Genomic DNA, 288,358 nt, shown 5'->3' with positions numbered 1-288,358 from the left:
CACAACCGGAAAGGAGACTGTAATCAGGCATTTCAAGATCCCTAGTGTCATGACCCCATATGAGTACATTTTAACCAAGAAAATGACTCTAAGGTGGCCTCGAATCTATGGGATCTTTTGGAATAACTGAGGAAAAATAGTCAAAGGCATGATTTAGGCTAGAAGGCGAAACTTAGTAACACTAGGTGTGGAAAAGAAAATAAAGATCTGAGGGTGGAGAGGAAGAGAGTCTGGTTCATTACTGTCAAAGTGTGGGTTTAAAATGTTAACAATGAATACACTCTTCTACATGAAGAAAAGCACTTCTCTTGTACTACCGTAGAGCTGGTGGAATCTACACCAGATATGAATTCATCGCGGTGATGATTTGTAGGATAAAACAATATGGTAACTCCACTTCACACTATAATTTCAACACATGATTTTGCAACAAGACCCCAAGCTCTAAAAAACAGGCTCTCTAAGCCAAAACAACCAATTTCAACATTAAACCTACAACATTCTGGGATTCCCACATGGAAATCCAATACCTTCATTTTGTTTCAAGAACAAATTTGGGGTTGACTTTGATAGCTTGAGCAAATACTTTTTATATCTCAAAGTATATAAATTTTGGTATGTAAGTGTGTGTATACACGTACACATTATTAGAATCCCTGTAATGAACCTTAGGGAGATTTATTTACAGATAACATAAATACCAATAGAAAATTAAAGTGTCAGTCCCAAAATATATTTTCCTGGTGTATACTAAAGTGGCCAGCTTGTATTTGTTCAGGCAAAAAACGGTTTTGTTCTTGTTAACGGGTCCTCTGACTCACAAATCGAAACCAGGCCAGGCTATTCCAGATTTCAAGTCACAACATTTGAAACAGCCCAGTGTTATGAAAGTTCAAAGGGTCGAAGAAACTCCTCAATCTGACTATACTCGGAAAGGGATTCAAAAACCAAATTTTAACCACTACTGGTTTAAGACTGGAGGTTAGGAAGAAATCTTTATCATTCATCATTGCCAGTGAACAGGAGACTGAAAATAGCTAAGCTGTGCATACTTGTTAATATTTTTTCAATGGTTGTTTGACAGAACCTGGATTTCACTCCGTGGGCGCCGTGACGGTCAATCTGCTCGCTGCAACTAGGCGCACGATTTCCAACAAACGTCCCCGCCCCCGGGGACAGTGCGCAGGGCAGGTGCTGCCCCACATTTAGGCATTCAGGTAACCCCTCGTTAGAAGGGTCTGATCTTTAAGGAGCACATGTCAGCCCTCAGATTTGAGAAGGCAGCAGTTTGTACTGAGCTATTTATAGGCAGAGCCAAATACACTCGATTGACAGGCTGAGTCTAGAGAAGCAGCTGCGGGACCTTCCGCAACAGGAAGCCTCCAAGACCCCCTCTCCGGAGACTTCGCATTAAGGTCTATATTTAATGATCACCATGTTGAAGCCATTTCCATTTGTTTTTTTGTTTTCGTTTTTTTTTTTACCAAATCAGAGCCACCGAGCCTCTAAGTCCAGGTCGCCGTGGACACCTGCCCCTTCCTGCCCAGTGCTACGCTGAGCACAGAAAGAAATGACCTCCTCCCTCGCCTCTACTGCTTAGCCATCGGGACCGGGGCTCCAGGCCTCGTGGTCTGCTGGCACAAGCTCTGGGTGCACAGGTGACTTCCCCGTGGACACTGAGAGGCTGAGCTCCACCGAGAGAGGTCCACAAGCTACATACAGCGCTCGACGTACACAAAGTTCTTAGGGTTCAGAACGCTCACTAAACAAAGGTGGATGAGAGAAGAGTGTCAGTTTCAGAGGCGGCATCGTCCTAAGGCCTGCAGCTCCCTAAAGCTGGGGACAGAGGTGAGGCAGGAGGCACAGGCACTGGCGGGGCATCCCCAACAGACACGTATAATGTGTTGCCACCATCTTCCTTGTGGCCTAGGGCATCCACTTCATCTGAATTTTACCTAACTTGTGGCTACTCACAGCATGCTGGGGTGATCTTATTTTGAAAGGGATTAGACCATCTGATGCAGGGGTAGGCAAACGTTTTCCATTAAGGGCCAGACAGTAAATATTTTAGGCTGTGCAGGGCACGGGGTCTCTGCCGTATTTATGCAACTCTGCTGGTCACTTGAAAAGAGCCACAGACAAAACGGAAATAAACAGGCGTGGCCGTGGTCCAGTAAAACTTTACTTGCAAGACCAGGCGGCAGTCAGATTTAGCCCACGGGCTGCAGTCTGCCGTATCCCCATCTGGACAGCTGAACCCAGTCAACTGCAGTATCTGCCTACAAACTTCCAAGAATTCAAAACGCTTCATTGTGGCATTTCCTCCGAATCCTTCTACCGACCAGAACCACCCTGATCTTTATAAGCTGAATTAATAAGCAGGAGTCCCTCCAATTGCCTTCGGAACATAAAATATCCAAAGTTCAAAATACAGTTCTGTATCACTTGCAGCCGGGGTGCGGGGGGGGGGGCGGGGTGCGAGGTACCCAACACGGATGACAAGAGAGAATCTGCAAAGAAGCCACATCAAAGGGGGCAGCGTCTTGGCACGTCCCTGCCGTCCACCAGGGAAGGCGTCCCCTCTCACCGCCCGAGTGTCCCCTTCCACAACAGAGAGCCCCCACCCCAATGGCAAGTCCAACAGAGAGGTGCCTTGCAGGGAATTCAAAAACACGAACAAAAAGAATCACTGGGAACACCAGATTTGTAAACCAACCTTTGTAAAGCCAGTTAGGTCACCTGTGTTTTTAGCTGTGGCATCAGCACTCTCAAACTACAGACCGGTATGTTTTCTAACAGCCCACTCTGCTCCCAAGAGCACAGACATCGATGAGGCTAAAGACTGGACAGTTCACACGGAGGAACCGGGCTCCCCTGAGCAGCAAGAGGAAAAGTGCAGGCCGACACCATTCAAGCTTCAAGAGATGACTCCCGAACGCCGAGGAGTGTCGGAAGCGAAGATGCCCGACTCACTCCGCGCTCAGCTTTTCACTTGAAAGGGGCAGAAACAGAGTGGCGATAGTGATTTCTAAATTGGCGTGTTTCATAGTTCAGGAGAAGGAAGACATTTATCTGGAAGGCACAGCCTACTTGGACAAGGACACTCTCTAAGGCAGCCGCGTGGGATATAAAAGCTGCCTAAGCGATGACGGAAAAGCCACGGGCTTGCCTTCGGCTCTTTTCTTTAAGCCTGATGCCGCGGCTGCAGCGCCAGAGTTCTTTGCGAGGATTCGATTGCCTGGAATGTTCGCTCTGATGTTATTTCCAATATTAAGCACACAAATCTCCAACATTCCCCTAGACTCGGGCTTCTCGAGACTGGAGGGGTCATGGGGAGACCAGGCAGAGCTGAAGACAATGAAGGTTCGAGCTGGGGAAATGGGGATGGGGGCGCGCTCTGAGACCTTCCCCAACCTCCCTTCCAGCCTGCGCTGTACGATTTACCATCACATGTGACGGGACCACCGGCACCTACTTGCAGGGCCCACAAAAAAAGACCACGGACCTCAGGAAGGGGAAGTGGCAGCTGTGAAGAGGCACAGAGCTTGCCTCCGAGAGGTCCAAGGTCCACTCTGACCGATGACACATTTCTTCTCAATGCTTCAGAACCTCCTCCTCCCTTCTGACCGTGATTCATTACCCAACTACACATAGCTCTTTGTATATTCTGGACCAGTGCCTTTAGTCCTGGATTATGATGTCATAGGCCTGACGTGGCAAATCTTCCGCAGAGCTTCAAAAGGCCTGCCATCTAACGTTAGACAGAGCCAAGTTGCAACACTTACGCACAAACCATCAGTAGTCACCTACCTTACTAATGAAAGGAAAAAACTGTCTAGCCGCGAGATTAAGGGAATGAGATCTTTTAGTTAATTCACTGGTTAACTGAGTGTTAAATAAAAAGAGGTATTTTACTTAAGTCCTTATTTTTTCTTAATTACTCTACACTGTCTTGGTCCACACTCTCACGTAACAGTTGTCAACGCAGTCAACACAACATACTGTTTCCTGGATGACTGAGGACCCAGCTGTTATTTTTAATATAGCATCATCAGCTTTTCCTATCGATAACAATTAAAGAGAATTAACCCCGATGTGATTCAGAAAACTGAACTGAACACATTCTGAGCCCAGGATGAGGTCTCAGAGTTGATTTTAAATAAATCCCTTTCAATTAAAAAAAAGAATTCCATGTGCTTCTTTGCCTTAATGGACAGGTACAGTCAAAAGTTCTGCTCTGGGACCGTAGCTTGTTAGATTTTCAACCCTGTACTATATAACAACTGATCCTCTAAGAATGTAGGTCACTTCCGATACTTGCCCTGATGATACCAGGGAATGCTTCTGGAAGTTCAAGAAGAGGTCGCCGAAAATTAAGCAAGACAGAGAAGGAAGTGCAGGGGATACAGAAACCGGTGAGGAGACAAAGCTGGTGAGAGAGAAGGCCAGTGAGGGGGGAGCGCCATGAAGGGTGAAAAGGAGAGAACTTGCTGGAAGACAGCTGAATGCAATTCCATGTTTTGTCTCTGTAAATTAACCTGAGGATGCATATCCTTACTCAAAGCAGCTGGTTCTTACAGATTCAGATATTCATGTCAATGGACCAAAGCAAAATAAGAATAAAATCATCTGGAGAGTGAATGCAGGAGCATCTGCTTTGCCGCAGCTTCTCTACCAGCCCATGAGGCTAAGGAGAGGACACCCCTGGGGCCCCTCCCTCATGACCGTCACCGCAGTTAAACGTGGGCAACCAAGAGGTTAAGACAGAGACTAATTCTCCGACTCTGCAAAGAAATAAGATCCTGTTCTCCAAAGAAAATCATATTCTCCGTAACCAACGGACACCTGCAGTGTCCTCTGTCCCAAAGCCCTGACACGCCACTGTTCCCAATATTCCATTACCAGTCAGCGCTGGGCTGAAGAACCCAGGTAACTGGACTATGTCCACGCACCACGCAGACCAGCTCAGAAACTCCTAGACAGAGCCAGCTGTCTCTCATCCTTAAGAACCAAAATAGCCACCATCTTCCAATGAATGCTCAGCTTTCAGAGAACTCAAGGTCGGCCCTGACACGGCCCCCCTTCCATGCAAACACTGAGAATGAAAAAGGGCCCAGAACTTTAATGACACGATAGCTGAAAAGGCTATAAATACCTTTAAAATTAGAGAACCACCAAACAAAGTTTCCTTATGGTTAGACTAAAGCGGATTTCATCACAGCAGTGACAAAAATAATAATAATAATAACAACAACCATCGCTGTGGTCAGTTGTCAGTTAACAACCTACCTATTCCTGAATTCGCTCCGGTAACCACGACCACTTTGCCACTGAAATCCCGGCCCTGGAGGATTTCCATGGCGGTTGTGCTGCTGTCGTATCTCTGCCTGGTGGTTGGCTTTGTAGGATTATCGTCCACAGTAAATGCCAGTCTTGGGTCCAAGTAGGTAGTTCTTTTATTTATGTGGCTGCAAAGAAAAGGAGAAAGCAGTGAACCTAGCGTAGTGAACAGAGGCGTTTATAATTACAAGATAATCTTATAGTTTAGGCTAGGCAAACCCCATTTTTCATGGACTAAAAAAGGCTTATTCTTAACCCCGGAAAGACCCGGGGTCCATTTAATCTATCTTCTGGCCTCCAGAAGGATTACATTCCTGCCTAGAAAGATAGCCATAGAAGCCTTTTCTTCAGAACTGCCCGTAAAATAGGCTGTAACATACAAAGCACTGCCTTGTACCCTCAGATCTCAAACATGGAGTAGGCGTTGGGGTTTTTTTCTTTTAATTCATGTAAATGTGGCTATAAGATCCATCAGGCACTCTTGTCAGTAGATTTCAATTAAATCTCTTATGTGCAAGGGCCTAAGAAGATTGGTAAAGAAGTAGAAAACTCAAAATGATAAAAGATAGTAAATATGAAACCAGCCAACTACTAAAATTCTAATAATTTTCACTTTTAGGCTGTACTCACAGACTCTAGTTTTGATTTGGAGTTGATCGAAATCTTGTAGAAAGAATATTAAACTATACTGGTTGTACAAACAATATATTAAAATACATCAGTACAAGCTGTTCATACAGATGAATAGGTTGCTCCTTACAGAATAAGTTTATTTTTTACATTTTAAATGTGATCTTGGGGTTTGAGATAGACCTCAAAATACCTTGAAAACTATTAAGAACTCTCCAGAAAGAAAGATTGCATGATTTAAAATGCATTTGTGAGAATTCCCTGGCAGTCCAGTGGTTAGGACTCAGCCCTTTCAATGCCGAGGGCCCAGGTTCGATCCCTGGTCGGGGAACTAAGATCCCGCAAGCCCCACAGTGCAGCCAAAAAATAAATTAAAAAATAAAAACATTTTTAAAATTTATTTGTAATGTGTATGTATGTGTAAAATTATATACAGTTTAAAATCAATACTCGTCACCCCATAAACACTAAGACTCAAGAATAATCCAACTTTCATTTTACTTATAACCACAGATGCCAGATAAGCATTTTGACTCCAGTGCCTTACAGAGGACAGAGCAGGAGTGGAGCTGGGTCACCCCGGCTCACAAGAGCCAAATGTGCATCTCTCTTCCCAACTCCTCAGTGACTTTACCTCGGTAGCTGGAAATAAGCTATAGTGGCAGTATTTATACCACGGAAACAAATATGGGCTTTTCCCCCCAGGGAACTGGTTGTTAAGCATTTGCCAGCACACCTCTCTAACGGGATCAGAGTGGGGAAACGACTGGCCAGGCAGCCTAGCGCTCACCTCCCTTAGGGCATTTCAGGGACTGAATGAGCTAATACTACAGGTACAAGTTGGTTAGAACATGCCTGGCTCATGTTAGGTGCTAGATGCATGGTTACTGTTGCTGTTTGTTATTGGAATTTATTCCAAAGATAGTTTTACAGAGGAGGATGCTCAAAACATTCTTTATAATTACAGGCATACCTTGGAGATAACGCATTGGAGGGTCAGTTCCAGACCAATGCAATCAAGTCAGTGTCAGGCTTCCCTGGTGGCGCAGTGGTTAAGAATCCACCTGCCAAGGCAGGGGACACATGTTCGAGCCCTGGTCCAGGAAGATCCCACATGCTGCAGAGCAACTAAGCCCGTGCGCCACAACTACTGAAGCCCGCACGCCTAGAGCCCGTGAGCCACAATAAGAGAAGCCACCGCAATGCGAAGCCTGAGCACGGCGACAAAGAGTAGCGCCGGCTCGCCGCAACTAGAGGAAGCCTGCGTGCAGCATCAAAGACCCAATGCAACCAAAAATAAATAAATAAATGTATTAAAAATAAATTAATTAAATAAAAAGATGGCTGAGACGTTTCTTTGCAGACACTTACTCGACAAAAAACACTTGTCCATTCTCATCAGTTTCTTGTTCCCATCCATAGGGCAAATCTGAAACACAGAAGGACAACAGGTCTATGTGGGGGTGGGGTGGGGTGAACTTGAAGCCCCTGCCCTTCCAGCCCCAGACCTACCCCACCAGATCAGCAGGTCACGTGCTCCAACTATGGCAGGTACAGAAGGCCCATTACCCCAACCAGACTCTACATTCTGCCTCTTGCTTGGAAGTAACACTATTTCATTCTTCTTTTTTTTAAAATTTTATTGAAGTAAAGTTGATTTAGTGTTAATTTCTGCTGTACAGCAGGGACTGTTTTACATATATTCTTTTTCATATTCTTTTCCATTACGGTTTATCACAGGATATTATAGTTCCTTGTGCTATACAGTAGGACCTTGTTGTTCACCAATTCTATATATAAGTTTGTATCAGCTAAACCCAATCTCCCAATCCATCCCTCCCCCACCTCTACCTTCACAACCACAAGCCTATTCTCTATGTCTGTGAATCTGTTCCTGTTTCGTAGATATGTTCATTTGTGGCATTTTAAATTTTTGTGGCATATTTTAGATTCCACAAATAAGTGATACCATATGATATTTGTCTTTCTCTTTCTGAGTTACTTCACTTAGTATGATAATCTCTAGGTCCATCCATGTTGCTGCAAATGGTATTATTTCATTTTTTTATGGCTGAGTAATATTCCTTTGTATTGGGTTGGCCAAAAAATTTGTTTGGTTTTTCCATAAGATGACTCTATTAGTGCTTAGTTGTCTAACTTCATTCGAAACAATTTTGTTAGATTCTATTGTGACAGCTGTCATAACAGCATGCCTTTAAAAAAAAACTTATCAAAATCAGTGAATTTTTGTGTAGCCATTTTAATATTGAAGATGGAGGAAAAAAAGCAACATATTCAGCATATTATCCTTTATTATTTCAAGAAAGTTGCGTAAAAACGCAACTGAAACACAAAAAAAGATTTGTGTGGTATATGGAGAAGGTGCTGTGACTGATGGAACGTGTCAAAAGTGGTTTGCTGGAGATTTCTCACTGGACAATGCTCCATGGTCGGGCAGACCAGTTGAAGTGGATAGCAATCAAATCGACACATTGAGAACAATCAACATTATACCACGCAGGAGACAGCCGACATACTCAAAATATCCAAATCAAGCACTGAAAATCATTTGCACCAGCTTGGTTATGTTAATCACTTTGATGTTTGGGTTCCACATAAGTTAAGCAAAAAAAACCTTCTTGACCGTATTTCTGTATGCAATTCTCTACTTAAACGTCAGAAAAATATTCTGTTTTTAAAACAAATGGGCGATGAAAAATGGATACTGTACAATAACGTGGAATGGAAGAAATCATGGGGTAAGCAAAATGAACCACCACCAACCACAGCGAAGACCAGTCTTCATCCAAAGAAGGTGATGCTGTGTATATGGTGGGATTGGAAGGGAGTCCTCTATTACGAGCTCCTTCTGGAAAACCAACGATTAATTCCAACACGTACTGCTCCCAGTTAGACCAACTGAAAGCAGCACTCGACGAAAAGCGTTCGGAATTAGTCAACAGAAAAACGCATAATCTTCCATCAGGATAATGCAAGATTGCATGTTTCTTTGATAACCAGGCAAAAACTCTTACAGCTTGGCTGGGAAGTTCTGATTCATCTGCCATATTCACCAGACATTGCACCTTCGGATTTCCATTTCTTTCGGTCTTTACAAAATTCTCTTAATGGAAAATATTTCCATTCCCTGGAAGACAGTAGAAGGCACCTGGAACAGTTCTTTGCTCAAAAAGATAAAAAGTTCTGGAAAGATGGAATTATGAAGATGCCTGAAAAATGGCAGAAGGTAGTGGAACAAAAGAGTGAATACGTTGTTCAATAAAGTTCTTGGAAAATGAAAAATGTCTTATTTTTACTTAAAAACCGAAGGAACCTTTTGGCCAATCCAATACCACGTCATCTTTATCCATTCATCTGTTGATTGATAGTTAAGTTACTTCCATGTCTTGGCTACTGTGAATAGTGCTGCTATGAAAATAGGAGTGCGTGTATCTTTTTTTTTTTTTTTTTTTTGTGGTATGCGGGCCTCTCACCGTTGTGGCCTCTCCCGTTGCGGAGCACAGGCTCCGGACGCGCAGGCTCAGCGGCCATGGCTCACGGGCCCAGCCGCTCCGCGGCATGTGGGATCTTCGCAGACCAGGGCACGAGCCCGTGTCCCCTGCATCGGCAGGCGGATTCTCAACCACTGTGCCACCAGGGAAGCCCTATCTTTTTAAATTATGTTTTTTTCTGGATATATGCCCAGGTGCAAGATTGCTGGATCATATGTCAACTCTATTTCTAAGACTATTTCATTCTTGGGAATTCCCTGGCAGTCCAGTGGTTAGGAGTCCACACGTTCACTGCTGGGCATGGGTTGAATCCCTGGTCGGGGAACTAAGATCCTAAAAGCCATGTGGCTAAAAAAATAAAATAAAATACTATTTCATTCTTGATCACTCTTCAACACTCCATTCAGCTTCTGCTTTTCACAAAACCCTTACTGGTTGCTCCAATCAACATGAATTCCCCTTTGAATGAATTCCCAGAACGTATCTACACTGTAGCAGGCACCAAATACCATTCATATGCTGACCTGTGAAGATTCATATTATAGACCAGTTTCATTTTTTTCTCAAGGGCACATGTTGTCTTTTCAAATAGATCCTCAACCTCTTGAGAGCAGGGACCTTCTTACACTTCTATTCCATGCATGACACACTTACTCAGAAGCACCTACAAGTCAACGCAAGCTTTACGGAATTCTATCAAACACTGATATATTTAATTCCAGGATAGGAGCCAAGACCAATTTTACAAACAGTGCAACTATGGAAAAATCTAATGAACTGTGAATTCAAGGCCCCTATTATTTTAATACTTTCTTATTTAAGAAATCATCTTAGGGCTTCCCTGGTGGCACAAGTGGTTGAGAGTCCGCCTGCCGATGCAGGGAGCATGGGTTCGTGCCCCGGTCCGGGAGGATCCCACATGCCACGGAGTGGCTGGGCCCGTGAGCCATGGCCGCTGAGCCTGCGCGTCCGGAGCCTGTGCTCAGCAATGGGAGAGGCCACAACAGTGAGAGGCCCGCGTACCACAAAAAAAAAAAAAAAAAAAAAGAAATCATCCTAAGCACTCCACCCCAAGAGCTCATCACTTCCTTCTACCAAATCCTACAATCTCCCCAGAAGGAGAGTCCAGTTCCTGTGACAGCTTTCCCATCTGATTAATGCTTTAAATACAGGGGTCTCTGCTTTATGACAACAATATACAAACCTCCTGCTATTCGCTTTCTTTTTCCAGTTTTCGGATGTTCCCACTGAGTCTTCTCTTCCGTGTGACTGTTAAAAAAAAAAAAAAAAAATCCACGGAATACGTAGTAAGTTACACTTCTAAAAATTAATCAATGGCATTAAATTTTGTTCTCCCCCACGTGATACTCTCTCAAGAGTACTCAAGTCAGACAGTCAGAAAGAAATATTCAGATTATAAATGTTACTGTTTGCATCAGGTCAAATTCTCTAGGTTGGAAGCAGCAGCAGACTGGGAAAATCTCCCGAAAACCTGTATCTGTTAGCTGGTGGTGAAGCCAGAGGAAGAGGAATTGACCCCACCTGGGGGTCAACTCTAAGAATCTCGCTGAATCACTCAAAATACCTAGAGAAGTGTTTTGTTTTGTACTTGTTTTAGTTTTATTCCAGGATAGATTGAAAAATTTCAGTCAAATTTATAATGCTGATATGCAGGTATCATTTAGATATAACCTTAACCTTCTTAAATGTTTATTCTTTCCACAGATTTAACTACAAAGTGTTTTTTAAGCACTGATTCCTAATTTCATCCAAGAGGGTGAGGCAGCTCCATAGGTCAGTCACTCAGCTTTGGAGCCTCAATTTCCTCACCTGCAAAACAGAAATAATCCTAGTATTCATCTGAGGAGAATGCTACCAGGATACTGTAATATAAAGGTTTGAACGCAGTACTTGGCATAAAAAGCCCTCAAAAGTTCTATTATTTTGAACAAATCAAATATACAAACTAGTCTGATTTCTGTGCCAAACTAGCATTTCATCTCGGAAGAGCACACGCAGTTATCAATAAAACCATGGGCCAGTAACAGACTAGCAACACCTGTCAACAGCTGATCTGGTATGGAGAAAAACATAAAATTACTTAATCAAGGAAACAGCTGCAAGTTGCAAGAGGCATTCAAAGTTCACATGCTCAGGCCAAAGGAGAAAATAATACTTAATCCCTGACAACCAGATGATAGAATATTCCTGCCCTATGCATGATTTTCAAGAGAATAAACACAGAGAGCTTGTGAACGCTCCTGTAAGATGCTGCACGTCAAAAGCAGGGTCTTTCCAGGAACTGCTGGCTTCCGGTGTTTTTGCAAACTATCGGTGGCCAGTAAAAGGACACAGTGGACACTGGAATGAAAAGGCCAAAGATGTGAGCTCCTGCACTGCCTACACCCAGTGAGCCAGCCTCCCTAGAAGCACATGCACCTCACAGAGCTGCTGGAAAGGTAAGAGACACCATACCTGGGTCAGTGACTGGTGAACGATTAGATCACTGTACAAACAGAGGGTAGCAGCAAGGACCAACTCCCACCTGTGTATCCCCCCACCATCAAACCCTGACTGCAGAAAGGAAGCCCCAACAGGAGCAAGAACCAGGTTACATTTGGTCATTCGATCCCTTGGAGAAGTGTTTCAACCTCCCTGTGCCTCAGTTTCCCCATCAGCACAAAGGGGATAATAATGGCACTACTTCTTGGGGTCGTTCAGGACTCAGTGAGTAACGTGTGAAGAACTAAGAACCGTGCCTTTGCCAGAAAAGGATTATTTTAAATAAACTTGTATATAAAAATTAATTAAAGGATGTTCCTTTTTCATTGTAATCTAAAATGACTTTTTAATGAACAGAAAATTACCACACATGTCCCCAAATTATCCTATTCTCCTTTAAACAGAAGCCTTTTTTCTTTCAGTAAGCTTTTTGTCATTTAAAAAGATAATTAACAGTGATCTTAATTTAAAACAAAGGGATGAAAATTAAATTCACACCACATTACATGGCTATCACTTTCAAGTATGCTCCTCTAAGTTGTTTTTTTTTTCCTTCCTTAAGCATAGTTCCTTGAAGTTAACTGGGAGACCCAGAGCCACCTGTGGACAGGGACCCGCCTCCCGTCGGGGCAGGCCAGCCACCCCTCTGCTGCCAAGAGGCCCGGGCTTCAGAATAAAAGGGGGGCGGGAGTGGAGGACCCAGGATGGCCCAGGAGACGGCAGCCACAGCCCCCAGCACCGAGACCTCATCCTTCGGTCCCCACTCCCTGGGTAAGGCAGAGGGGCTTCTCCGGACCGTTCTAGGGAAGCGAGAAAGGCTCATCAGCTCTCTCTGGTAACAGCTCTGTCCTCAGCGGCATGAATGTCCCCTCCGTGGGAGCCCAGCCTGGGGGGCCTTGAGCCACGGGACACGTGTGTCTTTGAGGTCTGAGTGCACCCTGGGGAGTGTGAGGGAGACTGAGGGGTTGACGGAACGCGCACAACAGAAGACAGGTGAGACGACGAGGGGGTTTCCCACAAGAGCCCGGAGGCCTGGTTGGGAGCTACAGCCTCTGCCCTCGGGCACAACACTGCTGCAGTGGGAAAAAGGAACGACTGCAAGGGCAATCTTCCGGTGCCCTGTCAGCCAAGGGGCCCAGACCCCAGGGGACAAGTGACCTTCTAGAATTAGGAGTGAAAAGAAGGATGAGGATGCTTGCAGGTCAGGAGAGATCAAGGGGGACTGCTGGGAACCCAGGGTCAGGGTGGGTCAGGGGCGTCCTTCAACCCCAAGCCAAAGAACAGAAGGCCGGAGGACAGGAGACAGCGTCTGTCTGGAGAGAGGTACGCCCACCCCCCAGCTGGGAGCCCCTCAAGCCTTGTCACCACAGTCAGGGTAAACAACAGGACCAGATACCGGGGGTGGGGGGTGCGGGGCGGGGGGGCGTGTACTTTTCAGAGACCGCATAGGCGCCACGGACTCCCCTGGCCGTGGGCTCCCCGGAAGCTGTCAGCAGAGCTGGCTGGGGTGTGCAGGTCTTACCGAGTGGAAGAAGAGCCCCAAGCCCAGACGGTGGAGGCCACCCAGGAAGGCAGCAGATGGGAAAGGCCACCCAGCACAAGGTGAGGCGCAGGAGGCAGGGTGAGTGAAGGCGAAGGCGCCTCCAGACCGAACGAGAGGTTCCAGGCAAACTTGAAAGGAGGCCAGGGAGCTCTGGGGGCAGCGGCCAGAACGGGGACAGGCCCCAGCCAGAGCAGGAGCAGAGAAGGCCCCCGACGCCGGGAAGCAGGCCGTGTGCATCTTCACGTTCCCAGGGCCTAGAACGCCACCTGCCCCGGGGAGGCCCGCAGGAAACCTTCCCTAGATGCGCTGACTCGTTCCCAGGATTTACTTTAGGGCGCCAGAATGCTAAGCATGGGGGATACAGAGGGGAATGAGAAAAGGTCCCCGCCCTCAACAAGTTGACAACCTGGGAAGGGACAGAGAGCAAAATAGGGCCGAGGAGAGCGTAGAAAACTACAGACAAGGGAGAGCAAAGTGGTGGAAGGCAGGCGCAGGGCCGATGCAAGGGAACGCTCTCGTGGGCAGTGACACTTAAGCTCAGCTCTGAGGGATGAAAGAGCGCTTCAGGCAAGGGCAACAGCAAATGCCCATTCAGGAGTTGCCCGGAGCCCGCCAACTGCCCCTGGCTCCCTGCTGCTAGAAATACCCCTTCAATTCTCCAGAGCAGAAATCATCCTACTAAAGACACAAACCCGAGGTCACTCCCTGGCTCCAAGCCTTCAGTGGACACATGGGTCCTGCTGACAGAGCCCCGACCCTCCGAGGCACAGAAAGGCCTCCATAAATCAACTGTGTCCTTCCTTCCCACCTCAGCCTTCAGGTTCTTGCAGCCCCGCACAGGCCGGGCCTCTGTTTCTTCTCCCTGGGCTGCCCTCCTGCCCCTGGACCTTCCCACTTCTATCTGTGCTCTAAGGCACAGCTCGGGTGCCCACTGCCCCAGACACCTCACCACCTACCCACACAGCTCATGCTGGGCAGGCTGTCGCTCAGCACACACACTGCGTGGGGACGTCACTGCACGTCGCTCTGTCCTATAAGACTGGGCACTCGGGCTTCCCTGGTGGCGCAGTGGTTGAGAGTCCGCCTGCCGATGCAGGGGACGCGGGTTCGTGCCCCGGTCCGGGAGGATCCCACGTGCTGCAGAGCGGCTGGGCCCGTGAGCCGTGGCCGCTGAGCCTGTGCGTCCGGAAAGACTGGGCACTCATGAAAGTGACAAGCGGTCTTATTTTTTTTTACTTTTTTTTTTTTTTTTTTTTTTTTTTTGCCGCGACGTGTGGCATGTGGGATCTTAGTTCCCCGACGACGAGGAATCGATCCTGGGCCCGCTGCAGTGTGGATGCGGAGTCTTAACCACTGGACGGCCAGGGAAATCCCAACGAGCGGTCTTATTTATCTCAGTAAAACCAATGCCCAGCAAAGAGCCTGGCACCGGATACATTCCCAATGTGTCTTGAATGAACTCACCAAGGTCGTTTTCTCCTGTTTTTCTTCCTAGCAAGCCACCGAAAGGCAGCAGAAGGCTCACAACCTAGGGCAGATTAGAATCACGTGGGAAGATTTCACAACCTACCACTAGGGGCGGGAGGCGGGGCAAGAAAATTAGATGAGAATCCCTGGAGGTGGGAGCCAGGAAAAGAGAGTTTGTTTCCCAGGTGTTGAAAATCACTAATTTACATCCATGTTTGTCAAAGCCGTAACCTGCCTCAGCTGGAAAGCTTTAAAAAATAAAGAATCTCTATGTTGGCTGCCTGCTGCATGAGGATCTCTCTGGAGACCCCAAATCTATAGTTATGATGGTCCCCAGGTGATTCTAATATCAGGCCTAGAAGGTTCTATCACAGCTGCAGAAATCAGGAAAGGCTAAGAGTTATCCAGCATTGAGTATGTTTAGGCCTGTGCTAAGCCTTTACGTACTGGGCCTCAACTAAAACTCTCCAACCAACGTATTTAGCAGATAAGAAACCTGTGACTTAGTTATTCCAATGGCCCAAGGTCACACAGTCAGTGGTGGGAGAGAGGGTCTCCTGGTGTTTCCAAAACTTTCCCGAGAACTATAGTAAAGCTATATTAGCCATTTTATATGTATACATATATATATATATACACACACACATAGTTATACTAGCACACTTGTTAAAAAATACACACTCCTAGGTCGTCAACCCAGACTCCCCAGAAACGAGCGGGGCATCGGCATTTTTTTCTGATTTTGGGGGGGAAAGGGAATGAGGCCGGTCTGCCATCCTTGCACCGTGCAGCGCTGCCTACTGGGCAAGAGGGCGCGCCTGAGCGACGCCAGGTGACCCCCACTGGACCCAGGGCCAGAGAGGGGGATGGCCCGCCCTCAGGACCCCGGTAGCCTTCCCCCTGAAGCACTTCAACCATGACTGCCACTTCGCCCTCCCAGGCCAAGCCTGAGCGCGAGCCCGCGGCCCTCCCCGCGCAGGCGGCATTGAAGGCAGCGCGGAGTCCCGGGCAGGTGAGCAGCAGGGTTCCAGCTGCGTCCCAGACCCGGCGGCCCCCCGGCGGCCCCCTTACTTGGCATAGTAAACCCAGCCGTCCTTGGTAGTTCTCTGCTCCCAGCCCGGGGGCAGCTCGTCCTCGCTGTCCGTGTCGTCCAGGCCCGCGTAGCGCAGGGCTGCCATGGCTGCAGAGGAGGCGCCCGGTCACCCGCTCGCTCGCCCGCTGCCGGGTCTCCGCGCCCAGAACTCACTCCCGCTTCAACCGAGCGCCGCGCGCCGCGAGCTCCGAACGCTCGCGCCTGCGCACTGTGCCGCCCGGAGCCCCTCCGCCGATTCGGCAGGTGAATCCAGTCTCCGCAATTGCGCAGCTGCTGGAGTAAAAGGAGGCGGGGCCTGAGAAGACCTACGGGGAAAGCACCCACGAGCTCGTACGGCCGCTCGGGTGGAAGTAAAAGACGGTTGAGAGCTCTGTGGCTCTGGAGATGGGGTCGAGCTTCGACAACTCCCGGCCGCAGGCAAGGGGGCGTGGGCATCCAGTCACGGTCCACGACTCCGCCCGTTGCTGGGCGACCCGTAATCACTTCCGCGTTGTTCTAGCCAACCCCGCAGGAGCTCCAGCAATTTGGACATCCTGGGAAATGTAGTCCAGACCCTGCAGGAATAGAGCGTGGCGCGGAAAGGAAGGAGGCAGGTGCTGGCTTTCTGGGCTATATCCTCTCCTTTTTTTAGGGTATTAGGAAGAATGTTCCTGCTCAGAAACCTTCCAGATCTTTCCATGACCCAGGCTGATTCACAAACTTTGTTGTGCATGTAAACTCAACGCTGTAAACCGTGGGAAACATTAAAAACACAAATTCCTGCACCTTCTGATGCCCAGTCCTGGAGAAGTTTCTTCTAGCCACAGCATGGTTCTGTTGATAATAAATGGCCAACGTTTATGGAATTTTCCAGAACATTCCCTGCTTGGAACTTGCTGCCTAGCTCAGCGTTACAAGGAAATCTACTGACCGTGATCTTTCTGGCCTAGTTTTCAGAAGAATGCAAGCCTCCATAGAGGAATTGTGTGTTTCAAAGGGTTGAAAATGGGGAGAAGGGATTAGCTTTTTATTTTCTTCAAGTCTTGAGACTGATATTGCTTTGGGATTCCTGCTCTGCATGCTCTTTAGGGGAGACACTTGCTTTCCTTTGAAGTTGCCAAACCAAAAGCTAACTTAACGAAACCATATTTCAGTTTTAACAGACCCACTATCCCAACTCAGATCTATCACATCACTCTTTCCATATCCATGTACATTTAAGTGAGCTACTATTAATCTGCTGCCTTTCTGCTTATCCCAACTTAGCCCCTTGCCCCTGTCACCCAAGCCAAATTATTCCTTTGATATGAATAGGAAATTAGGTCACAAAATCCCCTGATGGCGGAGAGGGGGATGAATAGAGTCAAACTGCTTAGCCTCGGTTTCTCCAATGATTAACTTTAGCCTGTGCTCTGCTTCTCAAGGACCTACTGCTTAGATTTATCTTGGAGCCTTAGATTTATCGCCAGAGCCTCAACTGACACCTGTTGCCTGTGACTTGGCATCATTCCACAGGTGGTGATACAGTATGGAGTCTTCCCCAAGCTGGGCAGTGCTCCCCTTGGCAGGATTCTCAACTTCTTGTTCAACCTGCTGCTCTTGCTACCACTTTAAAAGTTCCTCTAGGCTTCTCCTGCCATGGACACAGGGCTCCTCAACTTCAACACTACTGACATTTGGGGCCACATAATTCTTTGTTGTGGAGGACTGTCCTGTGCTCTGTAGGATGTTTAGCAGCATCTCCATCCTCTACACACTAGATCCGGTAGCGTCGCCTTTCCTGCAGCTGTAACAACCAAAAATGTCACCACGAGTTGCCAATTGTGCCCCCAGTTAAGAACCACTGATCTACACTGAAGGTAAATCACGAAATTACTAGCATGTGAATCAAATGCTGAGATCTATTGAAGGCACTGAAGAGCCCATTTCAGGCCAGAGATTCACAAGATGGAACTCAGATCCTGCTGGTTCTGATTGCTGAGTTTTCTAGCATTATCTGAGGGCATCTGCCGCTCTAATTCCTAGTCCATCTGCAGGTGAGAGACATGGGCTTACAAGTCTGGCCGTGTGGCCTGGACACCAATCATAGTCTCAAGTGGTTATGATGACCTCATTTTATTCCTCTCTTCCTATGTCTTACCTGTGGCCTCTATCAGAAGGTCAACGAAGAAAGACATTCAGGCATCTGGGGACTTGTGTGAGTAAGCATGCCAGATTTTAGGATTTATAGTCTTCTGGCTTCACCGAAACTAATATTGTTTTAGTTACGCTTATTCGATTGCAAGCAACAGAGACTCACTCAAAAGTTTATGATCCGCGCCTTCCCTGGTGGCGCAGTGGTTGAGAGTCCACCTGCCGATGCAGGGGACACGGGTTCGTGCCCGGTCCGGGAAGATCCCACATGCCGCGGAGTGGCTGGGCCCGTGAGCCATGGCCGCTGAGCCTGTGCGTCTGGAGCCTGTGCTCTGCAGCGGGAGAGGCCACAACTGTGAGAGGCCCGCGTACCGCAAAAAAAAAAAAAAAAAGTCAACATGTGGTTATAAAACTACACACCAGATGGTGCTATATACCCACAATCTTAAGGCTAAAGCCCAATTCCCGACAGGGATTTCTACATTTGAACGTTTCTTTTTGATGATCACTTCTGAAATAAGTGGTAATTTATGAACAAAAGACTGATCGCTTTTCTTCTGAAAGCAGTTTGGCATCACTCATGCAGTGGGCACAAGTTTTAATGTAACACTCCTGAGACCACGTTTCTTTCGTTCAATGTCATGACCGGGATGGTAGTCATTTCCTCCCCCTTAAGACACACAATCACCCCAACAGGTCTGCAAACCTGCTTTAACTTAAGCCACCATTCCTTAGGAAATTAAGTTTTGGTTGCAAATTCAACATGTTAATGAAACCTTGAAAGCCTCCTGGCTCTTCCGATAAACTTCTCATGGAAGATAACCAATAAGCAAAAATATTGAACAGGATCCTTAGGGGAAGCTCTCCTGGTTAATGTGTACTTAGTAAGAAGGCGTTTTTGTATTTCACTTATTCAGTCAAACACACAATGAGTGAAAAATAAAAATATACTATGTTTCTAAGAAAAGCCAGGGAAAATGAAACACCTCCTGCATCCAGAAATCAGTCAATTAGAATAAAACCAACATGCACACAAAGAACCATGGCTTGAGGGTTCTGAAAGCAGTTCCAACCAAGACCTATAGGTATGCAGAGACAGGGAGAGTTTCGGTGATAGGGTTTCCTATCATTTATCTTGGGAACCAAACTCAGCTACTGTCACAAGCTGTGTGTGACAGTGGCCAAGTCACTTACCTTATTCCATGATTATGGGCCCAGTTTTTACAGATGAGGAAAGTGGGGCACAAGGAATTGAAGTAGCTTGCCCAAGATCACTCAGTGAACAAAAGCCAGCAAGATCTGGGATAGAACCCAAACAAGGGCACTTGCCCCAAACTTATCCTCTCAACCCACTGCCCCACATGCTACCTTTCCAGAACAGAGTTCCTCAGTGCTGGTCCTCGGGTAGAGGCCCAGGGGTTTTCAGTCCTCCATGAGAAAGTGAGAAAAATAGGTAAAAGAAGTGAATTTTTCATAAAGCTAAATATATTCCACTTAAAATACTGGGGGGGGGGTTCCTATGAGATTACATCTGTTCTTTTACTTTCTGGTATTCTTTTCTTTTCCTCTTTCCCAACATGTTTTATTATGACATTTTTCAAACATCCAGAAAAGTTGAAAGATGAGTATAATGAACATCCATAGTATCCCACCCTCCAGCACACACACCTAGATGTGGTCACGCTTCACCTTCTGCCATATGGGCTTTAAAGACACGGAGCTTGATTGCCTGAAACATTAGGAGAGAGTGATTTTGTTTCATTTTGAAATTCCTTGAGACGGAGTACAAATGCTCATTTTTCTCCTGGGCCACTGGTAGGCACTCTCCCCTGGTGAGCTCATCACATCCATTGCAGCAACTTCCAGAAATTAGACCCTTCCATTTGGAGGCTACACTCGTTTAATTTATGTGTAAAGGCCCCACGCTTCAATGGAGCTTTCTGGTATACTTGATAACTTGCCGACATTCACAAAATTCTATTTCAGCCTGACTTCATTACTGTCTCCTTTCTGTCCTGCAGGGAAAGAATCCCCCTCCAGGGGGCAGTCACGTTGCCATGAGGTGTCCATTCTATTTAAAATCTTCCACCTCCTGTTTAGAGTGTCTTATTTTAGCAGCCAAAGCTTCCAAGACGTCGCTCAGAGCCACATCTGTCACGATCTTACAAATGAATTCTTCCAAAGACTCCAGGTCCTGGAGCCCGAGATTCACCCCAGATCCTGCCAGACATACACGTGTAGATATACTGGGGGTCGGGGGAGCGGCATAAAGAAAAAGAAAAGAGAGAGAGAGATGCAAATCAAGACTACAGTGAGAGGATTCCCTGGTGGCGCAGTGGTTGAGAGTCCGCCTGCCGATGCAGGGGACACGGGTTCGTGCCCCGGTCCGGGAAGATCCCACATGCCACGGAGCGGCTGGGCCCGTGAGCCATGGCCGCTGAGCCTGCGCGTCCGGAAACTACAGTGAGGTCCTACCTCACACTGGTTGGAATCATTAAAAAGTGTAGGGACTTCTCTGGCGGTCCAGTGGTCAACACTCCAAGCTTCCACTGTAGGGAGCATGGGTTTGATCCCTGGCCTGGGAACTAAGATTCCACATGCCCTGAGGTGTGGCCAAAAAAAAAAAAAAAAAAGTCTACAAAGAACAACTGCTGGAGAGGGTGTGCAGAAAAGGGAACCCTCCTACACTGTTGGTGGGAATGTAAATGGTGCAGCCACTATGGAGAACAGTACAGAGGTTCCTAAAAAAACTAAAAATAGAGATACCATATGGCCCAGCAATCCTACTCCTGGCCGTGTATCTGGAAAAAACTGTAATTGGAAAAGATACATGCACCCCAATGTTCAAAGCAGCACTATTCACAATAGCCAAGACATGGAAACAACCTAACTGTCCATCAACAGAGAAATGGATAAAGAAGATGTGGTATATATATACAAGGGAATATTACTCAGCCATAAAAAAGAATAAAATCGTGCCATTTGCAGCAACATGGATGCAGCTAGAGATGATCACACTAAGTGAAGTCAGTCAGAAAGAGAAAGGCATGAGGATGCTGAAGCAGCCCTGTGGAGAGGCCCACAGTGTGCAGAACTGAGGTATCCTGCCGGTAGCCAGCATCTCCCTGCTAAGCCACAAATGAATCACCTTAGAAGCAAATCCTTCAGCCCTGATCAAACCCTCAGGGGCCTGCGGTCTTGACTGACGTCTTGATGTAACTCCATAAGTGACCCTGAGCCAGAGCCATTCTACTAAGCCACTCCTGTACTCCTGACCTTCAGAAACTGTGTGACATGATAGACATTTATTGTTGGTTTTAATTGTGATAATTTGTTAAGCAGCAGTAACTAATAACTATAATTAATACACCCTCCTTTTGCCTTCACATAGGTAGAATCACATACTTCCCTCTAGGATAGCATTCAGGAAGTAACATTGAAATTGTCTGGTTATATTTTTCTATCTCCTCCATGTCTGTAAGAATCATCTGATTAAGCACAATGTCCAACTCACTCGTCTGGGAGTCCTTAGCACCCAGGAGGAAGTCCAGCATAGATCTTTGCCCACATAGACATTAGCCAAAGTTTCTTACACATCAAAGGACTGGCGGCCTATTTTCCCCCTTCCATATCTCAACATGTATAATTACATTTGACCTCAGTTTTCCCATCAGGAAAATGGGGGTAAGGTTAATGCCTGCCTCTTAGAGGTGAGGTAAAGATCACATGAGATAATGCACATCATAAGATCTCATTCAACAATTCTTGCTATTATTATTCGTTAATACAGTCATTGTGGATTCCCCAAACCTCAGATTTTTCATGTAATGGGGCTAAAAGTCCCCATTGAATAATAAGAGCTAATGTTCACTGGGCATTTACTATGCTCCAAGCACTGTGCTAAGCACTTACCAGGAATTATGTAACTCTACCAGCCCCACTGTGAGGTAGGTATAATTATTATTCCCACTTTACAGATGAGGAAATTGAGGATTAGGAGGGTAAAAGTTGCTTCCAAATCAGAGAAGCAGTAGCGTTGCCCTAGAACCTAGTTTTCTCTTGACTCTTCACAGTGGCATTATATACATCATAGGGTCCAGAAGAGATCACAGTTATGAACCTGTGAATTGTAAAAGACTGTTTTCAAACAAAGGGTCCTTACTGCTCTTGACCAACATGCTATACTCCTAGGGACCCCTTCAGAGGGTGATGGAATGAAAGGAGATTGACGACTGGGAGCCACTGAGTAGAGAAGGCTCTCCCTCCTCTATTATGCTGATTAAGGAGCATAAAATTCGTGGCCAAGACTAAGGAAATAAAATCGCAAGGCTATGGTTCTGCCCACAACTACTCCTGGATCCCTCATTCCTAACAACTCCTTAGCACAGGGTGTTTCATACTCCAAAGTTGTACTCAAGTACAGTATTTGTTTAATAAATGTCAGTTCATTAGACTTTGGTTAATCATAAAGATAGATATTAAAATAGCTTTCTAAACCTAGATAAAATCTATCTCTAATAGAGATTGGTACTGTGGGTGAAAGACATGATAACAACCTAAAAGAAGTATCTTTAAATTGAGGCACATAACTGTTCCACCCACCTTTCCTCCTTACAGCCAGCTGGAAGAAGGACATGATGTGTGGAGCTCAAGCAGCCTCATTGGACCATGAGATGAGGTTCACACGCACTCAGGGAAGTGAAAAAAAAAAAGCTACAAAGAGGCTAGGTCCCTGCCAACTTCATGGAACTCTCATGTTTACTCTTTACTCTCCAAATTCCATACATTTCTACATTTCAGTTACCCATGTTATTCCTGCATCACTTTAAACTTGATAAAAGAGAAAATGTTAGTTAAAACGCCAGTCTGCAGAAAGACACTCCCTTACTGGAAAGAGTTCTTGCAGTCAGATTTCTAGAGAGGCTCCCTTCTTTTCTGAGACATTTCAGAGCTGGAAAACTAGAGGTAAAATGGGAAAAATAACGACTAACATTTTTGAGGACTTGCCTGTCTCTGTGTCTTGCCCTTTGTAAGCAATGGCTCTAGCTCATTCAATTCTGAAAAGAACAATCATGAAGTAGGTCATGAGGTGTTGACTATACAAATAGACAATGGCCAGACCATACATGACAATAGAACTCTGACCTACAACCTCTGCAGCAGCCAGTCTGGGAAGCCAAACTACTATGTCTGCAGCAGTTGTCTCAGAATGGTCAGCACTTGATGAATGACAGCCATGTTCCCTATATTTTGTTCCTACTTCCAACTCAGGACCAACCAGAGAAAGCCAAATACGATCCCCAAACCCACGGCAAGGTAGGCCCCAATTCTAGTTAGCCCACTTCCAATTTCCCAGCCAATATCCTCCAATCAGGGCACACCTGACTTCTTACTGGAAAGTTCTTCCACTCCCCCGCTAGCTTTGAGTCCCTGGCCAACGCCAGATCCATACGCCATAGACAGAATGTAGTCCACCTCAGAAGGCGAGAGCAGCCCTGGGAGAAGCACACTCCACAGAGCGTGGGCATTCTCAGAAGGCGAGAAACCCCGGGTCGCGCGGAGGGGGTGTGTGTTAGTTTTTACGTGCTGCGTGCGTAATTTCATAGGCTAATGAGTGGGAGGATTATTCCAACTATCTTAGGGAAGGGGCGGGGACTTCCAGGAATTGGCCCACCGCCACTTTTTGGCGTTTTACTGTCTGCCTCGGAACTGTCGTGGCGCCTGTGGGCGTGACTTTTAGCATATGCTAATGTATTACAATGAGCCCATAATGAGGCTCAAGGTCCACTGGGAGTCTAATCTGCCGCCATCTTGGGCCTAGTGGGTTTTAACCAGTTTTTGTCGCCAGCACCGGGTATGTCATTCTTTAAGGGTTGAGCCCTGGCCTCTTCCCTCCTGTTTCACATATGCTGGACAAAGGGATGATTCACGACCCAGGACAGAGGAAGCCGGTGCGAGGTTTCATCACGCTGCGCAGAACGGCACTCACACTTAAAACTTACGAAATATTTATTTCTGGAATTTTCCGTCTCATATTTTTGGACTGAGTTTGCGGGTAACTGAAATCTTGGAAATCGAAACTGAGGACAGGAGGGGATGACTAGAATAGTGTGAAACTATGAACTACCTGTTTACAAACGGCTATGAGGAAGTTATGCCACAGAAGGTAAATGTTAATTTACAGCAGGTGAAATAAGGGCGAGGGGAGTTTAGGGGAGTAGAAAAGACTTGGTGTTTTCTTTGCGCTTTTGACTTGTTCGTTAGTTGGTTGTTATTTGGGCAAATTTGAATTTTTCTCCCTCCGTCTTCCTCCAACCTCTCTTCCTCTCCCCCTCTCTCTCTCTCTTCACCCCCTTGTCTAGTTGTGCATCCTTGTAGGCGAATTTCCTATTTCCTCTGAGCCAAATGGTCCCATATGTAAAAAAAGATTAACAACTTTAACCTTTTAGGATCATCAGGATAATTAATTACCTACTCCTAATCCAGGAGTAGGTAACCAACCAATACAGAGTTTATATTACCATATTTCTCCACTTTTTTCTGAAGGTTTTTTTTTTTTTTTCCCTTGGCTTTGCGGCTTGCGGGATCTTAGTTCCCCCACCAGGGATTGAACCTGGACCCTGGCAGTGAGAGTGCCGCGTCCTAACAACTGGACTGCCAGGGAATTCCCGATTTCTAAAGTTTTAAAATTGCCCAAACTTACAAAGGTGTGCCAGCTACACCTAAATTCTGAGCAGTACACAGTTACTTGGCAGCAGCATGAAACTGTTGATGAAAAGTTAATCAGGGCTTCCCTGGTGGCGCAGTGGTTGAGAATCCGCCTGTCAATGCAAGGGACAGGGGTTCGTGTCCCGGTCCGGGAAGATCCTACATGCCGCGGAACGGCTGGGCCCGTGAGCCATGGCCGCTGAGCCTGCGCATCCGGGACCTGTGCTCCGCAACGGGAGAGGCCACAACAGTGAGAGGCCCGCGTACCGCAAAAAAAAAAAAAAAAAAATCAGTCGATCTAAGAAAGAATTGGAAAATTTTATTCAAGCCAAATGTGATGATTATAACCTGGGAAAAGCATCTCTCATAAAGCTCTGGGAACTGTTCTGCTCATTAGAAGTCAAGACACAGGGTCATTTGAGACGGAGGGCTGTACATTAAATGATGTTGTTGTTTTTTTTTTTTTTCCTGGCCGAACTTTGAGGCTTGCAGCTTGCGGGATCTATCTTAGTTCCCCGACCAGGGACTGAACCCAGGCAGTGAAAGTGCAGAGCTCTAACTACTGGACTGCCAAGGAATTCCCCAAATGACTTTTTTTGTTTGTTTTTTTGTTTTGTTTTGTTTTTATTTTTGCCCGTGCTGCAAGGCATGTGGAAACGAACCCGCACCCCCTGCAGTGGAAGCACGGAGTCTTAACCACTGGACCGCCAGGGAAGTCCTGAAATGATGTATTGTTGACACTTTACATAATCCAGATTTACAAAATCAACAAGGAATGTTATCTTTTAAGGAGTCTTCTTGTTGATGCTAGGAGAATGTTGCTGTTTATGGTTGAGCAGGTATTCCTGCTCATGGGGGAGGTTTGGTCAATGCATAGAGTGGATACACAATGCACAGTGCGGGGGAGAAGGGAGGCCAAAGGGCAGAGAAGAATTTTTATGTTTAAATTTTTCTTGTCTTGACATAAAATACGAATTTTATTTCACAAGGGGAAAAGGGTATATTCCAAGAGAACTCCAGAAAATGAGCCAGCTCCTTCTCAACCTCCGCCAAAGGATGAGAGGGGAACGAGTCTCATTTGAAATGGTTCCTCTGACGATGTGTTTATTTATTTATTTTTTATTTATTTATTTATTTATTTTTGCGGTACGCGGGCCTCTCACCCTTGTGGCCTCTCCCGTTGCGGAGCACAGGCTCGGGACGCACAGGCTCAGCGGCCATGTCTCACGGGCCCAGCCGCTCCGTGGCATGTGGGATCTTCCCGAACCGGGGCACAAACCCGTGTCCCCTGCATGGGCAGGCGGACTCTCATCCACTTGTGCCACCAGGAAAGCCCTACCTGATTTTTTTTTTTTTTTTTTACAATGTGTATTTTAAGAAGGGTGCTTATAGCCTCTATTCAGCATGGTCAGCGGGAGATAATTAGAAATGCAAAATATCAGGCCCCATCCCAAATCAGAATCTGAATTTTAACAGGATGCCAGGTGATTTGTTTGAACTTTAAAGTTTGAGGGCCACTGCCTTAGCATACATCTTCCTAGAAATCAGTCCACTCTAGATATTTATAAATAAACTTAATTATAGAATAGTTTTAGATTTACAGAAAAATTGGGAAGAGTTTTCATATACCCAACACCCCGTTTCCCCTGTTAACATCTTATGTTACTATGGTACATTTGTTACAATTAACAAATCAATATTGATACAGTATTAATGAAAGTCCAGAGTTTATTCATATTTCCTCACTGTTCCCCAGTGTCCTTTCTCTGTCCTGTGACCCATGGAGCACACAGCACATTACACTTAGTCATCATGTCTCTTTAGATCCTTTCGACCATGACTTTCCCTGTTTCAGTGACCTTGACGGTTTTGAGGAATGCTGGCCAAATATTTTGCAGAATGTCCCTCGATTGGGATTTCCCTGCTATTTTTCTCATGGTTAGTCTGGGGTTATGAGTGTTTGGGAAAAAGACTACAGAGACACAGCGCCATTCTCATCACATCATATTAAAGGTATCCATTATCACCATGATTTATCAGCATTGGTGTTGACCTTGATCACCTGGCTGAGGTACTGCTCATCAGTTTTCTCCACTGTAGAGTTACCTCCCCTCCCCCTTTCCAAACTGTCCTCTCTGGAAAGAAGTCATTGTGTGCAGCCCACACTTAAGGAGTGGCAGTGATGCTCCATCTCCTTAAGGGTGGAGCATCTATGGACGTTATCTGGAACCACTCTAATATATATTTTTAAAGTTAATTAATTAATTTTATTTTTTGGCTGCCTTGGGTCTTTGTTGCTGCGCATGGGCTTTCTGTCGTTGGCAGGGAGTGCGGGCTAGTCTTTGTTGCCGTGCATGGGCTTCTCATTGCGGTGGCTTCTCTTGTTGCGGAGCATGGGCTCCAGGTGCACGGGCTCCAGTAGTTGTGGCACATGGGCTCAGTAGTTGTGGCATGCGGGCTCAGTAGTTGTGGCACACGGGCTTAGTTGCTCCGCGGCATGTGGCATCTTCCCAGACCAGGGCTCGAACCTGTGTCCCCTGGATTGGCAGGCAGATTCTTAACCACTGCGCCACCAGGGAGTCCCTGATATTTTTAAATAAACTTTTGTTTCCCTTACAATTCCTTGAATGTAATAAAGGAATAAGTGTTTTTGAATCAAAGAATAAGGAACTGCAATTAGGGCTAGGATTTCCCCCACTTCTTCGTTTCTCCGGAACCAGAAGTACAGAAGAGACTCTTTTCTCTTGGACGCCGTATGGGGCTATAAGGGTGCAGGGGCAGAAACCAGGCTTAGCTGTTTTTTGGGGATTAGGGTCTGGCAAATCGAAAATGTGGAGTCTGGCAACATTTTAAAATTTGTATGTTTTTTCGCATCTCCATGCAAATTTGATCTTTGTTCAATTTTTTGGTTTGAACTGTAATTACAGTTTGGTACTGTAATTAGGTAAATTATTACCAGGGGGGAAACTGGGTGAAGGTTACACAGTGGAGGGAGTGTTGCAATCAGGAAAAAAAAAAAAAAGTCTGAAAAGACCCCTTAGGGGGTTGATAATGAAAAAAAAAGTTGAGAAACACTGTTCCCGGATGATGTTCGGTAGGTAATCGAAGAGGGCCACTCTGAGAGCTTCGGTAGAATATATTGTTAAAGCAGGTGCTTGAGGAATATCTGAGATCTGGTCCTGTTTGCCCACTTCAGGGATGAGGCAATTGAGACCGAGAGAGACATGGCTTGTCCTGAGCCATTCAGTGATAAACGCTGTGGCAGGCCCAGGACAAGAACTGGGAACTTCTGAGACCAAGACTAACTGTCCTCCTTCCAATTTACCCTAAGCTTCAAACAAGTGCTTATCAAATGGCTGTAATGTACCTGCTTTCTTGGTCATGTTCTCAGTCAGTCTCCACAACATTCCTCAGAAGTACAGACATACTAGCCCACCTTGGCAAAAAGAAGCACCAGAATCCATCCCAGCTCAGAGCGTGTGGCCCACTTAGTTTTTTTTCTTTTTAAGTCATTTTGTCACCATTTTTCTCAATATAAATTTATTTATTTATTTTTGGCTGCATTGCTGTGCGTGGGCTTTCTCTAGTTGCGGTGAGTGGGGGCTACTCTTTGTTGCGGTGTGCAGGCTTCTCATTGTGGTGGCTTCTCTTGTTGTGGAGCACAGGCTCTAGGGACACGGGCTCAGTAGTTGTGGCACATGGGCTCAGCAGTTGTGGCATGAGGGTTCAGTAGTTGTGGCTTGTGGCTCCAGAGCTCAGCCTCAGTAGTGGCGCACAGGCTTAGCTGCTCCACGGCATGTGAGACCTTCCTAGACCATGCCTCGAACCTATGTCCCCTGCATTGGCAGAAGGATTCTTAACCGCTGTGCCACCAGGGAAGTCCTGTGGCCCACTTCTGAGGGACTTCAGGGCATAATACTTAGCTAAGAATTCGATAAATGTTTAAATGGTTTGTGAATAGAAAGAAAGTCCTAAAAAGTTTGAGTTATGCACTGACTTGCTTTAAGAGATATTTTCTAGAAGTACTCATCAAAGTGTGATCTTCTTTATATTCTTTTTTTTTTTTTTTTTTTTTTTTTTTTTTTTTTTTTTTTTTTCGTTATGCGGGCCTCTCACTGTTGTGGCCTCTCCCGTTGCGGAGCACAGGCCCCGGACGCACAGGCTCAGCGGCCATGGCTCACGGGCTTAGTTGCTCCGCGGCATGTGGGATCCTCCCGGACCAGGGCACGAACCCGTGTCTCCCGCATCGGCAGGCGGATTCTCAACCACTGCGCCACCAGGGAAGCCCCTTCTTTATATTCTGAAATACACAGAATGGAATTTTAAAATGTGGTCACCCCTGATGGAAACCTGTTATGTTCATGTGATTACCAGTGATTCCAGAGAAGTTCTGGAATCACTGGTATGCATTTATAGGATCTGCTTACTAGAAGGAGGACAATCATTAAGAATAGCCAATTCCCCCCCTTTTTTTGGTCATATTAGAACTGTGATGCTAATGAACTCAAATAGTGAGAGACTAAGAAAGTAAATATATATATATATTTTTTGGTGCCAGTGTACAAATCGTGCAATAGAGCAAACAGTCGTCTAAGGACAGAGGGAGAAAAACAGAACTCAGCAGATACATAGAATTCTAACTGAGCGCTATTATGACAAATATGCAGCGTGTTCAGTTAAATTAAGTAAAAATGGAGGAAGCCCCAGACATCCCTTAATGATACTCAGAATGGCACAAAGACAGTCATTTGGGCTTCTGTGTAGATCCGAGGTCTGCAGTCTCCAGTCTGCAGGTCAAATCTGCCAGCTGCCTGTTTTCGTAAAGAATGTTTTACTGGAACTCAGTCCCTCCCGTTTGCTTACATATTGTCTCTGGCTGTTTCAGCACAACTCTTTTTTTTGGGAAGGAGATAGTAGCCTCTTTTGCTTGAGAAAGGGAATGTATTCAGACGCTCTGTGATTTGAAGATTTAAAAAGGAGAAGCTGGACTTCCCTGGTGGTGCAGTAGTTAAGACTCTGTGCTTCCACTGCAGGGACACGGGTTCGACCCCTGGTCAGGGAAATTCCGCATGCTGCGCGGTTCGGGCACACACAACAAGAAAGGAAAAGCTGCCCAATTCTTAAGCGTGGATCCACTGAGAAAGAAGAGGGGTGGGACCTGATTTGAAGGAGCTGGATGCTCAAACCAGTCCGGCTCCAGGGTGTTACTGGTAGGTGGTACTGAATGAGGATTGAAAGAATTGAGCACCACAAACTGCAAACCAGGGTGTGCTCGGAGAGGCTTAGGCTGCCGGATCACACTGCCCCTCCCCCCCCCCCCCCCCCCGAGGAGCCCCCGCGGGATCTGCCCCGGCTGCTCGGCCTCGTTGCCGGTGGCAGCGGATAACCCCCTCCACCTGCCTGGCTCTGCACACGTCTTGCCCATAGCAGCCTCACTGGCCAACAAGAAAGAACTCACATCCCCGTTTCTCCCTGTGCCTGGGGTTGTATCAGTTTTGCGAATCACTTTCTATTCCAGAGCTGAAGCTAGAAAGATTCTCTTTCCTGTTGAATGAGTGGAGTTCAGAGAGCTCGGCCTGTGTGGTCACACACGTGCCATCTGGAATGCCCCCTTTCCTCCTCCTGAGACCCAGCAGGGAAGAAAAGGAAGAGCCTCAGACAAAGACGAACAATCCAGGCAGAGAATAGGGGACCCTCGAAGAGGGGGAGGAGGGCTAGGCAGCTCTGACAGCTGTAGGCTTCTCTCTGAGGCATTTCCAACACCAACTGGAACAATTCAACTCAACTCTGACACTAAGTACCCAGAGTTCATGCAGACCCCGTAACTTATGGGCTCAGTTCCACAAGACTGTGCCCACCTCAGACACCAGCTGTGAATGGGGTGCCCAAGCTACCCCCACTTCTTCCCAACCAGCTGTAGGTTTGAGGTTTCCCGTGGTCCCCTCTCAAGTTCAATATTTGCTAGAATGACTCACAGAACTCTGGAAAACATTTTGCTTCCTCCGGTTAAATTATAGTTAAACAAGGAAGCCATTAAACTGATGTGGCGGGCTTCCCTGGTGGCGCAGTGGTTGCGAGTCCGCCTGCCGATGCGGAGGATGAGGGTTCGTGCCCCGGTCCGGGAGGATCCCACGTGCCGCGGAGCGGCTGAGCCCGTGAGCCGTGGCCGCTGGGCCTGCGCGTCCGGAGCCTGTGCTCCGCGACGGGAGAGGCCACAACGGTGAGAGGCCCGCCTACCGCAAAAAACAAACAAACAAACAAATAAACTGATGTGGCTTATCAAAATCTAAAGCGATCCGAAATCTAAGCCTGCAAATGCCTCAAGAGAACGAAATCTACGTGCTAAGGACAACCAGTCACAAACAGCCAACTAGGCTTTAAGCTATAGCCAATCACACTTGCCTTACTTTGCTTTTGCGTTTTCGCTGTAAAAGTCTCTCCCCAGCTCCCAACCACTTCTGATTTGGTGCTGCCCAATTCATATTGATTTTTGCTCCAACAAACTTAAAAATTTTAATATGCCCCTGTTTAGCTCTGGTGTCAAGAGAGGGAACCAAAGGCGACCCCCGACAGCCCCCAGGAGCACTGAGCAACCAGGGAAGGTACCTGCTGAGTCCCCGGAGCTGGCTGTTTTCTCGCTGCCTCTGGAGGTGCTGGGCAAGTCCTCTCGGTCCTGGATCCTGGACCCGCAGCAGCTTTTGCCTCATGAGCTCTCCGACCATCTGAGCATTTCTTTTTCTGGCCTGGATCTGAAAACCTGCTGGAGGCTGACTGGGTCCAGAAATTGGATTGGGTCTGGGGCGAGACTGGATCCCATTTAGCAACTGGAATGGGTCTGATTTAAACTGGAGTGGCGCGAGTGTGAGCCCTCACGTGAATAAAAATTTGCTTTAAAGCTGAACTAGTAGGTTAACCACACCAAAGATAATCTTGAATCACAGTGGCCTCAGTGGAGTCACTTAACCGTCTTAGCTAAGCTTATTATCTGTTCATGAGGTGCCCTAGAGAGGGTGTTCTCAAGCAGGCACTCATTATGAAGGGCAGAGGTGTAATAACTTTCCTCCTTTACAGCTTCTGGTGACCAGGAGAGACCCCCCTGGGACAGTCCACTCGCGCCAGAGCTGGCAGACAGCATCCTGGGAAAACTGGCAGAAGCCGGCAAAGGGTGACAGTTGTTGCCGAAGTTGGCTCTTGCAGGTCTATCTCCGTGGTGCCTGGTCGAGAGAGGAAGGTAAAATTTCACATTGTTCCTTCCTTTCCAAATTCAGGTTGGCAGGAAAAACATTGGTTATCGTTTCTTTCTTTCCCAGGACAGCTATTGCCTTCTTGTTTGTCTCATTTTGTGTCCTGAGAACTTGGCTTGGCAACCATCTGGTTGGGGGTCCCCCAGATATAGCCAGACAGAAGTCTGGGTTGCACCCCATTTGTGGCTGGGGTCCTGCTGACTGTTGCCCCCTCTCAGGGGAATTGTCTACGTCTCTCTTCCTTTTGGCTGTCTTTGGGAGTGACCACGGATCTTGGGAGGGCAGTATCTTTTGCACCCTCTTTGGGGACATCTCTTACATCTAAGCGATTATTCAGTATTGCCAGGAGTATTTACTGTTGTCCTGGCTGAAACCTGACAACATATTTGAAAAGATTTTATTTTAAAGTATCTCTATGGTCAGGTAGGGGTGGAAAACTTTTCCTTTCTTTCCTTCTAGGTTCTTTGGCTGGTCTAGTAATTAAATTGACATAAGATAGATTAACAGGAGAAAAACAAGTTTTGTACATAAGGAAGTCCCATAAAAATATGAGACTCCCTGGCAGTCAGGTAGCCGAGGCTTACGTACCTAGTTAAGGAGAAAGGGTTAGTAGGAGTCTGGGGCTTCAAAGGGGAGGAAGACATTTCACAAGAAGATGAGAGGAACAAATGTTTGGTAAATAAACGTTTGCCTTGCCATGCAGATAAGTCTTGCTGATATAAAAGTTATCTTTGGCAATAGCTCTCTTTCTGGTACAGACCCCCTATCTAAATTCTTTTAGGCAGTTGAGAGGGAGGGAAAAAGCTCTTCTTGGGTCTGCTGGGCGCTAATCCGTCTTAGCTCAAAACAGCCCACGCGCCAAAGCAGCACATTCTGGGGTAGTGAACTCTGCTCCCCTTTGTCAGAAGTTGGCCTAATTGGAAGCTGACAGTCCCATTCACAGAAACTTATTTAAGGCCTTCTCTGCCAAACTAAAGTGAAACTATGACCCAGAGAGAAAGAAAAACATTCTGAAGCCTTTGTGGAAGGATTTACTAAAACATTCCAGAGACAAACAGCTCTAAGTCTAGAACGAAGGAATCTTTTGATTCCCATCTTAGCGGAAAATCTACTTCCTGATAAGAAAAAGCAAATTGAGGGTAATGTAGTTGAATGGCTGGGTCGGAATCTTGACATGGTATCATTCAGGTTGCAGCCCAGTTCTCCGAGGAATTAAAAACAACTGTACTTGTCATACAAATTGAGTTTTTACAAGAACAAAAATATGGCACTAGAAAGAAATTCAAAGCCCACCTGTTATTTTACCAATACCAAAACCTTCCCTGTTCATCTCAGAAGTCTTGAAGATATTAAAAAGATACCTATTTAAAAAACAAAAGCCCTTCTTGGGGAAACTTACATCATTTCTCTGTTTCTCTAAGATGTAAATGTTCCCCCAGAATTAAGGCGAGACCAGGTCTTTGTGTCTCAGCATCGGCGTAGCCCCGGGAGAGGGCATAAACTTGAGTGAAGCAGTTCCCTTTAGTCAAGGGCAATTCCTCAGGAGGGCTTCATCTGTGAGCAGCTGTGAGCAACAATTCCAGCAGCTGGGATGAATACCTACCTCCCAGAAGGGCATCTGTCTGCACCCCCACATCTACTGCAAGGCTCTTAGCACTCGCCCTAGGCCACGCAGATAGTAAAGGGCAAAGGGCGACATCGGACCCCTGCCAGCCTCACTCCATCCTGTTAACTGGAGTGCAGACTTTTTTTTTCCCCACATTTATTAAAATGTACTAATATTATTTTGATTTCATAATCAATCCAGTTAACATATAGTTTGGACATAAAAATGTAAGTAGATTTATTTTATAAAAAGCAATTTAACTCAAAAATTAAAATATTATTTGAGATTGTTTTCTCACAGTTTTTAATACATCATGTTAACTAAGAATCCTAACATGGTCTGAACTGATCTGAAAACTTTTTAATACTTGAAGACTTTGAGGACCTTTTTAAAAAAAATATTCCAACCTGATAGAGACAGGGCCTTGTCCTCACTAAGCTCATAATTAAATTCTATCTAAAAGGCATTGTGGGGATTCCTCCTGCTGTTTTTTTTTTCTTAATTTTATTTATTTATTTATTTTTGGCTGCATTGGGTCCTTGTTGCTGCGCGCCAGCTTTCTCTAGTTGCAGCGAGCAGGGGCTACTCTTCGTTGAGGTGCACGGGCTTCTCATTGCAGTGGCTTCTCTTGTTGCAGAGCGCGCTCTTGGCATGCGGGCTTCAGTAGTTGTGGCGCACGGGCTTCAGTAGTTGTAGCTCGCGAGCTCTAGAGCACAGGCTCAGTAGTTGTGGCGCACAGGCTTAGTTGCTCTGCGGCATGTGAGGAATTCCTGGACCAGGGCTTGAACCCGTGTCTCCTGCATTAGCAGGTGGATTCTTAACCACTGTGCCACCAGGGGAGTCCCTAAAGCTTCCCTGTCTTAACTCTGCTTAATGAGAAGGGTGGACTCTGTCTGGTGACCTGGGCTCACAGGCGTAGAGTCTTTCTGATGACCCTCCCTGGTGCCTCAGCCTACCTCACTGCCAGGAGAAACATCTCTAAACTCTCTTCCCCAGCAGTTGAGCTGTAAAGTGCAAAGGATCTTCTGAGCAGTTTAGTAAGAACTTTCCTAGATTGTCAACATGGCTAGTGTACAAGTCTTATACTCTGAGAGCTTCAAGCTGCTTTTTAGGGCACAGCTGAGTCTCCAAAATGAATGCAATTTAACTATTTGCACATGCATTGCCAGATGTCCATAATGGCTTGACAGACATCTGGTATGGCTACAAAGTTTGGATTTAGAGTCTAAACTGATTGAAGTAGAGGATTCTAAAGTGGCGCTCACGAGGCCCTGACACTGTGTACCAAGTGGCTGTGTATGTGCATACATGTGTTTTATGGGAGAAGAGCTCACACTTCGTTGAAGGGCTTTGTAAACCCCACAAAATACAGGACCACTGGTTTAGAAAACAACAGCAACAAAACCAGGACTCTCTTTTTTTCCTCTTTTGTTACTCAGACGTCCACTACTTGTTTTTTCCTGATTTTGCTAAAAATTGGTCCTGGGTTGATACTTAATATGAGTCCAGGGAATGTGGTGTGTCATGTAGGTGACAAAATGGAAAATCGTGATCCATCATCACCGCGTGCATCTGGCAGTTGGACCACACCTTTGTGACCCAACTCAGTTCTTCTCTGCTCGTCTGAGAGTTGGGCATCGTGCTGAGAGCTTTTGCCCTGTGTTAAAGTATCTGTTTGTGTTTTAAACCATCCTGCAAATATTTCTGTAATGTATTATACCAGGCTATGTGCAAGGTCTATAGGGTATATAAAAAATGATTTATCTGTAATCTCAATAGGCCTCCAGTCCCTTTGAGGCTTAAATTAAAGGCAGCGGATGGGAATTCCGCGGTGGTCCAGTTGTTAGGATGCGGCACTTTCACTGCCATGAGCCCAGGTTTGACCCCTGGTTGGGGAACTAAGATCCCACAAGCTATACCATGTGGCCAAAAAAATAATAAGAGTAAGAATAAAAATAAATAAATAAATAAATACAGGCAGCGGAAGTGAACACTTACCGGGCAATTTCTTTGTGTCAGGCTATTAAAAACATATATCATCCTTTTTACCTCTCAGCACTCTGAGGTTGCTCTTGTCCATTCCCTCAGATGACATTTTTTGTTGTTACTAAAACCAGAAAACTGAAGCTCAGAGACTTTGAGGAACTTCTCCTTAGTCACCTAGAAAACAAGTGGTAAAGTCTATTTAATAAAGTCCATTGATGCACTTGTTCTTGTTTATACTGAAGGGCCCTTCCTCACTCCTTTCTTAAGGATTTCTCTGAATGGTGAAGGAAGACCCTGGAACTTCCTTTCAACTTTCAGCCTGGGAGAGGGCGACTGTTCATATCTAGGGGAATAAATATCAGAGGAGGATGAGGGAGAGAAGAGAGGGCTGAAGAGGCTCTCTGCTCCCTCCCCCAAGCCCACGCCATTGACTTGGAAAAGGTCAAGGGCAGAACTTTGAGAGTTGAAAGATCTGGGAAGAATACTCTAGTCAGATTTCCTTCTTTTTTCTAGGAAGGAAAATGAAGCTGGGAGAAAGGGACTGACAATCATTGCCACTCGGATAGTTTAATAATCAACATATCCCCTCCCCGTTATCTCTTCAGCCTGCCCTCATATATTGACTCACGTCCAAAGCATCTTTATGCCCAGGCTGCCTCTTTAGTCCTAGACTTTCAAGCCTGCCACTCTACGACTGCACAATTATTTGCTGTGTAACAAGCACACATACTATGTTTGTGGGAATAAAATGACTACCTTCTGCATAGGTTTCCCCTTTTGGATTTTCCTAGGAGTACCCCAGAGGTTCATGGTCTGGATGGGGAGCCCTCAGAATAGGGCTGCCCCAAAACCCAGTGCCAGGAAGCAAGCTGGTGCTAAGTAAACCTTTCCTTTGTGCCGTACACGTTGTGCTTGACACATCCACACGTCTCATCCCGTGTCAACTTCCGACAGTACTCCTTTGAGCGTGGTACAAGTGTACCCAGTGTTTACAGATATCTGAAACTTAGTGTCTGAGAAGTTAAGAAATTTGCTTCATTTCACCTGGCTATTAGTCATTGGTAGAGCTCCTCAGGTGAACTCAGGTTGACTAATTCCTCCTCCTTTCCCCTTTTCCCCTATGTTAGGCTACTTTCCAGTGTTTGTCATAACGGGTGAGCACACAGGATTTGGGATCTGAGAATCTGGCTACAGGGGAGCTGAGAATTGTCTCCAGGGGCCTGACTAATACTTTGGTCCCCTTGGAGACTCCAGCAGATGCCTAGGGTAGAGTGTGTGTGTGGCGGTGGGGGGAGGTCATCTTCTCTACAGTTGGGAAAATGGGCTCACAGTGGGATGGCGCAAGCAAAGAAGAATAAGAATAGCTGGCATCCATCGGATGCTTTAAGGACATCTGCTAAGGCACCTATGGACAGTGTCTTATTCAATTTTCACAATAACCCAGAGGGGCAGGTACGATTATAATTCTCACCTACAGGTGAGAGAATGAGCCTTGCAGAAGTTAACTTGCCCCAGTTAACTCAGGCAAGTTTGATAGTTAACTAGGAAGTAAGGAACCTTGCTTGGTACCTAGGTCTGTCTGACCTCAGAGCCTTAATCACTTTACTGCACTGCATCTCATATCAAGAGTGATTATTCTTTCTGTGCCACCAACTTAACGACTGCTAAACCACAGAAATCTTTTGTTTCTGGGCAGTTCAGCCAAGTAAGTTTTATCCCCTAATGACACAGCTCTTTTGCGTAGAGAGCTGCCAACCTGATATAACTTCCCTCTCTAGTTGCTGGCAGTTATTCATTCATTCAGGGCTGCTGTTAATTTTAATGAGTTGTTTGACCTTTGACACCTATAACATTCATCTGATGAAAAAGAAGTTTCTTAACATGGAAAATCACCAACAAATACCAAAAGCTCTAGTTCAACCAAGACAGACATGCTTGAATAAATCTCCACAGAGCTCAGGAAATGTCTGCTTGTGCCCTTGGCATTTGTAGAGACATTTAACTCCAACACAATCTTTACTATTGTTAGGCTATTGCTAACTTACCAATCTTAACCGGACCATCAGCTTTGATTTTTCTGCTGGCAAAAGAGCAACTTAAGCTTTTCACATATTCTACATTACTGGTACTACAGATCTCACCCCATTACACACACACACCACACACCACACACCAGACACACACACTCATACTTTCTCAGCAAAAAGAGACTATTAAGACGCCAAAACAATAAAAACGCTTAATGCTCTAAAATACAGAAAGGAAACAGAAACCTTCCACAGTGGTTGGGGTAGGGGTGGGAGGTAAGAGTAGGCTACAAAGACAGCAGGAAGAACGTAAATTAAGCATAAAAGAGGATTTCCCCTCTCTGAAGCTGGAGAGATGTTGTTTGCCAAGAATGTCCTTTTCTGAAGATGCCTATGAATAGGACTAGTTTCTTATTTGTTAATTTTTGGATTGGGGGAAAGAATCTCTTGAATTTTTAAGTTTTCCTTCTGTAATTGTTTATTTTTTTCCTTTGGCCACAGTGTACAGCTTGTGAGATCTTAGTTCCCCAGCCAGGCATTGAACCCTGGCGCTCAGCAGTGGGCGAGTGGAGTCCTAACCACTGGACCGCCAGGGAAGACCCCCGTAGCTTCTTGACTTACATCTCTCGACCGAGCTCTTATTCTTTTGTTGTGAACGGATTGCTAGGAAAAAGTAACAGTGGAAAATATTTAGAAGAAGTGAAAGGAGGAGAATATAAGTTGCTTCTGGTCAGAACTTCCCTGCAGAGTTTGTCATGGCTGCTTTCTGCGCCACTCTTCCAGGACTGAGTCTCCACTGTCATATCCCACTCCCTCCATGGGAACTTGGGATGAAGGCTGGTTTTGGGGTACCGGATCCACGTTACTGGCAAATGAAAAAGTCCTTAACACTTTGTTTCTACTTCACAGGACTATTTCTGTCTTTCTCTTTGCCCCACCCCCTTCCTTTGAATTGGTGGACACACTCTGCTAAAAGTTTTTGTTTTTCCTACAAAGTAAGCTGCAACTTAAAATCGATGGAAACCTCAGTTACTGAAATATTAAGCTTTCAAGTGAGTCAGTAGGGTTAGTAATTGTAGCATGTGTTTGACAAGCACCAAGGTATCAAAATAAAATTGGTCCATTGAAGTCCACTTACATATATTAAACTTTTTCTCAATTTAAAAGTAATAGAGGGGCTTCCCCGGTGGCACAGTGGTTAAGAATCTGCCTGCCAGTGCAGGGGATGCGAGTTTGAGCCCTGGTCCGGGAAGATCCCACATGCAGTGGAGCAGCTAAGCCTGTGCACCACAACTACTGAGCCTGAGCTCTAGAGCCCGAGTGCCACAACTACTGAAGCTCACGTGCCTAGAGCCCGTGTTCCGCACCAAGAGAAGCCACCGCAATGAGAAGCCCGCTCACTGCAACGAAGAATAGCCCCCTCTCACCACAACTAGAGAAAGCCCACACGCAACAACGAAGACCCAAAGCAGCCAAAAAAAAAGTAATAGATGCTCACTTTATTTTTTAATTTTTAATTAAAAACTGTTTTATTGAGGTATAGTTGATTTACAACATTTTGTTAGTTTCAGGTGTACAGCACAGTGATTCAGCTTTATATCTATTCTTTTTGAGATTCTTTTCCCTTGTAGGTTATTACAAAATATTGAGTATAGCTCCCTGTGCTATATAGTAGGTCCTTGTTGGTTATTTATCTTACATATAGTAATGTATGTATATTAATCCCAAACTCCTAATTTATCCCTCCCCTCCTTTTCCCTTTGGTAACCATAAGTTCGTTTTGTATGTCTGTGGGTCTATTAATAGATGCTCATTTTAGAAAGCATGCAAAATAACTAAAAGAAGAAAGTAAAATTCACACATAAAATCCTGTCACCCAGCAGTAAAACCTATTAGCAATTTAATGTATTCCCTTTAAATCATGTGTTTTTGGTAATGGCTGGATGTCTAAAAATCTAGACCAGGGCCTGATCTGTTGTAAATTTAATAAATATTTGTGTTATGTGGGCAAAATGATTTGTGCATTTCATGTGACCAGAGTCTGTTGTATTTTTTATTTCTGTGAAAGTTCTGTCAGTTACAGCCATAAACAACATTAATCTGTTGTAAATTACTCCTGCTTGATTTCCTTGTGTGTTTGACCTTGAAAGCCTGCTCTCTGGACTTACCTACATAAATCTGAGAGTACATGTTAATAGTACTAATAGATTAATTAGATAATATAGCCACATGTTAACATTAATTTTAATCTGTGGCATGCCACCAGAAGGGGCGTGGCCACTTGCGGTGTTAGGAAGAGCACTGGCCCTGGTGTCATCCAGATGTGGATTTTAGTTCTGGCTCTGCAACTTCCAACCTTTGCAGCCTTAACTTCCTCATTGCTAAAATGACATAGTGGGAAATTCCCTAGCAGTCCAGTGGTTAGGACTCGGTGTTTTCACTGACATTGGCCCTGGGTTCAGTCCCTGGTCAGGGAATTAAGATCCTGCAAGCTGCTCGGTGCAGCCAAAAAATGAAATGAAATAAAATAAAACAAAATAAAATATATGAGTTATCACACAGTGGGACTCAAAGAATTTTTTTTTTAAGCTCATGGCTTGTCATGCCATATAAGTTTTTTGAAATATTTATGATTTATTTGGCTGCCTCAGGTCTTAGTTGCGGCACTCGGGATCTTTGTTGTGGTGCTGGGGCTTCTCTCTAGTTGTGATGCACCAGCAGCTCTAGAGGGCACGGGCTCGGTAGTTGCTGCGTGCAGGCTTAGTTGCCCGGTGGCATGTCGGATCTTAGTTCCCAGACCAGGGATCGAACCCGCATCCCCTGCATTGGAAGGTGGATTCTTAACCACTGGACCGCCAGGGAAGTCCCTGCCATATAAGTTTTTATTGGTGGAAAAGCCATACTGTTATAAGGTTAAATAGTACCCTGGCATTTTCCCCCCAAATGATATCACGCTGAAAGGCAACAAATATTAAAATTGAGTGTTCACTCTTCAAAGGGGAACCCTAGGGCTGATTTTGGTTGCTTATTCTGGCTAAATCTACACCTTGGAAAAAACTTGTGTCATTTTAATCTTCATCTCATTGTTCTCTGAATACTCAGGAAATTTCTTTTCTCAGAGCCACCTGATATTTGATTTTTGAGCACCTGCCTCTAAAAAGATGAGAGCCCTTCTTTCCCTAGTTCTTAGAACTCAGTTTACAGCTGATGATAATTTTCATTTTCTAAGCATCTCCTATGAGCGACAGACTGTGCAATGCCTTGCTGTCTGTACTGTCTCATGAAATGATCACAAGAACTTAATTAAGTGGGAATATTATTCCATTTTCTAGATGTTATGAAATATTATCTGCATTTTGCAGATGAGGAAACTGAGTCAGCTTGTGGGTTGCTTGCTCCCCGTCGTAAACCTGGTTTGATAATTAGCTTTGCAATTACAAGGCAAGGAGAGAAGGCAGTCTTGTCCGTCAGTTGTCACTAGATGCCTGTGGTCCTTTGGTATTGGGGGTCGAGAGGCTAAGGCAGGGAGCAATCGATTTTCCCAGACCCCTCCTCACCTTGGTGCCCAGAGAAGGCAGAAGCCAGACCGCTGCCCCTTTCTCTCCAGGAAGCTGAGCAGGTGCTCCTGGAAGACGCCAAGCCAGATAAAAAAGTGGCCTGGCGGTTGCCCCAGCAGCCCTCCCTGCTATCGAAGCCCACTCCTAGCGGCGGGGGCAAGCGGCCCCTTCGGAAGCCCAGAGCAATCTGCTGCGCGTGCGCGTGCGCCCTGCCTGGTCAGCTTCAGCGCCCGGCCCGAGTGCACAGCGACAAGCGCTGCAGCCAGTCCCACCCTCCCGGCGCCCCCACTCGATACCGGGTACTGCCGGTGGCCGCTTCGCCGCAGCCCGTACGGCCACCTCGACCGCCACCTGAAGCAGCACGGCTAGTAGCGCGCCCAGGCGCCCTGCACCTTCTTCCCCAGGACTTCCCTGGGCTGTCTCCGCGTATCCTTAGCTGCAGCCACGCCCCAGCGCAGGGCCCCCTCCCTCCGTCCGTCCTCTACACGTGCCTCTCTCAAGGCTCTCTCTCAAGGCTCTTGTCGCCTCTCTCAAAGCTCCTAGGGATGTCAGCGGGGAGGCAACCCAAACACATAAAAGGTTCCAGAAGAGGGTGCTGATAAGTATACCCCTTCATCAGGCTAAGGGCTCTAGTCACCCTTGGAGTCTGTCCTTTTGATGTCACTTCTTGAGACTTTCTAAAACTCCTTTGTTGTAACATCTACTTTATTTTATTTATTTTTATTTTTATTTTTTTGGCTGCACGGGGTCTTCATTCCTGCGCCTGGGCTTTCTCTAGTCGCGTCGAGCGGGGGCTGCTCTTCATTGCGGTGCGCGGGCTTCTCATTGCGGTGTCTTCTCTTGTTGAGGAGCACGGGCTCTAGGCGCGCGGGCTTCAGTAGTTGCGGCACGCAGGCTCAGTAGTGGCGCACAGGCTTAGTTGCTCCGCGACATATGGGATCTTTCCGGACCAGGGCTCGAACCTCTGTCCCCTGAATTGGCAGACGGATTCTTAACCACTGCACCACCAAGGAAGCTTTCACCTACTTTATTTTAAAATATGTTCATCCTGGGTTTTTAATTATATGTATTTTTGGTAACTTTTTATTTAATGCTGGTCTCTATTCCCAGTTCTTAGCACAGCTTGAATTTGTGTAACCCAAGTGCATATACCAAATGTCATAATAACATTACCTGCTACCTGTGAGGCTTCTTCCAGGCACCTCTCTTACCCCCACAGTCCCATTCTTTGTCTTAGCTTAATTGAATAATTAATATTTCTGAAATCAACTATTACCAAAAAAGAAAAAGTAACTTTATTTTTTTAAATTAATTAATTAATTAATTTTTATTTATTTGTTTATTTTGGCTGTATCAGGGTCTCAGTTGTGGGCTCCAGAGCACATGGGCTCTGTAGTTTGGGCACGCAGGCTCTATAGTTGAGGCACGCGGGGCTGAGTTCCCACGGCATGTGGCATCCTAGTTCCCCAACCAGGTATCGAACCCGCATCCCCTGCATTAGAAGGTGGGCTCTTTTTTTTTTTTTTTTTTTTTTGGCGGTACGCAGGCCTGTCACTGTTGTGGCCTCACCCGTTGCGGAGCACAGGCTCCGGACGCACAGGCTCAGCGGCCACGGCTCACGGGCCCAGCCACTCCGCGGCACGTGGGATCTTCCCGGACCAGGGCACTAATCCGTGTCCCCTGCATCGGCAGGCGGACTCTCAACCACTGCGCCACCAGGAAAGCCCGGAAGGTGGACTCTTAACCACTGGACTACCAGGGAAGGTCCCCTAACTCTGCTTATTTTTAATCCTAACAATTTTCTACGGTAAATACAATGAACCCCTTCACATTATTGTTTTACTTTTATTGTGTATTTACAAATTGGGAAGGTATACAGCGAGGTAAAATGACTTCTTCCAGGTCACAGAGCATGGATGCTGGTGTACAAACGCAGGACCAACTGACTCCAAGGTTAGTGGCATTACAGGGCATGCTGCCTCTTCAGTTTGCACGATCTATTTGGAAAGCAACTTTGCACCATGATGCAAAGTGGCTAATGTTATTCCTACCCTTTTATTTAATAATTCCACTTCTAGAAATTTTTTTTTCTTCTTTTTGCCACTCCATGTGGTATGTGGAGATCTTAGTTCCCTGACCAGGGAGCCAACCCGAGTCCTCTGCAGTGGAAGCACGAAGTCTTAAACACTGGACTGCCAGGGAATTCCCTGGAACTCTATGTTAATAGGGGAGAAAAACCTACAGTCAAAAAGAAAGAAAATTGCCACAAAACGTTCATTACAGCATTATTTACAGGAGAAAAATGAAAAGTAAAATTTCCATTTATTTATATAAAGACTAAATATTTCTATTTAGATGTTTAAGTAAAATTCCATTTGTAAATGTATTAAAAATTGCAGTCATATATGTGCTCAATTAATAACACATTGGAATATTATGGAACCATAGAAAATACATTATGGGGCTTCCCTGGTGGCGCAGTGGTTGAGAGTCCGCCTGCCGATACAGGGGACACGGGTTCGTGCCCCGGTCCGGGAGGATCCCACTTGCCGCGGAGCGGCTGGGCCCGTGAGCCGTGGCCGCTGAGCCTGCGCGTCCGGAGCCTGTGCTCCGCAACGGGAGAGGCCGGAACAGTGAGAGGTCTGCGTACCGCAAAAAAAAAAAAAAAAAAAAAAAAAAAGAAAGTACATTATGGAAAAGCTAGGAAAATGGTTAAGTAAAATAAAGCAGGATATAACATTGCCTAATGATGTAACCTCTAAAACTTTGCATGGGTGGTGATAAAATTAGACGCTGCTGGACACATGTGCTTAATAAATATTAACTGGATAAATGAGTGAAAAAGACCAAGATGCAGGATAATTTCTAAATGTTTTTTCTTACTCTGCATATTTTTCTATCGTGAGATGTTTTGGTTATTTTACAGAACAAAACTGATCTTTTTTAAAGATGTCATATCCAGAGTGTTTGCTTGCTCAGATTTGTATTTTCAAATTTCAGCTCACAGTTCTGTGGATGATCTGTCATTTCTACTGATAGATGAGGAAGTGGGGGCCCAAAAGTTTATTCTGGCCTAAAATCACACCTGTAGCAAGTGTGGAGTCTAGGTCTTCTGAATTCAAGTCCCTTGACCTTAAATGACCTTGAACTGGGCTGGCAAGATACAGCCTCTGCATTGGGAGACAGGAAATTGAATTCCAGTCCCTGCCCTGTCCCCACCTTGCTGGGAGATTTGGGGTAAGTCACTTCTCTCAGGGTCTCTCTTGGACTTTTGCCCTGATGATTCCTAGGTCACTTTCTTTTCCATTCTCTCTTTCACTGAAGAGAGGGGGGTATTAAAAGAGTTGTTCACCCTGCCTGGTGTCACTCTCTCTAGTCACTCCCTCTTTATCTCCTTGTTTTATTTTCGCCTTTTGTCATTTTAATTGTGTCATTTGCTATGCCGTTTTGTCATGTCAGTTTTTTGACATTTTGTCATGTTTTCTGAAATGATCTTGTTTTTTTCTTTGTTTATTGTATGTTTGCCTATCTAGATATAAGCTCTGTGAGGTCGTAACCTAGGCTATCCAGGCTGATACACAAACTCCAGCTAGCTCAAATGCTCATAGAATTTACAGAAATAAAAACCAGGGCCTTAAGAATGAGAAACTCAGCATTATGTGAAAACACACACACACACACACACACACACACACACACACACACACACACACACACACACACACACACACACACACACACATACATTTCCTCCCTTTCTCTCTCTCCCCCTCCCCCTCCCCCTTTTCCCTTCCTGCCCTATCATTGCTCATCACTGCTTATATTTGTTATAATTCGTTCTGCACATTGCGTCCAACTGGAAGGGAAGTATTCTATCAGAGCCCTAAATTCACTTTGTCCCAATTTAGTGTCTCCAGCAAAAAAAAAAAAAAGAGTTTCATTACTCCCAGTGTCCATTGGCAGCTACTGGAAAAGATTCTGATTGGGTTTGCCTGGGCTCTGTGTGTCTCCCTGAACCAGTAGAAGTGTCAGCTGTGCTTGTTTGAGTGTGTGCACAATTTTTTTTTTATTAGTGTATATTCAATTTGGTGTTTATTTCCAGGAATTTATTTAAATCTGTGCCCATTTTGTGGGTTTCAGTTTAGGTTAAACTAGATAGTAATAATCTGTAAATTCACAACTTTCATATGTAATTAGAGCTACTAGTACTTTCTTTTCAGACTCCAGTGGAGAGTCTTGCTCTCCTTCTGTGGGCTAGGTTGTAATATCCTTGAGTGCAGATACCATAACTTACTTCCTTTCTGTCCTTGCATATTACCTAGCACGATGCTTTATAGTTAGTAGGCGCCCTTTGAATCTCTTACAACAGATTAAATTAGTTACTTAAGTAGCTAAAATTGGTGGGCTTCTTCATTCGTTAGATGTGCTTTATTTGGTGACGATTATGGAAGTTCTCACTAATGTAAGAACAGGAAAAAGTCTCTATCTTAATTTTTTTTTCATTTTTTTTCTATCTTAATTTTAATTTCAGAAATGTTATTCAGCATTGTTAGAGAAGAGAAAGGACCCATTGAACCTTGAGATATGTTCTCCTTCGAATCCCTAATTTGAATCTCAACCATTATTTCCTTTAACTAATTGATTTTTACTTTGTACGTCGTTTAACGATACGGATGGAAGCATCTGTGATGGGTAGAGAAATTGCTCTTAGTATTATTGTTCTTCACACAGATGAATTGTAGATCCTACCCTTGACTTGAGTTAAAGGGAAACAAAACTGTAGATCCTACTCTTGACGTGAGTTAAAGGGAAACAAAACTGCTGCAATCAGCAGAGACTGTCTCTGGGCAAGTAGCTACAGCTTTTAGACACTTGCTCTCAGACTGTGGTGTGTGGTCCAGCCCTGTTGGCTTGCACTAGATGCTTTTAGAAATGAATAATCAGGGAGGCTTCCCTGGTGGAGAGCCACATCTGCTGAAGCCCGCACATCGCAACAAAGAGTAGCCCCTGCTCGCCACAACTAGAGAAAGCCCGCACACAGCAATGAAGTCCCAGCGCAGTCATAAATAAATAAATAATACACATTAAGACAAACGAAAAAAAGGAAATGAAGAATCTGGGAACTCAGTCCGGGTCTATGGGGTCTGCAAGTTGATAAGGTTCCCGTGCGATTTTTAAGCACAAGAATGCTTGAGAAACACTTCTTTAGAGATTAGAATCAGCTTTCTGGTAAATCTTGTAGGGACTTGACTACTTTAAATATAACTGCCGGAAGCCAGGGGTTTATACTAGGGATGAGAATTATGTAGTATAAATGTTGGTGTCCTCCTACCATGAACTTATGAGACGTTACTAATTGCTCATGGCACTCTTTCTACCAAGTTTCAGAATTCTGTATGCTATAGTCCAGGCAGCTTCCAAGGAGTGGATGTGGCTTCTGGTTGATATGTTGGCTAAGTAGTAAAGTCAAGGTCATGAGTCTGACCCTGGGCAAAACAGATAATCCTTAATCTACTCCTTCCTGTCTTGCTCTGTCTCCCATCCGTCTGCCCCTTGTCTTGGTAATTCATCTGCGTTTGCCCTCACTAACTAACCTTTCTCTGTTCCTTTGAATTAAGCTTTTCTTGAGCTTTCCGGTTGGGGCATTTGGGGGAAGATGACCTTATCTATCACCATCTCCTAGGTACCCAAACTCTGTCACTGACTTGTGTGAACCGGAGTTGTCTTTATTTAACCCTTTCGAAGCAGATTCAGGCTGAATGCCTCATCAAGGCCAGGTGTTGGCCCAAACTGTTACCCCACATGAGGGAACAGGGAGATGGATTAGAGTCCACTTCCATTGCCTGTTTGAACAGGCCTGACCTTGTCACAGCTCCTTCTGAGTTGCTAAGGATGTAGAATCTGAGTCAACTTGTCGGCTTCTGGTCACAACTTCACTAATCGTGGGGGTGATTTGGGGCAAATTACCACACCTCTTTTCTTCAATTTATTCTTCTGTGAAATGAAATAATTCTAGAGCCTAAATCCCTAGATTGTTCCAAAGATAAATGAGAATTATGTAAACTTGAGCCCAGTGTCTGGAATATGCTTCTCATGCTCTCTATGAATCTCACTACTGTCATTGTCTGTAAGGGGACTGTGGTTGTGTTGGCGTGGGAAGTTGGCCAGCGTCAGCCAAAAACAATTGCAGATACAAATTTTTTTTTTAAAGTCTCCTCCTCCCCGGGGACTTTGTTTTTTTTGGCCGCGCTGTGCTGCTTGTGGGATCTTAGTTCCCTGACCAGGGATGGAACCCAGGCCCTGGCAGTGAAAGCACTGAGTCCTAACCACTGGACCACCAGGGAATTTCATGGACTTTACTTCTTTATTGTCAAGTAGAACTGTCTTTGTAGTACATCTAAATCACCGGTTTGATTAAATCCAGCGTATTTCCCCCTGAATTTTACCAAGTCTGATATAAACCAACATAGTTTAAATAACTGTAATCAATACCCACATACATCCACATTGATCAGAATTCAGGCTTTATTATTGTGCAATGTAAAGAACTAAAACTTAATTCCAAGCATACATAATTAAAGTTTGTAGAGAAGGATTTTGTTCCCAAAACACAATCAGCATTTAAAGGAAAAAAAGAAAGACATTTATTTGAAAAACAGAATATACTTAGAATTGTTTGCTTCTAAGAAGCCCATTTCCCCCAAGTCTTAACTTCGTAATTTCATATTAAGCAATGACATTACTTTACACAACCTAATGAAACAATTTAGTGGGAATAGCAGAATAATAAAAAATAACATAGACATGTGACTCCAAAATAATATTATTTAAATCCAGCTTTCAACCTCCAAATATAGATTGCTCTAATAGACTTAAATATGTGATTGTTAAATATATATAAGTATGTAAAATATGTTAAAAAAAAGGAAACTAACATGTAATATCCACCCTTGATTTTATAAAGGCAGGTTAAAGATGTTAATGCAGGGAAAAAGTAGACTTTTTAAAACTGTCTTTTTCTCTACAATCTGCTACTCTGCTCTGTCTTACGGTTACCGATACTGCCTTAATATTTCCTTCCAGATCTTTACTTGGAACTTCCAAAAGAAAAAAAAAAAGATGTGTATGTGGCTGGAGGGCTGGGGGGAGTAGGATGGGTTTGGAGAAAACGGAATTAAATCAGAACCTCTCTGAGACGTTCATGTTTTGATGTGACAGAGAAGACACTGGTCCCACCAGGGGACGCTGCAACTCAAAGAAAGGGTGAAGGACTAATAAGATACTATCATTAGAGGGAGTAGATTGGACAGCAGACTGAAAAGTTTTTGGATTATGTAGCACTTCACCAATCAAATATATACTAAACTTTTAAGAGAAAATCTTCCAGGTTCTCTAAGCTGGCTTTTCTGGCTATCGTATTTTTAACACTAACCTGGTCTATATAAGTAAGAGGGACCAGGAGTGAGAAAGGTCTGACAGCCCGTTTTGCAGAAGCCAGTGTAACCGTGTGTACATGGCTAGATCATTATTTTCTGCTCCCCCATGCCCCAGGGAGGGCAAAATCACAATACCATGTGGTAGCAAAATTGCCTGACTCTCGTAGTCACGTGGACACAGCGTCCCATGAGGGAGGACAAGTTTGACTTACTCTTGGGATCCATCAGCCTATAAGTCATGACCGATCTTACTTGGAAGACACATTCAAGAAGGGTCTATTAGGGGATGGTGAACTCACATATGTACCTCTTGCTGCTACGACAGACCTCGTCACTCCATTTGCCCTGAGCTGACTGAGAGAAGAGGACACAGTTTTCCCGCTTGCCACCATTAGGCTGTGCGTGGTCCCAGTTGAGGAAGGAGATGGCGGCTCCATTGATATCGACAAACTTGCCTTCTGTGACCATGTCGTTGATGCCCAGCCAAAAGTCATTGACCCCCGGCAGGCTCCTTTTACCATAGTCTCGGACGGCATTGATTTCATCGGAGCTTCTGGGGACAACCAGCGTCCCTCCCTTGGAAATGCAGTCTTCGTTGGCTTCGTGGAAGTGCTTCAAGCCTTCCAAAGCAAGGTAGCACTTCTTGTGAAATTTTGTGCCTCGGAGACACACTGTAAAGATGTGAAATTTGACATAGTAAGATGCTTTTGTAGTATAGTAATCCAGGACTGGATCTGGCCAATAGCAATAAATAGTTGTGGAATGAATGATGTGCAGTGACAATGGACAGTTAGCATGTACTGAAGACTTCGTATGAGTCAGACACTGTGCCAAGTACTTCACATAAATGAACTCATGTCATAATCACAACCATCCCATGAAGTGAGATTTTATTATGCCCATCTTTACATATCAGGATAGTGAAGCTTAAAGAAGTTGTTACTTATTAACAACTTAGCCTATGAAAAGGCGACTTACCTGTCACATAAGATCACAACTGCGGAAACCCAGGTCTGCCTCACCCTTAAACCCTGGCCTCTAGCCTCCTGCTGCTTGGATATACACATGTTCGCTAGTTTGTGTAGCTCCATTATGTGCTGAATTCCCTTGGGACTTTTGGAACTGGTTGGTGTGCCACAATTATTAAAAAACAAACAAAAACAAAAGTCTGGGTTTGCATGTGGAGAGATAGGGCTTTTCTTATGCAGATAACTGAGCCCTGGTAATATTGTTGATCTTACCCAGGATAAAACAAACAGAAAGATAGTTTCAAGGCATAACGTTGGAGAGTCAGGCTCCAGGGCTGTAGTGCCTGCACTTAGGTGTCAGTTCTGACATTTACTAGCTGTGTAAGCTTTGGAAAAATTATTTAATTTCTCTGTGCCTCAGTTTCCTCATCTGTAAAATGAGAATAATCATAGCACCATCTATCTCATAAATTGTTGGAGGATTAATGTGTTAATGTTTATAAAGTATTATTATAGTCCCCAACTGTGGTTAGAGGGTTAACAAAACTCTCCCCTTCTGCAAACGCATTTGGCCATCCTTTAACTTTCTAACTCTGTTTCCCTGGGAACTTGATAAAGGGCCCTGTCACCAGTGTTACTAGGCAAAGTTGCTTATGGTAAAGATGACTCAGGATCAGTAACATACAACTGGCCTGGGAGTTATAAATACTTGATGGAAAAGCTGTAACTTCAGTCTTCCTTGAAGGTAGTAAGTCTTATAATTGGGCAGTTCTCTTGTGAGACCCTCAAAGCTCTGCTTTTGGAGTTGCTATGAGAGTATTTATTCCTGAGGGTGTGAACCTTACAAGCCAGGGATGTTCCTGAACTTACCTAGTGTGGCTCTCATTTCCAGGAGCCAGCAGAGTAGCTCCTGGACAGCAGTGGGTACAGCTGCATAGGCTGCCAGGAGCGCTACTCCGTGAAAAAGGAACACTGGATGCTGCCCTCTGCTGGCAAGCTGTGGCTCTAACCACTGGTCTTCTCCACACGTGTTTCCCTACTTGTCGGGAGTGCGTCCTCTGATCCTGTGTTTAGTTCAACCTCGGCGATCTCCCAATGGGCACTTAGTAAACATCTAAATAATACTGATTATTTTAGCTAGTTAATACTTCTTCAGTTTTCTTTCATTGCCCATTAAAGAAGAATTATGGACGGACTTTTAAAATGTATTATTGAAATGCCTGGTTTTATTTCTATACCACCCATTTACAGGAGGGAGTGGAAAATCAAGCTGATTTCCTCAAACGATCATCTCCCCAGCTTTTAGATCCCTTCTCCTGGACACGTCTCTGGCTTGTCAATGTCTCTTTTAAAAAAATGTCTCTTACAACTCAACATGTACTCTCTATATGGTTTGAATTGCTGACAAATCACAATTTCTTTTCCTATCTCGTTTGAGATGAGATGGGATCTCACCTGTCTGCAGGGCTTGCATTTCCTTCAGGGCATTGACTTCTCTCCAGAGCTTTTCCACTTGGGTCTTCAGGTCTCCATCCTTTTCTGAGGATAGTTTAGGGTAGGGCGGGATAGGAGGAATGAAAAGCATATGATTAAAATAAGATACAAATAAAACAAAATAAAATAAAGCTTTGGAATCTAGAATCTAAGGCGAGGGTGATTTTGATGAAACTGAGCCCAGCGTACATGGAAAATAATGCATGAAAATAAGTTAGCCAGGAAGAGGTATAAGGGCTTGGTGGGAGTAATAATATTAGAAGGTCCTTCTGGGGGATGGGGCTCTGGTCTGTCTCTCCAGCCCCACCCTGTGGGACTCGCCCTCCATCACCGGACTTCAGACTTGTTGATTTCGGATGCATCCTAGAGCAAGCTGTCTCATCTCAGGATGCTTCTTTTATGTTCCTTCTGCCTGGAACACTCTTGCCCAGCTCTTGTCCATCTCCTTATCAAGCTTAAAGTTCTTCTCTTCTTTTTTATTTTTTTAAACATCTTTCTTGGAGTATAATTGCTTTACATTGTTGTGTTAGTTTCTGCTTTATAACATAGTGAATCAGCTATACATATACGTACATCCCTATATCTCCTCCCTCCTGCGTCTCCCTCCCTCCCACCCTCCCGATCCCCACCCCCAGCTAGGTGGTCACAAAGCACCGAGCTGATCTCCCTGTGCTATGCGGCTGCTTCCCACTAGCTCTCTATTTTACGTTTGGTAGTGTATGTAAGTCCATGCCGCTCTCTCACTTTCTCACAGCTTACCCTTCCCCCCCCCGTGTCCTCAAGTCCATTCTCTACATCTGCGTCTTTATTCCTGTCCTGCCTCTTCCTCTCCTGAGAAGACTTTCTGATCATCCTCGCTACATTAGCATCCCTCTGGCTGATCTCTTTCCTTGAACCTTTATTTTTCTGCCGCACACGTTCTCCCATCTATAATCATCTTCCTTTACTTACTTCAGTCCATCTCTCTGGTTGACCATGGTGTTGCCGATGTTTAACATGATGCTTGGCACATAATCAGTCTCATAATGTTTGCTGAGTGAACAGACACTTTATGGCATACAAGGTACTTTTGTGTTAGTTTCATTTACTCTTCAAAAATATTTATGAATGGAGGAAAATGAGATTCCCATTGCAGAGTGAGAATGAACTCAGTGAGCTAAATTGGCAGGTAAGTGGTAGAGCTCACACTCGGACCCAATTGGGTCCCCACGTCTCCTGTCCCCGACGCCCCTACTCAACTGATGTTCCAGGTATAGTGGCTCCTAGCAGGGTTCAGTGACTTTCATGGAGAAACAGAGAAAGGCAGTGATTAAAAAGCCCTCTAAAAGTGCTTCTGTATTAGGGATGAGCAATTTACTTCGTCTTGAATGTCCCTGGCCTCTGAGGTTAATCTCCGTGGCTGTCCTTCACCAACCTTGGGTATAAGTAAGTAGTAGAAAATGAGCAACCCAAACTAAATAAAAAATCCAGACCTGATGGGGACTGTCTTAGAAATCGACAGCTTGTGAGCTCTTCAAAGGCAGGAATTATAATAAATCTTAATAAATCTTAAAAGCCACCATATACTGTGCACCGGGAGCTTAATTCTTTCAGTATTACTATGAGATGGACGCTATCATTTCACAAAAGGAGAAGGAGAGGCACAGAAATCTGAATTAACCTGCCAAAGGTCACCCAGCTAGTAAGGTGCAGAGTTGGGATTTGAATCTTGCTGACTTCAAGTCTGTTCTCTTCCCACCCCTCCCGTCTGCTTCTGCACAGTGATCACCTTTACCTGGTTGGTCCCTAGTACGTGGCCTCGAATAGCTAAGATGCTTAAAGCTTGATATGGCCGTTCCTAGCTGCCTTTTTGTGCAGCCACCACATAGGGAATCTGTGTTCTATCCTGGTGTTTTCAGGACAGTACCAAATCCAAGTATGCTGATTCACTTTACCCTCCCACCCCTTTTCTTTTTTTGGCCACACTGCACCGCAAGCAGGATCTTAGTTCCCTGACCAGGGATCGAACCCGTGCCCCCTGCAGTGGAAGTGGGGAGTCTTAACCACTGGACCGCCAGGGAAGTCCCTCATTGTCCCCTTAAACTTATGCCTTGCAAGCCAGGTGTTTCCACCTTTGGGTTTGGAAATGCCTTCTGGGGTATCCAGGGATGGACATCAATTCTCAAAGCGTCCAGTAGATCAGCTGAGAAGGACATTAACTCAAGGGTTTCCTCAACGGGACCATAGAATCCAGAATAAATATAAGGGTGCCTTCTGGATGCAAAGCCGTCGCCTTTCGGAGGCCAGACTTGCAAAGACTGCTGAAGTTTTCCCCCAAGTTACAAGTTGTAAACCATACAAGTGTCACCCCCAGTCCCTTTTGGCTTCCTGCTCCATGCTATGTAAACAAAGGGCCTCCGTAGGGAAGCTGTAAACATTGCAATTAACATGAAGACACATGAATTAATATTAGGCTCTTGGGAGATCACTATGGAAGTCATTTTCCAGGTGGCTTGGCTTCTGCTTCTGTCCTTTGTGAGAAATGTGGATGTGTTCTGTCGACAGTGAATACAGGGAACAGCTGTTTCACAATCAAAAAACTTATTTTTGATTCATGACTACAACATAATTTGCACTGCTCCGCCTAATTTGTTGAGACCTATGAAGTAAAGTAGCAGGGAAAGCTTGGTTGTGGAGTTAAATCACTCAACTGCCATTTCGAGTTTTTTAAAAAGGCTCCCTTTCATTTCATTATTGTTGTTCTCCAAAAGTAGGTACAGTGTAGGAATGCACAAATAATTCCTGGAATAAATGACCAGTAAACGAATGAAAAATACCTCAACTTTGTTAACCATCAAAGAGATGCAAATTAAAAGAAGGTTTGGGGGTTTTGTTAGGCCGGCACAGCTTAGCCTGATGATAGGGTGTCAGGTTGTCAAGGTGTGAATGGGTGCTCTCATACGCTGAAGATGAGAGCGTGGGTTCATGCTACCATTTTGAGAGACGGTGTCATTAACCTACCGTTTTACTTCTAGAAGTGTATCACCACAGTATTCTAGCATGGGGATCAATATCTGTGTACAAAGCAGTTCACTGAGGCATTGGATCATAAAGGGATGGATTTGATGGACACAAAAGTTCACCAAGAGAGAACAGATTAAATGAGTCATGACCCATCCATAAGGGAATATTATGCAGCTGTTAAAAGGGCTGAGGTACACCTTATATTTAAGGTTATCCAAGATTTAATAAAGTCAATTAATTTGTCTGCCAAGTACTTTGGATAGCCAACTCTTATTTTGTTCAAAGTATCCGTTTTTAATCAGACGTTAAAGAAAACTCTGGGGATACTATCTCCTAACAGTTAATAGGGGGTAATTCTGTGGAAAGGATCGAGAGAGAAAAAATGGCTTTCGCTTTTGATTTCATAAACTTTGGTATTCTTTCCAGGTGCTTAAAATGTTTTTAAAATGTATGGGGGAAAGAAATGTTTAGCAAGTTTAGGCTAATGGTTTCATTTACTGTAGAATCTACTTTCTCGGATCTCATGGCAAAAATGAGCAAAACCGCTTTGGGAGGATGATATTTTAAATGTGGACCCCGTCTGTTAAAAAACAAGCAAAAGCATGTGTGTGTGCTTGAGTGTGTGTCTTGGAGGGTAGGGCTTAATAACCTGAACTACAACTGAGAAACACCCACACAGCACCCCCCCACACAGTCTCATAGTCAAACACCTCCCTGCATCCTTACTGGGCAGTCACCACTTTGCTAGTCCTTTAGGATAAAGAAGTGCTGGCAACAAAAGCATGCCACATCTTCTCCCCCTCCTTTTCCTGTCTTCGTCACTCATGAGAAATATTTTAATCTATCATTAAAAGGAGTAACAGAGAAGCGTAATATTTTATAAGGAAAAAAGATTCCACTTAAGAAACTTTGCATCAGACCTAAAGTGTATAAATAAATATTCCTGGAAAAGGGCACCGTGTAATCTTAAAAACACGGCACAAGATAAGCTCCCTTTTACCCACCAGCCATTCGTGTTGTGTTAAATCAATACTTTAATGTTGTTTGTATTTTTGGTGTGTTTTGTTACTAATGAAGTGAAATTGATAAGGAAATAGTGTCCTAATATTTACCTTGAAATATCCTGATATGAAAATGACTCACGATGAGATAAAACATCACCCCACACTTTTCTTGATGCTTTTCCTTTTGATTTGGTTTTAGCATATTGCAAATACATTGCCATCATCATTGTTCCTTGCAGGATTTTTTTTTTTTAATCTCTTAACCCAATTCAAGCCACCCCAAATTTGGGTTTGCTTGGAGATTGTTTTGCATTAAAATGTCTTCAAATGCTATATGACTTTGTGGAAACTTTTAAGTGAAAGAGTTTCAACTTCTCTATGACATTAAAATCTTAAATATATATTATACTATAGACTGTCCTTATATTGCCAGGGATATGAAAATATACCTACATGATAACTAATGATGAAACAGAAGTCACATTACCAATAGCTTTATCCTCTACTGCACATTTAATAAGATTATAGTTATCTTACAGATATATGTGAACATCATACAATATCTACGGGTGAAATGGTATAACCTGTTAATCAGTCTCTTCTACTTGATCCCTCATTTCCAAATACCTGATATGGTACCCAGGTTATCAGCCTCCAAAGAACATTCTCATGCCTAAGCTCACCTGACAAATACAATACAGCCTACCATTTGATTCCTTTAAATATCAAACTGTCCCAGAAAATTAAGAGGTCACTCAGTCCCCTGAAAATGCCATATCCACTTGAAGCCTCGGTACCATCACCAGAGCTGGTCTCCTTGAAGAGTTTGGAAATGAACATTGTCCAGCTCCTCCCCACCCTGAGCAAGCCTAGAGCTTTGCTCGACGGAGAAACCCCGTTACCTTTCACTCGGCGTTTGCTGTGCTTCCTGCCTTTAAACGTGGACGTGTGGCTGGTGGTCTGGTCCAGGAGTAAGGCGATAACCAGGATGTAAAGTACAAGTCCATTCTTTGCCATGGCGCTCGGGCGAGTCTGACAGCCACTGTGCCAGCTCCTCTGGAGTCCGAAGGGCCAAGGCAGACTTCACAGCCACATCTTGCCCTGAAATGCCTGGGGCCACCTTTATAAACGCGCACTGTGCAGGCTGGCTGGAGTCCTGCTGACGGAATGTTTGAAGCCTCTGCTGCTGGCTGCAGCATAAGGTGGCCCCTGTTCTCATGTCTTGTTTAGGCTTTAAACAAATTTTTCCTGCTAGGAAAATTTTTCCTACTTGACTTGCCTTTTCAGAGCATATCAGAGTTCATTAAGGGACTAAGGGTTTCGTTTTTGTCTTTCTTTCTTATCTTTCTTTCTTTTTTAAAAATTTAAAGTCCGGGAAGCACAGGGTCTCTCTGTGAAGACCCCAATATTTAAGTCTTCGGCTTGGAGGTCTGAAGTTCACTTAATGTTCTGGGAAATGTACTCAATGACACACACACAAATCTAGGAAAGTTATTGTGTGTGTGCGTGCGTGCGTGTGTGTGTGATGCCAGAGCACCACCTGTGCCTGTTCACACTCACGTGACTGCACAGCTGATGTGGAACTTGGGAAGGGTTTGCTCGCAGGGAGTAATGAAGGTGGTCGAAGGGGATAGTCCATGATCAAGTATAAGGCCTTCTTTTTTTTTTTTTTTTTTTTTTTTGCGGTACGCAGGCCTCTCACTGTTGTGGCCTCTCCCGTCCGTGGCGGAGCACAGGCTCCGGACGCGCAGGCTCAGAGGCCATGGCTCACGGGCCCAGCCGCTCCGCGGCACGTGGGATCCTCCCGGACCGGGGCACGAACCCGTGTCTCCTGCATTGGCAGGCGGACTCTCAACCACTGCGCCACCAGGGAAGCCCAAGTATAAGGCCTTCTATTAGGATTTTGTAGATTCACCAAGAGCTAGATTCTTGGGAAAGCACATCTTAGAAAGAAAAGAAAAGAAAGACGGTGAATTTTTTCCATAAGAATTAATGTAAAATATAAACTATTGTTATCTTGCATATGTCCACCAACCAACACTTTTTTCTTTGAAATTATTCCAAACACCTAAAAAACACTTTCAAAGGAAGTACAGAAATATAATGAAAGACTTGGTATAATTATTCTTACCTGAACAATGGGCTTTAAGGAAAAGTACTGGGAACCAGGCAGGCTTTTTGTGACATAAGCAAGGGACTTCCGTGGGTGCAACCAAGATGGAGTGAGTTAGACCCTGGGAAAGGCCTCCGCCCTAACTGACTCCGTTCATATCTCTGTTGGGTGACCAGGTGCAGATGGGGGCCAGGGTTTGCAGATTTGGGAAGGTCTGAAGGACCAAATCCATTTTATCTTTTTTTTTGAGACAAGACACGAAGAATCAAGGGGTGATTGATTTCTTCTGAACCTTAGTGAGGAAAATGAGTCTAATCCATCTTCATTTCCTTCCTGCTAAAGCCACTTTGTAGACTACCTATGCACTGACATCAAAGGAAGACCACTGACGTAGGAAAGTCTACCATAATGTAGAGATGTTAAGTGTGAAATAAAAAATAAAGATTTTACTTGTAATGTAAACTCCTTGGACCGATGTGGGCAGTCTACGTGTAGGCATTTGAGAGCGTTGTGGAAACAAGCTGAGCTAGGTTCACATCCTTCTTTCATCTGTTTAGCAGCTGTGGGATCTTGGGCAACTCACTGAACCTCTCTGAATCCTTTCTCATCTTAATAATGGGAGTAGGGATACTAACTTTACAGGGCTCTTGGAAAGATTAAACGAGACAGTGCCTATAAGCCCTTAGCACAATGTCCAGTGGTTAATAATAATAGTGATGATAGTAATAATATCTGAATATCCTTACCATAAATTATAATAGTACAGTAATGGCAGATATTTCTGGGTCTTTACAGCAAGCCTACGGGATACGCATTCTATTTTTTATTTTTATTTTTTTAATTTTTAATTTTTTGTGTGTGCTAGGCGGGCCTCTCACTGTTGTGGCCTCTCCTGTTGCGGAGCACAGGCTCCGGACGCGCAGGCTCAGCGGCCATGGCTCACGGGCCCAGCCGCTCCGCGGCATGTGGGATCCTCCCGGACCGGAGCATGAACCCGCGTCCCCTGCATTGGCAGGCGGACTCTCAACCACTGCGCCACCAGGAAAGCCCCTCTCTATTTTTTAAAAAAAAATTTTATTGGAGTATAGTTGATTTACAATGCTGTGTTAGTTTCTCCTGTACAGCAAAGTGAATCAGTTATACATACACCTACTCTTTTTTGCATTCTCTCCATTTTATAGATGATTGAAACTGAGCCTCAGAAAAATTAAGTGGATTTGTTTAGTGTCACTCAGGTACCAAGGGTGGGAGTAGAATTTAAAATCTAGTTCTGATTGACTCTTTTGATCTGGGAAACGTGCTTTGATTTGAAAAGGGAAAAGGATCAATGTCTTACAGTTATCTTGTGATTGATCCAAAAAGCTTTCTGCCAGCTTCTCAGATCCTTTACTCTGAGATTTCAAGTTATAGAACAGTGGTGGAAAGCTCATGATTCCTCTTAGATCTTTGATCTGTGCTATGTTCAAACTAGGCTTATAAGAACATGGTCTTTTTTCTTCAAAATAAATCTATACTGTTTTAAGCTCTTTTTTCTTTCCAGGAAAGCCTCTGACACTTTTTTTGATTGTTTTCTGTTTGCCAGATCTGAAAGCCCATGCTTTCTTCTTTCTAAATTAATACACTATTTTTTAGAACAGTTTTTTTTCCATAAATAAATCCAGGTTTATATTTTATCAGCAACCTCTTCTTTTAATTGAAGTATAATTAATTTACAATGCTGTGTTAGTTTCAAGTGTACAGCAAAGTGGTTCAGTTATACATATATATATTTCTTCAGATTCTTTTCCATTGTAGGTTATTACAAGTATTGTGTATAGTTCCCTGTGCTCTACAGTAGGTTCTTGTTGTTTACCTATTTTATAAATAGTAGTGTGTGTATGTTAACCCCAAACTTCTAATTTATCGCCCCCGTCCCCCCTTTCCCCTTTGGTAACCGTAGGTTTGTTTTCTATGTTTGTGAGTCTATTTCTGTTTTGTAAATAAGTTCATTTGTATCTAGAGCAGTTTTAGATTTGTAGAAAAACTGAGCCGAGAGTACTGAGAGCTCCCATAAACCTCCTCTTCACTCCCTGACCCCCAGTTTCTCTTATTGTTACCGTCTTGCATGTGTGTGGTATATTTGTTATAATTGATGAATGAATATTGATATGTTATTATTAACTGAAGTCTATAGCTTATATTAGCGTTCACTTTTTGTGGTGGATAGCTCTGTGGATTTGGGCAAATAGATTAATGTCATGTATCCACCATTTCAGTAGCATATAGGACAATTTCACTAAAGCCCACATTTTTTGTCTTAATTAAATAATGGAGTATTCACCTCGTTCTCACTGCTCTTGCCTGGTCCTCCTTAGGACTCCCTCCCGGATGCTCTAATCTTCTGCACGCTCTCCTTAGGTGGGCCTTATTCCGTCTCAAGGCTTCAAATTCTCTGTCTGGGACTCTCCCACACTTACCTCTTGACTTGGATCTCCTCCTTCAGACTCACAGCTCCAGTTGCCCACGTGATGCTTCCAGTTGTATTTCAGAAGACATCTCAAACTCGTGATGCTTTAAATTCACTTCTGGATTCTTCCCCTGTTAATGTCCCATGAATTTTCTTTTTTTTTTTTTTTTTTGGCCGCGCGGCGCGGCTTACGGGATCTTAGTTCCCCTACCAGGGATTGAACCCAGGCCACCACAGTGAAAGCGCTGAGTCGTCTTCCCACTGGACCGCCAGGGAATTCCCCGGTGAATTTTAAAAAGCCCCATTCGTCCCGAGCTTTCCCCATGATCGTCATGTTCCCTCATCCACTCAGCGGGCCAATTCTAAAACCTGGGGGCCATTTGGAGCCTTTGGCACCCGCCTTTGCCCTCAACACCCCTCTCCACAACCTTGTCAGCAGCCAGTGCTGCTGTGGATCTACCTCCACATACATTGGACCTCTCTCCTGCCATCATCCCGTGTCGCATCACCAAGAGCTCTCATCTCACCAAGAGCTCCGCCCAACTCATGGGAAGGATCCACATGTCACTGATGTGATTGTCCCTGTCCTATGTAAAACCCTCCAAATCTTTCCATTGTACTTAAAATGAAGCCTAGACTTCTTCTTTTTTTGTTTTTGTTTTTTTGGCTGGGCCACACGGCTTGTGGGATCTTAGTTCCCCAACCAGGGATCGAGCCTGGGCCCTCGGCAGTGAAAGCACTGAGTCCTAACCACTGGACCGCCAGGGAACTCCCAGCCCAGACTTCTTCCCATGATGTCCAAGGCCCTCTTACCTGGTGAGAGCTTACCTGCTTCTTCCTGGTGACTTTCTCCAGTTGTGAAGTTTTATCAGGTTTGATTCATCTTCACATTTCTCCATCCACCCCCACTGTGCTTTTCCACATGCTTTTTTATTTTTTTGCGGTACGCGGGCCTCTCACTGTTGTGTCCTCTCCCGTTGCGGAGCACAGGCTCTGGACGCACAGGCTCAGCAGCCATGGCTCCGCGGCATGTGGGATCCTCCCGGACCGGGGCACGAACCCGTGTCCCCTGCATTGGCAGGCGGACTCTCAACCACTGCGCCACCAGGGAAGCCCCCACCCCTTCTTAAACTTGGTGTGTGCCCAGATTAGTGCCGTTTAGTGTATGGCTTATCCTCCAGGTCTGAATTCAAAGATCACCTTCTCAGACATATCTTCTCTAACTGCATAATCTAGGAAGGTCCTGCTCTCTTTTCTCCATCAAAGTACTCTGCTTCCTTTATAGCTCTTATCACAATTTGTTACTTTTTTTTTTTTTTTTTTTTTTGCAGTATGCGGGCCTCTCACTGTTGTGGCCTCTCCCGTTGCGGAGCACAGGCTCCGGACGCACAGGCCCAGCGGCCACGGCTCACGGGCTCAGCCGCTCCGCGGCACGTGGGATCCCCCCGGACCAGGGCACGAACCCGCGTCCCCCGCATCGGCAGGCGGACTCTCAACCACTGCGCCACCAGGGAAGCCCTGTTACTTATTTTTAAATGTTTTTATTTGATTTACTTGCTGGATGTCAGTCTCTCCGGCTAGGCTGTTAGCTCCCAGAGGGAAGGGACTGTGTCAGATTAGCTCGACTTTGCATGTAGTATAGTACTTGGCGCGTAGTATTTGCTCAATAAAATATTTACTCATGCAGAGCAGGGAAGTTTTGCTTTGCTTCCTTTCCTTCCCACCTCCCCTTTGAGGTTCTAGCAACAAGGCACTTGACCCAGGAAACAGCATCTCAACTCATGGAAGAGTAAAGAGCCCGAGGCTCATTTGGACAAATAACACTTAGAGTCATGCTAAGAAAGCATCCCTCTCAGAGCTGGGGAAGTTGTAGGTGCTTGGCCCTGAGGCCAGACAGGGATGGGAACTTTCCTTTCCTCCTGGAGAGATTCCCAGTCCAGGTCATCCTCCTTCAGGGGTAAACACTGGAAACTCAACCTCTGCATGATTGGCCAGAAGAAGAGGAGGGATGGGAGTCAGGGGGTAGAGTTGAATCTGAGAATATTCTCAAGGTGAGGATTTTTGTCCCTGTCCCAAATGCTGATTGACGTCAGACATGGCCTAACTCTTTTGGGTGGACCCCCAACCCCAAAACCTCAACAGGAAAAGCCCGAAGAGAAATGGCAGCGATCTGAAAGAAACGCATCATGAGCCACACACACATCAAAGATAACGGGGACAGATGGCCCTTCCCCCACCTGGTCCTTGGGGAAGGCAGGCCTCACTCAGTTTTCTTGGAGGTGGAACAATTCCTTTTTTGTGGAGCTGCATGATGTCACCAGCTTGTCCCCTGGGCTGGACCTGGGCTTCTGAAAGGGCTATTTAAGAAGCCCACATTTATAGCCAGGGAATAGGAGCTATAAAAATATTGCCTTTAATCCAAAAGTGTTTGGTGAGGATTTTAAAGCAGTCACCAGGGTTTTACTTTCTTTATTAAATTGCTGTTTACAACACATCCCCTGGCCACCCAGAGTCATTGGTGTGTTTATTCCACCAGTTGCTATTTTAAAGTTGCTCCAGGCTGTTTTCCCGTAGTGTCAAATTCTAACAGACGCATTCATCTGGTCTCCTGGCTGTTTGTCTGTTAATACTAAAGGCAGGACACATTTGAAGGCTGTGTTCAGAGGTTCTGGGGAAGCATTCAGGGGAAGTGATAGCAATGAACTTGGAAATAGCACGAGCAATGTTGAAATGTTTGGAGGGAAGATTGGTGATGGTAGACGTGCAAGTTGCCTTCTTTCTACTTAGGACTCCTACCTGTAGCTGTGACTGGTGGACAATGAATTTGAAGAGAAGGCTGGGGACAGCTTTTGAGACCGTAAAGACTGCTAGGATGGGGCAGTGTTAAATAGAGGTAAAGAGTAAGGGTGCCGATAGTTTTGGGGTTAAAACTTCAGATCTGGGGCTTTCCTGGGGGATCCAGTGGTTAAGAGTCCACGCTTCCAATGCAGGGGACGCAGGTTTGATCCCATGAGCCACATGGCGCTGCCAGCAGAAAAGAAAACAAAAACAAAACAAAAACTTCAGATCTGTCACTTAGGAGTTATATGAGAACGGCCAGACTTAGTCAGCTCTCTGAACCTTGGTTTCTTCATCTGTCGTGCGGAATGGTTGAGAAAACTAGAGCGTGTGTATAAAACATGCAAGCCACATCTTGTCCCAATAGGTGATCAATCAAAGGGCCTCCCGCACTACAATGATATAGATGCATGACGCGTCATCCCTGCCGTAACCCCAACCCCACAGATTTGGTCCCATTTGTACTTGCACTGAATATACTTCTATTACAGAACTTCTACACACTTTATACTTATTTTGTATCTGTCTGCCCCACATTCATTATCTTGGACATGGCTCTTGTCCTGTTCTCTTCTGATTTCCTAGACCAGCGCTATCTGAAGGAAGTGTTCAATAGCCACTTGTGGCTAGTGGCCGCCATGTTGGATTGCACAATTTTGGTGCCTAAAAAATGGCTGCTGTTGAGTGGACACTTATAAATGTGTATTACGTGAAATGATCCAATCAAGAGGGTTTAGAGTAAAGAGATTACTGATTTAGATTCATTTAATCTTATCTGAACTACTGTGCTAAGATTTTTTTATCTAAATATGTTGATAGTAAGGAACGCATTGTTATCCCTGTTTTGTAGAAGATGAGACCTAACCTTAGAGAGTGAAGTGGGTTTTCTTAGAATCCTCAGCTTCTAAGCTTCCATCAAACTGGGGTCTCCCACTCAGGGCTCAGCTGAGGGATGAGGTCCACCTGGCAGTGAAGAGGGGTTTGGGGCTCTGTGTGGAAGCCCTGGGAGGTCAGTGTGAAAATTTCTGGTAAAGTCGGGGCGGTGGAACCTCAAGTTTAGGAGAGACATGCAGTCATCCATTTGAACTTGATACTTAAGTCTCTGATGTGGTTTCCCTGTCAAATCTACTTTGAATCCTTCTCATGACGGAGAACTCACTACCCAGCAAGGCAGCTAGTTCTGCTGGAAAGTCCTGCCATTCTTTCCTCCTTCTTCTTCATGTCTTCTCCAATCTATTGTGAGCAGCTTTCTTTCTTGGAAACCTGTAAGGAACGGCTCCAGCCCCATTTTAATTCATGAAGGCCCCCCTGAGGTTGCTGTGTCCGTGTTGCCCATTTGACGCTCCTCCACCATCACTGCAAGTCCCTTGGGTCCCCCTGACGTGGGTTACGTCAGCCTGTGCCTGAGTCCCTCTGCTGTGCCCCAGGCCAGTGGGAGTTCCTCCTCTGAGCCGCTGTCTAGTGTGTGATCTCATGTGGAGCCAGCTCCTCCCCTCTTCCAGGACCAGGTGTTCTTCGGGCTCCATCCCACCCTGCGTCCGTGCGGGGCCTCTCAGACATTGGCTGAGACCACTGCGTCCTTGGCCCGAACAATCAGACACCTCACTGTGTCCTTGCTTCCCACAGCAACATGCGGTCGTGGAAAGTGCACAGATGACGTCATCCAGACCTGGGGGGTGGATCGGGGCTCGCTCATTTGCCAGCTCTGTGATTTGGGCAAGCTCATTAACCTCTCTGATCCTCATGTTCCTGTAAATTGGGGACCATGATGACTGTCTGACAGCGTGATTGGGAGGATAAAAAAGATGCCCCGGGGCTTCCCTGGGCGCGCCGTGGTCGGGGGTCCGCCTGCGATGCAGGGGGCGCGGGTTCGTGCCCCGGTCCGGGAAGATCCCACATGCCGCGGAGCGGCTGGGCCCGTGAGCCATGGCCGCGGAGCCTGTGCTCCGCAACGGGAGAGGCCGCAGCCGTGAGAGGCCCGCGTGCCGCAAAAAAAAAAAAAAAAAAAAAAAAGATGCCCTAAAAGCGATCAGTACAGTGGCTGATACAGAAGAGAGTTTTCATATGTGGAGCCATTATGAATAAATTATTCACCGTCATCATTATAATATTGTCCCAGCTCTTGATGACTTCGCCCATCGTGCCCTGATCCGACTACCCGCTCCGCCCCACCCTCCAAGCACTCGCTATATCAGACAGTGCAGTTTTCACGGAAGGCAAACGTTCTGTTGGTCTGTTTTTCCTAGGTGTACCGATGTTTCAAATTTGTCATGAGTGGTGCCTGGCCCTCCTGCCAAGATAGTTGGAGAATACAAATAAGTCAGTATTTACCTCCCGTCCACTGAGAACAAGGTCAGTCCATAGTGGGAAAAGCTTCACAATTCCTCCCTGTGGGCCTCCCAAGGTTGGACTTGGTAGAAATAGAGTTCAACCTTCGGGTGACAACAGTGAGGTTTTTGTTCTTCCTTGTAATTCAGAGGCTTGTGACTCTGCTTGTGCTCCAAGCAAGATGACAGTAGGTTGCAGAGTGAACCTTTGAGAAGGTCGCCTTTCTGGGTATTAACTAATTTTCCAACTTTAAATTCATAACCATCTTACTGGTGGAAATTTAGTGAGAGAATTCCAGTCACCTTATGTTCCCCCTGAGTGGGCTGGAGTAAACAGTCAAGCTATTCCTTTTGGTTGAGATGACATAAAAAAGATGGCCTTTTGGTCACCTTTCCAGCATGTGCTTCCTGAGGCTGAAACACTAAATGGATAAACTGAAGAAACTGTGTCCATGAGATCTGTTTCTCAGAAAGAGTAGGAAAAGGAACCAAATAGGTGGATGAATTGTATGTACAGGGGTTACTCATACTTCTTTTGCTTCGGATTAGTAATGAGAAAGAGGAAGAGAAGCAGCACGCAGAGAGGATGGAGGGCTTGAAGCCAGTCTGATGCTCTGGACAAGCTGGTCTGAAGGGTTTCATGGCGCGCTCAGCTGTGTCTGCCTCGTTGATGATTGAGAATAATGGCTGCGTACTTGAATGAGGGAGAAAAAGAGAGCTCCGTGAGAGAATCAATTATCTGTTAGTAGAGAATCGATGACGGCTAATAGTGGGAAACTGATGATGGGGGTGAATCCAGGATACTTTGATGGTTAAAAGAGGAGAATCAGAGACAAATCCATGGGGTCCTGGATATTGAAGGGGTGGGAAGAGACAGGAAAGGGCTTCAGTGGCCACAAAGGCCAGAGAAAACCTGCATTTCCCTTTACCGAGTCAACAAACATTTAACAAAATCTAAGACAAAGTTTCTTAGGAAGGAGAGAGAGAACTGGTCAAAGAAGTAAAATAGGAAAAAAAGAGTAAAATAAACAATTGTCTTGGGAGTTAGAAAATGACTTGAAGCAATTTCTGTAATGCATTAGACATTGAAGGTGGATTGCAGTAAAATGAGATTAAGAAGTTAATTTTTTTAATAGACTTTTTTTTTTAAAGAATAGTTTTAAGTTCACAGAAAAATGAACCGAAGGTTCAGAAAGTTTCTATATACCCTCTACTCCTAGGTCTCTGCCTGTGCGTTGGGTCAGTTGGGTGGGAGGTGTTTGTGTGCAAGCGGGTGGGGGACCTGCCCCTCCCTCCGCAGCCTCCCACCCCGGGCCCTGCTTCGCCCCCATCCCCTGTGCCACCGGGATCCAGCCCCACGGTCTTGCATGGGCCTCACTCTCAGTGCAGGAATGTGCTGGCCGCAGGGCCACACACATCCATGCCCACAGGCTGGTGGGCAGGAGGCGGCTCCCACCGCAGGCTCTTTGCTGGAATGGCCGTGTGGGGTGCTGGTTAAGGCCGAAGCCTGTGGAACCAGAGAGGCTAGGTTTGAATCCTGGCTTGGACTTTTCATTGTGTGTGTTTGCTGCGCGAGAAGGTGTCACGGCAGCGTCTACCTCTTGGGTAGCAGTAGATTAGCGACTACACACAGAACGCTTAGGACGGTGCCTTCCCAACAGCAAGTGCCAACAGTTCTTCTTAAATAGATGGTAACGCTGAGTGCTTCGGCCCTGGGCTGAAGCTCCTGTCCGTCAGAGAGAGGCTAGTTGTCCATTTAGTGAGTTGTCTGAGAGCCTCTGCAAGAACCTGGTCTCCTGATTCTCCCCTACTATTCTAGGGGCAGGAGGAGGCTGCCTGACAGCTCAGAGAAACCCTGCTCTCTGTATCCTGTATTGATAGAAGCCTCAGGTGGGTCTGCAGTAACCCAGCAACCCAAGTTATTACACGTTGTTTTAATGGATACATAATATTTCATATACCCTACTTTAACTAAATCTTCTTCAGTTGTTTTAATTTCCAATTTTTCCTTTATTGTAAATAACGATGAGATGAACATCTTTGTGTGTTAATTTTTTTTTCTATACTCAATTTTTGTCTTAGGACACACAATTCTATAAGTGGTTTTACTGAAAGGCAGCAGAGTTTAATGCTTAACAACACAGACTGGAGCCTGATTGCGTGGGATCGCAGCTAGGCTCTGCCACCAGCTCTCAGGTCATGGGCAGTTTTCTGAGCCTTTCCGTGCCTTGGTTTCCCCATCTTTAAAACAGGGGACAGGGACTTCCCTGGCGGCTCAGTCGTTAAGACTCCGTGCTTCCAGTGCAGGGGGCATGGGTTTGATCCCTGGTTGGGGAACTAAGATCACATATGCCATGAGGCCAAAAAAAAAAAAAAAAAAAAAACCCAGGACAAATAGTAGTACTTAAAATACAAGGTTATTATGTTGGCTTAAATACGTTAATACTTTTAAAGCACTTACTTAGAACAATGTTTAATCCATATTAAACAATGATAAATGATAATATCACTGGGCCAAAGGGAATGAATATTTTAATATTCTTGATACCTATTGCTAATTATATCCCAAGGGAAAGAGGAGAAGGTTTTAGTTTGTCTCCTTCCCAGGAGGAGGGAACTGTGATTAGATTGGGTCAGTTTTAGGATACAGATTGGGCCTTCTGGGTCAGCAGTCAGGGTCACTGATTCTTGGAAGGGTCCCACATGGAAACGGCTAGCTCTTTCTTTTTGCCTCTTCCCATGAGCGTTCCTCCTCATGGTGGTAAAGTGCTGAGATACGAGTCTAGGCAAAGGAAGATACAGACGTTGCTAAATTGGGGGCAAGTTTCTGTGTTCCAGCCCAGTACACTGTGGCGTACTCTGTAGTGGAATTAAAGACACAAGCTCTGCACTGAGTTGGTTCTTGTGTCCATTCACCACTGTCCCTCAGGCATGGGGGAGGAGGGCTGGGTGGGCCAAGGCAGGATTCAGGTATTTCCATGCTGTCTGACCATAATATCATCTAACCATGCCCCAAATGCCATCCTCCTGCCTAACTCTATTTTCCAGGGATGCGCCCTTTTTCCCACTAGGAAAAGAAGTCTGTAAGAGGCAGATTTCAATTTTATATTTTTTCTCAGAGGCGTGGAGAGGTCGTTCAGATTAGGGAGCAAGATGGCGGGTGTCATGACGATTTCTGTGGGCGTCTAGAAGCTGCTAGTCTTTTCTCAGAGTCACAGCCTTTAGGGCTTCAGAATCTGAACCAGCTTTTCTTTCCTTTCAGGAAAGCACTCTCATGTCCATTTTGAATGTCTGGTAAACAGTGAAGGAGTTAGTGCTTTATGAGCGTCTAGCTTTCGTGTCAGGAGCCTTTTTCAGCTTCTGCTTGCGCCTGAGGGGCAGAGGGGCCATGCGGTTTGCATTGGATGCCGTTTCTTGCTGAAGGGTTCCTCCCGGTGGAAACCAAACAGGAAATATTCCCAGAGCTTGGCCGCCTGGGCGTGGAGACAGCAAGTCCAGGGGACAGGCTGATGTCTTTGAAAGACCCACATTCACCATGCCTGCTTCCTTCTGTAATTTATTTCTGCCCAAGGCGACTAGGCCATCCTCCAAAATATATACCAGATAGCTGGGATTGTTGTTGAAAAACCCAGTACTTGCCTTGAGTATCCCTTATTGGAAATAAGGCTTAGGTCTATTCGCCGTAGTTTAGAAGGAGTAAACAAAACAATTTTTTCTGATGACCAGAAATTGAAAGAGGATTACTCAAAGGGGATTAATCTATTGGACTTCTTAGCCATCGTTAAAATTGTGCTGTAAAAGAATATTGATTGGGCTTCCCTGGTGGCGCAGTGGTTAAGAATCCACCTTGCCAAAGCAGGGGACACGGGTTCAAGCCCTGATTCTGGAAGATCCCACGTGCCGTGGAGCAACAAATCCCGTGCACCACATCCACTGAGCCTGCGCTCTAGAGCCCGCGAGCCACAGCTACTGAGCCCACGTGCCACAACTACTGATCCTGTGCTCTACAGCCCATGAGCCACAACTACTGAGCCTGCGAGCCACAACTACTGAAGCCTGCGCGCCTAGAGCCTATGCTCCTCAAGAAGAGAAGCCACCGCAATGAGAAGCCCGTGCACTGAAATGAAGAGTAGCCCCCGCTCGCCACAACTAGAGAAAAGCCTGCACGGAGCAATGAAGACTGAATGCAGCCAAATCTAAAATAAATAAATTTTTTTAAAAAAGAATACTGATCTACATGGAAAATTCCCATAGTATATTTTTGAAGGGGAAAAAGCAGTTATGAAACAGAACTTATGGGCTGAGTAGTAGCAGGTAGAGAGATGCACGTATATATCTGCATAGATTAGGGATAGGTCAAAATAATGGTTACTTGTGGGTGCTGAGATTGTTTTTTTTTCCTCTTTGGTTTCCTAAGTCTTCTGCATAAAACATGTGTCAGTATTTTAAATGTAAACATTTTATTGAAGTGTAACATACTTACAGAAACATGCCTAAATTATAAGTATACAGCTTTATGATTCTTCATAAAAATTAAATATGACTGTGCTACTAGTACCTGGATAAAACCAGCAGAACATTCCCAGCACCCCAAATGCTTCTTTGTGCCCAGTCCTCGTCACTATTCCTTAGAGGGTTAACAACTGCAGTGGCTTTGGAAGATGTCAGCTCAGCCTGGCTCGGCTGTGTTTCCCAGAATTCCCTTTCCTGCATGTTTTGGGATATGACGGGGCACCAGCTTTACCTGCAAGACACCCACATCACCCAGGTAGGAGGCAGTGAGAGATTGATAGGGATTCCGGGTCACGCCCATGGCGTCTAGCTGGTCCTTCTTCTCTTCCACTTTACTTCCATCTTCCCTTCTGCATGGCCAGCCCTGTGGACCTCAAGCTCCAGCCTCAGACATGAAGATGACAGCCTTATTAACAGAGACTGTGTAACCAGTTTCCACAATTGCATAAGGTTGAATCCTGGTAATAAATCCTTTAGTATGTGTGTGTGTGCACACATGTGTATCTCCTAATTAATGGCTTTGCGTCTCTGCTCGGACCCTGCCTGATAACAGATTGAGAAGGTGGAGGATGGTGGCCCGTCTTCGAGATGGCGCCCAGTGACTGGTCCTCACTTCACACTCTTGTGTAGCCCCTCCCACCCCTGAGCAGGGCTGGCCTGTGTCACCGGGAGGGTGTTCTGGAAATGGTGATGTGCGCCTTCCAAGATTTGGTCGTAAAAGACGTTCCATCTTCCCCTTCTCTCTCTTGGGTTTCTTGCTCTGGGAGAAGCCAGCTGTCATGTCATGAAGTTGTTCAGCCAGCCCTGTGAAGAGGTCCAGAACCCCCCAGAGCCACCCAGCTGAACTGCCTCCAAATTCCTAACTCACAGAAGCTACCTGAGTTACTAAACGTGTGTTCTTTTTTTGAGCTTCTGAATGTTGGGGTACTTTGTTACACAGCATTGGACCCACAGAACTGTGAGTAAATGAAATGGTCATTATGTAAGATCTGTAAGTTTTGGCGTGGTTTGTACCTATAAATAGATATAAAAAAATCTTTCAAAAATTCTGACAAGTCTTGCTACAAATCTGAATCAGTTAGAGGCTGATTACAGTTGCAGTTATATTTCTGCTATAAGGAACAGTGTCTTGAACCAATGGGTATGTTTTTCTCGCAAAAAGACATCTGGAGGGAGACAGTTCCAGCATGGGCTCAGGGGCTCAACATTTGGGTATCAGTTCCGTGTCTTTGCGGCCCGCTGGGTCTCCTCCTCAGGTATAAGATGGCTATAGTGGCTCCAAGCATCACATCTTTACAGACCACTTTGCAAAAAAAATTATTTTCATTTTGTTATTTTTTTTTTTTTTTTTTTTTGCGGTATGCGGGCCTCTCACTGTTGTGGCCTCTCCCGTTGCGGAGCACAGGCTCCGGACGCACAGGCTCAGCGGCCATGGCTCACGGGCTTAGTTGCTCTGCGGCACGTGGGATCTTCCCGGACCAGGGCTCGAACCCGTGTCTCCTGCATCGGCAGGCGGATTCTCAACCACTGCGCCACCAGGGAAGCCCCTCATTTTGTTATTTTTATATTTTGTATATTTTTATACAATTTTAAAGGTTATTTTTCATTTACAGTTATTACAAAATATTGGTTATGTTCCCCGTGTTGTACAATATATCCTTGAGCCTATCTTACACCCAAGAGTTTGTACCTTCCACTCTCCCCGACCCTAGTAGCCCCCCACTGACCCTGGGTAAACACTAGCTTGTTCTCTATATCTGTGAGTTACAGCATCACTTTGAAAGCCGTGGGGGCGGTTGGGGGGGGCGAAGAGGGGGGCTTTGTGGGATGGAAAGATGGTCTTCACATGCTCCCTTTTATCAGGGAAGGAAACTTGCTCTTAGGCATCCCCTTGCAGATTTCCCGTTAATGTTTCATTGGCCAGAGGAGACGGGACCAAGGGTCATCCCTAGACAGGGGCCGAGCCTACTTTCTCTGACATGAAGGGCGCTCTGCAATATTCTTGGACAAAACAAGGGTTCTGTTAGCAAGGAAAAGGGCAGGGGCGATGGCTTTTGGATAGGCAACCAATGGGGTTTGCCACGAATCCTACCTGCCAAAATCCTATTTATCTCTCAGATCTCCATCTTTTCAGGAAGGACTTCTCTGACTGTATCAGAGCCTTCTTTTAAACTCTCTGGGTGTACAACGTTGGGATCTTTCTCTTTGGAACACTGATCGATATAACGTGGGTAGCGTGTTACTTAACGACCACACGTCTCATGGGTCGTGCCCACGGATGCAGAGTCTGGCACACAGGACTCCAAGAAGTTCTTTCTCTTCCCCAGCTCTGCCTCTCTTGTTCTTTTTTTTTTTTTTTTCTTTCTATTTCTGAACAGTAGAAATCATTAAGAGGTAAGATTTTTCAGTTTTCCACTGACTTTTATTTGTAAATCTGTCCCAGGGATGTTCAGTTGACTTGCTGGGCATGAGTGTTTAAAGAAGCAAGATGTTGGATATTTAGCAAGTGGAACGTTCCACTATGGATGAGAAGGTCCCACGACAGGGGAGTTGGATTTCTCCTTTCCTTTCACTGACAGGGCTTGATTAAATATTAATTGGACTCTCCTGGAAACAGGACCTGAGTTTAGTGATATAATTGAGGCTCATCTTCATAACTTAGGATTCATGCTCCTTACTGTTTCCTCCAGAATAATAATGCCACGTCCCCCAAGGCTTGTCAAGTCAGGGAGAATAGACAGAGGGGGTGGGAAGTTGACACATGTCACACCTGGTTTGCTGGACAGAGAATGGGGGAGACCACTGATTAGTTTTGACTGGAATATGGCACTTGTCTGGATACCTATTTCAGATTTGTCCATTTGTTGAGCATTGCTGGGGTCCTGCTGTCTGCTGGGAAGTGTTCTAGGTGCAAGGCTACCACAGTACGCCACACAGACAAAACCTCTGCCCATGCAGAACTTAAATTCTAATGTTTCTTGATGCCCACTGTTTTGAGAAGTATTACATGTGTTCTCAAATAATGCTCACAATTACCTGTGAGATACAATTGATTATCCCCCGTGATGGACATAGACAGATAGTTTCCCTGCCCAGCATGCATTTATCCTCTTAGTTACAAAACCTCTGTTGTAAGAAACAAATTCTTTGTGGTTTGGGTGGAGATGAACAGCTCCCATTCCTGTATTCCAGAATTGGATCAGTTAACCAGATATGACCAACCTGAAAAATCTTATCTCCCGGCCAAGCTAGAGTTCTCTCTGGGGCTTAACACCAGAATTCTTGGCAAGGCTGATTTCCCCCTGCTGAGATTACCAAAGAGACAGTCAGTGGCAGACAAAGATTCACATGGCGTTCTTCCTCCTCCACCCCATCCTGCCCTGCCACTACACACACACACACACACACACACACACACACACACACACGGGAGTGAAAAGTCTTACTGACATCTTTTGAGGTCCTGGATTCAGTTGTGCTCAAGTCAAATATCTTCCAGACTGACCTGCCTACTTACTGTTTCTCTCTCTCATTTCCTTTCCTTTCTACTTCTCTCTCTCTTCTCTCCAGTTTTCAGTAAGTATTTATTGAATACTGTTTTAGTTTCCTACTGCTGTGGAACAAATGACCACAAACTTGGAGGCTTGTTTATTATCAACCTAAGTTTATCTCAGTTTCTGTGGGCCAGGAGCCTGGTCTTGGCTAGTCCTCTGCTCAGGGTCTCACAAGGCTGCAATCAAGGTATCATCTGGGCTGTGTGTGCTCATCTGGAGGCTTGACGGGGGATGAATCATCTTCCAAGCTCATTCGGATTATTGGCAAAATTCACTTCCTCAGAGCTATAGGACCGCGGCCCCATTTTAGTGCTGACTATGAGCCAGAGGCCACTCTCAGCTCCCAGAGGCCACCCACAGCTCCCAGCCATGTGGTCCACTCACAGGCCTTCTTTCGGCATGGTAGCTACTTCTGCTAAGGCAGCAAAGGGAAATCTCTTGCTGCAGTTTGCTAACCTAATCTAGGGAATGATGTCATCACATTTGCCCCATCCGCCTGGTTGGACACAAGTCCCACTCAAGGGGAAGGGGTTATACAAGGGTTGGACCCACTGGGGGTTACCAGTGAGTGTGTCCGCTGCAAGTACCCCCTTTGTGTGCTAGGCACAGTGACCACACGGGGGGATGCCAAAGCGCAGCGAGGAGAAGAAAGTGTCCCTGCCTCCTTGGAGCTTCCTTCTCATAAAATGGGAGTTTGTACGCTCTATAAGTCAGTGAGATGGTCCTCGTCCCCCAGTTTGTCTGTCTGTTTTTCTCTTAAGCTGGCTTGAGTTTTTGGCAGCAGGAAGAGTCCTGACGGATACATCTCCGTTTTGTAGATGGGACGTATATGTAGGTTGTAGAAGTCCAGGATCCTATTGTCGGGCTCTTTCCCTGGGCCCCTCATCGTGGAGAAGGGTAAGACCCTGGGGTGAGTTTTTGAGGTTGTCTCTTGTCTTGGCCGCACTGCTTAGAAACTGTCTGACCTTAGGCAGGCACTTCACCTTTGTGAATACCAGCTTCCTCGTCTTTGAAATGGACACAGTACCTGTCCGCCACTGGCCTTGTTGTGTGGTTCATGTGTGAAAGTGTTTCTGAGAATAGTGGTAGACCTAGGTAGATACTGCTGGTGGTGCTCGGAGACCAGCACCAAGACCACACAGCCCTATAGGGTGTTGCTGTGCCATCTGGTGGTCTGCCTGGGTCTTCCCGGAGTAAAAGCCTCTGGAGAGCGGGGACTCTGCCCTTTTACAGCACCTTTGCTTCTCCAGTGCCTAAAGCGCAGAATATGCTAATAAATAAGTGCTGTTTCTTCTGGGATCCTGTACATTCTTTCATCAAAGTGTTTGTGGTAGATAGAATAATGGCCCCTCAGAGACGCCCGTGGTCTAATCCCTGGAAACTGTGAATGTGTCAGGTGTCATGACAGAAGAGACTTTCCAGATGTGGTCATGTTAAGGACACTGAGACAGAGAGAGTGTCCTGGATTATCTGGGTGAATCCAGTATAATCACTGGGGTGTTTATAAAGAGGGAGGCAGAAGGGTCAGAGTTGAGGGGAAGGCGATGTGATGACAGAAGCCGAAGCCTGAGTGATGCCGTCACTGGGAGGGAGCACGAGCTCAGGAATACGGGCGGCCCCCGGAAGGCACGCAGCCCTGCTGACACCTTGATTTGGGGCCCTAAGACTCATTTTCGAACTTTCTGACCTCCAGAACTATACGATAATATATGTGTGTTGTTTTAAGATGTTAAATTTGTGGTAATTTTTTATAGCAGTAATTGGAAAGTAATACCATACTACTGTGATGCTGGGTGGTATTGCATGACATGTATGGCCCTAATATATGCAGGAATCACTTCCTAACAGGACCGCAGAGTGCATTTTCAAATTTGGAAATTTTGCAAGCTTACCATCAAACTCTTGATAGCATGAAATTGACCGTGTTGGTATTAGTTACAGAAATCAGCAGCTACAAATTAGAACTTTAAAAAACTTCTGGAAAGCTAGCTGGCCAGAACATCACTGTGGGTGGGTGTTTGTGTATTATGGGGGAAAGGCTGGGGCTAATCGCAGATACACATGATGGTGGTTCCAGGGGACCCTAAGGACCTTGAAGGCGGGGGTCATGCCTTGTTCATCTCTGGAACTGTTCCTTCCCTATGCTTTGCACTTTGTGAGTTCCCAAAATATTGACTAAATAAAAAATTTAAATATGTTAGTTAATAACTGGCCTAGGCAAGGACCAGTCTTCCAGTCTTGGCTTCATGCATCCTAGTGTCCAACGAGCTGTCCAGGGGCGGCCCAATATAGCATAAAACTATGGGATTTGGAATCAGTCAGAACCTGGATTTGGGGCTCCGCCTTATCACTGATGAGTCATGTGACCCTGGAGAATTAACCTGTTGAGCCCAATTTCCTCAGCTGCAAGATGGAGATTATCCTTGCACCTTGTTGTGTGATGATCAAAGGCTATAACTGATTTGAAGGGAGTTTATAAACTGTAAAGTGCCACATAAATAATGACCCTCATCACACAAAAAACTGGGTAAGAGCCTCGTGATTTTAAAATGTTGTTTTCGGGGCTCCCCTGGTGGCGCAGTGGTTGAGAGCCTGCCTGCTAATGCAGGGAACACGGGTTCGAACCCTGGTCTGGGAGGATCCCGCATGCCGCGGAGCAACTAGGCCCGTGAGCCACAACTACTGAGCCTGCGCGTCTGGAGCCTGTGCTCCGCGACAAGAGAGGCCGCGATGGTGAGAGGCCCGCGCACCGCGATGAAGAGTGGCCCCCGCTCGCCGCAACTAGAGAAAGCCCTCGCACAGAAACAAAGACACAACACAACAAAAATAAATAAATTAATTAATAAACTCCTACCCCAAACATCTTCTTAAAAAAAATGTTGTTTTCAACTTGGTGTGTATGTGTGTGTACACATAAGAAATTATTATCTGTGGAGTTTAAAAAATATATTCACCATGAGGGAGCCCATGCTAGGCTTTCTGAATATGAAACTCCAGGAGGGGGCCCCTCCCTGGACAGGTGTATTGTGAAAAAGCTGCACAGGTATTTCTGATTTACACCCCCTATTGTGTAGAGGAAAAGAATGTTTGAGATGAGTTATAAGAGAAATTGACACGGGATCTTGTGTAAGATACTCCCCTGCTTCCTGGGCTTCAGTTTCACCGTTGGGAATGACCGAAGGAAATGATTTCTAGGGTTCCTTCCAGCTCTGCAAGACAGAGTCTTACTTGCCTCCAGAGCCTAGCAAGGTCCTACAACACCATAGGTGCCTGACAAAGGGATTCTCCATCAATGAATCAGAGCCAAGTGGAGGTTGAGATAAATTAGCTGCATGTCTTTGACTGACCGCTAGGTGGCGGGAGCATCATGCCAAGTCCAAGCTCCGGTGCTGATTGCTCTGGGTGGGGCGGAGGTTGGGGGCTGACTGGGAGGCTTCCTTGAGGACCCTAGGCTAAAGCTTGTTATGGGGTAGGGAGTGGGGAGAGATGCAGGAGGCCTCTTTCACAAAAGATATTGCACTTGGATTTTTTTTTTTTTAACCCCACATTTGTTTATTTATTTATTTTTGACTGTGTTGGGTCTTCGTTTCTGTGCGAGGGCTTTCTCTAGTTGTGGCAAGCGGCGGCCACTCTTCATCGCGGTTCGCGGGCCTCTCACTATCGCGGCCTCTCTTGTTGCAGAGCACAGGCTCCAGACGCGCAGGCTCAGTAGTTGTGGCTCACGGGCCTAGTTGCTCCGCGGCATGTGGGATCTTCCCAGACCAGGGCTCGAACCCATCCATGTCCCCTGCATTAGCAGGCAGATTCTCAACCACTGTGCCACCAGGGAAGCCCTGCACTTAGATTTTCACCTTATCTTCAAATGCATGTACTTCCATTGTCATAGAATAGGACTGGAAACACTCATGCAACTATAGATCTGTATATTTTTGTAAATTTAGCATTTCTTATATTCTTTCATGTATGGACAGTCTCAAAAACAGAAGTGCCAAGCTTTCCTTCCTCTTTTCCTGCACTCCCTCCCAGCCACCACACTTGAGAGATCCCGCACCCCTGACCTACAGAGCCAGGTGTGGACAGGGCTTCCTGATGGTGAAATGACACTGGATGGTCGAGCCTCAGAGCTCGCTTCCATTGCAGGAGGAGCCTGGCTCCCAAGCAAGGTTTTTTAAAATGTAGCAGAATCACCTGGGGTTGGCACGTGTAAAAATGCACATTCTCAGGGACCGCCAGACTCTAACTTGGAATCCCTGGAAGTATTTTAGTCTGCAACTGCATCGGCTTTTCACAAGCTCTTTCTGGTTCTCATGTATAACTGAAGCGTGAGAACCACTCCCTTAGGCTTTCTCGGGAGGCTTTCTGGGGCTCCCGCCAGCACTCTCAGAGGTCCAGAGGTGCTGCAGCGACCTCCAGCTTCACACACACACACAGGTTATTTGTTTCTGGATTCCATGCACAATGATGCACATTAAATCCACAGATTAGAAAAATAAATAACAGGAAGTAGAAATCCTCTGTAATGTAGATCAGAGAGAGCTGCGGTTAGTAGTTGGTATTTTACTACCTTAAGTTTTGCTCCCTGCTCCCCATCTAGGTACTAAAATTTAGCAGTTTTTTTTTTTTTTTCTTTAACCGCAAAGCTTCATAAAAGCAAATAGGATGCCTAACCCCAGAGAGAGACATAATCTGTGTTTTTATGTAACAGATATCTCCTGGCTTCTTTACAACCAAATGTCCTCCAAGCTCCCCTGGAGAAATCTAGCTTGGGTCAGCCCCCGTGTTGATCTGCAGCACTGCAAAGTCAAATCCTCACCTTCTGAAGCCAAAGGGTAGAAAGGTCTCCTTTACTTGTTCCAGGACCTTCAAAGATATGCAACAGAAATCTACAATGCAGGCCTTATGACCTGGTTTTCACATTAGCATATGTCATTGGGAAACACTCCAGAGTCCAAGTTCAAGGACATCTTAGAACAAGTTTTTTTTTTGCTGTGGAGTGAACTTTAAAGTTTGTGAAATGTGTACTTGTCCCCTCACTCTTTTGAGATTTCCTTCCCTTGTTGAGGCTGAAATGGTCCAGCTATGCTCAGGAGTGGATGCTGTTTGAGCCCGTCCTGTGAGCCAGGCACTGAACTAAGTGCTTTATGTACCTGACCCCACTTAATTCTCATGCCAACTCAAAGGGCTGGCAACTGCTTTAATCCTCACTCTACATATAAGGAAAGTGGTGTGGTTACATGAAGTTATGGCAAGACGGGTCCAAGGACTCACAGGTAATAGATTAGTGGCAGGGCCAGGATTTCTGGCCTCCATGTGGTCTGACTCTAGAGCCGTACCTTTGTTCACTGCAGCAGAGTGGGTCGTTCAGCTGTCTCCGTCGCCCTCCCAGGAGAGTCAGCGTCAGCGTTTGCTCTTCTCCCTAAGGGGAGGCGCATCTAATTCTCTCAACAGTACTCCAGGGTGAGTGATGTTTTTCCCGTTTTGCAGGTAATGGAACTGACACTTAGGGAATAGGCACAATTCTAAGTAATGATTCCCCCCAAATCTCCCCCCATGATTCCCACCCCCTGCTCTCCACACTCATGTATAATCTCCTCTACTAGAACATGGGAAGAGCCTGTGACTTGCTTTCAATTAATAGAATATGACAAAGGTGAAGAGATTTTGCAGATGTAGTTCGGGTCCCTGAGCAGTTGATTCTGAGTTAAGTGGGAGATGATCCCGGGTGGGCCTGGACTAATCAGTCATCTATAAAAGAGGGTCCAGGCCTTCCTTGAAGCTAGAGAGATTGTTGTATGACCTTGAAGAAATGGGCTGCCGTGCTGTGAGAAGCCTGTGAGCACCTGAGCAAGGAAGAGAGCTCTGAGGACAGCAGGGAAGACCACCTGCTGATACCTTGATTATATCCTGTGCAAAGGACCCGTATAAGCCACATCCAGATTCCTGACCTACAGAAACTAGGAGATAATACAAGTATGTTGCTATAAACTCCTAGAGTTGTGGTGATTTTTTAGGCAGCAATAGAAGACTAATAGGGAGACATTCTGCAAATACCCCAAGGTCACATCACACACCTTAAGAAGCAGATTCTAGACCAAGCACTCAGAGCACCAGAAAAGTTGAGGGTTAGACCCACCATGCCCGCACCTGGTTTAGTGCCTGGCGCACGACTGGAACTCAGTCCACATGAAGCCAGGGTTTGAACCCAGATTTGACCTCTTCTGTTATTCCATGCATTCTTCTTCTGTCCTAACATATGGGCATGTCCTGCCCTGGAGCTGTGTGTCTGTGAGGCAAGCACCTCTTACCTTTGAACCTGATCTTCAATTAGACAATGAATCTGTGTATATTTACTGACTGAGGCTAAATTCTCTGCCTGACTTGGTAAAATAGGGTGGGAAGTGTACAGCTCTTGTCCTGAAGTAGATACATTTTTTTGGAAAAAGAGGAGACAGATGTCCATAATGCAGTTGTGATTACGAGATGCAGGTATTGTTAGGTGATTCAGCGCCGGAGACCACTTCCCCAGCTGGGGGCTGTGGCGTTAGTGCAGGGGCCCCCCCAGTCTGTACACCCATCTGATGGTTGACTGTGAACCCAGGAAATGCAGTGACACGTCTGTTTCCACCTGCATTTGGCCATTTCATCCATATTTGTTCATGTGTTCCTTAGGATGAAGGGAGGTACAGGCATTGCTGGGCTAAAGATGTTCTTTCTTCTAATGACATAACCTTTCTCCTCTAGTAGCTGCCCTGTGACCTTCTGGGAAGGGTTTTTAGTTCCCATGGAGGCTTTTAACAGAGAATTCCAAGGGGCACACTCTGGAGAACGCTGATCTAGGATCACCTAGTCCAGTTGCTTTTTAAAATTACCATGTAAAATTTAGTATATTTCTAAATTGAATGTAATTCACATATCATAAAATTTGCCATTTAATAGAACAGCAGCTCAGTGGTTTTTAGCATGTTCACACGGCTGTTCAACCATCACCACTATCAAATTCCAGAACATTTTCATTGTCCCCAAAGGAAACCCCATCCATTCCACATGAGGGAGATCGTTGCTGGCTGTGAAGATGGCGGCGGCCCATTTGCAAGTACCTGAGAGCAGCCTCTGTGAGCTGAGGGCCCTCCCATCCCACGGCCAGCCAGAAAACAGGACATCAGGTAACACAGCCTCAGGGAATTCTGCCAACAACACGCAAGACCTCCGAAGTCGATTTTTCCCCAGAGCCTCCAAAAGAGAGCCCCACTGGCCTGACCTCTCCAGTGAGGCCTTGAATAAAGAACCTAGATTAGCCAGCATGGACTTTTGAGTAACAGACTGTGATGACACATGGCTATTATTTTAAGCTGCTAAAAAAAAAAAAACAAAAAAAACAAGTCACTCCTTATTCCCTCCCCCACCTCCCATACCCTAATCTACTTTTTGTTTCTATAGATTAGTCTGTTCCGGAAATTTCATGTGAATGGAAGTGTCCAACATGTGGCCTTTTGTGTTTGGCTTCTTTCAATTAGCATAATGTTTCCAAAGTTCATTAGTCCAGTTGGTTTTAAACTGCAGGCTGCCTCAGAATCCCCTGGAGATCTTACTAAAATGTACTTTTCCTGGCTCTTCCTCTAAGATTTCTGGTTCAGGTGGCCTGTAGGGACCAAGTGTCTACCCATCTGACAAGTTCTTTGGGTGATTCTGGTTCAGGCAGCCTGCCGGCCGCACTCTGAGAACGCCCTCCCTGAGCTGAGGCTTTCACTCTGGGTAAGAGAGGTCAAGGGTCAGGAAGGGAGAGTGACAGCCCAGAGGTCACCCAGCTGACAAAGCCGGATCCAGGTCTTGACCTGAGACCTTCAGGCATCTCTGTCTCACTCACCAGACCCAGGACTCTGGGTTCAGCCCACAGGTGACCCTGAGTTTTTTTTTTTAATAATCATTATCTGTAGCATTCTTTGGCATCTTTCTAGAACTCACATATCACCCCCTTACCACCCTCCAAAAAGTTCTGAAGTGACTGGAAGGACACTGGGCATGTAGACTTTTGTGAAAGATTCCAGCAGATCCAGATCCCACTGGTGTAGCTGAGGCCTTTGGCCTAATGGTGAAGCCACGGGTCTTCTGAGCCAGAGGTTGGGGGTTTGAGTCTTACCAGATTTAGGCTTTCCAGATTCAGCAGATAAAAATGCAGGATGAATGCATTTCAATTTCCGTTTAGTCTGTCTCGTGCAGTATTACCTTTTAGTACGTCTCGTGCAGTATTTGGGACATATACTAAAAAGTTATTCATTGTCTAAAATTCAGATTTACCTGGGCATCCTGTATGTTAGCTGGCCACCCACCGGTAAGGTGCCTCTTTCAGTTCCCTGAGGGACAGCTTAGCTTATTGGTTGACGGCGGCTGGGCACGTGGGCTCTGGGGGGTGACCTGGCTTGGGTGTGAATTCTGACGGCGCGTGGGTGGCCACGGCACCAGGGCAAGTTACTGAACTTCCTGTAGCCTCGCCTTCTTCGTCTGTAAAATGAGAGCGTATAGTGAGAGGGTTAAACGAGGTGATCCGTGCAGAGTGCTTAGTGGAGCTGCCTGGTGGCAAATGGTAAGTAAGTCTTACTGGGGATGGTGTTCAGAATCCCTAAGACTCTTCCCAGCGCCACAGTCAGAGCTTCGATGGGGGTCGCTGTGGTTTCCTTTCCGGCACTCTTTGGTACCTCTAAAATTTAGCCCCTTCAGAGTGGTGGGGCCATCTTGGGGGCCATTTGGGGGATTCTATCTTGTTTCGGGACTGCAGGTGCTTGGCAGTGAGAAATGGGCAGTCCAAGTGGCTGATGGTTTCTGTTTCCATCTGAGTTTCCTGGTGTGGAGGAAACAAAACTTCTGTTAATGATTCATTGTTGAAGCTGGCTTTAGCCAGCATTTAAATAGAAATGACTGTCTGTAGAAAATATTGTCACCACCCGGAAGCGAGATCTGTTTCACAGCTGTTGTGAGCACAGTGGATTTCTTACAGGCGAAACCAGGGCATTCATTTACCTGCACTGGCGTGGCTTCCCAGCCAAGCACTTGCCAGAAAGTCCGACCACGCTGGCCTCCAGCCTCCCCGACAGATCACGGCTTCTACGAACCCTGTCTGCCGAGAGCAGGCTTCCCTGCAGTTTGGTATTCATAGCACTGGGGCACATACATTAAAGAACATTGGATGACACAGTGAGACGGCTACCCCCTTGCCAACTGGCTTTCAGTCTTGATGATGGTGTTCAGGAGACAGTTTGAATTTCATGTCGGTATGTCAGAAAATCTTTCGAAAACTTGCTAATCTTTTTTTATTAACAAGAAACTGGCCTCAAGCTCAGAGATTTCAATGGGCAATAGTTTTCAGTCAGACTCTATTAATATATTTTATTATATTAATTTTGTATTGTTCTTTTGGTGAATTTTTATTTTGATATAATTTCCAACTAGAGAAAAGTTGCAAACATAGTGTGGGAATTCCTTGGCCATCCAGTTTTTAGGACTCAACACTTTTACTGCCGAGGGCCTGGGTTTGATCCCTGGTTGGGGAACTAAGATCCTACAAGCCCTGAGGCACGGCCAAAAAAAAAAAAAAAAAAAAGTTGCAAAAATAGTGTAAGGAACTCCTTTCTACCCACGACCCAGATTCACCTACTGGTTACATTTTGCCCCATCGACTTTATAATTTTTCTTCTCTCTGCATATTTTTTTGGAACCATTGGAGAGAATTTTAGAGACATCATTCCCCTTTACACCTAAGTCTTTAAGTGTGTTTTTCCTAAGAACCAGGACACTCTTTTACATAGATACAATACAATTATCAGACAAATAAAATGAGACAATGCGATATTGATGCAATGCTATTCTCTAACCTGAGGTTCATATTCAGTTTCATGAAAAGTCCCAGTAATGTCCTTTATGGCCCCTCCTTCCCCTGCCACCCAGTCCAGAGTCACCCACTGTCTTTAGCTGTTCTGTTTATCATCTCCTTAGTCTCTTTTTTTTTTTTTTTTTTTTGCGGTACGCGGGCCTCTCACTGCTGTGGCCTCTCCCGTTGCGGAGCACAGGCTCTGGACGCGCAGGTTCAGCGGCCATGGCTCACGGGCCCAGCCGCTCCGCGGCATGTGGGATCTTCCCGGACCGGGGCACGAACCCGTGTCCCCTGCATCGGCAGGTGGATTCTCAACCACTGCGCCACCAGGGAAGCCCTCCTTAGTCTCTTAATTTGTAATAGTTCTTCAGCCTTTCGTTGACTTCTTGCCAGTTTTGAAGAGTACAGGACATTTGTTTCTTTTTTTAGAACATTCTTCAGTTGGGGTTTGTCTGATATTTCCTCCTAGATAAATTCAGTTTGCATATTTTGTCGGGAATATCACAGACGTGATACTGTATCCTTCTCAGTCCATCCTGTCAGGAAGCACCTATTGTCAATCTGTCCATATTGGTGAGAATGCCTTTGATCACTCGGTTAAGGTATTGCCTGCCAGGTTTCTCAACTACAAAGTGATCATTTTTTCCCTTTGTAATTATTAAGTAATTTGTGGGAAAATATTTTGAGACTAGGTAAATAAACCGTTTCACATCAAATTTTCATCAACTAGTTACTTTTCTAACTCTATCTTTTTTTTGTATTTATTTGTTGGCATTCTACTGTAATTGTCTATTATTTATTGGTGGACTCAGATTTTTATTTTATTCATGGTTTATATTGAATTACTATCATTATTTATTTTGAAACTCACATTTCTTGATGTTCAAGCAGTGGGAGCCCCTCTCCTAGCCCCATTTATTAATGTTATGACTGCTCTCTATTTTCTGTTCTTGGCTAACGGTTGTTGATTTTCCATTTATGGTAGTAATTGAATTTTTAAAATATGTATTTATATTTTTAAAATTGATTTTATTTAAAGAAAAAGATTGATTATATAATGATATATATAAATAGTATTAAGAAAAATATTAATGATATTTACGGTCCAGGTTTGACAAAACTCATGAAAAAGTTGCTATGCAAATAGCTGAAATATGGGAAATACTGCTCTTGTATTATGGCATATGTTGGTTCTATTTTTTTTTTTTTTTTGTACTTCAAATAGTTGGCCATTGTGTCCCAATTAAGAACTTGAAATGTTTCCAAAGTGCCTACATTTGGACATGCACACTCTGTCCCTTATTGCTGCCTCTTATCCCTGATGTGAAATCAATCCTTTGCCAGGCTATATATGTCCGACCTTCCTTTGGGAAATAAAGATGCTTATACACGGATACAATCAGAAGATGAGCTGCCTCAGTTACAACCCACCAGGTTATTCAAGGCCCAGTTCAAAAGCCCTTTTTTTACCAGGTAGGATTCTTTAGCTGCATGCAATAGAAATCAGGTCTGGCTAGCTTAAGCTATTTGTGTGGGATTGCTCACAGAATCCAAGACAAGTCTGAGGACCTAGGCTTGGGAAAAAGTAGAAACACAGGTGGCTTTGGGGATCTGGCTAACAGGGGATCATGGGCACCACTGTCAGGATGAACAGGCTCCATTCATTTTTTGTGTTTGCATCTTTCTTCTTCAGCTTCAAATTACTTACTTGGAGGAACTTCCCTGGTGGTCCAGTGGTAAAGAATCCGCCTTCCAATGCAAGGGGACACGGGTTCGATCCCAGGTCGGGGAACTAAGATCCCACATGCCATGGGGCAACTAAGCACACATGCCACAACTACTGAGCCCACGCACCTCAACAAGAGAACCCGTGTGCTGCAAACTACAGAGCCCAGCACTCTGGAGCCCACGCGCCACAACTACGGAGCCCTTGTGCCAAACTAGAGAGAAACCCGTGTGCTATAAGTAGAGAGAAGCCCCGTGCCACAACAAAGAGCCTGCATGCCGCAACTGAGACCCAATGCAGCCAAAAATAAATAAATAAATTAATTAATTAATAAGTTAAATACATAAATATTTTTAAAAATTACTTACTTGGACAACATCCATTTGGCCTTTCCTGAGTCATGAATCCCATTGGCTAGAGAACAGGACACCTTTCTCTTTTTTTTCTTTAATTTTATTTTTGGCTGTGTTGGGTCTTCGTTGCTGCGCGTGGGCTTTCTCTAGTTGCGGCGAGTGGGGGCTGCTCTTCGTTGTGGTGCACGGGCTTCTCATTGCAGTGGCTTCTCTTGTTGCGGAGCACGGGCTCTAGGTGCGTGGACTTCAGTAGTTGTGGCACGTGGGCTTAGTAGTTGTGGCTTGTGGGCTCTAGAGCACAGGCTCAGTAGTTGTGGCGCACGGGCTTAGTTGCTCTGTGGCATGTGAGATTTTCCCAGGCCTGGGCTCAAACCCGTGTCCCCGGCATGGGCAGGCAGATTCTTAACCACTGCGCCACCAGGGAAGTCTGAGAATAGGACCTTGATTCACAGGACCCTCAACACAACATATACAGGGCATCGTCATTCCCCAAAGGAAAATTCAGTGCCACTGACAATTGCATTTTGCACCTATTGACTCCTTTAATACATACCACAACATGATAACATCTTAATATTATCATTCTCCTTTTACAGAGGAGGCAACAGAGGCCTAGAGATTAAATCACTTGTCCAAGGTCATGCAACTGTAAGAGTCAGGATTCAAACTCAGGCCGTCTGTCTTCAGAGTCCCTGATTTTGACCACCATGCTACAAGTAGGGTGCAGTCAATTATTGGCAGGCAAAACCTGGAGTGTCCCTTTACTTCCATCCCATAGAAACTGTCTTAGCCCGGGCCTAAATATCACCTCTCGCAGTTTTGCACCCTAGAGCCCCCTGCATCTCTCCCTTTAGGCTGCTAGCCTTTCCTGGCTATTGGTCTGCCTGTCTCACTCAGCGGGCTCTTTGCCAGCAGTGGCCAGGCTGTATTTATCTCTGCGTCTTTCACAATACATAGAACAGGGCCATGCACATAGGCAAAGCTCAGTAAATATTTGTAGAATTTAATTGAGTCACCTTAACATTATTTACCTTACTAGAGATAGATAGATAGATAGGTAGATAGATAGGCAGATAGAGATAGAGATCCTGAATGAGAATGGGAGCTTTTGATATACTCTTAATTCATCTAGATAATAATTAAACACTCAGTGTCAATTTGATGGTGCATTGACTTCCTGCCTTGTTTATTGATTAATCTCCAAGGATCATTGGGATATTCCAACTTCTGCCCCCGAAGACAATAGACAAACCAGCTCTTACTATCAGCAGTCAACCTGAGCCTGAGCCTGGGCTCAGTAAATAGGTACTTGTGCTTGTTTTTGCAAAGGATCATTGGGATATTCCAACTTCTGCCCCCGAAGACAATAGACAAACCAGCTCTTACTATCAGCAGTCAACCTGAGCCTGAGCCTGGGCTCAGTAAATAGGTACTTGTGCTTGTTTTTGCAAAGGATAAAGAGATCAACTTTCCTGAAATTGTGTGATGGTCTTTCCCCTGCTTCACAGCACAGTCCTTTAACTCATCAGGGTTGCTGGGCCCCATTTTGCTGGCATTGGATAGAAGGCTGCAGAGTCGGGAAAACAGCAATAATCCCTTCTCACTCCCTGGGTAGGCTTTTGAAAAGCTAAGAAGGGCTGGCCCCAGAAGTCATTTTAATTGATGCCAGCTTAGCTTTTGAATAATTTTTTCCAACTTGTTAAGTGATATTGTGCATTTTCAGTGACTTGGGCATTAGAGAGAGCTTAGCTTGATGTCTGGGCCCAAATTCTGGAAACTCAGTGTTATGTGTAGTTTGGAGCACTTTATTTAACTTCTCTGGCTTTATATATATATATTCTTTTTGTTTTTGTTTGTTTGGCTGCGCTATGTGGCTTGTGGGATCTTACTTCCCTGACCAGGGATCGAACCCAGGCCCTTGGTAGTAAAAACGCCAAGTCTTAACCACTGGACCAACAGGGAAATCCATGGCTTTGTTTTTCATCAGTAAAGTAAGGATAGTATCACTTACTTTATAGGGTTGTCATGAGTCTTTGACAAGTTAATACATGCAGAATGCTGTCTTCATTTGGGTTCCCCTGAAGTAGCCCCCCCAGATGAGGACTTGGGTGCAGGTAGTTTATTTGGAAGGTGATCTCAAGAAGCAGGAGTGGGGGGTGTAGGGAGAATGAGGTAAGGAGGGAAGAAAAGCCAGTGGACTTGCTAATGAATAAGTCACCACTGTGGACACCTTGGGCTTGACCCCACTGAGGGGACCCTTCAGATACTGTGTGGAACATGGACAGGGAATCCAGGCATTTATCCACCATCTCCCGTCCTCCACGGCTGAGGCTGCCTTGGGGTGTTACTCCCCCCGCCCTCAGTCCCCGCCACAGTAGTTCTGGGTTACCTTGGCTCACTTGTGCCCTGTGGTACTGGAGGCGGGAAGCAGTCAGCTTGCCAGGAACTGTCTACAGCTGCAGTGGACTCTGGTGTCAGGTGAACCAAGAAAAAGTGTGGGGAGGTGTCAGTGGTGACTCCCACAGTGTCCAGAAAATAAAACTAAAAGCAAAAGCAAAAGAAACAAACCAAGCCAGGCAAACAAAAAAACCAGTGTACAATAAGTACTCAGTATACTGTATCTCCAGTGGACACAGTTTTAACGGTGCAGCATACTGTCCTATGGGGGATCTACCTCTCTATCACCTGATGCGGTTCAGGTAGGGATATCAACCAGGTTGCCTGCACCTACCATGACCAGTCACAGGGGTGGGCACATGACCCAGGCTGACCAATCAGAATAGCCATCCCTCTGCTTCAGTGATTGGTTGATGGATGTGCATGTGACCCAAGCTGGCTAATCAGAGCCTTCCTGAGAGTACCTTGATTCACAGGAAACCTTTCTATTATATGGAGCCCTGGGTTCTAGACAGGACTCTACTTTGCGACTGAGTGAATATGAGCAGGCTACCTAACCTCTCTGGAATTTAATGTCCTTAATCTGTAAGCAGGGATGATATCTACTTTTCAGGGTATTGTTTCGATTCAGTAAGAGTACGTGTAAAATGCCTGGCAAATAGCAAATCCTCAGTAAATGTTAGTTTTGTTGTCATGCTTTGCCTTGACTCAATTTCACTCTATGGAAATCTCCAAACTCTAAGCTGGGACGGGGTTTTGAAAATGATTCCAAGGTTTTTGAGCATGAGTGTTTGTGAGTATGCCCCATGGGTCGTTGTCCTATGTTGGTTTTGACTCCCAGCTCCAGAAGGTAGTGATTTACTTTCTGGGGGCCTCCATGGACATGTCCCCATTTCTCCAGAAAAAGCCTGCCTCGCCAGTCCCTCATTGTTTCACTCCTGGAAGGGAGAGGTGTTCTTTTTCCCCTGCTCATGCCAGTTTAGTGGCCACTTGACCAGATGGACTACGGTTGGGCTTTGGGGGACTAGCTAAAGAACCATGATTCCAACATGCCCCCCGCATCTGACCTGCCTCCCCAAACTGGACCAAGTAAAATAATGATGTTCCCTTGCTCTCCTCTTACTTGAGCACATTCTCCAGTAATCCTTGGATTAATCCCTTTGCTTTTAGTACAAAATCCAGAACCTTTGAAGGGGTATTAGTAGATTTCTATAATGCAGTCTTATTAATCTTTCGTCTCTTCTCTTGATGCACGCAACAGTTAAATGGACCATTCCATGAACCTACCCTGCACTTTCCCTCTAATGTGCCTAAAGATAGTTTCTTCTCCTGGACCATTTTCTTCCCCTGCTCCTGATGGACATTGTTCATCAAATACAGCACTGTTTACCACTCAGCCCACACCAGCTCTCAGTACCAAGGCAGGCTCTACAGATAAATTGCCATTTACATGCAAGGTAAAACTTAGTATTGTTACATCCTGCAGTGGTAAACTCCTGAATGCTGGAAGAGACTATGTATTTATTTTTCCTGGTAAAACACTAAAACTATTGTGTTGAGAACACGCTAGGTATTTGATTAGTGTTTGACGTGAATGAAAAACCATGTTTTGAAAGCATCTGCCATCTGAAGTCTAGACTGGAACTTGTGGGTCATGGTTCCAATCTGAAACCATGGTTTCAACTTTCACATTTGATTTTCATAATGATTCTAGGACATAGACAATGTGATCCTCCCCATTTCAGTATGGAAAAGCTCAGATGCCAAGCAGTTTGCCCAAATTTGATGCCCAGTTTACAAGACTCCAGAGTTTGTGCTGTCAGTCTCTGCACATGTGGGTGCATATGCCCATGGTATGTTGGGGTTTCACTCGCCCCTATCTGAGTCACTCCCGTGTTTGGGTGTTTGGGAGCCTATTTGAATAACCCATAGGACATGGTTCCCAGCATCTTTGCTTGGCTGATAGTAGGAACTCTGCTCATTCTGTTCAAGGCAGAGAATGCAAACACATTTATGTCTTAGACAGTTTAGGCTGCTCTACAAAGTATCATAGACTGGGTGGCTTATAAACCACAAAACGTTATTTCCCAGTCTGGAGGCAGGAATTCCGAGATCATAGTGCCAGTGCGGTCAAGTTCTTGAGAGAGCCTCTTCTGGGTGGCAGACTGCCAATATCGTTTTATCCACACAGGAGACAGAGAGAGAGAAGCAAGCTGTCTCTCATGACCTTAGAAGGGCACTAATCCCATTCATGAGGGTGCCACCCTCATGACTTCACCTAATCCTGATTACCTTCCAAAGGCCTACCTTCTAATGCCTTTATGTGGGGGAGGGGGGAGGGTTTCAGCCTATGAATTTTGGAGGGACACATTTAGTCCATAACAACTTATTTCTTTTCCCACGAGCAAACCTGGAAGTAAAATATTGAGGTCTGTATATTATCTTTTTTTTTTAAAGGAAGCCTACTGAGTATTTCCTAAGCATCCCATTTTCCCAGCCCTGGCAAACAGGAATAAGGAAAGGAAGCTAATGTTTATCATGCTCACTAGGTACCAGGCACTATGCTGTGTGCTTTCATTCTCATGAACAACACCCACTCAGCTTAAAAGACTGCACTCGGGCATCACCTCCTCCATGAACACTTTCCTGGACATCATCTTCCATCACAGAGCTGGCCCTTCCCTACTTTGCACCGCACTCTGCCCCCTAACATTGCCTCCCTGAATCCTTGTTACATATCTTGGTGTCCATTTCTGCCCTTCCTCTAGACCTGCTGTACAAGATGGAAGAGCATCAGGGAATCAACATGCTTGTTAGGAGTCACTTTCATCCAATGATGCTTGGAACGTAATGAGAAATACACCTTCCTCACCAACTGGGACAGCTCCATGGTCTCCCACAGTGGTCACCTACTCACCAACACATGCTGAAGTGGCTTCTTCCCTTACTGTTTTACGTTCCCTCTCCCCAATCCGTGCTTCCTGTGATCACCTCCCAGTGCTGCTGCCTTTCAAATCCTTGTTTCAGTGTCTGATTCTGGAGGACCCAAACCGGGGCAAAGGAATCAAGGAACTTGATGTCTATCTCTGCACCCCCTTTAGGCTCATCTTATATCCCTCCTCCCACTGAACCCTACATTTACTCTTTGTAATCACCTGCCACACTGCAAGTTTTCATGTCACACCATTGCACGTCCTTGTTCCCTCCCATGGAAATCCAAGATTATTCATTTGGCATTCAAAGACCTCCATGCCCAGTTGGGACTTCCCATCATGCCTTTCTCAAGCTCCACTCCACTTCCACGTGAGTGTATTTCACCTGCTGTTCTAGTCTCCTTTCTTCCTACACGCCCTTCAATGTTCCCACCTCCTTGCTTCCACACTAGTGTTTCCTTCTGCCCCAAATGGCTTTTGAAAGGTTTACCTCCATTTCTGCTCTAACCTCACCAGCATGGCTGAAAAGAATTTTGTTCCCAACTGCAAGACCTCTTCCCCACTCTCAGAGTTGTAAGGGAAGATGTGGATTTTAGTTTCGATTCCAGTGGTTCTTGCTGGACGGTGTTTACATGTGACAGCACGCCACCACTGGCTATGTGAGGCCATGAGCCTTATACGGAGTACATGAGCATTAAATGAGAACATAAGGAGAAAATCCTTTGCACAGTGATCTTGTAAGAATTTCACTGACAAGGTGACTAACTGTTCTACCTTGTAAATTCAGGTTTATGTATGTGGTGTTTTATTGACATGGGACCTAGCTCTAATTTCTTTGGCTTCCTGCTGAGAAATATAGTAAATACAGCCTAGCCTCCCTAATCATGAATTCCTCCTTCATGAAATCTTTGCCCTTGGAGATTCACTTTTGTGCATCTCTTTGATAACCTTGAGGATGTTGGATCATGAAAATGAAAATGGTGGAGGTGTGTGAGTTTTGAAATCAGCACTTCACTCACTGAACACTTGGATCGAGGGCCAGACACAAAAATGCTTCTTGATGTGCGTATTATTTGCTACAAAGCAAAACAAATGGATAAACATATCCTTGAAATCAGAGGAAAGAGAATCCCTGAACAGTTTCTAGTGAGAAGGGATGGTAATTGAAATGCATTGTATTTTACCCTTATTCAAGCCAAGAAGCATGGTGGGGTGGTTAAGAGCATGGATTCTACCTTGGATCCAGATCCTGGCTCCATCACTTCCTAGCTGTGTGGTCTTAGTGCAGAACCTCAGTCTTCAGTTTTGTCACCTATAAGATGGGCGTAATGGTAAACCCCACCTCTCAGGGCTGTTGGGAGGGTAAGAGGGTGTACACACACACACACACACACACACACACACACATATAATTTATACACACACATATATAATATATATACACATATATATCTTTTAATAGCATATAGTAGGTACCATAAATACTATTATAATTATTGTTATTCTTGTTATCATTACTATTATTACATGATGCCTTTAATAGTTCTTTTAGTGGTGTCTTATTTTCTTGCTCGAGGGAAGCTGAATGTATTTTTAAAGGCTTATTTCATCTTGACTCCTGTTTTCTGTATATAGCCTTTAGTTTCTCATCTGAAGATTCTTCTATGACATGTTGTTTATATTTTCTTTTTCATTCACCCATACCTTGAGTTTTAATAGTGGGGACATTTTTGCAGCAACTATGTATGTGGAGTAACACATGCCAGATGAGGTTATGCTATGCTGAATACTTTATTTATATTTTTTTATGTAAACATAATTTGCTTTGTAGGCACAATATAACAGAAGCTCTAAAGCCACAAATACGTTAGACAATGTTTCAGTTCCCTCCGATCAAACGTCAATTACTGAGAAGCCTTCACAGTTCCTTTAAGGCAACCTGAGACGTTCTGTGTACACTTCCTTCAGAAAAACAGTCAAGTGACAGCAAAGAAGACGCTTCGAACGAGAGTGTGTTAAACAGGTTTTTTTCCCTGTTCTTCATGGCATAAGTTGGTCTTATTGGTCAAACACTAGTTTTCTCTTCTCATTCTGTATCCCAAGGAGACAAAAGGGTTTTCTTGAACTAACCAGCATAACTTGTGATTATTGTTTAAACCTTATAGTTGAAAAAACAGATTTGGGGAAGAATGTCTTTTCATGCTAATCCTCTGGACATAACAAAGGCCGTTTGGATTCTGAATGGAGAGTTCTGTCTCCCCTGGCAAATAAGAGGCCTGATATGGCCAGTGGGTCTCTGCTCCCCCAGCCCTAAAAAATGCTATCTCTGGCCAGCTCACCAGGAATGTCACTTGGGTAACGGTTCCTCTTAAGACCTCATTGAGGGCTTGGTTATGGGAAAAACATGACCAATAGTACTGCATTTAGGAACCGTGTTGCGGGGATACAGCCTCTACATTATCTTTCTGAATGACCCAGAGAAGAGAAGTTGATGTTGGTGTCTCTTCTTTTGAGATGCTCTCACCCCTTTGCTCATCAGATGGCACCACCCTTTCTCACCTTCGTAGCTTACACGTACATTCACAATGAGGAGACACTTCCTTCAGGTAAATATTTGGCATAAATAAGTCATCATCACAAGCTTAGGATAGGAAAAAAAGAACATGGTTAATGAGGTGACATTTGTTACAAATGGACCTAGGGAATAAAACAGGTGGTTGCTGAAATGCACCCATTGCCATCACTTGGGGGAAGTGTGGGATGCAGCCTAAGGCTCATTGGGGGGGAGGTGGGGCAATGCAGGAGCCCTCGGAAGTCTTCCAGAACGCAAGGGAGTTGGGGTGCTAACCCTCTGGGCTCCTTGTGTCTCTGGTTCGGTCTGTGAGCGATGGAGCCCACCCTCTGTGCCAACAGGACTGGGAAGAGGTGGTGAGGAGCACCCCCCCCATGCCCCGTGGAGATACTGAGTCTCTTGTCTCCCCTCCAGAGGAACTGTTCACCTCAAGCCATGTCAAGTGGGGTGGGGCTGGGGGTGGGCTTCTTAGGAGTCTGGGAGCTGGAAAATTAATCAAGGGTGTGCAGTCAAGTAATTTGGTACCGGATTTCCAAAAAGCAGGGCCTTGCAAAGAGTCTGCACCATAATTTTATATTTCAGAGGAGAGGAACACATATTTGGCATCAGGTACTAAACATCGACTTTTGTATCGCTAGAGTTTGTGACACGTTGGAACACACTTTGGCAAGAAGGAAGATACTCATTGACTTTTTTCCCCCAAAATATGGTCTACAAAGGAGATCTTTCTTGTGGGATCCAAGGTAAAGGCTGCTATTCAGTACCAGGAAATGAAAAGAGCAAAATCGGTAATGCCAGTGGCAAGTGTGCAAACATAGGCGAGTCTCAGTAATGACTTTGAAATAGTCCCACACCTGGCGAGTTTTCTTAAAATTAAATATATATGGCGGGGAGAGGATTTCGCTCATGAGATGTGGTTTCAGAGTAGGGATCTCTGTGGCTGGTCCTCATACTTTGGCTGTTGACCCATCTTCTATGCTGAAAAATCCACATCTATTTCCCTATGTTTATGGTTAAGAACCGGTGAAGGAATCAAGCATCAGAGGGTGAGGGGAGGTTGGTTTAACCTTTTGACCGTGAAACACCTGGATGAATGTAAGGAGGTTGCCTCTTCAATAGGAAGTAGGAAAGTACAACTTGGAGAGATCCTAAACTCAGGGGCTTGTGAAAACGTCTCCTGGCCTACCCTCTTTCCGCCAGCCAAATTGGCAAGTGCTCTTGTCAGAAGCGTGGGCGGCTGGCAGCAAAGTGTCATTGGCCTGAAGAATTCTAGGACAGTGCTCTGTGATAACACCTTTCAATCCAACTTGTCTTTGCCCATGTCTGGTCTCTTAAGCAGTGGACCTGTGGGCTTGTGTCAATGTGCAAGGCTGTTCTAGAACTGTCGAGAAGGACCCAGAGATGGATGGTTTTGAAACAGGGGAGCGGGGAGAGTGTAGCACACAGGTGGGGGAAGGATGTAATACTGCAGGAACGGGATCGGCACTGGATTTCAAAAACAACAGTGACCAACAGCTTGGTAGCTCCGCTGACAGCAGACAAACACAACACACACTGGACTACAGCATTGGTTCACTGGGGCACAGAAGTTTTCTCAGCCGGCTCCGCCTTCTCCAGAGCCTCCTTCACATGCTCCTGCCTGGGTCCCGGGTTACTGGATAAAGGGCATCCTCTCCTTGTTCTCACTGTCGCCCTCGTGGTCCTCCTCCTCTTCGCCCGCCTCGCTGGTCTCTGTGCTGTCATTGGCCATCTGTAATTCAGCAGAGGACTTCTTAGAGGGTTCTGCAGTCTGTCTCCTGCCTTCTTGGAGCCCCTGATGGAGGCCCTGGGGACACATTTCTCTGAGGGCTGAACACCAGGGTCACCTGATTCCTCAGGGGGGCAGTGGGGTGCCAGGTGACTTGTGTCGGGCGCCCCAAGAGGCAGACTCCGAGAAAGCGTTTGACTGCAAGTATTTGGAACTGGGGAGATGATCCCAGGAAGCACAGGTCAGAGTGAGGAAAGGAGACAGAAAAGGCAAGGAAGCTGGCACGGGATATGTTAATACTTAGGTCCTGCCATGGGCAACTGGGCTCAGTCCTGCTGCGGACCACTGGGGGGCAGTGGGGGACGCACGAGCAGGGGAGAAGCCAGGGAGTGCCGATTTTGTGCATAACCCAAGCCTCTGCCCCGGCCAGAGGACGCTCTCAGGCAGAGAGGGGCAGCGGCCAGCAGGAGGACAGCGCCGGTGTGCCAGGGGAGTCCTGAGTGCCGGGGGCGTGGGTGTGCAATGACAGTGTCCACTGCACCGACCGGCCAGGGCTCAAATCCTGACGCTGTCACCTCCTACGAGCCAGAAGAACACTGTGAACAAATGTGGGTTTATCCACTTTGTTGTCTATATTCCCCCAGGGAACGTCCTTTCTGTGAAGATGTGGACTCTTTCTGGTCCTGTCTATCCATCCATCCATCTACCATCTATCTACCTACCCACCTACCTTCTTGCCATTGCTAATACCTGGCACACTCGTCACACCTCTCTGAGCCTCCATTTCCTCCATCGTTAGGATGAGGATAAACCCACCTGCCTTATAAAGTTGTCATGGGAGCCAAGTGAAACGAAGGGAAATGATGTATTTGAAGCATCTGGCAAATTGCTGAGCTACACGACAGATGCTCAAAACATCCTAGTCCTATCCATTTACAGCCCCCTTCGTGAACGGTGCCTCAGGTCTTTTCTTGTTCCTAGACCCTGAGCTAGGTAATTTCCCTTGAACCCCCTGAACCTCTGCTCTCCCCACTTATTCTTTTTTTTTTTTTTTTTTTTTTTTTTTTTGCTGTACGTGGGCCTCTCACTGTTGTGGCCTCTCCCGTCGCGGAGCACAGGCTCCGGACACGCAGGCTCAGCGGCCATGGCTCACGGGCCCAGCCGCTCCGCGGCATGTGGGATCTTCCCAGACCGGGTCACGAACCTGCGTCCCCTGCATCGGCAGGCGGACTCTCAACCACTGCGCCACCAGGGAAGCCCTCCCCCCTTATTCTTACAAACAGGAATCATCTCCTGAATCTCAGCCCCCTTGCCCGTACCACACAGCTGATCTGAAGCTGGACTTCCCTCTCAGCCACAGCCCATGCAGCGCCATCCCTCCACCCTCCTGCCTACTCAATGCCCGCTTTTCCTTTCGTGCTCAGCCCGCTTCCTCAAGGAAGCCTTCCCAGAGTTCCCTAAGGGGAACAGACCCCCTACTGCGAGCCCTTCTTTGTGGCCCGGATCCATAGCTGCAGTGTCCCATTTCTACGTATAGCTTGTTGACCGATGTCCACCTGCCCCACCTCTGGATCTGTGCAGCCTGGTGGCAGTCTCTGTGCCGACCGCCACGCTGCAGAGCCCCTCAAGGGACCCCTGCAAGAGTGTCTGGGATGTGAGTGTGACATGCTTCACTCCTGGTGGGGTCCCAGCGTGTAAGGGTATTGTCCTGGTAAGAGAAAACAAAAGCCATGGGCCCATCAGGAGGAATTTCGGAGGCAATTGGCATCATTCTGTTGCGTTTCTGAATGTGAATTTATTAAATTTTACCAGGAATTCCTCCCACTTGTGCAGCCAAGAGTGAGCAGGTGTAATAGACATGGGCGTGGTCTTGTCCTCTCCTGACTGCCCTCTGATTGCTCTTGAAACGTTCTCACCAAAGCGTTTTCATTTCTTTATTGGCATTCATCCCATTTGTGACTAATCCCTCACTTGCACATTCGTTTCATTACCTCTGGTCTCCCCTCACCGGCTCCAGCCCAGCAGAGGGCTTCCTGTACTTCTCTCCATCCCACCTGTGCCTGCACGGGATAAACCTTCCGGTGTTGAACTGAACGGATCCCTCTGCTTTTGACTCACCAGCGGAGTCGGGGTCTTTTCTACATCCAGAATTAACTTTCCAATGTTCCCTCGGTCGTGGATCCGCTGCATGGCCTCCTTCACCTGAGAGGGAGAGAAAGCGCCAGTTAGACGAGATGTCGCCCAGGTGGCAAGAGGGCCTGAAAAAGCCAAACCACCCTCTGTCCACCAGGGGGCGCTGCGGTTCACGTTTAGCAGCTAATCTAGCAGTGGTTTCCAAAAGGGCGTGCAAATAAATCCTGGTTTGTCACTCACACTCTCTGCTCTTATGCAAGCGACTCGGTTTCCTGAGTCTAGAAAATGAGAGTGATAGCTCCGGAAATAAAAGAAGATGAACATTTCTTTAAAAGAATAAAAAAAGGCTGGGGGAGGAGGGTCCTATAGAATTCCAAGAGTTACATGCTGCCCAAGGGCCAGGAACATTAGCCAGAGTAAATTTTGACCAATTAAATTATTTTTCAAGGGTCATTTTCGCCCTGCTTACCTAAATGTTATATAACTCTGATTCGTGGTTTGGCTAAAATGACCCATCACCGAGGCTGAACTACATTCAGGAAAATTGCCATGGTTCCTGGTTATTGAGTGGAAATTTTTTTTTTTAATTTTTTTTTTTCTTCGTACGCGGGCCTCTCACTGTTGTGGCCTCTTCCGTTGCGGAGCACAGGCTCTGGACCTGCAGGCGCAGCGGCCATGGCTCACGGGCCCAGCCGCTCCGCGGCATGTGGGATCTTCCCGGACCGGGGCACGAACCCGTGTCTCCTACATCGGCAGGCGGACTCCCAACCACTGCGCCACCAGGGACGCCCGAGTGGAAATTTTGTTTCCACCTAAGCCGAGGTTTCCCCAGAACTAGTATTCTCCCCAGTGGAGAAGGCCTTCTGTTTCTTTTCAAGTGATGGGGGCTTGTCAGACAAATATCAATCCATAGACGCCTCCTGGGACCCTCTGAAAAAAGCAGGTGTGTGATGTAATCTGATGTAGCCTTTGAGCATTTCATTCTGTTGCTGTGTGGAAAATGAACTCTAGCGGGTGCTGTGAGGATAAAATAAGGAAAGGGTAACAGAATGCCAGGGCTTGGCATGGGTAAGTCCTTCACATCTCTTAGTGAAATCTAAATGGAAATATAACATCTCTTGATTTTTAAAAAAGTGATAGATCTAGTTGAAATATTTTTCCTTAAGTCTTGGATTTTTAAGTATTTTTGTTCATGTATTCATTCAGTGCACAAATATTCACTACATGTTGCTTATAGGCTAGATGCTATGGTTTATTTTAGGCATATCTTTTATTGATAGCATATGTTTTCATTTCGTTTTTTTTAATAAATTTACTTATTTACTTATGGCTGCGTTGGGTCTTTGTTGCTGTGCATGGGCTTTCTCTAGTTGTGGCGACCAGGGGCTACTCTTCATTGTGGTACGTGGGCTTCTCACTGTAGTGGCTTCTCTTGTTGCAGAGCATGGGCTCTAGTTGTGTGGGCTTCAGTAGTTGTGGTGCATGGGCTTAGCTGCTCCACGGCATGTGGGATCTTCCCAGACCGGGACTCAAACCTGTGTCCCATGCATTGGCAGGCAGATTCTTAACCACTGCACCACCAGGGAAGTCCATTTACTTTTTTAAAACTGTATCTGGGGCTTCCCTGGTGGCTCAGTGGTTGAGAGTCCGCCTGCCGATGCAGGGGACGCAGGTTCGTGCCGCGGTCCGGAAAGATCCCACATGCTGCGGAGCGGCTGGGCCCGTGAGCCATGGCCGCTGAGCCAGCGCGTCCGGAGCCTGTGCTCCGCGACGGGAGAGGCCACAACAGTGAGAGGCCCGCGTACCGCAAAAAAAAAAAAAAAAAAAACTATATCTGAAAGTATTTTCTTTTAGGTGTCAAGTTTCTCCCATTCAGTTATTGTTATGCAGATAGATTTAGTTGTGTCATCTTTTACAGAGTCAGAGTGCTTTTTTAAAATTTATTTTTTATTGAAGTACAGTCAAATTATAGATGCTTTGGTTTAAAAACAATTTTTTTTAAGTAAGCGAGGGTGTCTGCCTTTGAGGAGCTCAGTCTGGAGCTGATGGAGCAGTGTTTGCTTATATAAAAACCAAAGCCATTTTCCCATTTGAATAAAAACTTGATGGAACCATTAAAATGTACGTATTCGAATTGCTTTTCTGTGACTTTATCCTAAAGACACGATTCAAATTATGGGGAAAAAACTTACCAAGCAAAAGATACTCGATTGCTTTCAATGGCAAAACATTGAAGCAACTTATATGAAACAGAATAAGGGAATATGGTTAAGTAAACCATGGCTCTGAAATTTATCTACTGAATGGAAATGTTTTATAGCTGTTAAAGTGCTAATTATAAAGAATGTACAGCAGGATTAAATGTCTTTATGATATTGTTAAATGAGAAAATCGAAGTGTATATTTTTATTTACATCCCCATAAAAATATGGGCATTCTAAAATAACTAGAAAGGGATTTGGATATATGATAAAACATTATGTAGGGGGAATGGGTGCTTTTTAATTCTAATGTCCAAACATTGTTATCTGGTAACATATTATCAAACCTCTGTTTGATATAAATTAAATGTATCCTTTTTTAATTTCAAAAAATATGTATTATTTATTTGGTTGTGCTGGGTCTTAGTTGCGGCAGGCGGGCTCCTTAGTTGCAGCACGCAGGCTCCTTAGTTGCGGCACGTGAACTCTTAGTTGCTGCAAGCATGTGGGATCTAGTTCCCCGACCAGGGAATGAACCTGGGCCCCCTGCATTGGGAATGCGGAGTCTTAACCACTGCACCACCAGGGAAGTCCCTACGTGTATCTTTAAATGCAGTCTTTGGATAAGCGAGCATTGGTTAGAGTCAACCTCTTTTATACACTGACAGTATCATGTGATTGTTGAATTTCCTCACCCTAATACATAATCCAGGCGATTTCTCCTATTTCTGTGATGAACGTTGCTTTCCAAGTTCTTTTGTATTCAGTCTTAACAACAGCTACTATTTACTGAGAATCTTTAAGTATCGTGACAGACAGCTTCTAAAACAGCTCCCAACCACCTCCTGGGACTCACAGCCCTGTGTAGTCCCCTCCCCTTAAATGTGAGCTGGACCCAGCTACTTGCTTGTAACCAACCGAATACAGCAAAAGTGACAAAATGTCACTTCCAAGACGAAAAGACAACCCTCAGAATGGGAGAAAATATTTACAAACGAAGCAACTGACAAAGGATTAATCTCCAAAATATACAAGCAGCTCATGCAGCTCAATATCAAAGAAACAACCCAATTCAGAAATGGGCAGAAGACCTAAATAGACATTTCTCCAAAGAAGATATACAGATTGTGAACAAACACACATGAAAGGATGCTCAGCATCAATAATCATTAGAGAAATGCAAATCAAAACTACAATGAGGGGACTTCCCTGGTGGCGCAGTGGTTAAGAATCCGCCTGCCAGTGCAGGGGACACGGGTTCGAGCCCTGGTCCGGGAAGATCCCACATGCCCCGGAGGAACTAAGCCCGTGCACCACAACTACTGAGCCTGCGGTCTAGAGCCCGCGAGCCACAACTATTGAGCCCACGTGTCACAACTACTGAAGCGCACGCGCCAAGAGCCCATGCTCTGCAACAAGAGAAGCCACCGCAATGAGAAGCCCGCGCACCGCAACGAAGAGTAGCCCCCGCTCACCGCAACTAGAGAAAGCCCACACACAGCAACGAAGACCCAAAGCAGCCAAAAATAAAAATAAATAAATAATTTTTTTAAAAAAGAAACAAAACTAACCTACAATGAGGTATCACCTCACACCGGTCAGAATGGCCATCACCAAAAAATCAGTTTCTTACCAATTAAAAATAAAAGACTGTGACTTCTGCCTTCCAGTCTCTCTCTTTCTCTGACTCTTCTTGCCTTCTTTTTCTTTTTTTTTTTTTAAAGTCTGACGTGTTTTTATTTATTTAATTTTTTTAACATCTTTATTGGAGTATAATTGCTTTACAATGGTGTGTTAGTTTCTGCTTTATAACAAAGTGAATCAGTTATACATATACATATGTCTCCATGTCTCCTCCCTCCTGCGTCTCCCTCTCACCCTCCCTATCCCACCCCGCTAGGTGGTCACAAAGCACCGAGCTGATCTCCCTGTGCTATGCTTGCCTTCTTGTTCTGATGACACAAATTGCCATGTTGTGTGCTGCCCTTGGAGAAGCCCACATAGCAAGGAATGGAGGGAGAACTCCAGCCAGCAGCCAGTGAGGAGCTGACAACTGTCAGTTCAAAAGCCTGTGAGGCGCTGGATCCTGCCAACAGCCAAGGAGAGAGCTTGGCAGCAGATCCTTACCCAACTGAGCCTTGAAATGATATCACAGCCTGGGCTCACACCTTGCTTGCAGCCTTGTTTCCGAAGGCTGCAAGACCTTGGAGCTCAGGCTCCAAGACCCTGAGCCAAAGGACCCAGCTAAGCCCTACCCAGATTGCTCACACACAGAAACTGAGATCGTAAGTTGGTTTAAGCCAATAAGTCTTAGGGACAATTTGTCACGCAGTGATAGATAATTAATACATTGTTACCTTGGATGTATAGTTCTTATCTTGCAAGATACATATTATACCCATTTTACAGATAAGTACCTTAGTTCTCAAAGACATAAGCAATCTGTCCAAAGACTACAGGAGTGTTGGTGACAGAAATGTGCTTCAAACTCAGATCTGGCAGACTTCAAAAACCAATGCTTTTCCCCAGTTCTGCCCAGATCATGCTGCTTCCTTTGATTCTCATATAATGGTTTCCCAGAATTCAGTTGTTTATTACCCTGGCAAGTCCTTAAGCACCTGGAAACTCCTTGGAGATTAGGAACAGTTATTAAACTGCTTCTCCAATAAGGTAGAGCCCAGGGAAACCGAAAAGCTGTTTTCTTACCAGTTAAAGCTGACTAAGATTCTAGAAAAAAATTCCCAGCTGGGCTGTCTGTAACCTGCATATATTTGGGACATTTCTTTCTGAAAGGGACTGACTCCTTGAAGTTCCTTATATGGGGGTTGGAGAAAGGATTAGGAGTCTGATCCGCAGTCATGCTGTCTGAGTTTACATCCTCTTGGGCTGCTCTTGGGGGTGTGAAGAGTCTTTTATGACAACTCTCAGAGGGAAAGAAACTACCTTTTTTTGATCAATTCTTTATGAAGTACAGCGTGAGGCATTTTACATATCTTGCTTCATTTTATCTGCACCTATACTCTTAGGTGAGTACAGGCATCAGAGTTTCAACAGAGGAGAAACCCGAGGATGGAAAATCGCAGGGTCTGTTGCAGGTCGCCCTCTGAATGGTGTGGAAGCCACGTAGGAATTGAGAGAGGGACAGTTGCCCTTTTCAGGACTCTGGAAAATCCCAAGATGGGGCTCTGCTGTCTGCATCCCAAAACTTCCCTCCAGTGACACCTACCCAGGCGCCTAGTTCATAAACTGATAGCTCCCCTACCCAGGCGCCTCAGTTCATAAACCGATAGCTTGGGAGCAAAATCTGCAAAGAGATTTTGCTCCCAAGCTATCGGTTTATGAACTGAGGCGCCTGGGTAGGTGACAGGGTACAAAAGATGGTGTTGACAGCCTCCAGAAAGCTACTGGTCTCCCTTACGGCTGCCAGGGAGATTTGTCTAAGGCACTCTTCTGCTTAGAACCTCTCCCCATTGCATTCAAGAGAAAAGTCTAGCGGACGTGGCATTGCCTGATACAGTCGCCACCAGCCACGTGTGGCACTGAGCACTTGAACTGTGGCTGGTCCAAACTGTGGTGTGCTGGGGGTGTGAAATACACAGCACACTTCAAAGACAATCATAATGAAGAAGAATGCAAACTCTCCCCTTGACACTGATTAAATATTGAAACAATAGCATTTTTTAATACCCTGGGTTAAAGAAAACGTATCATTAAAATTAATTCCACCTGTTTCTACTTTTCTGCCTGTGGCTACTACAAAATTTAAAACGTTGCGTGTGGCTCACATTATGACTCTGCCGGACAGCCCTGGACTCGGTTTCTGGGAGCTGATGTCTGTTGCCCTTTCTGGCTTTGTTGCTTCCTCTTCCCCTTGTCTACCCCCTCACTCCCATCACTGGAGACGCATCTGGACTTCTCAGCTTTGTGCCGATGTATAAACCCAGCTCCTTCCCACAGTGCCCTGGTCCTGGAACTCACTCAGATTTGTCTGTTGATTCAGATGAGAGCTCTTCTAGGAAGCTGCTCTCACCGCCCACCCCCGCCCCTCACAGTCTGGGCTAAGTGTCCTTTGGGCTCCCTCGGCACCTGGACCAGCTAGTAACGTCACCCTCGCCCCCAGCTTAGAACTTGCCCATCAGCCTCTCCTGGACGTGGCTGTCCAGTAGAAATATGAAGTGAACCATGGATGAAACTAACATTTCTCTAATTAGTCACAGTCAGAAGTGTAAAAAGAAGCTGCTGAGATTCATCTTAAAAATATATTTTCTTTAACCGGATCTATCCCAAATATCATCACTTGAGTATATGCTCAATACAATAAAAAGCGTGAATGAGATATTTTATATTCCTTTTTTGGCACTAAGGTTTTGGAATCTGTGATGTATTTTACACTTCGAGCGTGTCTCAGTTTCGACCAGCCGCGCTTCGAATGCTCAGGTCTACCGTATTGGAGAGCGCAGCCGTAGACGGCAGGAAGATGGCGCCCACCTCGGGGACCCCAGCGCAAAGGCGTGTTTGGCATATGACAGCCTCCGGAATGAATGACTGAATGGACGGGGAAGCTGACGTGAGGGGAGGCGAGACTCCCATGGCCGAGCCCTGCCCAGAGAGGCTTCTGTCAGGTCTCTCGCTGGTCCCGGCGCCCCTGGCTCAGGTCGCTGTATCTTGGTGACCTGTTTGGTGCCGCCGCCTGAACGGCCCAGTGGAGTCTGTTCATAATCAGGGTCATGGTCCCCCGGACCCAGGCTGAGACGCCGGTGCCAGCTGCTTGGCTGGCCAGAGGCTGGATTTCCCAGGGCTAGGGATTCCGGCCACAGTCAGTCCATCGCTCCTGGAGCTGGTTTCCCATCCAGACAGCGGGAGGAAATTTGCGTCGTGTCATTCAAACACGCCAAGAGGCCAAGATCCTGAGCACAGAGGCCATCGCAGTCTTTTCTGATGCTTCTTGTCCCTGGGGGGCTGCCTTGATAAGCCATCCCAAGCAGATGAGGGCAAGAGGTGCTGGGAGCATCCCTGACTCCTAGGCCCTGCTTTGGCTCACTGATGCCGTTCCAGCAAAGCCACTTCACCTCCTTTCCCCTCATGCTCTTAATATCTTAAACGATGATAGCTCTTCTGTCCACCCATTCATTCTGTCTGTCACTCATCCAAGAGTGCTACAGCCCTTCTCCAGGAGTTGTGCGCCGAGTAATGATTGAAACAGACATGCTCTCTCTGCCCTCAGGGAATCACAGTTTCGCTTATTACATTTAAGGCTAATCGTCATGAAGAGTTTCACAGTCTAAAGAATGTGTTCCTGATTTGTTGATTTCGCCCCAATGGACTGCAACCCATCAGAGTTGATCTTGTACCGTTGGTTGCTGCTTCACCCAAGTCCAGTAGCACTTGGGTTGGCGTCCAGGCATGACCCCTGGGGGAAATGTGACTGGCTCAGACCATGTTCACAGGGGAACACTAGTTGTGGTCATTCTTACATCTTTCTGCAGTAGATCTAGGAGAGGTGGTTTTCTGGAAGTCTGAGAATTATGGTGAGCAGACACCTACAAGATCCTCTGCGTTCATAAGACTTATGGTCTTACAGAGACACAGACTTAAACAATCAAAGTGGCTCAAATGAATGTAAGATTGCCATTGGGTAATCCCAAGGTGGTGTTATGAGAACACGGATGGGGGAATTGACCTGGTTGGGAAGATCAAGAAAAACTCCTATAAAGAAGTGATGATTGGGCTTCCCTGGTGGCACAGTGGTTGAGAGTCCGCCTGCCGACGCAGGGGACACGGGTTCGCGCCCCGGTGCAGGAAGATCCCACATGCCGCGGAGCGGCTGGGCCCGTGGGCTGTAGCCGCTGAGCCTGTGCGTCCGGGGCCTGTGCTCCTAGATGGGAGAGGCCGCAGCAGTGAGAGGCCCGCACACCACAAAAAAAAAAAAGTTATGATTGAGCTGGATTTTATCTTATTTTATTTATTTTTTATTATTATTAATTTTTTCGGTACGCAGGCCTCTCAGTGCTGTGGCCTCTCCTGTTGCAGAGCACAGGCTCCGGACGTGCAGGCTCAGCGGCCACGGCTCACGGGCCCAGCCGCTCTGTGGCATGTGGGATCCTCCCGGACCGGGGCACGAACCCGCGTCCCCTGCATCGGCAGGCGGACTCTCAACCACTGCGCCACCAGGGAAGCCCCTGAGCTGGATTTTAAAGGATGAGTAGAACATAACTAGGAAAAGAAGGGAGAGAGGACCATTCGAAGCAGAGGGAGCTGAGTATGAAAGCAGAGACTGCAAAGAGGCGAGAGGGCACGGGCACCGAGGATTACAGTGGGCCTGGGACAAGGTGCTGGGAAGGTTTCCTGGGGCCGCTGGCACTACATTCCAAAGAGTCTGCAAGGGTGCGGTTGCCCACAGTAGATCCTACAAATCTACACTGCCCAGTCACCTTCGGAGTGGTCAGTTCCTTCACCCTTGAGCAATGAGGGTTAACATTGCTCCGTCTTTGTTTGGGGTTTCATTTAACGTTTCACGATATTCCATTTCCTTTTCAATGGTGTGAAAGGCGTAAATTCATTAGGGTACAAATGATACCACTTAATAACCAAAGCATTTGGCTTGTGCTGTGAATAGTAATAAGCGTAGCCATCTAAAAGAGGAAAAAAATTAAGATGGATTATTCCACAGATCACTGTGTCTATTTAGATGATAAATTAAAAGCTTTGAAAAAGAAGAAATGAGTAATACTCTAATTAAGAAACACATCTACCAACCTCTTCTCTGGAAGATGACTCATATTAATGACGTCCATCTTTGGGAGGGATTGATGATTGCTTAAAATCTGAAGTGGGTATTGAAAAGTAACACGTTCATTGCAGGTAGACTTGAAATCTGGAATTTGTGTTCTGTCAGGTAGCTGCGAGAGTCTAAAAAGAGAGTGAGCCCCGAGATTTTGACCTACGTGGAAGAGTGTCTGAAAAAATAAAATGTCAAGGACCATGGATTGACCCACTGGGAAGGCAGAGAAAAGATTCAGACACAACTTTTTGGATTATTTGCAAGTGGGTCTTTGCAATAATGCAGGGCGTGGGGAAGGGCGGGGCATTTAAGGAGGCGCTCACTCCCAGGGTCATTCGAGTGGTGGTTCAGCACCTGAGAGTGAGCGCCTCCTTAAATTTTGCACCCTAGGCATCTCTCTTGCCCCATCCCAGTTCTGGCGCCACAGGATGGCCAATGTGCATGATCCAGGAGGATTTTTTAAGGGGCCACTGGTAGGCGTACCCGCTTAGAAGCGGTAAAGAATGTTCTGAGAATGAGGAAGAGGGAAGGCAAGAAAAGCAAGACAGTAGAATTGGGATGAAGTAGCTGGTCCTTTCTCCCTGGGGACTTGGATGGCCCCGACTCTGATGACCAGACATGTATCATGGTCACTAGGAGTTCAAATGAAATAAAAATTGAGTTAAAAGCCAGAACTGTTGTGCAGGAAAATCTACAGTCCATAATCAAGCCAAACTATATATTCTTGTCCAGCCGTATTCCAAACTAAAGCAAAAGAGGGAAAAAAAAATCTAGTGAATCGCCTCCGACGTTTGTTTGATCTTATTTAACACTGTTCTCCAGTGTCGGATTTGGATGGTGGAGCAGAATTGAAGCGGACACTTGTGGATGCTTTATTCCAACACGAAAGGGAGGTCTGGGGAGGAGGATAAAATATGCACGAGAAGGTTCCTGTGCCCTGCGGAAAAGTATCTGTTGCACCATCTGCAAGAGAGATGTTTGAAGTGTGATGGGCATAGAAGAGGAAGCAATTAGGGTTGGGAGAAGGATGGAAACCTCGGGAAAACTCTTGGCGGAAAGGAACGATTAGACTGGGACTTGAAGGTCGGGGAGAAGTTTGTCACTCAGCCAAAGAGAAAGACACAGAAATAGTCTAAGGAGGTTATTCCTGTATGCAGAGAATGAGTCACTGATGGCCACCAGAGCACTGAGGGTGATGCTGGTGATTATGCTTTGAAAATCTTCCTGAGTTACTGAAGACCCGCAAGTCTGCTGGAAATGGGCTACATCATAACGACCTCCTGCCACCCCTGCAATCCCACATGACAATGGCAGGACTTAACAAAGTATAGTTTCAACCGGTTCTTGCTTCAAATCCTTTAGCAAAATCCTCCAACCAGTTAGAGAAAAGTCTTATTTCTGCTTGGAGGGCTCTAGTTCTGTACTAATGATGTAACCCCTTTGCTTCCAGGTAATACTGGTTTTAGTCACTCCCAGCTGGATAACGACTCCACTCCATGGCACCTGAACGTTTCCCCCTGCAACAGTCAAATGTGAGAGTTATGGGAAAGGGTTAGAACTGTAAGGAGGCCAGAGACCTTTCAAAATCTTGAAAGGTCTCATCTGTTCAAAGGGATGACAGCCAGACCTGCTAACATTGAGGAAAAGTACAGTTTAGAAGGCCCTTTCCTTAGGCTTTAAGGGAAAGGGCTTGTTTGCAGGTGTTTGGGGGCATTTTAGTACCTAAGGGGATTGAGATAGCATTGACTATGTCATCTAGACATGGCTGTCATTTCGATGAGTGCTGGGGTACCCAGGGTGCAAAATTAGAGGTGGCCAATCGAGGCAGGTGTGCCGGGGACAAGTTGTTTGGAGACTGGGGGTTGCTCTAAAGTAACGAGTGAAATCAAAGAGTGACTGTGTAAGAGGCATTTGCAAACAAAGAGCTCTTGTAGAAAGCTGCTTCTCCACCACTTGGAAGGGGGGTTTCTTGTGGATCCCGCCACTTAGACAGGAAGGAAGGGGAGGGTTACAGGTTTGGGACCGTAGTGATTTAAGAGTCACCACCTGCCCGTAGGTTATATTAGGAGAAGGTAAGGCTCTCAGGAAAAGAGCTGAATCTAAAAATCAGGCACATGTAAAGGACGAGGCAGAGGTGGGACGTCCGGGGGGTGGTGGGGGACAGTGCCCATTCTCAGCACAGCAGCTGACATACGACTAGCGCTTAGCAGGTGCTGTCACCGAGCAAAGCACTTCTGTGCTGGATCTCCTTGCCTTGCACCAGCCCTGTGACGTGCGTGGGAATTTGTCAGGCTGTCAGTCAGGGATACATACAAGTATTCTCCCTTTTCTTCTTGAGTCCCTGTCGCTCACGGAGTTTCATCTGCTTATGGTTCGAGGGGAAGATCTCTGTGGAAGTGGGACCCCAGGATGTGTGTGCAGGAGTGCAGATCAGCGCGTGACTCAGGCGGCCCACGGCCCGCGGTGCAATGAGCCTGATCTGACTGTGATGTGAGCAGAGCAGAGTTACATGCTGGAAATGCAGTGGAAGGCTGGTTTCATTTTGGCAAAGGAAACGCCAGGATGTAGTGAGACCCAATGGCTGGTGGTGACGCGTATCCTTGAATTAAATCGCAAACCTGTCAGGTGAAGAGGGACCCCAGAGATTAAACTATATCTGGCTATCACTACAACCAAGTAAATAACAGTTTGCATATGGACAAGAACCTGGAAGTCCTACCTCGAAAAATCACACCCGGTCTACAGCAAAACTAATCACTGTTTTCATTTTTTTAAAAATTATGAGCGCGTGGTAATGTTTGGGTATTGTATTGGTTTCCTAGGGCTGCAGTAACAAAGGACAACCAGCCAGGTGGCTTCAAATAATAGAAGTTTGTTCTTGCACAGGTCTGGAGGCTAAATGTCCAAAGTCAAGGTGTCAGGGGATGGGTTCCTACCAAAGGCTCTGAGGAACCATCTTTTCCGTGCGTCTCTCTTAGCTTCTGCAGGTTGTTGGCAGCGCTTGGTGTCCTTGGCTTGTAATCACAGCACTCCAATCTCTGCCTCTGTCTTCACGTGCCATTCTTCCCTGTGTTTATGTGCCTCTTCTTTTCTTATACGGACACCAGTCATATTGGACTGAGGGCTTATCCTTTTCCAGTATGCCCTCATAAGAATTCAACTCTGCAGCGTTGTAATGTTGAAATACATCTGCAGTGACGCTATTTCCAAATACACTCACATCCCAAGGTTCGGGGAAGGCCATGCATTGGGAGGTGCGCTATTTAACCCGAGACAGGTAGGACACCTTTCACGTCTTTTTCTTTTTAATCTATTTTGATTATGAAATAAAACACACACACACACACACACACACACACACACACACACAGCCACACAAAACCAATATATAGTCTGTAAGTGCTCAGGTCGAGAAACAGAACTTTGTTGGACACCCTCAAAGCCTCCCCCCACCATGTGTTCTGTGCCAACCTCAACTCCCTCCCCTCCTCCAACTCTTACCACTTCCATCCCGACTTTCAGAGTGATCACTTCCTTGTGTTTCTTTTAGTTTTTCACCCGACTGTGCTACCCTAGGCACTATAGTTTTATCTTGCCCATTTAAAAAAAAATCTGTTTCTTCTGTTTTCTTGTTGCTGTTCCTTGCAAGGTGAAGAGCCCAGGTTGTTTGGTGGTGGTTTCCTTCCCGCTGTCTGGATTCTGTGGGTTGCAGAGAGCTGGTATTGTCCAGCACGGCCGCTGTGCTCTGTGTTTCCTCCAAGTCGGTCGGAGGTTTGATCAGACTAAGACTGTAGGTACGGTTGTGTCCTCTGGGAGACACACAATGGCTGGTTGACCCTCTTTTCCTGATAATCAATGCCTAGACCCATTAATTTATTTGGGGTTGTGAAATGGTGATATTCTGATTCTAACACTCTGTGTTCATTTATTAGCTGCCATAATTTTTTAAAGAGACACGTCCCTTCATCTATTAGTTGATTACGAGTGATAAACATCTCATATAAGAAAGGGAGAATAAATAATTGATTCTTTCCTTATTTTTATTGGTAGCAGCAGCCTTTTAAAAGGAGCAAAATTAAGGAAACTGAATAAAGCTTTATGGGTAAACCATTCACTAATTGAATAGTTAATATTTCTTATTTGATATTTAAAAGGAAAAAGTTGGAGCAAAACATGTCCATCAGGGCTTCCCTGGTGGCACAGTGGTTAAGAATCCGCCTGCCAATGCAGGGACACAGGTTCGAGCCCTGGTCTGGGAAGATCCCACATGCCGCGGAGCAACGAAGCCCACGCGCCACAACTACTGCGTCTGCGCTCTAGAGCCCGCGAGCCACAACTACTGAAGCCCGTGCGCCTAGAGCCCGTGCTCCGCAACAAGAGAAGCCACTTTGTTGTCTGCGCACGGCAACAAAGAGTATCCCCTGCTCGCCGCAACTAGAGAGAAAGCCCGCACGCAGCAACAAAGACCCAACTCAAACAAAAATAAATTAGAAAAAAAAAATCTAAAACAAAAACAGAAACATGTCCATCAGGAGTAGGATGGTTGAGGGAATTGCAGTATATCCCTGAAAGGTCACCTCATCCCATTTCTTACCGACGCGATAAGGAGAAAAAGTAATTGTATATTCAGTGTGATCACACCTCTGTAGAATATATATTAATATAAAGAATAAACAAGAGCTTGTATCAACCCAACTACCCTGGGTTTATCTGTGGTGAGGCTAGTTTTCATTTTCTCCATTATACTTTTCCTGTTTATTTATTTTTTAAACCACTTTTTTAAGGTATAATTGGTATGTAAAAAGCTGTCTGTAATTAATGGTTACAGCTGAATGAGTTTGGGGATAAGTGTGCACCCATGAAACCGTCACCACCATCAAGGCCACACACATACCCATCACCTCCCAAAGTTTTCTCTCACCCTTTTTATTACAGTTACTGTTTTGAGGTAAGAACACTTAACATGGCCCCTCAGAGGAAGCCCCATCAGAGGTTGCCCCATTAAAGGATGTCCCATCAGTACTGCAAGGACAAAGGCTCTCGGAGGAAACTCATTATCTCACGCCTTCTCCTGTCCCTTAACTTACTCTCCCCAGGCCGTAGAAATCTAAACTTGACCTTTAATTGCAGCGAGCACCTCCCCGGCTGCAGCTAGTCAGTCAGAGGTCTTTGTTCTCTTCTCCCTGTGTGTCCTATCTCCACTCTCCATCACTGTCTAGCTCGAGGCCCCATCACCTCCTTCCAGGGTGATGTTTCCAGCCTCCTGTTTGGTCTCTGAGGCTCCCGTTTCTCCAATCTGCTCTCCTTCTACTGCCAGAGCTATGGTTAGTGATCGATACAGCTGTATGTCTTTCATGTCCCAAATGCTTGGGACTGTGCTATAAATTCAGTAAGGATAATGATAAGAATAGTGATTTTAATGGCTAACACTGACCACTTAGCACACAAGCTGGACAGATGCCGAGTGTCAAGCGTTTTTTGCGCAACAGTCCGTTTGCTCCTCATTGTAGCCCTGTGATGGGTGTGCCGTAATTATTCTCACTTTACACACATAGAAGGCAAGGACGAGGACGGTTAATCTGCCCAAGGCCACAGACATAGGAAGTACAAGCGCTAGGCTTTTCACCTAGACTGCTTATGAAATATTAGCAGATGGAAGGACATCATGTCTGGGATTTCCTTAAAAATTTTTTCCCGAAAAATTATTTTTCCCGAAAAATAATGGAGGAGGGGAGGCAGCAAAGGAGACAAATTGGCCAAACGTTCATCACGTGGAGGCTGCCTTGATGGGTACATGGCTGGTGGGGGTGGGAGGTGGGTCAGTATTTGCTACTTTCGAATATGTTTGGAATTTCCCAAAAAGGTTATCAAATGTGAACTTTGACTTTGTTCCCCCAAACAATAACTATAACAACAATTTCAGCACCCAAATGCTCAACTGTATGCATTGGATACTGATGTTATAAATGAGGGGTTTGGGCTCCTTAGAAGCTTGGGGCTGGAGAAGGTCAAGATCTTACCCCATTTCCCCAGATAGAATAATGTATCCTTTTCAGCAAATCACCCAGCTTTGCAAGGGTAATAAATTCCAGTATTGAACGCCTACCACAGGCCAGGCAGCTTTCAGGGAGATGATCGCACACGGCCCCTTCCCCAGACAAGCCCTCAGGCTGCCGAGGTGGGGACACCACCCATGCACTCCGCCCAGGAGAGCGTGGGAAGAGCTATCTTCTAGGTATGAATCAAGAGGTGTGCAAGCCCAGGAGCAGGAACTGACTCAGTTTAGAGAAAAATAGCATTTGCTCGGGGCTTTTAAGGGTGGGAGGCCTTTTCCAGGAAGAGAAAATGCATGTACAGAGTCCTGAAAGGGGAAGGATGGCTCATGCAGGGACCTGAGAGTTAGTGAGAGGACACTGTGCCGAGCTGCGCCAGCTGGGGGGGCTGGAGGTGGGGCTTGGAGACATCTTCACTTAGACCTCATCGGAGGTGTGTCTTGAGAAGATGGCCTGAGAGGGATGCCGGCAGGTGGGGCAGGGGACGAGGAGAAATGGGAATTAGGGGGGCTGTGAGGTGGAATTGACAAATTTGATGGTGGGATATCTCAATAGGCTGTCCATTCCACCTGGCCTTTGAGATCATTTCAGGCTGTTTGAAAGCCATGTAATTCCCCAAAGGGGAGAAAGATCCTCTAAAAAGATCTATGTTTTGGGGTTTTCCCTGATGGCGCAGTGGTTGGGAGTCCGCCTGCCAATGCGGGGGACGCGGGTTCGTGCCCCAGTCCGGGAGGATCCTGCGTGCCGCGGGGTGGCTGAGCCCGTAAGCCATGGCCGCTGAGCCTGCACGTCCGGAGCCTGTGCTCCGCAGCGGGAGAGGCCGCAGCGGTGAGAGGCCCGCGTACCGCAAAAAAAAAAAAAAAAAAAAAAAAATCTATGTTTTGAAAGATTCTCCATCAAGCAGAGAGGAGAGCTGAGGTAATTTGATATATCTTCATCCATTTTAATTAGCGTTGCAAACAGGTGACTTTGCTAGGTCTGGAACCTTCCTTCTGTCGGTGTCTGTGTGATTCTAAAGTGGAGTTCTTAATTATCTCTGCCCGTTTGCCGAGGCACAGAGGGGCGTGGGGCTAACCTTTTCCTTCCTGCATCTTCCTCGCTCGTCTGTCAGCTGAGTTTTTCCCTCTAAGCACCAAGGAGTATCTATTAGCCTTGAGGTTGTGTTGCCACGGCGACGAGATGGAAAAATACACAGGCTCAATACACAGGGTAAAAAAGTCAACGGTTGAGGGAGGTTGTGTCTTCCAGCCACTTGCCTTTCCTGCTCAGGGGCCCATTGCCGCAGCTGACCGGGCCACACGTCGGGGACAGGGTGGACGGGCCACTCGGGTTCACAGGGCGGTCACACTGACTGACCCCCAAGGAACAGCTTTTGCACAACAGTCAGACCCCTCTGGAGTCTTAGGGGAGGGTGGATCTGGGAAGGTCCCCATAGCAGACAAAGAGTTTGGTAGAAGTTGGAGAGGTGGGTGGCAATTCACCCACACTAATACAAAACTGAAGTCACAGCCACACCTAGCAGTGTAGAAAATGCTTTCAGAGTCTTTACACGGTCTTTAAAACACCTTGTAATGTCTTCAAAATTCTCTGACCTAGCAATTCCACTTTTGAGACTATATCCTGAGGAAATAATGCTACATTTGGAATAACAAGAGAGAAGGCTTTATATCCAAAATATTCACTGCAGCTACAGCAATAAAAATAAAAAATAACCTAGATGTCCAGGAGCAGGGGAGCAGTTGAGTAAACCCTGATCTGCTCATTTGTTGGAATAATATGTGACCATGAGAGTTAAAAATGCTGAGTCTATCAGAGGGGAAAAGAAAGCAGTCTGCAAAATTTTTTACTGTGTGAGTATAACTTCTAAAAAATGTCAAACCCCCGAACAAAAGAAAATCAAAACAAACCCCCAAATGCACAAGAAGAAAATTTTGGAAGGAAAAAACCCCACAAAATATATACAAGGGTTATTGTTGGGTGATGGGATATAGATGGTTTTTTCTGCCTTTATTCTTTTTTCTTTGAAGGGATATATTTTTAAATGTGTCCATTGAATATGACATTTTTCCTATTGGAATAAAATTTTTTTAATGGTTTTAGTGCTTTTCTTTTTTTTTTAATTTATTTTTTATTGAAGTATAGTAGATTCAACACGTTGTGTTAGTATCCAGTGTACAGCGAAGTGATTCAGTTTTATATATATATGTGTGTATATAGGTACTTTTTCATATTTTTTTCCATTTTGGTTTATCACAGGATATTGAATATAGTTCCCTGTGCTATACTGTTGGTCCTTGCTGTGTATCTGTTTTATATATAGTAGGGTGTATCTGTTAATCCCAACCTTCTAATTTATCCCTCCCCTGCCCCGCCCTCGGCAACCACAAGTCTGTTCTCTATGTCTGTGATTCTGTTTCTGTTTCATGGATAAGTTCATTTGTGTCATATTTTAGATTCCACATATAAGGGATATCATATGGTATTTATCTTTCTCTTTCTGATTTACTTTACTTAGTATGATAATCTCTAGGTCCATCCATGCTGCTGTGTGTGTATATATATATATACACACACACAGCACATCTTCTTTATCCATTCATCTGTCAGTGGACAACTGGATTGTTTCTGTGAGTTGGCTATTGTACATTGTGCCGCAGTGAACATTGGGGTGCGTGTATCTTTTCTAATTATAGTTTTGTCCGGATATATTCCTAGAGGTGGGATTGCTGGATCATATGGTAAACCTATTTTTAGTTCTTTAAGGAACCTCCATACTGTTCTCCATAGTGGATGCAGCAATTTACATTCCCACCAACAGTGCAGGAGGGCTCCCTTTTCTCCACACCCTCTCCAGCATTTGTTACTTGTAGACTTTTTAATGATGTCCATTCTGAGCGGTGTGAGGTCATTTGTAGTTTTGATTTGCACTTCTCTAATAATTAGTGATGTTGAGCATCTTTTCATCTGCCTCTTGGCCATCGGTATGTGGAAGAAAATAAGTTTTTAAAAAGTTCCACAATCTCAAATCAGCCATGCTTCCAAGTGAATGAGTCAATAGTCTCACCAAATACAGGTCCCAGAAGCCACTTATTACGCTATTTTGGGGACCTTCTATCATCAAAACAATCCTAGGCACTGCAGGAACTGCAAAACCAAATGATACAGCGTCTTGGCCCCCATGGATCTGACAGACTAGGTCTGTTCGCCTCTGGATGTTCCATAATTGAGCACTCTGAATAGACCTTGACTCAGCCCGGATCACCTGTGTGAAGCACGGCAGACAGGCCTCCGTACGGTGCAGCGTCTATAATTAGGCTCATCAGTTTTCATTGCCTGGGATTCCACGCAGGTTTGAAAGAAATTTTCACATGGACGAAGAAAGCTTGGGAGAGCGTTCAGTTTATCACTGTATGTGTGCAGGTGGGATTATGAGAAACCTGCCCCCATGGAAGACCCACGTGCCTGTGTTGTTTTCCCCTCCTGCAGTTCATCAGTCTGCAGTCTTGGCACGAAGAAGAGGTAGGCATACATGCCTCTCAGCCACCCACAGCTGTTTAAGAAACTGAAATAGATCCAAACGGTAATGTGGCTGAAAACAGCTATTTGAGCTCTGATTACTGTAGGCAATAGAATAGTAATGATTATAAGGGTTACGTCTATTGAGTACTTAGGACGTACGCCAGCAGTAACCGGCTAACTGGCTTCCAGGCATCATCTCCTTTAACCTTCACGTCGACTTTGTACATGGTGGGTCATTATTTCTACTTTACAGAGGACGAAATTGAGAATCCTAGAACTTAATATGCTTAAGGTGACACAGCTCAAAAAAGTAGAAGAGCTAGGATATAAAGATGGAAACCGGGAGACTTACAGTCTGTTCTGTCATGAGCATTTAGACATTTAGTGCTTTTAACAAGTCCGAGAATGAGGCATCACTGAAATTTTTAAGGATGAGAAAACTGAAGCTGAGAGAGGTTGAGCAGCTTTCCCAGCATCATACAGCAAGAAGGCAGCAGGGCTGGGATTCGAACCCAGCTAGTGTCCATGTGTCTCTAGAGCCTGCTTCCTTCCCAACTGTGACAGCACAGTGGCCCCGTGCCCTAAGCATGACAAAGAATGTTAGGCTAATATTTCACTTCTAACACTTAACATTGGACCCCATACCAAGCAGATTCTTAAGAAGATAAAAGGATGAGTACATGACCTATAAATGCTGAGAAACTGTAAGCAAGACAAGGTGCCTCCACCCATGCCACACAAAACAATCAACCAACAGTCACCCGTCCTGGAACCGCTGCTGAAGGGTTGTATCCATCAGTGTGTGTCCGTCCACACCCAGGACTGCAGAGGCAGGAAGAAATACTTCATGCCCTGAGTGACTGGTTTTGCTCTTCCAGAAACTCGGTGCTGCTCCATGGGGCTGCCTTGCTGGGAGGTGTCCGTGAACGTCACGTGGGAGGCCGCCACCAGCAGAAAGTGCAGTGCGAGCTATTGTGGGGAGATGGAGGGAGTGCCCTTGTGATTCCAGGAAGGTGGTCCCCAGCCCTGCCCGGGGAGCCTAAGCTTTAGTTCCAATGCCCGGAGGCTAAACCATTCCTTCTCAGGTTGGGAGCTGCACGGCTTTCTCTAGGACTCCAGTAGAACGAGCAGAGCTTCCAGAGTGACACAGCTCCCTAATGCCTCAGAGCGGGGTTTTCAACCTCGGCACTAGTAACATTCGGGCCGGATGATTCTTCATTGCGTGGGGCTGTCCTGCTATCGTGGGACGTTTAGTGCCATTCCACCCTCTGATCGCTAGACGCCAGAAGTGTCCTCCCAGTTGTGAGGACCCCAAATGCCCCCCAGACGCTGCCAACAGTCCCCGGAGGACAAAATCTCACCCAGCTGAGAACCACTGCCTTGGAGGTAGGCATTAGAAACAGGAGACCGGAGGGGGGCCCGTAAGTCATCCTGGGCCCCCCCCTTAACTTGATCCTCCTAAGCTAGGAGGGTCACTAATTGGAGAAGGGCTGTGGATGCAAGACTTCTGTTCCCCCCAAGAATGATCCCCGCTTCAAAGATGTCACAGCTCACTGCTGCCATTGCCACTCCGACCTGTAGAGGGCGCTGATGTCCTTCACTGTCTGGCCCAAGCGTCACGATGTAATTTTTACTTAATTATTGAACGAGTTGAGAATTGGTTATAACACGTAAATAAGACCTAACGTAAGGCTCGGACATAATCTGCTCTAGTATTTACTCATCCTTCATGACTTCCTCTCTTAGTTTCATGGTAACCCTGCAGTGGTAGAGAATGAAGTACACCAAGCAGGAAATCAGCAGTGAGAGGTGAAGTGACTTGCCTAAGGTCACACAGCTACTAAGGGACAAAGTTTGGATGAAAATCCAAGTGTTTTTTTTTTTTTGACTTGAAAAGGAGGCTTGTTCCACTGTTCCTGGAAGATTGAAGTCACATGGAGGCTTCACATCCAGGCAGGATGACATAATGACACATAAGCCACCATGTCCACCACCTCCTCCTGGCCTTAGGAGCTCACTGTTGGGGAGCAGCGAGGACCAAGTAGATAAACACACATGCAGAACAGCGGGGGCTGCAGCGGGGGGATGAAGCACGCGCTGCTGGCACCCCAAGAAGATGGTCCATAACGCTGCCTGGAGAGTGTGAGGTTTATTGACAGCTCCCGGGGGCCATACCACTCCTCCTCTGGATGGAGCTCCAAGGAGTGTCTCTAGTACTGCAGTACAATGAATAAATCCTGGCGTAGCTTTGTCCGTGGTAATCGCGGAGCCGCTGCCCCAGAAGGCCCAGCCTTGATGAGGTCAGTGGCCTCCTCTGCTGCCCTCCTGCCCGGTACCTTGACACAGAAGATTAATTCTGAATTCAGTGCATCTGGGATTGTGCGGGGCCCTGGGGCAGAGCTAGCTTAATGGAGACATAGTGGGCACTGGAGCTCCAATCCCAGTCTCATCACTTCCAAGCTGGGTGACCTTCCACAGGTCACTCAACCTCTCAGAGCCTCCGTTTTCTCATCTGTGAAGTGGCGTAAGTGCCCACCTCATGGAGTGGTTGTGGGGATAAAATGAGACAATGCGGTAAAGCCACCAGCACGAAGCCAGGCATATAGCAGGAATTCCATAAAGAAGAGAGTCCCCTTCTCCTCCTCACGCGACTGAAGCAGCATGTTCAATGTCATGGCCAACAGGGAGATGACTGGGGCTTTCTGAGGGCTGAATGAGGACCTTATGAAAGACGTGGTGGAGAAAATGTTTCTGTTTCTTTTTTTTTTTTCTCCTTGAGTCCTACATGTATAGGCTTGGGGCGGAAGTTGTGTATCAAGAGAGATAAGATGAGATGGGCTAGATGGACAGAGTTTCAAGAGGCAGTAGGAAGGGAGCCACACACCTCGTGCTGGGGGATGATGCACTGGGCGGGGGGCGGGGGGTGCCTGCTCCCGTGACGAGGGAGCGTGCCCGTGCGGAGGACGGGGTTCAATCCCAAGTCCATCACTCACCAGCTGTATGACCTTGGTGTGTCCTGTAACCTTTCTGCCCCCAAGTTGCTTATCTGCAAAATGGTGATAGTTGTTCATCAGCAACTATAGCCTTGGGGGCTTGCATGAGCTGGCATGAGAAACTGCCTGGTCTGGTGCCTTTTGCACGTAATCCAAGCGCAGCTGTAAGAGGGGGCTGAGTCCAGCGTGTGCTGGAGCCGGCTCCTCCTGGGCCAGGAAACCTGACTGTGTGCATTTCTTCCCCAGTCTCAGTTCACTGATGTCATGTTGGTGGCTTGAAATCAGCCACGGAGGGAATACTGCACATTTTCCCAGTCCCTAAACTCTCAATGACTTCGCAGCTTCCTTCAGAAGACTATCGTTCTATCTCACATCTTTGGGCACGTTTTCTTGTAATTGTCAGCTCTCCACACCTCCAGCTTAACAGCCTCTTTTGAATCCTCACCTGGTAGGGGCTTCGACTTGTCTCTTCAGTTTGTGTAAATCTAGAGACGCAGCTCGCCCGGTCCAAGAGGTCTTTCTCCAGGTCTCTGCACTTGGCTCCTTCCCTTTGCTGTTGGCTTTTACCTGAAGGTAGGGGGCACGTACGATGTGGCAGAAAGAGCTGCCTGCGTGGTGATTTGGGAAGGTCCAGGCTCCTCTTACTGGACTTCGCAATCCTGGGCAAATCATGAAGCCCCTCTGAGCCTCGGTTTCTTCAGCTCTAACGTGGGCTCTATGTCGCTCCAGAGGTATAGAGGGAATTTGGCTACAGAAGTACAAGTGTTCTTTAACCTGAAGTCTCAGTATATTATGATAACCAGGAAGGTCCAGAGCTTGGAAGTGCCCACTGTACCCACTGCGTCTTTCCCGCAGCAGGCCAGGGAGTTTGTAAGACAAGCCATCGGTGCTCTGATCTCCCTGCAACCTTATCTCATCTCCCGCTTTCTCCCTGCCTGCTTTCCCCTCGCCCAGGCATATGTCACTGAGCCTTGGAGGAGGAAGTCGGGAGGCGTCAGGAAGAGAGGGGGAGGCAGGCTGCTCTGGAGAGTGAAATGCATGTTCGTCAGGCATCTACCATGCTTTAGACAGTGCCCGACACTCTAGACACATCACCACAAGTCTCAGCAGCCCTGCAAACAGGTATTTCTTCACTTTAACTTTACAACCAGTATTGATTTTACTGAGCAATTCTGTCTCCAGCAATAATGGCAGGAGACACGATCCAGTAAGTCTAACCCTCTTTCCTATGCTTCCTACTTACCTTTCTTTTTAAAAAGAAAGTTACTTTATTTATTTTTATTTTATTTTATTTATTTTTAAATTGGAGTAGAGTTGATTTACAATGTGTTCGTTTCAGGTGTACAGCACAGTGATTCAGTTATTTACACACACACACACACACACACACACACACACACACATTCTTTTTCAGATTCTCTTCCCTTATCAGTTATTACAAAATTTTGTGTGTAGTTCCCTGTGCTATATAGTAGGTCCTTGCTGTTTCTCTATTTTATATATAGTAGAGTGTATATATTAATCCCAAATCTCCTAATTTATCCCTCCCTGCGCTCTGTTTCCCTTTGGTAGCCATCAGTTTGTTTTCTGTGTCTGTGGGTCTCTTTCTCTTTTGCAAATAAGTTCATTTGTATCATTTCCCACTTCCCTTTCTGATTCTCATTCCCTCCCTCCATCTCTCTCTCTCTCTCTCTCTCTCTCTCTCTCTCTCTCTCTCTCTCTCTCTCTCTCTCTTTCTCTCCTCTCTCTCTGAGATTTGGGGTAAGGCTAAAGTTTTCTCTTAAACGTTATTGAATGGACAGTGGAGGAAGGACTGGGTACAAGGTTCCTTCTGACTGGAAAGTGTTAAAAAAATTCCTGATGCCCCGAAGAGGTGGCTTTCCCTTGATTTCCCAAACAATTGTAATTCTATAGAATATCAGTTCTGTTACCTGCACTGCCTGTTTATTGCATTATCTGTAATAAGCAGTGATGACATTTCTTAATAACATTCCATAAAAATCTCAGTTATCACTTTAGAATTACATCAGGTTAGGTGAAGAGACATGTCCCACAACCAAAAAGAAATTTCACTCGTTGAATGAAACTTTGATTATATTTTCAGAGATGCCCTCCACTCTGTGAATCAGTTGGCTGGTTTCAGGTGAAACCAAGTGAAATAAACTACATTCAGTGAGGCGGAAGTAAGAGAGAAAAAAAAATGTGCCTGAAAAAATGTTCCGTGGGACCATAAGGGAACAGAGCATCTTGATGCATTTTTCTCTCACTCAGAAATGAAAACTAGATCGGAGTCGCTTTTGGAGGTGGCATAAGAGGCGGGTCGTTAAGCCGCCATGAAACTGTTCCCCAGCCTGTGAGTTTTTCCATCAGACCTGGAGACTTGCCTCTTTCTCATCCTTACACCTCCATCGTCTGACGCAGGACCTGCCATAATCGGTACCTCCTGCTTGGCTTTGAGACTCTAAGGTACCACACAGGCAAGTACTGTTCATGTTACAGGTGAACCATAAACCCATCCTGCCTCCCTCTGTCCGCTCCGCTGTAGTCCCTGATTTTTCACGGTGGTTACTGTTTAGTGTTTTGGTTTTCAAAAGACTGTTCCACATACCACTTAGTTCATTTCCTCTTGCTGCTTCTTAGGCCACCTACCGCAAACTTAGTGGCTAAAACCGATACAGACGTAGCATCTTGCAGTTCTGGAGGTCGGAAGTCCAAAATGGCGTTCACTGCGCTAAAGTCAGGCGTCAGCAGGGCTGTCTTCCTTCTGGACGCTCTAGCGGAGAATCCGTTTCTTTGGCTTCCACCCGCCTTCCTTGGCTCGCGGGCCTCCTCCATCTTCAAAGCCAGCAGCATCTTCAAGTCTCTCTGACTCGGACCCTCCTGCTCCCTCTGACAAGGACCCCTGTGATTACACTGGGCTACCTGGGTGAACCGGGAAGATCTCTCCATTTCAAGGTCTTTAACTCAGTCACCTCTGTAAAGTCCCTTTTGTTATATAAAATAACACAGTCACAGGTTTCAGGGATTAGGACGTGGACGTGTTTGGGCGCCATTATTCTATCTACGACAACCACTGTTCATCTGTTTTTCAGGCCAAAAATCTAGGAGTTTTTCTTGCTTCTCTTCTCATGCTCTTTACCTCCAACCTACCAGAAAGTCTGGTGGATTCTACTCTTACTCCCCTTTTCTCAGAACCATCTATTCTGCACAAAGGAGCCGGAAGGATTTTTCAAAACAAGAAAATCAGACCATGTCGGTCCATTGCTCAAAGGGCCCCAGTGGATCTCTTCCTCTCAGAGGTAGAAAACTCCCAGGTTCCTTACAGTGCCTCCCACCCCAGAATATGCTGCTGCTCTGACCCCCTTTATTCTTCCTTCCCTGTCTTAATCCTTCTGGGCTGTGGTAACCAAAATACCAGAGCCTGGGTGGCTTATAAACAGCAGAAGTTCATTTCTCACAGTTCTGGAGGCTGGAAAGTCCAAGGTCATGGTGCTGGCAGATTCGGGGTCTGGTGGGGGCCTGCTTCCTGGTTCAGAGACACTTTTTCATGTGCCCTCACATGGTAGAAGGGACAAGGGAGCTTTTTTTGACCATGCCATGCAGCATGTGAGATCTTACTTCCCCAACCAGGGATTGAACTTGTGCCCCTCTGTAGTGGAAGCGTGGAGTCCTCACCACTGCACCACCAGGGAATTCCCAAGGGAGCTTTTTTTAAAAACTAAATTTATTTATTTATTTTTGGCTGCGTTGGGTCTTTGTTGCTGCACGCAGGCTTTCCTCTAGTTGCGGCGAGTGGGGGCTACTCTTTGTTGGGGTGCATAGGCTTCTCATTGCGGTGTGCAGGCTTCTCACTGCAGTGTCTTCTCTTGTCGTGGAGCACGGGCTCTAGGCGCGCGGGCTTCAGTAGTTGTGGCGTGCGGGCTCAGTAGTTGTGGCTCACAGGCTCAGTAGTTGTGGCACACGGGCTTAGTTGCTCCACGGAATGTGGGATCTTCCTGGACCAGGGCTTGAACCCGTGTCCCCTGCATTGGCAGGTGGATTCTTAACCACTGAACCATGAGGGAAGTCCCCCAAGGGAGCTTTTTAGGGCTCCTCTTATAAGGACTCATTTATTAGGAGCTAATCACCTCCTAAGGCCATCACCTTGGGAGTTAGGTTTCAGCATATGAATTCTAGGGGGACACAGACATTCAGACCACAGTGCTTCCTCTCTTAATCCCCTACACCAGCCATGTTTGCCTTATTGCTGTTTTGTCAAATGTGCCCAGTCTATTCCCACCTCAGGGCCTTTGCACTTCCTGTTTCCTCTTCCTCCAGCTCTGCATAAGACTGCTTTCTCTCTTCCTCAGATAGGTGTTTAATAAATATTTGAATGAATGAGTGGATATCTAATTTAATCAGTCCTTAACAACAGCTCTGTAAGATACAGTTTTTAGATATAGGTTTGATTCTGGCTTTGTCACTTATGAGCTGAAGAACCTTGGGCAAGTTACTCCACCATTCTGAGCTACAGTTTTACCAATAAAAGAGGAACTAAGATATACTTCAAATTTACTGTAAGTTCAAATGAGACAGAGCAATGAAACTGCGGGATGTGATATCTGAAGTATTCTGTCACACGAATTTCCGTTTCTTCTCTTGGCCACTGAAATTATCAAGAACTTAGGGGCTTGAGGTTGGGACACTTGTGCTACCCACATCTGATTTTCCTCTCCTTCCTGGGCACTCAGGAAAACTACATTTCCCCATCTCCTTGCAGTTAGGTGGGACCACGTGACCAGTTTTAGCCAATGAGATTTGTGTGGGATACTACCCCCCAAGTCCTTGGACTCCCACTGCTTTGTCCCTCTGCGTGAAGTCCTAGCATGCTTCCCTCCTAACATTCATTCTCCTGTGTGCTAGCTCAGCACTCCTGGTTAAGAAAGACTCCCCCTTTGTTGTTCCCCTTTGGATTTCTGTGAATTCATGGAGGCAAACAAGAATGCAGGTTTGTGGGCAGAGCAAGAGAGGAGCCTGGGAGTTCACAGACAGTGTGAGCCACGCCATCTCAGCGATTGCTTCACTGGTAGGAAGTGGCATTCTTCTCCCCGGAAACTCTCTGTTTCTACTGTGGGTTCTAAATGATGAAACACCATCCTGTTCTTCACCTGAATTTGAACTATGGCATGGCTAAGATTTGACAGTCTGGTGACAGAGACAGAGCTATATGTTTGTAAAGACGTTAGTTTCCCAAGCTGTGTTCCATGGAGCAAGTGAGCCTCAGGAAATTGCATTAAGTGAGCTACAAAGAAAAACGTTTCCATAGTCAAATAAGTAGGACAGTGCAGAATATTCTCTAAACAAGGAGTCCTACAGGAAAGAAACCTGTTGAACTTTGTTTAACCTAGCATTTCTTAAACTTTATTTCAAACTTAGAGGATGCATTTCCTGATTTCTCCTCCCCATCTTGCAACAAAAGAATAAGGATCCCCAAATTGCCTTGCACTGAATGCCCAGGTATGGATGAATGAATGAATGAATGAATGAAACCCAAGGCAAAATAATATATGGTAACTTCCCTATTGTTAAAACAAGCAGCCTGAAAACATCACGGTCAAGGTACATTTTTTTCCTCACATTCCATCAGAAGTTTTCTTATCAGAAATAGCAAGTTAAAGTCCACATAGCTGCTAAGGTGTAGAACTTGGGTTTCTCCCTAATTTCTTTCTCTCTCTTTTTTTTGGGGGGGGCTGTATGGTGGTGCAGCTTTGGGGATCCCAGTTCCGTGATGAAACCTGGGTGCCCACAGTGAAACCGTGGAGTCACAACCACTGGACTGCCAGGGAATTCCCTCCCTAGTATTTTGAATTTAAATGTATTGCTACTAATCCTGCCAGGTGCCAGCATTCACATAGCTGGGTGATTTCCATGTCCCCTCAGGAGTTTGTAAGGTATTTCTACATAGCTAGACTTTACGATTTCCAGCTAGGATTCCACTATGCAACATTCTGCATTTGCATGTATAAAATTTTTCCCACTATGAAGTCACTTTCTAAAAAGTATGGTGAAAATTACTATTTTGATCAAAATTTATGACATTGTATAGGTCTCATATAACTGGTGAATTTTGCATACCAGCAAATACAGTATTTGACGCCAGGACCCTTCCCCTTCCTCCCCTTATCTACCTTTTAACATCTCCCAGGCCTGATTCTTCCATGGAATGCATGTTGGAAAATCTGATGTAAAAGTTAATTCCGCATAGGCTACTGTCATTTGTTTCCCAGACAGAAAATGGGTGATCTTGGCCAAGTTACTTCCTCTCTCTGGGCGTCAGTTTCCTTCTCTTTAAAACAGGGAGCTACTGAAACGGTTAAAGCCCAGAACCTTTCACTCCTGACACCCCGTCCTCCTGTGTGCGCTGATGTCATTTTGTACGAAGCTAAGCTGCTGAATGCCCAGTTGCCCCCTCCAGTAGAAAAATGTTCTGAGGAGACAATCACTCTGACCTGGGAGGCAATCTAATACAAGGATTAAGCTGTCGGCCTCTAGACTACAATGACGGCAGTTTGAGCTGCAGTGGCTGCGGGTTCCTGAGCAAGTGACCAATTTTTTTAGCCTCAACTGTAAGACGGGTAGAACCATTACCCACCCCCTGTGAGGTGAGGCTGGAGTGAGATAGAACTGAAGATCCTTAGCGCGGTGTTTGGCACATCTAAGTACTCAAAAAATGATGCTGAACCTTATGTCTTAGGTTGGGTCAGGGTTAAGCCGGATAGAACGCGGTGTCAGGAGACTAGCCCTGCCTTCTAGCCCTGCTCCTTCTAGAAGGACGGACACGCCGGGGAGGAGAGAGAAGAGCCCCCACCTGTAGGCGCCCTTGGACAGCTCTGCAGCACCGGGGAGGCCAGGACAAGATGTAGTTCTCCCGGGAGCAGGAGTGAGGGGTCGGCCTAACCGTAGAGGCTTCTGATGCCCGGGGAGTCACATCACCGAAGCACCAGTGACCCAGGCCGTGTACATGGTATTACTGGGTGTCGGGGAACTCACCCTGAGGTGCAAGTGAGGCCAGAGCCCTGGAGCCATTTAGAGCACTGGGTCAGGATTAGGGGTGCATGGTTGAGTACGATTCAGCAAAGTGTCGTCCGTATGACACCTCCCCCCCGACCCCGAACCTGTCTCACGTGCTGTGGCAAAGAGGCATTCAAAGGACAGGGTCAGACTCAACTCCTGCTGGCCCCTCACTGTGCAGAGACACAGGAGCAATGAATGGGGTAAAAGGAGGTGGCCCCCGAGAACCACAGCAGTGGTTAACAGTGGGGACAATCTAGTGGCTGCCACCGAGGCTAAGCATGGCCCGGAAACAGCGCGAGTATAGGCTGGGGCTAGAATTGGGTGGGTCATTCGGAGAATGAGGAGGAGTACGGGACTGGGGTTAGGGGAGCGATCCGTTCCAGCAAGTATGAAGAATAGGAGCTCGGGGTGTTAGTACTGGTGATCGGTTCCAAGGAAGATAAGGAATTTGGGCTTGGCAGGGAGGGAGGTGTCTCTGGCTCACGCCAAGAAGGATGAGAGATGTGGGTTGGAGGAGGGGCCATGTTGGTGGTTCATTCCAGAAAGGATAAAGAGATGTGGGCTGGACGTTCATGGGGAAATATGGGGCTTTTTCTGGAAAGACATGCAGGAAGTGGAGTGCATTGTGCTGGACAGGACAGTGGCTTGGAGGGCAAGTTTTGGACTCATTCTGCTGATTTGAAGTCCCAGTTCTTTCACTTAACAGCTGGGTCTTCTCAGATAATTTGCATAACCTCTAAGGGCTTCCTGAACTATACAGTGGGGGTAATTACACCCCTACCTCACGTCATCTTGTGAGTATGAAAGCGCTTGGCAGGGGTGAGGGCGGCCTCTGCTTCATTCTGGAAGGGGGTCTCCATCCCACCAGAGTTCCCTTCTGATTCCCTATCTGCCGCCCTCCCCGTTCTCAAAATGTCAGTGGTTTGAGATATGCTGACTGCTCGGGAAAATGGGGCTCTTTTCTTCCATCTGAAATTTACTTTTATATTTTAAGTGTTCTCTGTAACACATCCACGATTTGCTACAGCTGAGAACTGCTAAGGCCTTTATTTATGAGGTATTAAACACTGACAGAAATTCAGCATGTCCTGAAACTCCTTAGGGAATAATACAAATAGATGGCCTTAAGAACACATGCACGGAGCGGTCGCCGCCTAACTCCGGTTGCCACCAACGTAGATAAAATGCTGCCGCCCCTTCCCTCACCCCTGATCCCTGTCAGGGAGAGAGTGCCCCATCGAGGCGGCCCTGAGCCACGCAACTAATTATTGAGGGAGACGGAAGGGGATTTCTGGGGACAAAGAAGTGTGTCTTATTCCATCCGCCTAGAGAATTCAGAGCTCACATAAAAAGCATTCAAAGTAAGTCAGTACCATGCAGCTTAAAAGTAACAGAGTATCCTTGTGCAGCAACCTGGAAAGTTCCAAACACTCATGAAAAAAAAAAACCTCTTACTTCTCTGACTCCTCTGTCAATCTGTATAAGACGTTTTGTGCAATTGGTTTTATAATTGATTTTGGTGATTAATACCCAACGAGTCATTTAAGAGGGACTTGCTTTCAAACCTTATTCCCTTGATCCTAACTATTTCTTTACACGTCGCCATAATGGGGAGAGCGAGGTACAAATGCTTTAAGGGGAGAAGGCGGGATGTAATACCCAGGACTTTCCAGGTTTCCGAGATGTCAGTTACGGAACGTCTGTACGTGACTTCTGCCTCACACATAATGTGGTGTGACAAAAAGTCTCAGCACTCGACGGATGAGCTTTTAGAAGCTGAGAGTCAACCTCTCTCCACCCCTGGGTCCTGTCTCATCCATGCTGGAATAATAATAAGAGAGAAGTACCAGCAGTGACAGCAGTGGGATGAGTGCACAGTGCGCTTTCCCACGTGCCGAGTCCTGTGCTGGGGGATTATGTAGCTTTTGTCCTTGAGAATTATCTGACATTTATTCGTCAGAACGGAGGCTGGTGACCGGAGACGTGATGGTTTCCCTGGCATCTCAAGTGTAACAAATGGTCCAGAGTCAGGGCTCACTGTCCTCAAGCCTTCACAAAGGGAGGCCAGCTCTGGGGTCTCTGACTGGACTCAGCATTAAAATGGCTTTGCCAATAAGTCCTGCTGTGACAGTGTTCCACTTGAGCCAAACAGACACCAGAGATATGAAATTTTACTCCATTATTCTGACAGTGCAAAGAAGAGGCATCTCATTGTAAAGGGAAGGATTGAACTAGAGGTCAAAGGACTTTTGATTTTCATGAACAAAGGGAGTCAGATCCATGGGTCAGAAATGCTAAGAATTTGAAAAGAATTTTGAAAACTTGATGGCTGGCAATTTTATTTTCTGAACTGCAGATCAGGGCAGATGGCCTGATGTGAATTTGTGGGTGTTATCTAGGGCAACCTCAGGGAGACAGCACAGGTTTGTGGCAGAGTGCAGCCTCTGGAGATGGACTCACTGGTTTTGATCCTGGTTCTACCTCTTACTAGCTGTTCAACCTTCATCACGTTATTGAACCTAGCTGAGCCTCAGTTTCTCCATCTGTAAAATGGGAACAATAGCAAATCTCACTATATGCAAAACCCACCAAACCGTGTGATGGGTACTAAGTTCTCAGTAAATAAATAAGACACTCCTAAGCAGACGGGTAGAATATGTAAATGTATAAGGGACTTCAAAACACTGGAGAGAGTGGTTGGTTGATCTCTAACTTCAGGGGCAGCCATGTTGGAGTGACCTAAGGAGGCAGAGTCTCTTTCCAGGTCACATGCAGAGGTAGAGGTACCCCCTCAGAGGAGACCGCAGGAAGAATGAGACAGGGCTTTGTCTCTGGGCTGAAAACAAAGGCTCAGCCTGAGCTATAGGCTGGGAAATTGCACAGTCAGAGAAGCCATTGGGCGTGGGGGGAGGAGGGGCTGGAGAGGGCTGTGAAGCCAACTTTAGTTTTTATTCTGAGATACTTAAAAAAAATCTGGCCACATTTCCAGGCACTTAATCAGACACCATATCTCTGAGTGTTCTATTTTTTTTTTCCGTTATTTTTTTATGATGAATCATTGGCAGGAAAGGATCAAATGAACACACACCATTGATCATCAAAGGACCAAATAAAGCATCTAGTCAATTTCATGGTCTAGGACTTTCAAAGAAAGAGGTGGGTGAGGGAATTAAAGAAAGATGATGCTTCCGGCTTTTTATTTTGTTTTAAAGATTTCTCAAAGGGCACACTGTCTTGTGATCCAGCAATGACTCCCTAAGTCCACAATCTATTTTATTCTTTCAGTTTCCTTTAGTCTCTCCTCTAGACTTTACATCATTCGCAGTGATGGGGAAAAGGCATAATTGATTTTAGGAAGGGAAACTGTGAAAAATGGTATGGGTTAGTCTCATCTCCTGCTGAGTTCATTTTATTAAATGAAGCAGAGAAAACACCAGAACCTGGGAAGCTGAAATGGTCCCTTTTTCTTAGATTAGTTCTGGGCAGAGAAGAGGAGCATTTACTGAATGAAGCGCTCTGTGTATGTGGACCCCTTTCATCCCCTCAACAAGCCTTTACATTAAGGGGTCTGAGCCGGACTTTCTCAAGAGCTCAAGCAACTTGGTCAGGTTCAAATAATAGCTGTTTGATAAATCTGGGACCAGATTCACACTTGTCAGATTCAAATAAACATAAGAGGCAGACAGCGCTGTAAGCAGGGCTAGGACCAGGGCAAGTCAAGATTTAAGGAGGAACTCATGCTCAAGGCCGTATGTACGTGAACCCGAGACAGAGTGAACATCTCCTTAACTTTTGCACCCCGAGTGCCTCATCGGCCCCACCCCAGTCCATCCACCGAGTTGCCAGCATTGACTGATGTTGGGGGGGGGGCGTGAGGGCAAGTGGGCTACTAACCTGAGGACCTCCTATGAGCTGGACACTGTGCCAGGAGCTTTATGTACATACAGGACCACCCATCCTCTCACATGCCTTGGAATATTTACCTTCAGTGTAAATGGTTAGATGGAAACAAGTGTACGTGCCAGAATCCCTCTTCCAGCAAGAGGGCGAGATATTCGCACAGAAATCCTTTACTAAAAGAGAAGGGACAGAGAACGAGTCGTGGCCTTCTCCCTGGTCCAGAGCTTAGGTGTTTGCTGATACCAAGTCCAAAGGGGAAAAAGGAAATTACTCTGCCAGCCAGAGGGAGAAGAAGGTGACAGTCTCGGGAAGGAGGTTGAGGGGAGCTGGAAAGAAGGGGGAGTCAGGTGGCGGCTTAGAGGCTGAGGGTTCTTGCCCTCTGATATGATGCCAGCTTCCATCCTCAAATGCCCCCGATCGCAAGCAAATTTGCTAAGGCTCAGAATGCTTCACCTATGTGTGACGGGGCCGTGCGGGGGATGGCGGGTGTACCATGGGACTCAGTGAAGGTGCTGAGTTGATGCCTGCGTGATCCCAGGTGAAAGAGACCCTTCCCCCAGTCACAAGGAAGACCACCGGGTCCTACGCCCCAGGAAACAGCCAACATCGAAGGAGGAGTTTCAGGCTTTGTCAGGCCACAGGGTTGGCTGGGGGTCTGAGGCCATACAGCTGGTTAAGGGGAAGAGGGGGCCCCCGGCGGACATCTTCTTACGTACACATGGAGACAGTGAGGTTCAGAGAGATTGAGTCAAGTGCGCACTATCCCACAGCTGGTCAGAGGGTGGGCTCCAGCCTCTGGTGTGTCAGTTTCACAGCTGCATAAATGGACATCCTCACCCAGGCTGAGAAAAGGGAAGGTGGGAGGGGGCGCCAAATCCAGGAGGGAGACATCAGGGCTGGTGGCGAGAGGGCCAGCTTGACAAACAAGCCCAGCACAGGCCGGCATGTGGCCGCTAAGCTCAGAGTAGCTGCCCTGAACACTGTTCTCTGCAGTCGTTTTTTTTTTTTTTTTTTTTTTTTTTTTCTCAGTGAAGGCAGTGTGTTTTCAGAAACTGCGTCCCCTCCTTGGGTAGAATCTTAGAGCAAAAAGGAGCCTCGGTGGGTGTCCTTGCCCCTCCACCTCATTTTACACATCGGGACACTGAGGCCCAGAGGAGAAAGCCCCGTGACCAGGCAGGAAGCTGGCTCCGGAAAAATGCCAAAGGAATTCTACAGAACGGAGAGCAGAGAAGGCCCGGCAAGTGAGGAAGTCTGCTTGATTTCGATAAAATGAATCCTCCCAGGGACACGGATTTGAAGACCTGCTTCCGGGCCCCTGAGCTTGCTCCTTTTGGTTGATGCTCTCAGCCCCCCAGCCCGTCCCCGGCCCCTCGCTGGCTGTGAAACTTCCAGCGGCCCCTTCACCCCAGAACTGCCCTCTGGAAGCTGAGGTCCTGGGGGTCTTCAGGCCATGCTGCTGGGGGACGGCATCGTGAGCTGGGGAAGCTTTCCAAAGCCCACATCTGTGACAAGACAGTGCTGGCTTTGAGAGGCCACCTTCTCGAGATGGAGTGCATGTAGAAATCACTCAAGATCCGAACTGATAGATCTGGGCTGGGGCCCGGGAATCTGCATTACAAGCTCCCAGGAACTCCAGCTCAGGTGGTTCACAGACCACACTCTGAAGGGCCCTGGTACCGTGCAGATTGGATGGGCTGGGAGGCCGGATAAAGCCAGGCTGACATCCTGGCTCTGCCTCATCGTAGCTACATAGCCACGGGGCCGTGAGCAAGGGGCTTGGTCCCTCTGTGCAAAATTAAGCATCTACTGCTGCTGCTGCTGCTGCTGCTGCTTCCTCCTCCTCCTCCTCCTCTTCCCCTCTCGTCCTCCTCTTCCTCTTCCCCTTTCCCTTCTCCGCCTCTTCCTCCCCCTCCCCTCCTCCTTCTTCATCTTTCTGATCCAGCTGGAAATCCAAATTTATTAAAAGAATTTCAACTACCAAGAGATAGACGGCTGCTGATGGTGCTTAAGCTTCCTCACCCATCGCACAGGAAGTGTTTCTGCAAGTTGAAAGAGAATTTTGAAAAAGTGCCTAACAGTGCCTGGCACACAGTAGGCACTTCGTAAACCTGAACACCCTTCTCCCTCTTGGCCCCTATTTGAGAGGCGGAATCCCTTCCTGCTTCTCCCACGTAATGACGGTCCCTGCCGGCAGAGGCCACATCGCCACTCTCTTGATGACACTCCCAGCTGTGACAAGCCTCCAGCAGCTGCCTGTCTTTTCAACCTAAGGGATGAATTGCCTCTCATTCTGAGGCCAAGGCGGAAGCATATTCCCTTGCAGCCTTTAAAAAGCAGCGGCATTTCTAACAATGGCCCCGGGCTCTCCTTGTTCAGTTGAAACCTGTCTAGCTCAGCTGCCTTGATGGAACTGGCCTTGGTAATTACTATAATTCTGTGGCTCTGAGTAGCTCAGCTTGAAGACTGTGCCTTTTAATTCCCAGACATGATAAGAGCCATGTGTATTTCACATACACACACACACACACACACACACACACACACACACACACAGAGTTATTCTTTTTAGCAAATACAGTGTTCCACATGCTTGAATTTTCCAGATAGTCACGACTTGTATCAGTAGACGCTAATCTAAAAAAAAGGTTTCTCTAAAGTGTCCAAGATTCCCTAGTTATTATTTATTCAGTTAGGATTTGAGGGGACTTAGAAAAATGCATATACCTGAAAGTCTCAAAGTGATCAAATTAGGACAAAGGGAAGATATTAATAGAGAGATAAAATTAAGTCGGGGTAAGATGAACAGGTAAGAAACAGAGAAAAGGGCCTGTACAGGTTTACAGGACAGCCCATATCCAGCTCCCACAGACACTGTAAGACGGAAACATAACTCATTACAGAAATCGTGGTCTCCAGAAGATCAGAGCCAACCAGTTTCTTAAGAGAAACACAGGTCTATCTCCCACTGGATGTATTTCTCCCGTGTGTCCTTGTAAAGGGGAATCTGTGGAATGGATCAAGTTCTTCTAACACCCCGTTGAGATATACAGTGGAATTTCTTCTTATTGCCATATTTCTGGGTACAAGATAGGAAAATGTCAGCACAATTGAGTAAAAGCAATTCCATGAGGACTTGGAGCAATAGGGTTTTGATTTACAGTGTTCTCGGGCTCTGACTTGCTCCAACAAGCAAAGAGTAGAAAGCCTGTCACCGCTTGCTTCCCTCCCAAGTCCCATGACACACATTATCACCTCTAAGTAACAGCCTTTCTTTTTCCTAAGTGAAGATTTAGCCTCAGAATCCTTCCTAACACAGATTTTCAGGTAGCTACTGGCAACCCACTGAAATTGACGTATGAGATAAAAATTTATTTGCCACTGCTGATCTAGAAGGATGGATATTTGTGTTAACTTCTGATGGATTCACTATGTGTGTGTATGTGGGTCTGTATGTGTGTATACACACTATATATATACATGCATTCATATATACACATTATATACATGCAGTACATACAAAGAAGATACTCAGTCTTCTGAGGACCAAATACACACATTTGGATACAGTATTCAGGCATGTTAGAAGATACAATACAAGGTCATCATTATGATTATCAGGTAATGTGTTCAACTATAAGTCAGTGGGGATTTTCAAGCACTAATGAGGTATCTGGAGTTACTTTGTTCTTACTATAAATGGCAGCTGTGTTTGGGGGAGAACTTTGGACCGCTTTTTGCAGGTCTACTCTGCTCTTTCCTGCCCCATTGCTGGGCTACTGGCTTTCACTCTGGCAGTTAAGAGGACCTGCCTCCATCAGTTTCCTCCAGCTTTTGAAACTTCAGATCCCACAATAGACCAAGATGTGTAGCGGTTAGAACTGTGTGAAAAGTAAAAGTCCCCAGGAGCTGAACTGGGTCTTGCCTGATGCGGCGTATGCTTTTGACACCTCTGTGTGGTCCCAACAGTGACCACTTCGCCCTTTCTTCTGCACTTAACGGCTGTGTCCAGATACGGTTACTTTTTAGATAAATGACATATATTGAGCCTGCCTTAATAGTTCCAGGTGTTTCTTGCTTTCTGAACTCTCGCTCTGCACACCCCAGAGCCAAGGAGATTTCGCCAGGAAGAGATATTTTATAATACCTTTCTCTTTCGCCGTCACAGTGGCCTTTCCTCTTTTTCACATAGAGGCTCACTTTAGCTCATGCTACCTAAGAGCTGTCACTTGAAGAGATGGGATCTGAGAAGGTGGTTCACCACCACCCCCAAGAACACTCACGTAGCCCCACACCCTGTCCCCCGCATCCCAGCCTGTGAAGCAGGGAATGGGGGTGTTCTAGGGGGCCACATATCTGCACCTTGAATTAATTTTAAACTGCCTGCCTGGCAGCACCATTGCTGAACACCTCTCACCCGAGCTCCAGACTCTATTTCTGTTAATTGGAGAATGTTTTGTTTCAACTAATCAGCCCAAAACAACACCCATTGCTGAAGGGCCTGGTTAGGTTTGCAAATCGGGAAGCACAGGCAGCTTTCTGTTTCCCTCTGCATACCCCGGTTGCAGGCACAGCATCCTGACACACACACACACACACACACACACACACACACACACACACACTCACACTCACACTCATTCATTCATCTGGAAGCTCTAAGGGCGCTCTCTGCTAGTGGGTGGTTGGTTTCCGTGCTCTTTCCCTTCCCCACGGGCACAGCCTGTACTGTGAAAGGAGATATGCATGCCTCAGCATCGTTGATCTAGCCACGTGTCTCTTAAATAAACAAGAAGGTAGATAGGAACTTAAATTTTAACTAATAGCCATGCTAGACACACACACACACATACACGCACACACAACCACACACAGAGCGTGTGCGTGAGAGAGAGAGAGCGAGAGCACACACTTATTGCATCGAGCAAACATTTACTGGGAGCCTGTCCTGGGCCAGATATTCTGCTATAAATTCGAACCCAGAGACGACTAAAGGAAGGCTCCTGCTCCAAGAAGCTCAAAGTTGGAGACAAGCAAAGTGGGAATTATGTAGAGTGGGGTGAGAGGTAAGACAGAGGAAACCCAGGGGGTCCTGGGAGCATGGCGGTGGGATGGTTGGCTCTTGTTGGGGAGCAAACACGGAAGGCTCCCTGGAGGAGGTGATGTTTGGTTTGCTTCTGAAAGAATTCCTGGTAGAAGAGGATTTTCTTGCTCTTCTTGTGCCCTTCCTCCTTACCCCTCCTCATCTATGCTGGTGTGTGTGTGTGTGTGTGTGTGTGTGTGTGTGTGTGTGTGTGTGTTGTGGGTGGGGTGGCCTCTGGATAAGAGAGTAGAAAGAAACAGGCACCTTATTAGAATAGTAACATGTTAAAGTTGTATTCTGGGGAGGGTGTCAATGTCAGTAAGAGGAAATGTGGATGACCCTTTTGTAGAGCGTGCCAGGCAACATGCCTCTTTGACAACTCAGCAGGGTGGAGACTGGGGTGATATGCAGGGGTGCTGTTCCAGGATGGAGCAGAGCCCTGTAGGGTATCAGGGGAGGGTAATGACCCAGGAGACCGTGGGGTGGACAGAAGACAAGGAAGCACTGGAGGTCATACCAAGTAGACCATTTACGGAATGAAAGTTCAAGGCACCTTGTTCGCCGTCCTGTGGGAGGCACACTCACGGTCAGCTTGGGAGGGTGGACACACGTCCTCCCCATTTTAAGCCTGTATTTTCAGGGATGGAACTGGATGTTGAGAAACAGTCGGAAGAGGAGCTTTTGCATCCTCCCCACAGCTCCAGTCGCCCAAATGCACCATGGGTAACACCTAGACTCCCAGCAGGCACCTGGCCCTGACATTCTCGTGTTGGCCACAGGAGAGCGAGGGTCAAGGGGACAGCGGCAGGGAGACAGGTGGCCAATGAAGTGGTCTATCTAAGGAAAAATGGCAGGTGGGATGATAGCAGTGGCTGTAGGAGTGAAGAGAAAGTACTAGATTCAAGAGAAGTGCAGAGGGAAGAATGGACCAAATACGTGTTTGCATAGGTGTCTGCGGAGGTGGAAAGGTTTCCCCCATGGCCACCTGTGTGGATGGTAGTACCTTTAACTGGGATATAATGAGAAAAACATTTCCAAGTGTCTGGATCAGCAACAAGCTTCTTGGACTCACTCTATCACCTTTTCCTGGCCTCTGAGGCAACATAGAATAAACAGCTTGCTGGGCCAGCTGCTGTGGGGTCAGCGAGAGAACCTTCCAGCTTCTTCAACCAATTAGCAAATTCCTTAATGCTTCCACTTTGCATCCCCGAAACTCCCCGTTCACATGCTTACTGGGCCATGAAATTCTTCAAAGTGTGTCTTTTTGATCGAAAAGATTCAGGCTTCTGTGTCTGCTCTTTATTTATTTCCCTGCCTTGTTGAGTGGCAAATAATTGATCATCTCCTAGGATGATGGGAAGGGGTTGCCTGTTAACCTAGAACTTCAGGGTCTGCTTCAGTTGATTTCCATCCCTGCGGCTCCCCCAAGTATGAAAATGGGATGTCTGGGAATTCAGAATCCTTGCAACCCACATGTCTCCCACTCAAAGGCAGAACAAATCACATACCTTCCTCAGTACTCCTTTGTGTACTTCTGTAATAATGTCCCCTAAATTCCAAGAACTCCATTGGAACCAAAAAAGCAAGGCAGCAGAGTAGAAAGACCCTTAGATTAGAGAAAAAGGATCCAAATCCCCCTCCACGCTAGAGCAATCTTTTTGAGCCTCAGTTTTCTCATATCTAGCCTTATAAACTGCCTATTAATGGAAACTACAAACAAAGCAAAACATAAAGAAAACACGGTTAAGTCTCTGAGCTGGATTGAAAAGTGCCTTCTTTGCAATGCAATGATTTCAAGTTGAACAGGGGTCTTTGGGACTGCCTTGGGATGAATTTCAGTATCACTGTTAAATCTGCGGTGGGACCCATCTGAGTTCCTTTAGCAATTTTTATTATCCAATATTACAGGTGATACGGTTAAAGGAAATACTTTAATCAAAGGTAATATCTCTGAAATTATAAAGCACAGATGTGCCTTTCCCCATAATAGCTGTATCTTAGCGCTCAAGATGGTTTACCCCTCCCTTTTTCATCTCATTCAATTTCTACCTCCCATCTTAACACTTACTAGAAGATGAGCCTAGATTTCCTCTAACCCCTTCCTTTATTTCCCTCTCATCCTCCTTCCAAATTGGCCCTCAGTTAATGAAGAGAGGCTTCCAAGGCAACTCTTTGAGAGTTGGGTTATTTTTGTGAGGCTCAACCAGGGCTGATTTTCAGGCTACACAAGTGACGTCCCTGCAGGCAGTTAGGAAGCAATGCAGGCAGCACATGCACTGTGCAGTGCTTTCCCTGTGCAGATAAAATAAATGTAAAAAACCCCGAGAGCACTGACAATCGAATGTAGTAACATTAAGAAGTGATGAGTTTTAAGTATTTATTACCTTTGTCTACAATAGTAGTTTTTTAATTGTAAGTTTATATACTTTAATATTTCATATAATAGTTTCGTTGATTGACCAGCTCACAGAATTCCTGAACATTTAACAACAGGCTCCTGTGAGCTGGTGGGAGCCAGCCCCAGCACACCACTGCAACTATTTTGTAATTCAGAGTGTAGAGTGTGGTCTGGGTGGCGGTCAAAGCTCTCTGAATACTTGCTGTGTGAGAGAGTGGCTTTAGCTTTCTAAAGGACAGATGACCAAAGAGCTTGGGAAAATGAGGCCACCGTCAGACATTTCCTCAGTAAATGTTGCTGAACTGCTCAGGGCACCAAGGCAGAGGAGGGGAGGGTCTTGTCCCTGGGCTGGTAGTGGGGAGAAGGGTCAAGTAGTGGAAGCTGCCCATCGCCTCTTGCTTCCTTCCTTCTTGTAACCAAGTATCTTGGCTGATTAGCAGTGGATTCCCCTATTTTCTTCTCAGCAGAGACACCGGGCTAACCAGAGCTATTGCATGTCTGAGACTGAGGTTCTGTTTCTCACTGTCAGTTAATAAACTGGCATTCTGGTTTGGACATCGGTCTTATTGGGTGGGTCAGGCTGGGTTAGACACTGGCTGGCCATTGCAAACCAGTTCTGGGGTCCTGTTCCATTGGATGATAGTAAACGAGCCCATGTAATAGTTACAAGCAAGGCTTTGGAGTCAGACTGTTTGGGTTCAGATGCCAACGATTAGCAATGTGCCCCCCGGGAAAGTTACTCAATTTCTCTAAGACTGTTTGATCATCGATAACGTGGGGGCAGTCATTGCACCTTATAATCTTGTAAGGATTCAATGTGAAATTGCACGTAAAGCTCTTTGCACAGTGTCTTGCAGATAGTATGTACTCAAATAATGTAAAATGATGAGAATAATAGCAGTAATAGCCTAACAACTTTGGGGAGATAGAAGTGCAACTAGTGTTAATGCGGTTTCTTTAATGCAGGGCCCCTAAAAGTCCTTCGGATCTCACAATGCTTAGGGTATTCCTAAGAAGCGATACTGCCTGCTCAATTTCCAGAACCACTAGTATTTGCATTGGTGAAACACTCCCTGAGATGCCCATGTTTAACTTTTTCTGGAAATCTTTGAAATGTCCCTTCAGGAGAAAAGAGCAGCTGCTGTTCCTCAGCTTTTCATCTTCCCTTTCCTCGAAGCAGAATTCTTATTCACGCCTACATCTCAGATCCAGGGAGATGAGTGGAGATTTAGGGACCCTCGTTTTTCCTATGGGAAGAATTCATATGTTTGCGAAGAATATTCCAACTCAAACTGAATTTCACCTTAATGGTCCCACTTGGTTTCCAAAAGACATCAGAAGAGGAATCTCCTAGGTCTGCCCTCTCCAGCAATTGAGTTGTTGACATATTCTTTTTTTTTTTTTTTTTTTTTTGCGGTACGCGGGCCTCTCACCGTTGTGACGTCTCCCGTTGCGGAGCACAGGCTCCGGACGTGCAGGCTCAGCGGCCATGGCTCATGGGCCCAGCCGCCCCGTGGCACGTGGGATCTTCCCGGACCGGGGCACGAACCCGCGTCCCCTGCATCGGCAGGCGGACTCTCAACCGCTGCGCCACCAGGGAAGCCCATGTTGCCATATCCTTGATGTGGTTTCCAGTTGTATTCTTTCAAGGGCCTGAGATGTTCCTGTAAGTGCCGCTCTCAGGAGGAAGGAGGGGAGGGTGAGCGGAGGCCTGGGCTCCTGGGCGGAAGCAGCATGCAGGCATGGAGAGACGCAGAGTCCCCGTGACGTGGGTTCACATCCATCTCCTCCACTACACAAGCAGAGTTACAACCTTAGGCAAGAGGCTGACTCTTTCTAAGCCTTTGTCTCCTGAACTGCCAAAGCCGGACTGGTTGTGAGTAGATTGCATGAGAAAATACAGGTCGAGTGCCCAATACTTAGTAGCTCAAGAAGTCTTTACAATTCTTTCTCGAAGAGAAGCGAGAAAAAGAAGCACAGAAGGAGGTACGGATTGGAGGTAATAGACAATTTCAGAATGAACTGTCATCACCTAATTTTTTAAAAAAGTCTCTCCAAAAAGAAGTGATTGTCTTAGTTTTCATGTCTTACTGTGTGACCTTGGGCAAGTTACCTTACCTCCTCTGTGCCTCACTTTCCTTCCTGTGGAATAGCGACAAGTAATACCATCTACTTCCTGTGGTTATTGGGAGGATGAAATGAGGTACAGAGCGCATAAAGAGCTCAGGAGGGTGCCCAGTTTGTAGTACAGGCTCAGAGTGTGTTCATCATCATCATTATTATATATTATTATTATTTTTTTAAATGTTTATTTTATTTATTTTTTGGCTGTGTTGGGTTTTACTTGTGGCATGCAGGGTCTTCTTTGAGGCGTGCGGGACCTTTCGCTGCGGCACGGGCTGTTTGCTGTGGCACACGGGCTTCTCTCTAGTTGTGGTGTGTGGGTTTTCTCTCTCTAGTTGTGGTGCATGGGGTCTAGAGTCTGTGGCTCTGTAGTCTGCAGCATGCGGGCTCTCTCATTGAGGTGTGCGAGCTCAGTAGTTGTGGCGCGTGGGCTCAGTTGCCCCGCGGCATGTGAGATCTTAGTTCCCTGACCAGGGATCGAACCCACGTCCCCTGCATTGGAAGGCGGATTCGTTACCACTGGACCACCAGGGAAGTCCCTATTATTATTATTAGCATCCTTTGCTCAGCTCCTCCTGTTTGCCCTTTATTCTCTCTCAGCTCTACTTTCCTTTTCATCTTTTAAGCCATTAAAAGAGTGTCACTGACAGAAGATCAATGCCCATCCTATTGCAGGTTCTGCAAGTGTTTTTGGCTTTTTCCAAGCTCCAACAGCTCCTATTATTTGGGCCTTCACTTGGAAATTTATCACGAAGAGCCTTATGATGGCTCTTCTGTAGTTGTCTGAGCTGTAATCCCAATCTTTCATTGCAACCTTATGCTTTTCTTACCATTCTCTCTACACAGGCACTAAGCAATGATTCAAGGCCCACATTCTAATCGTTGATGGTGAGAATCACAGCTTTCCATAGACCTAAACTGCCCAGCTTGGGGCAAATACACTACTCAGCACTACTCAGCACTCTTCCTCGAGGGAGAGAAGAGAAGAGGGGTTAAGATTAATGAAGTTTCAGGCCCTGTGCTAGTAAATCCAATGCCAGGAATATCAACTAAACACAATGTCTGCCCCTGCCTTTGGGAAGCTTAGGGTTTGGTGGGGAATCTGGACAATAAAAAGACAATGTAGGTTCACGTGGATGAATGGCCCAGGGTGAGACAGCGCCCCCACCTCTCCAGGGGACCGCAGGACCAGCAGCCGTGGGGCTGACAGGGTCTTGGTGCTCTGGCCGGCTGTCAGGCCTGAGCCTCTGAGGTGGGAGAGCAAAGTTCAGGACACTGGTCCACCAGAGACCTCCCAGCTCCACGTAATATCAAATGGCAGAAGCGCTCCCAAAGATATCCATCTCAACACTAAGACCCAGCTCCACACAACGACCAGCAAGCTACAGTGCTGGACACCCTATGCCAAACAACTAGCAAGACAGGAACACAAGCCCACCGATTAGCAGAGGTGCTGCCTAAAATCATAATAAGGTCACAGACACCCCAAAACACCACCAGACATGGTCCTGCCCACAAGAAAGACAAGATCCAGCCTCATCCACCAGAACACAGGCACCAGTCCCCTCCAGCAGGAAGCCTACACAAGCCACTGAACCAACCTAGCCCACTGCAGGCAGACACCAAAAACAATGGGAACTACGAACCTGCAGCCTGCGAAGAGGAGACTCCAAACACAGTAAGTGAAGGAAAATGAGAAGACAGAGAAATACACAGCAGATGAAGGAGCAAGGTGAAAACCCACCAGACCAAACATATGAAGAGGAAATAGTCAGTCTACCTGAAAAAGAATTTAAGAGTAATGATAGTAAAGATGATCCAAAATCTTGGAAATAGAATGGAGAAAATACAAGAAATGTTTTAACAGGTACCTAGAAGAACTAAAGAGCAAACAAACAATGATGAACAACACAGTAAATGAAATAAAAAATTCTCTAGAAGGAATCAATAGCAGAATAACTGAAGCAGAAGAACAGATAGGTGACCTGGAAGATAAAATAGTAGAAATAACTACTGCAGAGCAGAATAAAGAAAAAAGAATGAAAAGAACTAAGAACAATCTCAGAGACCTCTGGGACAACATTAACCATACCAACATTCGAATTATAGGGGTCCTAGGAGAAGAAGAGGAAAAAAAAAAAGGGACTGAGAAAATATTCGAAGAGATTATGGTTGAAAACTTCCCTAATATGAGAAAGGAAATAGTCAATCAACTCCAGGAAGTGCAGAGAGTCCCATACAGGATAAATCCAAGGAGAAACACACTAAGACACATATTAATCAGACCATCAAAAATTAAATACAAAGAAAAAACATTAAAAGCAGCAAGAGAAAAGCAACAAATAACATACAAGGGAATTCCGATAAGGTTAACAGCTGATCTTTCAGCAGAAAGTCTGCAAGCCAGAAAGGAGTGGCAGGGCATATTTAAAGTGATGAAAGGGAAAATCCTACAATCAAGATTACTCTACCCAGCAAGGATCTCATTCAGATTCAACAGAGAAATTAAAACCTTTAGAGACAAGCAAAAGCTAAGAGAATTCAGCACCACTAAAACAGCTTTACAACAAATGCTAAAGGAACTTCTCTCGGCAGGAAACACAAGAGAAGGAAAAGACCTACAATAACAAACCCAGAACAATTAAGAAAATGGTAATAGGAACATACATATTGATAATTACCTTAAATGTAAATGGATTAAATGCTGAAACCAAAAGACATAGACTGGCTGAATGGATGCAAAAACAAGACCCATATATATGCTGTCTACAAGAGACCCACTTCAGACCCAGGGACACACACAGACTGAAAGTGAGGGGATGGAAAAAGATATTCCATGCAAATAGAAATCAAAAGAAAGCTGGAGTAGCAATTCTCATATCAGACAAAATAGACTTTAAAATAAAGACTATTACAAGAGACAAAGAAGGACACTACATAATGATCAAGGGATCAATCCAAGAAGATATAACAATTGTAAACATTTATGCACCCAACATAGGAGCACCTCAATACATAAGGCAAATGCTAACAGCCATAAAAGGGGAAATCGACAGTAACACAATCATAGTAGGGGACTTTAGCACCCCACTTTCACCAATGGACAGATCATCCAAAATGAAAATAAATAAGGAAACACAAGCGTTAAATGATACATTAAACAGGATGGACTTATTTGATATTTATAGGACATTCCATCCAAAAACAACAGAATACACTTTCTTCTCAAGTGCTCACGGAACATTCTCCAGGATTGACCATATTTTGGGTCACAAATCAAGCCTTGGTAAATTTAAGAAAATTGAAATCCTATCGAGTACCTTTTCTGACCATAATGCTATGAGACCAGATATCAACTACAGGAAAAAATCTGTAAAAAATACAAGCACATGGAGGCTAAGTAATACACTACTAAATAACCAAGAGATCACTGAAGAAATCAAAGAGGAAATTTAAAAATACCTAAAACAAATGGCAATGAAAACACGACAACCCAAAACCTATGGGATGCAGCAAAAGCAGTTGTAAGTGCGAAGTTTATAGCAATACAATCCTACCTCAAGAAACAAGAAACATCTCAAATAAACAACCTAACCTTACACCTAAAGCAATTAGAGAAAGAACAAAAAAACCCCAAAGTTAGCAGAAGGAAAGAAATCATAAAGATCAGATCAGAAAGAAATGAAAAAGAAATGAAGAAACGATAGCAAAGATCAATAAAACTAAAAGCTGGTTCTTTGAGAAGATAAACAAAATTGATAAAGCATTAGCTAGACTCATTAAGAAAAAAGGGAGAAGACTCAAATCAATAGAATTGGAAATGAAAAAGGAGAAATAATAACTGACACTGCAGAAATACAAAGGATCATGAGAGATTACTACAAGCAACTCTATGTCAATAAAATGGACAAGCTGGAAGAAATGGACAAATTCTTAGAAAAGCACAACCTTCTGAGACCGAACCGGAAAGAAATAGAAAAATATAAACAGACCAATCACAAGAACTGAAATTGAAACTGTGATTAAAAATCTTCCTACAAACAAAAGCCCAGGACTAGATGGCTTCACAGGCGAATTCTATCAAACGTTTAGAGAAGAGCTAACACCTATCCTTCTCAAACTCTTCCAAAATATAGCAGAGGGAGGAACACTCCCAAACTCATTCTATGAGGCCACCATCACCCTGATACCAAAACCAAACAAAGATGTCACAAAAAAAGAAAACTACATGCCAATATCACTGATGAACATAGATGCAAAAGTCCTCAACAAAACACTAGCAAACAGAATCCAACAGCACATTAAAAGGATCATACACCATGATCAAGTGGCGTTTATCCCAGGAATGCAAGGATTCTTCAATATGCAAATCAATCAATGCGATACACCATATTAAAATGTTGAAGGATAAATACCATATGATTATCTCAATAGATGCAGAAAAAGCTTTAGACAAAATTCAACACCCATTTATGATAAAAACCCTCCAGAAAGCAGGCACAGAGGGAACTTACCTCAACATAATAAAGCCCATATATGACAGTCCCAGAGCCAACACTGTTCTCAATGGTGAAAAACTGAAACCATTTCCACTAAGATCAGGAACAAGGCAAGGTTGCCCACTCTCACCACTCTTATTCATCATAGTTTTGGAAGTTTTAGCCACAGCAATCAGAGAACAAAAAGAAATAAAAGGGATCCAAATCAGAAAAGAAGAAGTAAAGCTGTCACTGTTTGCACATGACGTGATACTATACACAGAGAATCCTAAAGATGCTACCAGAAAACTACTAGAGCTAATCAATGAATTTGGTAAAGTAGCAGGATACAAAATTAATGCACAGAAATCTCTGGCATTCCTGTTCACTCACTAATGATGAAAAATCTGAAAGAGAAATTAAGGAAACACTCCCATTTACCATTGCAACAGAAAGAATAAAATACCTAGGAATAAACCTACCTAAGGAGACAAAATACCTGTATGCAGAAAACTGTAAGACACTGATGAAAGAAACTGAAGATGATACAAACAGATGGAAAGATATACCATGTTCTTGGACTGGAAGAATCAACATTGTGAAAACGACTATACTACCCAAAGCAATCTACAGATTTAGTGTAATCCCTATCAGACAAACAATGGCATTTTTCACAGAACTAGAACAAAAAAATTTCACAATTTGTATGGAAACACCAAAGACCTGGAATAGCCAAAGCAATCTTGAGAAAGAAAAATAGAGCTGGAGGAATCAGGCTCCCAGACTTCAGACCATACTACAAAGCTACAGTAATCAAGAGAATATGATACTGGCACAAAAAAACAGAGATATAGATCAAGGAACAGGAGAGAAAGCCCAGAGATAAACCCAAGCACGTATGCTGTCCTTAGTTTTGATAAAGAAGGCAAGAAAATACAATGGAGAAAAGAGAGCCTCTTCAATAAGTGGTGCTAGGAAAACTGAACAGCTACATGTAAAAGAATGAAATTAGAACACTACCTAACTCCATACAGAAAAAATAAACTCAAAATGGATTAAAGACCTAAATGTTAAGTCCAGACACTCTCAAACTCTTAGAGGAAAACATAGGCAGAACACTCTATGACATAAATCACGGCAAGATGCTTTTTGACCCACTTCCTAGAGAAGTGAAAATAAAAACAAAAATAAACAAATGGGACTTAATGAAACTTAAAAGTTTTTGCACAGCAAGGGAAACCATAAACAAGATGAAAAGGCAACCCTCAGAATGGGAGAAAATATTTGCAAATGAAGCAACTGACAGAGGATTACTCTCCAGGATTTACACACAGCTCATGCAGCTCAATATCAAAAAAAAAAAAAAAAAAAACAAAAAAAAACCCAATCCAAAAATGGGCAGAAGAACTAAATAGACATTTCTCCAAAGAAGATATACAGATTGCCAACAAACACATGAAAGAATGCTCAACATCACTAATCTTTAGTGAAACGCACATCAAAACTACAATGAGGGGCTTCCCTGGTGGCGCAGTGGTTGAGAATCTGCCTGCCGATGCAGGTGATGCGGGTTTGTGCCCCAGTCCGGAAGATCCCACATGCCGTGGAGCGGCTGGGCCCGTGAGCCATGGCCGCTGAGCCTGTGCATCCGGAGCCTGTGCTCCGCAACGGGAGACGCCACAACAGTGAAAGGCCCACATGCCGCAAAAAAAAAAAAACCACACACACAAAAAAAAAACCTACAATGAGGTATCACCTCACACCAGTCAGAATGGCCACCATCAAAAAATCTACAAACAATAAATGCTTGGAGAGGGTGTGGAGAGAAGGGAACCCTCTTGCACTGCTGGTGGGAATGTAAATTGGTACAGCCACTATGGAGAACAGTATGGAGGTTCCTTTAAAAACTAAAAATAGAACTACCATATGACCCATCATTCCCACTACTGGGCCTAAACCCTGAGGAAACCATAATTCAAAAAGAATCATGTACCACAATGTTCATTGCAGCTCTATTTACAATAACCAGGACATGGAAGCAACCTAAGTGTCCATCGACAGATGAATGGATAAAGAAGACATGGCACATATATATAATGGACTATTACTCAGCCATAAAAAGAAAGGAAACTGAGTTATTTGTAATGAGGTGGATGGACCTAGAGTCTGTCATACAGAGTGAAGTAAGTTAGAAAGAGAAAAACAAATACCGTATGCTAACACATATACACGGAATCTAAAAAAAAAAGGTTCTAAAGAACCTAAGGGCAGGACAGGAATAAAGACACAGATGTAGAGAATGGACTTAGGACATGGGGAGGGGGAAGGGTAAGCTGTGACGAAGTGAGAGAGTGGCAGGGACATATATACATACACTACCAAATGTAAAACAGAGAGCTAGAGACGGGAACGTTCTTCCATCTCTGCACGGTCCAGTATGGCAGCCATTATAGCCACCTGCAGCTTCTGACCGCTTGAAATGCGGCTAGTATACCCAAGGAACTGAATTTTTGATTGGACTTAATCTTAATTAAATTTGAAAAGCCACATGTGGCTAATGGTACCATAATTGGAGAGTGTAATCACAGACTTTTATGTAAATTATGTTGTAAAATATCTTTAATAGAATATTTCAAAATTGCCAAGATCTCTCTGCAGCCCTGTATCCATCTGCTAGGGCTGCCATAATGAAGTACCACAGACTGGAAGGCTTAAATGACAGAAATTTATTTTCTCACAATCCTGGAGGCTAGACGTCCAAGATCAAGGTGTCAGTGAGGTTGGTTTCACTCTGGGGCTCTCTCTTGGGCTTGCAGATGGCCCTCTTTTCACTGTGTTCTCACATGGTCTTTATGCAAACATCCTTGGTGCCTCTTTTTGTCCTAATCTCTCTTCTTATAAGGACACCAATCAGGTTGGATAAGGGTTACCCAAAGGCCTCATTTTAACTTAATTATTTCTTTAAAGGCCCTATCTCTAAATATAGTCAGATTCTGTGGCATTGGAGGTTAGGGCTTCAACATATGAGTTTGAGGGGGGACACAGTTCAGCTCATAACAGAGCCCTCTGTGCACTATTGAACAGCAGACAGGTAAAGGCACTTTAGATCAGAGGCCACAACTGGATAGTTCAGGTGTGTATCTTTCTAGAGACATACTTGGGGGGAATTGGGAAATCAAAGAGTGTCATTTTCCTTAGGCCACAGCCTCTGATCGCAATCCCCTCACCCAGAATGTCAACTCACACTCCTCTGCCTGGCAGTAAAGGCCCCCAAGATTTGACTCCATTGACTGGAGCAGCCTTCTTTCCTCTCGTCCTTCGTTCCTGTCCCTCTGCTTTTTCTCCGCACCTCTCTACCCCATGCACCTCATACTCACTCCTGCTTCTCTGGTTCTGTTCACGCTGTCCCTCCTGCTGATAATACCTTGTTCTGTAACTCCAACATCATCCTAAGAATTTATATCCTGCTCGTCTCAACCAAGACCCACCTCATTCTCAAAACCATCTCTGAACATTCAGTCTTCCTTAACATCATTCTCTCTTGTTTTCAAATCCAGTCACACTTGAAACAAACACCCCACGATTGAAAACGAAGTGCTTCTCTAATTGTTTCTAGGTCTTAGTGTTGTCTCTGAAACTAACTCATAAAAGCAAGGGTCAGGGAACGAGTGACCTTTCCCTTCTGTAGACTTGACATCCTCACATAGCAGGTGCTCAATAATGTGTCTGCTGCTTGGTTGACAGGTGTAAGTATTTTTTGTCCCTTTCCCACCTCTGAACTGTTTTTCCAACTTTACGTACAGCTGCACATTTAGTATCTAGAGCAAACCTGAGGCTGCAGCGTATCACTCACTCTGTGTATTACATTTACAATAAAGTCAAAGATAGATGGCTAAAAAGAAACTCTAATCATCTCTGATATTATTAAATCTTCTAGTCTGAGTTCTCAGAGAGCCCAAGAAAAATTTCTTTTAATCCCTGTGGGCTTTCTATTCCATAGATGAAGTTATAGAGCTGGCCTGAGAAGCAATTTTGTGAAATCATTTACCAAAGGGGAGGGGGGAAAATCATTATAGTCCTCCTTTGGAGGTTTGCAAGTAATAAGCATGCTCTGTTCTCTTCAAGCCCAGAAGAGCTGCGTGGGCTTGATAAATGGCTAAGCTTGGCCCACCTGCAGCTCTAAAAAGATGTCTGTAAACATTACAGAAGAGAACCGTCAGAAAGTTGGTGGGTGTTACTGATGAGTGGCTGTGGGTGCTTTTGTTGGCCAACAGGGCAGCAGCCTTCTTTCTCTCCTCTGTGAATGACTAGTGACCTGTAATTCCTTTGTTTTCCTGGTGACTGTCTTAACCGATAATGGCTTCTTTTAAAGCAGTGGTTTTCAACTAGGGAAGGTTCTGCCTCTCTCCCCATCCCACCTGGGGGACATCTGACAATGTCTAGAAGCATTTTATGTTGTCACAGCTGGCAGTGGGCGGTGCTGCAGGCCTCTCCTGGGTAGAGACCAGAGATGCTGCTAAACGTCTATCTTCCCCTGTCCCTTTGCTTCTGAGGTTGTCTCTTCCTTGCATACTCTTCTTCCAGCTTTTTCCTCTTTCCTGTCCCAGTTCAAACAACACCTAGCCTTCTTTATCGAAAGCCATTCTACAGCATGCATTCTCAGTGGGAGCAAGGCCACCCCCAAAGGGGTAAAAATGGATTCTCGGAGGATCTTTAAAAATCTTACTCTTTTAATGTATGTAAAGCACAAATACACATACAGGACATAAACAGATGACAGAGTGTTAGGTAGATAGCTGGTGTATCTATGGTACTAAAATTTCATAGAGGTGGTTGATTAAGAAAAAAAAAGTCTAAAAAAGCTCCTTAGGGGGCAATAATGAAAAAAAGGTTGAAAAATACTGCTCTGTGGAAACGGTCCCCCCTCCACTTACTCGCCAACATATACCCTAATTTACCTCCTTCCAGAGCTTAACTGCAATTGGAGAATACCCTACTTATTTTTAGTTCACTTGAGTATTTTCTGCCCCTCCCCACCCCTCTGAAAGTGAGCTCCTTGAAACTCAGGGATCTTGGCCATCTATTTGCCACTGTACCCCCAACACCTGCACATTGTTGGGCATGTAATAGATATTCAATCCATATTTGCTGATTCAATTGCACTGTATGTAACCAAGGAATGATTTCCAGTACTAAACCAAGGACCCACTGGGCCAACCAGACCCCCCTTCGATTTCAACCCTCACTTAAATGCTACCAGATTCGTTGGGTCCCTTTTGGGCAGTGAGCTTAAGTCCCCTTCTTTCCTCCACGGTCAAGTTAATCCCTTAGCCCTGGTCTCAAGTAGCTCAAATTTTCTCTCCTCCGTGACCTCTGAGACCCAGCCACTCTGCAGTCCAGACCTTCTCTATTCCACTGACATACCACAGTGAATACCATATGGATGTTTGACCCATTGAATTAAAACATTTGATCCATTAAATTAAAACATTTTGACCCATTAAATTAAAACATTTAAGTATAACGATAGGTTAACCATCTTAGAAATTACACAACAGAAGAAATGTATGATTATCTGATTTGAGTTAGTAACAAACTGAATTACAGTGAGCATATGCTGTAGAAAAAAGACTGGAAGGAAGCAAACCAAAATATTAACAATGTTATCTATCTCTGGAATGTGGACTTGCAGTTTATTTTCTCCTTGTGTTTTTGGCTAATTTAGGAATTTCCTGTAATAAGCATGTATTTCTTTCACCATAAGAAACAAGGGGTTTTGGTGGTCAGGTTTTTAAAGTATCATTCATGATATTGCAGTATCAGAGAGGCATATATAGGCCTGACCCATGGATCCAGCACCAGGCCTCTCTGATTACATGGTGACTCCCACAACGCTTTTTTTGGGGGGATTTCTGTGCTTAGGAAAGCCATTAGATTTTGGCCAACCTAGTCCATTAAGCAAATCACACCAGCTTTCTTGCCAGGATGACAGCTACTATCTGTTCCATGGAATTTTATATTTGTTAAGTTTTTCAAAGGTGTCCATGACTCCCCAAAGTACAGAAATGTACTTGTACTGTAAGACACTCATCCATGCAAAATGCAAAAACCAGCCAAACGAGCAAAAAGCACACTCTTTCTCAGGGGCTTCATGGCTCCCTGAAGCCAAGGTCGTGACATCCTGACCTAGGAAGATTTCTTAGTGGAATGCCTCTTGAAACCTAGACCACATTTCTTCATTTTCTCCTCACGGGCAGCTACCGTGACTGGCTTCCCAAATGTCCAAAACTTCCCTTGTCCTGAAGAACTTTCTAGATGCTGCCTCTTCCTAGCACATCTCCTCTGAACCAATATGGTCAGTTCACACTTCCGTATCCTTAAAGGTGACACCGAGGGGCTCTTAATTTTTTTGTGTGATCAAGGAATGCTTTCAAATACTAGAACTTTTGGCAGATCAGTTAATAAAAAGACTCAGTCAAACACTAGATCCAACAATTCATTAATAATTACAGTGCCCAGGGTGACAGCTAACAACGTCCGGAAGGGGCTCCAAGCGTCCGGGCTTGGCGCACAAATTATTTCAACTCTGAACCAGTGTCCGCCCTGGCCTCGATCTCACACACCCTCATGGTGAGGATATAAGTGATGCTGCACAATGTACGCGCTCTCTCGTAACCAAGGTGAATCGTACGCACCCGTCAAGATTTGGTGACCTACCCGGGAAGGGTTCGTGGCGTGAATGGCACGTTGACACAGGTGGTTTGAGAACCACTACGAAACTTGAAGTATCTCTTACATCCGAGGGCCTCTGTACCACAGGACAGTGACTTTTAGGACCCTCAGTTAAAGCAAACAAACCTGGAGAAAAATCACTTAATAGAAGATCGCATCTGGCTGCCCAAAGCTGACTAGAAGGACAGAGTTTGTTTGCTGGGTTTTATCGCTTACCTCCTCCAGGGCCCACAGGGAGTCCACCACGGGCTTCACCTTTTCCTGGTTGTAGAGCCCAATGAGCTTGTCCACCACTCCTCGAATGAGGCCAGCGCGGCCCTGTTTGAAGAGCAGGTTTAGGAGGGAGAACCCAGCGATGACTTTGTTCTCTTCGTACAGCTTGATGGGGTTCACCTTCTCGACCTGCCACCACTGGGGAGAGAGAAGGTGTGGGTTACGAGGGATCAACGCCAGGCAACGTGCGCAGCACCGCCGGGAGGCAGCGGGGCTGCACTTGGGTGGATTCCAGCTGCCCGGGGGGCAGCTCCTGCTGCTGTATTTCAAACGTCAGCGCCTCTTTGGCTGGGCTGCTCCAGGTGCGCAGTGATTCTTCCCAGCAGAGCTCGCGATGTAGGCGGGGCCCAGCCCTTCACAAAAACAACTCCTGGACCACATGTGATCGTAACGTTAAGGCGCACGGTCGGGACCGTCAGGTCTGGGGTGGGATCCTGGCTCCACAGTTTGCTCCCTGTCATTCTCTGTGCTTCATTTTTCTCGGCAACATACACTGGCAGGATGCTGCCTCCGGGGTTTCCTGGGAGAATTTAGCGTAAAGCGCTTGACTTCGTGCGTGGCGCTGGTGGTGATGGGGCTAGTGAAGGGAACGGGGAGGCGGGGGGTGATGCCTTTGCCTGAGCGAGCAGCTCTCCTTGGGGGAGCAACGGCAAGGCTGGGGAGCTGGGTCAGAATGCATCAGATAAAGAAGAGGAAGGAGGCGCGATGTAGGAAGAAGGAGCAGCATAACGGAGCGACGAAGCCACAGTGTCGGAACTCAGTCGATGGTTCCCAACTGGGGGCGGTTTTACCGCCCAGGGACGTTTGGTAAATGTGTGGGGATGTTTTTTCCTATAACTCAAGGGAGGAACCAACTAGCATCCAGTGGGAAGCAGCCAGGGATGCCGCTACCTGTCCTACAGCACATAGGACAGGCCCTCGAAACAGAATTTTCCAGCCCCAGATGCCACTAGCACTGAAGTCCTAAGTGGGGTTCCCACAGCTGGCACTTACGGCTCCCTTATTTCCTGCCTTTCATCTCCCACTCCAGACAGGAAAATAGGGAGATAATCCATTAACAAACTACAGAAGTGGTGAGCCACCTGCTCTGTTCTGATTTAATTGTGTTTCTTCTGGTGCTGGTTAGAATTTAGAAATTCAAAGGTCCAGCTTCTGGAGGGTGCCAAGAGATCAGAATGTTTAATAGTTTAATACAGAAGGCAAAGAGGAGTGTGATGGACACTTAGGAACATTTATGATAGTTATGTTATCGGTGTGTTTCTCTTCCATCCTGCCTCCTTCCAGGATTGAGGAAGCTCAAAAAAGTAAAAGATCTTGTTTTTTTTAAGTGGGGAAATCAGATTGTTGGAAAATAAGTGTAAGAAAGACAGGTTGTAAACAGGGACAAGGTTCACCCAAGGGCCTGGGGGCCAGCTCTAGGAGAGAGAAGTATTTGGCCGTGGGCTGTTTGCCACAAAAGCAAAGGGAGACAAAGGAGTAGTAACTGGAGACAAAGGAGTAGTAACTTGATTCACAGTGTATCTGCAGCGCTTCCACAAAGCGTTTGTGAGATGAGTGCTTGCCGAAGCTACAACTGCTGCCCGGTTGTGTTTGTGTTCTAGAGCTGAATGCCTGGTTTTGAATCCCAGGTCTGTCACTCGCTAGCTGTGCAACTTTAAGCAAATCACTTAACCTCTCTGTGTTCAGTTTCCCTACTGTACCTCTTGGGGTCGTCATGGGGAATAAATGTGTTGGTACGTACAGAGCACTTAGCTCAGTGTCTGGTGCATAGTACGTGCTCTATAAATATGAAATATTTTTATCACCTTAAGTTGGAGAGATATTTTGGATCAAGCGAGTAAGAGCTCTGGATTTGGAGTCAGACTGCTCTCGAAATGTTGACTTCATTTGCTATTATCGTCATCGCTAGGATCTAAAAGCAAATGGCATGTGAACACCAGCTCCGTAAGAGTTTTAAGGGGAACATCATTAAGATAGCTGAGTGAGAAATTCCTGTATGATTCCAAATATGCCTTTAATTTCTAAGCCTTTCTCCAATGTATAGAAGAAAATGCCTTTCTAGAACCTTCCAGAACAAAGTCATCCCCCCACTCCTCAGCATGCCCTACCTTCAGTTTGCTTCTAACTGAACAACTGATATTGAACCCGGCCTCTGAAAGGGAACAGTCTTCATTCTTGACCCTTCTGGTAGTCGGCACCCTTGCTTTGATTTGAGCAGGAGAATCTTACCCTCCGTCTGGGGTGCTTTCACGAGTGCCTTCACTGAGCGCGGGCACACTGCAATTATTTCATTAACGCTGTGTGTTGATTGTGCATGTAGGGGAGAAAGGGAAAACACTTCTTACAATTGTATGTAATTTGGGACCAATTTGGTTCCCTGCAGCAGGCCGTCAGCATCATGTTAATTACAGCCACAGCAACAAAACAGCTGCGAGTGACACAAAGCCTGTCTTCAGGGGACACAGGCTCCAGACAGCGTCCTTCATTAGACTCTGTTCTCGCTCCCCTGTTTATCCCGAAGTTGCCATAACCTCGACCTGAACTTTAAAGCTCAAATGCAAACCGAGGCCCTTTAGTTCTCATCTCACAGGGCAGGGAGTACTAATCTTTCCAGAATCAGGGCGTGTTTGGAGATGAAGCCTTTGGCAGCCAGTGTTGGCACTTTGGGGGCATTTGGATATCCCACGGTGCCACAAGGAGTAAATTCTAAACCCCTTTCCCTGGCTTTGTCTGACCACCCTATTCACAGTGCTTCCACCCCGTTCTGCTGTCTTCTACTTCAGCACCCTGTTTTCCTCCCTTTCAGAGACTGTATGACTATTTACAATCATCTTGTTAATATGTGTTACTTATTTCATCATCTCCTTCCTTAGAACGCAAGAGTCCCAAGGGGCTTAAATGCACCTGTCTCATTCGCTGTGGTGTCCTGGCGCCTGGCACAGCACAACAAGTAGTAGGTGCTCAGAAGATGCTTGCAAAGCGAGTGAATCCATCAGTGCCTCGCTGGCTGCCGAGGAGGCTGAGAGAGGACAAAGGCAAGCTCTGATGAGACAGGGCGACCCCCTGTGGTGGGGACAGGCGTAAACCTGGAAGTTCAAGCCCCAATTAGTTTAATTCTAGTAAGTGTGGCTCCAGGTGGGGATGTAGACCTGAGGAGGTTCGTGGTGGGGTGAGTGCCCAGGGATGCAGCTTCTCAGCTGCAGACACAATAACCACTGTGTTCAGAGCACGAGCACGTAAGCTAGTGGTTCACACACTCGCCTGTGTCAAAAAATCACCCCAGGAGCTTTTGCGAGGAGCGTCGAGTCCTGTTGTCCCTCCAAGCCAGCAGGACGGGGCTCCGGAGAAATCTCAAGCAGCCCTAGAGACCTGCTCAGAAAGTGGCCAAACTGAAAGGCTGGACTCTCCATGGACCAAGGAAAGTGCACTAAGGCTAAGTTTATTCTTGACCAGTGATTAAAAATACCGACACTTAAACAATCTCTGCTGAAATCAAAATACAGTTTTCTGGAGTTTCTTGGGCACTCTCACTTCTCTGCTTCATTTGGACAAAAAGTGGCCCAAGTCACAGTCCTGTCCGTCGTGTGTGGTGAGCAGGATGAGAATGCAGGCTTTCTTGCAAATGAATGATGCAGATGAAGGACAAACAAGTTTAGGCTCTTCGGTCCACGTCCTTAGATGGAAGAGCCTACAACACACCAAGCACCACACCACCCCACCAGCGTACTTTAGACGTGCATGGATACTTACTGATTTTGCAAAGCTAAAGAAGCTCTTGGTCTCTCCAGTCACCATGTTGGAGGAACCTGCAAATGGAAGATTCCCAAATCAAGCTAACGAAAATCAACATCTCTTGCTTGCATGGAAGAATGGCGGTTGTCTGGCCCAGAACTGTCAAGAACTTGCAAAGAAATTTAGGTCAGCCTTGGAAAAATGAGGGAATTGGAGGGGGTGGGTGGTGTCGAGTTGACTTAATTTTAACTAAGTATCACTGGATCAGAGAGGAAGTAACATTTCTCAAGGTGACTATTTCATTACTTTGGACAACAGGTCACGTGGCAAAAATGTGATTTAAGCCAGCATTCTAATAAAATGATGAGTTGCCAAAGTGTCTTGTTGGCTCCATTCTCTGAGACCGAGAAATGAACTCCTTTGTGAGATTGCTTTATGGCTTGAATTTGATTCCTCGGCAAGTGAGGGGCTTGGGAGCGGACCTTGGCTGGGCATTTAAGTAGTGAAGAGAGGCGGGGCTGAATTCGAATTTAGATGGATGGAAAGATGGGGTACAGAGGAGCAGATGAGGGTGAAAATAGGTTCACAAGCCAAGGAAATGGTGTGACCCATGTGTAAGCTCCAAAGAGGTCTGGGCAGAAAGGTGAAAACCACCTGCGAGCAATGGTGTGGGAAACGGAGCCTTGCTGACGGGAACAAGCAATATCCAGAGTTAAGACAGGAAGTCGAGTTAAGAAAGGTTCCCTAACGTGCTCTTACAGAAAGGAAAAACCCCTTTCTGCGGTTCTGGGTTGGGGGAGGGTGAAGAGATACTGTACCTTAGTGGTGCCTTTTCAGCGACTTTTCTGCCTTCCCCCCACAGATTTGGGAGTAAGTTCCTCTCAGAGAACCGTTAAATGAAGAAACTATGTATGTGTCTTTTTTTTTTTTTTTTTTAACAATGTATGTCTTAAACTTAGTTCTTTGGCCTTTTGGTAAACTAGCAGCCGGTTAGTCACCACTTCTCCTTTTATGGGGTGACTTTTACGGGGTACAAGCTTCACAGCACTAGGTTTAGATTACTTAGTAGTCAAGCAATTGATGTAATAACTTAGATACTAGTGATATAATCAAGTTGCATACACCGAAATGACGTCGTGGAACTGGGGCAAAAATAGGACCAGTAAACGAATAAGGATGGATAAAATGCTCATCTGTATTTGACTCACGTGTTAGTCATAGCCAGTATCCCTACACTGACATTTATAGCTTCTCTTATCAATAGTAATAATTTTAAAACTCTGCATCCACCGCTAAAGACTGTCAAATACATGGCCACTACTCATAATGCCAGAATACTCCAGCAATGAAAGTTTCTTCCTTCTTTTTCTGTCACAATGATCTGATGATGACAGAATCACGCTTGACTACTTATACCTCTCTGATATCTCTTTTATAAGCTTCTCAGCTAATAGCAGGGAAATGAGTATTTTTTTCTGAGTTATGCAGAACTAAGGCTCAATTTGCTGCTCTACTTCCATGGGACAGAGTGCCAAAAATCTCAAGCATTGGAGAACTCCAAGATCATTTGGCTCTGGAATGTGACATCTGGCTTCAGATACGCTTTTTTCTTTGCAGAGACTAGTGTTTTTTTTTTTTTTTTTAAAGGCAATTTTTAATTTTTTTTATTTTTATTTTTTTGTGGTACGAGGGCCTCTCACTGTTGTGGCCTTTCCCGTTGCAGAGCACAGGCTCCGGACACACAGGCTCAGCAGCCATGGCTCACGGGCCCAGCTGCTCCGCGGCATGTGGGATCTTCCCGGACTGGGGCTCGAACCCATATCCCCTGCATCGGCAGGCGAACTCTCAACCACTGCGCCACCAGGGAAGCCCCGAGACTAGTGTTTAAATTGGTTTACCTGCCTATGACAAAGAGAAGAAGAAGAGGGGGAGAGGGGTCTCTGGGGTCTCATTGTGCTGGAGAAAGCCTGCTCCCAGATGTCTCTCAGGAATCATCCCAAACCCAAGAGCACATACGTGAATGTAGACGCAGACATGGGCTCTATCCTTCCAGGGCTTCTGTGTTGATTGGGACATACAGGAGTAGTTTAGAGGAAGGAGAGTCTGTACCTTGCCACTTCATCTCCAATAGTGAAGATCCTCCCTTTTAAAACCACCATATCCTAGCCACTCTTCTCCATCCTCTTATGGGTGTTTTATTGCTTCATTTTTGGAACTTCCTTTGAAGCTGTGAGTATTTTCCACCTGTGCCACCTTCTGTGGGTTGAGTCCCATCTCGTCACTACCTTGGCTTGGCCTTGCTTTATTTCTTTTAGAATGAGAAATGCTCATGGGGTAATAGGGCAGTAGGCACTTTTATAATTGAGAACAGTAGCGATACTATAGGAAATACTAAAATATTAACACCACCCCCATCTCAGAAAATATTAAAATGTTAACACCACCCCAGCATATCAACACATCTCATTTTTCAGAGCCCTTGTAAGCACACGTGCGGTGCTGCCTGTCGCCGACCATGTCCCCTGCTTCTGTTTAGCGCTCACCATATAAAATGTAGGTTCCCAGTGGTTTGAGAAGGCTGAGACCTTTTCCAGTGTTGTCCCCACAGAGGCAATCCAAAACAATGTCCACTCCTTCAGCAGAGATTCTAAATGGTGAGAAGACAAAGTAAAATATTGTAACCTGTCAGGGACCAAACTGTCAACCCCTTTTCCTTCCTGTTTCATACTGTTTACTGCCAGAATCAGGAACAGAGAGAGCTCTGGGAGTAGAAATAAATAGGGCAGAAGCCCGGGAGGTGGACGTATCCTCCTGAGTCCAACTCTGAGAATTTCACAAAGCCGCAGACAGCTAAGGGCCTGGCTGGTGGCGCCAGCAGAGAACATCACAGTCAGTCTGGCCACCTTGCTCAACTTCTCTGAGCCTCAGCTTTCTCCTCTGTAAAGTGGAGCTAGTGGGACCTCCCCGGTGGTCCAGTAGGTAAGACTCCACACTCCCAATGCAGGGGGCCCGGGTTCGGATCCCTGGTCGGGGAACTAGATCCCACATGCCTGCCACAACTAAGAAGTCCTCATGCTACAACTAAGAAGTCTGCATGCCGCAACCAAAGATCCCGCATGCTGCAACGAAGATCCAGCGTGTGCTGCAACTAAGACCTGGAGCAACCAAAAAAATAATAAAAATAAATTAATTAAATAAATATTTTTAAAAAGTTTTTAAAAAATAAAATAAAGTGGAGCCAGCATGTTTCTTTGTGCTAAGAATGAAGTGAGGCGGCAGATGAGGTGCTTGGCCCATTGCCAGCCACATAATAGTTGCTCCGTAAATCAGTCAACAGCTCACATTTGTGGAAACTGGGGTGTGTACCAGGCTCTGTCCAAGGTGCTGAAGAGTGATAAAACCAGCAAGCTCCCTGTCTTTGTGGGGCTTCTGGTCTACCAGGGATTGGCTTTCTTCCCTCTCCACCTCCCTCCTCAGTGAAGCTATAAAGGCACGTTAATTTAACTTGCAAACTTCTATTGTCCAATCTCCAGGTTCAACCTATAAACATACTCCTAGAGAAAAAGGGTTAAATAGAGAGGATTTTCCTACAGTGACGGAGGGCTCCAGAGGGAATCCACATTTGTACTCTATAAGGAAGAAGATCCCTTCTTCCATTCATTTATTTATACATTTATTAATTCACTCGCTCATGCACTTAACAAACATCTACTGGGCTTCTTGGGTTAAAAGAGATTATGCAGGAGGGGCCGTAGAACCGGAAGGCTCTGGGGATTGTAGGGAATATATTCCTACCCACAGAGTTCCCAACTCTGGCTGGGCCCTGCTCTGCTCAGACAAGAATGGCACTTCCTCAGACGAGGGCCTTTGCAGGGTTGCCTTGTCTTACCACATTGCTCACTTTTTCTACCCCCACCCTCATCCCCCAGCCAAGTTCAGGAACTGCCACTAACTGACGTCAACAGCTTTGTCCAGAGTGTCACCAACTAGGAAATTACACATGCATCTCCTGGGTTCATACACTAAGTTGACTGCTCCATGCCCCTGAGAGCTGAGTCTTTAAAAAAAAAAAAAATATATGGAACGCTTTACGAATTTGTGTGTCATTCTTGCACACGGGCCATGATCATCTTCTCTGTATCATTCCAATTTTAGCATACGTGCTGCTGAAGGGAGCACCTGAGTCTTGATATGAATGTGCCCTTCAAAAGCCCTCAGGTCTTAACCAAAATCCAGCCCATTACAGAGGCTCTTCCAAAGTGATCAGCTTAGCCTCCCACCCAATAGAGTGCTTATGTCATGGGTGTGTCCGTGCAAGTCCCATCTGTAAATTCACGACCAGGGAGTTAGGCCAGTGGATCTCAAACCTACATGTGTGTCAGAATCTCCTGGGGGGCTCATTAAGATACAATTGCAATTTGCCCTCCCTCTCTCCCTCTCCTAGCTCTGAAGTACTTGGTCTGGGGTGGGGCCCAAGGATCTGCATTTCTAAGAAGTTACCAGATGCTGCTGCTGCTGATTCCAGCTCCACACTTTGGAAACGCCTCCTCTAAACCAGTTACTCAGAGGTCGAGGCAGCCTGTTGTTTATTTTTTTTAGTAGTAATTGATTTGTTCCTTAAATATTTAGCACTGGCACCACACTAAGCACAGGGGTACCATGGTGAGCCCACACAGATTTGATTGCTCCCCTTTTAGAGGGTACATTAGGCAGACATCAATCCATAGTTAAACAAAGAAAAATTAAATCGAAAGTGAATGGGGTCTAGTGCCACAAAGGCACTATGAAGCTGTTCAAATTGAGGGTTTGCCCAACCAGGGCCGCCAGAGAAGATGTCCCCGGGGAAGTGATAGTGGCAGCTGGAGGAGGTAGGTAGGGAAAGAGTGGTGGGAACACTGTTCCAGGCGGAGGGAACAGCATATGCAAAAGCCCCATTCAGGAGGAGCCTGGTAGGCAGGAAGACTGGAGTAAAGAAGGTGCGAGGGAGCTTGCTGCACGGTGAGGCTGGAGAGGCGGGCGGGAGGTCTGAGTACAGACTCTGTGGGGGGCTCTGGGCTGGGCCGCAGACCCGCTGATCAGATCCCCACCTTGCATCACAGGCCGGGTAGCTGTGCACCTGTTTTTCTGACTTTGACCAGATCCATTTTTGCCAAGTTTGCTCCCTCCTGTGGAAGTGAGATCCTGCTCTGCTTCTCCTAGACAGCCCTCTTGGGCCATCAGGTCCTCCCTGTGAACTTCATTTCCCTAAGTTCTCTCCCCTTGCCTCAAGGGTGCCACCCGTGCCTAGGAGCAGCCTCCCAAACGTGAGGCTGTGCACACCTTCCAGGGAGCCCCCGATGGACCCGCCCGTTCTCTGCTCCCCACTTCTTGCCTGACGCTCCTCATATCCCTGTTCTGCTTGTGGGTCCGCATTCTCTCCTCTGCCAGTCACATCTCCTTGCGTTAGCGGCCCCGCCTCGGCCTGTTGCTCTCTCCCGTGGACTATGGTTCTGCAGAAATGCAGGCCAGGCCCACGGCAATGGGTGACCATAAGCTCTGCCCGCTTCCCCACCCTCACCTCCCACTAACCACTCCAGACATTCTGACCTTCTAGCTATTCCTGAAGTCCCACATTCAGGAGCACCTACTGTGTGCCGGGCACAGCTCTGAGCCTTCCTAAGTCTCATCTCATGACACCTCACGCCAACCCTGAGACTCAGGGCCTTTGTTATACCCATTTGATAGATGAGGAAACTGAGGCTCAGTGGGGTCAGGTGCCTGCGGGAAATGGGCAGACCCTGGTTTGATCCGTCACTTCCCGAAACTAAGTGAGGGCCCCAGAGATGGAGTAGGCTTTTATAGGGTGGGCTGTGGCCAGCCCAGGGGTGACCACCACTGCCACTTCTAGCTCCCAGCGGGGGCTGAGCAAAGCTGGGGGTTGCTCCACTGGGCTTTACGCTGGAAGGAGACACTGCAGGTCTCCTGCATATCCAGGCCACCTGCTTCTCCCACATCTCTCTTGGCATTGCTATAGCTGAATCAGGCAAGACAGGGTTTGGCCATGCACAGGGGTCAAATAAGACACAAATTCACTCCCCTTTGCTGTCATTGCATCCTTTAGAAGGTCAGTGGTGAACTGGGGGCCAAGAGAGGGGGGGGAGATGGATTCTGTGGAAGAGACGCTGGGTAGAGGCAGGTGTCGCTCCCAGGGCCCTGAGGGTGAGGACACTTTGCTGTAGAAGTCAAACCTTTAAGCAGGCATTGTTCCTTTAGAGGCCAGCAATGTCCCTTCAGGTGAGAGTTGCAAAACTGGAAAGCGCTCCGTCCCCTGTTCAGTCCTCATAAGCCCAATCAGTGGATCAGACTGATGTGGATAGTGGGTCTACTTAAACTGCTCCAGGCCCCGCAAGTAAGCTTGGGTCAGGTCCTCCCTCGGTCCTCCTTGCACTGAAAAGCACCTTAGCAGCATCTTTTAATGGAATAGTCATGAATATCACAAGCAGAGCAGGTAGCCCATCAGAGGCACAGAGGCCAACCCTCATTGCTTAGCTCACCCCCGCTCCCCAATTTCTGGGAGTGTCTGCCTTGCCTGCATACGTGTAATCGTAATCACATAAAAGCAGAGAGGGTAACGGCAGAGGGTTAAAGGCAACAGTTCCTATTCTGCTTACTCCCTCTGTCATAAATCTCTGCAGACTTAAACAGCAAACAGAAATAGCCCCAGCTCAGAGATTCTCTGGGCCAAATTCAGCATCAAGATATTTTGGGATTGCTGATCCGAGACTTTCCTATCTGTCCTTCCTTGGTCCCCAACCCCTTGCTCCTTTATCGGGAATACGGTCTCTCTGCTTCCCATCCACTCGGATCAGTGGAGAATTTCTCTTGAGTGGTGGTAGTTGCAATAGAGCCGTTACTGGGTAAGCAGCCCTTCAACTTTGTCGAGAAATTAATTCCCCTTTCCTGTAACTTTCATTTCCAGTTGGGTCCTTGGCTCTCCACACACTTCTTCCTCTCGTTCAGAATTCCCTTTTCTCTGAGAACTCATCTGTGTCTTAGCTTTAACCATCACCTCCAAGCTCATGACAGAGGGATGAGGCGACGTCAGAGCGCCCAGCACTGTGCCTGGCGCACAGTAGGCTGCTTAGTAAAAGTTTACTATTGACGGTTCCCGCATGCATGTAGTACCTACCACTTCTAGGAATCCTTTCTTGATCGCTTTCTCTCTGTTCTCTCCTGGTGGCTAGACTCTTGTTAATTTCCACTAGGTCTCAGTTTCTTTATATAAGATAAGGAATTTTCATCGTGCACGATGCACCTACAATAACCTCACTGAAATGCTCAGCAGAGTGGGAGGAGACAGACACAGCCTGGTGCCCCCTTGCCTCGCCTGGGACTCGCTCCCGACCTCTCTCTACCGACTGAAATAGCTCCCACCCTTCAAGCACACCCTTGGGGCTGTCCACCTTGGTGTGCTCTCTGGTCTTTCTTCCCCCTTTATTTTTAAAGCCCCGACAGTCAGGTGCACACAATTCAAGGCTTCTAACTCTTCCACTTGGTTTCAAGCATCCTCTTCTCTCTCCTCCCGAACAGAGAAGGGGGAAGTGACGTAAAGGTTATGTCTGTATTATAAATATTTTTTTCCCCTGTTCCCTTTATAATGCCTGGCTCTAGGCTGCAAACATATTCAAAAGAAGCTTACTGAGTGACTGGTTGATCAAAGAATTTTCATCCCAAGAAATTTTATGTTATTATTTTTTCTAGTTGATGACACTAAACACAGTGTAACAAACAATATCCATGATCAGAAAAGGAAGAAAAAATCACTCAGCATTCCACTCCTATTGCATCTCAGTGGGTGGATTTTGTCCCCCTTTCATTTTATGCCCTCACGCGCCAAGAATTTATACAAAGCTGTGATCACAGTGTAGCTGGAATTTGGCATTCTGCTTTTTTTCACTCAATATGCTACCACAGGTATTTTTTTCATTTTCTGACAGAGTCTTCATAATTATCATTTTTTAAGGGGCTGCATAATACTCAAGTGTGTGGGTGTAGTGTAACCTACCAAACCGTTTCCCTTCTGTTGATAGTGGGGGCTGGTTCTGAATTTTCGCTTTTACAGACAATGCTGTAATTCACCCTGTCGTCACATCCTGAGCGCCTACGATGAGGCAGAAGCAGGGCTTGGGTCTGCAGCAAGCAACGTGGACCGGTGGCTTTTATTTTCTGTCGGATTATATCCTGAGGGTAGGATTCGTGGGACAGAGAGTACAAACATATTTGCAGCTTCCCAGTCATTTTTAGGCTAATCCCAGAATCTCTACTTAAAAATGGAAGGAAGGAAGGAACTGTTGGAGGTCACGTTTGCAGGCAGGTGGTGGGCAGGTGGGTCTCAGATGCTGTTCCCTTCTGCTCTTCTGACATCAGAAGAAGTCACTGATTCTGGGGCTAAAGGCAGCAGGTCAAGGACACTGAGAGGACCTTGGACATGGGCACTGCAGAGGCTCCCTGGTTATGGCCTGTCACTTCTTCAGAAGAGCTGCCACTTCCTGATCCTCTTCTCCCACTACCTCATACATCCTCTGACCACATCCTCCAGCTGCACTAGTCTCCTTTCAGATTCTTGAATTGACCAAGTCTTTCTTGACCCCGGGCCTTAGCACACGCCATTCTCTTTGGTCAGAAATGCTCTTCCTTTGGCCAAATTCTCAGGCCTCAGTTCTCGGCCCAAATCTCACTTGTTGATGGATGACATGTCTGATTTCCCCATCTGCCTATGTTTATTTCACTAGGACCTTGCATTTCTCCACCAAAACACATAGCGAAAGTATAAATCAGGCTTCCCTGGTGGCGCAGTGGTTGAGAGTCTGCCTGCCGATGCAGGGGACACGGGTTCGTGCCCCGGTCCGGGAAGATCCCACGTGCCGCGGAGCGGCTGGGCCCGTGAGCCGTGGCCGCTGAGCCTGCGAGTCTGGAGCCTGTGCTCCACAATGGGAGAGGGCCGCGACAGTGAGAGGCCCGCGTACCGCAAAAAAAAAAAAAAAAAAAAGTATAAATCAATGAATTTTAAAAATATCTCTTGTCCCTTGTTCCCAGTGAGACTCCAGGCTCCATGAAGACAGTGACTGTCAAGGCGGTTTCTGCTGGATCTCCTGCCCTAGCAGAGTACCTGCTAGGTACTCAGTATTTATTAAGCAGGTCAGTGCAGGAACAGAGGAAAGGATGCTTGAAGAAATGTCTCTTAAGAGGGTGAAAGGAAAGGTGGCTGAAGGGAGAGTGGTAGTTCATTTTCCAGACCACAGCTTGAAAGATGCAAGTTAAAGGAAAGAAGTTTATAAAAGTAGGCAAAGATATATTCTGGAAGTCTTTACAAACTACTATACATAAAATAGATAAGCAACAAGGATTTACTGTATAGCACAGGAAATTCTATTCAATATCTTATAATAACTTATAATGGAAAATAATCTGAAATATATATATGTGTATATATAACTGAATCACTTTGCTATATACCTGAAACTAACACACTATTGTAAATCAACTATACTTAACTTAAAAAAAAAAAAAAAACCTGCAATCTCTGGACATCTGAGAAACGGGTGGTAAATCTCCAATATCTAGCTTTAAAGCTTTCTTTTCACATCACATGGGAAATACTGGGGCAACCTTAAATGACATGCAGATCTTGACACTCAAATTTTTTTTTTTAATTTGAGAATTCAGGCTGTCAGAAGACTCTCCTTTCCGAAAAACTTCCCAAGTTTCACCTAATCCGGTCTAACTCTATCACTTCAAACAACCAGATCTCCCATCCTCCAACCCTTCAATTTTTCATCTTAATCAGTGATTTGGAGGAAACTGTTTTCTTTGTTATGATGCTATGCTAGCCGGACAACTTAATTCCTTTGTACCTTCCAGTTTTGCGCTGGAGAGGGAAAATACAGAACCATTGGCTCTGGGACATCGCTGAATCCCCCCAGGAGCTGTGAGTGGAGCAGAGCCTGGGAATCAGCAGGGGTGAGACACACAAATCTCTGAAAGCATGGCGGCAGCTGGGGGTTCCATCTGATTTGCTGTGTTGACACGCACAGGGCCGTCAGGATCATGGGTGGAATACGGATCATGTTATAAAGCAGCGTCTCCCCCGGCGAAACCACAACAGCCAGCAGACGGGTGTCCCCTCCCATTCATTCTCCATGAAGCACCAGTGACTCTTCCAAACCCAAATCGGATCATGTCACCACCTTGGTCCTTTGGTGGCTCTCAGTCAATCCCAGGTTGGAGTCCACTTTCCCTGGGGCTGTTACATGAATGAATGAGAGGTAGACTTCTCTGTGTTACGGCAGTGTTGTAGCAGCTCTCACAATTTAGCTCTGCAACTTACTTAACGGCTCTGTTTCTCGGGTTTATTGTCTCCAAAATGGGGATAATAATAAGGTTGTTGAGAGGATTAGATGAGTGAATACGTGTGAAATAGCACAGAACTAGTAATATATATGTTTCCAATTATGATTATTTTTTTAAAATTTATTTTTATTTTATTTATTTTATTTTTGGCTGCATTGGGCCTTTGTTGCTGCACACGGGCCTTCTCTAGTTGCGGCGAGCGGGGGCTACTCTTCGTTGCGGTGCACGGGCCTCTCATTGCTGTGGCTTCTCGTTGCGGAGCACGGGCTCTAGGTGCGCGGGCTTCAGTAGTTGGGGCTCGCGGGCTCTAGAGCGCAGGCTCAGTAGTTGTGGCGCACGGGCTTAGTTGCTCCGCGGCATGTGGGATCTTCCCGGACCAGGGCTCGAACCCGTGTCCCCTGCATTGGCAGGCGGGTTCTCAACCACTGCGCCACCAGGGAAGCCCTACAATTAGGATGATTATTTGGCCTCCTCTAAAGGAGTGCTCGTGTTCTTTAAGAGAGAAGTGCAAGGACCATCCTGGTGCTCTTTTATAGCAAACGTCTTACCTTTTCACTTCCTGCACGTAGTCTGCATTTCTGTCAAAGAGATGAGTCACGGAGTCTTTGATGGCTTCATGCTTGAAAGTAGAAGCTGTTCCAAAGACAGTCACATTGGCAACAGTGGAGCACAGCTGAGCCACAGCTTGGCCCTGGGAGTGAAATACAACAGACAAGTCACACAGGAGAGCTACCGTCCAACAGCTAGTCTCACTGGGTGTAGAGCAGGATTTCTCAGCCTTGCTGCTGTGGGCCTTGTTTGGCTGGATTAGCCTTTGTTGCGGGGGGTTGAACTGTGCATTGTGAGATGTTTAGCAGCATCCCTGGCCTCTGCCTGCTAGGTACCAGCAGCAAGCTCCTAGTTGTGACAGCCAACAATGTCTGCAGACATTTCAGAATGTCCCCTGGGGACGAAATTTCCCTTGGTTGAGAACCACTGGTGCAGAGGAAGGTGAGCCAGCAAAACCCCGGTACCAAGACATAACAACTGTTATTTAAACACATTGACCCTCAGGCTCTCCATGTATGAATTAGCACTAATACTACCTACTCCCTAGGATCTTGGAGGATATCTTAGTTTGCATTTCCCAGAAGCAGATTCTGAGGCAAGGATTTGAGAGTAAGTCCTTTATCTGGAATAGGATCGCAGGAAATACCAGGGTAGAAGGCAGCCAATAAAGGGTGTGTTTATCAAGTCAGTATCCACCAGCTAACTGGAGCTCAATCCCTCTGAGGAACTCCATGAGCAAGTGTAGAATACGCCTCGGAGATATCCAAACCAAGTAGTGAGGAAGCTGGAGTATTTATCTACCAAATTTCTGTCTAATACCGGTTGAGGGTTGTTTCTGCAGCAGTGGCTCTTAGGGACGTCTGACTTGTCCTCAGAGGCCAGACATGCTCCACAGCCAGTCAGGAGCCCTAAGTAAGCAACCTTCAGCACGTTGAGTGCAGAAAAGGTGTGGTGTGGCTGACAGCATCTGCTACAGGGGGTGTTAAATGAGGCAACAGGTAACACAGGTCCAGCACCTGGCACAAAACACGACACTTCACAGGTAATCAATCTTAATCATCTGTACCCCTTATTGGCTTATTACAACCAGGGCTGAGATGCCAGGCGTATAAAGAAAATGCCAGTGCATTTATCGAGGTTTAAATCTCGAATGGTCCAAGAGAAATGACAGACGTAGTTAGGAGTGGTTAATCTTCCCATATCCTTTTTCAATATCGTTAGAAGTTTAAGTCATTGGACAAAATACTGTGATCATGTGTATTCAGAAACCTTCCAGTAAAACCCAATTTGCTGCTAATTAAGATGCATCCTAAAACCAAGTACCGTCTCTTTCCAGTGTTCCATCTGCCATCTTAAGAAGGCAGAAATTATTAAGGAGGGAAATTATTCTACCAAAGGCGTTTGTGATGTGAGTTACAGCCTCTCACTTTACGTACATGTCTTCATGTTGGTGGACTCAGTCAGGTTGGAAGGTCAGTTTGTGGAAATGTGATTTTTCCCTACATTTGCTATTAGAGGCAACATTGAGAGAATCAGAGAATGTCAGAGTTGGAAGATCATCCAATTACCCCCTCCTTATTGTTTTATAGGCCAGGGAGAGGGGACTCTGAAAGGTTACGGTAACCCAATTCTTCAGAGGCAGACCTGAGATTCAAAGCAAGGTCTCCTGACTTCCAGCTACTGCCATTTTCTATTATGCCATGCATGCTGTCTACTTATTTTGGCATTTAAAGCTAAGCAGACTTTTAAGTTGCTACCTAAAATAGACACATTACTGACACGCTCACTTGGAGGTCAATATTTCAGAACACGGGCGTGAACCTGAGACTCCAGACAGGCTATAGTTCTCTGTTCTAAGAAGAGCTTTGGTATTTGGTTAAATTTTTTATCCCCTGATTTTAAAGAACAAAAAAGGGACTCTCCTTCCTAGTAAGTGTAAATATCAGCAACCACCATGACGATCCTCAAAAATTCATCAGGGCTTGGGCTAACCTTGTTAGTTCTGGCATGGGAGCTTAGAACTGGTTCTCATAGCCATGTGGCCCCTCCTCTGTCCTTAAGCAAGCCTGACATTTATCCACTCAACTCCTTTTCAAATTCCTGCTATGTGCTACCTCATCACACTGTGCTATAGATGCTGGAGCAGCAGAGATGCCTGATACACCTTAACTCTATCTCTAGTCCCACCGAGTCCCAGACTTGTGTATTGAAATACCATTTTGGCATCTGTCTTCCCCTGGCTCTCCAGAAACCACACATCAAATTCAACTCATCCAAAACATAACGCATGGCTGTCTCCAAATGAGTTACCCCTCATGTCAGCTTGCTAGGGCTGCCAGAACAAAGTACCGCAAACTGGGCAGCTTAAAAAACAGAACTTTATTGTGTTCACAGTTCTGGAGGCTAGAGGTCCAAGATCAAGGTATCAGCAGGGTGGGCTCCTTCTAATGGCTGTGAGGCAGGGATCCGATCCAGGCATCCCTCCCCGGCTTGTAGGTGGTGGTCTCCTCCCTAGGTCTCTTCGCATCGGTCTTTCCTCTATGCCAGTCTGTGTCCACGTTTCCCATTCTCGTAAGGACACCAGTTATACTGGATTAGCACTCACCCTCATGACCTCATTTAACTTGACCTCTGTGAAGACTCTGCCTCCAAATAAGGGCCTATTTTGAGGTGCTGGGGTTTAGGATTTCAGCTTATGAATTGGATGAGCGTGGGGGGACACAATTCAACCCGTAACACTCCTCTCACTGCGTTTGCTGCCTCGGTGGATGGAACTGCACCACTCACGCATCACTGAATCGGGGGGTCATCCTGGACCCCTCTTCCTCCCCCGCCCCACATCCGATTAGCGCCTTTGCTGTTTCCACTCAACATCTCTGGGGACTGTCACTTCCTCCCCTGGATTATGACAACACCTTTCCAACCAGCCTGGCTGTTTGCACGTGCACTTCAGGCTGATTTTTCTCAAGCACAGCGCAGCATTTCGTGATGTGTTTCAGAGCTTCACAGCGCCTGTCACGGCCTTCAGAATGAAATGCACGCCCTTTGCTTGACCGCCCAAGGCCAGCCCTCTGGGATCTGACCCCGTCTACCTCACTGACATGATTGCCCTCCACTTTTCCAATATCCACTCCCTAACTACACACAGACGTGCGCCGTCACTGACACTGGTCACGACCCTCATCCCACAGCATTCTCAGAATGAGCCTTCAACCTTATTTTACCGAGGAAGGAGCTGAGGTTTACGGAGGGTAGGGACCTGGGTCAAGGTCATTAGGGCACGGTGTGGTAGGTAGACCTTGATGTGCTGTGCTCACCAGCTGAGTGACCTTGAGTAAAGTATCTGCTCCTCTGATCACCTGTCTTAATATGCATTATACACAATACTATGTCAACACGAAGATTGCTGTGGGATTATATGACATATGCATCCATGGGCTTGGAATAGAGAATGTTTAATAAATACTTGCTATCATTACTACTGGGACTCCTATGACTATTTTTCTTCACATTATTATGGTTATATCAGCAGTGGAAGCATATCCGCTGCCTCCTCTCCAGAACATCTCATGCTGTTTTGCATCAGTGCTGGTTTTCCCACACACCTTCCTTCCCCTTCCTGTCGTGGCCTGGCCTTCCAGTGTCTTCTGCAGATCACAGCCACTCCCCCTGAGGCATATCGTCTTCTCGGAATCTTTCCCAGCCTCCCAGGCAGAGTCTCCTGCCTCTTCCTGTGCCACCATTGACCTTCCTCCAGGACAGCGGCCACCACGGCTTGCTGGGGCTGCTCCCTGACCCATCTGTGAGCTCCATGGGGTCAGGGACGGTGCCGCATGTGGCTCCAGACCCCAGTGCCCAGGGCAGAGCCTGGCACAGAGCAGGTGTTTGGTAAAACTTGTTGAATAGATGCATGAGAAACGAGAGGGGCTTGATGTAATGGGGAAGCCCCTCGTCATTTTGCAGATTTCTACGTTCTTTAGCTTTGCAGAGTGGGAATAAAGCATAGGTTTAATGAGCATGTCTAGTCTCTGGCCCAAGCAGAATTTTACCATTTCCGTTTTAAAGAGAAAGATACATGGGGTAGTAAAATGAAATGATTTAAGTAACTGGGTTACTTACATATTTAAATTATTATATAATATATATGAACATTATATGTGATATATAATACATAAATGTATTATATATTATAATTATAGTTGGCCCTCCCTATCCATGGATTCTGCGTCCGTGGCGTCAACCAACCACGGTTCGAAAATATTCAGGAGGGCTTCCCTGGTGGCGCGGTAGTTGAGAGTCCGCCTGCCGATGCAGGGGACACGGGTTCGTGCCCCGGTCCGGGAAGATCCACGTGCCGCGGAGCGGCTGGGCCCGTGAGCCATGGCTGCTGCGCCTGCGCGTCCGGAGCCTGTGCTCCGCAGCGGGAGAGGCCACAGCAGTGAGAGGCCCGCGTACCGCAAAAGAGAAAATATTCAGGAAAAAAGAAATTCCAGAAAGTTCCCTAAAGCAAAACTTTAATTTGCCACATGCTGGCAACTATTGATGTAGAATTTACATTGTATTAGGTATTATAAGTAATCTTGAGATGATTTAAAGTATACGGGAGGATGTGCATAGGTTGTATGTAAATACTACACCAAGGACTTGAGCATCCTTGGATTTTGGTATTTGTGGGGGGAACGGGGTGGTCTTGGGTACCACCACCCTGTGGGTACCGAGGGACAACTGTACATATAATTCGAACAATTATGTATATATAATTAGAGTAACCTATGATATGCATTATCTGTATATATGTACAATTAGTATTATATATGCATATATAATAAGTAATACCTAGCATATAATATTCCATTGTACTACATAATTAGTATAATAATATGATTATTATATGTGCATGTGTAATATACATGTACATATGATTAGCATAATATACAAGTAGTATATGTAATATTGTATCATAATTTGTATTATTATATTAAAATGCTGGGTAGTAAACACAGTTCGGCTCATATCCATTTACAGCATCCCTACCCCCTCTTTTAGCTCTTAAATAATTCACTCAGGCAATGAGAGGCCCTTGCAAGATCCTCAGTGATTTTCTAAAGTAAAAAATGCTCAGCATTCTGTATTTAAGCAGAAAAGTGCTGGCCCTCACATTTATAGAAAATCTGTACCCTCCGTTCTCCAAGTCCCAAGGTGAATGTAAGATCAGAATCTAATTTATCCTCATTTCTCCCACGTGCCTAGCAAATAGCATGGACTCAGTAAATACTTGTGGAAGATGGAGTGAATTTTCAATAAAAAGGATTCTGCAGTTTACCTGCAGACCCAGAACATAAAATGAACAAGAGAATCCAGTCTCCCAGCAACAGCAGTAAATGGAGATTTGCATGTACTTGTTTTTAATTGATTTCCCTTTCCCTCTGTAGAACGTAAGAACTCGGCAGCAAGCCTCTCCCTCCCTTCCCTGCGTCTAACAGTGCAGCAGTAACAGCATCTGCGGTTCCTGCCTCTCACCATGTGCCAGGTACTGGGCGAAAGTGCTTCCTTACACCCTTAAACCACTTTTGGAATACATTTTTTTTTTGTTTCCCTTTTATACCTGAAAATGGGGATTCAGAGAGGGAAAGGAACCTGTCCAAGGTTATGTACCTTTTAAGTGATAAACCTGGGGTCAGACCAGCTGTCCCTGACTCCACGGCCACTCTGCTGTTACTCTTTTTGTCCATCCCACTAAGCACTCAAGTTGCTGACATGGAAATCTGAGAGAAAACCATGGGTCCTTGACATCAATATGGAAGGCTTCACTGATCCACTCCAGATAGCTCTGTCTCAGGTTTAGATGGGTGAACAAATATCAACCAGCTCAGTTCTAATTCCAGGGCTGTTGGGGTCCCCTGAAGCCAAGCACAGTAGGAAATCCAGGGCCAATAGTTAGAAGGGAGTTGTTTGGGGGGGGGTCCCTGAAATTTGACTCTTATCAACAGACTGGCAGTTCAAAGCAAGATCCTATTCCAGAAAAGCTGGGCACAGTAGACAAACAATTAGAGGAGCAGATACATTTGTATAAAAGACTTAGTACACTGTCTGGTACATACTCAGTATTCATTAACTGGCAGTTTTTAACACAACTGCTCTGGAATTAAGACTGAGACTGGTCGAAATTCTGGTTACCCACTAAGTGGGAATTTAGGATAGATGCTCCTATCAGGGCACTGAGATTCAGGATTCAGCATCAGAGACTCAAGTAAACAGGAGACAAAGAAAGGACGGTTTAAAAGGGCCTCTATGGGACTTCCCTTGTGGTCCAGCGGTTGGGACTCCGTGTTCCCAAGGCAGGGGCCTGGGTTCCATTCCTGGTCAGGGAACTAGATCCTGCATGCATGCCACAACTAAGATCCCACGTGCTGCATCTAAGACCCGGAGCAGCCAAATAAATAAATAAATATTTAAAAAAAAAAAAAAAAAAAAAAAGAGGACCTCTAGGATACAGATATTCTCTACCTCCTCAGCCTTGTTTCTCATCACATACCAGAACTCTAGCTTTGGAAGGACTGAGCATATGGAAAAATGCTTAGTCCTTCCTAAATGCCACCCTCTCTCACCACAGGACATTTGCACACATGCAGGTTTCACTGCCTGGAGCCCTTTCCCTTGTCTTTCCTCTTGGTTGATTCCTAGTCATCCTCGTCATCTCAGCCTCTCTGTCACTTCCTTGTCATTCATTCCATCATTATAGGGCTATTTCATGACTGCCACAAATAGATTAGACACTGTGAGAGGTCCTGGAAAGATAAAGGTGAACAAGTTATAGACAGTCCCTATCATTTTGGAGCTTGCATTCCCCTAGAGGCAACAGATATTTAGAAAATAAATATATTGTTAAAAGTACAGTCATACACCTAAACCAATAGGGTGAGAACGCCAATTCCAACCACTGGGATGAGACCCCAATGGTACGCTGCAGTCTTGCAAATATGCGGAAAATAAGGGGCATATGCACTCAAGTGCGCGTGGACGATGCGTTGGGGAGAGAGACTAGATGAACCGGGAACTTGAACTGGATGGTCCCCGTGGCCGCTCCAGTCCCACGATTTCTAGGTCACATGGGCTGGTTCGTAGCTGGTCTAAAGAAAATCTATTTGAAAAGCCTCCCAGAGAGAATGAGAGTTTACACATTGTCCTACATTTAGTGACAAATGGAACTTTCGATTGCGAACTTGACCATTTCCGCAATCACTTATAAAACAGAATTGGGTGTACCTCTCCCAAGAGCTGTTTTCACATTTAAACAGCTCCTAGAAACCACAAACCATTCTAGCAGTCAAGGAATGTAACGGAGCGCTTGGGGACGTCTAGAGAAGATGCCTGGAGGAAATGGTGAGGTCAGGTTGTCTTCCTCCAAAGAGCTGTCAGTTTACTTTTTCATCTTCATCAAGGCAGAGAGGCCCTTGGACTAGGAGAGATAAATGAACGTTATCACAAAATCTAGTACATTGGGTACCTGAGCCCTCCGTATGCTTTTTCTGACAATACAAACTCCCACGCTGGGATTCAGACACAGGTTTAGAAATTTTTCTTTTTCCCCAGATCAGTGCTGTCATTTGCCTGCTCAACAATTCAGTTGACTCAATTGTTGTAAGAGGGGGAAGTTCACATCCCACTGTGTGGGCTGAGCCATGTGACCCGCCATCAAAGGCAGCAAAGAACATTCTATGTTTTCCCCTAGTACACGCTCAGAATCAGTCAGCTCCTCTTTTTCTTTATCTCGTTTGTCGCTGCAAAACTCTCGAACCACGCATGACACCCTGTGTAACATGCATGTGCTGAGACTCTCAACAGTGAGAAGCTTCGGGGGACAGTGACTGAGGGAGGAGAGAGAGAAGGAGGAAAAAAGTGAAGATTGATCAGGACTGGCATTTGTCAATTGCTCAAGGTGTAAATGTGGAATTTTTTTTTTTTAATCCAAAAAAGCCGTAGACACATTTTGGGGGAAGCCTTGGCAGATAATATCCTTCATTGATTGATTTTATCTATTATACAGCTCAGTGCTTCTCCGCACGAGCTGCCAGCACCAGCAGCGTCACCTCCTCTGGAGACTTGTTAGACGTGCAGGTTCTCAGGCCCCACCCCGGACCTGAAGAATCAGAACCTCTGGGGGTGGAGCCTGGTACTCGGAGTTCAAGCCTCTTCCAGCAGATCCTGATGCAGCTCAAGCTGAGAAACCACTGATGTAGCTCATCCTTCATGGCACCACTCCACTCCCCAGGATGCAGAGGCTAAGGCGCCTGGGATGCTCAGAATATCTTAATATCATGTTTTATTTCAAACCCGGGTGGGGTCTGGTTATTAGTATATATTTTATAAGCTCCCTGGGTAATTCTAATGTGCAGCCTCTGCTGAGAGCCAGCGCTCTAAAAGGTCAGTTATGGCCTTGACCATAATCCACTTCCTCCCTTCTGAGTCGAGGCTGACATCAGAGCCTGTGGGTTTAGTACGTGGGATCCCGTAGGTGAGGGTATGACTCACAGTCTAATGTGAGTCAGAGATGCAGGAAGAGAAAATAATCCCCCACCCTTATCAGCGGGACCTGAAGCTCTGGATGCCCGGAGACGTTCAGCCTCCTGCCCCCAGGGCCGCGGCGAGGCTGCTGAACACCCAGGCTTCCCCGCCACTCGCAGGCCTGCCCATCAGCTGTCTGCAAGGTGAACATTTAAACTTTTCCTCTGCTCAGGCTGCACCAAGCTCACTGCAGAGGCTCTCAGGTGAGAAGCGGTAGGGCTAGGTGGTGAAGAGTGTAGATTTATTTATCCAGTGTCATCTGCACAGAACTTCCTGTGTGCTGCGTGGGGTTCCCCATGCTCTGCAAACACCAGCTCGTTCGATCTGCATCCTGACCTCCATGAAGAGGGTACTCTTTCATCCTTGTTTTCCAGAAGAATGAACTGAGGCACAGAGAAGTCATGTAACCGCCCAAAGTCATACAGCAACAACAGAAACTAGATTTGAAACAACATCTCCTGGCTCTAGGGTCCACAGTCTTAACCACTGCCCCAAGCTACAGAACAGTAGAGGGTCTGGAGACTAAGAGAAGAGAAGGAAGGGGAACCATCTCTTACTGGCCAGTTGCTCTTTGTCAAGCACTGTGCCACACACCTTACATATATCTCATTTCATCCTGCCAACATCATACTCCCATCATGAAGACAGGCTCAGAAAGATCAAGGTTATCCTGCTGGTCATTGGAAACCGAGGCTCAGAGGAGCTAAGTACTAGCAGTGGGAACTGATGGGATGTAAACCCGAGTCTCCCTGTCACTAAGCCCAAGTTCTCTGTTCTGACATCAAAACAATTAAGTAGAAATGAGACCCATCCGAGGTTGCAGAGCAAGCTACAGCTCTCAGATCCCAGACCACTTAAGTCCTGGAATCAGCCAGCTTACGTGGCAGATTCTTCTTCTCTAAGTCAGGGATGATAACGTCTACTCCACAAGGTCAAAGAGGTCAAATGTGCGTCAGAGGAGGTAACACATGTGATGTGATTCACCAGAGAAGACTCAGAGCAGGTGCTCAATAAGCAGGCTTCCAAGGCCACCTCTTCCAGGAAGCTTTCCTGGATATCCCCAGAGGAGTTAATATCTCCTGCTTTGCCCTGAAACTCACACATATAATTTCTCAACCATCTTTCATGCCGTGCTATGGTTCTTCTTCTCTCCTCTCTTCTATTCCCTCCTCTTCCTCCTTCTCCATCTCTCTCTCCTCCTTTTTAAAAATCTCTTTCTTTTGTGTCTCCCACTAGCCTGTCAGCTCGTTAAGGGGAGGACCACATCTTATTTGCCTTTTTCCACAGCAGTGGGTCCCCCTACGTAGGTCTCAGTAGCTGTGTGTTGACTGGATGAAGTAGCAGAAATGACAGAAGTTTGATGAGCAAAGAGCAAGGTAGTCAAAGAGGACTCACAGTGTCAGAGGGCGACTGAGGGCTGGGACTGGGCACATGTACCCTTTCTAGAAGGGGAGGCTTGGAAGGAAGGTCCAGCAGCTTCTTTGCTTTATCCCTTGCTTGGATGCGGACAAGGTCTGCCCCACATTCCTTGGGCAGCTACAGCTTTACATCAGTGATGGGGAGGGGGCGGCAAATGTACGTGCTCACCAAGAGTAAGTATTTTCTTGTTTTTCCCTTCCACTATAGACACGGAGCGGGGAGAAGGGTAGGATGTGGGTAATAACTAAGGGAAGAATAGAGAAAGAATGTTGGGATGGATCGGGTTTGGGCATAGAAATATATTTCTCAGAGAGCCCCCAGAGACTAATTACAGTCAGATGGTGGTGCTGGGTCCTCCTAAGGCGGTTTGCAGGCGCTCCCAAGCTGGGCTGGGGTGGGCGTCTGCCCTGCTTTTGCCCCTCCCACCCATGCAACCTACTGGCAGAGTCCTGCTTCCAAGAATCTGGTCCCCTGGGGGGACAGAGAGACATGTTCATGAAGGGGTTTGGCCAGAGTGAGTCCCACGGCCCAGCGTGAGCCCAGCTCCCCACTTGGTGCCTAAGACACTTGGTCTCAGCACAGCTGGGTTCCCCAAGGACAGGTCATCACCGAGCACGACAGGCAGCTTTGGGACAGAGGGTAGGAGGGAGGCGACTTTCACATTCGCAAAGTTTCTCCTAGGACACTGTCCCGTGAGCACTGGCGCCTCCTGGGGTGACGGGCCGGTGACAGCTCTCTGCTCTGGCCGCGAGGGTAGACAGTCTGGTTTCACTTCATGGAACACTTGAGGGTCAAACAACATTAGCGCATTTTTGTTGGAGAGGCAGCTCCAAGACGGGCAGGAGAGAAGCTCGGGCGGGGTCTTAGGAAATAGCCTGTAGGGGACCCCTCTTTCAGAAGACCAAAGCAGCCTGGCCCCAACAGAGCCTTGGACAGACAGGAGTAGAGAAACTGAGCCCTGACCCTCCTTCCACCATTTCGGTCCCTCATACCTTGAGTCGCTCATATGAACAGGAAGGGCCTGTTCATATGAACAGAGCACAGCATCTCTGGGGGTCCCACACAAGACAGCTCAACATACAGGGAGAGGAGAATATGGACTTTTTATAAAAATCGAGGTGTGGCTGACACAGAAAAAGGCTGTGCATACTCAACGGATACATCTTGATGCGTTTTAAGCCAAGTATACGCCCATGAACACATCACCATAAACTCAACCATCACCTCTAAAGTTTCTTCCTTCCCTCTCTTTTAAAAAAACTTTTTGGTGAGGAAACTTGACATAAATCTTCCCTCTTCATAAGTGTGTAAGTATTGTTAGCTCTGGGCACTATGCTGTACAGTGGGTCTGGAAGACTTAATCATGCTGTGTAAGTAAAGTCTGCCCCGTTGACTAGCACCTCCCCCATTCTCCACCCTCTGCCCCCAGCCCCTTGTAACCACCGTCCTACTCTCTGCTTCTACTGACTTTGACTAGTTTAGATTCCCGATAGCAGTGGGAGCAGGCAGTGTTGGTTCTTCTGTGTCTGGCTTATTTTACTTAGTGTACTGTCCTCCAAGTTCATCCATGTTGTAGCAGAGGGCAGGATTTCCTTCTTCTTTTTTTTTTTTTTTTTTTTTGCGGTATGCGGGCCTCTCACTGTTGTGGCCTCTCCCGTTGCGGAGCACAGGCTCCGGACGCGCAGGCCTGGCGGCCATGGCTCACGGGCTTAGTTGCTCCGCGGCATGTGGGATCTTCCCGGACCAGGGCACGAACCCGTGTCTCCTGCATCGGCAGGTGGATTCTCAACCACTGCGCCACCAGGGAAGCCCTCCTTCTTCTTTTTTAAGGCAGAATCTTTCACTGCGTATACCACGTTCTGTTCAGCCATTCACCCGTCAGTGGGCATTTAGGTTGTCTCCACGTCTTGCCTATTGTGAGTAACGGTGCCGTGAACATAGGGGTACAGCTGTCTCCTCAAGATCTTGATTTCAGTTCACTTATGTATACCTAGAAGTGCGATTGCTAGATCATATGGTAGAGAAATTTTTAATTTTTTTGAGGAAACTCCATACTGTTTTCCACAGCGGCTACACCAATTTACATTCCCACCAACAGTGTAGAAGGATTTCCTTTTCCCCACCTTCTTTTTTAAAAAAATTTTTATTTATTTACTTTTTGGCTGCGTTGGGTCTTTGTTGCTACATGTGGACTTTTCTCTAGTTGCGGCGAGAGGGGCCTACTCTTCATTGCGGTGCACGGGCTTCTCATCGTGGTGGCTACTCTTGTTGTGGAGCACGGGCTCTAGGCGTGCGGGCTTCAGTAGTTGTGGCACACGGGCTCAGTAGTTGTGGCTTGCAGGCTCTAGAGCGCAGGCTCAGTAGCTGTGGCGCACGGGCTTAGCTGCTCCGTGGCATGTGGGATCTTCCTGGACCAGGGATCGAACCTGTGTCGCTTGCACTGGCAGGCGGATTCTTAACCACTGCGCCACCAGGGAAGCCCCTCTCCACCTTCTTGCCAACACTCGTTATCTTTTGTCTTTTTTATAATAACCATCCAACAGGTGTGAGGTCCTATCTCATTGTGGCTTTGATTTGAATTTCCCTGAGGGTCAGTGATATTGAGCATCTTTTGAGTCGGGCAAACCTGAATTGGAAACCTCACTACCCCACAGATGGGCTGTGTGACTTTGCAAAGATATTTCACCTCTCTGCGTCTCAGTGGTCTCATTTATAAAATGGAGAAAGGGCTAAGGACGCCACAGTGTTGAAGTTCACATGCAGACAGACTAGAGTACCCAGTCCAGTGCCAGGCAGAGAGCAGAAGCCCAGTAAATTTTAGGGCCCTTCTGCAATTCTTACCCTCAAGAGCGCGCATGCTGTGTTATGAACTTCCGCCTCCTGGTTCCAGGTCGAGCAGCTTTTCCCCAGGTGCTCTGGGACTTAACGATTGTCAACTGCGGGGCAGGGGGCCGAGGCGGAAGGGTTCAATTCAGGGTTACCACTCCCCTCTCCCCTACCTCCCGGCAGGCACAGCTGCGAGCCTTGGCAACCGGAGTGTGGGCATGTGTATTGTAAATATTTTAAGTTTTCTCTCTATTATATGATGTTTTGACACCTTAAGAACATTTCTGGCTGGGGAGAGACAGCCCCTCCCTGGGCTCACCAGTTCAATAACAAAGGGCTCCCCTGAGAGCCACGGGCAGATCTCTGACCACAGACCGATGGATTCAGAGCCCTCCCTCCTCCATCAGGTCCGCTCACTCCTGGAGGCAACACCCCTCTGCCTTATCCCTCCCAGGGCGCGGAATCAGGCATGTAGAGACGGTCCCTACGGCCCAACCACCACTGAAATGATTCAGAATAGCCAATCCTCAGCTGTCCACCCTGCCCTGCCTTGCATTTCCCACAGAAACCCCAATAAAGGTCACAGCCTAAGTACCCCCCCACCCCGAAACTCCTGTCTTCTGCCTCCTGAGCACCCTGGTGTCTTTCCCAGGTGGCCCTACGCGGCGCGCCTCCTGCCTCTAGGGCTGGAGAGTATAATACCCTCTGTCTTCCTGAGCCTTCCTCTGTCCCCTCCAGTGGCCACATCTGACCGACCATGTCATGAAAGAATACAAAACAGCATCCCTCGCTTTTGCCCCAGGGGTTGAGTGCTTTTGTGCAGCGCACGTGGTGACTCTGCTAACCAGCCCTCGTGGGAATCCTACTCGGTCCGTGTCTTTCATCGGGACTGTTTTCCAACAGAGACCACGCTTGGCCACAGAACAAGCCAGAGCCCAGAGCCTCCCGCACTGCCTGAGAACTGGGCTCCAGGAACCACGTGGCTGGAATCCTGGCCAGGGAGCCAGTCCAGGTTACCAGATGGCAAAGACCCCTTCACAGGGCTCTAAACCATGGTGGGTCAGAGCCACTTCCAGGCTGGCTGCCCTCCATGTGGTGAATCTGGATACCTTTCCTGGATGATTACTTTTGCGCAGTGGGACGCCGGATTCACGTTTCCAGCCAAATTACAATTTGTACTCACATTTTGGAGCTGTGGTTTTGATAAATGCGTCTATTTCAACCAAAAACTTGTTAGGTAGGCTGAGCGTATAATTTAGCATCTAAATTGGGATATTCTCTGAGAGCGGGGAGGGGGGGTGCTATCCTTAACTTTGCCCACTCAGCACGCATAAAGTAGAAATGCCCTCGGCAGACTGAGTGCCCACCCCTGTCACTGTGCGGCCACCCTAATACCACGTCAAGGAAAGGAACAGAACAGGGGGGCTGGGAGAGGAGGGCAAAGGTATGGGCACCCATGAGGCTTGGATTGTGAGGCTTGGATATCTACCACTCACCACCTGCGGGGCCGTAGGCCGATTATTCTCAACTGACAGCCCGATCTCTGAAGTTGGGATGATAATACCTACCTACATGTGCTAAACAGACATAGAGAGAGAGAGAGCTCCGCATGGGGTCAAGCACAGAGTAGGGGCTTAGGCAGTAAAAGCTCACTTCCTTGCCCATCTACTGCATTGTCTGCCCCACAACCATGGGGGTCTGTGAGACCAGCGTGTCATGGTGCCTGGCGGGCAGTAAGTCTCCTTGCTTGGTATGATGGTTCTCACAGCTCAGAGGTCTGGCTTCGTGCCTTTTTCTGAGTGTCCCTGTTTGTTGAAGGCGCCTCATTAATCGGGCCTCTTGACAGAACCAAGAGCCTGGCCTTGGCTTCAGCACCCTTCGGGTATGGTCAGCAACTGCATAGGAAAGCCCCTGCCCTGGCTACAAACCACGCAGACTCTCAAATCCCTGCTCCCCTGCCGGCTCTCAGGGACCAGACATCTGGACTCCCTCTGTGATTTCAGATCCCTCGGCTGAGGTTCTGAACCAGGCTGTGGTGCAGAGCCCATCACAGCCGGAGGGTGGCATGGGATGCTTCATATTCAGTCCTGTAGGGAGCAGAAGTGTGGCATCTCCAGAGAGGAATTCCCCCGGGGACATTTGGCCCTGTCTGCTCGACCTTTTCTACCTCTCCATCCTCAGACCTGCTCTCTTTAAAGAGCAGCTCACTTCCCAAATCTCTGTCCTGCGTTTCAAAGATCGCTGACTTTCTTTGTAAAGGCAACGAGTGTACAGTTATTTCACTCTTAATATTGTTTATCAGGTCACCTGCCTTGGTTAGACACCGACACCGCCAGCTCCGACACCATGCCTGGAATCGCCTCTTTATCCGGGGCCCCCGGCACAGCAACGGGCACGCAGAAAGTGTTCATAAAATGTGGCCATGAGTGAATGAATGAAAAGCTCTTCGCATTTTTTTTCCTCCCTTGACACATCTCAGTAAGGGAATAATAGCCTGTTCCTTTCGTGGCATCCTCTTCACTGTCCCATAAATGTTACATATTTATTTATTCTCTTCAGTGAAAATGTATGTGCCATGGACATAGATCAACGCCACGCACAGAAGTCGGTGTGGTTTGTGCACATTTACTTCGTGCCACATGCTGTGCTGGGTGCTAGGAATTCTAAGTGACAGGTTCTGGACACAGATCACCCGTGGGGTACCCCCAAGCACGCTCACTAGCCACCTGGGACTGGGCAAGTCCCATGAGCGCTCAGAACCCTCATCTCTCACGCGTATGTGGCCGTGGCGTCCTCCTGCAGGTGGGTGTGACGAGTGAAGGCTGTGACCCTGTGAGGGGCTGGGCATCCTGTCTGGCGCCAGCTGGTACCGGCGTTAAGGCCTTCGTCTCCTATTTCTGCAGCGTCTCCGACCAGGCAGCGACGCGTGGTGGCGCAAGAAGGCAGCAAAGCTGAGGAGCTGCGGAGACTTTTAAGAGCTAACAATCTTCCTGAATCGTTCGCTCCATCCTCCTACCTGGTGTAGGAAGCCTAATCCAGCGCCCTCCTGCGTATTTCCAGGATGAAAATTGATGAAATGGAGACAGAGGTTCATTACCTCCCAAGTTAGCCCGTTCTTTGAGGGGGCAGCTACGATGGCTCTGAAGGGCGTATCTGTGCTGTGCTCTGGGTGGCCGCCCTGTAAGTTTTGCTCCTGGGAGCTGTGACACACTAGACAACAGACCCGTGTGTCTCACTCCTTATTACTGCTCTGTGCAGAGCTCCAAGATTGCTCCCGTATCCTGAGTCTTCTTTTCTCCAGCCCGACCACGTTCAATCTGTTTAACCCTTCCTTTTGGCCGATGAAGCTACGGTCCAGTGGACAGTGGCCTGTAGGGTGAAAACCCTCTTCCATGCGGCAAGGTGGGGCCATCCCCCTCCGGCTGGGCACCAGCGGTTCTAGATACTTCTGTGTTTGCAGCCTACTTTCATAAGACAGGATTTTGAGTGGCACACTTGAATGGATCAGAAAGATGAAGCTAACACTGAACGATAGGGAGGGTGACACAGCTCTTCACGACCACAGTGCAGCAGTGCCTCGCAGGCTCCATAGGGGCGTGACAGCCACTCCACTGCTGCCTCGGTCTCACCACTTGACTCGAGGGGGCCTGGTCAGGCTCTCTTCGCATGTGTGCACGAGACAGATTTCTGGCATGGCCCAGTAAATAGGAGATCTTCCTTGGGCAACAGGTTCAATTTAAGCTCCTCCTTTCACTCACAGCAAGACGCATCGCGTGCCGTGATGAATTTCAGAGCTCTCTCGTGTCCACGCTCTGATGGACAGGCAGGCTTTGCATCCTCAGTTGTCGCAAAAGTCAGCTGTACACATGGGTGGGTCATTGCCAAGGTCTCAGGTGTGTCACTGGTCCAGCGTTAGGGCAGCACCGTCAGGGGCTGCAGGTTTACACGTGAGAAGCCTGGGGGGACAGAGGAGCAGGGGAAGGTTTGGCTTTGGGCTCCCTGCCTCCTCCCCGACACCCACTGCTTCTGGCCACTAAATATCTATAGGCCGCAGTCGACGAAAGAGCTCATCCAGGTACACCACTGCCAGGCCCAGAGTTTCCTAACCACTTCCTCATTCCCAAAAAGCTCTGGAAAAGACCGAAGCTATTATTTCCTGAAGCACAGCACAAACTGATCGTATTAGTAAGCTCTCTCGACAGATGAGAGAATGCAATCGCACGTCTTGCAGTGGAAGCGTCTACTCTGATCTTTACTAAGCTCTTTAAAAAATATATATGACTATAAAGCAACACGTGTTCATGTCCCTTGTAAAGAGTGAAATGGGGGAAATACAGAAAATGATAAACATGTCAAGCGTCATGCCATATCTCAGAGATAAGGACACTTACATACTTTGGCTCCTTTTGTTCCAGTAGTTTTCTGACATGTATAGATCAATATTTGGTTGTCCACAGAATTGGAATCACACCAAATATACCACCGTGTACCCTGATTATTATTTTTTTCTTTCTAAGCTTACACTGTGAGCGCGTCCATGGGTTGTGAAGCATTCTTTAACATCATTATTTCGAATGGTTGGGGAATGTTCTATTGTGTCATATACTATAATTCCTTTTACCCAATCCCTATCTTAGAGGAAATTGTAATGCTGTACTATTATTATTATGCCATATTTCAGCGAACATCTTTGAGCGTAGAACTTTGACTGTATGTTTCAGGCGGCAGGGTCTAAATCTGTTTTATCTGCTACTGAGTCTTTTGTGTCTAGCACATTGTTAGGTAGACTGTAGATGCTCAATGTCTGGACACGGGCCGGCCGCCTGTTTGACTATCTCCTTGGTTGTTTCTTTAGAAGACTTTGCCAGTAGGTAGGGTTACATCCTGTATTTTATATGGCAACCCTACCAGTATAAATTATAAGGTCAGGCAGCTTAGTATAGTTCTAAAGAGAAGATGTGGGAGGCAAAGCAGGAATTCTAGACTTTGTGGTCCACAGACTGATAAAGGAGAGCCTGCCGACGGTCCTTTTTGTTTTGAAGAATACATTTTGGCATTGGGAGATCAAACGTGGTTCCTGACTTAATAGCTTACAAGCTATCTTAAGTAATGAAATGGTGTCTACGTGTGGTTCAAATTTGATAACATACTCATTTGTTAATTCCACATACTTAATAAATGTATCCTTCTCTGTGTAATTAAGAACCTCATTGTCATTGCACAGATGCTGTCTGCCTGGAACAGGTGAAGTTCATCAATTTAATTCGATGAAACAATTGTCAAGCACCCACTCCACATGGACCCTGTGCTATGTGCTAGAAGCAGAGAGATGCCTAAGACCCACTCTGACCTCAAGATGTAGACAGGAAGACCCGAGGACAATTGTAGCCTGCTAGTGCCTGGCCTATGGAGGTGAGTGATGGGTGGATGGATGGATGCAGTCTGGCGAAGGCATTATCAGTAATACAATTGTGAAACATTCTTTAACATCATTTTGAATGGTTAGGAAATAGTCACAATGTTGAGGGTGTAGAGATGAAAGGGCAAGAAAGGCTTCCAAAGGGAAGTGACATTTAAATGATAAATAGGAATTTTCCAGGAGGAGAAATAAAAGGAGCTAGCAAAGGCTGTGGGGTTGAAAGGTGCGTGGTTGCAAGGGGAAGATGGACAGATGGGCGCGGCTGGAGATGAAGAAGGTGGGTGGGCCGGAAATGATGGGGAGGGGTGCTTGAGTTCTTCTTTGGCTGGTCATGAGTAACTTGTTCAGAAGGTCTGGGCTTCCCCCAAAGCACGCCCTCGGATAAAGATTTGTGTGCATGTGGTTTATCGGGAAGTTGATCCCAGGAAGTCAGATGAAGGCGTATGGTAGTTAAGTCAGGAGAGGAAGGAAAGCCTATGAGCCTATCGAACGGCTCACGGCAGTGAACAGCTGGAGTGCACCGCTAGTGGGACCTTCTGAGGAACCGTGTAGGACACCCCTGACGATTCCGCCACCTCGGGGGAGGAAGCTCAGCTGTTTACCCCCCAAGTCCCGTCGCTCACCTGTTGAGGATGCCTCTGGGGGCGTTAACTCCCAGACACGTCCACCTTGCCCCAGGCAAGGGCGCAGTTGCCAACCAGAGAAGAGGACCTCAGGCAGAGAGCTGCAGGAATCTGCTGGCAGGACCTGGGACCCTGCACTGACCTCAGGGATGGAGGGGGTGGGGGTGGCTGGGCAGCGGGGGCGTCTGCCACAAAGCCTAGCGGGTAACAGGGTAGATCTCAGCGAGGCAACTCTGCTTAGACAAGAATAATCCTCTTCCAATGAGTTAATACCATCAGCAATTCCTGCCTCGGGTGTGGTGTTCGCTGCTTCCCAAAGCCTGCCATGGACTTCTTTCTTGCTTTTTACGTGATTACCACCTCGGTTCTGCTTAACTGGTACCCACTCGGTGAGGTCACCTTTGGTGATTCAAATCTGCAGTGCGCCTTCCTCCCTGTTAATTCTCCATGATAGCGTCTTGATCCTTTCCACGTATATATCGTGTAATAGATATGCATATGCATATCTATGTATATCTATGTCTCTGTGTCTATATATATAATATGGCTATATGTGCATATATTTGTTTGCTCTTTGGCTATGTGCCTATCTCCCTCATTTGCCACTGTATTCTAGACATCTAGCATGGTGCCTGGCACATAGTACATGCTCAATAAAGGTCTGTTGGGTGAAGGAATAGGGTCCCCCACCTGCCTCATGTACTTTCTGGCAGAGGAAGTCTCCTCTCCTGTCTCCTCCCTTGTCCTGGAGCTGCGGGGCTGGGGAAGAGCCCTGAGCAGCATGGGGCGGGGGCTCAGTGGCAGGAAAGTTGCCCTCTGCTTGGCCCTGGGAAGGGGAGTCCCAGTCTCGGCACTGAGCACGTGGCCGCTTTCTCATCACGGGGCTGAGCTCTAGAGGACAGGGATCCTTTCAGTCACTTCTCTTGGGGCTTAAAATATGTGCCCTCCTTAATGCCTTCCTGCCTAGATGCATCTCTTAATCATCTCAAATCCAGGAGTTCAGCCTCACTAGTGTAATTAGTTCCCTGAAAGGTTTAGAACTTTTTGTGGGAGGGCTCGGGGGGCCCCCTGGGAAGGAAGGATTGCCAGATAAAAATCTGTATTTTGCTAAATCTGGCCACCCTACTGGGATTGACCTTCTGTTACTGCTCCGGAGAAGCGGGGGAGGAGCGTACCCACCCGTCTAAGCTGGCTTGGTGCATAGCACCACCACATCCTGTGCCCGCCGCCGCCCCACAAGCTTCACTACTGCCCTCCCACTGCCCGCCTGGCTTCTCAGAGGCCAGTGTGACCCCATACACCGTTGCAAAAGACAGCTTGTAGCAAGGTCGCGTTCATGTTCCGCATCTAGCTGAGCAGGCAGAAAGCCTGAGCAGATGGGCCCCGGCGTCTCCTTCGTGTTCCCTGACCTGCCTTCGTGGTTTCAAACACGGGCTTTGAGAAGGACCCTGGGCCTGGGTCTGGGCGTGAATTCTGTCCCCATCTTTGCCAGCCACGTGGCTTTGGATTATGAGGTTCACTTCCACAAGCCTCCGTGTCCTGAATCTCAAAATGGCTTGATGATAATGGTATACACTACATGCGGTTGTTGTAAGCACACGTAAAATAAGGAGAGCAAGGTACTTGGCACCATGTTTTTAAAAAAATTAAGCAACACATACATCCCCATGCTTAAATCCATATATATATATATATATATATTTCACAAAATTTGAAAAATTGGAATTTTACAATTAAATTTTTAAAAAATTGCTACTAGGTATTATCTTAGACCTCATTCATCCATCAGTTTTATCTATTCGAAGAGTTACAAATAAAATTCAAATGGTTGTGCCGAGAGTACGGAAAGGGGAAGAGTCTCGTGAAGCCGACATCACACCCAGGCGGATCCGGGACCACGTGATGGAGCCCTGTCTTCCTTCCTCACCTGTCATTACCTACCCAGTACTTGCAACTCCATGCTTCCTGTGGGCTGTTGTGCCGTGTTTCCTGGCAACCTGGAAAACTCCCGTTTGTCCGTGAGAAGTCTGCTGACGTATCACCCCTCCCCCATAAAGAATTAATCCCTCTTTCTCTCAAATGCTTCCATTGCTTTTATTAGTGCAGACTCCAAACTCTAGTTCTCGCGTGCAGTCACTCATCTGTCTCCTCCAGAGAGCGAGGGCTCTTCCGAGGCAAGAACCGCCTTACGCATCTTTGTCTCCACAGAGTGGCCGTCTGTGTATCTTGCTCTGTGTCAACAGACCCTCAGCTTTATTCAGCCCCAGGAAGAGCTTTCAAAGTCTCCCCTTGGAAAAGAGTGACCAGCCTGATTTTGAAAGCCCTCGATAGCGTCCCCTGACGGATAGTCTTGGGTACCACTACTGCTTTCCAAAAAAGGGGAGTCCAGACTTGTCCTTGAATTACTTGGGACTCTTATTTTGACACCACATCCCAACCCTAGGCTGAGCCCAAGACTGTTACCTCCCAAGGAAGCAGACTCCAGGCTCTTCCAGTCACCAAGCAAGTCATCTCCTTGTCAGAACAATGAAGCTCCAGCTCTAAAAAGCAGGGTGTTCAGGAGACAGGCTGATGGCCCGATGGAACTTTCTGTCGGCTCTCTGACATTCATGGCGTCCCTGTGCACCTGACACAGCCTGACCGTGGCCCAGACATTTATCAGAGAGAACACGGGGCAGCTGTGTGTCCCTCCACTGCCCCCAAGACCGCCACCGTTGGTGGGGGTGACAATCTGTCGCGTGCAGTGGATCAGCAAGGAGGGAATCAAAGGGGCGCTGCCGCCGAGCCGGCTGACGTCAGAGCTACATGTGAGCATTTAGAAGTGCTCGGGGTGGGGGGGGGAATGTGTCATTGTCATGCAGGAGGGCTTTGAGTTAATGGTTAACTTTTAAATCCATGTGGCTCGCTCCAGGTTTGGGACTGAAGTTATTGTAAACCCAGTTTAACCTGAGGATGGACAGGGCAGGAAAAAAGTGCACAAGCAAGAGTGCCTATGTGATTCGAATATCTGTCTCCTTAAATCCATGCTGGGCGGTCTGACGTCATTGCTGGTAGTACAATTAAAAATAGCGAAGTGGGTGTCATGTGCTGTGTTGACTACTCGTATACATTCAGTGAGTCCTCTCATTTTACAAATGAGAAGAATGAGACTTGGAAAAGTTAAGAAATGTGCCCCGGGTTATACAATGAGCGAATAGCAGGGCCAGGATCTGAACCCACGTCCGCCAAGGCCAGAGGGCTAATGTAACCTAACCACATGAGCAGACATATTCCTTCCTAGGTGGCTGTGTATTTGGTCAGAACCTGCTGTCTGTATGTTCTCTGACGCACACGAATCTGAATGCCTGCTCTAGGTGGAGTTGCAGGCTATGAATGCCAGACCGATTTTACAGACACAAAGCAAGCAATGAAACCGACGAGGATAAATAGCGTCCTTAGCGTCCAGGTACTCCTTGTGGGTTGTTTTGCTTGTCCTTTTACACTAAAGTGTGTTCCTGACATTCTCAGACCACAAACTTCCTCCTCTATCAAGAAGTCAGCCCTTCCACCAGCTGGGCACGCAGCCCGAGAGGCTGGGCATGAGAAAAGCTCAAAAGTGGAAGAGTTCACAGCTGTGAGATTTTGAAAATAGCCGCTCATTTCCATGTGACACAGATGGGTACCATTTTATGAGGAACTCCCTCCTCCTCATTACAATAAGCTGGGTTGCACATCTGCTTTTATTAGCAAACACAAAAATGCATACAGGATAATTATTCCATTACTTCTTCTCTCTGAGGTAGGGCATGATTTGCACAGGATCACAGGCACCATTTACTGCGCTGTCACTTGGAGCTGGCATTGTGTTAAGGATTCCATTATCTCGTTATCTACACAGCAAGCTTAGGAAGAGCAATCGCAAACCTGGAGTGAGCTATGTGGATTTAAAAGTCAACCATTAGCTCAAACCATTAACACAGCATTCGCTATGATGTGAATTTTATACCCAAGGAAATTGAGACTTAGATGAAGCACCTTGGTTGAGATCATCCAGTAAACTGCTGAAGGTTGGATTTCAAGGAATCTAAGCCTCTGTGTCCTAATAAACCTAAAGCAACGTATACTAACACAGAAGATAGAAATGAATGCTAACTAATACCTTCTTTAATGCATGCCATTTCGTGTGCATTACCCATTACAGAGCTCTACCACACACATGACAATGACATCTAATTCCTAGTGAGCTTCTGAGTGCCAGGCTCTGCTGCAAGATCTCTGCCTCACTGCTTCTCAAACCTGAGCACGCACTGGAGGCTCCTGGTGGACTTGTTACAACACAGAGTGTTGGCTCCCATCCCAGAGTTTCTGATTCCATAGTAGGTCTGGGGTGGGACCCAAGAAAAACCACAGTTCCATATGAATTAACTCACTGACTATTCATATCAACACTTTCATCCTCATTATGAAGATGAAGAAACCAAGGTCCTGGGGGTTTAGTAGCTTGTCAAAATAAAGAGAAATACACCTTTAATCTTTTATTTGAGCTTCTCTTCTATAAGCTGAGCCCAGAATAGCTTTATTTCTCTCTTCTTGATACTGAAAGCAAACCCCACCATAGGAGCCTAAAGCCCAGGGCCCGGTTTACCCAGCTCAGGGCCATATTGTGAAGTTATTCTGATGTCTCGTCTGGCATATATCCTGGGTTTACTAATATCAAGTGGAGCCCAAATGGTTTAGGAAAAAGCAAATATTCACCCGCTCCTTTGCCCACACACTTATTCAACCCATTAGCACTAATAAGCTCATTCTGGGCACTCGGCAGAGTTCTAGACAACAGGAATGATTCTCAGAAAAAAGAAGATAAGCTTCCAGAACTAAGCATAGGGCTGGGAAGCAAGGTCCAAAGGACGGCCGTCACTGGAAATTCGACCAGTGGCCCAGGTAGGCAAGCGGGTTTTCGTGGGCTACAGATACGATGACGATAATCCTAAGGGTCATCACGATAATTGCCGTAGGCCAGGTTCTCTGGAAAAGGACTTTTTAGAGGAGACCTGCACGCAGAATGTTTACTGGGAAGTACTCTCAGGAACAACATCTGCAAAGCAGGGAGGGAAGCAGAACTGGGCGGACAGAGAGGTAGAGCTGTAGTGCAGCTGCACGAGACGCTCCAATCAGTCCCTTAAGGAGCTCCAAAGATGCGCTGGCCCTTCAGAGCGACCTCTGTTGAGGCAAGGGGACGGGGCTTCTGTAGCCGTGCATTCGACAGTGATCAGATGGGGGCTGCCCCAGCAAGGGGCAGAAACCTTGAGCAAGGCAGCTCCCTTCCGCTTGGGACTATTACTGGGGAGGGTTACAGCCATGAGCCATCAGTAGGCAGTGCTCCTGCCATCTCGGGAAATGAGCACCTCAGTCCTAAGGGCGTACTAGATGGCACGTCACAGCATCCACTCGTTTTATTAGGTAACATTTTTTGAGTACTTACTAGGTTCAGGCACTGTTTAAATGTTTTGCACATATTGATTCATTCAAGCCTCCTAATACTATGAGGTAAGTATAATAACTATATCACACATGAGGAAACTAAAGCGCAGCTGAGTAATAAGCCAGAGAAATCAGGAGTCAAACTCAGGAAGTCTGTTCCAAAGACTGAATGCTTAACAACGGTTGACTATCTCTCTTGACTCTAAACATTTAAAGAAGGGGATGATGGTGGGAGCGCATGGTGGGGGGAGTTGGTACTGGTGAGGAGAGTGCTAGGTAAGGAGGTTTTCGTCTAGGAGATGAGGACTGGCAGCGTCACAAGAAAGCACAGGATCACCAAGGAAGGTGGACGGGGCCTTAGCAACCATCGGGTCCATCGCATTTTACTAAAGAAAGGTTGACCCTCTCACTTTACAGAAGAGACATCTGGTCTACCTTATTCTACAGAAAAACCTAAGGCACAGGATGGAAAAGGGCTTATCCATGGTTGCACTGTGATGCTGTCAGACCAAAGGAGAGAGTCCTGGATGCCTGAACATCTGGCATTCAGGCATCCAGGACTGTAATTGCTCTAATGAGAGAAGTTGAAGGACACTCTGGAACACAGCCATCCCTCAATCACCCAGCTCCCACACTGACCTGCTCCAATCGATTCACCCTTCAGCAACACAGGATCTTATACAAATGTCAACCATGAGTTCAATCTCTGCTCAAAACCCTCTGATGACTCCGCATGGCTTTTAGGATAAGGATAAGGATAAAACTGTCAACATGGCTGCTCTGTGTTTACTCACCTGCCCGCCCCTTGCTGTCCCCTTTTTTCTCTATTCTTCTCCTCTCTTGCCACCCTCTGGCCAGCTTCTTGAAGGTACCCGGGTTCCACATTATTGCCCATTCTCCTAGCCCCCTTCCCCTCCCCCCTTTACCCTTTTCACCTCCTCAGCTCCTCCTCACCCTTAAATACCAGTTCTAGTTTAGTTCCTAGGTACAGTCATCTCTGATCCCCTAGACCAGCTGCTTAGGTCCCTTGTGCTGCAGTCACGGCGCCATCCCCTCCCCCATTAGTAGCTATCACCACTGCCACTGATGATTCATGTGGCCCTGGTAAATATGTGTTACATTCACAAGACTTCAGCCTTCAGGATGGTGGGATCAGGCCTATGTTGCTCATTCTTATATACCCAGAGACTAACGCAATTGTCCTCAGGGCTCGGACTAGATAGATGAAGAAAGACAGAGAGAGAGAAAGGGAGGGAGGGAAGGAAGGAGGGAAGGAAAGAGAAAAACGATAAAAGCAAGGGAGGAAGAAGAGAAAGGAGAGGGCAGAAGAGAGACAGAAAGATACAGAGGAAGAGAAAGCAAGGAGCAAGAGACAGAGATACAGACAGGGAAACAGACAGAAAGATAGACAAAGAGATAGAAAGAGAGCCAAGCAAAGAGAGATGAGAGAGATGAGAGACAGAGACAGGGGCTAGGGGTGGGGAGGGAGGGGGATAATGACCAAGTTTGGTGGGGGGGCGGGGAATGGGGGTGGGGTGGGAGGAGGACTCCAGGTTGTGTGAGGAAAGGTGGGGTTGAGTGTTCCTCTGTGGATCCGGCCACACCGCTGAGGAGCCGGAGCACATTTTGAACAGGGCATGAGTGGGGGATTCTGTCGAGCTTCTCACGGAGTGAGCTGCGAGCTGCAGGAAGGGCACCATGAGAGGGCCCAGGGCCCAGCTGGGGTGGGTAGAGTACCCAGGACCATGGCTCACAGCCTGGTGGGCACCCATGAGAACAGACGAGGCTGCTTCTTGCTACACATCTCATTCTTTCCCAGCTGAACTGATTTTTTTTTTCACCCTAATATGGGCGGTAATATTCGGAAAAGCAACTGTGGCCTTTGGGGTGTGTCCCTGGGGTTATATAAACTCTGCAAAGTCTAGTCTGTGTATTTGGAGTCCTTGGCACATGTCCAGGGCCTGGAACTATGGAGGTAAATCTTCTTAAAGTCTAATTATGTCTTAGGCGTTTTAGGGAAGTGATGTTTGGAAAGGGGCCTCTGTGACAACCCCACTACTTCATGAGATCATTGTGCAGCCTCCCGTCAGAGACGGTCAACAAAGGATGCTGAGGTCGGCTTTCTCTGCCCCTTGCTCCAAGTTCAGCAACCAGCCACCAACTGACTGTCCTGTTTGCTGCTCTCTTGCTTCCGGCTCTAAGTGCCAGAGTGGCAGTGCGTAATATTTTCTAACCAGATAGATGAGAATATGATGATAATAGTAATAGTAATAACAGCAGCTGACACTTGAGTTTCCTCTATGCCAGCTAGCTTGCCATGCCCATTCCATAATCCTCTTTCTGTTTAAATTAATTTATTTATTTATTTTTGGCTGCGTTGGGTCTTCGTTGCCGGATGCGGGCTTTCTCTGGTTGCGGTGAGCGGGGTCTGTTCCTCGTTGCGGTGCGCGGGCTCATTGCGGTGGCTTCCCTTGCTGCAGAGCACGGGCTCTGGGCGCGCATGCTCAGTAGCTGTGGCACGTGGGCTCAGTGGTTGTGGCTCACGGGCTCTAGAGCACAGGCTCAGTAGTTGTGGCTCACGGGCTCAGTTGCTCCGGGGCATACGGGACCTTCCCGGACCAGGGCTCGAACCCGTGTCCCCTGCGTTGGCAGGCAGATCCTTAACCACCGCGCCGCCAGGGAAGCCCCCATAATCTCTTTTAAATCACCATACGAAAACTGAGATAGGTTTTATACCCATTTTTAACAGATGAAGAAACAAGATCCAATGAAGTTAAAGTACTTGTTCAAGGTATCTCACCTGGACAATAGAGAAGCTAGGATGAAAACCAGCTCTGACTTCGGAACCTGGGTCCTTAAGGTCTACACTGTCGTCATAATTAACTTGAATGCTGCCTTTTGGCCCCGTTCTTCCTCCATTTCCTCTACAAACGTGTATCAGGTAACCCCAGTGTGCTGGGCAGTGGGCTCCGTGCTCAGGATGCAGGATGACGAGATCGCACCGCCCCCGCCTTCACGGACGTGGCAACCTCGGGCTTGTTTCCAGCTGGAGGGTTAACGTCAAGGGCAGCTCCAGCGCTGAATCTGCCTGCCTCTTAGAAAGGACGGTCTTGTCCACAGAAGATGCTCCCGTCCTCCTGAAGACAGCTCAGCTCTCCTGAGTAACCCCAGCTTGTCCTCAGCTCCCAGGGAGGGAAGCTCACCAACAAAACCCAGAGCGTGGAATCCATTCCTCTCCCTTCTAAGCAGAGCACGGTTTCTCGGAGCATGGCCTCCCAGTACTTAAAATCGTGGGCTCTGTATTCAAAGAGACCCAAGTTCACATGCCAGTTCACCCTCTCCATGGTTGTGTGACCTGAAGCAAGTAACTTAACCTCTCTGCGTCTCCGTGTCCTCTGTTAAAATGGGGAAGTAATAGTATCTACCTCCTAGACAGTGTGTGGAGATCACTGGACTCCATCTGTTTTAGCTTTTATTCCCTCATGGGCTGATACATATGTTCAACAAATATTGAGCGAATGAATCCTGTCTCAGAGGCCTAATTTAACCTTTATATTTGTAATAAAGATAGTTTCTTTGGCTCACTCATGACTTACTGCAAAGGAGTTAAAAGCAAACAGAGTAAAGATCACGTGAGGCTTTTGCGGACGTAGACCAACCTGGCTTGGAAGAAATGTTTTTAGATATATTTGTTCTTAACCTAAGGCATATGGCTGACTTGTGAGGAGTCAGGCACTGGCTGCCAGCATCAGAGGTTTCTGGAAGCAGGGAGGCGGGGCCCTGGTCCATGACACGTCTCTGCAGCATCTTTGACGTTTGGGAGGGCGAGGGCCTGTTACCTGGTGGGAGCAGTTATGGCATAAGGGTCTTAACCATTCCAAGGAGTCCCCAGGCCACAGCCCTGCCTGCTGATGCCGGGAGGCAGTTAATCCTCGTCTCGTGGATTATTCATGGAGGATATGACAGAGGCACTTTGTCCTCTTTACGTTTTCGGAGGCTCTGTTTCCTAGCGTTGCAGGCCCCTGGGGACCAGGAGGTCTCGCTATAGTGAAGACGCTCTTGCCCAGGGCACCGGGTGGGGCAGGCAGGAGACAGGACGGGAGGTGCAGGCGGTTCCGAGGCCGCTGCTGTGGGGCAGCCTCAGGAACGCTGGATTGGGAGCTCCTGGCGCTGGGTTTTAAGTTCACATTTGACCTCTTCTCCTAATGGACGTCGCAGCCTTGGGAACAACACTGAAATCCTGGATCTGGGAAATGAGAACAGCTCGTTTTCACTGGGTGTTCATCGTGTGCAAGTCCTGCTGCAAGCGCACAAGGGCCGCCTGAGGCTAGCCCTGCTGTCGCCCCCCTTCACAAATGAGGAAGTAGAGCCTCAGAGGGGCTGGCAAGATGGAGCTGGGGTTCAGCCCAGGCAGTCTGGCTCTAGAGCTCATGATCTTGTGAACTCTTCACTGCCACGCACTCTCCCGCGGGGAGGCTTGTTATGAGGGCCAGGTGAATAACGTTGCCAACGGCTAGTGTGCAGCAAAGCGTGGTGTCTGTGTCTCCTTCCAGCTCTGGGATCTCAGGCATGCGCCCCTGCTTGGAGTGCTGAAGGGCACAGGCTGAGCACGGCCGTACCATGGGACGATGGGGGGCGGTGAGACGGCCACAGGGCCGTGAAGGGGAGGCCACGTTCAATTAAGAATGCACGCTGCACGCAGACAGAAACCTCAGAAGAATATGCAGCTATTCAGAATGTGGGATGGCGTGAGCTAGACTGCCAAAGATTGCTTACTAGACTGCAATTCACAAGATCCCTAGGAAGGAGTATTTTTCTGAGATTAACTCAATGATGGGGCCCTCCTTAGCTCAGCAAATAACTTTTCCAGAACATCAGAAATGGCTCGCGACAGCTTTTGAGTCGCAAATGTTTACTGCATTTATGATGTGGCAGCAGTGAATCACAGGATTTCAGACGTGAGGCATCTTGACGAAGACGTAGCCATGATTTGGGGGTTGCTCACTTGAGTAGCTGGGTAGATGTTGGTGCTGTTCATGATCAGCAATGGTTTTGTTTTCAACAAACTGTTCTCCTCTAGTGATTTTGCAGATGGCCGTGTCTTTTCTGCTGACATGGAATGACTCTCCAATATGCCCCATTCCTCCACCACACCACGGATTCCTACTCATGGAAACATGCTTTTCCAGTTTCGTGTTAGAATGGTGTATGGTTAATGATGTATGGTTAAGCCATTCAGGAAGGACCCCCAACGCATGAGCCCTTATATAGGGTCGCGGGGGCGGGGCTCATGATGCACCCCTGTAGATTCTGGCCCTCCCTCGGTGGTATCTCCTTGGAGGCAATTTGAATGACACTGGGAAATGCCCCATCCATAATGAATAGAATTTAATAATTGAGTAGTGGCCATTTAACTGTGTCTGAAAGTTAAATTCTGCTTTCCTTTCCAAGATATGTGGACCATCTCTGTGCTCTCTGTTCAGATGAGATGATGGAAAAGGTCAGAGGGCTCTGAAAGCCCAGAAAGCATCAAATGTCAGACATGGATGCAAATATCCACACAGTAACAGTAAGGTTATTCTCCAGAAATGGAGCACACCCCCAGTTAAGATGCTCAAAGTCATGGTAGCTTGTTCATGGGATTGGCAGCGAAACCCTCTAAGGAGGTTCTTGACAGGAACCCCACTTGCTTATGCATCTTCTTACTTTTCCTTTATGAGATTGTAAGGAATCTTCAACCAGGTTCTCAAGATTCCATTAGTGGCGTCATTGTCTTACACCATCTGGCCGTGCTACTGTCAGAGGAAATCAACAATGTCTTCAGAGATGTGACAGAGCAGTGTTGACACTTGGGCAATTCCAGTGAGAAAGTGACTGGCTCTGGATTGAATTATTTTCCTATAATATATTCAAGTTTCCTTCCATATTACAGTTTAGGCTGGCATTTCTCCCTTCCTATCTGCAAATTTCCCATCACAGCCTTTGATAAAAATCAGACAGAAGTCTTGGTGCCATTACAACTGCACACTTTATATGAACTCAGTTTAGGAAACTTTATCCTAATTAGGTTGAACTTTCTTTGTCATCATCATCAAATTAGGAAACATGTACCCAGGCCATAGTCTTTGGCTCTTTGAAATGTCTGTAGTTGGCACTGAGGTAGAAGATGAACAGATATATATTGAATGAATGAATAAATGAAGGAATGAATGATTGGGTTGTCAAGTGGAAAGAGAATAGATTTTAGAATCAGCCAGATTAGGTGTGAATCCTAGTTCTGTCACTTGTTACTTGTGTTTTCTTCAGGCCTCTGTGGGCTTTCCACATTGGGAAGGGAGGCAGCCCAGAGAAAGTGGCTGTATTCGTTTTCTATTGCTACTGCAACAAATTACCACCGAGTCCATGGCTGAAAGCAAACTAACAAAACCAATGTATTCTATTAGAGTTTTATACTGTAATAGGATAAGTAAGAATGTAATCTGTATTACATTATATACAGATGTATTATATTACAGTTCTGGAGATCAGAAGTCCAAAATGTTTTTTTGTTTTTTCTGTCTTCTGGCCATGCTGCGTGGCTTGTGGAATCTTAGTTCCCTGACCAGGGATCGAACCCGGGCCCCCTGCAGTGGAATCTTAGAATCCTAACCACAGGACCGCCAGGGAATTCCCCAAAATGGGTTTCACTCGGCTAAAATCAAGGTTTTAGCAGGGCTGTGTTCCTTCTGGAAGCTCCAGGGGAGAATCCCTTTCCTTATCTCTTTCAGCATATGGAGACTGCCCACATGTCTTGGCTTATGGTCTCTTCCTCCATCATTAAAGCCAGCAGGGTAACATCTCTGAATCTCTTTCAGACCCTCTTCCCTCCCTCTTCCATCTTTTAGGACCCTTGTGGGTACATCGGACCCACCCGGATAATCCAGGATGGTCTCTCCACCTCAAGGTCCTTTCCTTAATCACATCTGCACAATTCCTTTTGCCATGCAAGGGATTAGGACATAGATGTCCGGGTGGGGGGGTTGGGGGGAAGGGAATCCTCCTGCCTACCACAGCAACCACGCCAGACTTATCCAGCAGTGATGGGAAGCAGCTCCACACCTCTCCAGGGTATCCCAGATAATGCATAAAAAGTACTCCCCCGGGAGTTCCCCCCATCGTGCGAGCCATGGCTGGTGGTCTTCTTGGGAGGGGTCTAGTTCTGCCCGGGGGCGACTCGCTGGTCTTTCCACCGTGGGGTGGTGAAGTGGTCTGGGCCCCCTTTAGAACCTGTCGGGTTTTGTAAGACAGTGTCAACTCCACCTCAGCTTGCTTGAGCGCTCACATACGCGCTTATGCACTTGGCCAGAAAACTCTCCTCTCACGGAAACCCTGAACCCCGTGCTGCGCACCACTTAGCAATCTCGGTTGGAAAAACGTTGTCTAAGGAGACACACCCACCCCAGAGCTGGGCAGTCCAACCACACCCTTCAACCGTCCATGGATTAAGCCCAGACCACATCCTTTTTGGCCTAGGGTATTTGCTTTTGCTAAATGTTGCATTACTTCCGTGCTATTAGACTACATTACAAGCACACCATAAGCAAAAGCATCACAGAAACTGCATTTATTATAACTGTTTTGTTGATGGATGTTCATTGCTTGTCAGCATACATTTCTTATGAGAAACCACAGGGAAGGATTCCCCCAGTCTTAAAACCCAGTACTAGTTATGGTTTTCCTAATAACTGGTTTATTTCCATCAAATGAACATTAGTGCACGTGACTGATCATTTTTCTCTTCGCACAACTCACTATTAGGAAGCAAGAGCCTTCAACAGAGCTTTAGCACATCAAAGCCTGCATTGCATGCAGCAACTTAGTTCCCTACCCTCACTGTCCCTTTTCCCCTGTTCCTTCATCTCTTTCACATTTTATTCCTTACTGTTGTACTGTCTGTGAGCTTAGAACAAGGCATGATAAGAACTTTTGTTATTTTCCAAGACTTTTTTTTCTCTCTTGTGAGACCCATGTCCCTGATACATCTCTCCTGGTTCCAAGAACGAACTCAAACAAACAAACAAAATCAAAACATGAAACGAAACGTCATCAGTGCCAATGTTTCAACATGGACTCTCAGCAGAACGGAGCCCAGCCCCATTGTAAAGCCTGGCGCTTGTGTTGAGAGTATGAAAACAGGCCTCTCACGCTTTGTATGCTGAGAACACGGAGCTCATAAACGCCAGCATAGGCCAAATGGCCTGCCTGCTGTTCATAGATTCAGTGGCACCAAAACCCGTTTCTTTGCTGAGGGATATTTTAACTTTTATTGTATCTTCACTCATGGTCAAAGGACATCGGCACATTTGCTAAAGTGATTGACGACACCCCTCTTAAAGCATTGCTAAAGTTTCACGTCTTTGCCTTCACATTTTTGTATGTGAGCTTGTCTTCTTGGAAAGGAAAACCGGAAATGTGCTTTACACTATGTAGGGTTTTGGTAGTTGTAGAAAGCCAAGATAAAAAAAAAAAAAAAAATCAACGTTAGTAGAACCTCCAGTGAAAACATCAAGATACACCGAACCTAAGAGTTCATCTCTGAGTTCATCAAACCACAGAATCCCCAACACCAAGAACCTTTCACACCACATAACTGGATGGTGTATCTGGACCTTCTCTTTTTAATCTCTATCCCCATAAAGTCCAAGGCATAGTATGTATTCGATACGTAATTGTTGAATTAGTGAGTAATGTCTCCTACTCTCAAAGAGTTCTCCTCCAACCCCAGTAGACCATGATGAGAACACAGTGCTTGCCACAGGACAGCTCTGCAATACATATGGAGTGACTGGTACCGAGACCCATCCAAACCATGGAAGAAATCTCTGCCATCCCTTAGCTCCAGAGCAACGATTTTAATTTCCGTTACTTTCCCCCTTGTCAAAAACACACCTTACAGATGACATTCACGTAAGCAACCACTCTCATGGGTAGACTTAGATTAAAGTGTAGTTCCTGTTGTGCTAGGACAATCTCTGTCTACCTCTCTCCCACTCAAGAAAATATATCAGAACACAAATGAATAAGGATGCCGTTACTATGGGAAGTATCACGAATTCATGGCAACTTATTGAAGAAGTAAATCATCCGCCATTTTGGTGTTTCAGATAATGTTAGTAGTACATGACTTATTATGAAGCGTCTCACAATGATTGACGTTGAACAGCTCACTGAGATACCAAGAATGAGAGTGCTTCTCTACAGAATCCATCTCTGAGACACACTGAGTCCTAACACACCATCGTGGAGACCTTTCCACACTCCAGGGAAAGCATCTCTGAGGCTCATCCTACCCCACAATGCAGTCATCTGTACCAATTCCACCGTCCGTGTGAGCTTCACCCGAACCATAGCAATGATCCCTGTGAATGGACACAGCTCCCACAGGGATCTCGTCATCGACTGGGTATCACTCCACTTTCTCCATTCTGACCTTGGGGAGGAGGACTCACCAGCAGCCCACTTACCACGCCGCCGCCAGCAGAGTGTACGAGCACAGACATCCCTTCTCGGAGGTTGGCGACTTCAAAGAGCATCATGTAGGCTGTGACAAAGTTCACAGGGAATGCAGCAGCCTCGGAGAAGCTCATGCCATCTGGGACCTTGTAGACGAACTCCACTGGTGTGCAGACCACCTCTGCCCAGGCATTGTAGTTGACAAATGCCATGACACGGTCCCCGATCTGGGAGTAGGGAAGCACAGAGTTAGTGGAGGCTTCTTAATCTTTTCTGAGAGATTTCTCAAATATTCTTAAGAATCTGATGAAAGCTATAGAGTCCTTCCCAGAAAAATAAGAAACCCAAAACCCTCAAATATGCACACCCTCACCTCACCTGCCTTTCAAGGCATTTGTGGATGCTTTTTTTTCTGTTTTTTAAATGAGAAACCATTTTTCCCCATTATTTATTTATTTATTGGCTGTGTCGAGACTTAGTCGCAGCAGGCGGGATCTTTCATTGCAGCACGCGAGCTCTTCATTGTGACACGCGGGCTTCTCTCTAGTTGTGACACGCGGGCTTCTCTCTAGTTGTGGCACGCGGGCTTCTCTCTAGTTGTGGCACGCGGGCTTCTCTCTAGTTGTGGCACGCGGGCTTCTCTAGTTGTGGCACGCGGGCTTCTCTCTAGTTGTGACACATGAGCTCTTCATTGTGGCACATGGGCTTCTCTCTAGTTGTGACACGTGGGCTTCTCTCTAGTTGTGGCACGTGGGCTCCAGTGTGCACAGGCTCAGTAGTTGCCGCACGCGGGCTTAGTTGCCCCGTGGCATGTGGGATCTTAGTTCCCCGACCAGGGATCGAACCGGTGTCCTCTGCCTTGGGAGGTGGATTCTTAACCACTGGACCACCAGGGAAGTCCCTGTGGATGCTCTTGAAGTCCATCTGTGCAAGCTTCGCAGGGGCCATGGAAGCCAGGGACTCTACCCCTCTTCTGGAGCATAAATATCGGAACAACGTGCATCACATCACATGCCGTGGAATGTTAATGTTGGAAGGTCATATTACTGATTCAACCTCTCATCTAATCTCCCTGTTGGGGAACTGGGAAGGTCAAAGGGGCTAGGAGTCAAATCTACTCTCGGCTGTTCTCTCCCACCGCATATAGATTCCCTGCCAGGTTAGTTCATTGTGGTATTTGCATCAGTGGATTACCAATTACATCGGATGTGAAACGTGGTCCATCAGAGGAGCCATGTAAATCCAAGTGCAAGAGATTGAACAAGAGCAACCAGGCTTAGAGTGAAATAGGAGAATGCCGTCGTGTGTGAGGAATAACAACTAACGTTTATTGCACACGTATTATGTGGCAGACATTGTCCTAAGGCTGTCACGTGCTTTACCTCATGATTACATGAGGCAGGGCTGAATACTGTGTTTTTTTTAACAGTGGTTTACATAGCCAGAGACCATTCAGAAAAAAGAAGAAAAGCAGTCTTCCCTTTAAAGTGGGTATAATCATGTGCTAAGTTTTTTTCATAGCATATCATTATTAAAGGTAAATACAAAGTAAACTATCACTGATAGCTTACATGAGCTGCCAAGTGCTAGTTCAATTGAACCATTCTTCTATTTGATGTTAGTTGCTTATACTATAACTTTTTTTTTTTTTTTTTTTTTTTTTTTTTTTTTTGTGGTATGCGGGCCTCACTGTTGTGGCCTCTCCCGTTGCGGAGCACAGGCTCCGGACGCACAGGCTCAGCGGCCATGGCTCACGGGCCCAGCCGCTCCGCGGCACGTGGGATCCTCCCGGACCGGGGCACGAACCCGCGTCCCCTGCATCGGCAGGCGGACTCCCAACCACTGCGCCACCAGGGAAGCCCTATACTATAACTTTTAAATGCAATATTCAAATTGCTGTGGTCACAGTGATTTCTCAGTAAATTAACGGCTTTCATATATGTGTGTTTCAGTGTATATATATTTTTATGATTGACTCCACTGCTTTATTTTCTTTCTAGTTTAGGATTTCTCTTTCACCCCTGCTCAAAAACAACAACAAAAGCCTCCTATGAGATGGGTTTTGTTACAGCCCCATATTACAGATGAATGATCATAGGTTTTACAGACACTTAAACTGAGGCAAGGAGAGATGAAAGCACATGCCCAAAGTCATGTAGCCAAAGAGTAGCTGTACTGGGTTGTGAATCTAGGTAGGCTGACTCCAGATACAAATAGTTAATTCATTACACCTAAGTGCTACAAAGAAGACATACATTTATATAAGGGTGTGCAACAGGGGAACCTACCAAGTCTGGGAATATTAGTCTAACTCTTTAAATATCAGTTTTCTCAGCTTTTAAATGGGTATAATATTAGGAACAGGTCCTTATGGAGACTAAATGACATAATATGCATGCAGTCCACTTGGCACGGTGCATGTAAAACGAGGAAAGAACAGTTAATGCTAACTCTTAAAAGAACAGATTGGGGCTTCCCTGGTGGCGCAGTGGTTGGGAGTCCGCCTGCCGATGCAGGGGATGCGGGTTCGTGCCCCGGTCTGGGAAGATCCCACATGCCGCGGAGCGGCTGGGCCAGTGAGCCATGGCCACTGAGCCTGCGCGTCTGGAGCCTGTGCTCCACAGCGGGAGAGGCCGCAACGGTGAGATGCCCGCGTACCGCAAAAAAAAAAAAAAAAAAAAAAAAAAGAACAGATTGGTTCCTTATCTCATGGAATTCACAGATGAATGATCAAAAGCTAAATATCGACCCACTGAGTTTCATGAAGCAGAGGAACAGCTGTCTAATGAAGAAACTGATGGATAGGAGAGGCTGTCTCATTGGCAGTGAGTGTCCCAATACCTGGAAGCATTAAAAACCAAATGATGATGTCAGGAATATCATCTCAGATGCCCTAGCTTGGACCAGAGGATCTCTAGGGTCTAACGCTGGCATCCTCTTTTGCACAGAATCATGCAAACCCAAAGATCCATAACACCACAGAGTAGCTGACGGCCTCCAGTGTCAACGGAGTGTATGGAAAGGGTATTCAACCACCCTGACAGCGATGGTTGTGCCGTCCCAGCAGGGCTGACCGCTCCAGACCTCTTGTTTCACTGTCAAAACGGCAAAAAGAGGTTCAGCCATCAGATCAGCAGCCGCAGTCTCAGAGTCCAGCGGTGGGGAACCTTTTTTTTTTTTTTTAAACATCCGATTCACCTCATTACTTGATTCTGTTTAAAAAAACGCAATTAGTCCTGGGCGACTGAGCCCACATTATTCCTTTACTGCTGAGCCTCTGGCAACAACTTTTCAAGGCTCCCGTGCAATCCATCAAGCCAAGAGAGCGATTCAGTGTGTCGCCGTGTGGAATTCCATCTCCAACATGATTGCAAATTTTAAGTCAGAATTATAGAGGGCCTATGAGTGTTGGTTTTCTCCCAAATCACACCCTGACTGGAAAGCTGTAGGTGGCTACTTTTATTTGTTTGTGCAGCTGAAGGTACTGGAGGAGGGTGGAGGGGGTGATGGATCGGTTTGACAATAGCAAGTCAGCGCTAACTAACAGAAGAAAGATCACAGAGAAGGGAAACAATACCTATAATCAAGCACAGTGACTCCTCCCTCTAAACTAAGGCCAACAACATCCTTATCTGCTGTTACAGTCTAAAAGGATGGGTGATTCATCCAGTGCTCAAGATTAATAGCGCGCACGGTATGATCTTTTCCTTTGGGACCACGTGGGGCAGCGGAGAGCAGATCCCAGAGCTTTACGTGCAGCACTTTCAGGGAGAGGGGGTGCTGCCAGCCGAGGTCCGATTGCTCACCTGGGCTCAGAAAATGTAAAGTCATAGGAAAGAAAAGAAGAAGCGCATTTACTTCTCTCCCAGCGTTTTGCTGCCATGTTGTCTGGAAACCACGGACAAAAAGACGGAATGAGCAGGATGAGATTTCCAGACGTTCATCATAATGAGTTGGAGGCATATGGACATTTTCACAGCATCTCGAGGCTCCGAGGCACTGACAGCCGAGCGGGCTCAACACCAATTCCAAGGGCGCTTCGGCTGCCCTTGCGTAGGGCTTTTCTTCCTGTATTAGCTGTCGGCCGACCGTTGCAGGTGGGGAGCGGGGCTAAAGAGCGTGGGATTGCAGGAAGAGTAAAGGGCTCTGGTGATTTGAATCCAGCTTCAGCTACTACTTAGTCTCTTTCTGACCGCATGGAAATGACTGAACCCTTCCAAACTTCATCTCTAAGGGGATAATAACAGTATTTACCTTGCAGGCTGAAAAACAGTAACTGCCCCATGTTTCTGGTTATGGTGGATTCTCAAATGTGAGGTCCCTTCATCTCTCCATGGGAAGCACTTAAAGTCGAGCGAGAGCTCTTATGCCTGATTTCCGCTGTTTTTCCTTGCTCCAAACTACCGCAATTTTGTGCAGTTGATTTGCCCGTAGTTTTTCAGCTTTTATAGACAAGGTCCTACTTGATTTGCATGATAATGGTAGGAAGGGTCATACATCTTTTCAGCGATTAAAAATATTTTTATTATGCGGAATTTTGAACATGTACAAAAGTAGTCAGAATAATAGAATAACCCTGTTTATCCCTTGCCCTACTCCCCAAGACACCAACCCATAGTCAATTCTGTCTCATTGTCAGTTACCTTTCCCCTTTGGCTTTAAAATATTCATCCAAAAATGCCACTTTCCCAGTGTCTGAAATAACGATTTACAAATGATCACTTAGATGCATCAGCTAAGTAGATGGTTTAATGGAACCCAATGATAAAGTACAGAGGCTACTTCTCCCCAACTTTTGCGTTTTGAAATTGACTTTTGAGCCTGAAGTGATGGGGAAATGAGAGCCACGGGGAGAGAGAGGAGGGATGTACACTTGGTTAATCCAAGGCCAAATTCATAGCTGTATTCATTTAAATCTTATTGATAACAGTATGAAATGAATAAAGGGGATGCTAAGGTTTCCCCGGCCCCTTCACCAGACTGTTGCCAGGAGCGACAGGACGGTACACGGGAAACGCGTGAGACGCTTGGAAAGTCCTATCATTTATAACCACTGTTAATAAACCCAAATAAGGAGAAAATAACAATAAGGCACGTTACAGATTATTTCGAACACATTTTGCATATACTCTTTTATTATCTTAATGGACGCCAGAAAGATATCATCCTTTCAGTCAGAAGTCAGAACATTACCTCGAATCCTTTAACGCTGTCCCCCAGGGCTTCAACAATCCCAGAACATTCGAATCCGGGCACCAGGGGGGTCTTCGGAGGGTTGTCGATATTCCCTTGTCGCACCATCAAGTCAATGAAGTTTAAACCACTGTGAACAGCAGACATGAACAAAGAAATTCACAATGAGATCCGAAAGAAAGCACTGGCCTGACTCTTCCGTCCTTCCCATTCCCTCCCTCCCCTGCTCTCCAATTCCTCTCTCCTTTCTTTTTAAATTTTCTGACGAAACATGCCTCATAGTAATGTCACTTAGCCAGCTGTCACCAGTAAAGTAAAGCAGTGATCTTTCTAGACAACGAATGCTTTCCCGGCCCTTCAAGTGGTAATTGCAGAGTTCACGCTCTAATTCAACAGAGGGTCCCTTTGCTCCCACTCAGAGCCTCCTTACTCTTATTTTAAAAGTATGTATTGGGGCTTCCCTGACGGCGCAGTGGTTAAGAATCCTCCTGCCAATGCAGGGGACATGGGTTCGAGCCCTGGTCCGGGAAGATCCCACATGCCACGGTGCAATGAAGCCCATGCGCCACAACTACTGAGCCTGCGCTCTAGAGCCCACGAGCCACAACTACTGAGCCTGAGTTCCACAACCACTGAAGCCTACGCGCCTAGAGCCCGTGCTTTGCAACAAGAGAAGCCACCCAATGAGAAGCCCGCGCACCGCAACGAAGAGTAGCCCCCGCTCACTGCAACTAGAGAAGTGTTTTGTTTTGTTTTAATTTATTTATTTTTATTTTTTGTTTTTTTAAAAAAACAATATATGTATTAACCAGCCTGGTCATTAGCTGTTCTAGCAGTTAATCAAGGGTGAAAAATATACTAGGAAGAGGTTATAAGAAGACACATGGAAAGCAGCCAGACACAATGGCCATCCGCCATTCTATGGAAAACAAAGAGAAAAAAGACCGAACCTGAAAGGTCTCAAAACAACCGTCACACCTCAACCATCCCATGGACTTGCATGAGCGCCGAGCCATAAACGGTACCCATAATGGTGACTATGAGCCATTAAGAGACCACATGGGGTCCAGCTACAGGAGGGTGACTCGAAGAAGACAGGTCAGAGTGATGGACCACTGGGCATGGGAAGCCTGGAGGGTTCATTTCAAACACTTTAATTATCTCTGGCTGAGAGAAGTCATTAGGCATTTTCTACAAGCATATTACTTTTGAAATAAGAAAGTTATCATTGAACTATACCAAAGTCATTGCCTTGGAAAACCCATACTTGATTCTAATGATGTTACCAATGCTGCGAACTGTTGGATTTTTTTCAAGGGCTACAACTGGGAAGTGCACTTAACACCCATGAACTAATCAAGTGGGAACACAGACCTCACTCAACATGTATTTCTTCCCACCAGCTGTGGTTCTAATGTACTGCCTGTTTTCATAAGCTGCCATCTAAGAAAGACACGGGTTATAGAAACCAAACTCCTCGGTCTGGCCACAGCTTCTTTTTCAAGTAAGAGATGAACTCTTTCTTAAACACAGATGGCCCATTTCTTCCTTGGCCTCTTTGGAGCCAAGGAAGCATCTAACTTCACCTACATCGCCCGGTCTCTACTCATCAGTCTCACCCATGAGGAATGGATAAGGGCAAGGAGGATGACTTCTTTGAAAGATGGGTTCAAGAGTCATCCCTTTCTCTAGGTTTTTCTGGCCACAGATGAGGCAAGATTCACATATTGCCCCACTGAAATATCTCTAACATGTGTCTTTTCTGAAGGCAGCTGCATGCCTCATATTTCTTTGCTTCCAGAATACCTGGCATACATGACGTCCACAGCAACACAGTAGGGACTTAAGCAACATCCACTGAACGAAAGAATATTCATGAATATCCAAAAAAATGTGCTGCCAGTTTGAGTACTAACTCTTTTTTTTAAAAAATTTATTTATTTTATTTATTTTTGGCTGCATTGGGTCTTCCTTGCTGCGCGCAGGGCTTTCTCTAGTTGCGGCGAGCGGGGCTCTTCTTCATTGTCTTGCGCGGGCTTCTCATTGCGGTGGCTTCTCTTGTTGCGGAGCACAGTCTCTAGGCGTGCGGGCTTCAGTAGTTGCAGCGTGCAGGCTCAGTAGCTGTGGCTCGCGGGCTCTGGAGTGCAGGCTCAGTAGCTGTGGTGCACGGGCTTAGTTGCTTCACGGCATGTGAGATCTTCCCGGACCAGGGCTCGAACCTGTTTCCCCTGCACTGGCAGGTGGATTCTTAACCACTGCGCCACCAGGGAAGTCCCTTAACTCCTTTTAAAAAGCAGCCAAGGGAGGCTCAGAGTCAAGGACACGTTTCCTGCTTTGATGGTTAATAGTTCTTAGGGTCATTTATTAACCAAAATGTTCTCCAATAATATGGCCAGTTTTTTAAGAGTTCGGGGAGATCTAGGCACAAATCTCAATTCCGTGACTTCTCTCTGTGTAACCTGGGGTCAGTTACTCAACCTCTCTAAGCCTCAGTTTCCTTATCTGTGAAATGGGGGCTATGGTAGCACCCATGCCACGGGGTTGTTAATAAGAGTTAAGCATTAAGAATGGTGCCAAGTACATAGTAAGTGTTCACTAATAATATCTGCATCTTCTGTTAAGAAGAAGGCTGACGTGTGAGATACATTTTAGGAAGATTCCCATTAAACAAGAGTTAAAAATAGTTTCAGAGCTGAAGTGGGAAAACGTCAGGTATCTATAAGCTTCACTTCTGTGAAATAGTCCATTTTCTGACACAATCAAATAAATAAAGCATCACTGTATAACAATAAAAGGAATTTCCATGTCCCAAATCAAACACTCCATCTCATTTCACGCATATTTCAGCCCACTGTGTTATACCCTCTGTGTGAAAACAGAATTTCCCAAGACCCTGATGGAAAAGGGCCAGAAGAAATGACTTGACAGCGCTGTAAACGTCCCAGCCCCCTGGACAAGGCTTCATCCTAGACACTTGTTACGCTGCTCGATAAGGCGGCCTTCAGCCTGCATCCAGCGCGAAGCGGGCCCAGTGATTGTAAACGGGGAGCCAGCTACTTGACTCCAGCGAGAAGGGCTAAGACAAACCTTACAAGGTCCTGTAGCATCCCATTCTGTCAGTGAGGCATGCAGTGACTCTGTCAGGATCATGGAAAATGCCAGCCAACTTGAGAACAGAAACATGAAGGAGGTGTGTCCCAGGGGACAGGGGTCTCAACACACAGAGGAGGTGAACAGTAGTTAATGAAGTACCCTCGTGTGGCATCAGACCCGTTTCATGGAGCCTGCCCACACACCTCCTCCTTAGACGGACCTATCCAGCATTTACTGAGGGTTCAATTCGCGGCAGAAACTGTGCTAAACACTTCCCTTTCGTTATTTAAGACTCAGTGACACTCCTACGAGGTGTGAGCATCATATCTGTTTTTTAGATGAGGAGACTTAGGCTCAGCGAGATTACCTTACTTGTGTAAAGGTCTCATCTTTAGAAACTGTCAAAGTCAGGAACCGAATCGAAGCCAAGTCTAGAAACTGAGCGCTCACAGATGACGCCCTACTCCGTCTTTAAGGAAACTTCACCCACTGCCCTTGACGAAGGGCACATGCAAGGGACCATGTTTGTGGCTTCTTATCTCTTTGCCCGCTGACCGCCCCAGTGGTGGACCCAGTGTTGCAGGAGTGGCCATTCGCAATCCAAGCAGGAGCCCATCCAGTGTAAAATAAAGGAGCCGGCCCAAGAACTGGATGTGCTCTCAACAACTGCGAATTGGGAAACATGCATCAGGAGAAAAACTCAGTACCAGAAAGGATGTCAGAAAAACAGAACTGAGCTGGGGGTCACAGAGCCAACCTAACAGGCTATACCAGGGTGAGTTATACAGACCTCCCTGCTGAGTTATCAAGGATGGAAGGGTTCAGTCTCTACATGTGGTGAAACCCAGCCCCACATGCCTCCTGCCCTCAAATATCCAAGAGTTCCTTTGATACTTCACGCACGTCTTTATAACAGGTTATGTGTGTGGTCTCTGTCTCATGAAACCAAAATACAAATTAAAACAAATACCATAATCAATCACCCTAAATCACCCACGGGACAGCCATTACTGACCTCATTTTTTTTCTCTTTCCAAACAAAACCAGTTACATTGTTTCGAGGTAAGTTCTTTGCCCAAGGCCACACAGACAGTGAATGGTGAACCCATGAACTTAAACTTGGGTCTGTCAGACACTTTTTTTCCCCAACACAACAGGAAAACACAGGAGCACATCAAGCCATACATCATCATAATTACAGTGTCCAGCATTCGCTAAGATAATTTGATGTTCACCTGGAAATTTTGAGGGGGTAGCAGTGACTGTGGCTGATGACTCAGGCCCATATCAGGGGTAATTGTCAAATGTCTCTCTTACCTAATTTTTACATGGCTCTTAAACATTTGAGAGCATTGCAGAAAGCAGTAGTGCTGCGAAGTGCTTGATGTAATGGTCTTCTAAGTAATCCTATGTTTCTCAAATATTGGTATAATTATAAAAATAAGGCTGTTTTGTTTCCCTCCCACACTAAATTATTACTCAAATAGAAGGCTTAAAGGGTTATTACTGAGACTTAGCGTCCTGAAGGAATGAAGGCCGAGATATGAGACAGGGACCCTGAAAAACTCAAAACACAGAATGAGGGAGGTACAGGGAAATTTGGAGGCAGTCTCTTTAAAAAATAACTCTTTCATTTGCATAGCATAGTGCAGTTTATAATGTGCTTTTATACACATCTCATTAAACCTTGTAACAATCCTAGAAAGGCAAGAAGTGCAGATATTATTATTCCCATTAGATAGATGTGAATGTTGAGCCTCAAATAAGAAAGCTGACTTGTCAAAGACGACACAATTAGTCCATGGCAGAGCTGAGACTTGAATCAAGATCTTCAAGCTCCTTGCTTATCGTTTATCCCATGACACCATGAAATCTGCAACGCAAGTAAATTCCATGTTACTAAAATCAATAATCTCAAGAATCAGGGGCCAGAAGACTAAGAGAAAAATGGTGGAAGGAAACAGATGTAGGGTGCATGGGTTCCACTTCCTGCACTGCCATCAGTGAGCTGCAGGACCTTGGCTCCGTCTTTGAAGCCCGCTCCCCCCTGGCCCCACCCCAGCTCTCATACTCTGTGTGCTTGACGGTTCTTTATCCTGTGGGCTCTGCTTAAAATATTATCAAAATCAAAGCTGAGGTAGAGAGGAAGAGATGCTTCGTGGTCTTGGTAAAAGACACTGACTTGGGATGCTCAGATTCTATCTAGAAGCTGAAGGAAGGCAAGCTAGCCTTGGCATCTGTACTTTGCTTTCTATTATCTGTGAAGTGATGGATGTCAGCCCTGTAAAGTCGCATGAGAGACGTCTAGCTATTTCCATTTTATGTTCTACCAGATTCGACAAATGTGCTCACTTGCTGATGATGCTACAGGTTAGGTATTAAGATATGGGGACCATTTTCATCTCCGTTTTGTTCAGGAGGATGGTTAAGCCTAAAGAAGATACAGTACCTTGTCCAAGGCCCTATTGTAGGTACCAGAACTGGGGTACAAGCCCTTTTTATATGGCTTCACAGTTTGAGTTTCTGACCACTAGGCTGTCATTCCGTTACCTATAAACCATGGTAGGCTGCTGTGTATTCTTGTCCCCAAAGCTCTGGCTTGGGCTCTGTTAATTTCTGTTGGATATGCTAATAATATCAAAGTAGACATAAATTATTTCTTTTTTTATTGAAGGATAGTTGATTTACAGCGTTTCAGACAGACAGTAAAGTGATTCAGTTATACATATACATATATATATATATATATTCTTTTTCAGATTCGTTTCCATTATAGGTAGGTCCTTGTTGTTTATTTTATATACAGCGGTGTGTCTTTGTTAATCCTAAATTCCTAAATGTATCTCTCCACCACTCTTTCCCCTTTGGTAACCATAAGTTTGTTTTCTATGTTAGTGAGTCTGTTTCTGTTTTATAAGTAAGTTCAGTTGTATCATTTTTTTTAGATTCCACATATAAGCGATATCACATGGTATTTGTCTTTCTCTTACTGACTGACTTCACTTAGTGAGATAATCTCTAGGTGCATCCATGTTGCTGCGAATGGCATTATTTCATTCTTTTTTATGGCTGAGTAATATTCCATTCTATGTATGTATATGTGTATTCATATATATGTATAGGTGTATCTTCTTTATCCAGTCATCTGTTGATGGACATTTAGGTTGCTTCCATGTCTTGGCTGTTGTAAACAGTGCTGCTCTGAACATTGGGGTGCATGTATCTTCTCGAATGATAGCTTTGTCTGGGTATATGCCCAAGAGTGGGGTTGCAGGATCATATGGCAACTCTGTTTTTAGTTTTTTGAGGAACCTCCATACTGTTCTCCATAGTGGCTGCACCAATTTACATTCCCACCAACAGTGTAGGAGGGCTCCCTTTTCTCTATACCAGCATTTATTGTTTGTAAACTTCTTTTAAAATTTATTTATTTTTGGCTGTGTTGGGTCTTCGTTTCTGTGCGAGGGCTTTCTCTAGTTGCGGCGAGCGGGGGCCACTCCTCATCGCGGTGCGCGGGCCTCTCACCGTCGCGGCCTCTCTTGTTGCGGAGCACAGGCTCCAGACGCGCAGGCTCAGCAGTTGTGGCTCACGGGCCCAGTTGCTGCGCGGCATGTGGGATCTTCCCAGGCCGGGGCTCGAACCCGTGTCCCCTGCATTGGCAGGCAGATTCTCAACCACTGCGCCACCAGGGAAGCCCCTGTAAACTTTTTAATGGTGCCATTCTGACCAGTGTGAGGTGATACCTCACTGTGGGCTTGATGTGCATTTCGTTACTAATAAGCGATGTTAAGCATCTTTCCATGTGCCTGTTGGTCACCTGTATGACTTCTTTGGAGAAATGTCTGTTTAGGTCTTCTGCCCATTTTTTGATTGGGTTGTTTGTTTTTTTGATATTGGGCTGTATGAGCTGTTGGTATATTTTGGAAATCAATCCCTTGTCGGTTGCATCACTTGCAAATATTTTCTCCCAGTCTGTAGCTTGTCTTTTCATTTTGTTCATGGTTTCCTTTGCTGTGCAAAACCTTATAAATTATTTCTCAAAGGACACCACTAAGTGGATGACAGAAGAATCAGCCCAGCTATAGTTTATTAATTTTCCAATTTGAGATAAAATTGGCCCAGTGAAGGATTTAGCAAAGAAGAGGCAAGTAGACATGGAGAAGGTCCCCTTTTATTTTCCAGGTGAAAGGAAGGCAGGGGTGGCTCATGGGAAAAGATTTTAGATCTCTTGCCATCTTGTTCCCTCCTCAGATCATCAGTATCCTCAGCATTGACCACAGGAATCCAAACACTCAGACCATTATACAAAGAATTGTATGATGAAAATCGTCCTCTTCTGGAAGACTACTTCTTTACTGATGCAGCTCAATGGAGCCCAATCATACATTTCGATTTCACACTCAATTGAAATCCCTCATCTTGCCCCATCATTGGTTCAGTTGGGAGATACATGGGCAAAGAAACAACCTTCAGAAACCCACTGTTTTACTTACTGAAGGGATATTGTTGAACATAATATTTGTTAAAATATACATTCTCTTCTTTATGAAGACAGGGAATTTTTCCTCAAATTTCAGCACAAAGGTTGTTTGTGTGGCTCTTACAGGCCCAGTGCAGTGTAGAAACTGACTATATTTCTTTCTTTGCATTGGCTACTAGGAAGCTCTGAACCAAATTTGTAGCACCCCTCCCCGCACACTGCAGAGCCTTCTGGCATTCATTCTCTGTGTTATCCTAACACTCAACTTCATCTTAACTTTCTGAATGCTTTGGAATTTCCATTTAAAAAAAGTCTTAAGCTCTTATTAGATTCGATCTCAAACTTGACTGAGCATCAGAATTCGCAGGAGTGCTTGTAAACACACAGACTGCTGGGCCCCATCCCTGCGTTCCTGACTAAGTAGGTCTACGGGGGAGGTCCAAGCATTTGCATTTCTTTCTTTCTTTTTAAAATTATTTATTTATTTATTTATTTGGCTGTGTTGGGTCTTCATTGCTGCACCTGGGCTTTCTCAAGTTGCGGCAAGCAGGAGCCACTCTTCGTTGCGGTGCACGGGCTTCTCTTTGCAGCAGCTTCTCTTGTTGCAGAGCACAGGCTCTAGGTGCACGGACTTCCGTAGTTGTGGCACACAGGCTCAGTAGTTGTGGCTCGCGGGCTCTAGAGCGCAGGCTCAGTAGTTGTGGCGCACGGGCTTAGCTGCTCCGTGGCATGTGGAATCTTCCCAAACCAGGGCTCGAACCCATGTCCCCTGCATGGGCAGGCGGATTCTTCACCACTGCGCCACCGGGGAAGCCCCAGAATTTGCATTTCTAACAGATTTCCAGGTGATGCTACTGCTTCTGGTCTGGGAAGCACTTAAGAGAGTGGCTGCTGTATCTATTTCTTTTTAAGCTATTTCAAGCTGTCTTTGGAATGAGACAAGGTAAAAATTAATAGATGATGATTAAATAGATAAGAAAATGAAAAGCTCTCTCGTCCTCTAGGGCAGTTGAATTTTTTGATCCCAGTCCAAAGAATTATATTTACTCTTGTTAAATGTGGTCTTATTAGATTAGATTCATCATTCTGATTTGTCTGGCTCTTCCTCGGATCCTAATTCTTTCATCCAAAAATATTGGCTTTTCCTCCTGGATTTGTGTCCTCTGAAAATGCAGTTATCATGCCATTGGTTTTTATGTCTAAATTGCTGATTAAAATATTGGATAGCGAAGTCAGTCCCTCCACTGTGCACCTCACCTCACCTCTTCTCGCTCCTCCAAACACCACTCCAGCAATTCTCGCGTCTTTTCTACATCATCACTGCTCCAGTCCCCACTACACGAAAGCTAATCAAAACGTGGTCCATGCACGGATGCCGGTCTTTGAACTAGTCGCTGCTGGTCGGGAGAAGATGTGTACAGAAATTGAGAGTATTCAATTCGGAAACTTTTAGAAGATTTTGACAGAGTAATGTTGTTTATTAAAGTTAGCCATTTAAAAAAAAATGTTAGATAGGCTGTCACGTGCCAGGTTACTAAGGGTGTTTGTGAAGATCACAGAAGACGTCATGGAGGGAATTCAAGACATAGGACCAGCTGACATTTTTAAAGTTTCTTTAAACCATGACCTCTATGATTCTCTGAAACATCTCCAAGATACTTTGAATTCATGTTAAGCAAATACTGTATTAAAGATCACGAGCCTCACTCTTTGTGAGCGCTGGCAGTCAGTACCCTCCCCCAACGGCAATGACTGCGGACCACGTGGGTGCAGGCTGACCAAGTTTCAAGTATAATCATTTTCTGGATGCATGTCAGGATCATCGTGGTGATATATGTATATTTTAACGCGTACATCCTGCCTCCAGCTCTGAGAGTCTGTTTCACCCAAGCACACATTCTCAAGTGTCATCAGCGCTGAGAAAAATTGCTCTAAGTAGCCCCAAACCAACTGTTCCCACAAAGGCTGTTAAGAAGAGATGGACCCTTTCGGAGACAGGTTCTCATATAGGGCTTTGTGATGGTGGGGGGGGGGGCGGCAAACAGCTAGTAGATCTCTAGAAATCCCCATTCTAATTTCTCAAGTGATGGGGCATGGGGGGAAGAGGACTTACTGGTGGCCAGTCATTGGAGTAGATAACATTTACGTGGTGCATGCTGTGTATCAGGCATGGTGTTAAGTGTTTTATAAGTGTGATAGTTAATTTTTCCAACAACCATAGCAAGGCCAAGAGTACCGACGTTACCTGCATTTCACAGAGAACAAAACGGAGGTGGATTGAGGTTTACAAAGCCAAGGGATGGAGGCAAGGGATGTCTCCAGAGGCTACTGCCCTTTGCTTTTCTTCTGAGAGAGCATCACTCAATTTTCCCAGTTACAGAGAGGGGACTTCGTGACTCATCTGTCACATTGAGCACTTACTATTATCCCGAGCGGACACTTAGTATCGGATACCCACAGTTAACAGGGGGCTCAGTCTCTCAGGGGGAAACAGAATCATGAAAGCTGCTCACAACGCGGCGTGACGAGTGGTTTTGCAGAAGCGTATCCAGAGAGCTCACCCGGTCACCAGGAGATGGGCTCACAGACAAGATAACCATGGAGTCAAAACAGTGACCCCCGGAAAGGCTTTCCCAAAAAATTGTTAGCTTTGCCGACACCCTCTGCAGTCACCAAAGCTAAATTTAAATCCTTAGCTTTTGCTTTCTGCCTCCTCCTCAAGTGGATAGCTTCATCCCCCTGAACCTAAGTTTCCTTATCTCAAAAATGGGTTAGTAATACCCTCACCCTTCCGGGGGTTGGTGTGGATAGCATGTGACAGTACATGTAAAGCAGAGTGCCCTACATACCGTAAGTGCCCAATAAGTGTGAGCTGCTCTCACCGCCACCACCGCCACCACCGCCATCACCGCCATCAACACACAAAGAAGGCGTCATAGGTCAGGCCCCCTAGGAAGCAGACTCTGAGACTGAGGTTTGCATGCCAGAGGGTTTATAGGGAGTTCTCCAGGGAACCCTGGTATGGGGGTGAGGGGAACTGGATTCAGTAGATGGAGAGGTTGAAACACTGATGTAGTAGTAAAAAGGACTCAGTTTATCCATGGAAAGTTCTGGAGCTGGGACGGTCCCTCAAGTTATGAATCAAGGCAAGGGGACTGAACTTTTTACCCTTGCATCAACTGGTCATTGGATGAGAGCTGCCCCCAGGGAGGGGATGTGATCTTGGGCAAGGATGCCTCCCTCTGCTGAAGGCAGTTCCTCCGGAGGGACTCAGCTGCAAACCTTCAGCAGCCATCACTCCCTGTAGCTGGGGAATGAGCACCTCAGTCCTAAAAGAGGGTGCCGGGTAGTGTGTCCCAGTGTCCACTACAAGAGGGGTGCTGTGATCTTCCTTTATTGGGTTTTACTCCCCTACAGGCACAGAGCAGTGGTCACTAATGGTGAGTATTTATGGAGGTGTCCTTTGTACAGTGGTCCCTGAAGAGGAAAGGTCTCGGGGTTCTTATAACCAATGCTGGGAAGGCAGAAAAGAGGATGAGATCTTTAAATTGGGACCTGAAAGAATGAGAGGAAAGGGAAAGGCAAGATTTGTAGAGATCAAAGCGTTGAGGAGACAGACTAAGAAAAAAGAGAAGGGTAAACGTGGATGAACCATCAAAACACATGCAGGAGTTGATCTTAAATATTCTCATTACAAAAAAGAAATGGTGGGCTTCCCTGGTGCCGCAGTGGTTGAGAATCCGCCTGCCGATGCAGGGGACACGGGTTCGAGCCCTGGTCTGGGAAGATCCCACGTGCCGCGGGGCAACTGGGCCCGTGAGCCACAACTACTGAGCCTGCGCGTCTGGAGCCTGTGCTCCGCAACAAGAGGGGCTGCGATAGTGAGAGGCCCGCGAACCGCGATGAGGAGTGGCCCCCGCTCGCTGCAACTAGAGAAAGCCCTCGCACAGAAACGAAGACCCAACACAGCCAAAATAAATAAAATTTAAAAAGAAAAGAAGAAGAAATGGTAACAAAGTGATGGGATGGAGGCAGCTAATAGGCCAGTGGTAATCATTTTGCAATTTACAAAAGATGTGCACTTGTCCACTTTAAACTTACACCATGTTAAATGTCAAGTGTATCTCGATGCTGGGGGAAAGAAAAAAGAGCCTTTTACAGAGTTTAATAGACATTTTCACTATGAAAAAATATACATGCAAGATTGGTAAATTGCTTGGGGAAATCCATGAAAAATATTAGCTCAGGGCCTTCTAGGTGTCTGCGGGAAGACACGAATCACCGGATGCTGGAGAAGACCCGGACACCAGGGAGGACATGGTCAAATCCCACATGGGAAGTCTGGAATTCCCTCTGCTTGGTGAACGTCAGCAACCCGGCGTCCACGGCAGCCTCTCCCAGAGGCTCCCAACGTGAGGCTGTGCTCTGAGCAAAGCAGCCCCGGAAGCTGTGCCCTTCCTCACGCTGCAGTGAGGAAGCATGGAATTCCCGATCCACGTCGGGCCGAAGAAGTACACGTTTGAGTCATTCCCTCACGTTCCCAGAATGGAAGTTCTCATTTTTGTTTCTTCCTTGCAGCGGATAACTTGAAAACCTCTAGGACCATAGGCACTGATCTCAGAAAATCTTGCTCCCAATTCTTTTTTTTTTCTTCTTTTTCCTTTCTTTTTGGCTTTAAGTACCTATTTTATGATCTCAAGACTATGAAAATAGAGTGATACAAATCTGCTGTGGAAGAATAAACACTCTCTGTCAAAACAAGGAGAACTTTCAGCACATCTCAAATGGCATCTTTCCTTGGGGAACGGCCGGAATTATCCTGGATGGACCTCAGGAGACAGAAGCCACCTGAGCTCTATCAGAAGTTGGAAAGAGTGTGTTAGGACAGATGCCGAGAACAATCTAGTGGTTCCCAGTGGGGAGAGGCAAGGGGGAGGGGCAAAAAGGGGGGGAATTAAGAGGTAAAAACTACCATGTATAAACTAAATAAGCTACAACCCAGCGAATGTAGGCAATAGTTTACAGTAACTAGAAATGGAGCATAACTTAAAAAAAATTGTGAATCACTGTGTTATACACCTGAAACTTGCAGTGTTGTTCATCACCTACGCTGCAATAAAAAAGGAATGCAAAAATAACAAACAATTATAGAAAAGAGGGAGTAATCTCTGAACAAATAGTTTTGCTTCTGCTAAGATCTTCATCAACTAGTGCGTAGACTACTCTTCAAATCCTCAACCAAGAATAAATAACTAAAAACTGACATTCAAATTGACTAAATAATTTGAAACGACATGTAAGCGAAAGAGACAGGAGAGAAATTTTCAACTCAAAAATGTTCGACTCCACCACATTTTCTAAACAGACTGTCATGTTTGATGCTAAAACATAGCATGGGATAGAGTTAAGAGCCCGAATTCTAAAATGAACCTCCTGGTTTAAAAATCTAATCCCTCTACTTAAAAACCAACCAACCAACCAACAACAGCAACAAAAACCTCCCCCCAAAAACCAGGTAACTTTCTGGTTACAAGTACACCATTTTCCTTCAGTCCCCAGAGAGTAAAATATAAAGAAGATAAGAAAAAAAAAAAAAAAGAGTGTGTTATGGATGCTCAGACGCCCTTCTCCCGCCTCACTGGCCATGGCTCCGGACCGCGGCCCCCTTCATGTCTGGCCCACACAGTCCTGCTTACCTTGTTTAACCGTTATTTTTCGATACGAAACATGAGGTTCTCTGGCACATCTGATGTTTTTCATAATCTACCGCTTTACTTATTAAGTAAATAATGCTGTTGTTGCCCAGCCCAGATCCCTTTATCTACAACATAGGACCTGAATTGTGAGGGCAATACAGATTGGGCTATAGTTGTGCAGGTCTATTGTTCCTCAGAGACAAGAAATATGTTCCAATCATACATCCACATTCACATTCAAAACACATGGGTAGTATTTCAAACGTGGAACAAAATGACCAAGGAGATACACTGAGAATCTAAATGTCAAGAGCCATTTTCAACAGAAACAGAAAAGCATGGCTTGAATGGGTCCAAAACAAGCTCTCCTTGATGCCAAGACTGACCCCTTGATTTCTGGACCTGGAGTTATTTATTTACTCTCAGCCTCTCCTGGGGACACAGCAGGTATTTATTCCTAAGAAGGTTCTTGAAAAGGTTAAAATCTCTGTGGTCCAGGTTAGATGTTGACGGAGTCATTGACTTCAAACAGGTGCCTGGAAGTGACTGGTTGTGTAGAACATTCAAACTAATTTAATTTAAATTCAACAGACCTTCCATGATTTGGGACTTGGCTCGGGACTAATGTTACAACAGTGACAATGACATCTCTGGTTCCCAAGAGTTCAGAGATCAGCGAAAGAAATGACTTCACAGTATGACAGTTCCCTAGCACGCAGTGGGACACGGGTCACAACTAGCGCAGGGAGGGCAGTTCCTAACTCGCTTCGCAGGAGTCATGGAGGTTCCCCAGCTAAGTGTCGCTTAGGCACGGCTGCGCCCTTTGCTTCCATCCTCCCAAGCTCACCAGCCTCATCCCGCCTCTCCGTGAGGGGAGAAAGCATTACGAGACAGCACAAAGCACTTACTGCCTGACTTCTCACTGGAGCCCCAGAGGGGCAGCATTACCCCAGAGAACCACTCCATTTTCCCTATAACATGACAGCTATCTCCTAAGTCATTGCTGCTGGTAAAAACTATGCTTCCTACAACAGTTGTTTCAATGGGAAAACGAATAAGGTAGACTAGAGCAACACCGTCCAAAGAATATGCTGCGGTGATGGGAATGTTCTGCGTCGGCTCTGTCCAATACGGCAGCCCCGGGCCACGTGTGGTTCCTGAACACTTGAAGTGTGGCCAGTGTGCGTGAGGAGCTGAACTTTTCCTTTTACCGAGTTAGTATTTAAATTTAATTTGCCTTTATGAGAGAAATGTGAAGTACCACCTCACAGCAGTCAGAAGAGCCATCATTAAAAAGTCTACAAATAGCAAATGCTGGAGAGAGTGCGGAGAAAAGGGACCCCTCCTACACTGTTGGTGGGAATGTAAATTGGTGCAGCCACTATGGAGAACAGTCCAGAGGTTCCTTAAAAAACTAAAAACAGAGTTACCATAAGATCCAGCAATCCTTCTCCTGGGCATGTATCCAGAAAAGATGAAAACTCAAATTCGAAAAGATACCTGCACCCCAATATTCACTGCAGCACTATTTACAATAGCCAAGGCATGGAAGCAACCTAAATGTCCATCGTCAGATGAATGGATAAAGAAGATGTGGTTGTGTGGTACATATATACAGTGGAATATTACTCAGCCATAAAAGAGAATGAAATAATGCCATTCGCAGCAACATGGATGCAACTAGAGATGATCATACTAAGTGAAGTCAGAAAGAGAAAGACAAATACCATGTGATATCACTTGTATGTGGAATCTAAAGTATGACACAAATGAACTTATTAACAAAACAGAAACAGACTCACCGACATAGAGAACAGACTTGTGGTTGCCAAAGGGGAAAGGGGGTGGAGGAGGGATAAATTAGGAGTTTGGAATTAGCAGATACACACTACTATATACGAAGTAGATAAATAACAAGGTCCTACTGTAGAGCTCAGGGAACTATAGTCAATATCCTGTAATAAACCATAAAGGAAAAGAATATGAAAAATAATATGTATACGTAAAACTGAATCCCTTTGCTGTACATCAGAAACTAACACAACACTGTAAATCAGCTCTACTGCAATAAAAAAAAAAATGAATTAGCCTAAGAAGGCGGCAGTAGCACAGTCACTACCCGGCTGTCTTCCTCATGGACTCCGCGCAATTCCAAGGCAGGGAGTTTGCCTTAAAATCCATTTTTTCCACGTTCTCTGCTTAGCCCAGGGTATATTCTAGCCTTGCCAACAATGATTCCTCCACTGAAGGTGTAAGTAGGAAAATACCGAGGAGTGATTCAAGCTCTTTCCTTCCTTCTGCTAGAGGGAATTATGGGTTGGCAGCCTTGTCGTGTAGTGAGGGAAAGCTGAGAACAAAGACTTGCTTGATTGATGTGCTTTGGGAAGAGCAAATATTTATCCTGGAAGGTAAAAGAATAGATGTGAAAGGTGAGCAAAGATAGATGCAAAAGACAAGAGATAGCAAGGGCAGGGGTTGAGAATCTGGGAGAGTTGAAATAGCACAGGGAGAGAGTCTGGAGGGAGCAGGAGGCATTGAGGGGATCTAAATGGGAAGAGAAATTTTCCGAGAAGTTTTTCTCCGTAGAACGGATGGATCCAGCTTTGGTGTTCTCTCAAGGACTCAACATAATTTGACAGTGCTTCTCAGTTATATTGGAAACTGGGTTTCTATTCAAGGGTGAATCATACCAGCTAAATGTAGGATACAAAAGGAAAAAAGAACAGGAAAAGGAACAAAAAATGTTAAAAGAGGAAAAAGAAGAAGTCAAGTGTCCCATAAACGCTGTTGGCTGAGGGCAGAGATGTGGACTCAGTGGGTAAGGGGGTGCAAATTGCCTTTGCTATTTATTTCCTACGAAGGAGCAGTCCCGGGGCATGGGATGTCTCCTCTGTGGTCCGACAGAAATGTTCTCCAGGATGTGAAAGCAGAAAGGGCTGTCTTTGGGAAGGTGGGCACGTTTTTAGCTGCATTGTGCATCCTGGGTTCTGGCTGCAGAAACACTGAGTCAGAGTTTATTACAAGGCCCCCAGTTGGAACAATTTTATTCAGTTTAGCTGGAGGGCACAGAATCCAATTATGAAATCATTCGGACCAGTCATAGGAACAGTGGGTTTAATACCTCCGCATTAGCTGATTGAACTGTGTGTGGCACAGATAAATGAAAAGCAATTCTTTCTGATCGTAGACAGGGATCTTTTTATTTTTTTATTTTTTTAAGTGTGTTACTTGATGGATTGTCTATTTTAAGAAGCAGGTATGTCTGCATTGGGAGGAAGGGGAGGAGGCTTTGTAGAGTGCAGTTTGAAAGTTTCATCAGAGTTCACTGTAGAATTTAGAGTGTCTGAGCCCCACTATGTATCTATTGGATGAAGAGCAGAGAAGCCTTCTGGGGAAAGAGAAAACTCGTCCTCAGGGTAATCTGAGTTGGAGAGCGGAAGCCTAGAGGAAGAAGCCCCGTGGCAAAGCAAGAGGAAAGTTTGACTCTGAATGTGCTGTTCTCTCCACCTCAGATTGCTTCAACTTCCGGGGCTTGTGTCTAGGACCGAGCAGTGAAGAGTGGGAGTGAAGTTTGATTTCAGCAAACCCTGACTGAAATCCCGGCTCTCTTCGTCTTACGAGATGTGTGATCTTTAGCCAAGTTCCCTTATTTCTCTGATCCTTTCCCTTCATCTGGAAAATGTTTGGTATCATAGAAATTTCTAAAGAACCCTTAATATGGTGCCCATGGCACGCGGAAATCCCTCAGTAAAGGTCATTATGATAATAATGATGATAAATAATTAATGACAAGAGTGTCATTATTAGTAGCTCCAAACAGGAGGAGGATTAATACAGAAGGTAGCATATGCTGCTGTATAACCTGTATTGGGTGGAAAGGGGGCCACAACCTCAGCAGAGGGCCAGGCTCCACGTGGGCTGGAGAGGAAATGGGGAAATATGCTGCGCGGCTTTGGTCGATGGGGGGAGCAGCACAGAGCCGCGGGCGAGCGTCACGATCGGTGGCGAACCAGAACTGTGTTTCTGAGCATCCAGGCTACGCCCCCTAAGAAACACTGGCAACTGTCTGGGAGGTATTGAAGGTGGGGGCCTGATACCTACAAAGGAAGGTAGGAACAGAGTCATGGACATACTGTTTTAAAAGGGGCTTTTTTTTCCCCAATAGCTTGAAATATTTAGTCATTTACTTTCCAGTTTTATTGAGCTGTAATTGACACGCTGTGTTAAAGGTGTACAACATGATTTGTGTGTGTGTGTGTGTGTGTGTGTGTGTGTGTGTGTGTGTGTGGTACGCGGGCCTCTCACTGTTGTGGCCTCTCCTGTTGCGGAGCACAGGCTCCGGACGCGCAGGCTCAGCGGCCACGGCTCACGGGCCCAGCCGCTCCGCGGCACGTGGGATCCTCCCGGACCGGGGCACGAACCCGCGTCCCCTGCATCGGCAGGCGGACTCTCAACCACTGCGCCACCAGGGAAGCCCTACAACATGATTTGATGTGTGTCTATCTTACGTTAGGATTACCACCATATGTTTAGTTTAGTGAAATATTGTTTGAACACCCAGGCTGGCAGGGCCTGGCATCCCCAGGTGTACAAGCATTGCAGGAACACTTGAGTTCAAGTGCTCTTGGAGTAACCATCATCAGAAGCAGCACACCGGGTTCTCTCCAAGAGCCCTAGCCTCCGGTCCCTGATGGAGCCGCACGGCAATATGGAGGAAATTACAGAGCATCTGGAGAAGTCAGAGGCCCACATTTCCCAGCCTCGGGAAAGTAGTTATTAGAGGGTTCAAAAAATGATCTCTAGGGCCTTCCCTGGTGGCGCAGTGGTTGAGAATCCGCCTGCCAATGCAGGGGACACGGGTTCGAGCTCTGATCTGGGAGGATCCCACATGCCGCGGAGCAACTAAGCCCGTGCGCCACAACTACTGAGCCCATGAGCCACAACTCCCGAAGCCCGCACACCTAGAGCCCGTGCTCTGCCACAAGAGAAGCCACCGCGATGAGAAGCCCACGCACCGCAACGAAGAGTAGCCCCTGCTCGCTGCAACTAGAGAGAGCCCGTGCGCAGCAGTGAAGACCCAACGCAGCCAAAAATAAATAAATAAATAAATAATTTTTTTTTTTTTTTAAGTGATCTCTAGTTTCAAGAGAACAGACTGTATCAAGGAGAGGTAAAACTCTCCGGAAACATAGCTCCTTTGGTATTCTTTCAAGTCCCCACTCAAAGACCTGCGTGCTGGAGAGATGTAGACTTTGGTCAGAGAAAGCTGAGGTGGCAGAGGGGAGGCTGAAGGTGCACTAGCGTGGACGGGCCACTGTTCGTATGAGGAACGTCACATTTACAAGTGACACTGCCGCTCCTGCCGAAATGTACACTAACAATTGGGGGAAAGTCGGTCACATCGGGCTGGCCAAGAAGTTTGTCTGGGCTTTGCCGTAAGATGGTACGGAAAAACCCGAACTAACTTTTTGGCCAACCCAATATAGTCACTGATTCCCCCAGACGCTGATTGAGCGCCTACTGTTACCCAAGCCCCAGGCTTGGCGTTCGTCACCTAAATGAGAACAGAGAGAGTTTCTGGAATGTCCAAGATGACGAGAGATTGAAAAGGTGATGGGCCTCAAAGTTGAAAATATTATATACGTTATTTAATACGATTCAGTAACTTGGCGCTGAGAGATGTAAAGTCCCAAGACAGGGATTGGAGCTGCCTTCTCCAGTCCCCCGCCTGATTCTTCACTTTTCCTGGGTGAAGAAGCATCATCTCCTGTCCCCCATGATGACTGCCATTTTAATCAGTCCAGCGTGTCTCTTATCTGCGCCGTCTGGTAACTGCCCTCCATTCCATTTAGAGTATCTACCCCACCCCCACCCCGAACATGAACACACACACACACACACACACACACACACACACACACACACACACGCTTCATGAGCTCCTGGTGGGGCTGTCAATCATGAGGCTCCATTCTTCTAGGTCAGAATAGGACAGAATGGGGCACAGATGTGGCCAATCACGGCACCTCACTCCCCGGGGCCCAACAGAGAGAGGGACATCCAGGGGCTGGTATGTGATTCACGGAGGGCCAATCAGATTCCTTCCTTGATATACGGAAACTGGGAGAAGAAAGTTCTCTTTGCATTGGGGCTTGCTAAACTTGCAGAAGGCAGCTGGGGCGAAAGGCTGCCACCTTTCCAAGTCTCAAGAAGGCAGCTCACTGCAGTAGGAGCACATGAAGCTAACAGATGAGACAGAAGATAAAAGATGGAAGGGTCAGGAAAAGGGAGAGCCTAGAAGTCCAGGGACAAGTTCATCACGGCAGTCACCAAGGCTGAAATGAAGGAAAGCGAGGTCAGAGCAAAAGTGACTGGTCTTCTTCTTGAAGATCCCTAAGCTTGGCCCAGCTCCTGGAACACAGTAGGAGCATGATACATTTCTGTTCCATTTCCTCTCTTGTTCCTTCAGGAATTCACCTGGATCTTCTTGTTTACGTCATGCCATGGTGGCACATTCTGTCCGGGCTACTTTTGATGTTAGGGTCCTGTACCCTTTGGGGAAGGCATGTGGAATCTGAATAGGGACTCCATTCAGAAAACTTTATGACACATGGAGGGAGTTTCTAATGTCCTAATTTTTTGCATCTCCGCCTTACCACACCATTAATATGTATTAAACATACATTATACGACAAGGACTTCATTCATTCAACAAATATTAAATATGCCGACATCATTGCCAAGTACTTTAGACATGATCTCTCTTTTGATCCTGACACACACAAAATTATCCCACAAGGACTATAATTATACCCATATTACAGATAAGCAAACTGAGGTTTCAAATGAGTAAGTCATTTTCCCAAGTTTATAGAGATTGCTAAAATGATCAGATTCAGGACTTGCATCCACATCTGCTTCACTTCAAACATTAACTCTTTTATAACCGAAAGCATCCTGCCTCCCATCCAGTTTGGGTGTTTAGTCAGTGCCAGCCCAAGAAATGAGGCATTATCATTCTTTTCACAGAAGATAATCACCCTGCAATGGGCTCTGGGGACTACAGGTGTTTGGAGAAGTCAGGAGTGAGAGGACCCAGTGCTTTAACTTGCCAAGGGGGTTCTGTTTGGGGAACCACTGACTCGCAGGTTCCTGCCCCAGGACCGTGCTGGGGAAGAGGCGTAAGCTGAGGGATCAAGGGCCACTGACGGAAGGAGATGGAGGACACAAGCTCACTGCAGGCTGTCGTCAAGAAAATATCACATTTAAAGACGAAACAGCCCCTTTCACTGGAGCATCTATTTTGTCTCTTGGGCCTTCAGACATTACATTTACTCATTTTAATACCACGGCTCCAACCGATGTTCTGTGTGAGATCACACACAGAGGAATCAAACTAATTTGAGATTACACGCCCACTGCCCTTTCCTAGGAAGAGCGTCTTCTTGTTTCTAATTAAACGTTTTCTTCTATGACAAATGCCAAGATGCCAAAAAAGAACCCTATGAAGAATTAGAAGTGGCAGGAACTTGGGGTCACGGGGGCGCTATTCCCATGTCTGGGTAAGCTTTGTTGTTGGCGCCGAATGTCAGTGATTTGCCCGAAGGTCGTGGGATTTGGGGTTCTTCTGGATGAGTGTGAACCAAACTCCAGAGGTTGGGCTGTTTTGCACACCCAGCTATCAAAGAAATCCGTGCTGCTACCCCCAAATGAGTGTGTGCAGAGCTGGTGTTAGGGTAGCAATACATCAGTCCAATCCATTCCCAACCCTGGGCGTAAGACTCAAAAGCCAGCGCCGTACTCCCTGCTGCCCACGTAGTTTGGTGGGAGATTATCAGGACAGGGAATGGGGGGATGGGGTCCTGTCCCAGTCCTGTCTTTTGCAGCAGAGGAAGGAAAATAACTTTTACGGAGTGGCCCCTGTGTGCAAGGAGCAGTGAGGACTTTCACAGCCTCTCAGGCAGTCTTCATAACAGTACCAAAAAGAGGGTGTTTTTACCAGCGTGAGGATACGGACAAGGGGAAAGTGCTGTCTGCCTACCACCACACAGCCATGGTGAGGTAGGGTTAGGGTAAGAACTCAGATCTGTTGCAGCTTCTCACTCTTTCCACTTCATCTCTGAGTCCCGTTTTCTTAGCAAGTAAAGACGATAAACTCACGGGTGAATGGCAGATGAAAAATGACAAGGATGATAGGCTTTATTGCCACAAAGATGCTGCCGGTGGAGGGTAGAGTGAGCTCGAGTATCAGTCATCTCTCCCTTTGCCGTCGTCAGCCACTGCCATTGGCTTCTGTCTAATTAAGATCAGGCTGCTGTTTATGGGAACCTGCTCTGTGTCAGGTGTCCTATAAGATGTTCTCCATTTCCTTTTTGAATGAAAAAGAAGAAACACTGATTCTGGGCTTCCTCTCTTCCTCGAATTGCTGGGGAGACAGGAAGTCCATTCCATTATTGCATCAAGAGCAAACGCTGTCACCATCACCAGCCCTCGCCAGGGAGGACAGAGACAATGGAAAACGCAAACTTCGATGAATAAGAACGACCCCAGAGGCAGCCTCTCTACCTCCTCGTCACCAGACGGGGCTCCGTGTGACTCAGCAGAGTCACCCTTTCCTATCAAGTCCTCGTAGCCCCATCCAACACAGAGTGACTCAGAACACTTGATTCCAGTCTCTGCGCCAGAGTGGCTCCTGGCTCGGGTCTGGAGACCCTCCAAGCGATTTCTCAGTTTTACAAACATCTGTGTCACTTAACCTCATAGGCTCCATTTGTTTATTTTGGATAAACTCAGGGAAGATCATATTGGCCATATTTCCTTGGATTGGCCGTGTCAGGGACACTTTAACGCTGTGTTGTTTGGGGACAGCCTGCACTCAAGTTGCCAGTGTAGCCATAGCCCAGTGGAGGCCACAGGGGCAGAGGAAGGAGCTCAGTGTCTTAAGTGATGATTATATAGAATCAGCACGGGTATTCTGGGTCAACAGCCACAGCAGTGAGATTCTAGGCGGATCCCCAAAGCATCCCAGAGCACAGAAATGGACAGAAAGTGAATGCGGTTCCGAAGCACAATGGCCACTTTGGGAGACAAGATGGCACCTTGCAATTTTGAGTCTTATCCGCTATACTGCAAATCAGTCAAATGCATCCATGGTTCTTTCTCTGTATTTCCGATTCCAGTCTTTGTGTCTGTCTGCCTCTCTCTGTCCCTTGGTCTTTCACTGTCTCTCTGTCCATTGTGCCTTTGTCACTGTGACTCTCTGATAATCAGACTCCCACATGTAAAGAGCCCAGGGACAAGACAGACTTGGATTTTTATACTGCTCATCCACTTAAGAGTTTGTGATCTTTACTTGTCTCCGAATATGTCAGTGTCCCCATTATTAAAATGGAGATTGTAACATTGACCTTGTTGAGTTGCCATTAGGTTAAAAGGAAACAGTGTATATGTAGCAGGCAGTTCAGTTGCTTGCTCCTAACACGTGCCCAACAGATACGACTTCCCTCTCCATCTCCAGTGCACTTTACGCTCGTGATATATTAGGATCCTACCAATCTGTTGGCTTTCCTCTCGCGTGGCCTGCCCTCAGCCCATTTTCAGATCAGCCAATGGAGCCATTGGCTGATGGCTGCAACTGTTTTTCATCCAGCTGGTCTCATTCTAGCAGTTCCATGTGGCCTCTTGCTGTCAGTCAGTGCGGGAAAATAAATGTCCCCAGTCCATTAGTGCCTTTCCACCACAAGCCAATTTGAGCCACAAAACAGACGAGCTTCTTAATGGCCACTTAAATACATTGCTGCAGCCCAGTCTGGAGACCCTCAGCCTCAAACCCCACCAGCTCCCGTCCAAAAGAACCTCCACTGTTACAAGACTGCAGGCAGCAAAAGCATAGATCGGACCCTTAACACCTGGGGGGGCAGGGCGGGGGAGACCACAAACCTGGTTTGCCTAGGACGGTTCCAGTTGGTCCCTGCCACCCCAGAGGAATTATTAGCAGTGTCCCTTTCACTCTCCAAAGAGTGCTGGTCTGAATGATATAGACTATAAAAGGTCTCTATGGAAACCAAGAATACTAGTTTATAGTAATAATAGTAACGTCTAGCTTTCCGTGATCACTTGCTCTGTGCCACGATCGCCGTAAAGGTCCTGCTGCACACCGTGGGCTCAGTGTGACTCAGCAGAAACCCCCTGACAGCGCTCTGAAGGGAGGCGCTATTATTATCTCCATGTTACAGAGCAGGAAGCTCAAGTTTAGAGCAGTAGGCGACGCGGTCAAGGTCAACCGCGGTCAAGGTCAACCAGCGTAGCGGGCGCTGGTTGTGCCTCACTCGACCCCTTTTCCTGGACAGTGCGCCCATCCTCCGGCTGCTGGGAGAGCTTGCTGCTCAGCGCTCAGAGCAGTCTCCGTCCCCTCTTCCCCGGGGAACAGAGGCTCCCCGTCCCCACTTGGAAAGCAGCCCAGAGCCCAGAACGGACTGATGACAGGGGCTGGGGGGCGTGTGGCCCAGAAGGTCCCCCATTGCTACAAGGTCAGATTGACTCTATGGTACAACTCATGCTCCGTGGGATGCAGCTGAGACCCAGCTCCTGCCTGGCTACTTCCCCAGCCCCATCCCGCCTCCCTTGCTCCCAGCGTCCCGAGAGCTCCTCTTCCATCCGCCGCTTCAGAAAGCATCCCTGGGCTTCCCTGGTGGCGCAGTGGTTGAGAGTCCGCCTGCCGATGCAGGAGACACGGGTTCGTGCCCCGGTCCGGGAGGATCCCACGTGCCGCCGAGCGGCTGGGCCCGTCAGCCGTGGCCGCTGAGCCTGCGCGTCCGGAGCCTGTGCTCCGCAATGGGAGAGGCCACAGCAGCGAGAGGCCCGCGTACCACAAAAAAAAAAAAAGAAAGCATCCCTGTCCCAGGCTCTGCCTCCAGGGGACCAGCCCTAGGAGAGCCAGTTAGCAGGTGGCTGAGCTGGGGCTCATGTCTAGGAAGGTCTCACTCTGCATCACTAAGCAGGTGTGATAGAACACTGCCCATATTACACATCTCCAAGTCGCCAGGTCTCCAGGAAATATGTCCTACAGGCATAGACATGACAACAGTCACAACAACGACCATTTACGTAGGGCCAACTTTGGGCCTCTTCCCTGCATCTGATCCTCTCAACACCGTGATGTTCATCGTAGTATCCCCATTTTGCAGTTGAGGCACAAAAATCTTGGAGAAGTTAAGAGAGGCGCTCACCGAGGTTACACGGATACCTCTTTCTCCAAAGGCCAGGCACTTTTTCCCCTCGGCCAGTTAAATCACTTGCTGTGTAAATTGTTCACTGAATCGTAGATGAAACAGATTCCCCATTAAAGTTGATGCTCTGGCAACAATTTAGATGGGAGACTGGGCTATCCTTCCCACGCTGCGCACCCCGCAGCGGTTCTTTCTGAGCCACGTGTGACCATCAAGCCTCCACTGTGCGGGGAGAGCCTTATTACTCTGGGAATGGCCAGAGAATGTTTCCTTAAGCCAGACAAACGGATCAAAGGAGCCATATTCACTGAAGAAAGGAAAGAAAACAAGCTTATGTGCCAAAGGTCCGGAGAAGTAAATTACATGTCTTGTGGCTTTTCCACAGAGGGAGACAAAATAGAATAAAAGGAAAACAGCAGAGCTTTAAGGAGAAACAAACCAGGATTCAAATCCTATCTCTGCTACCTGTGTGATGTTTTAGCAAATTACTGGACATCCATCTCCAAGCCTCAGTTTGCTCTACCGTAATACCTACTGCGTAAGACCACAGATGAGAGACTAAATGAGATAAAATATGTATTTCCCCCTGCCTCTTCTCTTCCATTTCCATAAAATTTATACAGTAACCAACTTGGACCCTCATTCCAGGTCTGAATACTACTAGTTCAGATAAACTATGCTTTATTCTCTAGCAAAAAGCATATCCTATTTGATGATAAAAGGTTTATATTAAAAATAGAGAATGAGAGAGAGGGGGGGAGAACAGATAAGAGGGAAACCTTCATCCAGGAGGAGATCAGCTGATTCATAAAACTACAGAATGAGTCATCCTGGCTCCCAAGGCTAAACTTACAATCAATGGGCACCTTTGGCCAGCCCATCCTAACCTAGTGGAGAAAGAAGGGCCCAGCAGGCAATCCTCACAAACCGATTCCAGTCCGCCCTTGCAAAACCGATCATCTCTGCTTCCAGCTTGCGGAAATGAAAAGCAATCTGGGCCTTTGCAATACTGTATTCCAAATCCGCCCCCTCACCCCCCATGGCTGGCTAGCTTTCTGAAAAACTGGGGTGGGGATCTGCAGCGATTCCATTGTGTGTGTGTGTGTGTGTGTGTGTGTGTGTATGTGTGTGTGCGTGCGCGTGCATGCGTGTGTGTGTGTGCGTGTGCGGCTCCAGTGAAGAACAGGCTTCAGTGTCTGCCTTTGAAAATCAATCTCCCGGCCTTCATCTTGACATTTATTATTTCCAAATGCTTCAGATCCTCTCAGCATTTATGCAGTAAGCAAAAGTCTGGAGAACCCAGACCTATTTGCCCTGCAGGTTACAATCTTTTCTCTTAAAAAGTAGCTTCAACATTTTCACTCTCTGAAAATACACTGACAAAGACTCCTAGAACCCAGTCCTCAATTTGAATGGAGGGTCATAAATTACACACACACACTCACACACACTCACACACACACACACACACTCACACAGTATTTTTGATAGGTGGTTTAGGAAGGAGAATTATCAATACACAGTTTTAGTGTTACTAGATAGACATTTTCCACCAGCAAGTGAAGAAAAATAATGAGTCAACAACCCCCTCCAGGCGTCTTTCCTCCATCCATTCATCCAGCAGTAACTCAGTCATTCAGCAAGAGCTTATTCAGGATAGACTGGGTGCCAAGCTCTGCGCTGGGTGCCGGGAATTTATTGGTGAGCAGGGCAGAGGTAAGCTCTGCCTTCTGGGGTCCGCCCGCTTGGTTCAGCAAGAGTTAACAGCATAGAACTGTATAGGATCCCCCCAGCGGGCCAGAGCCTTGTCCCCTGGCCTGAGTTTCCCAGGGAGAGGCCCCTGTGTTTAGAGTCAAACATGACCAGCCCCATATGTGATGACGGAGCCAGAGAGTAGCAACCGCCTGCCTCTCTCCAGCCTCCTTCCAGTCTGGCGAATGCAACCCACGTCTGCTCTCACAGCGGCAAAGGGGAGGGGAAGCTCCTTGGCCTTTTTCTTGCCTCTAGATTGTGCCCAGATTCTGCGTTTGGGGGTCTGACCTGGGAACCGGTGAGCTGGCTGCTGCTTGTAGGGAGCAGTGTCTGTTGGGGGCTTTAAAACACCGCGATGGGAAGGGGTGGGCCCGTCTCACTGTGCTAACAGCAACGTACCCTGAAAAGCTTCCCAGGCTGCTGCATGGACAACTCAAGAGTGGTGGTCCAGTGAACCCTCTGGGGTGAGCCCTCCCTCGCCAGAATTCCAAGGAAATGAGCATATAGTAACAGCGCTAGAGAGGCTTAAACACTCCAGGAGGAATCCCAGCCGGTGGGGGGTGGGGGAGGGGGGCGGGAGGCGGCAGTCTGAAGTTCCCTGGGGAGGAGTGGGGACTGGAAGGGTACTCAGATTGCTGAGCTCCTCCTGAGACGGCAGCAGGAGTTAGGAGAAGATTCCGTCGTTTTGTTTGTTTGTGTTTTTCCTCTTCAGAGAAACACAGAAGATGCTTGTGGGGAAAGAGGGGGGATGAAGTAGCAGTCTTGGCCTCACCCCTCACAGGGCTTAGACGCTGCGTACCTAGGATGCTTCGCAGTTCCTTTCCCCGTATCAGACCGCACGGACGGGAGTGTGCAGCGGTGAGGGGGAAGGACGCATGGCCCCAGCCCCGCACTTCGTCCCCAGCCCCACCAGGACAATAGCATAGAGGCTGAAAAGATCCAATATCAGATCCTGGCCATGCCACGTAGTGGCGCCCGACAGATCCTGGGCAAATCACTCTCCGAGCTCTGGTTGCCGCACCTGTAATGGGGGACAATGATGGCACCTAACTCACTGGGTCCCAGGAAGTATGAAATAAGATCGCACACGTAAAACTCTTAAAAAAACGATATAGCTCGTACACAGTAAGCCGACGGTTATTTTTTTAAGCATGTTATCGTCAAACCCCCTCTCCTGGCAGCTGAGCTGTCCTACCCCACGGAGAGCTCCCGCGGCGCGATCTTGCAGACCCTGAGCGCTGGGCGCCACATCGACCCTTCCCCTCTCACAGGCTCCTCCGGTCACCCCTAGATCCGGCTTGGGGAGGGCGAGGGCCGCCTCTCAGCATCCTCCCCAGCGCATCTGCTGGCTCGGGGCCTCGGGGAGGCTCTGAGACCCGGGCGAGGGCGCGGAGGGGGGTGTCCACGGAGGCTCTCCCCCCACCTGCTCCCCGGAGCACTGAGCGCGCAAAGAGAGAAAAAGAGAAAGGCGCGGATACTGGACCAGGCTTTGACGCGGATCTTGAGCTCGCCGTCCTGCGGCTCGGGCATCGCCTTCCTGGTGACCCGCAGCTTGTTGAGCCCCCCGAAGCCGGCCAGCACCACGGCGCGCATCTCCTGGGCGTCCCCGAGGCGGTGAGAGCTGCCGCCGCCCTCCGCCGGCTCCTTGACTGCCTCCTTCTCGATCATTTGCTCCGTCTCCTCCGCCTTCTCCACGCCTTCCTTGGCCATGGCGCGCGCGGGCGCAGGGCGCACGGGCTGCAGCGGCTGAGGCGCGGGGGGCTCGGGGCTCCTCTCCCGCGGGTTCCTCCTGTTGAATGCGGGATGCTCAGCGGTGCAATGGCTGCAGCCTCTGCGAGCAGCGCCGCGGTCCACAGCCTCCGCCGTAATCCTCCCAAGAGCCGCGCCCCTGTCCGCCCCACCTCGCTCCCCACCGCTCGTCCCTGCCCGATCAAAGCCTCAACTCCAGGTTTCTCAACCAGTGTCAAATCAAGCTCTTGATCGTAGACCCAGAGTCCAGATTCTCCCCAAACTTGTGAATTAAACATGCAGAGAGGACGCCTTGTCCTCCGCTGTGGGCGCAGTACTTCATTATATACGGCGCGGGCTGGGCGCCTTGAAATGGACAGAGATGAATGTCTGGGTCTGGAGGATGCCTCCCCGCCCCAAGGTTGCCGCCTCTCCCACCGACATGCGGGGGCGGGCGGGATAGACTGGAAATGGCGCTTTTCCCAAAACCATCAGTCCCAGCTAGGAGAGAGGAGAGGTTCTAGAAGCCGGGAACTAGAAATCCCTCTCGCTGCCCCGAGGAGTCCAAATCCAGGGTCTTCGCACTCGGGACCTCCAGGGTTATCGCGGATGCTCTTTACGGCATCGCCAGGAGCATCTTCTGATGGCTAATTCTCACTACCCGCACCATTTGGGGCCGTTAAAGAGGCTCCAAAAAGAATTCAGTACCAGAAAGCGGTCCTGTTCTTGCTTTGACCTCCCCCACCAGAAGATCAGACCAGTGTGCACCCCTCCGCAACACAGCCGTGTGTACACACACACACATACACACACACACACACACACACGCGCGCGCGCGCGCGCGCGCACGCAGCAATAACTGTCGTTTTGTCTTTTGTTATTGAGGCCTTTGAAAAAGAGCTCACGGGAAAATCTTAGATTTTTTTCTTTTTTAAGGAAAAAAGTTGGGGGATTGCCTTACAGCAGTTTGAGGAAAGATGCAGTTGAAGAATGGTAGGTGAATATTCTGGTTACTGTGCAACCACAGCCAACCTTGGGATCTTGGATGACTCATTCAGTCTTTCAAGCCTCAGCTTCCTCATCCATAAAATGGGTACATTAATTTTGTTTATTTGCATTGTGCTAAATGCTGGGCTGGACATGACTTTCGATAACTCATGGTCCTTACCTTTGAGGAGCTCATTCTCCGAGTGTGAGGCAGGGAGGACACAGTCAACAAATCGACAGGACACAATGAATAGTGTCAATGCCTCTTCTCCCTCAGCCTCTCTGCTTTAATGCCCTGGATTTCTATTCCTCGAAAAGAGTATTAGGTTCCCTCCTACCCGCTGCCGTCCCCAAGCCTGGAATGTATGTCCCACCTCCTTGTGTTAATTCCTCCTTCACTCTCAACTCAAACACGCATTCCGAGTGAGAAGCTCCCCGACCCCAGGGTATGTTGGCTGTCCTGTTTGGTAAACTCTCATGACAGCTTGTAACAAACTTTTATATGATTACCTGTGAATGTCTTTCCCTTTTCCAGCTGTGGTCTTCATGTGAGCAGGAGCTATTTCTGCATGTATCCAGCATGGTTTCCCCGGGAGGTTAACACATGATTGGTACATAATAGAATATACTCAGAAGAATGCTTGTTGAATGAATGGATGAGTTTGTGAATGCAGACGCTACCGTGGGAGCCCAGAGAAGGGTACAGCTGAAGAAGCCCTCAGAGAGCGGGGGGCTTGAGCCAGACCTTGAAGAGGAGCCAGATTCCTCAGGCGGGTGGTCTCCGGCACCTTCAAACACATAGAAAGGTGACAGGTGATAGGACTTTGGGGAAGACACCGCCTTATTCTACGTGAGCTGAGCATTGGCTCTGTTGGGCAGCCACTGGAGACTAGGCTGAAAGGTTGGTAGGCACCAGCTTTTGAGGATTTCTACATACTGTGTTATAAAATTTAAGACGTCATCATGGAGGCAATGGGCATCACTGAAGGCTTAAAAAACAAAAACAAGGGAATGGCGTCACCAGACTGCATTTCAGGATATCAACTTTGGCAGTAAGGGGGTGATGGTTTAGAGGATACAGCTACTGGAAGCGTGGAGATCAGAGGCTAGACAGACAAAAAGCAATAAATCGATAAATCAATCAGTAAGTAAGAGGCTCAGCTGAGGCAATGGCTGTGGGGTGCAAGAGAGGAGATTAGAAGGAAGTTGAATAGACAAGGCTAGGCTAGTGAATTAAACATTTTATTGTAAACCCAATCATCCAAATTATTAAGCCTGTTGACATTGTGAGATACAACGTTGAGGCTGGATTCTACCCTGAAACAAAAATGTTTTTTTCATGTATTTATTTATTTATTTAATTTTGGCTGCATTGGTCTTTGTTGCTGTGCGCGGGCTTTCTCTAGTTGCGGCGAGCGGGGGCTGCTCTTCGTCGCGGTGTGTGTGCTTCTCACTGCGGTGGCTTCTCCTGTTGCCGAGCACAGGCTCTAGGTGCGCGGGCTTCAGTGGTTGCAGCCTGCGGGCTCAGTAGCTGTGGCTCGCGGGCTCTGGAGCGCAGGCTCAGTAGCTGTGGCGCACGGGCTTAGCTGCTCTGCGGCACGTGGGATCTTCCCGGACCAGGGCTCAAACCTGTGTCCCCTGCATTGGCAGGCGGATTCTTAACCACTGCGCCACCAGGGAAGTCCCTGAAACAAGAATTTGAGTGCCAGTGGTTTATTTTGGAGGTAATCCCAGGAAGCTCCCATCTGGAAGTCAGAAAATGAGCAGGGAATCAATAGAAACCAATGTAGGGTGTGTTACCACAGGGACAAATGGGGCTCAAACCCAGAGACAAGTGTGGAACAAGCCTTAGACTTATCCCTCCCAAGGAGTAAGGAAATATGGGTATTTGTAAACTAAGTGTTCTGCTGATTGAACATCTAAAGGCTGTTCCTGGAAGTGTTACCTCCCTGGCACTTCCAGCCTGCTGCAGGCCCCTGGGCTGAGATGCCCCGGTCAGGATGCTCTCAGTAAGAAGCCATCTCCTCAGACAGGGAATGGTGAGCTCAAAGGGGATATGGGCTTGGCGCTGACAACATCTGCAAGGTGTGGTATTGTTTGGGGGGTGACTACTCTTCTAGACGCTTTAGGTATGTTTTGTAATTTGATTCTCAAAATAACCTTATTAGGTAAGCATCATTATTCCTACTTTACAGAAGAGGAAACTGAGTCTTCACATGGTGAATTATCCTGCTCAAAGGAGCACAGTGACTGTGGTGTGATACACACCTGACCCCCGATGGATGCTCTTGACATGTCACCATGCATGTTTATTTGGATGGGTCAAACGAGTCCTTCCCCCGACTGGTAATACCCCGTGGCATTTTTGGTGTTCTTTTCCGCTTTATTGGCCTCCTAATATTTCTGTCCCACTAAGATCCCTTGCCTTGATTCTGAGGGTTTTCCGTTAGCAACAGAAAGTTAATCTACTTTGCACTCAGCACACAGCATGTTTAAGAGGAAGTGTTTGCCTTATAGTATGTTAAAAGGAATATAATTACTTCCTCCAAGGGAATCTTCTGGCTGTTTACAAACCCCAGACGATAATTGGTTTGCAGCCGATTGTGACAACAACTAAGAGGCAACACACCGCAATCTGTGCTGCCTGGGGAGGCTTACCTTCCTCTGAGTCTTATATCCCTCCATTTGGATCATTAAGTATTCCCCAATCTCCCCCTCTCTGGTGGAATACGACAAGTGCCATGCGTCAAGGCATCTCTCCAAATAAGCGCAATAAATCTATTTTCAATTTACAAAGTTGATTCCCTGGGCATTAGCTCATCTAGAGCTTCAGTGGAGAAATATCTTACATTGTAGGGCAGGGTCACACAGCGGCCACTGCTGTTGAAATGCAGTATTACAACTCAGCTCTATTAGCTTGTATATGAGGTGGGAACAGGTGTGTGTCCCCACGGGAGGAGTATAGACAGTCAAAATAGGAGCTGCTCAAGGTATTAGCCATCTTAGGGGAGTGTCACACAAAAGAGGTGAGATCTTTGAGCAAGAATATATGGGAAACAATCTTAGTATGATTTCAGAATGGCTTTCTAAATAACTTGGAATGGTTCAGTAACTTTCCAGAGAAATAGGTTACCTGGAGCAAACAGTCAATGTCTGGAAATATACCCGTCAGTGAGATTTCTTCTATTGTATTTTCCTCAATACAGTTAGAGTCATTTATTATAATACATTGTTTCATCTAAAAACTAATCCTGTGCTATAGGTACTATTATCCTTATTTTACACAGGAGAAAATTTAATAGAAACGGAGTAACTTTCCCAAGGTCACCTACTGAGCCTGTGGCAGAGCTGGGATTTGAAGTGGGAGGCATTTGACTCTCAAATGTGGATTTTTAACCACTGTGCCTAATGCCTATGGTTTTATAAGCTGTTATATGTTTCAGAAATTCCATAGAATAGGTTGAGAGGAAGGAGAAAAATTTAGAAGGTCAGTAATGGAGAACGGTTAGTAGTTGATGGCCCCTGAAAGGTCTCAGTAAAATCCAAGAACTCATATTCAAGGATGTATGCTATAATTTCTTATGGTTTGGGTTGACGTAATTTAAAAGGTTAATGAAGCATGATTGACACAAATATAGCATTATCTTCAGAGAAGTACTGGATAGGTGTGCAGTCCATCCTGAAGGTGGTAGAATAAACTTCCTGTCTCTATATCGTAGGACCAGTCATAGATGGTTAACTCTAGATGTGTCAGAGGAAAAAAAAAAAAATGAACTGATACCTGTTCATCACCTTTTGAGTGCTGACCTTGTACTACTGCCGAGTACTGGAGAGAGAATGGTGACTAAGACACACAGTCTCAGTCCCAGTGGAGCTAGCATTCTAACTAAGGAGAAATATGTTGGTTTAGGTTGGGTTCCCCAGAAGCAAATCGTGCTTAATTCAAATGTTTGAGTACAAATGGCTTATTTGAGTGGCGATTCTAGGAAGTAGGCGTCTGTGGAATTGATATAGGGAAGGGAAAGAAGTCAGTACAAGGTACATTATCTAGCCGGTTATCACTGCCATTAACCCAGGTTAAATCCTGCTGGAGAACTCTAGATGACAGTGTAGAACACACCTCAGAGGTCTTCTAATCAAGAAGCAAGGTAGCGGGAGTATCCATCAACTCCCATCTGTCCTCCAGTCCTGTTGGTCGAGGGCTCTTTCTGGGGGTTGCTAACCATCTACCCTTTGTGATCTGCCCTGTACGTGGATTGGTTTGGAATTGGCAGTTAGACCAAGCTATCCTGAAAGAGTTGCAGGTGTCTTGATTTAAAGCCATTGGGTCATTGTGCACGGCAGTGGTGAGTTCCAAGAAGGTGTACGTGGAACAAAAACAATCGCTGCTATATATATGAAACCAAAAAAATCATAGTATGGTAAGCACTGTAAAGAAGGAATAGAACGTGCTGTCTGGAAGGTCAGAGGAGGCTTCACTATGAAAGTGATGATAAAGTATTAGATGCAGCTATGAATAACAGAAACCCCCAAATAAGAAGTAGCTTAAAGAAAGTCGAATACACTTAAGGATGGTATGGTGTCACCACGAAGTCGTCAAGATCAATGTTCCTTCCAGCTCTGTACTTCATCTAGATGAAGGATTGACCTGCATTCTCATGGTTCAAGATACAGCCCTCACACCCGTGTTCCAGGTAGCAGGAGCGAGATATGTGGGATGGGAGAGAAAGGCCCACATCTTTCCTTTTTTTGTTTGTTTGTTTTTTTGCGGTACGCGGGCCTCTCACTGTTGTGGCCTCTCCCGTTGCGGAGCACAGGCTCCGGGCGCGCAGGCTCAGCGGCCACGGCTCACGGGCCCAGCCGCTCCGCGGCACGTGGGTTCCTCCCGGGCCGGGGCACGAACCTGCATCCTCTGCATCGGCAGGCGGACTCTCAACCACTGCGCCACCAGGGAAGCCCCCACATCTTTCTTTTTAAGGAAACTTGAGGAGACCACCAAAATATTTACATGTACTTACCTCTTATTGGCCAGAGCCTAGTCACGTGGCCATATCCTGCTTCAAAGGAAACTGGGAAATGCTGTTTTTTCTTAGTTAAGTGACAACGCTGGAGGTGAGAGTCAGGGTTCAATAATTGATGGGGAATAGGGATGTGGTATATAGAGATGTCACTGCAGGGCTTTTAATAAATGAATGATATAATGGAGAATGGAGGTTAATCCTCATAACATCTGAAAGTGCAACATTATCCAAAGATCTCAATCATGTGACTCAGTCCTTCTCTCTCAACAACTCGTTTAAGAGTTTTTCACCCTTTTGAATTTTTCTCTTCAAAGGACTTTGACTGTCATTTTATAATGAAAGTTAACCAGAAGACTTAATTCTCTTTCCATAGCCGAAGGATGCTAGTCATCAGACACTGAAGACCACTTTAGCTCTTTATGAGCCCAATCACGTATGAATACAATTAGAAACATTTCACATGCTCTTATTCTTTTATCCGTAAGTAGCTGTCATCCCTGGAGACATGGTCTTATCAGTTAGTATTATTGGGTACACATGATCAGCCAAGTGAGGAGAACAATATACTGCACAGGAGTGAGTAAAAAATTTCAATCAAGTAGCTTATGTTTTTGAAGCCTTGTTCATGCTAAAAGATCATTTCTGAGTGATTTCTTTTACCTCCCTCTGAATTTTATCAAGGGTTTTCCACCTAGTGTGAGGCTATATGATTTCTCGTATCCATCATCACTGCAATGATGCCGTCTGCTTCTTTCACGTGCTGCAGAGAGCTGTGTTTTTCCCAGAGTGCTTTGCTATAGATCATTGTGAATAATGGTAATGTGACAGGGGTGGAAAATTTAGGTTCAGAAGTAAACAAAGCATTTACCCCTCAGATGGAGTCCAAGATAAACCCGAAAGGGGGAGAATTCCCTCCCCGACCCCATCGCAACCATTCATTTTTTTACAAGCTGAGAACATCATACTACAAATCAGGATGAATTAACCCTCCAGCTAACTCAGTCTCTTATTTCCCTGATGTCTCTGGTTTGGGCTAAGAGCTGATTCCCCTGAGAGTTTTGTTTCCATCCTTATTCGATTGGCCCATATCCAGATGGTTGGGCCTTTCTCAGAGTGATGACTGTGTGAAGCTACAAGATCTCGATGTGAACTGAAAATCTCACTATGAGAAGGGCACATTTTGCCTTTCCTGTTCTGAGATTAGAAGGATCAAACCCCAGTAAATAGGGAAAATCTCTTCAGGAGCAAGCACCCTACCCTTTTCTTCACAGAGTTTAGTGGGGTGCTTTACACAAAGTAAGTGGGCAAGAAATAATATCCATCTTTCATCCATCCTTCCAACCATCCATCAGTCTATCCGTCCACCACTAGGCAATAAGCAAAGTGGGAGGAACACACACCTCGTTTCCAGAACGTGTTCATATCCCAGTTTCCTGTTTACTAGCTATGTGACTTCTAGGCTCCAAGAGATTGAGAGAGTTGCCCACGTTAAATAAGGATCAGAAGACCTAATTTTCAGGATGTGAAAACTATATGAGATACCATGCCAAATCCTTCCAAGTATGATTTCCCGCACAAAGCCGTTGATGAATGGACAGTAATTTCCTGTCTGCTTCCTTCATGGGTGAGGCTTGGTACATGTCCTGAGAGGGAGACAGACACGTAAACAACATGGCACAATGTCCTAGGGAGGCAGTGCAGTGCAGATAGAGAATAGGTGCATAGGCTCTGGGATTGGATGGGCTGTGTTCCAGTCCTGGCTTGAATTCTTCCTAGCTGTGAAATCTGGGCTAATTCCTTTTCTGTTGCTTTATTTTCTAATCTGTAAGATATGGATATTAATCACACCAAGTTTACAGATTAGTGGGGGAAATTTTGAAGTAATCCAAATAAATGTCTATGCTTAGAAGAAATACTCTTTGTATGTTAGTGCTTTGTAGCTGCCTTTGTCATCGCACTTAATATTTCAATAACTGTGTTTAATTCATAAAGTAGAGTGTTCCAATCCAGGCTTTTACAGAGTTTATTCAATAACACAGTCGTTTCTTGGGATATTGGTTGATGCTAGGGTAAAAGGGAGTTCTGTGATTAAATTTTCTTGTGTCTCTGTAGTGCAGTTAAGCCTCTTTCTTTAATGTAGGTCATTTTAGAGACATGCAAATCTTTTGATTCTCTAAATGGAGATACTGAATGCAGCTTCACCCCAAACTGATTGACTTCCAGCCTTTTTCCCTTGAAGACTAGCATTCTGCAGGATGTCTTTTGGGAAAAGATGCTCTAGACAAATCAACGGTTAACTGTTTCTGAGTGGCTGCTCAGGGATAGCCACTGTAGAGGAAAGAGAAAAAGAAAATAGCACGATCTGCCTTCAGTGAGCTGAGAGGTGTACTTGAGAGAACAGAAAAGTACAAACAGTTTTGAGAAGGCTTAAACACTAAACTGGGACCCAGAAAGATTACGAAACGGATAAAGTGGGTCTGATGGGGGGCACAATAGGGAGCGGTGGAGACTGTGGCAAACAGGGTGCAGATGGCCGTTCTAAACTCAACTTCAGTCTAGCATTGCCATGTGCGGACGTGTGCTTAGTGTTGCCAGGTCTTCCAAATATTTAAGAGAAGCCCCAAGTCTGGATTTTTATGTGAAATCTCCCCAATTTAAAAAATCCTGACAAATATTACATAGGATGAACAAAACCTATCTGTGAGCTATATTTAGCCCATATGGCACCGATTTGCAATTTTTGCTCTAAGCTAGGAGTTCTCAGCCAGGGACGATTTGGGCCCCCTGGGAACATTTGGCAACATCTAGAGCCGTTTCTGGTGGTCACAAGTGGTGCTACAGACATCTGACGGGTGGAGGGTAGGGATGCTGCTGAACATCGTACAAGGCACAGAACTGCCGCCGCAACAAAGAATTCTTCAGCCCCTCCCATCAATATTGCGAAAGTTGAGAAATCCTGCTCTAAGCCAGGAATCCTTAGATCCTGCGAGCGAGGAAGTCCATGGTTTTGACTTGCCGCCTGTGTGACCTTGGAAATGTCCTTGTTCCAGGTGGTAAAAGAAGATACTTGGACTAATTGATGCTCAGGGGCTGAGGTCACATCAGTCATCAAGGTTGGCGGTGGCCTGGCACACGGGCTGTCTCTGCAGAGGCGACATTGATCAGAAATGATAGCTACTGAAATGACAACACACGCTGGGGGAATGTTTCCGACCTGGAAAACTGTTGGTCCTTTTGATGAGTTCAGAAGCCTGTTTCCCGCACGTCTCACTCCATACACTTAAATAAATTGGAAGCTGATTTTAGAGGCGACTGAGTCATCCTGGGCAATTTTGTTGTAGAGACCGTTCATATTTTATTAAGGCAAAAATCGAAGGACATGCTTTAATCTAATACACCAATGCCTTTCCAAATAGAGAGAGTCTCTCAGATATTGATTCTGAGTTTTGGCATCGCACGGGCCTGTTTATCCAGCTGGTTATGAAGAGCAAAGTTTTTTGGTTCTTTGTTTTTATCTTAAGGATCTAATTCAATCATGCCCTCAGTGGAATTGAGGCAGGCTGCAGGATGAGGTGCGTGCAGGGGGGTAGATGCTTTGACCAGGATAAGCAATGATGGCTGGGGGTTGGGACGGAGAGTAAATGAAAGTAATGAAGCCTGGAGTCTCCAATAGTACACCCAGCACATTATTGCTAATGTCAACTCTGACCCCATCTCCAGGCACTGAGTCACCCACTACACAGGCTGCCCTCGTGTGACATCATTCCTCCTTCCCCCGACGCGCCGCAGGGTTTCTCAAAGAGATAAATTACTAGGGGGAAAGGGCTTTCTGCGATCCTGCAGAGGTAGAGGCAGGGATACTGTTGCGGGACTCCTAGGCCCTGACCCTTTTCCCCATGATCCCGAGAGAGGAGGTTTGTGCCTTTGGTGATGGTGAGTTTCGGGAACCAGGAGAGCCAAGCGTTTGCAACGTTCGCTTTAACAGCAATGTGTGTAGATAGTTGGGGCTGGTTCTTCTGGAATGATGGTGTGAACCTGAAGATACACGAGCAGCGGCAAAGCGAAACTTGCAGGCAGTGCAGATGATGTCATCAGCAGCTGTGCCCTTGTTAAGGGTTCTGGGGGCCAGAGGAACTGCACCAAACCTGCTACATCTGCCCCTTCTCTGGGTGGCCATCACTCTTCCAATAACTCCCTGTCTCCTTAGCGTACTGAGTTGGGAAATCAATCTAATTGTATGGCAGGTGTATGAGTGAATGCATACAACCCCTGCGGGTCCCTAACACACTTGAAATGCAGGTCGAGGCACGATGCTGGCTGCTGTGCAGGTGTCTTGGTTATGGTTTCCCCTAAAGCAGACCCTGAGACTAGGATTTGATCCAAGCAGTTTATTTGGGAGGAGATCCCAGGAAACACTGGTAATGGAGTGGGGGAGTTAGGCATTGAGAGCAAACAGGAAATGTGTACATTTTCAATCAAGCGGCACCGGTGGCTCATCCCCACCGGGGAGTTATAGGAGGCAGTGTAGAACATGCTTTTGAGTTATTCCAGGTGGTCACTGATGAAGCTAGGGTATTTATCCACCAGGAATTCCCCTTCTGTAATTTGTGCAGAGCTGCTTTCAGAAGCATTAACTTTTCAGAACTGCTGACCTGCCCTGCCTTCAGGCCAAGCAGGCTCCCACAGCAAAAGCCCTCAGGCAGGGAGTAGCAGGTGTTCGCTGCTGGCAGCTTTAGGAGTGCAGAGCTAAGTGTCAAGGGCAGAGGGGTGGGCAGTCCTGGCAGCTGCTGTAGCATATTCATTTAAATTATTATTGTTATCCTACCACTTACATGAATGCAAGCCAACTATAATATCCTTATGCTTATAGCTCTTATAACCAACTACATAAAAGCCAAACATGCTTACATATTATATCTTTAAGCAGTAAAAAGCCATATAAATCAAAATTACAATAATAACTCTGTGTGATGGGTGGTGTGGTTTGGTCAGATAAAGTCAAGCTTTGTAATGCAGGCGTGATCCCGACTTCCAAGGAGCATGTTGTTTTGAATCCAGAGTTCCAGTTACATCTTGTGATAACTAGATTTCCCCCCAACTTTTCTAAATTCCAGCTGCTACAAAAAGTCAGCCCTGCAGCTATGAGGTCATCTGGTCTTCACAGGACATAAGTGCATTATTTTGTATTGTCCTTTCATCAGTCAAGGTTATTACTTGAAACTGAGTTAGCATGTAACGGAAAGGAATTAACTGGAGGGTGTTGGGCAGCTCACAGGGTCCCTGGGGAGGCTGTAGAATCATGGAAGTTGGGAAGCAGCCGGGACCCCCGCTGAAATCAGGCCACGGAAGCTGTCTCGTGAGGACACCACTCTTGCCATTTCCGGTAAATACGGGACCCCTTTGCTTGTGCCGCCACCAGCAGCAGCAGCAGCCATCGGGTGCCACTGCTTCTCCATCACCCTGTTGCTGCTACAATCTTGACTTTACTGCCACTGCTCCAGCCAGCCATCCTCAATCAATTCTCCGCTACCTTGCTTCAAAGCCCAGTTTGGGTGTGAATCTGATTCGTGGAGCTTGGACCGTGAGCCTGCACCCTCATTGGGAAGGAAGCTGGCAAAGCAGACATCTGGTGTCATCAGGTTCTAGAGTGGGATTCAGGGTTTGCCTACCTCCAAGGTTCAAGGCTTGGGTATTCCCCAGACATAGGAAGAAAGTTCAGACTCTGTGTAGCCAAAAAAAGGTGACTAGTGTCCACTACAGTTTTTTTTTTTTCTTTTCTTATTAGTATGTCACATTTAAAGAGGCTAAAGAAAAACTAGGTGAGCTGGTCACCGTCCACTAAAAGTTATCCCAAAAGATTATCAAAGTGGTTGATTTTTTTTTTTTTTTTTTTTTTTTTTTGCGGTATGCGGGCCTCTCATTGTCGTGGCCTCTCCCGTTGCGGAGCACAGGCTCCGGACGCGCAGGCTCAGTGGCCATGGCTCACAGCCCTAGCCGCTCTGCAGCATGTGGGATCCTCCTGGACCGGGGCACGAACCCGTGTCCCCTGCATCGGCAGGCGGACTCTCAACCACTGCGCCACCAGGGAAGCCCAAAGTGGTTGAATTTTTTAAAAATGTTTTAAAGTTCCCAAAATAGAGAAATGGGAAGTGCTCAGTAGTCACTGAGGGCAAGGTAGTCTTAATTCTGTACCTGTTACTACCTCTCATCCTGGAAAGCAAGGGTTATGTCTTATTTCTTTCTTTGTGGGTAATTATAGGCATTAACTAAAGGAGGGGAAAGAGGTGTCAAGCGGGGTTGGGGCGGGGGAAGGAAACACTTTATATTAGGTTTTAAGCTCTTAAACATGAATAGGTTGGGGCATTGAGTGAGCAGGAGCCATTTAGCTCTTGATTTTTGGAGAAGTGCAATTTCTAGGGTAGAGCAGAGAAGAATGCCACTTGGTATGGGAAGAGGGTCTAAGAAAAGGTGTTTTGAAGCCCAGGAAAATTCAGCTATGGTTTGAAGAAAGAACCATGGTATAAAACAAAGACAGACCAAAGTATTTATAAGAATACTGAATGTTCTAGAGGAAAAAGTGCTTAAGGGAAACATTCAAGGGTAACTTGGCTTTCCAAGGTCTTTGCCCTGGAAATGAAACTCAAAGGAAATCTACTAATGAAGACCCCTTAGCAGCAGCTTTGGATGACGTCAGTTAACACACCAGAACTTCTCTGGGGGGAAAATGAAGGATTTATTATTTTTGCTAAAACATTCTAGGGTCCCAGGTAAATCTACTTTACCAACTTTCTCTAATTATGTAAAAATAAAATTATTCCCCTAAGAAGAGTACTGGAAACAGATGGGCTGCATAATCTATCCAAGATTTTTCCATCTGTGTTTTGGGGCATCTGGGTATTAACTTGGGATTTCATGGAAAGGCATATGCTCAGAAATGAAAGTCATTTTTCAGATAAACACAGCTCAAGTGAGAAGGCCGTCCCTATTCGCGGAAAAGGCCCAAGACAGACAATCTAGACAGGGCAGTGATTTATTTAAGATTGTTCCAATCAGTAAGCTGGGAGCGTTTAATTTAAATACAAATTTAAATGCTGACTTCTTTTCTTTTGCCAGTAAATATGAAAAGTGTGTGAGAAGCGTGTGTGTGTGTGTGTGTGTGTCTTTGAATGCCACAAGCCAGTGTCAGTTTAGGTATAAGGCAAAGGATCCACAAGGAGGGTTTTGGGGGGTGTAAAGTGGCACAAACACTTGAGAGGAGAATTAGTGCATGTGAAACAAAAGCCTTTAGAAGATGTAAACTTTTGATTCAGCAATTCCCTTTTTAGAAAGATATTTTAAGAAAATTATTAGACATATGCAAGTATTTCCGCTCTAAGCATTTTCACTGCAGCATTAATTATAATACCACAAACCTGGAAATCTCAACTTCTCCCAGAGTCACGATAAGAGATTCTCTCCCATAGCCATACAATTGAAAACCATGGGACTCTGGAAAATACTATCAATGGAAGAATATTTTAAGCAGGTTGAAGAAGCATCCAGATGAGTGATGTCTATGCATATACATATGTACTTGATATTAAGAAGATGTGGAAATATCAAGGAAGTTCTTAATGATGATAATCTCTGGTTGATAATTTTATGAATATGCTGGAATTTTTATTCTTTATGCATATCTGTACTTTCTAACTTTTCTACAATTAACATATATTGCTTTTATACTTAAACATTTTTAAATGACTTGTTTTAAGAAAAAATATATAGCATACATCTTCCCTTCCAGCTCTTTTGACGGGAGAAGGAATTTTTAATAAGTAAATGAATAGCTACGTGGTGTTCAATGTTTTTATATACATCATTTCATTAATTGCCACAATATCTTGTGAGGTAGAAAGTGCTTTTATTTTCATTTTACTCCCATTTACAAGAAACTGAGGTGTACGCCACTAGAAATTGGAAACCCTGGGTTCAGCCCAGGTTGCCTGGTTCCAAAATCCACATCCGTTCATCACACCCGCTGGCACCCAGATCCCAAAGGGTCTTCCCGAGGACTCTTACACCTGCGTTTCATTTCCCAGAATTCTGTCCTCAAATTGGCTTTGAGAGACCAACGTTCCTTTTCAGAGGAAAAAACTCGGAGGCAAGATTTTAGTCTCTCAGATTTGAAACACCCAACAACTATTTACCCTCGAGGTGGGATTACTTCTCCTGTTGCCCCACTTCCTGGGGCAGAGAGTACACCAAGTCTAAGAGAGTAGATAGTGCTTGGTGACAGGACACCGGGTGCAGAAAGAGGCAGCCTCCTCTGGGGCAGCACAAAGGAGAGGCTGCGCGTGGCGGTGTAGAGCCCAGATGCCCTGGAGCTCCTTCACCAGCCGGGTCCAAGAAGATCCCACGTGCTCATGCCCGGAGAGCCGGCCCGGGAGAAACGCAATGAATGAATGAGTGAATGAACGGGAAGTGGGTGGGGAGACCCAAAGGATTAGAGATATCAAGGGCAGTGGAGGGAAGGGACAGAGAGAATTTCCAAAGGGGAAGAGTATTTTTTAATCTTTTTAATTGCAAAATAGGTGATGCTAAAGCATAGCCGCAAATGCTGGGATGAGAAGTCCCATCTCTACTCAGTTGCTGGGCCAGATTGAAGAACGAGGGGAGCCATTGGCCCTAGGGCTGGTATGGGTTGGATGGCGTGACTCAAACCCCAGAGAAAGGACTGTTGGGCACATGTCACACCTCACCTCACGTTGACCCTAAGCGTGTAAGTGACCGACTGACGTCAGGGCGTTTAACCTTGGGTCTCGCTGCTCGCTCTTCCTTGCCCATCCGTGTTGATTTAACTTGATTTTCTTTGAATATGGGGAGCATTAACGTGCTTCCGGAAGTCAGAACAATACAGGATGGTATACTCAGACGAGGGTTTCTCCTTTCGGCGCCCCTTCCCCCCTGTTTCTCCTGCCTGCTCCTTAAAGGTAACCAAGTTCATCGTTTTATGGGTTATCCTTTGTGTTTCTTTTTGAGGTAGATTAGCACATATTTATGTACATTTTCTTTTTTTCCCTCTTCTGACACAGAAGGTGGCATTCTATATATGCCTTTTTGCACTTTTCTCTTTGCCCTTAATCTCTCCTGGAAACCACTCTGTAAGCAGTTCATAGGGATCTTCCTTATTTCTTTTTACAGCTGCCTAGTAATCCATTGTGTGTAAATACCACGGTTTATTTTTTCCTGATTTTTTGCTTTTTGGGTTTTTTTTTGTTGCTGTTAATTAAGACGTTATTTAGAAAACATTTAAATAAAAGCCCTGTAATTAGCAGCAGTTTGACATTTTGGAAAAGCACCATTGCCAATACTAATTTGGAAAATATACAGAGATGTATTTAATATAACGATATATTTAATAGTCTGAAAGGTATTTAAAAGCTTATTCACTCACAGACCCTTAGAATAATATATATCAAGCTTTATACTTTTTTTTTGAAGATTACTATTCTTCTCTAGTTTTAAAATACTGACTACTAAACTCTTTTTTTTTTTTTTTTTTTTTTTTTGCGGTACGCGGGCCTCTCACCGCTGTGGCCTCTCCCGTTGCGGAGCACAGGCTCCGCGGCCACGGCTCACGGGCCCAGCCGCTCCGCGGCACGTGGGATCTTCCCGGACCGGGGCACGAACCCACGTCCCCTGCATCGGCAGGCGGACTCTCAACCACTGCGCCGCCAGGGAAGCCCTATTTACTTACTTCTTTATAGCTGAGATGCAGAAGGCTGTTAGTAGGTCAAATTTCATTCAGAGAAACGAACGTGACATTTCTTACACCTGTATATGGAAGCTAAATTCATTCCCCTTTCATATATTCTATGTTATTTGATTCTTACAGAACTCCTGGCAGGAAGATATTATTCCCACTTTATAAATTCCAAATGTATCAGATCCAAAGAGACTAAGTTTCTTGCCCAGGACCGCACAAGAAATAAGGCTGGAATTTGTAGACTATGTCCGACTTGCAAATCCCCAGACCATCTTCTCTAAAGAGTAACACTTCTCAGTAACTGAACCCACAATTAGTTCATGATCACAGAAACCAGTCTCTCAGAGAGTGAAAAAATACACTTTGGTGTGTTTTGTTGCACTCTTCAAAGCTCAAGAAGTACAGAGCAGTTCAAGTAGTATATGCTTTAGAGTCTGTACAGTAGATCTGTACATCTTGGGGAGTGATCCTGAATAAGCAGATGAAGCAGTAATGGACTTATTTGGCATATTTTGTGAATTACATAATTCAATTTCGCCTGTTGGTCGGGAGCGGAGAAAATTCACCCCGGAACGGAGAAGCACTGAAAACTCCAAGAAGAGCTATAAGTGAATTAACTAGATTCACTATGAAAGCGGTTTCATAGTAAAAGAAAACCTCTAACAGTGACCTTGAAAAAGTGAGGCGGTGTTTGGAAGGACGCCAAGGGCAGATGGGGAAGCTGAACAAGGAGGGTGCTTGGAACTCAGAAAGCCCTTTGCTCAGTCTTTGGGGCTGTTTTCTCTTTGCTTCTGTCTGAAAAGTTGCCTTTTCCCTTCCCCCCTTTTTCTCCCTTCTCTGAGCATATGGTGGAAAATGACTGTTTTGACCCTCAGGACCTTCCCTCAACTTTTTTCATGAATAAGAAAGGAAATAAGTCAACCAGTAGGAACCTTTTCTGGTGAATGACAGTGAATGAGTTTAAACCTCATGAGTTCAGGAACTGAAGAGTCAAAAACAGAGACGTTCTCTTTCTAAGTTCTTAAGTGCCTTTCAGTGGGTACAGGGTAGGGTCTGCAGTGGGGGGACAGTGCAGAGGCAGTGGGGCAGGTGAAGGCCTGGAGGCGCCAGGAAGGTGGATTTGCAGGTTGTACTACATTACACCCTTCTAAACAGCAGATGCAGGCCTCGAACCCAGGTCTCTCAGACTAAAACCACCACTCTGACTGTAAAACGAGAATGACTTTTTTCCTGGATCCCTCGTGGATTGGCTGGGAACGTCAAATAAGATGCTTAATAATGTCTTGGGAATGAGAGGGCTCTCTAGATGTGAAAAGCACCGGGACTACCCCACCCACCTACAAATCCCGGATTGGGGTGGGGCAAGCGAGGCTGAGTTTTGCAAAGGCAGGGGTGGATCTGGTCTTTATTAAAATGCTGACACTTTGGTTATCATGGATTTTTGTGTTCACTGTGATTTCTAGAGAGCATGCGTTAGAATAGTATTTACCTTGATTACTTTTTTGTCATCCCCTGAAATTGTGCATCTGAGGTGGGTGCCTCCCTCACTTGACCCTAGTGGTTGTTTACCTACAGCAAGGTTTCCGGAGGTGTAGGACACACACAAGGTAATTTTAGGTGGCCCGTTGCCATGACACTAAATAACGCACTTCATGAGAAAGGGATTTTTTTTCCATTTTCCCATTTTTTTCCAGACCTTTTGACCAAGTTAAGTAGAAAGTAGGGGGTGGGGTGGCAGAAGTATTTGATACTTTTCTAACACTTGCTAATCTTTTAACAATAAAGAGATTAGACTCTGGGTTCAAATAGCTGGAGGTGTGCTAGTATCTTCTATTTGCCCTCCACACCCACTCTCCTTTTTTTTTTTTTCCTACCAAGTTCTGTGCCCTGGCAGGCTGATCTTCTTGGAAACCGTTGGAATGGGCTTACTTGACTATTCGTTTCTAATAATGGAAAACACCAGCAGGCGCTGGGAAGCCTGGAGGAGGAGAGACAGCTCCGGGCCTTCCTCTCCCCCAGCCCCTTCCCTGCCGCATTGGGTCACGCTCCTCTGACCAAGGCCACAGCTCTCCCCAGGCAGCCCTTCTTTTACAGATCTCGCTCTCCCTGTGTGTTCCAGTAACCACTTCTCCTGTTCTTTCCCTCCTAGAGGAGTGTTGCCAGAAAAATACAGGATGTCCACTTAAATTTGAATTGCAGAGAACAACAAATAATCTTAGTGCAAAGTAGATACAAAATATGCCCGAGGCAGAATTCTATTAAAAACTTGTTTGTTGTTTTCTGAAAATTTAACTGGACATCTTGTATTTTTATTGGCTAAATCTATGAAGCCCACCCTAGGGGGTAATTGCTCTCAACTCTTTCCAGCCCCTTGTTAGTTTCCCTTAGCCCTGCGCACATCTTTTTTTTTTTAACAGTTTCCCCATTAAACTCTCCCCAGTTTCCCCATTTGAGGCTGTCCTCTGTTTTCTGACGAGCCCTGGACTCAGACTAGTAAACACTGCTTTCTGGCTGGAATTTTTTTATTATTTATTTATTTATTTATTTTTGCGGTTCGCGGGCCTCTCATCGTTGCGGCCTCTCCCGCCGCGGAGCACAGGCTCCGGACGCACAGGCTCAGCGGCCGTGGCTCACGGGCCCAGCCGCTCCGCGGCACGTGGGATCTTCCCGGACCGGGGCACGAACCCGCGTCCCCCGCATCGGCAGGCGGACTCCCAACCGCTGCGCCACCAGGGAAGCCCCTGGCTGGAATTTTATACCATTGTTTTGTTTCTCACTTTGAGTTTATCTTCTCTCAGCAGCAAGTGATATTGGTTTTCCTTCCACAGCAGAGAAATATATTTTCCCTTTAAGATAAGTGTATTTCAGTTTGAAAATAATAGTAGAAGTTGGACACGGCGGTGGCAAAAGCGACAGAGATGGTACACAAGCCGACTGGCTTTTACGAAACACTCAGGGCTGAAAAGCCTAGTGTCTGGAGTCAGACCAACTGTAGTTGGAATTCCAACCACACAGGGTTGTTGTGAAGATGAAACGAGACCAGGAATGCAAAGGACCGGGCTGAGAGTGGGGCCTCTGTTCATAGTAGTGCCGTATTTACATATAAAGCAGCACGCATGTCGTTCTCCACCCGAAGGGGTCAAGTGACTCACCCACGGGCACACAGCAAGTGGGTGAAAATCTGGGACCAGAGGGCAGGCGCCTGGCCCTGTGCCCCGTGTTTTTCCACAGGACCACGGGCCTGGCTGCGTCGTGTGCAGAGAAAATGCCACGTCAGCTCTGGCCCTGCTCGGCGCTCTGCAGTCTGCCTGGCGAGAGCAGTCCGTCCTCGTGACTTTGGTTTTTTGGATTGCTGGAGTGAAGGCCTTCACGTCTGGCCAAGTTGATGTTTCAGAGGGAGATGCTGAAGACGCATTTTCTCCTTGGGTTTAGTAAACTCAGAGAAGGAAAGAGTAGCCGCATTCACTAGTGAATGAATGAATGAATGAATGAATGAATTCAGGGAGATGGGAAGGGAACGTCTGCCAAACTCTGGTTGTAGTGCCCCACCCTCACATCTCCTGAACATTCCTCAACGAGCTACTGGTTGACTCTTTGTGGTATCTTCTCCCCTCCTGGAACCCACATTGGGAGACTAGAGCTGGCCTGATCTTGGTTTACCTGCTCCTCACAAATACTAGCCAGGAGGCTGCTATGCACAAAGCACATTGTAAGGCACAGAGAGAGCCCTCAAGAATGGACAAGAAAGCATGAGGGTTTCCCTTTTCCCCAGCGCAGGACAGGGAGAGCAGGTATAAGCCACTCCTAGTGCACGGGCAGCCCTAGGGACCTCCCACACCACCTCTCCTTCCACCCTCACAACAGTCTGATGCTGAAACAGCCTCGGATGGCGCTTTTGTTGTTGTTGTTCTTAAATGTCATTCATCTTATACCTTTTATTTTATTTTATTTTATTAATTAATTATTTTATTTGGGGCTGCATTGGGTCTTCGTTGCCGCACGCGGGCTTTCTCTAGCTGCGGCGAGCGGGGGCTACTCTTCCTTGCGGTGCGCGGGCTTCTCCTTGCGGTGCGCGGGCTTCTCATTGCGGTGGCTTCTCTTGTTGCAGAGCATGGGCTGTAGGCGCGCGGGCTTCAGTAGTTGTGGCACGTGGGCTCAGCAGCCATGGCGCATGGGCTTAGTGGCTCCATGGCCTGTGGGATCTTCCCAGGCTAGGGCTTGAACCCATGTCCCCTGCATGAGCAGGCAGACTCCCAAGCACTGTGCCACCAGGGAAGCCGTGGGATGGCGACTGTGTTATCGCACACGTCCTGCAAACGTGCCCATCCTCAAAGCTACACTGGGAAGCAGGTGCTAGCATTTCCTCCACTTCCAGATGCGGATGCTGAGACTTAATGGGTGTCTTGCCCACATGCACCACATGCTATGTGTTGTTACTCCTAAAAGCAGGATTCAAACCCAGTATCGTGGCCCCAGATCCCAGGTTTTATCCCATCAGGGCCTATGCGGAATGGCACTGAAGGGATTTGCTTACAAAGCTGGTAAGAGGCAGAGTGAGATTTGCATCCACACTCTTTTTCTTACACAATTATGTTTATTAAGGAATTTAGTGTGTTACAATCTTGGAACCTATGTTTCTGTTGAATTGAGTTAAAGTACCGGAAAAGTACTACGGGAACAAAAGAGAGAGAAGTGAGTACAGAGAGAGAGAGAGAGAGAAAGGAAAAAAGGGAAAAAGAGAAAGATCAAATGTTAGTGCCGTCAGAGGTGAGGCAGCATTGAAGGATGGCCAGGTGCTCACTTCGGCAGCACATATACTAAAATTGGAATGATACAGAGATTAGCATGGCCCCTGCGCAAGGATGACACGCAAATTCGTGAAGCGCTCCATATTTTTTATAAATGTATAAAATTGTGGATTTAATTGTTAAAAAAAAAAAAAGGATGGCCAGGATTTGGGTGAGCTGTCTGCGTGGCGCCAACACTCTGGGGGAAGGACGCTACAGTGGACGAGGCTGGCGGCGAGAGGACAGCATGGGGCACAATCGCAGCAGCGTCTCGTTCGGTGCTTCCTGTGCACGCCGATCTCGTCCGGCTCTATCGGCAGACTTTCTGGCGTATGTCCATCCGCGGCCCGTTCTTCAAGATTCTGGAGAGATCTCCCTTCTGATATTGGACTTTGATATTTCTCAATTCACAGCCACCTGCCACACACATCTTCTGCCACTTTGTCCCCTAGTGTTCAAGACTCAGGGGTCACGTGGAGAGCTGAGAGCAGACAGAAGTCGCGTGAATAGAGGGACAAACCTTCCCAGCCCAGGAGCACTTTGTATCTAATATCCCGTCTTTCCTGAGTGAGTGGTGGCGGGAAAGGGCATCCAGGGCCCAGCACTGACACCCCCAGCGGCCCTGGGAGAGACAAGCCCTCCTCGCAGGGCACATGTCAACGAGGTGACCAGACAGCTTCATTTCCTTTTTTGGAAAGAAACAGGATTTTTTTTTTGGCAAAATGCCCTGTTGTGTCAGACCCTTTTTTTTAAAAAAAACAGGGAACACCATGACTTTCCTATTTGCTTTCTTTGTGAAAGGACAAAGCTAAAGGCTTTGAATTTTTCCAGCTTCTTTGCAAAGTGAGCTTTTTAAGAATGGGAAATAAGGGGCTTCCCTGGTGGCGCAGTGGTTGAGAATCCGCCTGCCGATGCAGGTCCGGGAAGATCCCACGTGCCGCAGAGCGGCTGGGCCCATGAGACGTGGCCGCTGAGCCTGCGCGTCCGGAGCCTGTGCTCCGCAACGGGAGAGGCCACAACAGTGAGAGGCCCGCACACCACAAAAAAAAAAAAAAAAAAAAAAAAAGAATGGGAAATAAGAACTGATGTTCACAGAGGGACTCAGCACTTTTGATCCTTCATGTAACTAGTAGGAGGGACAGACGTTTGCTGGCGTCAAGCGGGTCACTGAGCCCCGGGCACAGTTGAGTGGTGTGAGGCAGGAAGAGGTTAGGAGGAGTCAGGGATGAGGGTTGAGCCCGTGAGAAACTCCCAGTGGTCGAGTCGGCACGCGTTCCATTATATTACGTTGTCTCTGTGCTGCTGTTTCTCCGTCACTTTAATTGTGTGTTGACAAGCGTGGTGGTGCATAGCAGGGACGGTGAGCAGAGACGTATTCAAACACCTGCCGTGAACTGAGAAGTTAATTTAATTGTGCCGAGCTTTTGCAAAAGAGCCTCTACACTGTCACCAGAATGATCTTTCTTCAACGATGCCCTGATCTTCTCCGTCTCCTGATTTTAACTCTGTAATAATTGCCTGCTCTCTACAGGACAGACACTGGTTTCCTTGGTGAGATGATTCGAAACCCTTCCTGATGTGATCCTTACCAGCAGCCTTCGCTTCATCTTCTGATTCTGGCTTTATACTTACGCTCTAGTTCCCCCAATACTTACAGCTCCGTAAATAGGCTTTGTTGTTTTGTCTCCATGCTTTTTTCCTCTGCTCGATCACCTGCTGAATTTCTATTCATTTTTCAGGACTCATTCACCTCTTTTGTGAACCCTTCAAGGTTAATTACCTCTTCCATCGAAAACATATGAACCAGAGGGATATGTTCATAAATACTCAGTTATGATAAATTATAGTCGATTTATTTAGTTGCCTGTCTCCCTGAACGCATCTCCAGGCAGGCATCTACTAATTATGACATCCACTAAACGAACAAAAATGTCAACCAACCTTTACTGAAGACCTACTAAGTGCCAAAAAAAGAGAGACCCAGGTATGATAGAAAGTATTGTGGGCCTCCAAAATATCCATGTCCTAACCCCCTGCAACCTGTGAATACCACCTTATATGGCAAAAGGAACTTTGCATATGTGAGTAAGTGAAGAATCTTCAAATTATAATCCAGGGAATCCTGGATTGTCTGGCTGGGTCTTAAATGCAATCACATATGTCCTTATAAAGAGGCAGCAGAGGGAGAGATACAAGGCAATATAAAGGCTGAAGCAAGTTGCTGCTGAAGGTTTTGAAGATGGAGAAGGAAGCCACAAGCCAAGGAATCAGTTCTAGAAGCTGGAAAAAGCAACAGAACAGATTCTACCTGAGAGCCTCCGGAGGGAGCATGGCCCTGCCGATACTTTGGTTTCAGCCCAGGAAGCGGCTTGTGGACTTCCAGCCTGCGGAAGCTCAAGAGAATAAATTGGTGTTGTTCCAAGCCACCGAATTTGTGATCATTTGTTACAGCAGCAATAGGAATCTAATCCATCAGATAAGATGTATTGTGGGAGAAAATTTACAGATGATAATTACAGGGGAAGAGCAAAACAGAACAGTGCTGCTCGAATTTTATTATGTACAAGAATCACCGGGAACAGTTATAATACAGATTCTGATTCACTAGGTCTGGGGAAGGGTCTGAAATTCTGCTTTTCTCACGGGCTCCTGAGTGAGGGCCATGTTACTTGTCCAGGCACCACACTTTGAGTAGAAATGGACTAGAGAGCCGTGGGGTGAACACAAACTAGACTGATCAGAATGAAGAGTTTTAGAGAGGTAGCTGTGGGCACAGAGCTCTGGGGACAAAAATCTGGTGGGCAGGAGCCTGTGCCGTGATGACCCTGAGTGGGTGTGTGACGCCGCCGTTTATCACGCAGTGGCCCCGTTGGTGGGGAGTCTGGAAGCTGCTCACTTTTATTGCCTCTATTACTTACAACAATGTCACAGACTAGACACTTTAATGCACTCATTGGGTGAATGAGTGCATGAAGGCCTACAGGATGAAAGGACTTTGGCCACACCTAGATGGGGTCAGAGGTGATATAGGTCCACAAGTATCTAACTCCCAAAAGAGTAGGGTTTTTCCCTACTTTCCTCCACCACCTCTCCTCAATAATGGGTAATATATATGTACAGTGGAGGTCCTCAAATCCCCCAATGAAATATATTCATGTTACAGGGACTAAAATGGTATTTGCCAGGACCCAGGCTGAGAAGGAACCAGAGCCTTTGCCAGGGCATCCTCTTAGGTAAAGCGACAGTCCAAATGCTGAGTGGGCAGAGTCTTGTGCAAAGCATGGGCCTCAGGGGTAGAGAAATGCAAGGCATCCTCTTCCATTTGGTGGGTAGAGGAGACAGTGGAGGTCTGAGCGTGGGCCAGCCCTTAAAGAGGGCTGTCTCCAGGGGTCAAATCCGAGAAGCCAAGGGCATTTGGCAAACTCAAGGGATGGGGACAGGGCTAAAATGGGAAAAGAAAGCGCAGATGCAGAGCTAGAATGGAAGGGCAATGGTGTCGGGAGCCAAACAGGGGCCACAGAGGGAGACCATGTCCTTTACCCCTCATCAGGTCTGTTGCTTGGGTGGGTCTCCTCACCTGTATATAGGAAGGGTTATAGCCATGCTGTAGGTGTGGTGATGATCGGAGCTAATCTACATGAATCTCCGTCATTCTCCAGCCATTATGAAAATGACTGATTTCTTCAAACAGCCAGGATGTCTGTGGCTGGTCTTGATGTGCTCTTGGTTTTATAGTCCCAGATGAAGAGAATGACCTGACATGTGACTTTTCCCACAGAGTTCCTCCAAGTTCTGAATGGCCAAGTTCTCTATTAACAAGGTTTTTTTTTTTTTTTTTTTCCTTTTTGCCGTGTCTTTGTATTGTTCTATGGCATAGAACATAAGGGAAATCCTTGAATTTTTCCTAAATTACTCCAGATCATCAGAGGTTCGGAGGAGAAGGGAGAGAGTACATTTGAGCAGAGAAATTTTAATTTTGTGGTGACATCATTGACTGCTGACTGATATTTATGTAATGCATGATACAAAAGGGCCTTCTCCTTCTCTCTAATTCCTCCTGCACCCACCCCCTCAATCTACTCTTTAGAGCCTTGTGCCAAAGGCTACTTTTTCTTGCCTGGGCAGCAGATTTTACACATTCTAGAGGGTGCTAGTGGAGGACAATAGTATTATTTGCATTAGGGAGACAGCACTTCGGATTCATTAAGAATGTAAGTTTTACAAATAGAAGTGGATGGAGCTCCGCTTTACCTGAAGAAGTTACTTAATCCTCTCTGGGCCTTTTTCTTCATCTGTAAAGTGGGAATGGAAATAGCATTAACCTACCTCATGGTCTGTTGAGGGTTGTGTAAGAAAATGCTAGAAGAGCATTTAGACCAGGTTCAGCAAACTTTTTTCTATAAAGCGTCAGAGAGTAAATGTTTGGGGGTTTTGTAGATTATAGGTCTCTGTGGCAATACTCAAGAGCCAAAGTGGCCACAGGCAATATGGAAATGAATGAATGGGTGTGACTGTGTTCTAATAAAACTTTATTGACAGAAACAGGTCTTGGGCCATAGTTTGTAATTCTCTGCTTTAGAACAATACAGATACACACTAATATATATAATATATATATATATGAATCACTTTGCTGTACACCTGAAACTAACACAACATTGTAAATCAACTAATTTCAATTTAAAAAAATAAATAAATAAAATAAAATTTTGATCACCCCCCCAAAAAAAAAAAAACAGTAGCAATAAGCCTTCAAAAGTGGTAATAGCAGTTATGCTTCTTTGCTATCATTGTTAGAAGCATCATTATATGGACCTAATCCTTATTCTTTCAGCTACCAGGTTCTCCAAAATTGGGGCTGGTCCCATTCCTTTTTATCCTCTTTGGAGTAGTTGTTTTTATAGAAGTGCTAGTAGGGAGAGGGGGGATTCTCTCCTCTGGGCTGTAAATCTGACAACAGAATCCTATAATCCAACTGTTTTGGATATTGCTTTTTTAATATGTTGGCCCCTTAATGATTTCATTTATATTGATCAATCTTAGAGTAACTGAGGATAATTTGAGAAATAAATAATAGACAGCATGGTTCATTTCTCTTAATAGCACAGCCAAGATTCAAGTGGAGAGCTGGAGAAGGGAAATTTTATACAGAACAATTCACTGTAGAGTGTGAATAGATCAAGATAATCTCATTGTTTACTTTTGTCTGTCCCTGAAGGCCTGAGTACTTATAGCCAAGAGAATTTATTTGATGAGATTAGTCCAAGAAACACAACTTTCTTGTCCTACCAGCAGAGCACAAGCGTTAATTTAACAGTGTCTCATGCCCTCTGAACATCGATGGCCTTCTGTGCCAAATGAAACAGTTCATCAGGGAGTGTATCTCCTGATACGTTATTAGCTGGAAGTCAAAATTAATAAATTTTGTCAGATTGCCTCCAGTAGAGATAGAAAAGGAGAGAATTTTTGGCAGTCAGTTTCCACTCTGTCATCTGCTTAGTGTTTTTTCTTAACGTTACTAGTAGGGATCTTCCGAACTTAACACTGCCTGGAATTCTCAGGGCACAAGATTGAATAGTATTGTATTTCCCCCTACTTCCATAATATCCTTTAAAATATCTGAAACTTTGCTGCCCAAACAGGAGCAAAGCAACCCTGGGGTCTATGACAGGAACCTCAAAAGGATGACCGGGGCAAGGCAAAGCTGTTGGTCATTAATGCATTTGGTGTTAGGCTTCCTTTGCTTATGAGAGACAGAGACCCGATTCAGACCAGCTTAAGCAAAAAATAGTTGTATGGACAGATGCACCTGGAACGTTCACTAATGACCGATGGCCAAGGGACAAAGGAAAACGTGCTGGGCAGATCACAGGCACAGCTACCACAGAGCCCTCTGGTGAGAGGCACAACTTCTCTTCCCTTTGTCTTTCATGAGAGATCTGATGGAGGTAGAACTGGGGAATCGGCTCTGCTGTGGAGACCCTCGTGTAAATAGCCTCGGTTCTTAGGCAAGCACCGAACATCACCAAATACCCTTATACTCCTGGGGTACCACAGGGGTAACCTGTCCAGTCTCACACATAGGATTGTAAGGACTGCTAAACAAGAAGCAGCGCGAAAGCTCTGTAAAGACACACAACTGTTCATTCCATCTGTCATCTGAGTCCTTTTAGACTCAACTCCTTCCAGGAGGAGTGGGTGGAAGAGGAAGCCACAGGAGAAGAGTTGCCTGATCATTGTGGGCAGAGGAAGGAAGCTTTTCAAAATCTATGCTCCCACAAAAGGACCTGCTGTTAGTTTTACATCAAGAATCTGTAGGGGACTTCCCTGGTGGTGCAGTGGATAAGACTCCGCACTCCCAGTGCAGCAGGCTTGGGTTCAATCCCTGGTCAGGGAACCAGATCCCACGTGCATACCGCAACTAAGAGTTCACACGCCACGACTAAGGAGCCCGGGAGCTGCAACTAAGGAGCCTGCCTGCCACAACTAAGACCTGCTGCAACCAAATAAATAAATATTAAAAAAAAAAAAAAAAAAAGAATCTGTGGAATGAGAAGCAAGTGTCTTCTGCACGTGTAGGCTCAGACACTTTTTTTTTTTTCTCAAATAATTACCCACATCTGGCCATAAAGTAAACCCATATCTTCAATTCAGGAAGCTTTGTGATTGTCACGTGACCTCGAAATTTTGCATGATTACAAAAATTTTTTCCCCCATCTTGGTGGACCAGTCTAGGGGATGGTTTTGTAATAGAGATACATCAACATTGTTTAAGGCACGTAAGTGTCAAGAACCTCAGACCCCTTCTATGAAGGCAGGCTCACGGGAACTGCTGAAGTGGCAGGGGAATTGGCAGGCACCCCTGTCCATCTTGTGTGATGTTTCCCTTTAGAAAAATTCCAAAGAAACCTCTGGTTCTTTGCCCAGTCTCAGTCTGTTATTCTAGACTCTTTTTCTTGCAGGTTGATTTTCTTCTAGGGGCCCTGAGGTCCTCCTGACAACTTGGTCTGTTCCACCAAGCCCTGACATGCCTGTGCATTGCTGGTTCCCACTGCTGGCATGTTTCAATTTACTTTCTCAGGACAGAGCTCAGACCCCATGTGAATCAGGAGATGAAAAGGAGCCGTCACAGCCCACATGTAGAAAACCTTCTGCACCTTCTCTGAGTGTTTTACACACAGCCAGTTGGCAATGCAGGCACGTGAATACAGTACACTACTGGGGTGTAGATGGATGATGCTGTGGGGCGTGAGAGGGATGGAATAGGAGAGGGAACAAAAGGGAAATGGTCTCAAAGCTATCGATGTTCTGTCGTGGTGTTGCCCGGTCAGCTAAGCCAATGCCTCCAAAGATGTCCTGAGGATTACCGTTATCTGAGCACCCCAGCTGAATCTGCGAATAGAAAATCTCGGTTTCAGAATTTGAATTTTTTTTTTTTTTTTTTTTTTTTTTTTTTTTTTTTTGGTGGTACACGGGCCTCTCCCGTTGCGGAGCACAGGCTCCGGACGCGCAGGCCCAGCGGCCACGGCTCACGGGCCCAGCCGCTCCGCGGCACGTGGGATCTTCCCGGACCGGGGCACGAACCCGCGTCCCCTGCATCGGCAGGCTGACTCTCAACCACTGCGCCACCAGGGAAGCCCCAGAATTTGAATTTTTTCTTCCTGTCTTTTTTGTTTTTCACTTAGGGATTGGCATTTTTTTTTTTAAGTGAAAAACTCTCTCCTCCAACTCAGACATTCCAAGCCCTTATATTTTATAGCCTTTCAAAGTTTTTCTTGTAAATGATAGTCATAATCCCAACCCCCCTTTCTGAGAAGAGAATTTTAAACAGCTTGGTGAACATCCTTCTAAATAGAGAGGTATGGATAAAATTATTTGACAAAATGGAGTTACATATGTTTTTCTATAATTTATCATAATTTATTTATACAGTTCACAAGTTGTTGGGTGTCTAGAGTGTCCTCATTTTTTTCCTAATGTATACCGATGTAGAGCTGGGCTACTTAGCTGGAATAAATTAGATATTTTTTAAAAAGAAAAAAAAATTAACAATTATGAAACATAATTAAAGACACATAAATGGTTATAAAGTTGTCACATAGTGAAATAAATTATCAATTTATAAAAGTACTAAAAATAAAAACTGAAGTGCTCAGGCAGACTTTTTACCTAATCACTGATATTATTTCATTATTGTGCTGACCTACTTCTTTGTGGCAACATGACTTGACCATTAATTTTAGACAAAATTAATTCACTCATCTATTCAAGATATATTTATTGAGTTCCTGGCAGAGAATAAAATATAATAAAAGGTCCCCACACTCCCAGAGCTTATGTTCTGAAGAGAGGGAGAGAGAGGGGAAAAAAACAAATAAGCAAGTAAATAAATACACAAAAATATCAGATGCAGAAATGGTGTGCAGAAAATTAAAATATGGGCGTGTGACAGAGAGTGGAATAGGGTGGGACTCTCCCAGGAGGGGACAAGTGTACTGAGAATTGATGATAAACTCATGCCAGCCATGCAAAGACCAGGGGTGAAGACCATTCCAGGGAGAGGGGACAGCTAGCGCAAAAGCCCTGTGGTGGGAGTGAGCTTGGCATGTTTCAGGAAGACAGGGAAGGCCATATACATTTTAGCTCACTAAGGAAGCCAGAAAAGTGGCCCAGGAAGAGAAGGGTCAGAGGTAAGGAGGGTCCAGGATGTGCCAGTTTTGTCAACCAGGAAAGAAGTTTGCAATATAGGCACACTTGGAAGGTACCAGAAGGTCTTAGGCCGAGAAGTGACATGATGTTACTCATGTTTTCAAATGATCACTCTAGATGTTCCATGAAGGATGGAGTGCAGGGGGCAAAAACAGACACATTAGGAGACTGTTGTAGGCCCAGGTGGGAAGTGAGAATGGCTGGACCACCTGCCACAGTGCCAGGGAGACCTGGGTGAACTTGGGATATGAGTTGGACACAGAGTGAACAAGAATTGCTGATGGAATGCATGTGAGAGATGTAGGAAGAAAAGAGCCAGTGAAGCTATGGAGCATAGTTATTGTGTCTACCAAGCACTTTTGGGAAAAAGAGCATGTTTGGGCGTCTACTATAATATGGTGCATAGGGTGAATTTTTTTCTCCTAATAATGAGTGCGTCCCATTTGTTAAGTACCTACCATGTGCTGGTCACTCTTTTCCTTACTGTGTGTACAGAGGGAATACAAAGATATCCATCGAATGAAATTCTCTTCCTTTCACCTCACTTACTAAATTACAAAATGACCCCTGTTTTCCATATGGCCTCTGCCCCTCTGAGGATTGCATTGCCAAGGAAACAGATTGCTGAGCCAAGGCACTGTAGCTAAATCCTATTAAACGTGCAAGAATTCAAACAAAATGCATAAAGCCTACCAGCACTTGGGTTTGGAATGTAGGCTTCCACATGTCCCCCTCCTAGCACCTGACTGTATACCTAATAAGGTGCAACGTTCAGATGCCTAATTCTACCCAGAGTTCTGGACTTGTACATTCCTGCCCCAAATCCCTGCTCTGAATGTCAGAATTTTTAATTAATCTCCCCAAATGGTATTTTCACATAATGAACTCTCTGCATGCTGCTAGCTTCAAACAGTAGACAAAAAGCAGTTCTTTTCTTTTCCTCAGTCAGATTTTTTCCTTTGTAAAACATTCAGCAAAACTGCTTAATTAACTGTATGTGTTCAAATAGAGTTGGAGAGAGTCCAGAACCCAAGATTTCAGAAGTAGACCTTGTTTAGAGACCAACTAGTTCAAGTCTGCTTTACACATAAGAAAACTGAGGTTCAGAAAGATTGATTTATGTGTCCAAGGTCACATGGTATATTTTTAAAATTAATTTTTATTGGAGTATAATTGCTTTACAATGTTATATTATTTTCTGCTGTACAGTAAAGTGTATCAGTTATACATATACGTATATCCACTCTTGAGTAGAGTTCCCTGTGCTATACAGCAGGTTCTCATGAGTCATTTGTTTTATATAGTAGTATATATATGTCAATCCCAATCTCCCAACCTGTCCCACCACCACACAGTGTACACATGGGCAGTGCCAGGGCCAATGCTCACGTCCCCTGGCTGGTGACCCAACGGCGTCTCCGTTTCAACGTTGTTCCTCTCGCCACCTCTCTCCTAAACGTCATCACTACTACTCCTTCAGTACAAATGCTTCACAGCCAACTCTCCTTTACCTCCACCCTTTGCAACCCAGTCTCAGTCTCTGATCCTTATTCTTCATCCCTATCCTCCCCTTGCCCAAGCCTCAAATGCAGCTTCTTACTCCTAGTCGTTCTGATCTTATCATTCACCCCCATCACCATTTCCCAGGCTCATCTGTCTCCTTACAGGATCAATGCATTTACACATCGAATGTGTTTTGCACACATGGATTTTTTTTTTAAATCCCGCGCCCATGGGTTTGGCTAGAAGGCTGTCCTCGCTTCACCCAGTGATTTCAAGAAAGAAAGAAAGAAAAAAAGAAAGGAAGGAAGAAAGGAAGAAAGAAAGAAGAAGATCCAGTGGAGTGAGAAAAAGGTGTCATTGGAATTAATGTACCATGTATAGATAAATTCTTCTTATTTAGGAAAATTCATTGCTAGGCTTTTTGGATATGGAAGACAAGTCCTAGTGGGCATGAGATGCAAGGAATCAAATAGGTAGATTCAACTCTGCTGCAGAAAAAATGAGTGCCTCATTGGTGGTGCAAGCAGCTAGAGAAGACAAAGGCCAGAGAAAGCACAAAGAAACACAGCGTCAGCCTGAAACCTGATTTGGCAGAAATGGACAAGACTTTTTAAGAACAAGAAAACACGATATTCAAATATAAGTTCTGCAGTTTATGTTTACCTGGCTGATACCCCTGTGTCTCCAACTAAAGTCACTCAGAGATTTATATAAAAGGCAATCTTGGTAAAAACAAGAAGAAGTGGTCTCCATCCTGAATTTGGGTTGACACTACAGTAAAGGAGGTGGGGCAAAACCTCAAGGTATAGGATGCAGAACTAAGATTCATTGAAGCTGGAAATTGAACCAGAGGTGATTACAAGAAATGTAAGCCCTTAAGGGTTCGAATAAATCTTGGGAGACAATTGAGTTTGCATTGGAATTACCATGGGGATTCCAGTCAAGTTTACCTAGATATGAAGGGGCATGGGCCCCAAATATATCCAGGCAGTGGAGCTAGAAGGAGGAAGAGGCGCTAATTCTTGTCTTCTGGTAGCTCGTAGGAAAGTACATCAGACAGCTAGGTATGGAAATAACTAAGGTACAAGGCAAAAATTGGTTAAAGATAGGAGCTACTCATGTCGACTCATGGTAGGGCACTTAATATACTTCATACAGTAAATGGGAAATGACTCACAATGATATCGGGCCACCTTAGGTTAACCTTTGTCAGGTAGACAGTTGGGAAGAGACTGAATTTTTTCCTTGGCCTACTGAATTGGCTATTTGATTAGAAATAGCTGCATTTTTACTTATTTACTTTCATTCTTTCATTGAATAAATATCTATGGAGCATCTCCTTTTCGCCAAGCATTGCAGCAAGCGCTCTGAGTGCAGTGATGGACCACTGTTGACACATGATTCGTTGTCATGGAGCTCAGAGTCTAGAGGAGAAGAGAGGCATCAAACAAAGAATCAGACAAAGGGATATGATATTGTAACTGTGATGGGAGTTATAGGAGAGGTAGATGGTACCAAGAGAACATAGAACCAGGGAAACATACCTAGTTAAGGTGCCAGAGGGCGCTTCCCTGAGAAGCTAAGATCTGAATGATGAGTAAGAGTTAACAATAGGCAAAGGCGAATGGGAAATCGTTCCAGATTGAGCAGTTAGCATGTGCAAGAGTCCTGTGGCATCCATGAACTGAAGCAAGTGCTGTAGGAGCAGGGTGAGCAGGGAAGGGGCACATGGTACAACACACAGGAGCCAGAACACAGGGCTTGCAAGCTCCATTCCTCTTTCTCATAAAAGCAATGAGGGCACTTCTCCAATGGTCCAGTGGTAAAGAATCCACCTTCCAATGCAGGGGACGCGGATTCGATCCCTGGTCGGGGAACTAAGATCCCACATGCCGCGGGGCAACTAAGCCCATGCGCCACAACTACTGAGCTTGTGTGCCTCAGTGAGAGAGCCCACGTGCCACAACAAAGATCCTGCATGCCACAATTAAGACCCGAGGTAGCCAAAAATAATTTTTAAAAATTATAATAAATAAATACAATAAAAATAAATGTTTAAAAAAACCAATGAGGAACCATCACGTTGTCTCAAGGAAAATATGCTAATATTGAAAGGTTGAAAAAATAACGCTGGCTGTACAGGAAAATGGTGCAGTGTGATGGTAATTCCTAAGTAGATATTTTGCACAAGTCTGTGATGGCTTTAAGCTAATGTCAGTAGAGGTAAGAAGAACTAGATTTGACAGACATTCTGAAGATAAATTCAGTAGAGTTTGGTGAAAGTTTGGATATAGGAGGATCTTAGTTTGTGTTCACCCAGAAATGAACGCTGAGCCAAAGACTCAACATATTGGAATATACAGGGCACAATGGTATGGGGGTGGGGAAAAGAGACAAAGGAGGGAAGGCAGCCACTGAAAAAGGAGGCATTAAGCCAGTTGCTGTAGTGAGAGACGGGACTAGGGCTTAGTTCATTCTGGGAGCCAGGGAGGAATCATGTCTCAGAATTATCCCACTCAAGGGGTAAAGAAGCTGGGCTACTGATACACCAAATTCCACCCGTCATTGGTTGAAGGCTGGTGTGGGAACATTCATTTTCTGGCACTCCCAACCTGCCTGCTATGGATTTAGAAAACGTCTTCAGGAACAGAGATGTACGGATTGGCTGTTAGAAGTGGTCTGGAGCTCATGGCAATGGTAGGGCCCATGGGGTATGGTTGGGGCACAGACCGGGTCTGCCATAGCGGGTAAGGGTGAGCGTCAGAGCCGACTTAGATTTCTGGGTTGAGCTGCCGAGACAAGAAACACTGGAAAAGGTTGCAGGCCAGACCCCGCCAGGCCCCGGGAATGCCCCTGCCTCCGTGGAATGTCCAGTCCAGCAACTGAGCGAGGTTGTGAGGTCGCCCAGGGATGCTCTCCAGGGGACAGGCACAGAGACTCTGCCTGCTTTGTCCTGACCTCAAGGGAATTACTGAGGGAATCAATCTGATTAACTGAGTTTAGGCTGTGCGTCAATCCAGGGCAGTGAACAGTTGGCTGTTTCTGTGTTACTCCTGAGACAGAGGGGAGGGCTAGCCCTCACACTGGGGGGTGGTTTCAGAAGCAGCAGGTTTTCGTTTTCTAGGGCTGATGTAACAATTGACCATGAACTTGGTGGTTGCAGACAACAAAAGTGCATTCTGTCACAATTCTGGAGGCCGGAAGTCCAAAATCAAGGTATGGTCAGGGCCACATTTCCCCTGAAGGCTTTAGGGAAGGAGACTTGCTGGTCTCTTCCAGCTTCTGGGGGCTGCTGGTGTTCCTCGGCTTGTGGTGGCATCACTCCAGTCTCTTCTCCATCTTCACAGGACACTTCTTCCCCGTGTCTGTGTGTCTGTGTGTCTTAAATCTCTCTCTCCTGCCATTTATAAGGATTTATCGTCCCCCCCTAAGTCCAGGATGATCTCATTTCAAGATCCTTCATTACATCTGCAAACACCCTATTTCCAAATAAAGTCACCTTCGCAGGTACTCGGGGGGTAGGACTCGAATATGTCTTTTGGGGGCCCCTATTCAATTCACTACAGAGGGCTAAGATCGGTATATGTTTACAACAGGTTAGGAGTTCTAGCAAAACTATCTTCAAATTATCATCTGGTCTGTTGTTAAGCCATATGGATTTAGAGTCAGAAAAAAAAAGTGTAGGCAACTTCTCAGAATGCGGTATGGGATCCATGGGATGTAGCAGGTTTAGAAGAAAAACTCCAGGTTGGTGGAAGGACATGAAATGAGCCCACAGCAGAATCTGTTCACAAGTTAATAAAGAAACAGAAATGAACTAAGAAGGTAGAACAAAATTGCCAGAAGAAAAACTTCAAGTTCCACATGGGAAATAGGTGAAAAAGAAAAAGTGGAAACAGAGGTACCACTGACAGTCATGATGAAGTAAGGAACAAAAGCACAAACACATAAAATGAAAAATGAGGGAAGTTATAGTCAAGGAAATATCAAACCCAACCTACATCTAGAAAATAAAAATGTATGGACTTGAATCCGAGACCTTTAAAGAGGATCTTTAAGTTGCTTTGGGAAATATTTCTTCTTCTTCCAGTTGTTTCTAGTGGAGTCTCTGACATGACAACTACTACCTACATCAAAGCCTTTCCACCAGTTACTGTCTAACTAACCTTTAAACTCTGACTTCTCGGGCTTGCTCCTCAGCACGCAGGTGGGTCAAAACAGTTCCTGAGCATATATCATCTTCTGGCCTGGTTCAAATTCTTTGGAAAACCTAATGGACTTAGCTCAGCTACTTAAGTAAACCACCCAAGTCATAGATTACTGGCCGTCAAATTAGATGCTACCTTTGGGTTGACCATGGATCTTTGGTCCATTCACCAGAGGCCAGGGGGAGTCAGACAGAGGGGGAGGGGGTCTCATGGTTTGTGGATCTGATCCTTCCAGGGTCATGGCTGGAATAAGCAGAAAGGTATACATATATTAAACAGGTACGCAAAGGGGTGAGAGGAAGCAGTGTCCGAGCTATGAAACGAACGGGTGGTTGGAGAAGTTGGCACAGAGGACTTGACCCTCAAGTACCGAGTGGTGTGCACAGGGAGGTGGGTGGCTGAGTGATGCTGGCCGGGCAGTCCGGGTTTCTGAGTGGAGTCTATGCACAGCCCCTAGGAAGGACCCCAACATGCCACGTCAAAGACAGCTGGACCGGGGGCTGATTATGGCAGCAATTTTATCAAAACTTTGTGCTAGTCTCAGGTAAGAAAGCAACTGGAGACAAGAAAAAGACTTGAATTATATTTAATCATCTTGTCTAAAGGGTGGAGGAACATTGCCCCATCTCATTTCTTTAACCGGAAAGCTGGCACCATGAAAGGAGTTGTTAAATGAGCAAGGATGCCAGCTTCTCATTTCTTTATTGGTATGTTCCATTTTAATTAAAATCATCGTAGCTAATCACTCGTTTCACTGTGTGCAGCACCGGCTGAATAAGCTGGAGGACATGAGAAAGGCAAAATAAACTCTGCTCTCTCCCAATTTATTTAGCTTTGCTTTCCCTTTCACACGGGGTCATTCAAGGGAAACGTAAAGTTAACCTTCTGTTCTTGCCTCTGTCCCTAGGAAGTGAGTCGTATGCGGAGTCTGTAGGTGTAGTCGAAAGAATATGGGCTTTGGAATTCATACCTGTGCATTTGGATGTTGGCTCTGTGACCGTGGGCAAATATTGAACTTCTCTGACCCTCAAAGTTTCCTACCTAAAAATGGGAATTACCATAGTACTGACTGCGGAGAGCTGGTGGAGGGTTCCGTGAAATTATCAAAGTGAAGGGCCAGGTATGTAACAGGTGCTTAATGAGAACAGTCCTCCTCGTCACCACCACCGTCCCGTTCACCTGGGTAGCATCTCCTTCTCCAGCAAAGCTCCGCTCAGCCGCCACTTCTTCTGGGATGGCTTCCCTGAGTCCCAAATCTTGTCCCTCCTCTCTGTGACTGTGTGTTGTTTATTCCCACTATATGACTGTGTTTTGAGTTTTCCATTTACTTGGGCGACCAGCTGGTGCACACATCCCATCAATAAGCAGTTGTGTTTTTTTAAATTGAAATGAAAATAGTATTTTTCTAGTGTATAGTATATTTTCAAACGGCTACCAAGTTAGGAGGACATAAACACTTGTTAACGTGTTTGCCTATAATAACACAACAAACCAAATTATTAGGTGTTTCCTTTGGCCTGGGTGCACCGTGAAAAAACTTACTGAGATGCCCAGGGGACTCATTGTGAACCAAGAAAATTCAGGAACTTCTGGTATAGGAAAATGATAATATTCAGAACTAGAGAAATAGCGATGCTTCTTATTATTGTTAAAATGTCACAGTTATAATAATGCCATAATTACTAGCTAACAGTAATACTGCTACTGTTTCCCAGGCATTATTCTGAGCATTTGGGTGTGCTTTAAGTAAAGGGGTCACATGTACTAACTCTTTTAACCCCATCAATAGCCCTAAAATAAAAAGTTTCTCTATCCCACGTTCAGAAGAGGAAACTAAGGCCCACAGAGAATGAGTAACTTGCTAAACGCCGCCGAGTGGACTGACGCTGGAGCGCTGGGATTCAAATCCAGGCCTCCTGACTCCAGACTCAGACTTAACCACCTGCTGAGCAAGGCCGCGGGGGGTGCAAAGAAGGAGGCAGAATTGAGATGCCCGGCTGGCAGAATCCACAGACCTTACAGATTTTAGGGACCGGAGGCAGTTGCTGTTTGGGGGTGTTTGTCCAGCCGCACCCCCCACCCCCCCGCCGCCATCTTCAGCAACGCTCCCACTCAGAGCCTGCTGACTCAGGGGACGTACAGAAACACATGCAATTGTGGCCCCAACTCTGACCCCTGCCCCTGAACATGTCTGTAGGTTCCTGGAAACCTACCAGCTTGCCCAAGCGAGGCCAGATGGTTTCCTCTGAGGACCTAGGGACCGAAGCACTGTCTCTGTTGTTTTTCTCTGTCTGTGTCAATAAACTCAGCAGAATGGTTACTGTCATACTGACGACAGAATATGCAGAAGTAAAGGTTCCTCTTGCTTCTGAGGTAGGGGTTGGTCCCCACTGCTACATGTTCCTTGAGACTGATTTTTCAGTGGTTTTGCATATTCCGTGAGAGCAGTACTCTGCCAATAACTTCTTCTATTTGAGCCAGACTTCCTAGATGTCTGTCCCTGTAACAGGATATTTAACACCCCTGAAAGGGGGGTGGGGGCAATACCTCCATCCCTAAGCCCCTGAAAGTGGGTGGCCATGGGCGTCATTCAGAGTGTAGACTTCAGCTGGGCCACCTCCTCTTAGAAACCAGGCAGGTCTGTGGCGTTCACATAAACAAACAGTTCAGAAAGGTGGCTTTCCGCACTGCCAGAGAGGTCAACCATCTACCCGGCAATTACACCGCTGTCAGACTGTAAATACACATTTGCAAATGCCTCCAAAATTGTTCAGAAACAGTTCAGGCCTGTTCACGCAGGGCTAGTTACAGAATGTTAATGGGGAAGCTCACCCACCATCTGCTTTCGTGGTTGGAGCCAGATTTGCACCATTTCAACACTTATGGGCATAAAGCAGCAGAGCAAGTGTTTCCCTCTGACAGCTCTCGGAAAGTCAAAACTCAGCAGCAATGGACAGTTGCATGGCTCACTGATGAGTTTACTGTGGGCACCGCGTTTTCAGCTACAACACAGTCTTACTAAAAATGGTCTCGGGCTTCCCTGGTGGCGCAGTGGTTGAGAGTCCTTCTGCCGATGCGGGGGACGCGGGTTCGTGCCCCGGTCCGGGAGGATCCCACGTGCCGCGGAGCGGCTGGGCCCGTGAGCCGTGGCCGCTGAGCCTGCACGTCCGGAGCCTGTGCTCCGCAGCGGGAGAGGCCACAACAGTGAGGGGCCCGCGTACCAGGGGGAAAAAAAAAAAAAAGGTCTGGCTTCCTAAAAATCTACTAATACTCAGGAAAATGGGAAAGTGCCATCATACAATTGAGGTTATGTGGCTTTATTCAAGAACCCCCCCCCCCCCCCCCCCCGCCATCGCTCCTCATCTGGTGCAGGACGGCTGATACCATAATTAAACGAAGAAATCCCTGCTAACTCTAAAGCATGATATATGGCCATGCCCATGTGAAGATGTGGTAGATTTCAAGGCATGTGATTCAGAACGTTTGTCTCTTTGGCTTTTGATTTGGGGATTGGGCTTGAAATCAGTGTTTTTCTGCCATCATCTTAAGACAGATAATGTTCTCTCTCCTGATTGCAGGCCTCTCATATTCCTTCATTTCAGTTATTTTGGATGATGACTGCCAAAGCCCACCAGCACCTAAAGTTGTCCCGTGCATGTCCCAGAACTCATACATTAAATGCAGATCATCCTGAATTCCAATTGCTGGCAACACCTCAAGTTTGCGTGAATATCCATCCAACCATTTTCAAGTGTTATGGTGTATTATTAGGGCTGTCGCTCTGCTGTAACAAAGTGACCCCAAATTACAGTGGCAGAAATGACAGCATTTTATTTTTCTCCCATGTAACAGTCCCAAGTGAACAGTCCGGGGTGGTGGGTTGCTTTGCTCGACAGACTCATTCAGAAATCCGAGCTCTTACCATCTTTTGGCTCTAACTTTCCTGCAGGAATGATCTTCGTCTGTGTAGTCAAGGCTCAGTTGCAGATAAATCATGGAAAAGGGAAAGAGAATCCAGGGAACCTGGCTTGTCCCTTAAATTGGAGATGACTGGCAAGGACAATTTTCACTCACATCCCATTGGCTTAAATTAAATTTCAGAGCTACATTTAACTGCACCAGAACTTAGGTAATGCTCTTTCTACCTGGGCAGCTGTGGGCTCAGATTCAACTCTATTGCCAAATAAGAAAAGGAGGATGGATTTTGATGGCTGGTCAGAAGTTTCTGTCACATGTAATGACAGATAGAGGTATTACCTCCTACAGACAAGATGCATGCCACAAGATCATACATTTAACAAATATTTATTAAGTGCCTGCTGTGTGCCTGACCCTTTCTCTTACATGTGTAAGGAAAGCATTCTTAAATATACTGTGGGTGAAATTATGCAACAGTGTAAACACATTTTTCTACTTAAAAAAATTTTTTTTTAATTTTTTTTACTTATTTATTCGCTTGCACCAGGTCTTAGTTGTGGCAGGTGGGCTTCTTAGTTGTAGCACGTGAACTCTTAGCTGCGTCACGCATGTGGGATCTAGCTCCCCGACCAGGGATCGAACCCGGGTCCCCAGCATTGGGAGTATGGAGTCTTATCCACTGCGCCACCAGGGAAGTCCCCATTTTTCTACTTTTTAAAGACTTTTGCTTTTTCAGATAGTAGAAAGGAACTGGAAAAAAGGCAAGGTTTTTACCTTCATATTGCAGGAAACATATTTGTACCTGTCAAATTCCAACAGTTGGCATTATTGTTTTTCTGTGTATAAGCCCACACAAACACCTCTTAGAGAGTTATTTGGGTGTTGTCTCATAAATCATAACTTGCTTGTAGCATGTTTATGAAGCTTCAGTGAAGACTCTTCAGAGGATGACATCAGATCGTTGAGATTAAATTCAACCTCAAAGGAGGGTTTTTTTCCCAAAATAATTAAGGCAACAAACAAGGCACATTTTGCAGTCACTCCCGAGATATGATAAGTCACACCGTCTTCAGGATTTGTGTACTCAAAGCAGTGAATAATAATATGATGACCAGAGCGCGTAAGGTGACTCTGCTGGTAGACACTGGGATGCAGGAAATATTCCAGAGGCACCAGGAACACATTCTTAACTTCATCGGGGTTAGGCTTGGCCTGGAAGTTGGAGTCTATAAATCCTACAACAGGGGTTATCAATGTATCTCTCTGAAAGCAAAACACAAAAGATACAAACTGAGAAGTGAAGACATACTGTTTCAAAAAAAGCATGGTTTGGGCTTCCCTGGTGGCGCAGTGGTTGAGAGTCCGCCTGCCGATGCAGGGAACATGGGTTCGTGCCCCGGTCCGGGGAAGATCCCACATGGCGCGGAGCGGCTGGGCCCGTGAGCCGTGGCCGCTGAGCCTGCGCGTCTGGAGCCTGTGCTCCACAACGGGAGAGGCCGCAACAGTGAGAGGCCCAAGTACCACACACACACACAAAAAAAGCATGGTTAAAAGCATGCCACTTCTACATAAGCTAAGCTCACAGGCCAAAGCAGTCAGTTATATAAAACTTGCTCCATAAGTAAACTTTATGTCCCCCTAAATGGGAGTGGTCTGTGCCCTACCTGAGGCAGCATCTTAGATGAGTCTGAAAATGATATTTTGGGGGAACATAAACTGGTACAATCTTTTGGAACAGAGATTTAGTAATATTATAAAAATGTGCTCCCTTTAGCCCTGAAATTGCTTTTGTGTGAGTACATCTGTATGATACATTCCTCCCAGTGAGAAAAGATAAACGTACAAGACTGGAGCATTATTTGCAAGAGTCCCAAACTAAAGTTGTCACTGCTCAATGGATGGATATTTAGGGTAGATCAATTACGACTATATCCATATAATGGGGTACTATGCAGCCCTTAAAAAGCATGTGATAGATGCCTTTCCTTATTAGTATAGACAAGTACGTGCCATCTTATCAATAGAAAAGTGACATCATATTAATTGTGGCATATTCCCATTTATGGAAAATTTTATATAGATGTGTGCGTGTGTGTATACTGTTTTACATAACATATATGTTTATAAGTGGGGGGGGGATTTCTCTTTACAACCACTACTGTGCTGAAATGAATGTAGGGTGCTCTTAACTGAAAGATTCTACTGAAAATCTTGAGGGGGAGGCCTGGAGTTTAGTGTAGGAGCTAATAAGGGCTGCATGATCTTGAATTAGAAAGTAAGAAGAATCAGGAATTCCTGGGAGAACTCCTAAGAGGAAGTGGGTGGGAAAATCCAGGGATACATTGTGAGGCTGGGGTTCTTTAGGAGGATAAACAGGCCTGTGGAAAATTCTGAGGAAGGACAGCTAAAGCATGTTTAAGAGCCGTGAGGCCTGGGACTTCCCTGGCGGTCCAGTGGTTAAGACTCCATGCTCTCAATGCAGGGGGCATAGGTTCGATCCCTGGTCGGGGAACTAAGATCCCACATGCCACATGGTGAAGGCAAAAAAAAGACCAGTGTGACTCAGACCATTAACCAAATTAACGATGAAAGTCAGCATTTGGACCAGGAGCGGAGGATGGGAGCACAGACTTTAGACATCCTTAGGGTGGGAAATCTGGGGTCATGAGTTGCCAGAGGGCAGAGGCTTTGTTCCAGCAGCAGCCCTCACGGTGCCTGGCCCTGTGCGAAGGCTCAGCCTCTTCTGTCCCTCCCAGGGTTCCCCAAAGGCGGCCTCTGCAATGAAGACTCAGATGCAAGTGATTTCTTAAGGAAGTGCTCCCAGGAGAGAGTGGTAAGGAAGGGAGCGGGGAAGAAAGACGGGTGGGGGAAAGCCGGGCAAGGATGCTGCGGGGACCTGTGGGGTGTAGAGCACACCTTCGAGTCTGTCCCGCGAGATGAGGGGGCTGGGCTTTCATGCCGCTCAGTCATTGGCTGAGGCCTGCCCGGCTGGAAGTGAATCAAGGCAGCGCTGGCTCTCTGTGCACCAGGGGAGGTGGTTCCAGCAGTCCAAGGGCACGGGTCTTGGAAGAAAGCTGCCGGTGTGTGTACCAGAAACACGGCCTAAAAGGACTAAGAAGGCATCTGGACAGAGCCTGGAGTATCCCTCGGCACGCATCCGTGGCCGCTACTTCCATTCCAAGACCATAACCTTCTCTAGAATCCAACACCCTCCCCCTGATTCTTCACAACCACCTGCCCACGAGGAAGCTTTGAACAATGGCAACTGGACAAGAAAAAACTTGCCCTCGGTCACATCCAGCTAACACTCGGCAGAAAGGAGGATTCGACCCCGGGCCTGCTGCCCACCCACTCCAATTCTATCAAACACGTGTCACCGTATCTCCGAGACGGCCCACCAGCGGGTGGCTGCAATACGAAGGGGGAGAGTTCCCAGCTGCAGCTCAGATTTCACCCCCTCCCGAGGACTGAGGGCCATACTTGTTAGGTAGGTGCATGGACAGTGACTCTGCATGGCAGTGCCGGCCCTTAAACTGGCACGTCAGAGTCTGAGGAAATCGGTGGGGAAAAAAAAAAATCAAAGCCTCAAAAGGCGATCACGGTTGAAGACTGAATGTTTCAGAGGCAGAGTCAGGCACGTTCAACATGGTTCAAGCTTAGACGAGTAAGAGAGACTGTGGGAATCCATGGGTGAAGCAGCCCCTCTGGACATCCGGCCTCCAGAGACACAGGCATCTGAATTGGCAGGGAGGAAAAGGGGATGCATGGCGGACATCCTAGGACCCATAAAACTCTGAATTTGGCCATTTGCCGAGTCGAAATGCCATGGAGACAGGCTTCTGCTGTGGGCATAGGGTGAGGCAGGCTTTAGGGCCCCTGGAAGAAGCTGCAGGCTATTAGAAACATGCCCGGAAGTCAGGATACACCACTGGAATGTTACAGGAATTGGGCCTTTGGGAGGCAAAGAAAAGGATCGAGCTGGCAGCTATGGGCCACGTACAGAGAAAAAGGAGAACTGTCCCCCAAGGCCTTTGCAGAGAGAAGTTCATAAGTGTATGACAAAAGGACAAGCAGGTTGGGGGCTGGAAGGCGTGGGAGGGTTAACGCCGGGTGTGGGTAAAAGCCAATGACACACCAAAACATCTCCGGGCATTGCCTGGGGTACAAAATTACCCCCCGTTAAGAACCACTGGATTAGATTAGGCTTCTAAGCATTACATAAATGGCATTTTGGTAGCACATTTAAAAGATCTGCAAGGTCCAAAAAACAAAGTGACCCTCACTAGCGCTTCTAAACACAGTACACCTTTCTTGAAAGCCTTTGTTCATTCTAATTTCTTGTTGATGTGATTAGCATTATATCAAGAGCAGGTCACCTTAGAAAACTGCTGCTCTGAGAGTGTCTGGTCCACAGAAATTTCCTGAAGACCCATGAATACCTGTGAAGACTGTTGTATCCTATCCCGTCAAGGGCAGAACTCAGTAGCTGCTGGGGACCTTGGAAATGGACTTACTCTTACTTTGGGAACTTACAACCATTATGCGTTTTCTCAAGAGTTCTAAAATCATTCCCTAAGATGTGCTGGGGGATTGCAGACATCCTCTGCAAAGGGCTCCCAGTAGAAAACACAGTTGAAGAGGAAGTAATTGACACGTATCTTGTCCTAATCCCATGTTCCTTTTCTCTGTCTCATTTCTTTTTCATCGAGGATGCATTTATTGCCATTAGCTTCTTCCAAACTAAATCTCCCTTGAGTGGTGACCTTTCTATTTTAAAATGGACCCAACTAAGACATACCTCAGCACCACCGATCTTCACAAAGGGCGATCTGGTTTTCTAATTTTTAGGTATCAGTGGGATTCTTCCTTTGACATAAAAATTCACCTGGAAGCCCGATACTATTTAAAACATAAAAAAATTTACACCTACCTCTGATATGTGATGAATGCAGTTCACCTCTGTGACATCCTTCCCTCAAGCCCATAACCCTAGCTTAACCAGGAGAAAAATATCGGATAAACCCCAACTGAGGCGCATTCTAGAACATACCTGACCAGTACACCTCAAAAGTGTCAAGGTCATGAAAATAATGGAAGGCTAAGAAACTGTCACAGATCAGAGAATAAGGAGACATGACAGCCAAGCACAACGTGGTGTCCTGGATCTCATCCAGGACAGAAAGGAGGACATGAGTGGAAAAACTAGTAGAAGACAAGAGTGGAGTGCAGGTAATGGTAACGTACTAACACTGGTTTCTCAGTTGTCACCAACGTACCACAGCGATGTCCAATGTCAATAATGGGAGGACCCGTGTACGGGTAGGCGAGAACTCTCTGATATCTTTGTGACTTTTCCGTAAATCTGTAACTATTCTAAAATTAAAAGTTTATATGAATAATGTTATACTGATAAAGCAACGCTGTTATCCAACTTCAAATTTACTCCTTCTAAAGTCAATTAGTGTTTAAACAATGAAACTGTTGTGTTCAGTTCATATGAAATAAGGTCTGGTTATCTCAGCCCCAGGATTCATTTTGTTGTTTTGTTTGTTTGCTTGGTATACACTATCAAGGAAATCCTGCTTGACACAGAAATGCAGTTACAGGCAGTAACTGTTTTTTTTTTTTTTTTTATTTTTTTATTTTTTATTTTTTTTTTTTTGCGGTATGCGGGCCTCTCACTGTTGTGGCCCCTCCTGTTGCGGAGCACAGGCTCCGGACGCACAGGCTCAGCGGCCATGGCTCACGGGCTCAGTTGCTCCGCGGCATGTGGGATCCTCCTGGACCAGGGCACGAACCCGTGTCCCCTGCATCGGCAGGCGGACTCTCAACCACTGCGCCACCAGGGAAGCCCCAGTAACTGTTTTTAAACAGCTTCCCTAGTGATCTCAGGATACTCTGCTCAATTAATGTGACAGGGAGAAACTTGGTTCAATGGTATGTGCAAAAATGAGTATCCTTAGGGCAAAAATGATACCCTGGTGGCCTCGAGGGGCTGAAATCTGGTATGCTCAAGTGTGTATTATTGTTTCAAGAGAATTCTCAAAATAAATGCATACTTGCATACTGGAGAAAAAGAAATGTGAACTGAATGCTAATGAAACAATTCTGAGGCATCTGCAGGGTTCCACAGCCCCTGGTTTGAACACCACAGATGGAGTTCAGCCCTTTCATTTCTGGATGGGGAAGGAGGGGCCCATATAGGAAGCGGGGCTTGCCTAAGGCCTCTCAGCTCACAAGGGGCAAAGTCCACACATGAACCGGTCTCTTGACTCGGTACAGCACTCTTGAGGGTCATGTTTGGCCAAACATGGAATCCTGAAGATAATGTGTCCACTGTGAGCTCATGAGAGTCTAAGAAACCCAGTCCCATCCCAAGCCTTACATCAAACGGCACTGGCACCAGGCGGCAGGTGACGTCCACTTGATGAGGATGCAGCCCCACTTCCTCCTGGGCTTCCCGGAGAGCCGTGGCCACGTCATCCGCATCTGTAGGTTCGTGCTTGCCTCCAGGAAAGCAGACCTCTCCAGGTGACCTTCTCAGCTGCATATGGAAAGAAAAGAGCTGCAGTGTGCGATTCCAGGTTTGGTACTGTTCACTCACTCAATAAGTATGCGCTGAACTTCTATCTTGTGCCAGAGACCATTCCCACACTTGTGGGAATAAGTGGGAATAAGACCAAAAGGAAAAGTTTGTTTTTCCTTGAATCCTTTTAAAAAATGAACTTGGAGAACGACCCTCACTTCTGATTTTTCTCTCCTTGCCCTCCAAAGATACCGTACACACACAAACAAATTTACATGGATGAGGGAAAAAAGTGGAACAAAAGGAGAATGAAAACAGCAATGTCATCAATAATCTTTACTGAGTGCTTGCCATGCTCTGGGCATGCTGCTTCGCGTGGATTTCTTTTCACTGAGTCCTCAGAACAGTTCTATAAGTGACTGTTGTTTAAAGTGTTTGTTTAATTGAGGTTAAATTCACATAATATAAAATTAACCCTTAAGAAAAAAACTGTTAATATGTTTTTTCATTGAAGTACAGTTGATTTACAATGTTGTGTTAGTTTCTGGTATACAACAAAGGGATTCAGATATATATAGAGATACATATATTCTGAGATACAGATATATATTCTGATGTCTATATCTATATCAGATATCTGTATCTATATATATCAGCTATATATTCCTATCTATCATCTATCTGCCTATCATCTGTCTTTCTATCATCTATCTATCTATCTTCTGTCTATCTGTCCTTCTATCTGTCTATCATCTATCATCTATATATCTATCATCTATATATCTATCATCTATCTATCTATAATCTATCTATAATCATCTATCTATCATCACCTATCATCTATCATCCATCTATCATCACCTATCATCTATCTGTATATCATGTATCTATCATCTATCACCTATCATCTGTCTGTCTATCATCTGTCTGTCCATCTGTATATCATCTGTCTGTCTATCTATCATCTATCTATCTATCATCTGTCTGTCTATTTATCTATCATCTATCTGCCTGCCTATCTATCATCTATCTATAATCTATCTATAATCTATCTGTCTATCTATAATCTATCTATTATCTATCATCGATCTATCTATCTATAGTCTATCTACCTATCTATAATCTATTATCTATCTATCTATCTATCTATCTATCATCTATCTGTCTGCCTGTCTATCTATCTATCATCTATCTATCATCTATTTGTCTATCTATCTATCTATCATCTATCTATCTGTCTATCTATCATCTGTCTGTCTGTCTGTCTCCTGGGGTCCTGCTTATATGACTCCAGGGAGGGACACAGCTCCAGTAATGCCTCAGGGAATTTCTTACTCCCACAGCCAAATAGGGCCTAAAGTCAGATGTAATTAGATTGAAATACTTCTTTGAAAAAAAAATGTGACCTTTGCACATCAGAATTTATGGTCTAAGATGATTCTTACATAACAATCAACAGGCAAAGCAACTCCAAGTGAAACCGAGACCCATTTTGGGGTTCTCTAGATTTTTCTACATTACTGTCTGTCTGATAATATTAAAAATATACTTAAGAGCTTCTCCCGTGATTTTGGCAGAGCTGGGAACAGACCCTGGTCCCTGCTTCCCACTGAGTACCTCCCCTTGGAACTTGGATCTTCATCATCTCATGTGTTTATGTCATTGTTGCCAGACCCAGACCACAGAGAATCCACACGTGTCTAATGCCAAACCCAAAACACTTCAGCTGATTCCTCAGCTTCCCCCTCACCCCACCCAAGGGACACTTCTTATTCTCACAAAGCCTATTTTCTCATTATTGTGGCCTGTTTCCTTTTTTGTACTAGGATAACTTTGAAATGACTGCTTCCCCAACTTTTCCTCAGAAGTACCCCCAATAGCAAGGGAGAGTGACAGTACCCAGGGGTGTACCCAGGGGAACTCCATTCCCAAGCCCAACATTGCTTAAAAGTAGAACGATTTATCGTAAAAACTCAGGCCACATGTGCTGACACTAATGGTGACAGCTCAGACTTACTGAATCCTCGCCAAGTGCCAGCGCTGTTTTAGGTGTTTTACATTAGTTACCCTGTAAAGCCCTCACAGCAGCCCTATGATGCAGGTACTAATAGCTTGTCCTCATTTTGCAAGTGAAGACATTACAGCACAGAGAGGGTAAATAATTAGGACAAAGTCACACAGCTTCAACGAGACTCTGCATTCGAATATAGGCAGCCAGCTTAGGGCCCAGGCTGTCAACTTCAGTGCTCTAGAATTTTCACATTATACCTGGGGTGGGAGTAGTCTAAAACAGTGGCTCTCAGTGGGGGCAATTTTATCCCCTCCCCATCCCTGCTGAAACAGTAGGCAATGTCTGGAGACATTTGTGGTTGTCACAAAAGTGTGTGTGTGTGTGTGTGTGTGTGTGTGTGTGTGTGTGTGTGTGTGTGTTACTGGCATGTAGTGGGTTGAGGGCCAGGGATGTTGTTAAACATCCTATTATGCACAGGGCAACTCCACCAACAAAGAATTATCCAGCCCAAATGCCAATGGCTGGATAAGAAACCCTGGCCTAACAGTATTTTAAATTACTTGCTAGCTAAATTACTTATTTTACTTTCCAAAACTTCTCCACAACAGCTCTGTTATCCTGTGGCTTCATGTACTTCTCAAACATGACAATTTTGAGAGTACAGTTGAGAATCTAGAACCTCAAAATACGTGCCAGTGACAGCATTTCTGGGGTTTTCACATGTCCTGAGACTTTATTGGAAGGAGCCTTTTTGTTACCTACCTTCTCTGACCGAAGGGTGAACAACAGGTAGAGTTTTCCTTCTTTAGCCAACAACGGTAAAAGGATGGAAAATTTGTTAGACATCAAGTGAGAATATTTAGTCCCAACATCATGTTTTCTTAAGCGGGCCTTCGCGTCATCTATCAAACTGTTTCTAAAAACGGAAACAAACCAAACAGTTTAGTAACCAGAGTTATGATGTCATACAGAGTGAGGTAAGTCATAAAAAAATATATATCATATATTAACGCACATTTGTGGAATCTAGAAAAATGGTACAGATGAATCTATTTGCAAGGAAGGAATAGAGAGGCAGACATAGAAAATGGATGTGTGGACACAGCGCGGGAAGGGGATTGTGGGACAAACTGGGAGATTAGGACTGACATATATACACTACCATGTGTAAAACTGATAGCTAGTGGGAACCTGCTGTGTAGCACAGGGAGATCAGCTCGGTGCTCTGTGATGGCCTAGATGGGTGTGATGGCGGGGGGGTGGGAGGCTCAAGAGGGAGGGGATATGGAGATATACGTATACGTATAGCTGATTCACTTCATTGTACAGCAGAAACTAACACAATATTGTAAAGCAACTATACTCCTAAAAAAAAAAAAAGTTCCTAATCCCAACAGTGTTTCTGCTTTGTTGTGTGTACTGGCATTTACCATTTTTGAGCCTCAGTGTACTTTTTAATAATATGGTAGCAGGAATAATACCCAAATCACGTGACTGTTGGCAAGCTAAAAATGAGGCAAAAAACTACTAAGAACACAGTTCCGTACCTGAGTTCACTTTAAAAGCTAAATGAATTTTAAATGATGGTAAATATTCTTTCAACAGTGCAATAGCTCAATGTTGAAATCCATAATAATATTCAGGAAGACAGGTTTGCAGAGCAAGTCACTGTAAGGTTAGACCATCGTAAGGTTAAGGACTTTCTCTTAACCTGGGCCTTATGTCACATTATCAAACCCTTGTCTTCAAATGCCTTGTAACAGTGGTTCCCAAACTTAAGCAGCAACAGAATCACGCAGAGGTCTTGTTACAACATAGATCGCTGGGTCCACCTGTGACTTAGTAAAAGCCAAGTATTTAGATTTATAACCACAAATGATGCCCTGAATCCGTAACTACGGGTCTGTTTTGGTCCTTTTGACAGCAGCATTTTATTGCTGGTTTGTGAAGTGGGTTAAATAGTGTCCCCTCCCCCAAAAAACCATTATTTGAAAACAGGATGGTATTTGGAAACAGGATCTTTGCAGATGCAATTAGTGAAGGATTTCGATATGAAATCATCCTGGATTAGGGTGGGCCCTAAATCCAATAACTGGTGTCCTTATAAGAAGAGGAGACGACACAGAGAGACACATATATGGGGAAGAAAGGCATTTGAAGATGAGGCAGAAATTGGAGTGATGCTTCCACAAGCCAAGGAATATGCCTGGGGCCACCAGAAGCTGAAAAAGGCAGGGAGAGTCCTTCCCTAGAGCCTTCAGAGGGACCATGGCCTTGCTGACTCCTTGATTTTGAGCTTCTAGCCTCAGAACTGTGGAAGAATACATTTCTGTTGTTTTAAGCCATCCAGTTTGGGATACTTTGTTATGGCAGCCCTAGAAACTAACAGTTTGATTTTAACTTTTCTATGGTTAAGGCAGTTTTGCATAAGGGGCAAAATCGGGTATTTAAGTGAGGCAGAACTGGTTTCAAAGTGTTAGGAACGACCTCTCTAAGCCCCCGTTTCCTCATCTGTGACATGCTGAAGATATCTGTGATGATTAAATGACATGGTTCTGTGTCTGACACGCAGGGCCCAAGGAATGGTAACATGTTATCATAAATGTCTCAGTCCTTAGGCAGTTGTTGCCAGAGATGTTTGCTATTTTTTGCTTCTTTCTACGAGGCAGGATGCTCAATAATGTGGTTGGGTAACAGCAGTGGATGTCAAAAGCGACCAAATGGCCTGAAAAGAGAAACGGAATGCGGGCACTGGAGGGGACTCCAGAGTGCATCCCCTGCACACAGGCCCGCGTCCAGAAAAGGAAACTGTCGCTACCGGGAATGCGAGGGACTACTTAAAAGTGGCTTTTAAGAGGCGCCCAGAACTGACCAGAGGGACCAGCAGAAGCAAAAGTCTGCAAAAACGGCCCCATTCAGGGGCTGGTCCTTGGGGTAATCGCCATAAAAACACCAACCAGTAGCCGCCACCCCATTTTGGGCATGGGCTCATCTCACCTACTTCCCATGCTTTTCTCATTCAGGTGAAAACACGATCACGTCCTGGCTCGGAGAGGTTACGTAACTGAGACCCAAGATCCCGACCTTGAACCCAGAGCTGTCTGGCGCGGCCTCGCAGTCCCTGAGGTCGGACTCCGGAGACCGGGTGAGCTGAAGAGGGAAGCCCTTGGGGAAAGGGTGTGCACCCACGACGGCCACAAACGGCTCTGTCTTATGGCGGGAGAAGCTGCGAAGGCCCAGGGACCCTGCGAGCGGCCAAGAGAGGTGAGCGCCCGGAGAGCGGGCTCGGAGGGTGGGCAAGCGGGCTGGGCAAAAAGTAGCCAAAAGGCGCCGGTCATACGTGGCCAGCGAGCTGTTCGGCCTCGGCGCGATCAAGGCCGGGCCAGGCAGGGCTCGGGGTGCCAGGGCCGGGGAGGCTTTACCTGACTGGCTTCTGGGGAGGACAGGGTCGCCACATCGTCCGCGGGAAAGTTTGTTTCCGGTAACTCCTCCCAGGGCCGTGGGGGGCGGGGCGGGGAAATCGCCCAGACGGGCATGCGCAGAGCAGCTCTGGGCCTGGTGAGGGGAGAGAGGCGGGGCCTGGGGACGGGTATGGGGCGGGGCCTGTGGCTGGAGGCGGGGATAGGGCGGGGTCTAGGGTCGGAAGCAGGACTGAGCCGAGAGCAGGACTGAGCCGAGAGCCGTAGGCCGAGGATCGGGGCGGGGCGAGACGTGAGGGCGGGGCTAGTGGGGCTTAAAATCCGCGCCCTCCCGGTCGCGCAAAGTAGCTCTCACTCTCGCTCAAATGCTGGAGGTAAATGAGGCATTCTGAAATTGACAACTGTGAAAAAAGAAAAAAGTGAAAATGCAGTGCTGGTGAGTTGAGAGGATTCTTACACTCGCACTCACTGTTGCTAAGAGGTCAAGTTGGTTCAACTTTTCTGAACAGCAGTCAACACATGACTACCCAGCACGTACTTTGTGCTGGATGCAGCTTCCACAGTGAGCGAAAAGACACCGCAGAGCTTACAGTCAAATGGGAGAGAGAGACACGAATCAAAAAATTACATAGATAAAGCAGAAGTCCTTAGTCCCTGTAGAGCATGTGAGGGAGAAACAGATCAGAGAAGGCTAACCAGAGAGATTGACAGCGGAGCTGACGTCGAAAGCAGCTATTCTCCAAGTGTGGTCCTGGGACCAGCCACGACCGTCCACATCAGCACCACCTGTGTGCTGTTAAAAATAGGTAGATTCTTGGGTCCCACCCTGGGGCTGCTGGATCAGAAACTGAGGGTAGAGCACAGTGATCTGTACTGGAAGGGGATTCTGATGCGCCGAGAGGGAGAAGGGCAGGGAGAGCGTTCCAGGAAGAAGGACAAGTTTGTGCAAAGACCCCAGAAGTAGCTGGAGAAGACCCGTGAGAGGGAGCCTGGTTTGAACGGACGCTTAAGAGGTCACTTCAGAGGCTGAAGGCTAGGCTGACTTCTCCATCCTGCACAGGAGGTGCAATGCCCGGGGTCCTCAATAATTTCAAGACCCCATGAAAATGCTTTAATTTTAATTTTTTCTAAATGAAGAAAATGAATACAATAATACACAAAATATAATAATGAATCCAGCCTGGCTTATATTCATCTTTATACCAACGCAATCCTAAAATAGAATTCATTTTATTATTTTATGGACGAAGGGGGGTCCATAAACCCCAAATTACCTAGGGCCCATGAAGATCACAATGTGGCCCTGGGTCATGAGACAGTTGGGCCACGGTTCCCAAGACCTTTAAAACCACTAAGCTCAGATGTTCACTTGGCTGGTCTGCCATGGCTGGGAGAGCCCAAACCAAAAGCTTGATGACATCCTAATAATAGTGATGGTAGTACTTCACTCTTAATCCTCTGAGCAACCCCATGAAGTAGGGTTATTTCCATAGAGGTATTACCATCCTCACTTTCCAGATCAAGAAATTTTAAAATGCCTTGCTTAAGGTCGCACAGCTAGGGTGCAAGTTTAGATCATTCTGACCTCTAAGTTCATTTATTTTGACACAACCTCTCAGAAGCAACTGGCCTGTGAATTTTGTGGATGTGATTAGGAATGAGAAGGATATGAATGACCCCTCACCCGATGTCCATTGCAGAGCTACTCTGTGCTAGGCATGTCTCAGATGCAGCCCCTTGACCTCCTCTTATTCTGTAGGGGATGATAGTGAACATGACTCTCAGCTCTAGTAATGCACAGTGTGCCATCATCTCTGTATGAGAAGGGAGGGGAGGCTGTTTAGAAGATTGAGTTGGGGGGCTGAAAATTACTGTCTGAGCATTTTATTTTTTGAAATTTTCTCTTCTTTCACACATCTTTTGATTGAATCCTCCTTTTGAAGATGAGCAAACTGAAGCTTAGAGTGGTTAAGTGCCTTGCCCATAGTCACACAGCAGGTAGCTGGCACTCAGGTAGATTTTGAAGGACAGGTGGGATTTCAAGAGGCCTAAGTGGAGGCACTGGCCTTCTGCGCAGCGGGAACAGCAGACTCCAAGCTTGAGTGAAGGGTTTTATTCAGAGGGTCAGGTAGTACAGCATGGCTGGAACAAAAGGGCATTTTGTAGAGTAGAGCCCTGGGAATGGAGGAAAAGGCTTTGGAAGCCACAGCAGATGGAGGTTGACCTTCTTTCTAAAGGAATAGGAATAACAGGTCTGGGTTTTCAGGAAGATCTCTGTGGAATCGGTGGGAGATGGATTGGAAGTGAGGAGAGATTGGAGGCAGTTGGGCGGGGGCAGCTCTTCCAAAAGTCTGGGCTGAAGGAACCAGAAAAAAAATGCTTTAAACCTTCTGAAAAATCCCCATCCATACTCCTGACATCAGAAAATCAGAATGTAGCAGCAGTTTGGATTGCCTTCATGTAAAAAGCAGAGTCCTGAGACGCTTTGCTGTATACCAAGGCTATATGCAGGGCATCTACTTTTAAGATCAGAAATACTGCTGGAAAAACACTTAGCTTTTATGGCTTTTGTAATGCTGGAAGCCATAGCACAGGGAACATCACAAGGTAAAATGCATCATAATAAGAAGATATATATATATATCTGCAAAACAATACAGGATTCAAGGTGAATGGGCAATGTCTTTTAGAGGAAATGACTTGTCTCTGTAGCTTTTGCACACAGATTTGTTGGTAGTGACATAATTCTGGAAAACGTGTTGAAGAAAAGCAAAGCTATAAAAAGCTTAAGGCCAGCCTGCAAAGCCACAGCTCCATGTGCATTTCTCTCAAAAAAGTACATCCCAGGGGCCAGGGTGAAGCTAATCTTTAGTCCACCCACCTGGAAACATTGTTGAGCAGCCCCTTAAGGCCAGGCCTGGTGGGAAGCAGTTCATTCCGTCTGGGAGCGGGCAGTGGGGTATAGGTAGGCTGTGGCAAGAAGGCAAGGTGTAAGGAAACACTGAGCACTTACGGTTACTTTCCTAAGAAGATAATGCTCAAGAAATGTGAGTTTCCTCCACTCCTTCCTCAATTTGCAGATGGTCTCTAAGCTTGCAGGGAGGTCTCAGGGGACAGCTTTCAGAGTCCTTCTCGTATCCCTCAGGGGATGACGGTTACAATTGCTGGGCTGGGTATTGGAGGAGTAGACACTTCTCCTGTCACCTCCATCCACTCCCCACCCCTCTCCCTGGCAAGTCAGAGAGAGTTAAGGAGGCACAGCCTTCTCCCCTTTTAGTAGAGGAAGCTGACAGTGTTCTTTGAGGACCAGGTTGAAGTAGAAATTCCTTTATGAATGGGTCAGGGGTCCTCAGCGTCAGTACCATCTGGGGGCAAGGAGGCCGCGTGGACATCTAAGTGCCCCGAATCCCACCCTACAGGTACTTATCTCAGGGTGGAAATTCATCCAGGAACGGGCATTTGTGAGCAGGCTTCTAGGTGATTCTGTTGTAACCGTGAAGATACTAGTTTAAGTGCTCCCAAGGGAGACGTTTGATGTTGAGAGGATAAGGCCACCTCCTGTGAACACTGGATGATGTAGCATCCCCAGAGGGAAGGCAGTTGGTGACCACCAGTGCCAGGAGGTACCCTTCCTGGTAGCACTGGAACAGTCTTCCTTTCCGGGCTTGGGAGTTGGCAACTGGGGCAGGTCCGGCTCAGGAGAGACTCCAGGGAAGTTGAGTGGATTGTTTTGTACCAAGTGGGCTGAAGTGTACATCTCCCCTACTTAATGTGGTCCTTGCTTTTTGGTAAGAGACCCATTAAAAAGGAAAGAGCTTGTGAATTTGGTTCAGCATGTTTTCAAGGCTGAGCACTCATTCTTGGACTTGGCATCAAGTTGGATGTTGGAGATATAGGGACACCTGACAGTTGACACTTGTTGTTGAGGGCTTTGATGTCAAATATGGCGGCAAGTAACTTTAGTCTGCACAAGAATCTTCTGGGGGCTAGTTAAACACGTAGCCTCTTGGGCTGTGGCCTCATTCGCAATACACACGCATCTGCATTTGCAACCAGACCCTTGCGTGATTCGGATATAAGTCTACACTTTGAAAGGGGGAGAAATAGAACTCGAATCTGAAAAAGTAAAATATAAGAGTGGAGAGCAGCCAGGCCCAGGAGGAAGTCTGGATAAGCACTTCAGCCGAGAAGTCGGTGACCTGAGGCAGTCCTTTATTTTTCTGGCAGCGAGTGTGGACTGGGAACAAAAGGTTAGTTAGGGAATATTGGAAAAATGCTTCTAGAACGGCCCTGGATTACAAAAATGTAAATTGCTGGGAATTTATTTCCTGGTACCGCCAATGAGTTTTCAAAGTAATTCATGGCGTTTTTTCATTCATGTTTAATTTTCATTATGTAACAATAAAACAGATGTACGCTTGTATATTAAAATGCCTTAAATCTCTGAGTTTCCGTAATCCAGGTCTGCCAAAAACTGATGGGCGCCCGTCTTTCACAGATTTTTCTACCCTTGTTGGGTCTCATTTCCGTGCACATTTAGAAATGAGATAAAGGTTAGTTATGTTTGATTCCTTTCCCGTCATGTAATCTTTGTGTAATGGAACCAATCAAGTAGCTTTAATTACCAGTAACAACTGCTGGGAAATTTGTAACCTAAATGAAGGCTCAGCCTAGGATGCACGGGATGGCATGACTGCAGCACGACGAGAAGCAGTCTGGTCTCAGTTAGCTTGTGAATCACTTGGGAAATTGGCGTAAGATCGTCCAGTGCATGTGGGAAGCCCAGCCTCCATGGAAGAAACAGATTCTGCTCTACAGGGAGTTCGTCCTCTGCGTCCTCACCTTGGCATTGGGTCTGCGCACCAGGAGCTCACCACTCAACCCTGGTTAAACTCTTTTGCTTGTACAGGTTGGCGAGAGGAGATGGAAACTCACGCCGCTCCCCGAGTCCGGACTCCCCCACTTAGCTAGCTTGGCGCCTCACCCGGCGCATTGTTTCTTCCTCAACAGAAACCATGCTGTGTGTGCCCTGCCCACAGGGACTACAGTGTGGCCTGCAGCCTCTCCTGGTGTAGCTGGGGCGACGAGCCCTGCCCACGCGGGCAGGAAGACAGACGGAGGAGCTCTTTGAGATGCCTTCCGTTTGCCGCGAGCCTGCCTCTGGTTCCATGCCGGTCCTTTGGCCGGGCTGTCTTAAAATGACCTCGCAGGGCTTCCCTGGTGGCGCGGTGGTTGAGAGTCCGCCTGCCGATGCAGGGGACACGGGTTCGTGCCCCGGTCCGGGAAGATCCCACATGCCGCGGAGCGGCTGGCGCGTCCGGAGCCTGTGCTGCACAACGGGAGAGGCCACAACAGTGAGAGGCCCACGTACAACAACAACAAAAAATAAAAATAAAATGACCTCGCAGTAGTCTTGTCTGGGATAGAGGGCATCGGTCATGGTTTGAGGTCTTCAGTGGAAGCCACAAAAGAACGTGGGCTGTCGTCGCGGAGTAACTTCAAGGGTCTCACGGTGGAGGGTTGTACGTCTAGCAGCCACCGTCCAGT

At 46.2% G+C, this 288,358-nt stretch overlaps 4 protein-coding genes, 1 long non-coding RNA gene and 3 other non-coding genes across 11 annotated transcripts in view; 3 read left to right on the top strand and 5 right to left on the bottom strand.

The window, feature by feature from the left end:
* Positions 1-16,527, bottom strand: part of WWOX (WW domain containing oxidoreductase) — a 964,720-nt gene extending 948,193 nt beyond the window's left edge. For 3 of the 4 annotated variants that reach the window (XM_059045973.2, XM_067020400.1, XM_067020401.1), the window contains exons 1-4: positions 16,066-16,506; positions 10,687-10,751; positions 7,342-7,399; positions 5,290-5,468 (exon numbers count right to left, since the gene is read on the bottom strand). In XM_059045973.2, coding sequence (XP_058901956.1) covers positions 5,290-5,468; positions 7,342-7,399; positions 10,687-10,751; positions 16,066-16,172 — 409 coding nt within the window. In that variant the 5' untranslated portion in view covers positions 16,173-16,506. Of the gene's footprint in view, positions 1-5,289; positions 5,469-7,341; positions 7,400-10,686; positions 10,752-16,065 lie in introns of all 4 variants that reach the window. The other variant, XM_059045971.2, reaches the window with a different exon arrangement.
* Positions 1,334-7,309, top strand: LOC136793128 (uncharacterized). The gene is made up of 2 exons (XR_010837992.1): positions 1,334-1,415; positions 6,938-7,309. It is a non-coding gene; the product is annotated as an uncharacterized lncRNA (long non-coding RNA).
* Positions 16,528-49,042: 32,515 nt separating the features above from the next.
* CLEC3A (C-type lectin domain family 3 member A) lies at positions 49,043-56,249 on the bottom strand. Its single transcript, XM_059045388.1, has 3 exons — positions 56,135-56,249; positions 51,187-51,270; positions 49,043-49,434 (listed from the first exon to the last, which is right to left on the bottom strand). The coding sequence occupies exons 1-3, from the start codon at positions 56,247-56,249 to the stop codon at positions 49,043-49,045; spliced, it is 591 nt and encodes a 196-aa protein (XP_058901371.1).
* Positions 56,250-92,068: 35,819 nt separating this feature from the next.
* Positions 92,069-232,067, bottom strand: VAT1L (vesicle amine transport 1 like). Its single transcript, XM_059045097.2, has 9 exons — positions 231,733-232,067; positions 204,001-204,130; positions 198,819-199,034; positions 165,003-165,145; positions 156,609-156,712; positions 154,084-154,139; positions 150,277-150,471; positions 96,734-96,817; positions 92,069-94,618 (listed from the first exon to the last, which is right to left on the bottom strand). Exons 1-9 carry the CDS (start codon positions 231,957-231,959, stop codon positions 94,520-94,522), a joined length of 1,254 nt encoding a protein of 417 aa, XP_058901080.1. The 5' UTR covers positions 231,960-232,067; the 3' UTR covers positions 92,069-94,519.
* LOC131745683 (U6 spliceosomal RNA) lies at positions 158,138-158,244 on the bottom strand. Its single transcript, XR_009332416.1, has one exon. It is a non-coding gene; the product is annotated as a U6 spliceosomal RNA (small nuclear RNA).
* LOC131745702 (small nucleolar RNA SNORA15) lies at positions 200,206-200,356 on the top strand. The gene has a single exon (XR_009332432.1). It is a non-coding gene; the product is annotated as a small nucleolar RNA SNORA15 (small nucleolar RNA).
* A 20,456-nt stretch (positions 232,068-252,523) lies between the features above and the next one.
* LOC131745674 (U6 spliceosomal RNA) lies at positions 252,524-252,627 on the top strand. The gene has a single exon (XR_009332407.1). It is a non-coding gene; the product is annotated as a U6 spliceosomal RNA (small nuclear RNA).
* Positions 252,628-271,364: 18,737 nt separating this feature from the next.
* Positions 271,365-282,887, bottom strand: NUDT7 (nudix hydrolase 7). Its single transcript, XM_059045100.2, has 4 exons — positions 282,815-282,887; positions 280,155-280,308; positions 277,241-277,399; positions 271,365-272,118 (listed from the first exon to the last, which is right to left on the bottom strand). Exons 1-4 carry the CDS (start codon positions 282,847-282,849, stop codon positions 271,750-271,752), a joined length of 717 nt encoding a protein of 238 aa, XP_058901083.1. The 5' UTR covers positions 282,850-282,887; the 3' UTR covers positions 271,365-271,749.
* Positions 282,888-288,358: the final 5,471 nt, after the last annotated feature.

Source organism: Kogia breviceps, chromosome 18 (assembly GCF_026419965.1).
Source record: "Kogia breviceps isolate mKogBre1 chromosome 18, mKogBre1 haplotype 1, whole genome shotgun sequence".
Lineage (NCBI taxonomy): Eukaryota > Metazoa > Chordata > Mammalia > Artiodactyla > Physeteridae > Kogia > Kogia breviceps.
This window is presented reverse-complemented; position numbering and strand designations above follow the sequence as displayed.

Coding starts and splice junctions, on each gene's coding strand:
- CLEC3A (XM_059045388.1), bottom strand. CDS start 56,249: ATGGCAAAGAATGGACTTGTACTTTACATCCTGGTTATCGCCTTACTC. Junction 51,271..56,134: donor CAGCAAACGCCGAGTGAAAG/GTAACGGGGTTT, acceptor AACTATCCTCAG/AAAAGGATGGAGACCTGAAG. Junction 49,435..51,186: donor AATGCAAGCCCTGCAGACAG/GTGAGATCCCAT, acceptor ACATCTTTACAG/TGTGTCTCCGAGGCACAAAA.
- VAT1L (XM_059045097.2), bottom strand. CDS start 231,959: ATGGCCAAGGAAGGCGTGGAGAAGGCGGAGGAGACGGAGCAAATGATC. Junction 204,131..231,732: donor AAGATCCGCGTCAAAGCCTG/GTCCAGTATCCG, acceptor TGCTGTTCACAG/TGGTTTAAACTTCATTGACT. Junction 96,818..150,276: donor CCCTGTGGGCCCTGGAGGAG/GTAAGCGATAAA, acceptor TCTCCCTCTCAG/GTGAAGGAGGCCATGCAGCG.
- NUDT7 (XM_059045100.2), bottom strand. CDS start 282,849: ATGTGGCGACCCTGTCCTCCCCAGAAGCCAGTCAG. Junction 280,309..282,814: donor CCTCCCCAGAAGCCAGTCAG/GTAAAGCCTCCC, acceptor TTCCGTTTTTAG/AAACAGTTTGATAGATGACG. Junction 277,400..280,154: donor TCACCCTTCGGTCAGAGAAG/GTAGGTAACAAA, acceptor TTCCATATGCAG/CTGAGAAGGTCACCTGGAGA.